The sequence below is a fragment of the Strix uralensis genome, chromosome 3 (genome assembly GCF_047716275.1).
Source record: "Strix uralensis isolate ZFMK-TIS-50842 chromosome 3, bStrUra1, whole genome shotgun sequence".
NCBI classification, from domain to species: Eukaryota; Metazoa; Chordata; class Aves; order Strigiformes; family Strigidae; genus Strix; species Strix uralensis.
In genome coordinates, this window is record NC_133974.1 from 44,054,770 (window position 1) to 44,343,127 (window position 288,358).

The following is a 288,358-nucleotide window of genomic DNA, read 5'->3' on the forward strand; positions in this document are numbered from 1 at the left end:
GTATAGACTCTGGTTTGCTAATTATTAGGTACCAGGCATCCTTTTTCTAAAGCTGAGAGTTGAAATTCATTCTAAAAAACTGTTTCTGTAGACTCTCACTTGCAAATGCAATGACAATTAATTGTTCCATTCTCTAAAGATGCATTATTCCTATTTGGCTGGTTGATTTTCTCTAACATCTGTACAACATAAATTAATTATACAGTAGTGTCAGAATTCCCATTCTTATACACTGTCATTATGGTTAGAAAGGACCTTTTCTATAATGTTTATAGTTTAAAAAATAAAAAAATAGTTTGGTAATGAAGGACTCTCTTCTTGTCTCCCCTGTTGACATGGTGGCTGTCACTATATACACAAAGTTTTGTTATGTATCCAGGTTATTATTTTTTCATATTATCACCTGTAGGCCATTAAGATTTCAGCCTGTCATCAGTGTATCTGAAACTAATATCCTGTGTTATTAAATTAGTTAGGATGATAGTGTCTACCTGGCAATAAGCCCTGCGGTGAAGAGTGAGACTCTTCAGCAAGTGCAGTATTCCCAATGCTTCTAGAAAGGAAGCTGAAAAGTGTGTTCCCCCATTAGCAAAGTATATGTCCACATATTTTTCTGTGAGCATAAGATTTTAAAAATTACGATACAATGTATGGAGAGCCAACAGGATTTTCTGTAATAATCACAAAGAAAACTTGAAAGGCTTTAACAGCGTGATGCTTTTCTACCAGAAGATGGTGGTTATCTGGTAACACTGTTAAAGGGTATTCAGATAACCACTACATCCAGCAGTGTAATCTTTCCTTACAATTTACAAATTTTAGCTTACTTTTCTACATTTTGATATACTTGTGAGCTCAGCAGTTTGTGAACTTGTAAGCAAACTTGCAAGTCTGGTTATGATGTATAGAATGAAAAACATGTCTAAAAGATGCAAATGTTTACATTTGAAGAGATATTTGAGAAAATAAGACAAAGCAGGATAGCAAGAGACTCTGAGAGCCTAGAACAAAAGCATTTTGACATGGTAGTTTGGTTTTTTTCCAACTTTGGAAATTTCTCTGATAGATTTTCCTGTGCTTTTCCTTGAGTTGTGTTTCAGTAAGCTTAAAAATAAGGAAGAGAAAAAGAAGAATTAGGAATCATACTATTCAGGTAGTTTTCAATGAAGACTAAAACCGCAGTTTCATAATACCTTGACAATTCAAACCAACCAACCTTCCTTCCTTCTGTTAATGAAAACTTTGATAATGTGTATTAATTTGCAATGAATGCTTGATAGAAAATGAAGAAAACATCATATTTCAGAAGACTATTTTTCACTCTTCTGCAAGAAACAAAAAATTCCTGTTAAACTTTTCATTCATTGTCATGTGCGTTTTAATCAGCAGCCTTTTCAAATTAGTATGTAAGTTTGAGTGGCATGAAAGAACCTATATTTTATAGCAGATATTACAGAAAGAGTACATATTATAATAACAAAAACATTTTTTTGAAAATAGTATACTTATCCACATCAGGATGGAATTTTTTTCACTAGATCAGCTTTCAAATTGTTATAAATACAGTTGAAGTAAAGCTTCTAAATTCAGTGATGTCATCAAATCTGAATAATAACAAAAAATATAATTAGTTACAGTATTAACAACTAAGTATTCTATCATTTTTCAGTTTGTTGAAAAAAAAATCATATGCCATTGTATGCACCATTTTGCAAATACCCATCATTTGAATATTACAAAAGCTAAACAAATTCAGATATAAGACAATTCTCTATAGTCCCAGTGGGTGACAAAAAGTGATATTCATAAAAATAATTTTCCGATGCAGACTTTCACTGTGATAGAAAGCATTTGTATAGAACAATTATTGTCTTAGAAATAAGTCTCACTATATATATATATATTTTTTTAGAGAAAACTAAGCAAGAAATAATCAAAAAGTCTAACAATGTCCACCAGTTGCTTTTGATGTAAAGTATGTTGTTTTCCAACTTCTGCTCATCGGGGAGCAGAATTATTCCATATTCTGGGTATGTTGTGAGATTCATATCAGTTCCCTGGGCTAGCAGGGAACCTCAGAAAGCACAGATCATATTTGCAGTACTTGAAGAAATTAGGAAAAGGATGGTGTGGGGTTAAACTTAGTATTATCTCATCAGCATTCAACACCACTGCTATGCCATGAAGGAGAAAAAATAACAAAGAAACATGAGAAGAGGAATAGATAAAAGGCAAGCACTGAGAGGGAAAATATGTTGTTTCTTAATTGAGCTGGAAAGAAAGAAGGGGAGGAGGGGAAGACATTGCTTGCAGCTCTCTTTTGATGAGAAACCTTTTTGTGCCTATGACTATGTAAGTTACAAATGTAGTGCTGTCTCTAATAGACAGTCACATTGTAATTCTTATGTGGTAAATCAATGGTGAAAATTCAGGAAGAAAATAAGAGAAGGAAGGGAGAAAAAAAACAACTCAGCAATGTGAACATTTGTAAGATGTACAGGGTCAGTTCATGTGAATTAAGACATCACTGTAACTCTTTTGAAGTTACTGAAGCTGTGAAAGTTTCCATCAGCAGAGATTTTCATTGCCTTCTTCTTAGTCCCAATGTCCCAGCTCCTTTCTCCCCACCATATCCAGAAGTGTCCGTGATAGTGTTTGTAGTTCTATACTGTACTGTAGTTCATAATGTACACAAAATGGCAAGTGGGGGGACCCCACCAACTTACAAGGGTATTAGATTCAGTTTCAGGACATTCTCTCATACCTGAATATTTTTCGGAACCATCTGAATTTCACGTATTATTGATGCTTCAGGACTTAATTGATTTTCTGTTTACTTTTCAGACACCTGTATCCCTACCCATTATCTGGGCTGGGCTAGAATTAATTTCACAAGAGTGAATTCTGAAATGGAATTTTCAATATATTCCATTTGCAAACCTGGAATAAACATAACAAGAACAGCCACTGTAATGACATTTTGGCAATTCTGTTCACAGGTGGCAAGGGAAAGTACAGAAACTCAAAAAATAAACAAAAACAACCCCACAAACAAACAGGTAAACTAAATCTCCTTGAACTTGGGATAAACGTTGGGCTTGGGGCAGAGTTTTGACACTGTTCTTATTGTAGGTAATCCTAATGCAATGTTTTCTAATTATACAATAAACATTCCCTCTTGGATGGAGCTGCCTGTCAGCCCACTCTACAGGAGAAATGGCCATATGGAGCACTCTGCAGACGGCTGGGCAGTGGCATGTGTACAGCTGTGCAGGATGAGCACCCAGGTGTTTCAGCCTGCCTGTGACAGGCAGTGAGCAGGCAGCTCTGCAAGGGTGGGAAGGATACTCAGCAAGGGTGAAAGAAACCAGCAAGATGGGATTTGACAGGAAATAGCAATAATAATAAATAACATTAATAAATAATAATAAAATGCTCTTTTTGCCAAATCAGTATTTTACACTCCATCATGAGGAACAAAGTCTGGTCTCATTTAGGCTTTGATGACACTCTAAGTAAGAAATATGAATATAACACAAGTGTAGGCACACATGAGGTAGCTCAAAATCATGTTAAAATAGCAATGAGGATGGATTTGTTTGGCTGCGACATGAAATAAATGAGCATACCTGAGCAGACAGGTAGCACTAGTTCCTATCCTCAGATTTGCTCAGCTCTCATTCCTGGAGCTGCTGCTACCTGATTCCAGGGGTTCAGCTGACGCGTTCCAGAGTTATGGTCCTATGCTAAATATACTGCTTAGACTATAGGGAATGCAAAGTCACTTTGCTGGCTGCATCCGAGCTTCTTTTGACTTGTGCTGGTGAAACTGCTATAGAAATCTGAGCTTCTTTCTGTCACAGCTGAATCTGGAAAAGATACATTTTATGCTACCATCAACTAATCCTGCATACAGCTGCATCCAGATTCAGATATATTCATACACACAAATAACGGTGCTGTGAAGCTGTGAACACAAAGGAAATAGACATTGCAAAGCTATTATAAAGTTCCAGAGAGAGTTTTATGTTATACAAAAAAATACTTATTACTAAGTATTTACATTGCTTACAAAGCTTTAGACATGTTTTAAAGGGTGCTGTAAAATAATACATGCATAACATGCAGGCTCTCTTTAAAATAAATTTCATGTATATATTTTATACAAAGTGAAATGAGTGTCCTTTTCACCATTTCAGTGTCCATTTCAGTGTTAAAGGATCGATTTTTATCTAAATTTAGAATTTTTGTTTACTATTTCATTGCAGCTACAGAAATCAGATGTTCCTATAAATATTTTTGGATATTGGTAAATCTATGTGGATTGTTATTTTGCTTTGGGCTGAAAAATTTAGAAGAAAGTTTTGAGAAAAATGCATTTAAAACCACAGTGAAAATTAGCATCATAGGAAACAGATATGCAAATTCATTAAATGTAAAAGAAATACATTAAAAGAAACCGATGTCAACTTCTTTACTTTCAAATGTTTCATTGCACTATATGCACTATTGACCTTGTATATACATCAGGAAGAAACAGAGAAAATTAAGAATGTCAGCCTAAGCCTTTTTGAACTTTTAACAGATGTAGACTCCCCCCCTCTTACAATTATCATCCTAAGCCCTGCAAAGTATTGAGTGATTTAGCACAATGGCCAGTGTGTCAGGAGTCTATACCACTCAGAGTCTGGACTGAGGAATGAAGTAGAGGTGTATTATACATGCTCAAGATTTGGTCATTACTCTTTAACAAATCAGAAAATATTAATCCTGTTAATCTTGACAAGAACTGAGTGTCACAGAAAGTCAAATGTAGGACTCATCTCACCTAAGGTTAGTCATATAAAAGTTAAACTTCTTGGACTTCTCCTCCCTTTCCATGGAGACACAGAAATGAGAAAAATTGCCTTCTGGATATGCCTATCTCTCTCTACTGATTACAAAAGGAGCCAAGAGATCTTGCTTAGGCTAGGCTAGCTTTTACATAGCTGCACTAAGAGGATGAATCCCATGTGTGGGGTGAGATTTTCAAAAGTGCTTACATGACATAAGTATTCACTTTTCATCGGCTTTCCAGAAATCTGTGTTTCTAATTTACTTATATTTGGAGTTTATTTTAATTCCTATCAAATGAATAGACAGGCACATTAGCAAAATCCAAGTAAGCTGATTATGTCCTTTAGTTCTCACTGTGTGTTTTAAGCATACCTTACAATTTGTCTGGTTTTTGTTAGCACATGGAAAAGCAATGCAGAAGATGTATGCATCATGATGGGGATGTTGAGTCCAAAAAGATAACAGAAGAAGAAACATAGGAGAGCCTTCATTAAAACTGCTCAGGGGAAGAGAAAATAACCCCTAATGAACTTGCATTGCCACATACGAAGAATTTCCTTCTGTAACTAGTAATCAGTTATTGGTTTATAGTCTGAAGTATTAAAGTAGTTCTTTTATTTATACTAGCTAAAGAAAATAGCAAACTGCATTCAGAGTCATACCTGTCATCTCTATTTAATTACTAAATATAATTTGCCTAAAAAATAGAATGTAATATTGTGTTTTACTGGTTATATCCCTGAGAGGAGGGGAAACTCTCCAGGTGAAGCTGTGATGCGTGATAGAAAGATTTCACATCTGAGTGATAAAGCACACCTTTGTTCATGGCACCACTGGTTTTCACAACCCTCCACCTCATGACTAACTGTAGGAGTCAGGGCTGAAGCCCTTGGGCACCTAAATTCCCATTCATGAAGTATCTTAGGCACTTAATCCTGGCACGTGCAACAGTTTAATTCTGTTAGCATTAAACAGTGAGGTGCCAAGATCCTGCCTAAATCCCCGTTTGATTAATAAAATAGATATTTCCATAACTGTTTTACCTGGGTGGATTCATAGTGTATCTAGTCTATAAGAAAGGCAAAGCTGCCACATCTTTAAAGGGCAATGCAATGTTTGGTAAGATGTGAGGGAGTTGAGATTTGACTCCTCTTCTGGCTGAACCCAAACCTGCCTGGGGAGTGCCACTGATAAGGTGTTCCAGGATGGGAGTTTCTCAGCCTCTTCTGTCTCACTTTCTAGGAAATAATTTAATATCTACAGGGCCAGAGGGAGAGAAAAATGATTCTGCAGCCTGACGGTTAGAGTGCTCACCTGGGATATGGTATCACTGCCTTCTCAAGTAAACATGTAAATAATCCAGAAAGGGTGGAACAGCTTCACCATGTAGAAGTGGAAGTATTCCCCACTCTTTAACCAGGTGGTTTCAATTTACATAGTAGATGATGGTTTATACCACTCTGTGAAAGAGGGAATGGAGAGGGATGAGTGGGAATTGAATATTCCTTGCTATATTGTGGGTACTCTAAGTGGGATGAAGAAGGTAGAGGAGGGTAAACATCTATTAAAAAAAAAAAAAAAACAAAAAAAACAAAAAAGAGAAAAAAAGACACCCTTAACTCTAAATTGATTTCTTTTAAAGTTAGGCACTTCTTAGTATTACAGATTTAAAAATCGAATTTCTGAAAACTGAACAGCCATTGCCTGTAGTGCTGTTTTGGAGGAATATATCTTTAAGGAGTTTCTGGTGAAATAGAGCTCTTTGACAGATCCATGATGTTGCAAGCCCAAAATTGGAAACTGTTGTCCTCCTTTTTCTTCCCCACGGACAGACTTTGCTATGATTTCCTTTTGAAATGCTCTGGCACTTGTTAGACACTTTCCTGAATGGCCTCAACTCTATATCTACAGAAAACTGGACAATAAAAGTGACTGATCAGTGCACTGATGGACCTTAATAAAGCCAATAGTGGAGCGATACTGAGCTGGGGCAAGGAGGAGACTCAAATCCCCCACAACAGTAGAGAAAAAGGCAAGACCAACAGTTAGAGTAGCTCAGGCTGCCACAGAGCTATAGCCACATCATTTTGGCTTTGTGTCCTCTTTTGGGTGCTCTGATTTCCCCAGGCATGTGAAAGGTATACATCTACATCCACTGCACATCATTTGGAGGTACTAACCTTGTTTCACAGCTATATACCTGAAGACTAGCATCCAGATCTCTCCTGTCAGTCAATCCCATTTTGCTTTTCTAAATCTCATGAGACAGAATTCAAACTAGTATCAGGAAATATGTTCCCGAGGCACAATTCACCAAGACCTTTTGTGTAGCTCAGTCTAAGCATCTTCATAACTTGGGTATAAAGAGAAAATTTTGATTTTTTTTTTTTTTTAACAGTATAGCATACAAAATTACTTCTCTATCATATCTGCTTTTACTTTCATTACTTCCAGACTGAGACTCTGACCTTGCAAACATTTAATTTTGAGCATGTGAGTAGTGCCATGGAGTTCAAGAAGGGCAACAGAAGTGACCGGAGACATCTGACCCCAATTTAAACCTTAATCCTGTGAAGATTTTTGAATATGAAATCAATATGACTATTCACAGAGTTAAAGATAGGAATGTGAACTCTTTACAGGGTTGGGACCTAACTAGAATAGGCCCTTTTAATTTCATTTGGTGTAAAAGTTCCATGTTTCTGACAATTTTGTTACTCTTCCTATAACCTTGCATATTCTTGTTTTTACGTTTGAGAAAGATGATTATCTCAGGGGTTTCAGCAGGACCAAATGTGTTTGGGTGAGCTTTCCAATATCTGCCAATAATATCCTGTAAGAAAACAGAATTTCCACAGTTCTGAAAACTATAACTATGTGTTAATAAAATAATGCATTCAGTTGCACCATTGAACTTCCACAGAACTCAGGTTTCTAATAGAGAATAGTCCCCTGCTGGCTTGTGTTGTGAAGTATTATCTCCGCATGTATCATTAATTTTCTTTTCATAATATTAGGCCTCATTAATCCATCCCTAGTTGCCTTGTATTTAAAAATAGAAGTTATTAAAGTGGAATGATCTGAATTGCATAGTAAATAAATTATATAGGTTATTTGGCTCTTAAACTTATGTCATAAAAGTGTATTATTATTCACATGTATATGCTCACAAGTACAGACACACTTATATTTGTCTTAGCAAAACAGAAAATAAAGTTAAAAGGAACACCAGTTCTTACTACAGCTAATAATGCCTATTTACAGGGACTTTGCTAATATGAAAGAAACAGACAGCCTGTTAATTTACATTTAAAATCCATTCTTAGTGTGCATCTTTGCAGTTATTTTGAAAATCCAAGTCTAGGAATTCAAGGTGACATACACTGTGCCTAAACCCTATCACAGTCCTTAAAAGAAACCCAATACTTATATACTTTTGGAAATAGTCTAATTCCTAAGGCATTTAAATTAGGTGCTTTCATTCTTAAGTTAAAGCCTCCGGGGTGCTTAATTTTAATTGCCCAGATATGGGAACTGCATTCACACCAGAAGTGCAAATAGACACCTAAACTCTGTCAAAGTCTTTAGACTTGACTAACATGAACTGTAGGACTGTAAGCTTGACAAACATGAACTGTAGGACTGTAATTACAATCCTCTGGCATGCTGGTTGTTGACTGGGATTTTTTTTTTTTTTTCTATAAAGGGTTGTTCTAGACTAGTTCTAGAACCCTGTTCTAGGTCCTAGGCTACTCAACAAAAGGGGGCTGGACACTTACATGCTGGCAGAGTGCCCAAAACACCAAGCCTGTGGAGTTTTTCCATGCTCAGTTTGTTTACTATCAAGCAGTTAAGAGTCACAGAGCAAGAGGAAAGAAAGACTGATTTTTATCTGGTAAGAAAGAAACCAGATGGCTTAGAGAAATAAGAATTAAATTGTTGCCCCTACTCTGGGTCTGATATCCTGCTTCAATCCCCAAGGCTGCCCTAACTGCCAACTTTCAGTATAAAGGGTGACCAGCAGTTTGTCAAGGGCAGCTTGATGGGTCCCAAATGATGAAGACAATTCATGTTTCCCCTTTGTTCCTGAATTCTCAGGAGAAGAGGTAAGAAGATCTAAATCCTAATTTCAGGATGACATGATGGAAGGAGACACCTCTATTCTATAACAATTCTATACTGGCAATACTGCTCTCTCCCCTGAAGTAGAATCTGAAGGGAAGCATTCAGTATATCTCTCTCCAAGCCTCCAGATGCATCTTCTCACACTGCTGAGGGTGTATGGAATTTAGGTATTTGTGTAGCCTTCCCCTGTAGAAACCAATTCCCCACATTTTTGGAGAGGAAGTACTTAACACCTCTATTAGACAGCTGGATTACTCTTTGGTTTATACTGAAGCATCAATAGAGGGGAATAGCGTTTTGCATTGCTTTGGTTTACCTTTATTCTTTGCCTTGCTTAATTTTATTCTCTAGTAGAGATCCTAGCAATTTTACACATTCAGCTTTTCCTTAGAAAATTTTACTAAATTCAGTTTCTATTTTTATACCCTCATGATCTAAATACCTGTAGATACTTGGATACCTGAATGTTTTGTCACACTATCCTCATGAACCGGCAAAGTCTAAAATCAGTTTTCTTCTAGTGAATGGACTGTTTAATCAGCTCTGTGAGTGATAACCATGTCATGAGTTTAACTATGTCCTAATTTTGGAGCACTGTGATAAATTAAGTTAATGCAATGTTTTAGTCTTTCCTGCATTGTGTCATTTCTTCATGGATTATTTCTGTCATTCTCAAGCTCAGAGTAATTTCAAGAAATAACTGCCAGAGAATTACTTCTTTCTTTCAAACTTCCTTTCCTAATGCATTCTACCTTTAAATATAAGACAGACTAAGTTCAATATCTTGCAGCCCTTCAGGGTTAGAAACAGAAGTTTTACCCATTAGAAACAGATGGTTCCTACCTTCCCAATGGGATGTACACAGTTCTAACTGGAGTCCCTGGAAAGTCCTGAAACAGTATGTTGTGACAGACTTTTCACACCTGCAATCTTTCCAGCTACTAACCTACCCTACAAACCTACCTTTCAGAAATTGGAAGGTGAATGAAAAATATAGCAAACCAGCACTGATTTCAACAAAAAACCCCTTTGTTTTAGAAAAAAGATATAAAATAAAATTTAGAAATATATGAACATAACAAAGACTTCCAATTTCACTACTAAATTGATCTGCTAAATATAATTCAATGAGAAGATGTACACAATGTGTACTGATGGTGTTGATTAAAGATTTCTTCTGGCAGAATGACAAAGGGATGATTTTGATGTAATTTTGATTTACATTAGACAGTGATAAGTTCATTTTACTGGTAAGTCAGCAAATACTTAGGAACATAGGACTAGAATGAAATTAATTTTTAATGTAGTTCCTGATATTACAAGTATCTATATTATATAATACTTTTAATAAATGAAACAAGTTCCACTTTAAAAATAGGTTGGATTTTTTTTTGTCATCACTCTTCCTGTAGATACTTCATTGTTCTTGTGGCAGAAATCTTATTCTCATTTCATGCTTACATATATTAATGACCTGATTAGTGGTCCTGGTTTTTTTTTTTAATCCTGTATCAACACTATCTCTTAATTTAAACAGTTTGAATTTTTTTTGCTGGTGTTCACTCCTTGTGTATAATTTCAGTCCTTGGCCGTCTATGTCTAAACTACTGAAAAACATTTTATTTCTTCTTGTAAGAAGGCTTTCTACTAATCTTAGATGCCCTTCTCCAACCTATTTCAGCCTGAATAAAAATTTTATTGACTGTAGGTGATCAGAAATACGTATATACAGCATTTTTGATGACATTTTACCTTGGCCTTGTACAATGACATTGATTCCTGCCTGTCTCCTCTGAAAATGCTTCAAATGATACTTTGTAGGATCACATTTGTCTTTTTCATGGTCATACTATCTTGATGGCACATAGTTGTCTATGATGTGTAGAAACAGATTCTCTTCCTCAGTCATTTCCAAGTGATGAATTCCTGATTTACTGAAAAAAATTGTTGTTATTAATTCCTACATGCATGACCATATATTTAATATCATTGAATTTCAGTCTATTCCTATTTTTCCAGTACTCAGGGTCATCCAATTCTTTCTGCATGATATCCAAATTTTCCTAACAAGTTACATATTTCATTTAACTCAATATCATATTTCTTTCAAGGTTATTACGGAAAATATTAATGAAACCGCTCAAGAGACCAACCACTGAGAAACTGCAGTTTCAGCCTCCCTCTACCTGAGTTCCTTCCTGTTCTTTAGTCCTATCATCACCCCTCCTTCCCCACTTTATAATCCCAGATTAAACCCTTTTTTTCTCTTCTTCTTAACTAACAATTCCTGTGTGGTATCAGATTGATTAGATCTGTTCTCTTCCCCTGTCTAGAAAATCAATTATTTTTCAATGAATTCTATCAGGTTAGACTGGCAATATCTTATTCTTTCTTTTAAAATGTCTTTCAGGAGAAGCCTTGCATATTATTATTTATCAGACTAATGGGTTGTCACTCTGCCCTTCTTTTCATATTTTATCTTCTTTTCTCCACTAATATGAAAAAAACTTAGGAAATAAATAATTATTACAAATTCTGGCTGAAGTTTGCAATTCTATGTAACATTTTGCTCCAAGTTCTGGAATAGAAATGATTTAGTTCCTCTGATTTGAATGTTTTAACATCTTTCTATTTTGCATCCACCTCAGTTTTAGTAATTTCTCTTTCTGAACCTCTATTCACACACTAATCACCTTACCTTTGTCTTCACGTTCAGCATCACCAGTTTCATAAAAAACTGAGGAAAATATTCATTTAAATATCTATTGTCATTACATATTACTCCTGGTTCTTCTATCCTTAATCTTTTTTACTTGTGTGATTGAAGCAATCTCTTATGGTTTGACTCACAAACAATATATAGTATAATCTTTCTCAGTTTCTCTGTTATTTTTTTTACTTTTTCCCTATATATTATTCTTTCCTTTCTGTTTATGTTTGACCTCTTTTCATTCTAGTATTTCGAGTCACTTATTTACGCAGTTAGCTCTGGAGCACTGAAAGATTCATCCTTCTGCTCCTTTGGGTTAAGCGATTCAGATAATTTTACCCCTTTGGTTTAAATAAAATGCGGATCCTTGTTCTATTCAAGTTCCTGAATGCTATAGAGTAGTTGTTTTCACTGTTTGCTTCCTGTAGCATATCAGCAGTTGACCTTTCAGAAGAGAGAACCTTAGTAACAAACAGACTCTTCATTTATCTTTATAATGTGAATGGAACAACACATAAACAACAGATAATCACTTTTTTTTTTTTTTTTTTTTTTTGTGCCATGACCAAACAGTTTATATTGTAATTACTTACCAAAAATTAACTAAAGAATGAGTGCTCCATGTTGATTTGGTGACTAGTTGGTGAAGTAGGCACTGTTGTTATCAGAAAGAAGAGAGGGAGAGGAGTCTAGTAAATGGAATAATGAGATTTTTTTAATAGGTAAAATAGCTGGTATTTATAAGCAACAGACTACATTGACAAAATCTATACTAGGACTGTAAACTTAGTAAGGTCTTAATTTTAATTGCTCCTTACTCATCCATTTTCTGAAGATACTAAGAGGAAAGGGTGTCTATATAAAATAATTCATAGTGTTTTGAAGAGCATCATGACATTTTCTTGAAGGTCTCTTCTCTAAATATGGAACAGACCCACCCCTGGTTAACTTGTGAGATTATCACCGTTAAGGTGGTCTGGCTGCAGATGTTGTGGAGTTGCTCTAGTCAATGGCAGGATCAGAAAATTACAAATCAGTACATCTCTACCTGAATATTGATTGTACAATATCTGTCTTTGTTCTTTTTGGAATTAGCTGGTGGTCTATTGCCCATTAGCAAACAGTTACCTGAGCAGAAGCTAATGTTACAGATGCTATAAAAAGCGCAGCAGCAGAGCAAACAGATTTAAATCAGCTCAATTCTAACAAAAACTCTTTCATCTTGAAACAATTTAAACTCTACCAAGGGTAAGTAAACAGAAAGAATATATTTTCTTTCACCTTCAGCTGACAGTAGTTGCTGTCACATTCCCTGTCTTCAGATATGAGGAAGTTTTTTTCATATCTTTCCTGATACAAGACTCTCTGAAACTGTTAACATGATTATTTTTCTTTAGTTTACATAGTTCTTGCTGTATTTACATGATATTCAGTTGTGAAACTTTTTTAAACCAGAGTTCCTCTCACAGATACAGAGCTATCAAAGCAGCTACAACTGAGTCAAGATCTTTTTTCTGTAAAATGTGTTGATCATACAGAAATATAAAAGCAACTTTAGTAACTGAGTAATTTTATTTCTGTATCTATATAATCATTCTAATTCTCTGTGGTATAGTTAGAGTTTTTATATATGTTCATTCAAAGAAACAAAACCATTTATATACATAAACACCAAGGAATAAGAAAGATCCAAAGAGTTCTTTTTTTAAAAGCATGCAGATTCTGTATGTTTCTTTTCTTTTAAGTCTAATATAACTCTTTTTGCATCTAAGAACAGTCACAGGCATATTGAAGCACTATCCTGATTGTTAAAGAGTGGTAAGTTTGAGTTCCTTTAGAAAATGCCAGAAATTTTGGCTGGCAAAAATATTCTTCAAAAGTAAAACTTTATTTTTGAAACTAACATTAGCAGTTAAACTAGACCCTCCTGCTACTCCGAATATAGGATTAGGCTGAACAAAGAGAAGATTAACTCTTGTTCTCACAAGTAGAAGGGCCCAAATCTGCTCCTAGTACCCACTAATCAGAGGTCCTACCTTCTCAGCTGTGCCAATGATAAGAATTATGTGGGTGCTTCTTATTTAAACTCTTCAAACTAACCCAGATGATTTCTGTTTCTGTTTGAAACAGATTAGGAAGTGTTCATGGGAGGTATTCCATTCACTGGGCTTTAAGACTGTACCCTCCAGCTGAAGTAAAGTAACAACTGGAACTGCAACTCTCTGCAGTGTCTGTCCACAGCCTGAGAAAAAACAATGGAGAGAACTAATATAACTTAATTTACAGTGATCCTCATATTGTTCTCATACTGAAAAGTTGTTTATTTTGATTTACCTGACTGATTCATCTGGCTCCTACTGTTTAACAGAAATTGGTAGTAGGGAAACCTTACAAATAAATGCAACCTAGATAGCGTGAATTCCAGTTACACTGTTCCAAGAAGAGATGCTTGGCTGTCCAGGCACATTCTTCACAAGAGCATTTAGACTTATGTACTCAGGGAAATATCTTCAGGACTGAGAAACAACATATTCTGTTTTCATATGCTGTATTCTGTTAAATATCACCCTTGAGGAAAAATGCAAAGTACAGAGATGTTCTGTGACTGCCATTGCAATGTATAGGGACACAGACATTCCTCTCTCCAGTTTATGTTTTGTGACAATTTAGTAAGTCACATTGCTATTTCTGTTATAGCTCCCAAAGTACTTTGAGTTCTTTCTCAGCTGCTGTCCATCCCCCCCGTTACAAAGAAAAGTGACTGGCATCCACCAAGCATACCCATCTTTGTTCCATCCTCTCAGCCTTTCACGTTTGACATGTTAGGGAATTGGCGATTATCAACAGATGGTGTAAATTAGAATGTCATGATGTTACTTTAAATTTTCTCCAATGGCAGGTTATCTTTCTAATAAATCCAGGGGTTAAGAAAACACAAAGATAATATTTCCTTTCCTTTGACCCATTCACCTTTAGTCTTGAAATATGTCCAAGAACCAAAGCTAGTAAATCCACATATTTTGCTAACTCACCGATTTCATTGTGCAGGTAGCTATTCCTTAATTTATCCCTTAATCCAAAAGTTTCTACCTTAGTTTTATCCCCTAATCTGGAAATTGATGAGCATGAAATCTAACATCTGTTATCATACAGCAAAACTATTGGATATGAACCAGTCATTTAAAACACCTGAATGAGAAATAGTTAGTGAACTGAGGACTGAAAAAGGTAATGTACAATTGCATCAATGACTACTTACTGAAAACCTAAAGCAGGGGAATACTTAAGAGGAGGAAGATTCTTAAAAATGAAAGCATCAAATTATTTGCCACTCAGTGATCAAAGGTTACCAAACACTAGAATTAAAAACTGGGCTAGTCTTGTTGAAGTATATTGCAGAAACGAGGTGTAGTTCTTGTAAAATTCTTATTAAACAAGGATAATATTTCTTATTATTTAATTTGTTCAAGATAAATCATTAATTTGTTATTCCATTTGTTTTCTTGCTAGTATGTTGTTGGAAACTAATTAACTTGTTATCAGATTCAAAATAAATAAAGGTTAAAAGCAGAAAAAATGTTAAGTATAAATCACTTTAGTATCATAATTCCTAGGAAAAAAGTTACTCTCTAGATTAAAAAAATTCTGGTTCTCTTTCTCACTTAAACTAGCAATTAGATTTATGAGAGTTAAACATTTTTCAGAGAATAATTTGGTGCTCCCTGCCTAATCAGACATCCATATCAGTTTCACTAACAACGGTTTGGAACAGAATGTTATTTCAGCATTCAGTTTTTATCATTTACTGTCTTCTTAGGCTTATTTCCTGAGCCATTTATTTTTAACCTTGGACACTCAAATCTATTGGGTGTAACTTACAAGGAATCTACAAATGGTAGTAAACCCACACAAAGTTCATATAAATCCTATCTGAAACTTCAAAACTAACTTGTTAAAAGAATTTTTGAATATTAAGAATATATATATATATATTAAAAAAACAAACAGAAGACACAAATAAAGTTCAAAATCTATGCATTCTTACTCATTTATTAACCTGTATGAATTTTCTTGGCTTCATTTTTTCATTAACTGGGGATCTGACAGTGTCAGATTGTGCTAGTTGTTAGTGGCTTTGAGCTTCCATATTTTTAAGGCAAAGTTTAAATAAATTAAAAAATATTATTAAAACAGGTCTACAGAGATGATTTCTTGTAAGCTTCTTTTCTTTGCAGTGTTTCATTTGGTACTAATTTATTGAACAATGTTCTTTCAAATACCAATGATGCTCTATCTGTTCTGGAAACAAATGTAATTACAGGCTTTCAATTTTCACACACTTCTTCTGGGTTTATACTGGTATACCAACTTAATTATCTGTAATGGAATTACTCTTGATTTACACTGTTTCCACCTGAGTTGCAAATCCAGCCTATGAAACCCTTGACCTGCCCGGCTCCTGCAAGGATATACACTGAAGTGTGCAGGTTTTTATATACAGTAAAGAAATGGGCAAGTGCTATATAGGCATACAATTATTTCCACTTCTATATTGTAAAGAACCAGATCAATATTTTCCTGTTGTTACCCATGACCTGTCTTGGGCTATATAGTTATACAATACATCCTCGAGCTGTACAAACCAGCCTAGGCCAACTCTACTGCCACCTGTTTTAAAGGCAGAATTCATGTCAACTTCAGTGGGAGGAATCCCTTCCCTGGGAAACATCCTTTTTTTTAAACCACTGGAGGGAAACAAAAAAGCCACTTTAAAACAAAGTCCATTCTAGCAGCTAAATATCTGTTATTTTTTAGATTCCTTTTCAAAGAGAGTGAAAGAAGCGTGGGCGGTTGTATCGATGAGAAGACCCTTTGCCATCAAGGCTTGAGCACAATGTCTTTGAAAAACCCTTTTTACAAATGCTAGTGTTTGAAAAGGACAAACAGGGAAATAAACCTCAAAGGGTGTGACAATAGGATATGGAGAGGAAGTGGGTGGGTTAATGCGTCTGAGAAGCAAAGCTCCTTAAAAAAACATTGAAGAGGTTTAAGGTTCTATTTAGTGACAAAAGGAGTTATGGAATGGGCATAATTTTCCCACAGGATTTTGTCTTTTGATGTTTTTGAAACACAGATTTCAAAACAAAAGGATATTTTAGAATCTGATAGGCTGAAAGTTTGTGTAGTAGAGTGTGTCTATTTATAGAGGGGAAAGGTAGGGTGCCACCAATATGATGATGTATGTAAAATCAATTGAACTCAACATTCAGTGGGAAAACTCTTGGAAAGTTTGAAAAATGTTGAGTAGTATTTGAAAGCACACTAATTTTCCTTCTCCACTTAGTATGTGTGAACTTTGTCTGTAAATTACAGAGACCTAGTCTTGACCCAGTTTTAGGACCTCACTTGACATTAGCATTGTCCTAGAGCTTTACAATCGAAAGAGAATCTGGAAGTGAACTGCAGCACTGCAAAGTGCCTATAATTCTAACCTTGGTAAAGTGACCCAAATCTAGGCCTCTGTACTCAGAGTGGGCATGGACTGCAAAAATGAAATAGCCTAGTACTTAGTGGTCCTCTCAGAGGACGTCTCCACTGTTAGAGCTCTGTTAGCCTTTTGAAATGTATTTGGCCTGGTAAAATCCCCATAGAATGAATTATTATGTTCGTGGGAGGAAAAGAATGAAATGAAGGGTAATTCTTCTTTGCTTTTAAATTAGAAGCAAAGTATTCTGAGACTATGTGTCCTAAGTAAGTTGTTCATACTGAGAACCTCTTTCCTTGTGTCAATTCTCTTTAACTGTTGTGGAAAAAATGCCAACTGGTTTATCCTCCTGAGATGTGAATTTGCCCTGATGGCTCGGGTAGACAGACCTATTTATAACTCACCAATCTCCTTCATATAGTTTATATCTTTATATCATAACCTTCAAAAGCATACAGATTTATCTTAATAGTTTGCTTGTAATTATCTAGACTATCCTGCTCTACCTCTTGCGCTATAGGTCAGCACAATGGAGGGACAGGGCACATGGTCAGAAATCCTAGCTTTAGAACATATTGAAAAGCAGCTGAAATTCAACATCTTGTTCAATCATTTTAAAGCTTATGGAGGACTTAGATAGGGATAGCCCTCTGCTCAGCTTTTCAGTAGGATTATGCTTATATTTTATACTATATCTTCAGTGGAAAAAAAATGTGGTTTGAACAAAGTTTAGAACTGGCCACCTAAAACCACCATGACAATTATAAATTATTACTGCTTACTGCCTCTTCCTTCAGTAGGCATGAAATTAACCAACACTTGGATCCTTTCAGGCTAGGTCCCAGTTGTGTTATGCCAAGGTCTGTGGTTATTATGTACTTTTGTTAACAAGGCCAACGCCCTCTGGTGATAGTGTACTCACACTGTTTCCTGTGGGATGGAGGTCGCTTAAGCTGATGGTTCTAGCAACATCCCAAATTGAGGATTATACCACTCCTACCCTTCCTTACACTAAGCTTACCCATATTATGGTTACACACTCAAAACTGCAAGTACAAGACAGCTGAAAAGCCTTTAATCAAGTATAGGCATAATTCTACCCAGAATTAATAGAGTTTGGTTTCAAAAGCATGCACAAGTCCATGTTTGTGATCCAATACAGAAGCACTGTCATCGCTTCAGCCCTGAAGCTTACCTGGTAAACGGTTGCAGGGAGGGAGAAGAAAAGTCAAAACATACAAAAAGAGGGCTAAATTAATTTGAAACAACATAATGTTACTTTCTCAATTTGTTGGAAATGGTTTTTTAAAAACATTTAATTGTAAAGACATGGTAAGAGACAGGGAGAGGACAAAATAAGTTTTAAAAAGGAGAAAAATTGTTAAGGGACCAGAATGTGGAAGGTTGATGGAAAGACTAAGTGACAAGTGCTGGGGTTGGAGAAAATACTGATCACAACATAACAAAAGAAAATGAAGCTCATTCTGGAGGAAATATTGTCAGGATCTGCTGATAGCACTGCTCAGGCATCTATGCTAATTTCACTCTTTGGGGGATTTGTTAAAAAAACCCCAATAAAGAGGAAAACTAAATGTCATCCTGAGTTTCACAGGTTATGTTAAAACCTTTAATTGTGCAAATTTATCCCTAAGCTTTCTTTAACTGACAAAATATCATCATCATCTTATTTAGTACTTTATAGCAGAGGCTTTAACCTACCTGTTTCTTGTGATAGTTGTGGAACAGAAACTTAAATGCCAAGTAGCCACACAGCTGCACCTCCTTTGCATCCACTGAAGGAAGCCCACACCCTCTTGCATTTGTATAGTGAAAAAAGGGACACAGGAAGGAATCTGCCCTACAGGTGCTAATGCCTTCCATGTTGCTATTACTCAACCAGACTACCCCCATTACTACCCAGAGGCTAGTTCATCTTCTCTGGAATTTTTTATGAAGTCCTGCAGACTGAAAACATATCAGCCTTTTTACCACTGCTTCTGACTTTGCATCAGCAGAGTCACATTAGGAGAAAAACACATGGGAGAATCAAATCCTATAAATGAAATAGAAAATCCCTTTGGATGATTAGTTCAGACCAATGTTAAAAGTATATTTTGTGTGCATGTCAGGTTCTTTTCCAGTCTCAAAGTAGTCATTTGGATTCACTTCATTATAGGCACTGCAGTACCTTAGGAGAAAAAGAGAGAAATAGAGCGTGAGACAGAGTAATAATAACCCTTGAACGATGAAGTCTTTCTCCTAACACAACTTCAAATAACTCAGACAACTATCTTTTAATCAAATATACAAGCACCAGTGTAACTGAATTCAGTATAGCTAGCATTCATGAGGGGGAAAAAAAATACAGAGGAATGCAGAGGGGAAGGAGACACTAGATAAAATGAAGGGAGCACTACGTCATGGACTTAGACTGAAATAGAAGCATGAATACCTATTCGACAGCAGAATAAACACATGCTGTAAAGATGGTCTGATCTTTTCCTTTTTAAGTAAATAGGACTTTCCCCAATGACTTTAGTGGGAGAGAAAACAGGCTGTTATGCTCCAGCCCTGCTTCTTTGTACCAGTCTGGTTCTTGTTCCTACACTTCCGCTTTGACTTTCTAGCCTGTGTTCTCCACCTTCATCCTGAGAGTTTCTGTTAATTCATGTTCTCTGTTATATCTTTTCCTTTTCTGGTAATGCTTTTTCATTTGCTCTTTTTCTGACATTGATATTTTAAATAGCCAAAAGAATGTATTTCAGGAGCAGGTAATGAGGTAAATTTCAATGAGGTTCAAAGGACAAAGCTGGTTTATGAAAAGTAGGATGAAAAAATGAAAACAGAATTTAAACTCCTAATATACTGTTTGAATTCCCATTTCTCCTTCCTATGTCAAGTGGATAAAATACTTATTAATTGGCTTTATCATTAGTTTTTTTCCCAGATATTATTTCCTACATAGAACTTTAGGTTCAGATCCTGACTCAGTACAATTATTTACTAGTGCTCAGTTTCAAGAGTGTAAGTAGTAGAGATGACCCAAGTGTCTCTTATGAAAAATTCATCTATTAAAATCTGGCTTCAGTTTCAAACAAAAATATCCTGTGTGATCGTGGATTTCTTTTAGATATTTTATCATTATTTTTACTGCAAAATTTAATCAATATTTGTAGAAATCAAAGTAAAGGATGTTTTTTTTAAATAGTTGATGAAATTGGCTTTTTTTATTAAGAACAGACTTCAGCAAATATTTTAGTAACTGTTTATACAAACATTGATTAACGTGTCATGAATGTTTTCAGGAAAATGAAAATGAGCCCAATTTGAACTTTGTTAAATGAAAACAATTTGAAACTTGCTGTCAATAATATTTTCTTTTCCTTTCCAATGTCTTTAATGAACAATTCAATTGACTTTGGTAGAGCTGTTCCCATTCTGAACCTAGGCATGTACTTAAATACCTTATATAATGAAAGTGGTATGTTTTGATTGTTTGTTTTGTTGTTTTGGGGTTTTGGTTTGGTTTTGTTTTTTTTTTTAATCTTGTACCTGCATCTCAGCAGGAGGATTCATCTGCCATTAGCTATCTCAAAGTTACATGTCTAGTCCAAGCTAGTAATCTAGTCTTCTTCTGTGGTCAATAGAGAAAGATAATTATCTCAAGAAGGTAATTCCTTCCATCCAAAGATAAGGTGTTTGCAACTGGTGAGATGAATTGCCCTCAGAAGGCACTGTGTTCACTTTGACTGTAAAGGAAGAAGAAATAGCTGTTATGACTTGAATCTTAAAGGCTAGACATCAGTCGTTTGGAGTGATGAAACCCTTGCAAGATACTAATGATTGCTTAATTTCTGAAACTGTTTTGAATTTTGTTGGCTACTTTTTCTGTAGTCAGGGAAGCATCTCACAGAAAGAAATCAAAAAAGTAGATACTGAGCTGTATGCAACAGCTTATTACTTTTTATTCCCTTGTTATTGATTACCCTGCACTGAAAATCCCTGAGGGATTTTCCTCCTTCTCTCACCCTTATCAACAACTATGCCTGTTCTATATTAGCCTAATTCAACTGAACTTATGAATGGACTTAACTTTGAACGCCTAATTTATTCCTTAAAAGCCTTGTAAAGCAGGAGAGGATTTATGTTCCTGTTAAGCACTGACTGAATCAGAACTGGTTTTCCTTTTATAAATATTTAAAATACTTGTTTTCACGAAAAGAAGGCAAAATTTAAAAAATCATGGTGAACAGATGTTTTTCCTCCTCTATTACTCAACAGGTCATATTTTTCACTTTCTTATATGTGGAGAGTGTTTGCTTGTTAGGTATTTTCATATTGTACCAATAGGTGGCACTAGAAATTTCTTTATTTTTGTATAAAAAGGACAGTTACAACAGATTTATCTTTTTATCAGTACAGTAGAGCACTAAAAGAAAATAAGATCTTACAGGGCCCGGAGAGAAGCAAAAGAGCAATGCCGCCATGGCCTGCAGCTCTTTCTTACAACTATTTGATCTTTGAGATATAAAAGTAGTATTGCCTAATGAACTTGTAGTTCACTTTTTATAGAACATATACTCACTTGTTGAAGAAATTTAGGTAGCATGGGGACTTGGGCTATATTTCCTTCTGGCAGAAATCGGCAACATTTGAATGGCTGAAACAGTATTTCTTAGCCTACTGAATAAGTGTTAGATCTGGTAATTGACACTATCTTCTGCAGTATCATAAGGCATGTCTTGACAATATGCAAATTCATTATTATTTTGGCAAATTTACTCCAGAGTTCTATAAGGATTTTTTTCAACTAAAAGTTTTTTAATTGGCTTCATAAACTGAGCATGAAAATATTCATGGAATATCTATGATGGGATTTTTCATAGCATCTTTGGAGGAGATATTCAAACACTTTTTTACAACATCTTTAATTTATGCAGTGAAGAAAAGTGAAAACTGGAATGATTAGTTCAGGTTCTTTAGACTTCTAAACTCCCTTAAGAAGGTCTGAACATAGCCAAAACATTCCTGTACATGGGAATCCAATTCCTTCATCTACACTTATCTTAAAGGGATTGTCTCAGAGGCTCAATATGTATGTAACTATTTTAATTTAGTATGCAATAAATACTGTTGTGGTTTGAACTCAGCTGGTAGCCAACTGCCACATGGCCAGTTGTTTACTCATTCCTCATGCCCACCCCCCACCCCCCACCCCCCCCCCCGGTGAAATAGGGGAGGGACAAAAGAAGAAATGTATAGGTTGAATAATATATATATAAAAAAAAAAGTAATAGGAACTAAAACAACAGTAACAATAGTAAGTCCAAAATGGGTAAAATGCAGCGGTGGCTCACCAAGTGGTGACCGGTATGGAGCCCATCCCTAGTAGTGACCTCGACCGCAGCAGAAAATCCCACCATGCTGACCCAGAAACCGAAATGGGCGTGGGAGAGCACGCTTCCGCCTATGTGCTGAGCATGATGTCACGTGACATGGAATGCTGCAATGATCGATCTGGACCCGGCCCTCCAGCTGTGCTCCCTTCTCAGCCCAAGGAAATTTAACTCTATCCTGGCTGAAACCAGGACAATGCAGATGATTTTTACAGAAGTTGAATTGTTAGTTTTCTCTGGGCTTGGACTATTAGACATATATCACATTTGGGGTGTCTTCTCTTCAAATGAGTTGTAAGAATACATACTGTTATATAATACACAGGTGATGTTTACCTTTTCATTCACAATGATCTTCCTTTAGATATTTAATAGCATTTAAGCACACACTTTAAAGTAAACATACAGTAATTTTCCTAAATAAGGATTCCTCCCTACCTCTATGTCTTCTCTGTGGTGAACTACTTGTTAGTTTCTGTTAGTCTGATAATGAGAATGTTACATTTAAAATATATGGAATACAATAGCAAGAAATACTTTCTGTAGTGTTCTGGTCACTGCCATAAGTTTTCTCCAGTCTGATTTGTTAGGCCATTTGTAGAAAAAGTTACCAACAGTGAGAAGGAATTGAAGCTTTTGCAGCTGCTTGAATAGACAAATTATATTTAGGTATTTCAGGAAAACTTAATTCCATCCACAGATTTTTTTACACCAGCATCCTCCAGGCCAAGGAGCTCAGGTATTTGAAGTTCAGCTTGATTAGCAGATGGCATAAACCACATTAGCAGGTGCAGAATCACACACTGTAAGAATTAAAGGGGCTTGAGAGACATCTCCATCAAGAAATAGGTGGATCTCCCATTTACAATGAGGAAAGAGAGGGAAAAGAAAAGAAAATGAACTTCACAGTACATATAGCCACAGTTTTATTAAATGATGAAGGGATAGCTGTGCAGCTACCTTCTGTTCAGTCTACTAGTACATCTCTTCCTGCAGACAAAATCCCACAGTCTTTTCCAGCCCTTTAGCTATTGAAACAGGTCTTTCTGGTAAATTGAGATCAGATCCAGTTTCACCCTAGCTTTAAGGCAAGGTAAACCAACATATCAGCAGTCATATCATGTACATACGTATGTATCAACAAAAATCAGGAAAAGAGATGATTTAGAAAAAGGGGTAAACAGTCTCACACATACTTATCCTGGTTTTATACATTTTTACTCCCTTACTTTGGAACTGTAAGTATTTCAGTAGCTATAAGCAAGCAGTCAGGTATACGTCTCTCTTATTTTTATCTTTATTTATTCTTGTGAAATATATAATTCTAACTCAAGCCAGACATAAAGATGAGTGATTAATGTTTTGAAGGCAATTCATAATTTTGCACTCAAAACCAGGCACTGAATGGAAGCTGGTACCCAAGTACCTGGAAAAATTCTTTGAGTATACATCAGATCAAAATGCAAATTATTGGGAGCTTCAGTACCTGTGAGGTACTGAATAGCTTCAGCTGCCACTTAAAGTCCTGGGAGTGGTGGGGGAAGCTTGTGAGATATAACTCAACACCTTTCGTGACTGAGCTCAAGATGAATTAGTGCAATATACCCAGTGTCATGTCTTATTGCTTAATTGACTACCTCTAGGTATAATATAGCTGGCTTTATCACAGAAAAATAATTTTGATTTATTTGATGCATTGTATATCATAAGGAAGGGTGCATGAGGTTATTAATGTCTTGCCTAGCTGTGATATATTCCAAGGGCGCAGATAATGCATTTCATCATATGCAGTACTAGCCTATTACGACTATTACCCTGAAACTTTCTATTTTAATTTTTATGAATTTTATTTTTTATTGTATTTTTCCTCACATTGCCTGTTCTGCATGTAAGAGTTGAGTAGTGCTTTTGGCATAAAGGACTATACTGTAAATATTGCAGAACTTTAGTTGGAACACAGCAGTTGGAAATATTGACTATAATATAAATGCAGATTATAACAATTCAATTTGTTGCTAATTTATTATAGGCAATTGAATTGTTAATTGTTCTCTTTGGCTCATAAACCTCAAGGTCTGTCTGTGAGAGGTCAAGTGGCTGGGCCATACTCTCTAAATAAATGTAGCTGTCACATTAAAAAATAAATGTGTCTAGTGAATATCATCTTTTTCCTCATCTTTTCCTAAATCTTCTTGAGTTGTTGGAAGAATAAGGCAGATTGTTTAAAAGGACAAATTTTAAAATATAGTAAAGCAGTCTTGAGTCTAAAGAATTTTATCACAAAATTCAGTTGGTATGATGGGTTGAAGACATCTTGATAGGGCAATTAAAAGTCATGTTTGACTTTTCCAGCAAAGGATTAGTAACTTTATTTAAACAGTCTGAATATTTTAAAGAAATAGTCATTCAGACTGGAATTCCAAGATCTGATTTTTCTCTTATAGGCTTTTGGGTTTGTGTTTTTTTCAAAAATTAAGGTTTCCAGTGAAATTCAACCTTTTAGGCTTATTTTCTCCTGGAAACAGGCTGTATTTTGTCATGCTCCACCAATACTAGTCATGCTGTTAATGATTACACTCTCATGTCTTTTCACAATTACCTCATGCATTTTCACGGTTATCCCCGTGCACTGAGATGGTTAACTAAATTCCTCTCTACATAGCAGAAAAAGTTCCAAGTGAAAATCTGCTTATTGCCATTCAAAAACAAACAGTACACAGGATGTAACATTGTGTTATATACAGCATGTATAAGTATATGCAGCATCGTTTAGGATGGGCAACTCAAATATGTTTTGCTGTCTGACGTTTTAGGTAAGAGGAATCTTAAAGCAGGATGCTAACCTGTGGATGTTTATCACGGCTTCTAACGCTCAGTGAAGACATACCTATGTCACGCTTTTCACTGTTTTCTATTCCAATGCAGTCACTTATATTTCATATCAGTGTGAAAGGCAGGAGAACTGGGCTCCTAGAATTTTAGGCAACCATTGTCACAGTTTAGATGTGACTATAACTCTTTCATCTGCTCTTTTTTTTCCTCACTACAGATCCTCATTCTTGTACATTTAGAGCATGGTAACCCTTTCTCCCACCTAAAGCCTTGTGTCAATTGTATCTGGCTGGTGGAAATAGGCAAGGCTTAGCCCATGAAATTGCAGATGTTGAAGGAGATGTTGTGGACATGTTAAAGTCTAAGAAATTTTTCTCTCTGAAGATATATTTCATACTAGCCACATATTATTTGACAGGATACATGTCACATTACCTCAAATAAAGAGCATGCTAAGTCAAACATTTGATATGTTCATGTCATGATAACACATTCATCAAGTTTAAATCTCCATTTCTTCCTAATAGCACAACAGAGTTGTTTTCCACGTAAGTATTTTGGTAATTTATGAGGTCTACTTAGGAGAAAAACTGCCTGCAGCTAATTCAAATACACCAAGAGAGCAGTATTGTGCAGAATGTTTTTACATTTAGAAGGAACCTGTAGTTTTACAGTCTGTCAATATATCAGTAACATTTTTTGAAGGAGAGTACAGGATGGACTGAAACTACTGGAAAAATCTTTTAAGATTAAGCTTGCAGAATTAATCTGGAAAATCTGCTTTCTTTGTTATTTTGAACCTGAGGTGTTCTCTGGAAATACTCAAGACACTGAACTTTCTCCAAGTGACTTCAGAAAGACTCTTGGAGGACAATGAAAGACTCCTGAGGTTCAATTACTTTCGTTATTGCAGACTACAAATAAAAAAAAAAAAAACAAAACAACAAGCCAAAAGTATAAATATTAAAAAACCTATTGATATGTGGTATCAAAAAAGGATAAAACAGTACTTACAGCAACAAACAGCAAACACCAATCCATAATTATGGTTTCACTGATTTACATCTACTTGTAGAAGTTATTATAGCTTAACTTGTAGTGGGAGAACACTAGGCTGGCACTGACTGATAATAATTTCTGGAAGAGAGGAATAGCTGTAGGAAAGTGAAATACTGAAAGGGGTTTATATACAATCTGCAGATCATTTAAGGCTCACTAAAATTCTACTGAAATATCAAGTTCTGAAGTTTGGGTTTAAAATGATCCCTTTGCTTTTAGCTACATTTCTTGAACAAACAATTTTTCAGTTATCTACAAGTATCCACCAGGCATTAGCCATTGTTAGAAACAACTAATACACTCATTTTAACTTCCTCTTGTCATTTTTAGTTCCAATAAAAATAAGGGAAAAAAGAGAAAAAAAATACACACAGAGGAGATATCTTCTGTTAAAAAATGTAGGAGGAGGGATTGTCTAAGAAGATTTAGGAAATATTTTCCAGTTTGCTTACTACAGCTCTTTAATTTCAGCCATATTCTATAAAGACACATCATCAAACTTTTGAAGAGAAGAGAATAAGTATCTCTGATGCTGTGGTGGTTTAGGTCCTGCTGGGGTCTGAGACCACATGGCCGCTGCCCCTCCCCCACAAAGGGAGTGAAATACAAAGCCCTGGGGCTGAGATAAGGAAAGGTTTAATACAGCAGTGCAGCAGCAACAAAACAAACAACAACAATAACAATAACAGTAATAACAATGAACAGAGCAAGATATCTACCGATACAGCAGTGAGAACAGAGAGATCGCATAAACGCACACGTTAACCGACTCTCCCGCGCTCCCGTGCTTGGGCGCCAGGATGTGACGTCAGCATGGTATTGAATAACCCGGCTAGAGCTTCTCCCCACTGCTGAGGAAACTTAACCCTATCCTAGCTAAACCAGGACAGATGCCTAAAAAAAATCTAAGGGTAGTGTCTAGAATAACAACAGGTAGATTTAAATCTATAGAACTAAACCTCAATGCAAAAATACAAGCCCAGACTGAGTGAGTGATCTGCTACGCTACAGTGGACTTGATACTTTTTCATTTCTAGGGAGTTTGTAATCATAGAATCATAGAATGGTTTGGATTGGAAAGGACCTTAAAGATTCTCTAGATCCAAGCTCCTTCCATGGGCAGGGATACTCTTCAGTAGATCAGGTTGCTCAAAGCCCCATCCAACCTGGCCTTGAACACTTCCAGGAAGAGGGCATCCACAACTTCTCTGGGCAACCTGTTCCAGGATCTCACTGCCCTCACAGCAAAGAATTTCTTCCTTATCGCTAATCTAAATCTAGCCTCTTTCAGGTTTAAACCATTACCCTTCATCCTATCATTACATGCCCTGCCAAAAGGTCCCTCCCCATCTTTCCTGAAGGCCCCCTTTAGGTACTGGAAGGTCACTGTAAGGTGTCGTCAGAGCTTTCTCTTCTCCAGGCTGAACAACTCCAACTCTTTCAGCCTGTCCTCATAGGGCAGGTATTCCACCCACCTTATCATCTTCATGACCCTACTCTGGACATGACCCAACAGGTCCATCCATGTCCTTGGTCCAGGACCATGTCCAGGTCCATTCATATGCTGGGAGCCCCAGCACTGAACACAGCACTCCAGATGGGGTTTCATGAGAGCAGAGTAGATGGAGAGAATCACCTCCCTTGACCTGCTGTCCACACTTCTCTTGATGCAGCCCAGGATACGGTTGGCTTTCTGGGCTGCGAGTGCACATTGCTGGCCCATATTCAGTTTTTCATCCACAATACCCCCAAGTCCTTCTCCACAGGGCTGCTCTCAATCCACTCATACCCCAGCCTGTGTTTGTGCTTGGGATTGCCATGACCTTGCACTTGACCTTGTTGAACTTCATGAGGTTCACATGGGCCAACCTTTCAAGCCTGTCAAGGTTATAAAAAAAACCCCAAAACCAAACCACAATCTATGAAAGCTATCAAGTATTCTTGGTCAAAATAGTTCTTCCTTGATCTACCAGAATGCGTATAGTGCTGGCAGTCCCTCAGATGTATGCTGACTTGGTCATGCATATTGATAGGGCTGTGAGTCCTTTAACAGTAAATTCCGGTTTATTCTAGTTTTTTAGTTGTTTCTTTTTTTCCTTTTTTTTTGTTTTCCCCCAGCAGTTGTCTGTGCAAACCAACAACGTGTTTAGCAGGAAAAAATCAGTTAGACTAGATTCAAATGTTTATTGCTCATCTGTTCTTCTTCCAGGAAGATTACAGCCTACTGACATCACATAATTGCTGAGGTATAAATCTGTGCTTTCTTGTTCCCATTCAAGATCTCTGCAACTTGAGCCATGTGAAAAAACATCCAGTTTCCAGAAAAACTAGAGAAAATGTTTCTGTCAGAATTTTGAGAACTGGGAATTATTTTCAAAAATACTAAATACACATTATCTTTTACATATTCCATAAAGCAAGTGTATTAAATACATTTAATTTATGAGACTTTGCAGGTCCCAGTTAACTTAAAATTATTAGTCATATACAATGCACTACAACCACCAGAGAGCTGGGATGATTCAAGTGCGTGTGGAGAGCTCACACAAGAATCTCTGTATCTTAATAGCCCATGTTAGCTCTCTGATGAATTCCTTTTGGGAACCATGAAAGGGAATAAGGCAATCCCAAACAAAAAGATGAATTGGTGCTGTGTGCTATTAACGCATGGAGCAGGAAAGATAGATTACTGAATTGGTGCTTTTTTTTTTTTTTTTTTTTCCCTCTCATTTTATACTTCCCTTGTAATTTCTGTGTGGAAATGACTTTTTTGTTTCCTCCATAAATATGAATGGAATCCTAGTATAATGAGTCCATGATCCTTTATCAAACCCTTCAAGTACTACCAATATAACAGCACCTATTCTAGAACAGAGTCAGTTAGTCTGAAATCTTCAGTCAAAGAATTGACAGGCAGACCAGAAGCTTTGCAACCTTGTAATTTTCTCACTTCAAATTCTGTTGCTTCCAAACCCCTGGAGTACCCATACACAAAATCAGACTACTCACACTTCATGCAGGAAGGGTTGGGGATGGGAGGGAAAAATGTCCTTGACTCTTAATCCAGCAAGAATATTTTTTTTCCATTTTAAAATATTGCAGTGTCGTTTTATCTGTTATCATAATAGTCTGCTAGTCTCTACTTCAGAAAGAAAACACTTATGTCAATGGGATTTAGTCCCTTAAGATATTCAGCCAGCTGGCTGCTTTTGAGACTCAGTGCCTTGTCCAGACCAGCAGGCAACATTTTTAAGCCAAAGTCAACAGAAGCAGGATGCATGAAGTAGCCATAACCTTAAGTTTTTGTCCCTTTTTCCCCCTGATTTTATTCCAAACTTTAAGTAGAAATAAGAGAGTAGTGAAAAGCTGTATGCATTAAGACTATCATGTCTTATATATCAAGAATCACAAAAAGAAAATAAATAGTTTCATACATTTTTAATTGCAGGTAAAAAACTTGAGGTCTGAACCATGACATTAATTTTACACCAGTACAATACTTCCTGGAAAGAATGCACTGTGAGCAAAACATGACATAGTGGGGCCCTATGGAAAAGATCTATGCATCATTACAGATAAGAGAATGAAGACATTCTCTGGATACTGTTTTCAGTTTTGATCATGTCATTACAGAAAGACTGAAAACTGCATGCATATAAAATATCTGTAAGAGAACTGCAATGACCAGGTAGTGGTGAGTGAGTGGGCTGTATATTCTCTGGAAGTAGAGCTTAAGAATTTAGGACAATTTAGACCAGGGAACACAAACCAAAAAAAAAAAACCAAACAAAAACCAGTGAAAGTTCACCAGGTGTTCTAGTACACTTCTTTTTATAAAATAAGTGCTGGATGTTAGTGTGACATTTAGAACCAACACTTTTAAAACTTGCACTGTTATTCTTGTAAGAGATAATTAACTCAAGGAACTCACTTCCACATAATATTTAGCAGAGATTCCAATGTAAACCTAAAATCAGATTAACCTTTTGTAAGACTCAACACTGCACAGAACTAAAAGCAATCAATCTTCATGCACCAGGACATCAGCTGGTCACCAACTGGTGGCAGGGCAAAAGTTCTCATCCATCAAGGACAAGGAACAAGTGCTTTAATTAAACTAAATGTTCTGTTACCCTCTGAAAACTGAGTATGACAGTAGAATAGTGTTTCTTTGTTCAGTATTTCTTAATGACACACAGATCATTTTTGTCTTACTTACACTTTATAACCTGCAATCTCTATCAGCTCAGCTGTGCTCTGAATGCTAGACTACATTCTCTTGACATATGCAATTTGGCATCTTCAGTAGGTAATGAAGTTTCTACCCAAATGGCATATATCAAGAAGAGTAACCAACTTACAATGCATGGGTAGGTATGGCTCATGAGGTCTCGTGCAGAGGCATAGACCATCAGATTTGCAGCAAGGTTGTCAAGTATGTATGTGCTCCTTCCTGGGACAAAGAAAGTCAACGCAAACTACTGCAGCAGATGCTGCTTCCTTCCCTGAGACTCAGTTGAAGGCCTGACATTATGCAATGAAGAGATTAAAAAGCCATTGCCACTTGCCTGTACAAATTGCTCCTTGAGGTCCCCTTTTCTTCTCATTTCCTGAAGGTGTAAATAAAGTGCTTAGTGGCCATAAGATTCAGATGTATTGCCCACAGGGCAGGAAAGATTTACAAACCCTGGTCATTATCTATGTGAACATTAAGTTACAAGTGACAATTACAATTCAACACATTTTCTCAAAGCTAGATTGATTGCAGTATAAAAAAAAAAAAGAAAAAAAGAGTTGTATTATTCTCTCTGATTTGAGGGAAAGACAAGATCACAATAGACTTTATTTCAGTCAGTGTGAAGGGTGGGAAGAGGGTTACATTCCATTGTTCCTTATTTCTTGAAGTTTAAGGATGGAGAGAAAAGGAGTGTTGTAAAGATCTGAAAATGAATGTCCAAAGTATCTTTCTTTTCAAGGAATATTAGGAGGCATTGAACATGTGACCTAGTTGTAGAGGTAAACTTGCAAACATCATTATTATTACTAGTATTAGTATTAATGGGTTCATACTTGCTACATGAAAATAAAAACAATTTATCAAAAACAAATCTTTAGTGTTAAGAGGTAACATAAAATACAGAGATTTTATTATTTAGCTTATTCAAATATTTGCAGGTTTTCTTATTCAAGTGAAAAGCACAATCACAGAGCTGTGTTTCCAGAATTGAGGGATAAAAGTGAAATGAAGTATAGATCTGAGCACTCACCTTTCTAATGGACATTGAAAAACACACTCTGTTGCTGAGGGTCCCTAGGAAAGCTCTACAGTTTCAAGCTGTCAGACTATATACCTTTCTAACTGCAGTGAACTGATATACACTTCAGTTGATCAGGGAAGTCACGCACTGAATTAATATTTTATCTATTCCTGTGTTCTGGGAAAAGAAAAAGGTTTCTTCTGCCCTAGAGAAAACAGTAGAATTCAGCCATGAATGAAGAACAAAAAACTGGTTATTAACATTAAGATTTCTGCATACTCAGTCAGACATCATAGATAAGGTAGGTCACAATGAGCCAGCTATACAGAAACTCTTGCATGGTTCAGACCCCTAGCTGCTGCTTCACACATTGCTGAAGCATTAAATTTTAGTAAAGTTTCTTGTGTCCTATCATTTAACTACATTGGAGTTTGCAGTTTAACACAACAACACCTATCATACTTCTAGTGTTTTACAAAGATGCTTTTTCAGTTACACCAGTAAATAATAATCCACAATAAAGAGAAATGTAAGAAAGCCCTGACCATCTAACTTTTATGTGCTATTTAGGCTGTTATGACTAACCTTAAATGCAGAATATCATTGGCCTTTTACACATCAGTTTCTGTTTAGAATCCTGAGCTGTTAAAAAACCATACAATTTCTGCCATAGATAACTTGTTTCATTAGGAATGTTGGTGAGGAGACCTACAGATCATGTTCTTTCTTCTCTGATTCAGCTAGCTTAATCTACACCACATCAGTAATGGGCAAAAACTGTTACAATCTGAAGAGGGATTTGCAGAAGCTAAACTGGTCATTAAGTAGACTGATAATGCTTTCCATTTCACTTTCTTGTCTTCAAATTCCTAATGGTTTTAAGGCACACCACAACAGACCTGAACACAGTCAAAGTTTTTCTTGAAAGCCACTCCACAGTCCATGAATTTATTCTTTCTGTTTTCTCTCACCTGCTTTGAGAACAGGCAGCCAGCTTTTGGTGGTAAGGAAGGGACAAGAAATCTTGTCCTTAGGAGAGGTACAGCTGGGGAGGACAAATAACCATCAGGAGGAGTTCTGTTCAATACCATTCCACAGAATCTGTGGGCATTTAAAGCATGCTGTTGGAGTGCATTTGGTTGTCTGCATCATTTCAGGCTTTTCTGCAGGGAAAAGGAACTGTACAAGAAGTCAAAAATTCCATGTTAGCAAACTTCATGGAGACCACATTTATCCACAGACATTATATATGATCAGTGATAGGAAACGTCAGAGAATTAAAAGAGTTCAGTGCAACAGAGGCAGTATTACACATGTGGTTTTGCCAGCATTTGATGCATAATAACTACTGATGGATTCTTGTTTCTAAGCAGAATTTGATGGCAGAGTCTTAAAAGTGAAGCAGTGATCCTTGGTCAACTGTGACAGACAATAAGCTTCTTTTTCTCCTCAGCGGGAGAAATTTTAATTAAAGCCCTCCCCAAATCAGACTTCTTATATTTTGTAGATTGCCCATGTAGGGACTTTAGTTCATGGTATTACTCATTCCCTGGCTACTGGAGACTTTCTCCCATTCCTCAGACTGCATTGTTATGATAAATACACATCTGAAGATGTTATATCATTACTGTTGACATATCTGTAGAGAACACAGAACCACAACTCTGTGATTACTATTTGCATCATAGTATTTTACTTTGAGGCCTTTCTGTTTTTTTAACAGTGAATTTAATTAAAAACCTTGCTAGCCTTCAGAGAATAGGTATCCTTATTTCTTGATTTTTAGCAATAAGAGCAAGATCTCTCTGCTGGTACTGTGCTTCTAGCTCTTGAAAATACTGCTTATTCATGCCACTGGGCTAAACAAATAATAAGGCAAGCATAGAAAAATGTCTTCAAACCTAAAAAGGCTCAAAGTGAGATCAGCTCCCTAGACTACCAACAGTATTAGATAGCTAAGAGAAAGTATAGTCTAATGATTTTGAGTCCTTGCTATAAAAATATTTTTAAAACTGATAATGGGTTCACATACCCATAAAAGTGGTATCAATTTTCACTGAAATGCAGTCTTCAGGCATATCTGGATATAAAAGCTATAGCAAGAGGTATGTAATGTATAAATTGTACATTTAACCCCCATTTGAAGTTAAGTTTAATTTGTTTTCCCTAATGATTTTAACCATGCAACTGATTAATGTCAGTGTTATTGTAGAAAATTGGAAGTAGAATAGTTTCAGGTGTAAAGTGTGGTTACTTCATTGCCCTACTTAGCTAATCAGTAAATTGAAGGCTTGTTGGTTAGGTAGAAACCTGGATTTGTCACATTCCTATAGATATTTTCCTGTTATTTAAAATTTGGTTGTATCTGACACCATTGAACTGGATTCAGCTCTCTGATATTCAAAGATAGCTTCCTTTATCACATGTTGGAAACTTGCTTTTCAAAATTTCCATCTCCATTTCTATCCAGTTAGGAACTGAATTTAACCTAGAATTTTTAAGACTTTTTAGCTTCAGGAAATTTTAGCAATGAACTCTTTGATGTCTGACCCTATTAGTGGGTCTGTTCAACATGTCAAGAGTCTCTTTGGACTCAGAATGGCACCAGAATGCTTGTCATTACATAATTACCAACAGTCACCTAGTTAATTATAGATGAAGAGTCTTAAATTTATTTTCCCCTGAATAGCTGTCCCAAAGAAACTTTCCCAACTATGCTCAAGAGCCATCATATTCTTGAAACTGGTTCCTGTTTTGTTTGCTTGTTTGTTTTCAACCAAGATGTTTTAAAGCAACAGATGTTGAATAAAGGCTCTTTTCTTTATACAATAGGCCAGTCAATAAAGCAGTCATTCCAAGAATGGGAATCCATATCCATTTGCCATCTGAATAAATTCAAATCCATATATGTCTTCTTACCAGAGATTGGCACAAGGAGAGTGGAATGGAAGTTAGTGCAGAACATGCAAACATTTCTAGATGTTTAGGTGTACAGAAGAGAATTCAACATTAGTTGGGCCAAAACCCTGAGAACAACTGATTCTCTCAATTCCTGAGCAGGTCTTTACCCTGAGAGTAAAGAGATCATAGGTCATTATTCTTAGGAATATCTCCTTATTCTACACAAAATTATCTCTAGAAAAAAAAATACATAAATTGCCATGAGAAGATGAAGAGAAACTTTTGTGAGAAATCTGAAAAGACTTACGTTTCCTCCCTCCATTCCCTCATCACTGTATTCACTTCTGTCCAATGATACAGTTTTAACAGGAAGAATTAAAAATAACTCTTCTTAAATATTTTTTTATTAATGTTTAGAAAACTCCAAGTGAGATGTATGGCTTTGTATCCTCTTGGTCTGAGGAAAGACTTTCTGTAAGCTATTTTAAAGAGGCTGGAAAGGTTACTCTGTTCTTCAGTTTTAAAACAAAGAATTGTTCATCACTATGTTCTGTCTTGAGATTAATCCCTCGGGGGACCATTCAAAACATTTCATGTACAACCACTAAATCAAGCCTCTCGGATAACAAGAAGACTGTGTAGGTATCTGGATTGAGATACATGCTCCAGTGCTCAACTCTCTCATAACTGAGATCTACAAATAAAACATCCTGTCATTTATGAAGCTTTAGGGTACACTCTGTCAATTAGAAAAGAGTAGGCAACCACTGAACTGGTGTGTTTAGGACTGTAAACTAGGATTCAGGTATCTAAATTTTAACTATGTGCTACTTCAGAGCTGCATGTTCCTTTTTCATTGAAAAAGGTAGTTGTGTTCTTCACTTTAAGCACCCATCAGAGCCAACAGAAACTTGATCGAAACTTGCTCTGCCATAGCCAAGCACGATCGATCTTCTGCCTGCACAGTTATGTGTTGCTCAAATGTCCTCTGAAGTTAGTTTTTATCTTTTGTTGTATTTTCCCTGATTATCATTATCACCTTGATTTGTCTCGTTCCCATGACTGAGAAATTTCTTGGCACTTAATTTTAAGTCTGTATAGCATTACAAAAACACAACGTAGCTTGTGTCTGCCTTTTTAATGGGTAACGTAAAGTAATATTTTTTAGGAGAATACATTACAAAATTTAGTTACAGTTTCACCACTGACTACCTTCCAGATGGAATATAAAAGAACTTGACTAAACTAGGAAACCTTACTTATTATTGTGGCAGCTTCCTTGTTCTCTGTATGGGGATTGTCTCCTTAAGAATTCTAACACCCGTTGGTACTTTCTGCTTAGTAGTTTTTAGGGGGTTATCTTAGCAAGCTGATAAAGTCAACAGAAAGACCTGTCCTCCCTTAAAAGCTTTAACCTCCAATACTTTAACCTAGAACACTTTTTTTTTTTTTTTTTTTTTTTTATTAAAAACTCATTAGAGTTACAAGCTTCATTTCAGATTTCTCGTTAGCAACCACAAAAGGGCACAGCAGCCTTTACCCTTTCCAACACCATAAAAAGTGTCTTTCGGAGTCTTCAAAGAAAACATTTTCTCAGAAGCCCTAACCCTGCACCTCTGCCCTACAAGAAACTGAAACGGAAGAGAGCAGTTACAATACACAAAAAGATATCTGGGACTGAACATTAGATATCATCTGGAAAGGCTACTTATTCGCTGCTTTACCTTAATGCTACATGGTACTTCTGCAAAAATATTTAGAGCATGCTCCTGCTCAGACCCAGGCCAGCTCTGGGGCTGGTCAGAGGAGCAATGGTATGAAGCCCTGATTGTTCCTTGGCCTCGTGTAGATTTGTTTCATATTCTACCAAATGGGTCATAGATTGAAAAATGTAGGTCTTCAAAAGTCATTATCATCCAGTTTAGGTTGCTTAGATAACCCATTAGCTTTGGTAGCACATAATCTCTGTAGATGCTCAGTTTCTTTAATTTTTGTTTGCTTGGTTTCTTTCAGCAAAATTCTCTAAACCACAAAATATCTGCTTCAAGGAATGCCTCTTTAAAGATATAAGCAGCTAAATGTTCTTTCTCACACATATTCCCTGCTAGGCGTTCCTCTATTCATCTCTTCCAACTAAGGGATATACATATATACATAATGAAAAGTTCAGTGATTAAAATATGTCTTATGGAGACACAGGACATAGGTTGAGATTCATTCTCTTCTCTGCCTAATGGACATAAGAAGTTGCATTTCCTTTTTTCTTTTTTTCCTTTTCCCAGAAGAATGTTCCAAATAAAATATATCTACAGTGTAGTACTCCATTTGTCATATCTGTCTACACTGTCTCACTTTTCCAAATATTCATTAAGCAAAAAGCAGCATATGGCAAATTGGTAGAGCACTCATATAGAATAGGTGAGACCTGGCTTTCTATTATGGTTTCTTTCTCATACTGTGTTATTCTGCTACACCTAGTTAGACAACAATTTAGCCATTTCCTTTTCAGGTAAGAATTAAAATATGCATAGTAACAAATTAAGCAAATAAGATTTCTATTCATTCATCAAACCAACGTGGAACAAACAACTGAATTTGTTAGGCAGCCTGAAACATTTTCTACTTTCTCACTGATTTCTTTGCTTGTTATAACCATCTCTTTATTTTTACCCAATCAATATGAGAAATTATTAACAATAATTATGCTTAATCTCTCTTGTAAAATATGCAGCATAGTACCAGATTGATAATGACAATAATTATATAATTAAATGTAATGGTGTGGGTTGTTATGTATGTCCATACTTATGTGCATATTTATATATACAGTAAATAAATACAAAATAAATAATGAAAATAAATCAAAACAAAATTGGGGTAAAACAATACTCATCTGTTTGGGAAAATTTCTGTAAAATATGACTCTCTTGCACTAATTGTACAATGACTCAAATCATGCAATAACAAAAATAGTTTTCATTTCATTCCCCCTGCAGAATGCAGATCTCCCATAACACTGACCTAAGCTCCAATAACAGAATAAAACAAATAACAGTTGATATGCACAGTGCTATCCTATAATAAACCAATTATTTCCCATAGTGCAGAAATGGCATGCAATTTCCACACCTGTGACTCCAGAGAGATGTTATTTGCACAGTTTGGATCTGAATGCCTAGTTAAATTTTGCTATGGTGCCTTGGGCCAGATTTATGCTAAATTTCTCTCTTTATAAGCTCCATGGTCACATATTATTTTCTGATGTGTTGGTTACATACGCTGCTCTCTTGCTTGGCAGGAAATCTGTCTTGATGATCAACTTCTGCATCTTTGTGTTTAGTAGCTATGCCATAAAGGCAACACCTGCAGTGAGAAGTGCCAGCTCCACACAGTGGGGGGAATGAGAAAGGTGAGGACTATGGCTTCCCCATGGCATTTCATCTGTCTTTCATAATGTAACTCTGCTAGTAGCCTTAAGCAAGAGACCCTTCAGTTGTACAGTGAGAAGACCTGTGGCCAGTGTCAGAGAGGTGGGATTTTATAATATTTTTTGTCATCAGATGCTAATGCACTTACAACACAGAAGAAATAAATTTGATATATATCAGGAATCACGGTCCTAATAAACAACTATTTTTTAAATTAAAAAATGACAGTCTTGTCTGATGCTTGGGGCCATACAAGCACTGAAAAATTGATAGTTGGTATAAAGGATTTCCTCGGCCTTGCAGAAGTCAGATTGATTTTTTTTTCTTTTTATTGGATCTAACATTAGTTGACTGCATTTTATATGCTTTACATTTGCATTTACAACTATGTCAAACTTCCTGTCTAAATCCAAATGTTACTGACTTCAGTTGTGCAAAGCAGAGTCAGAAATATTCTTCCTATTTCTGTACTTCCCTGCACAATATTCTCCTAAATCTGTGCACAAAGATGTAGGCTGTATGTGAAAATAAAGAAATATATTCTACTTGATTATCTGCCTTCTCTCTTTTATTTAATAATTTTATTAATTTTTTAATTTAAACAACCAGTTCAGGATTCAGTGAAGTATTAGTTTATTGTTTGCCTTTGGCAAATGTGAAACTTCCAGCTGTCTACAATGAATAAAGCTATAAGACATCTTTAAAAAATCATCTTCTTTGAGTTGGTGACAAAGTGCAACACCCACTGGAATTCTGGATCACTTTATAACACACGTTATTGTATGACTAGCTGTAGCCCAACATTGTACCATATGTACCCATGCAGCACCACAGAACTAATGCAATTCCAGAAACTTTAAGTAATCCAAAGAAGCAAATAACAAATTAACTGGATATTTTGCTTCCTGATAGAGACAGTTCTGTAAATAACAAACAAACAATGCCCCCAAAAGAAAATCAGAGATTTTCTTAACATGTGAAATTCACTCTGGTTCAAAACTACGATTATTTTGTCTTCTGAAACTAAATTGACTGGAAACAGAATTAATCTGTTAGGAGGAAAAAACATTCTCACTGTTATATTGCACATTATTGGGATGAATTGCTTAAAGTAAAACTTACAAAGGTTCATTGAAATAATTTCAGATAACCCAGTATTCTTTGGAACAGAAAGTCATCAAATGCAGCAGAGTTTTACTTTAAAGGTCATGGGAATACAGAGGGACACAAAATGCCCAGTAGAATATGCCCTCTTCCATATTCTCAAGGCAGCACCCACCATCTATTTGCTCATCTCTCTTCCAGGTCCACTTTCCTCATTGCTAGGCTTACCTATAATCAGATCTACAAATATTTTTATTCTTCCTTACACAGCTTTACAAAGATATGCTCTTCTTTCCTGGATGACATAATTTCTGTCTTCACCCAGGATTGCTTCTCCAGAAGTCCACATCCACATGTGCTTAATTTATTTAATGCTTATAATATTCAGTCTACTCCACTGACACGTTTATGGACTATTTTCTGCCAAAAGCTGAAAGTGACAAGTCATAACATTTCAAATTAGCAACCAAACAGTCTTTTCAGTGTACACCACATACTTTTGGGACAAAAACAGAGACACTGTTTCACTGAAGAGACAACAGGGGGACTTCAGCGTTCATTGCTTGGAAAACCATAAGACTTTTCCTACCTATGACTCCTAGGCTGAAGATGCAAGTATTATCTGAAGTTCTTTTGTGTTTGTTGGGTTTTTTTTCCTCTCCTCACTGTTCCTAAAATCTCCACCTGTTATCGTTTGCTTTCTGATAGTATGCTTCTATATCAAGTCATTGAAAGACATATATACCAGAATACTAAGGTATTTAATTTCTTAATTTTGTTTTATATAAATCCTTTAAAGTGTTGTCTAGCTGTTCTTAGTGTTCTTATCTATTGAAAAAAATCATAACATGACAAGAAAGCAGTAGAATTTAATACAATCCATCAACAGAGTCACATTATTTGAAAATTCAAGTCTCCCCTCCCCCTTTGTAACCTAATTTTAAATGCTTTTGGGAAAATTACATGCACAATGTGTCCTCAATGTCTATAGATTTGGCCTAATTCAGTACAGGTGAGGATTGATTCTAAAAGCCCCCACAGAAAATTAGTGCCATTAGGCCCTCTCACTTTTAATAAATCTCATTTCAACTGTGTCAGTGCAGCAAAGAATGAGAGGTGGTTTTCAGGAGGTAGAGTCGGTCCTTTTGGACAGTTTCATCTTAATCATTAGAATGCATAATTTTCTATCTGTTATTTTCCACCTATAAATGTAATTCAAACACCTAGCAATGGAAAGATGATTGGTTGTGCATGTGCCTAATTTGAATAAATTATCATTAACACAGCCTTTATTGTAATAAGCACAACTGCACCATACTATTCTACATTTAAAATACTGACTGACATACTTCTTATTGTGAAGGCAAGAGTTGAAGATGCTTGAGCTACCTGGCAGTGTAAGCAGTAAGTCTACATGGGTTCCTCTAGACTCAGGTATGGTCTAGAATGATGGTAACATGTTGCACAAAGATGTACCGCTAAGTAATGTTCAATATTGTACTTAAGTAGAGAAAGCGTTGTATTGTGTCTGCACACCACTACTCCCAAGACAGCAAAATAAAAAACAAGGCATTTAAAATATTTTACAATTTTATCACCACACATGGTGGTAAGGTTAGGTTAAGGTGGTTAGGTGATAAGGTTAAGGTGCTTTCAAACCCAATCTACATCTCCAACCAGTGCTGCACGGATCCGTGTGGATGAACCGGCTTGAGTCAGTATGGGTTAGAGCTCTTCACTTTGGGTTGGTGTCAGGCTTCATTGAGCCTGAGCAGCGTAAATATGCATTAATACAGTTTATTACACTGAAATAACAATTTGCTAAGGTAGAAAGAAAGGAATAATATAATTATCTGAGGAGTCATTGCTTGTCTGCAGAGAAAAGGCCCTTAATTATCCATGAACTGCTTTTAAGGAATCCATTGAAGATGATGAAGAAAAGCAAGTTCCTACAGACTGTCTGTATTGGGTTTAATAGTAAGTTTTGGTAGCGGTAGGGGGCTGCAGAAGTGGCCTCTGTGAGAAGAAGTGAAGGCTGCCCTGTGCTGGACACAGCTGGTTCTGCAGTGAACCCACTGCTGGCCTCAGCTGAGCCCATCAGCCAAGTGTGTGACATTCCTGTGAAAACATATTTAAGGGCAGAAAATGCCAGACAGGAAGAGGAGAAAGAAAAAAGAAACCATCAGGAAAAAAAAAAAAAGGGGTGAGAAACAGCTGAGGGAACACCAAGTTCAGAGAAGAAGGAGGAAGATGAGATATTCCATGATGGAGCAAATATTTCCTGCAGCCTATAGAGGACACATGCTGGAGCAGAGGAGAAGTGTGAGAAGGAAGGAGCAGCAAAGAGCAATCGCTGTGTACTGACCACAACCCCCCACCCCTTGCATGACTTGGAGGAGCAGGTGGAGGAGTCTGTAGCGAAGGAGTGAAGTTAAGCATGGGAGAAGGGAGACGACAGGTGTTTTAATGTTAGTCTTTCCATTTCCAATGATCTGGATCTATCTAAATTGACAATTGGCAAACTCAAGTTAAGTATGTTTTGCCTGCAACAGTAATTGCCAAGCAATCTCCCTGTCTCTATCCAAATCAACCAGCTTTCTCATCCTCTTATCTCCTCCTGTCCTGCTGAGGAGGAGTCATCAGTGAGTGGCAGGATAGGCATTTGGCTGTTAACAGATGCTAATGCACCATGCACATATATATATATGCATATATATATAACGCTAAATTGTAAAACCTCTGAAGGAGTTTAACTTTACTTTGGAAACATTTTAAGCATCTTCAAATTGAAAAAGGCCCCTGCATATCATTTAAGTACTTATGAGAAATACTTCAAGCTTATTCCATCAAAACTTATCTACCTTTGGTCCCTAGAAAATGTTAGGGCTCCACAGGCCTCGTTCGTTGTGTCTAGCCTAGTGAATTTTCTGTCAGAGGCAATTAATTAATATCCTGCTGGAAAGATAGAGTCTGCTCTGCAAATAATATTCCAGCGTTTGCTATATGGAAGCTTCAATTCCTCTCTTACACTGTATGAGGTTCCTTAACTTCTGCTGTAGCTCTTCTGTTTGGCTTTTCGCATGGTTAGTGGTACTTTTCAGGTGTTCTTTTCCTGTTCAGTTTCTTGCCTGACATTCAGGGCTTTTTTTCTCATCTGCACTCATATTCAGTCAAGTTTGTTTTCTGTAATCCACTTCACAGAATGACAACATGAAAAAAATAAATCTAATTCATCTTTAAAAATCAGTTTTAGTTCAGCAAAAAATAATACACCATAATTCTAAATGTATTATTCTTCTGTGATCTCTTTGTATCTTTTTGCTTTAATCTGCACTCTGAATTACACAGACAAAAATGTTTTGTCTTGATTTGGGGATAGGTACATTCCTTAAATCCTTTTCATTAAGTTATAGGTGCTTCCTTCTTCTTAACCAAAGTCTTTACTCTGGGTAATTATACTGTGCTATGCACACATATATAAATACTGTATAAATTTTCAATTAAAAAGTTCCTGTTATCTATCAAATGGAAAAAAAAAACCCCACACCACGTGTCAGTTAAAGCCATTTGACTCTTTCTTTAAGTCTACCAAAGGTTGTTCTTATCACCACATTAACTTGTAGCTTGTTTTGGATTGTTACTTAACATTTGATGAATTCACCACATATATATGTGTGTATACAGACACATATAAATACACACCTCAGACAGTTATTATAAACTACCCATAGTATGTTCTTAGCAGCAACTCTTGTAAGTTAAGGTGAACAGGAATACCAGGATCTCCAGGATCCTCTAAGAAGCTGATGTAGAGGACATAACTTGTTATTCATCAAAGAGGTGTTTTTCTCTTCTGAGTGAGAATTAGCCATGTGTCTCAGGGTTATACCTGAGACCCTTACTGCTAGAACTGTAGCTTCTTTTAGCTGATGGTGAAATACAAAAAGTATTTATGTGACACAGAACACAAGCATCTTTGAAAGTCATTGGGTTATATCTTTTTAAAACTGTTAAAAGCATGCCTCAATATCACAACCCAGTTCTCTTCAGATACATAAAAGTTTGGCCACCAGAAATCCTGATGCAATTAGACGTTTCTGAAAATACCACCAGACATGCAGAAATGACATCTTGTGTACATGTTGTCACTATGTCTGTATGTTCTGACAATTTTCATAAAACTAACAAAGTTGATATTCATGCGGTGATCAAAATGAAACTTGTCAATATATTCTTCATAATTCATCTTACCTTGATTTTCATCAGAAAACTACATTCTCATATGTTTTCCAGCCTAAACTATTTCTGCTGTATGATGTTATACACTAGGAAGTGCCTGTGTCTTTCCACTGACTCAAAAAATAGAGTTGTGATGTAAAAGCTATATATTGTACTAGCTCAGATTTAAAAGTGTACAGCAGGTACCTAAAGGTTAGATGAGATGAATTTTATTTGTAGTGCCTGTTGCCAGAAAAACACATGAGATCACGTTTGAAAGAAACTTACCAGTTTTCACACAGCAAAAAGCAGGGCAGAACACTTTCATATAGATCCATGAAAATAATTCTCCATGCCTACTTAGTTAGATTGATGCTCAGTGGAACTATCAAATGATACAAAGATGGGTGGAAAAAGGCAAACATTACAGTCCTCAAGAAAAGAAGGGTTTTGAAGACCTCCTGGCAAGTCAGCCTTATTTCAGTCCCTGGAAAGATTATGGAGCAAATCCATCTAGATGGCATTTCCAAGCACACAAAGGGCAAGAAAATAGCGGGGGAAAATCAGGATGAGTTTGCCCAGAGTAAATTGTGTCTTACCAGCCTGATTGCCTTATGTGATGAAGACAGGCTCAGTGCATAAGGGGAGGGCAGTGGATGCTTTATACCTTGACTGCAGTAACACCTTCAATAAAGTCTCCTATAATATTCTTACAGTCAAATTGGTGAGATATGGACAGTGTAAGAGTGGACTATATGGTGGACTACCAGACTCAAGGGTTATCATCAGTGGTACAAATCATTCTGGCTACTTGCAATGTAGCCAATATTACTTAATGTATGTATTAGCAATCTGGATAAGGGTATAGAGTCCTCTCTCAGCATGTTTGCCAGCAATGCTAAGTTGGAGTGAGCAGAAAATACATGGGAGGGCCTTGACAGTCTAGAGAAATGGGTGGATAGGAACCTCAGGAAGTACATCAAAGACAACTGTGAAATACAGCAGTACAGGTTGATCAGCAAAAGAACTGAAAGCTGCTTCATAGAAAAGGAACTGCTGTCTCAGGTGGACAACAAGCTTATCATGAGGTAACACTGACCTTGTACGGGTGAAGATCTGTATTAGCAAGAGTATAGATATCAGGTCCAGGGAAGCAATTTTTCTCTGCCTTCCACTTGTGATACCATATGTAATGTACTGTGAGCAGTTTTGCTTCGCAGTACAAGAAAGATATTGAAATAGTGATTCCAGTGGGCCACCAACATGATGTAGACATACTGCAGCATGTGATGTACACTGAGAGGCAGAGAGAACTGGCTTTGTTCAGCCCAAAGAAAGCAAGATTGAAGGGAGACACGTTTGCTGTTTCCATCCATTTGATGTGAGGATATAGAGAAGACAGAACCAGACTGTTGTCAGAGGTGTATAGTGATGCACAGTGACAGGATAAGAGGCAATGGATAGAAATTGGAACAGAGGTATCCTGACCAGACATAAGAAAACTTTTTTTTTTCTTTTTTTTGTTATGAAGGTGGGTAATGTCTAAATCAGATTGTCCAGAGAGCTTGTGGAATTTCTATCCTTGGAGATTTTTAAACTCTATTAGATGTGATCCTAAGGAACCTACTGTAATTTATCCTGTTTTGAGTTGAGGACTGAACTAGACAACCATAAGAGATCCTTTTCAAATCAAGTCTAAATTCTTTCAGTGTCTATCTATCCACCTGAATGCTTAGAAAACATCCATAAACCAATGGAGAAATTTTGCAAAAAATAAATAAGCATCTACTGAAATAGAACATTGCATGCATGCTATAATCAAAAAGACTCAGTGTTTGTATTTTGGGAGCTGTACTATAGAGTACAGTTTATAGAGGTAAGCAGTGAACCCTTTAAAAGTTTACACAAAACATGCAGTATATGCATAGAAACTTCTTGTTGGGGTTTTGGAGGTTTCTGTGTCTAACAATATTTTGCAAAGTATACCTAGATCCTCTGGGAGTGCTATAAATATAGATGATTACTTATTGATTTTGAGAATGCTAATCTTAGTTTCAACATGGATTCAGTTTTCCAGTTATATCTTGTTGATATGAATAGCATCCACTGTCCGAGCTGGTAAGTAATTGAGGCTCTGGGAGTTTGACTGCTCTTGTGCTAATTAAAAACTAATCATCATCGTGAGAACAAACATCTACTGAGACATTTTAACTATAACTCCTAAAGGATCTTCTCAAAGTTTGCATGCACACACATTCTTTGTCAAGTGTGAAGGCTACTTAAGATGCTGAACACATTACAGCTGTTTCTTCCAGCTTAGGCATTCTGTGATTAAACCTGTGCAACCTTTTTATTTTTCTCATGGACTGAGGACTCCTTTTCCCTTCCATCTGCTCATCCAATGCTACATGGCCACAATTAAGGCAGTAGTAAAAATGTTTTAATTATCAGCTATATCTTCAATATTATTTTTTTTTTATAACTGATTATAATATCAACCCAAAACCCATGTAGTGTTCCTATCTTTGCAAGAATGTCATCTAGGAAACAAATACTGATGTATTCACACATACAGAGAGTGCAGCACAAACTTGATTTATGCATCCAAGTAAAGCTACTACTTTTTGCATAGAAAATGAAAACATCCTTTAAGAAAAGTGCTTTTGGATACAGCGAGACTATAAACACTCAGTCTGAAATTGAACTGACTGGAATATACCATGAATCCTGTCCATTGGCACTTGTGTGACTTCAGAACATTAAGTAATTCCAGGCAATTAAAAAAGAAATAAAAACACATCATGAAAAATTCAAGGAAGCTTTACAATCCTAGTGCAGGTAAATAAAAATATGTTTTATTCCATCAGTAGATTATAAAAATAAGCAGACTGCGATAAGGAATTTCTTTTTTATAAATCAATTTTAGGCAAAGAAACATCAAGAAAGTTTAAACAATGGACATTTCTGACTTCAAGGATAGTGATGCAAAAGGCTGTAGGTCTTTACATTGTGAACCCTCAAGGACCACTTCTTAGTGCAGTCCTCTGGAGAGTCATAGAACCACAGAATGGTTTGGGTTGGAAGGGACCTTAAAGATCATCTAGTTTCAACCCCCCTACCATGGGCAGGGACACCTTCCACTAGACCAGGTTGCTCAAAGCCCCATCCAACGTGGCCTTGAACACTTCCAGGGAGGGGGCATCCACAGCTTCTCTGGGCAACCTGTTCCAGTGTCTCACCCTCACAGTAAAGAATTTCTTCCTTATCTCTAGTCTAAATCTAACCTCTTTCAGTTTAAAACCATGTGGTGGTTTAGGTCCTGCTGGGGTCTGAGACCACACAGCTGCTGCCCCTCCCCCACAAAGGGAGTGAAATACAAAGCCCTGGGGCTGAGATAAGGAAAGGTTTAATACAACAGTGCAACAGCAACAAAACAAACAACAATAACAATAACAATAACAGTAATAACAATGAACAGAGCAAGATATCTACCGATATAGCAGTGAGAGCAGAGAGATTGCATAAACGCACGCATTCACCGTTCACCGATTCTCCCGATTCTCCCGTGCTCCCGTGCTTCCACACCCGGAGGTGACATCAGCATGGTATTGAATAACCCGGCTAGAGCTTCCCCCCCACTGCTGGGAAACTTAACCCTATCATAGCTAAACCAGGACAAACCATTACCCCTCATCCTACACTCCCTGAGAAAGAGTCCCTCCCCCTCTTTCCTGGAGGCTCCCTGTAGGTACTGGAAGGCCGCTATAAGGTCTCCTCAGAGCCTTCTCTTCTCCAGCCTGAACAACCCCAACTCTTTCAGACTGTCCTCATAGCGCAGGTTCTCCACCCACCTTATCATCTTCATGGCCCTACTCTGAACTCAATCCAACAGGTCCATCCATGTCCTTCTTATGTTGGGGACCCCAGAGCTGGACACAGTACTCCAGGTGAGGTCTCACAAGAACAGCGTAGATGGCGAGAATCACATCCCCTGACCTGCTGGTCACACTTCTCTTGATGCAGCCCAGGATCTGGTTGACTTTCTGGACTGCAAGTGCACATTGCTGGCTCATAGTCAGTTTTCCATCCGCTAATACCCCCAAGTCCTTCTCTGCAGGGCTGCTCTCATGCCACTCATTGCCCAGTTTGTGTTTGTGCTTGGGATTGCCCTGACCCATGTGCAGGACCTTTCATTTGGCCTTGTTGAACTTCATGAGGTTTGCATGGGCCCACCTCTCCAGTATGTCAAGGTCCCTCTGGATGACATCCCTTCCCTCCAGAGTGTCAACTGCACCACAACAGCTTGGTGTCATCAGCAAACTTGATGAGGGTGCACTCAATCCCACTGTCCATGTCACCAACAAAGATGTTAAACATCCCAGTTGTCATGTCCCAATTTCTCGGGACAACGACCCAGAATAGCCATTTCCCTGGTGAGGATTAAGGTGAAACAACACCAAGGACTCTTCAATTCACAAAACTCAATTTTTATTTGCTCACAACAGATAATTGGCATGACACTTTGTCAGTAATCTTTGCAACCTCTGCAACAGGCATTAAACTTACACCAACAAGTGGCAGATTTTATAACATACCCTGATAAGCCTTAAACATGCCTAAACAAGCCTTGCCTTTTATGCGGGCATACAGAATGAGATTGGGAGAGAAAAGGGAAGAAAGAGAGAAAAAGAGAGTGAGAGAGAAAGACAAAAGAAAGATTTCACCAGTCCTGGTTCCATCGTTGGTTCAGCCAGTCTAAGCGTCCAGTTCACGAGGGGTGCAGCTACCTGGACCTTTGACTTGTGTCATTTTATAATTCCTTGCCCCTCCTCTGTGTGGGCGCTTGGACTTATTAGGCTAATTAGACATCATGCATAGTTTATGCTTCTAGAATTCTCCTTGCTTTTGGTACATGCGCAGTTTGTACCTTCAGATTCTTTTGGAAATGAGTCAGTGGGCTTGGATGGTCATTGGGGAGTTACTCCCCCCCTCCCTGCAGGTGTGACCATTGTTTGACCTTTCTTTTTGTCACATGCACCGTGAAAACAGCTTCGTTATTGTCTCTTCATAGAGTCACTCAAGTTAGGGAAGTTCAACCTCCGGAAAGTGTGGTCCCACCTCTGCAGGACCCCTCCTCTTGCCGTGCCTCCTTGCCATTGCCTGCACAACCCCAGCATTTCCATAGAAACCATTTCCTTTGCCAAAGTTCTTTATTGGATGGTTGAGACATTAACTATAGTTTCATCGGACCGTCACACCAATACCAATCCCTGAGGAACGCCACTTCTCACTGCTCTCCACTTGGACATTGAGCCATTGACTGCAACTCTTTGAGTACAACCATCCAGCCAATTCCTTATCCACCGAGTGGTCCATCCATCACATGCATGTATCTTCAATTTAGAGACAAGAGTGTCATGCAGGACAGTGTCAAATGCTTTTCACAAGTCCAGGTAGATGACGTCACTTGCTCTTCCCTTATCCACCAAAGTTGTAACCTCATTGTAGAAGGCCATTAAATTCATCAGGAACAATTTGCCCTTAATAAAGCCATGTTGGTTGTCACCAATCACCTTATTTTCCATGTGACATAGCATATTTTCCACTCCATGATCTTGCCAGGCACAGAGATGAGACTGACTGGCTTGTAGTTCCCCAGGTCCTCTTTATTTCCCTTTTTAAAAATGGGGGTTATGCTTCCCCTTTTCCAGTCAGCGGGAACTTCACCACACTGCCACAATTTCTCAAATACAATGGATAATGGTTTAGCCACTTTATCCGACAGTTCTCCCAGGACCTGCAGATGCATCTCATCAGGTCCCATTTACTTGTGCATCTTCAGGTTCCTTAGATGGTCTCAAACCTGATCTTCTATAGTGGGCAGTTCTTCATTCTCCCAGTCCCCACCTTTTCTTTCTGCATCTTGGGCAGTGTGGCTGGTGCACTAGCTGGTGAAGACTGAGGCAAAAAAATCATTGAGTACCCCAGCCTTCTCCATATGCCAGGTAACCAGGTTTCCCATTTCCTTCCAGAAACGGCCTACATTTTCCCTAGTCTTCCTTTTAAGGGACTAGTCTTCCTTTTTTCCTTCATCTTAAAAACCACTCACTCCACTGTTTTTCAGGCTTCATTTGATATCCTTCTGTTGTACATTACCTGCACATTTGAACAGTAGCTGAGAATAGCTAATTATAATCATGGGAGGGATGATAATTACAAACAGCAAGTTCCCTGTTGCCCTCCCACCGATAACAGATTCCCCCCCTTTCCTCTGCAAATTCAGGGAAATTTTCATGAAGTGGATAGAAGGAGGCATAATTCCTCAGTGAAGATGATGTGTAAAAGAAAAATTTGAACAATTCTAAGATGCTACATGTTATTGCAGGAATATGTAGTCCAGTCATTTAAAAATTAAATATTATCATTCTGGTTCAGATTTCTTTTGGGCAGCTCCTTGAGTCACACTAGCAGATAAACCAATCTTGTTTAAACTGGAATATAAAGGCAGATTAAAGTAATGAAACCAACTTCACCTAAATAGACAAAACAAAAAATGAGAGTAGTTTAGAGAAAACAATGATTTTGGGGGTGGATTGTTACATTGAGTTTTGACACTGTTGTTTCGATTATCTGGCAATATGAAAGGGGCAACGCAGGACTTGGGTTTTGCCCTGTTTTGTTGAGGAAGGAGGCAGGAGTCAACCTGTTTATTAGAAGTGAATGTAAAAGCTGTGGGTAGCTTTGGCCTCCATGGGAGACCCTTCTACCATAACAAAAAGGAAATTTGACAGACAGGCCAAATTTAGGCCAGCTAGTCAGTTCCCTTGGGGTGCATCTAACAACATGGAAGAGTTTCTTCTCTCCTCTGTACAAGAACACATGTTTAGCTCATGAAAAGCAGAATAAGGAGACAATACCAAAGAGGAGAACTTTTATGTCACTTGGGCCACTGAAATTGTTGGGCCATGGAAGGAATCACTCAAGCACAACCTCTGAGAGGCTCAGCCAGAACAATGTAAGTGATTACAAGAAACAAAAGCAAGATTATCACAGATCACATGAGAAAAATAACTTATAATAGGATGTTGTAAAGGGGTTTTGGAGATGTACAAAACTTCCTAAATGTATTAGGAAATGTTTAGAAAGAGGATCACAGGTGGGAAAAGGGAGACATCAACGTGGATTATGCAGGAACAAATGTGGGGAAATGGGGAGGAGAAAGGACAAAATGTGCCAGTCGTGTAAACTGTGGCTCAGTATAATTCCCTGGTCAAGACCTGCATCTCATTGTTGCAATCTGACCTGTCCTCTTACTAAACTAACTCTATTTCTTGTGTGTATATGTGTGTAATTTGGTAACACACTTTACACTGGACTAGCTGATGAGTTGGAAAAGGAGACCAGAACCTGGAACAGCTCAAGATCAGAGCTGGAGACTGGATAAAAAGTCCGAGGGTCTGGACATGGATTATGGATGATCTTTTAAGGTCTGGTCTAGAGTCTGAAGGACCCACACCTGTGGCTCATAAGAGTGAGGGTGTATGAATGTTCTGACTGGTGAACTGCAAGCCTGATAAACCAGACAAGAGAAACAGCATAGGCCCATCTGTGTTGTTTACATTTATGGGAGTGCTGTTAGTGTTACTGTGGCTGGCAGTAAAGGTCTTCCTCTCCAATTTTGTTGATTTGTGTGGCCTGACATTTTTCTATTGTGTGCACATGTATTTGCATCTTTTGAATATGTGCTCAGCCCCACTACTGAGTTGGAAGTGGGGAATAGCAGCAGCCACATCCAGCAAAAATTGTGAGGAAAAGACCCCTGGGCTCATCTTCCTTTTGCAGATGAGATTTTTAATGTTACAGTTGTTCAGCTGTACCCAGAACTGACAGGATCTTTTTTTCATGCCACCTGCAACTCTGTATCTGACAACACTCATACTGAAGCAGGTCTGTGAGAATTTCTGCTGGGTTTTGTGGCAATGCCTTTCAAATTTCGTGGTGCTTTAAGAATTTCTTTTTTAATCTTGCTTCAAAGCACATGGCACATCTCTGAAGCCGTGGAATCATTCAAATCTGAAGCGCTCTGGGGTTTCTGAGTCACACTCTGTAATTTGAAGTGTTTGAAGCACCTGGGAAGATCTAGGATGTATTTATTAATTATCTTCTTATAGCTCCAAAGATATATGTAGAGATATACAGGCAAAATTAAAGACATGATCTTTTCTCCCCCAGAAATGTTAAATCTAGGTGATAATTTGTATAAAGTGCCAATAAATGCCAGTGAATGTCAGAGGACAACTGGGTTCTTAAGCTCTCTGGACCAGGTTCTAAGAACAGTATATTTACCTGTGAGGGAATTATGAACCCCCAGATTAAACTCATACCTGAATTTTGTATGCTTAGGTGAACAAAATTTCTGAATCTTTTATATTCAGCCACCTCTATTGCTTAAGGGGTATGAGTTCTTCATTCTGCTTTTCACAGGAAAAACACCAATAGCTGCCAGTGTCACAAAGAGCTTGGCTAATTCAGAAAAGCAGACAAATTCTGTTTATTGATGGTTGTGCCTGTGCCAGTATTGATATCTGAGACTGAAAGTCAGCTTATTGCTAGAGGGGAAATCTGTGATTCAAGTCATATTTTTAAGCTGTTATTTATACCTAACAGCTGTGAAATAAGAGGTTCCCACAAAACTACATGAAGCATTTTCTCAGGACACCAGCTTGTCAGAGAGTAACTCTTCCTCCAAAGTAGATTTTAATTAAATTAAGAAAAAACAAACTCTTACTTCTTGATGCAGCTTACTCAAAGATACCTAACTTCAGAAAGTAGCATACACAGTACTTCTGTGACTGAAAACTCAAAAACATTATCACCCTGTGCCAATGTATGTGTGACTAACATCCTTCTTCCTCTCTTGCATTATTACTATAACTTTAAATTAGAAAATAATTTACTGAGGCCATCTGCTAGAAAAGGGTCCAAAGCAAAGCTTCAGTTCATGTTTGTGGGAGTTAGGGTCCAGCTCTACAACCTCAGTCCATTTGTACTGTTTGTTTCAATGTGAAATGGACTTCTCGCTCCAGCTCCTTCCTCCATTAGCTTTTCTGTTTCTGATTCTTGTTTAGTTATTGTCCATTGTCATTGTTAGCAGTGAAGGAGTAAGCTCTCCCTACATCTATATGCATCCAAAAAAGTAATTCATGAAACTGCAACTCATCTCTGGACTCCCCTCAATTTTCCTGCTCATGGATAGCTTTCTCCTTCCTCATCCACTTGGCTAAGCATGAACCGATGTCTTATTTTTGTATCATTTCTCTAATTTCAGTCTCATCTTTTCAAATCTTCTATTTATACAGTCAAACAGAAAATGGGTAGAAATTCTGACAAGAGGCTTGCAATTTTTTCCAGCTTCTTTGCAATTATCAGTTACTTCAAGGTACTTAAATGTATGGAGTAGTAGACCTGAACCAAACTATAATAATTTCCCTTCTTCCTTCAATATCTGCTCCTTATAGTTAAATCACTTTGACTATAGGACACCATCCAAGATTATGTGGAGGAACAATGGGTGTATGAAGTTGTAACAAAAATACAATCACAGGAAAGATTGTACCACATTCTTCTTCCTCTTCAACCTTCTCTGCATATGCTAATTGTCATATTAGATACCAAAGTGTTTAAGAACAGATGGGCTGTCTGGACATGGGCTTGTACTAAAAATACAGAGGTCAATAGTTTGATTAGTACTCTGGATTCTATGATAATGTATATAATTTGTTCCACAGACAGCTTAACACTGTTAAAATTATTTTGTTCCTTTTGTGACTGTAAAATCTTACAACCAGCTAGAAAACACTATGTGCTATATTAAGTATCAATAGGATTAAATAACAAAGCTGATTTTTTTGAGTTTGCAAATCAGGAGTTCAAGGGATTATTCCCCTGGAAGTTAAAACATTTACAGTGCCACATACACATCATCATTTGGATTCTGATGGGTCAAATATAAACTTGTCACTTAGGTGACAAGAAATGACTGTTGTTATGACTAGGCATATTTCAGTAGTGCACTAAAGCCTGGCTTTGAGGAAGGCTTATAACCTGGCCTATCTTATCTGTGCTGATAATTAGTTGCAGATGCACATAATGTAGATATAATTCATTGCCAGTGCCAAATTGTGCCATAAAGTTAAGGAAGCTGGCACTGAAAATATGGCCTAAAGGGTTTGGCTTCTAATTCTGTTCAAGTTGATGGCAAAAACTCCTACTGATCTGAACAGGAACAGAATTTGATCTTAACTGTTGGATGTTGTGCCTGTGAGTGAGATTCCTTTTCTTTTAATGTAAATTTACATGTCTAGGTCTGATAAATTCTTTTCATTATGGGCACTAAGATTATTTCATGACCTAAGGCATTCATGGCTCCAAATTGTTCTTGGCATTTAAAAAAAAAATTTTTAAGCTTATCCCCTGTATTATTACATTTTGGGTCCTTAAGCTCTCATGCTTCTGCAAAATCAAGCATTGTAACATGAAGGCTGAAAACATGAGCACTATATTGATCAGGGCAATAGAGATGCACAGAAGTTGAGTAATACATTGCAGCAAATGCACCTTTTAGCTCATTCCTAACTGCAGTGTCTGCAGTTGAAATATCAAAGAGTAAATTCCAGACCCAGTTTAGGCTGGTGCACTCCCATCAGTTTTGGTGTAAGGATATAACAGAAAGCAGAACTTATTATGAAAAGAAAGTAAATATTGGCCAAGGTATTTTTCTCCCTCTAGCTTTTAATTACTTTTTTTTTTTTTTTAAAAAAAAAAAAAATCATGAGCTGCTTTTACTTCTATAGAGAAAAAAGGCAGGATGCTGTCAGGCAGAGCATCCTTCACATCTTTGCTGTTCTTTGCCAGGTACATGTAGGTTATTATTCCAGTCTCTTTTTTACAAGATATGACCTTCTAGCATTTCCATGATATTCAGAAACTCACTCATGTCATGGCATAGATATTATTTGTGCAACTGGTCCTCTCAGCTGCACTGTATAAAGCTGCCACTGAAGGAAATGTGGCACTTCAGACTAAAGGAACATGAAAATTCCTTGACCCCAGCTCCAACTGGCAAATGTAGGAAACACTAACATTTAAGAGTAGAGAAAACAGTAAAAGAAAGAAAGTGGGAACAGAGTTTTCCTGTTAAAAACTGTCATTAAAAGAAAAGGGAAAAAAAAGAAAAAAGTATGAACTGCCTGTGTTAGCATGCATTTGCAAAGAAGAATCATTTAGTCAATTCAATAAATAAACTGGGTCTTCTAATGAACTTCTCGGAAGTCTTAAACCAATAGTGAAGAGAAGGTTGGTCTTTCCTTCTAGCATGAATAAATGTTGTTTCTAATATATAAAAGTATATTTTGATACTATATGGATGAACAGTTTGGAGGGAGGGGAGAGGTAATTATCAATTTCTGTAGCAATTATATTATTTGGCAATTATGGAATTTTGCATCAAAACTGGATTCTTTCCCAATAGTGAAGCTGCCTAGGTGGTATCACCTGAATAGTTTTATTCTTCATACTGTAGCAGCAGAAAAATCAATTATGGATTCTCCCCCCCTCTCCTCTCTGTTAGTCATATTTGAAGTTTTGACACTGTGCATTCCATTTATTTGCTGCTGGCCTAATAATCCCCTGCATGCTGGGAAAACCTTTGTTCTCTGACAGAAGTAATAAAGCTGTCTGCACGATTCCCTCTTGTGAGACATGGAGTGCTCCCATTTTATTTAATCTGGTGGTGTGCAGCCTTTTCAAAGTAAACACTTCACAGGGACCGAATGGGGAATGACATCCCAGTGACTGGCCTGCGTGACCAAAAAAAATTAAAAACTTGCCTGTCAAGGAAAGAAACAATGACTCTTAATTTCACATTTCCCCCCTCCCCCTCAAGAAACCTACATGAGAAACCTGGGTCAAATGGTTTTTAGCTCTCATTTCTGCTGGAGCATGTGTCTTCCTGTGGAAGTGCTTCAGCCTTCTCCTGCTCTTCATTCACTCATTCCCACTGAATGGCAGCATACAGAAAATGAAGAGATCTAAATGCCAGCAGGAGGCTGGCTGCTTTCTTCTAGGCATGTCCTGAGCCCAGTCACCCAGAACAACTTGTGATCCCTGGACAAAGACACTCACAGCAGGTGGCCATATCAAGAAATTTTCCTCCTGGAATTAGATATTATTCCAGGAATCACTACTGAGTCAAACATAATGCCCCATCCTGCTGGGTCAAGTAGGATTTCATTTCAATTTCTTTACACAACGATGCGTTTCATCTTGTCTGCGTACAATGACAGTGCTCAGGCATGAAATAAATTGAAGTGCTTGAAAGGCAGAATTATCCCTTGAACCTGCAGCATTCCCGACCCCAAAAACATACATTGTCAAGTGAGTTCCAGATAAGCAGGATCTTCACCGAGTGTTTGTGCTGCTTGGCTTCCTTTAATCATACTCCCTTTTGTAAAAGGGATTTTCGAGGGGAAAGATAAATCATTGCTGAGGAAAAAGGTCATTTTCAAAAGGCTTTAAGAGCTTCATTTTGTGTGGCTTTTCAAGGTGAAACAGGTAATTCAGTGCAGTGAAAACCTTTTGTATTCAACTTAATTCACAGTTCACACTACCAAGAAAAAAGTAACGAAATAAGCTTGAATAAAATTTGTCATTAAAAATGTTCTCGTAGGTGTATGAGCCACATTTTGTTGTTTGCTAATACATTGGCCTGAATATTGAAAAATAAATTTATGACTAATACTGAAGCTGTATATCCTGGCTTTAAATCATCTGTGCCTCAAATATTGGACCATTTTCTTGCTGTAATACAAAAGACATCAATCATTTCTTCTGGGAATCACTTTTGTAACACGTATACTGAATATACTGATACTGAGACATCCAGGCATATCATTGGCATCCTGTCCACAACCAGACGGAGATTCATATTTTTAGTGTAGGGTAGAAAATGTTTTGCAATGTTTCATGGATAATGAACCTGCCCTGGATATATACGGACTCTTTCCGTACCTCTTTCAAACTACTAGTGTAGGCTTTCCAGATCTCTGATCAGAGATCAGACATCTATCTTTGTTTAAGATATTTGTGCTCTGCTTTTTAAACTCAAGATATTATCTCAGTGTAAGAACAGATGAGTATACATAGCTTGGGTTAGTAGACTAAGTCATGATCCTTTCAACTACACAAATACACTCTCTGTTCTTTCTGATTTTTCCCACTGAGCTGAGTACCCTCTAAAGCATGGCTGCACACATTTCACTGGGAACAACTGTGCGAAATGTTCTTTAATGTTGATTGAATCATCTATAACCTTAAATAATAATCCTAATCTAGAAAGTCCTCTTTAATAATGAGGACAAAATATTTTAAAAATATGCATCTGGGTCAAGAATAGGGAATACAGAAACAGATCTTGTTTGCTTACTTCTTTTTGTCACACATAAAATAATGTTGAACAAATATAGTCACTTTCAACTCTGATCCGGTTCCTATGCCTGCTCTAAAACTACTGTAGAGACTAAAGCTAGTCATATTTTAGTAGAAATAGACAGAAATGCTGCTAAAAATGAAAGTTCTTCTGTGAGATTACTTCATTACCTAAGGAAATGCAACTGGGATCATGGATAGAATATGCTTCATGAGGGATCTCATGAAGAAATCGTGTTCTCCAAACTAATCTCCTTGTCCCTATCACATTTAATTGTTTAACAAAAGATATTATCCCCGCCTTCAAATCCTTCTTCTTTGTGGAATATAGTGTGTTTATTAAGAAGTATTTTACAGAGATTGTATATAGCACCTGGGCTGACTCATGCTTATGAATTCTGGCAAAGTATAGTGAATCTAGTTTAAATTTTCAATATATTGCATCTGTCCAAACCAAGATCCATGGTTCAAGTGCCCGGCTGATGGTCTTGGTCTAGTGGAGACTTGGAGTTACATAATGTTGTTCATACAATAATAATTTGCAGACGATACCAAGTTGGGTGGGAGTGTTGATCTGCTCGAGGGTAGGGAGGCTCTGCAGAGAGATCTGGACAGGCTGGAGCGATGGGCTAAGGCCAACTGTAGGAGTTTCAATAAGGCCAAATGCCAGGTGCTGCACTTTGGCCACAACAACCCCCAGAGCGCTACAGGCTTGGGGAGGAGTGGCTGGAGAGCTGCCAGTCAGAGAGGGACCTGGGGGTGTTGATGACAGCCGGCTAAACATGAGCCAGCAGTGTGCCCAGGTGGCCAAGAAGGCCAATGGCATCCTGGCTTGTATCAGAAATAGCGTGGCCAGCAGGGACAGGGAAGTGATCTTACCCCTGTACTCGGCACTGGTGAGGCTGCACCTCGATTACTGTGTTCAGTTTTGGGCCCCTCACTACAAAAAGGACATTGAATTACTCGAGCGTGTCCAAAGAAGGGCAACGAAGCTGGTGCAGGGTCTGGAGGACATGATGTACGAGGAGTGGCTGAGGGAACTGGGGTTGTTTAGTCTGGAGAAGAGGAGGCTGAGGGGAGACCTCATTGCCCTCTACAGCTGTCTGAAAGGAGGTTGCAGAGAGCTGGGGATGAGCCTCTTTAATCAAGTAATAAGTGATAGGACAAGAGGGAATGGCCTCAAGCTGCACCAGGGAAGGTTTAGACTAGATATTAGGAAGTATTTCTTTACGGAAGGGGTTGTTAGGCATTGGAATGGGCTGCCCAGGGAGATGGTGGAGTCCCCATCCCTGGAGGTGTTCAAGAGGTGGGTTGACATAGCACTTAGGGATATGGTGTAGTTGGGATCTGTCAGTGCTAGGTTAACGGTTGGACTGGATGATCTTCAGGGTCCCTTCCAACCTAGATGATTCTGTGATTCTGTAATTGAAAGGATGACTTAATTTAGAAGTGAGATTGGCTGTATTCAAGAAAGATGATTAGCATATCGATTTTGTGTAAACAATCCCACAATGGGAAAAAAAAAAAAAAAAAAAAGATAAAATTTCTATTCTGCACAATTATTTTCATGATATCCTGGTGGCTGCAAGAAGCCATGCCAACCTTGGAGATTATTCTCCTTCTGTATGATCATTAGAGTGGATAAACCTTGCCTGGAACATAGGAAATAGCCAAGGTAGAAGAAAATAAAAATGGGAGAGGAAAGACAAGTTTTCATAGAACTTATTATTAAGAATAAAGCAGCTCATGTAGTCATTGATGGCCTTCTGACTACTCTAATGTAAGACTATTCTAAATTAGTCTCAGATCTGTCTGTTCCTCCAGAAAGAACAAATGTGGTCCTAGAGGTAATTTAATCACAAGGGCAATGCCCATTTTCATATAAAACCTTTCTCTTCAAGGCCATTGGTAGAATTTTAACCTACAAAGCAAGGTATACGTTCTATTCCAATGAAAATTTTGGACCCAAGTCTACTAATTTTATAGTAAATCAGGGACTCTCAATGCATTCCAGAATCTTCAGAGAAAAGGTTACAGGGGAAATCCTAATTAATTTTCTTGAGTAGATAATTAGCCCATTAATGTGATCTGAATCAAAAATATTCTGGTGTGGATTTACTTTTTCCAAATGTGATAGATAAGAAAAAACTCTTATACTAAATTTAAATTTGAGACAAAATAAATATATCAGTCTTGTAGGGAGAAACATATATTTCTTACAGATATTATTTGGTCAAGATCAGAATTTACATTCATTTCAACCACACACTTATTTGTTGCTCTTAACATTAAATTTCTGATTTCTTCTCATTACATGGACATTAAGGTTTTTCTTCTAGGGAGTTTTTCATCTGCTTTCCCCCCATTCTTTTTTTATTTTCTCAAAACTCAATAATGTCTAAAGTTATATCAAAAATACAAAGCAGCTTTCCATGTTCCAGAGAGATTACTTTTGTTTACTAGGGAAGGGAAGACTAACAAACAAACAAACAAACAACAAGAACAAGATAATTCTAAAGTAAGCTGAGAGCATCTATGACTATCAGCAAACAACAGTGTATATAGTGAACTTTTTTCATTATAACTGAAGCAGCTCTGTGGGCTATTTAATATTCCAATGACTACAAGGCACTAGGTAGTTCATACCACTGTTTTTTGATTTTTTTTTTTAATCAGGAAAACCATCATTCTATATGTAAGGATAATAGCAGTTTTATAATAATCTAGTACTCTTTTGTATAATTAGACAAAATGCACCAACGACTACAGCTACTGTGGCAGAGATTAAACACATCTCTTAGACATCCCATCTTTATGTAAGGAAAGACACAGTATCATTTTTCAGTAACCTTGTCCATTGGCTATGGAACTGAATAAACAAAAGTTCAGAGATGAGATAAAAAGTTGTTGTTACATTGTCTTGATCTAAAACTTGCCAACACAAACAATTCTCTGTAATCAGAGTGACAGAAAGCCTAATGACCCTACAGTTCCAGAAGAGAGGAATGAAATTGAGAGGACAATTTGTTTTCATTCTCAAAGTACTGCAAGCAGCTAGAAATCATGAAAATGAAAACAAGATAGCTAATTGCCTTGATAATTAAAATATATGCATCATTTTTGTCTCATTTCCTTAAGTTTTCTAATTATTCCACTGAAAAAAAGATAAATCCAAACAAAATACCTTACATGATGGTGTAATGAAATCACATAAATGTTTAGTCCAAAGCAAAATGTTCCTTCCTGTTCTTTTCTTCTCGGAGTGTTAATTCAATGTTTATTCTGAATTACAGCTGAAATACACAAAAAATTTCTTATTTCATGACTGTGACCTGTGTTATAATTTTTCTACTTTATAAAAGAAAGCTTCCAGTCAGCATTGCATTGTTTTGGTTTTTTGTTTGTTTTCTAATGTATATTTTAATTTTAAAAATTAACATAAATTGCAATTTTCATAAATGTGTATTTATACTAAGTCACCAAGATAAATACAGGGAAAGTTACTTAAATCTCAACCACAGACATCATGTTATGAAAAAAGTACTCTTATTTTGATCAAATGCATTTTTTCCATGATTCTTTAAATAAAAGAAACAAAAATACCTATCAGTCATTTTATAAGTTAATTTTCTTGTCTCACTGCATTTACATCAATAACAATGTATTTCAAGGGGGGAGTTTACAACACCATTTTTCATGTTTACACTAGTGATAAACACACACATACATACCCCCTCCCCCTTTCCCCCCCCCCCCCGGTATTGTAATTTCTTTTAGATATGTTCTTATCTGAAGACTAACGGATAGTTTAGTTGCTGACTCTGTTTGGTGCTGAAGCTGCTCTAGGAATATGAGATGAACAGTTGTTATATTTTCTGTTAAGCCTAGTCTTTATTTCAATCAAAAAAATGCATAAAAATAATATCATACTTACAATTGGGGAGTTTGGTTTAGGAGTTCTTTTGTGTGCACATACAAAAATATATATGCATGGCTTTGTATTAGATATTGCTTATTGTCAGACACGCTTTGATCTGTCAGGTGTAGATTGTAAAGTTGCACAAATGTGCATTTTCTTCAATATATGTGTAGGAGCATTCCTCTACATCTTTTTTCATAAAGACTTTAGCTTTACTGTTGAGAAGTCTAGCCGTCTCCCAGGGGAACTCATAGGGAATGAGGGCTCCATCCTCACCAGGAACTTTTAACCTTGAGCTTTTAGGACTTTTGTTTCCCACTCATGTGAGCACCAAGCCTGGTACCATAGCATATCATAACAGAGAGCATGAATGAGAATTGTAGTTATACTGGTCTCACATTGCAGCCCTCAGCGGAGGGATGCCCACCAGCTAAAAAGCGCAGAGGCAACCACTGCACCTACCTGGAAATCTCTAATTAGCCCCTTACAAAACTCACATCTTTTTCACTGTCAACTCATCATTAGCATGTACATCCATGAACTCCCTCAACTGAAGCAGACTGCTAAACAAGCTGAATTTCTTCCACAGTACACAGCTATGGCCAAATCTTTTGTATGTATATATTATTTTTTTTCAGTATTATGGGTTTATTGGACAAATCAGGTCCCTGTCTACAATGCTGTAATCCCTGCATTTTAGAATTAGGAGTACATATAGGCTCTGACTTGTATTTACAGTTTGTTAATTTGTGCAAATTCATCAAATTGCTACAGTTTGCTTTTCTTTTTTGACTCAGTTCTCCTGTAGCGCCTTATACTTTGGGATCACAGGAGTATTTTTCAACTGCTTATTTATTCAGTGTCCATAAAATGAAAATTAATAACATCTCTGAAGGTGGATTGCTGTATTTACTCGTATTATCTCGAGTAAAACTTTCCATTCTCTGTCCTCTTTCTATGCCTATATATGTGTCTGTGGGAAAGTGAAGAGGGGTTCTGTGTGAATTTTTGTGTTCTCATTCCCTGCTGTCAGTGCAGATTCACTTTCTGTTCTTTTAGCAGGAAGCTGTGCTTTGTTTAGCCATTAATTCAAGACCATATTTTACTATTATTATTTCTATTTTTATTGTTTACTTCTATGCAACAGAGTTAGATTTGACTCTGTCAGGCACTGTACACATACAAAAGAAAAAGAAAGACCATGGCTCAAAGAATTCATGCCCTTAGATAATAAAAGCCTTAGCACAGAGAAAAAACAAGATTAATGATTAATGATTGATACAATAAACAGTCATTTCTACATGTCAGTGCCAGAACCATGCTTTTAATGTACACCCTTACACAGGACCAGAAATGACTTCCAGTATTTGGATATGGAAAATTCTCTCTTACCTCAAGAAGATGTGAAGATAGCGATGAATAAAAGATGTAAAAGTATATTCCTGGAACCGATGGTCAAAGAAGACCTCTTACGGGAAGTCAAGAAAAGCTACCAACAAATACTATGCAGTCATCAGAATAAACTAATTGAATTGAGTAGTATATCTCATAACAGAAAAGAGTTTAGTTTATGAAAAAAATATTAAAATGTCATTCAAAACCCAGTTCCAAACAAAGAATATTCTATTTCATTTGAAGTTCTTTATATATAAGGTTAATAATCTGTATCTAAAGACAAAGAATAGGATGACATTGTTGTTTTTCTATTTATAAGAAGCATGTTTAAAAGATTGTATGATTTCTTCATTTTTCTAACTTTCATCCATATGCATGGGGTGTTGTTCTAGTTCAAAAGTGTCATTCAGGTAAGAAACACAGGAGCTACATAACAGCTAAAAGAGTTAGTGGTACAACTTGCTAGCTTTAGGGCTCCAGTCTTTCTCAACTTTAAAAACTAAAGTAAGAAAGACTTCCAAAATCATAAAAAAATGTATATCTAAAGCTGTTTTATTAATTTTGTTATTGTTAAACCAGTAGTACTCATCATCTACCAGACATCTACCACCAACTACTTTTAAACTCTAAGTGCAATATTCAGGACTGAAGTCTTTCTAGTTCTGCAAGAACTGGTCATGCGATAATATTATTGAATTCATTATAACAAACATTTTTAATTCTAATACCCTTTTCTAATTGATCTGTAGGGACAGTTTTCACAGGTACAAAAGGATGAGTCAATAAAAATCCACTAGATGTTCCTTTCCATTCAAGGCCTTTAAAGTGAGTCATAATTCTCAAAAAACTCTCACTATTGCACAGCTTTGGCACCAACATAACTTCATTTTCTATGATCCTTTTGTGAAGACTCTGTGTATTCTTTTTAATGTCAGTGGGAGTCATGCTGGGTCTTCAAGATGAACTTACATTGACAATTGCATTTTTTTCTTCAGATGGTCATGATGTGAAATCTATTGGTATGGAAAGCATACTTACTAAACGTGCATCAAGACTCATGGTCCTGATGCTGGAGTTGCTCTTCTAGAAAGATGGAGGATCAGGAGAATGAAGCAAAATCAGTGAGGAATTGTCTTGATCCTGTTTCAGTCCTAACAGTAGAATTCATGGCAATACACTGTACCACCATTTGGCATATAAGATATGTTTTGCAAAATATAGAGCTATGTTGTTGGATTTAAAACAGAGATAATGCTATTGCCAATGAAGTAAACAAGAAAAGAAAGCTAATGGCCACATATTGCAGTTCTAATTCTCTGTGAAATAAATCCCAAGGAAATTGAAGAATGGTTGTCTGCTTGTTTAATCCAAGACCTGTAAATACAGCAAGACTTGTTAATTGTAGAGGAGACAAGGTGGTGGGGTTAAACTTTGCATGGTCAGCAAAGTGCTAATCAACAAACAAAGTGTGAATATTGCTACTTGTCTGCAAGATGTGAAATGTTTGCTGCCAGGCAGAAGATATGTTTGGTCAGCAAACTAGATGGACTGACAGGGGTTTTTTTGCTGGTTCTGCTATGTAGAGAAATGGAGAAAGTTCTATTTTCACTAACTTTCAGAATATGTTTATTACAAGTACATGAAGTATTTCCCTGCAAAATGGATTACCTTCTGAGATGTCTCATAGACATGGGAATGTCTGTTAATGCCATAGTGAGCATGAGGCAGCATTACCATTTAATATCAGGCATAGATGGATAGCAGCAAAAATTTCAAGAAAAAAGAGCCATGTTATAAAAAAGATCAAAGATCATTTTCAGATACCTGAAATTTACTTAGAAGAACTCTTTTGCACTGGCCAAAACACATCATGATGCTACAACTGAGTGATATGGAATGTGTACAAAGGCAAAAATAGCAGAACAGTTTAAAGACTTCAGGGTATATTGAATTATGAGAAGAAGCCTGTTCCTATGTCTTTCATTTGAACAAGTCACTTGAGAAAACTCCTTTGTACAGAGATACATTTGGGAGGTTGATGTATTCACTCATTTGGTCATTAATGACAAAATCCATCCCTTGTGATCAGCAGTCTCCACAGAAACTTCATGGAAGGGATGTGCTTTTCATCTTTGCATTCTTACAAAAGTATATGGGATGCACTTCTGACCTTCAATGTATGTCTTTGTAATTATACCAGTGAAAAAGGAAAAAATAGAAATGCCTATTAGAAACAAATACAAAAAAATTAGCTGTTCACGTTACCTTTAAGGTCACTGAAGGTTATTAACAGTTTAGCCAAACATCTGTCAGAGATAGTTTAGTTATAATTGCTATGTGATCTGTATTAAATGGTCTAGTCATAGTGCATTTCTATTGTTTTATGCATATATTATTTCAAAAATCTAAAACTAAGAATAAGCAGTGGTTGTTATAAACAGGAAAGAGCTCTCAGAAGTACTAGTCAGGGTGCAATAACTATTTGTAAATGTCAAATGCATATAATGATTTACATTACCTTTTCTCAGACTTTCTTTTCAAGGGTATAGGTTATACTTTGTGACCTACAACTGAGATTTTGTCAGGTCAGAAATAACAACACGTGCAAAAATATGGTTAGAGAAGCAGAAGAATAGTAATGAATTAATGGCTAGTAAGAACAAAAACCATAATAGAATACCCTTAATTCTGTTGCCACTTTTTTTCCCACAGAACTATGACATATTCTGCTTATTTTTGCATATTTCCAGAAATTATAGCATTAAACAGTGTTTTCACTTTGTAACAAGACATATTAAATCCACATAATGTAATTGCAAATATAATAGATCAATTTAAGAAGTGTGATTCCTTTTGTTTTAAGCCTTCTGCCTGATTGTTTCATTAAATATTACCCAGATCTTGTAGTGAGAAAAAAAGATTTCCCATTAAACTTTTTAGAATTCATGATTTTATAGGACTGTATCCTATGTCTTTTTGTAGCCTCTTTTCTAACCTAGTCTTTATGTAGAAACACTTCCATACCTGTGACCATTTTTGTTACCTTTCTGTGTATCTTTCCTAGTTCTCCTGGATCCTTCAGAAGTGGTTGAATAATTTTAAAGAACAAAGCTTCTTTAAAAGAAGTTTGATAACCTGAATGATTTCTTCTATTAAAAATCCTTTTTTAACCAGTTACACATGTAAAATTGGGAAAAGTTAATTCCTAATATAAGTAGGTAAGGGATATATTAGGAGATGAAGGCTTTGACAGCATAGGTAAGCCACAATATGGATGATACCCTCCTTCTGCATAACATATATATGGCAGTAACAGAAGTCCGAGACGCTCTGTTGCTCTCACTACCACATGTCAGCTCAGACAGGAATGCAGTGAAGGGTCAGAGCCACAATGTAGACTTAGAATACAGCTGCATCAGAACTAACTTTAAAAATTGTATATGCTGGTTCTCTTCTGAATTACTGTAAAATATCTCAGAGCTTTCACTGAGTCTCTGATGCAGCAAATTCTTAAATATATGCCTAGAATTACGAATGGATAGGAACATTAGCTACAATGGCTGAAGTTAGAAAAGGAAGCAAGGTTTATGGGGAGTGATCTTTCACTAGACTAACTGTTAACTGAACGGAGAAATGTATTTTGTGTCTGAAAGTTCCTCTTTGTTTCCCTAGCTATATCACTAGGTTTATCAAAAGACATTACTCCTCTCTGCCACACTTGTTTAACTTACAACTTCAAGATGCCAGCAGTTCTGCTGGGAATCAGTAAAGATATTCACATATTTACATTTAAAATTCACCTAGTCTTATTGAACTGTCACCTGAATTATATCAGATTGTAAAACAGAAAGTCCACAGCAGCCCTGTAATGTGGACATCATCTCTGTTCTTTGATAATTATTTAAAAATGCATTTGTTAGTATCTGTATTCCATGGTGTAATTTCCATGCTGTGGTTGCTACTAAAGCATGTTTATAAAGTCAATAGGCAGCAGGCATCCCTTTATGTAGCCCAAAATTACCACACAAATGAAGTCTTCTTTTTTATGGCCCAACTTCTCCTAAAGACAGGAGACACCTTATGAATCAGGATTGCATTTGCTTTGCAGTGACAGAGCTTGACTCAGACACGGTTCCTTGAAGCAGGCTTGAGTTGAACTAATGTTACTGGTTCCTCACACTCACAAGTGCCAAGGGGAAAAATAATTTAGAAGTTGTACATTTAAAAGTAGCATGCGCCATTAAGCTGAGTCTGCTGTTGTGAAGAAGCATGAATTGACTGATTTATAAAACACACTGTGTTTATTGCAGCAGTGCGGACCTGCACGTGGCTTGTGAGTCTAATAGGGAGGGGGAGGAGAGCTATTTGTTTTGCTGTGTCAAACCATTCTGCTGCCTCTGAAAGGAAACTCATTTTGGGATAATGAAAGAACAGGCATAGAAACTCAAACAATAGTTGCTGGATCTTAGAAGAAACCCACATATAATTTATTTTCTTCCATTTTTTTAATAGACTGTTATGCATTAAAGCGTCCGTACTGTTATTAAACTAGTGTATTCAGAATAAGAAAGAAAATGAGATCATATTCAAGCTGACAGGCAGTTGTATTGAGAACAGCCAGTGTTTCTTTCCTTGAGTCCAAAGATGCTGTCTTATGGTTCCAATTTTTTCTTCATTTTAAGAAAAGCATCAGTTCATTGTTTGTGTTTGGAAGAACCTCATTTTATTTGTATTCTTTTTAGTGTTTTGTCATTAAGACTACAGAGTGACAGATATTTCAGGTTCACATTGGTGAATTTGAGATGATTTTGAGCATCAGTTTTATTTGCACAGGTTATGTGCACTCCTTGATCAATCCTTCATGTGGATTCCTCTGATGGCTTTTTAGTGCAGTTGATCAAATGTAGAGACTGTGCACAAATGAGCCTACTTTTCCTTGGCTATTCCGGTTGTTACTAAGGCAGTCAAAGCTTAAACTAGGTTAAAATTACTACATGATATGGGTAATGAAATGCAACAATCTTTTCTACTTTGTTGAGTAAAGCAACTGATTTTATATCATACTATTTGCATTGAATGTAAATATATTGGAACCACGATTTCTACCCCTATACTGTATAGAGAAATACCATTTGAAAACCCAATAGACAGGAAAGACACCAGAGAAATATAATAGGGAAAGCAGTTTGCACTGTAGGTATTATACTATCTTACCAAAGGATAATTAAACTGAAATGCTCAACTCCTTAACCTAATAAAAAGAACATTGGGCATTCTGTGGAGCAAAGAGGTATTTTTAGCATCTGGCTACAGCTTCTCTACAGACCCACTATATAGAATAAGTACCAGTTCAGGAGTGCTTACCAAGCACATTGTATTAGAACACTGTTGAAAATTCATTGTTGTTCCTACTGTTGTTAATAATAATATTAGCATTATAATTAAAAAAAAAAAAAAAAAGATTTCTTGGTAATATATCAAGGACAAAATCAGGAAGCACAAGTTGTACGATGGGTGTGACTTCCTAAGGTTTGATGTTAACATTCAGTTATACTTTTACACTGAGAAGCCTTTTTTTGTCAGCATTTTTATGGAAATTGGAATTGGTTTATGGGAACCCTACAGTAAAAATGGAAATGTTGCAAAAGAAATAATCCTGGTTACTGATATTGAAAACAGATTATCTCATTCTTCTTTCTCCCATCTCTTTTTGATTTCTTATTTTTTTCCTTTCCACTATAGCTGACCAAGTAATATGGTGTCCAGCAGGAGAATGTCAACAATTACTGGAAATGAGAAAGTCCTTTCCCTTAATTGATTATTGTAATTAATCTTAATAGAGAGATACAGTGAATCATACATTAAATGGCTCAGTAAGTTACATAAAAACTGGACAGGATTTAAAAAGAAGAAAAACAATAGAAAAAAATGTTGCAAATATATAACAGAAAATTTTAAACAGGAGCTAGCACTTTCACTTGGCATTAAAAATGTATTATAACATCAAATGGATGGCAACTTTCAACTTTGTTCCAGAAATGAACTGGATACTCTCTTCATTTTGGGTCAGCTGATCCAAATGTAAACCAACCTTTTTAAAAAACTAAATACATAAAAGAGTATTTCATTCACAGCTGAAACCTATACCATGGTTTAAATGTCTTCCTTGTATGAAAAAATGATTGTAAAAAGATATTGTGAAGTACTGTTTGACACTGAGGTCATGCTGCTCACATACATTACACACAAGAAAGGACTCTTTATGCTTACTTTGTAAGAAACAGTTGCAGTTACTGTTTGAACTGATTAAGGTATAGTTTTAAAAATGCACTTTTGCCTTTCAAAATGATTTCATTAAGGCCAGAGTGACATAAGAACCCACGTCTGTAATTCAAATTTGTTGCCACTGAAGCAATAAAAAGCGAGTGCTTTTTTTTTTTTTTTTTTTTTTTTGGTGTCTTAAGCAGATTTACTCTTTAACAGTGAAGCTTCAGTGGATGATTATGACATCAAAGTGTGACAGACAGTGATTATGTACTGCAGGGGGAAAAGACGGATAAAACCAGGCATTTAATTCCCTTAGCTTAAAGAGCTATCCCTGGCTAGTAGGAAAAATAAGTATTTGATCTCTTTTTCATTTAGGCAAAATCAGGTACTGATTTAACCAACTTGTGTTGTCTGAAAGATTTTTTTTTTAAATTTTAATTATAAGCTCATTTCCTTTCTTTAAGTATATTTTCAACAGTCATTTGCTTTTTGCTTTTTCTTGACTTTGAGACTTAATGCAGGCAACTTGTTGTTCTCCTTTCCAAAGAGCTCATCCATAACTGTGCCTAGGCATGATCTTTTTTTTTTCCCCCTGAAAAGCCATAACACTATGGAAACAATTTTGAAAGGAACATACTGGATATAGAGGCTGAGGAATTTAGGTAATTTAACAATGAGTTAAGAATTTTTGACTTCCTCTGAAATTGGGAATCTTTTGAAAGTAATTCTCAAAAAGAAAAGAGAAAATACAAAATTTAATGCAAGGAACACAGTATTTGAAACAACTACTACTCAAGTCCCTGGAAGGATTTCTGTTAGATCAGGTCTTTGTTGCAGATATAAGTAACAGTTTCATCATTCTGATGTTTTACCTATATTAATGGAATGTTTGGATTTGATTTTAACTTGCATGAAATATGCAGAACAGCAAATTGATGTCAACCCTTAAAAGGAGACAGACAATACCACAGATTAAATTCAAAACAATTTTTGGCTTTATCTCAGAAGACTTTATCCCATTAAAGGTAGGGAAGGAGAAAGATGGGGTCTGCAGGGGAGTTGTGGATTTAGTTACTGAGCGGAAAAAAAGACATCAGAAGAACCTCTTGATCTAGAGCCAGTATATATCATTTAAGTGCCAGGCTTCAAGCACATGCTCTTTAATGAAGATTTTTTTAAATTATGCTCTGACCAAACAAAAGGGATAGTTATGAAAGCAAAACAATAAGATCAGTAGATTATCTGCTTTTCAATGTTGCTATTCCTGTAAAATTTTGCATTTTAAAAAATATTATCCCTGGCTTCTGCTTTCATACATAGAATAACAAATTAAATGGCTGCTGAGGGTTACTGAATGCATTTTTATGAAGAGAAAAGGGTTCATAAACAATTTCTCTGTGGGGAAAGCAGGAACAGAAGACATGAGGACAGAATAACAGGCGTGTGAAGTAAGAGTCACAGCTGAAATTGTTGTAAGGGGCCAATTGTTTCTTGTGTGCTGAAATTCATGTTGTTGTGTTAGAAAGCAAAAACAGAGGGGAAGTTTCTAGTAATACGCTGATGAGGAGAAGCTGGGGGAAAACCCTGTCTTCACAGAAATCAGTGGCAAACAGCTTGCAAACAGATTGCAACTGGAGCCTAGATTTCACCTAAGTTTTTGCCAGCTAAAATTGATGTGTCCAGCTCAAGTACTAGATGTTGAGTCATTCTTCAATATATGTTCTGATCCGAGTTTAAAACCCCTTGTTAACTAAAGCCTTCTCTTCAGCTTCTGGAAAACACCTGCATTAAGTTTTTAACCTATCAACCTGCAAAGGGTGGCTCTTCCTGTAGATGTAGATTTGCAGTTTTCCTTCTCCTCTTCCTTCTCTTCCACCTTTTCTTAGCTCCTCTCTTGGCTTAAATTTTGAGGTTTTGTGCTGCAGTGGCATAAATAAGAAAAAAAGAAAATAATTTCAAATGAACTGTTTTCAGTTTGTAATGATTTATTTTACAACCCAGTGTATCCTGAAACTAAACCATGATTCCACACAGCTTGAATTCCTATGACCATTGAACACTGGATTCTACTAGCAATTCTATGAATAACTGTGTTGCGCACTTTGCAGTGACTCAGAGTGAATATCCAATAGGGTGGGTTAGCGGTCCTGCAACATCAGCAGAGTCTAATTTAACACTCCTCAAGAAACATGTTTTAGCATTGCTTGCAACATACACTAAAATGGCTTTTTTTTGTTTTTAACCAAAGAGGATAGAAACTGAAAATGTGTTTTCTGCTTTTAAAGCTTAGGACACCTTGTTAAGGAAAAAACAAAAAAAGATAAAATCTCCTAGAACAGAGGGCCTCCAATGTACTAACTTAGAAGCACACCCTAAAGTTCTGAACTGCCTGTGATCTTCTCTGGGATGATTGCAAGGATTTCCTACATAACTCACACTACATTATCATGTGGGAATCTAAAAGAAGAATTTGATCGCCTATATATAGATGCCTGGAAGGCATTTATAGAAAAGTGTCATAACATGCATCTGATCTCTTCCCAAATGCACTTTTGCAATCATTATATATTTAGGAGAGATTTTTTAGCTAATGATTTTAGACATGTAAACATGTCAGTACCTTTTTCTGAGAGATCAAGGCAGGAATAATAAATCAAAAAGCATTCAGGTGGTAAGAGAGGAGATATTATGTGTTATTGCTAAGAACACTGAATGACATGCACGCATTAGGAAGACACCTCAGAAAGATTAGAGCATTTCTCTCTGATTCATTTTAATGTAGCTCTTTATATTAAAAAATTGGGTTTTTCAGGGCACAGAAAGCAAGCACCGTTTCTTATGTAATGTATTAAAATTGTCACATTTTTCATTCTTCATTTTCTGTCCCTTTTATTATTTTATAGTATAGCTTCTAAAAATGTTAAGAATTTTGGCAGACTTCATGGAATCCTGATTTTAAGAACACAAAACAGGAAGCTATTTTGAATGCTCCCACTTGATCCATCTTTGTGCTGGCAGCACAATGCCTGTAAAATCCACCTGCTGGAAGTCGGGTGGTTTATGCAAAGGGATGTCATGGTAATTTGGAAACTGCTGAATACACAGTGAAGCCTTTTCCTGCCCCCAAACCTGCCACACCAGTTTTTCTAGCTCATTACATGCCAAAACTTTTGATTGATGTGCTCACTTCAGTCACGGGTAATTTTAACTCCTATATTAAGTAGCTGCTGCTTCCACTCCATTATATTTCCTCGTATGGGGCAAATCAGAGCTCAAGCTTGGCCTGTATTGGTCTGACCTAAAAGCCAAAGTAAGCCTTTGTTTAGTTTTTGGTAGGCGGCAAGCCAATATTTCAAAACAACATAGACAATCACACTGCCTTTTCTTAATTGTCAAGATCCCTTGAAATGGAGCTTTTGAGGACTACTACATAGCATTTTTTTGGGAGCTCCAAGGTAGTAAGAAAGTTGTTAAAAAGCTTTCTAGATATGAATACAAACCTTTTTATGAAATTTAAGTAGAACATTAAGTTCAGCACAGAATAACCTGTGACTGCTTTGTGTTGTTGCCAGTGGGACGGAACTCCTGTTTTGTCCAGCCTTGTTGCTTAATGCCTTGGGGGGGTTTGGGACCAAAGAGAAGCAGAACAGAAATATTGAGTGTTTTCTCTCAGAAAAGAACGTTCACCTATAGTCCTATAGAAAGCAGGCTACATTTAGAATACAGTGATTACCTAAAATGGGTTTCATCTATTCTATGGCTCTTTAAAAGACACCTCATCTAAACTGAATGTTTAGATTCTCTATCTTGCAAACAGGAAAATATCAGTACTTCAAGTTCATCTCATCATAAAAGTAACATATAAAATAGGTGAGATCTTAGTGGCTGTGAATGAAAAGAACTGATATATGTAATGTTTCTCAAATCTAATCTCTGCCTTCAGGTTTAGGGCTATATATCATCCAGTCACCTAAAGATTTGAGAATGATACAGATTATAAAATCTTTAGACAGCAAGCGGATTCTCCTTCATTTAATCCTGTTTCAGATATCACTACCGGGAGGAATGCTGTTAGTTTGAGATCTGGCTTGGCTTTTACAATAGGATAGCTCAGAGGAAATTGTACCCCTAAATGGTTTGTGGACCTCGATTTCTGTATTAGATATGTAATTTAAAGATCTGTGTAAAGCCATTTGGTGGAACATTAAACATTCAAACCTCCTATCAATGCTTCACTGATGAAGTTCAAATGCACATTTCAAATATAGCTGTGCAGATATTGTGACTTGCTGACAAAGCACATTTATACAACTGGGCTGGTTATAAGTAATATAAAGATACAAATTATAAATGTGCATAGTCATGCCTGGCTCCATTTTATGTTTTTTGTAGAGCACAGACCTAGACACTTAGCACCTTCAAAATGACCTTCTGGATGGATTATTTAGGCCCTGTACAAAGCCATAATATTAAAACCACAGTATAATACAACATAAATAGTGGGATTCATTTAACTAAACAAACACTAACATCAGAAATGTCTATATATCTATCTTTGAGCTCAGTATGAAGATAGACTCATCTTTGAAGGTAATTTTTTCATCTTCAGAAACAAGCAGGCTCTTACTGAGAGTAGTGCATCTCATCCTAAAATAGTCAACTAATGTAGACCAAGATAATTACTTCCTAAAATGATTGTCTCTGTTTGGAAGAAAAGGAGACCAAAGTGTACAGCTTGAAGTATATCTCTATGCTGCTGGTGGTGCCAAGAGTTAGGTAAGTTGAATCCCTTCCAAAGATCCTTAAAAACCTAGTGCTGAAACACAAACAAGAAACTACCTATGGAATATGTCTTTTTTAGAAGAATTTCTGGGATGCTTCATCTGCATAACTTCAAAAATAGAATGTAATACTGTTTGGATCAGGTAGAAATAAACTTAATTGCTTGCTACTCCTGTGTAATTTAAAAATTCTTTCTGTATCCTCTTTTATCAATTCTAAAGTCACTTTATGGGGGAGAAAACTGATCTATCAAGAATGTACATGTCTCACTTATGAAAATATCTACTGCTTCTACCCCTTTGTAAAGAAACAGGAAATAAACTGAGTCCTGTAATACAGTAGTACTATAAAAGATCCTGCCAAAGCAGAAAAACAAATAAAGAATCCATTCTGTATTAAGATGACAAAAATTAAAATCTTTATCAGGAAAGGGTTAGGAGAAGTTATACATTATACCCATAAAAGGAAATTACATTACACAAAAGAAAATGAATTTGCATTTAAAAATTACACCTGCAGTGGTTGATCCATTCTGCTTGCTGTAAGGAGCTCCACAGTATCTCTTGCATTGTGAAAGTACACATGTCACCTTTTTCAAGGAATCAGATATACTTATCAACCTTTTCAGGTTTACAAAAATCAGTGGTAGGAATATTGACACAAGGGTTGATTATATCATTGCCGATATCTCAGTGTCATTACCTCCGCTAACTACTGTGGTATAGATGCTCAATATGTTAACTCATCCAAAATAAGGCTTTCTCATACAAAGATTTAATAAAAACCTAAAAATTTTCAAACTTAACTTAGAAAATTCGCTCTCTAATAGTGTTTAAAGTTAGGCAGATATAGTCTGTCTCATGGAGGAAAAAGGCCAAAAATAGCATTATTTTTTTAAAAGAATAATTATATAAACATATGTAAGTTAATTAAAGGCACTTAAGCAAGCATAAACAAGTGCCATAGAGATTAAATTAGCCACATCAGTGGCTCCATATACAGAACAAATAAAATAAATAGACTCTAAAGGGAGATGCCATAAGTCAGCCTGCTAAAAATTCAGAATAAAGGAAGTTATTTGAATAATAAAATCAAAGAAAGATAGGTATAAAAGAGGCCTCAGGCTGTCATTTAACATGTCCTCTAGCCAAGTCAGAATCAGCTGTACTTATATGATGTCCAGTGTATATATTTCTATGCTGTTCTGAAAGATCTTCAGTGCTGGATTCAGCCTCCACATCTAACCTAGTTTAGAGATCCATTAGCACTTCACTAAGAAGTTTTTCTTTCTACCCCATCTGAAATTTTCTTGCTGCTGTTGAAGTCAATTGTTACTTGTCCTAACCACCATGGCTACAGAGTACAAAGTACTTTCCTTCTTGCAGTAACCTCTTGTGTACTTGATAACTGGTTTTAATGTTCCCATTCAGTATTCTCTACTTACCCCCAACACCGCCCCTGGCCCCTTGCCTGCTTCAGTCTCCTCAGTCTTACAATCATTCTTTCTAATCTGCTGGTAAGTCTTTCTACTTATTTTTGGACTCTCTCTTCATGGTCAGCATCTTTCCTGAAGTGAAACATTCAACTAGAAAGACCTCCTTCAGAAAGAAAAAGTAGGTTCTAATCAAGGAGAATAGAAGCTCTGGAAACATCAGCTCTGGAAAGTTACATATAAAATTACAGTAAGACAGGCCACAGAGTATGAAAATATGAAATACCAAGAGTATAAAAGCTAGTAATATAATATTTCCAAACACTTTAGAAGCAAGAAGCTCCTGAGAGCTAATAACGCTCAAGGTAGGACAGAGCATGAAAGGAGGCCATTAAAATCAGATTAACTTAATTACTGTATTTATTTTTACTACAAAGCAAGTCAGAGAAACACCCACAAAGATTTTTTTTTAAGGGGGATGAGTTTGAAAACTTCTTTAAAATTGTTTCCTTAAAAAAATAAATACAAAATTTATATTCATAAGTATTCTAAAGAAGTTCATATGTGAAACTTCTAGACTACTAAGCTCATTGTTAACATTTATCTCAATACCAGAGAAATATAAATGGCAAATCTCATTCAGTCTTCAAAAAGAATTCCAGGAGTATCTTGGGAACTGGCAACCTAAGCATTTAGGTTGTTGCCTCAAGTGTAAAGGAAAATTGAAATGTGATTGCTGAAGTAGTCACTTCCCAGGGTTTGTTCTACCCATCTCCTAAAGTATATTGTCTCTGCAGAGGGGCAGCTGACCTAAATTATTATGATAAACTGTCTTTGACTTCAGTTCCCATAAATGCAAATAATAATAATAATTTTAAAAGCTGAAGATAGCAAGTCTCCCAAAATAGTTTCTCCCAGCATGCAAATCAACAACTTCTGCTCTGTACCAAAATGTGGTAATAAAGAAAAAAGTTAACATATGGATGAACAAAACTGGCACACCAGAACGTTAGCCTGGCTTTTGTGGATGTGAGTTGCTTAATGGAGTACTTCTCTTAGCTTCTTAACAAATTTATAGAAAAGAGTGACTCAGTCAGTAAAATTTATTTAGTCATTAACTAAACATTCTTAAAACTATGTATTATGTCATTCCTCCCATGAAGTGACATGACAGGGGATGGCAGTTATTACAAAATTATTTTGGACAATTAATTTAAAGGAGATGGGATTTACAAAGAGGGAATACAGGTTCTCCTTGAAGAAAAAAAGAAAATTAAGAATTAATTAAAGGAATTGGGTTTGTCTTGTCATATGTTTGAGCAACTATAGAATTCACCATCTCAGAAACCTGTAGAGGCCATAAACTTTAACATACTGAAACATGGAGCAGACTTTGACATGGATGCCTACCTACTCACTAAACATTCATGTTGATACAGACTCCAAGACCATATGTGCCTCTGTGTTTTAGTACAGAATAACAAGAATACCTTCAGACATCCATAGGACTTAAATAAATAATCAAGGAACACATTATTTTATTTTCTTTTTATTCAGGGCTACATTAAATATCAACTTTTACCAAGATAACAAAAATTTTAAGGAGGTTCAATCAAGTTCCACCTACTTTTGCATCTGTGACATGAAGAAAATAAGTAAAAGAAACATCTTCAGTGTACTGTATTTCCCTCCTGACTTTTTTTTTATTTTCCACACTTTTGTGGACATGAACCATTTCTACCTGGATGATTTCTTCATCTGTATCAAATAGGTGAACGTTTATTGATAGACTACAATAATTTAATTCCCAAACACAAAAAAGAAAAAGGTGTGACTTTTTTATTTTAGATTTCTGGAAGACAGGAATGGACACATAATTTCATTAAAATGAAGCTAAAATTGTTTGAATATTTATGCATCTAAGCTATAAAATTTTAACATGATATTCAGAATCAAACTACCAGGAAAATTCACCCTGGCAAATTCACAAAGGAACTTTAAAGGGCCGTAGCACTGACTCTTAACTCCAGAACATTCACAGTATAGAAAGAAACATTGCTTTCATGTAAGAATCTAAGTGTGAAGGCAATGCTAATTTGCCTTTGCCTTAGAGATGTTGGATCAGTTCTTGAAATACCATGACTAGTAACACAGTAACTAGAGATGTTACTTTAAAATCTTTTAGTTAAAGCTTTTTTTAATTTTTTTTTTTTCTTCTTTTTAAAGAGCTTTAAACTCCCAAATCATTGATTCCCCCCTCAAGGAATTTTTTTGTCTCTTCTTCCACATTTTTACTTGGAAAGAGACATAAACATGAACCTTTACATATTCCATTTTGTTGCCTGGTTAAATCATTCTGTGAATCCTTTCTAAAGTCTCTTTCTTCATAGAGATTCAAAGCTTAAGGTAAATGTATCATATCTGTAAAAGAAGAAAGAAGCTGATACAGTTATGCAGATACTCTGAATAGGAGTTCAGCTGTGTTAACTTCAGGGACAGTCTGAGATTTTTGACATCCTTGAATATGGCCTTTGCTGTTATTTAACTCCAAAGTGAGGTATATTACTTTTTTCTTTTGCCATCAGAAAATGTTTGCCTCAGGAAAATAGTATATATTGGGATTAACAAAGTATTTCACTATTGCAGAAGGGTTATTTATGTGTGGAAAGTTGGGATGATGCTCTTATTCTGGGTTTAAATGAGGTTTGGTTCAATTTAATATCCAGAAACATCTATACTAGAAACACTTTACCATTATAGAAATACCAATACAGTAAACCAGCAAAGTGCTCCTGATGGAGCCATTATCAAACTGAACTTTTGTATCAATGTAATAAATTCACTGTCTTGAAGCAAATCAAGCTAAAGGACATTTTTGCTGGTAGAACAGAATCTGTAGTAGGGATTTATGCCAATTCAGATGTGCGTGTTTAAGTTCAGTTTCCATGTCTTAGTTTATCTGAACTGCAACAAAGTCTTTAAGGTAGACATAGTTTAAGTCAACTGGGAACAAGATCGGAGGAAATGGTTTAAATTAAACTTCGATAAACCAATGTGAAATTGAAATTAGTGTGTTTAATGAAATTGTATTGGATTAAGAAGTGGTTTAAATTTGGTGTAAATTTATTTGTATATACAACCTTTGTGCAGTCTGAATCTCAGCTGTCTTCTTACTAATTCTCCCAGTTCTACCTTGAAATGTAAAAGCTCAGATATCAGCTTTCCTTCAAGTATAGCCTTCACATATAAGCAAATGTGTGTCAAGCAATTTAGAAATATGCCTGAAAGAAATATGATTTTCCCTCCTGAATCAATCAATCCTTTCTTCTTCCTATACTACCTATACAATTCTTATAAATGATACCTTCACAATTCTACTGGGAGGTTAAGTAAGTGAAATGTTAATGCAGTTCTCGTATGAGAGAAAATACATGTAGATTCCCAGTGCTCTGTAATCATAATGCTTCAAGTTCATATTCATATCCTTGAAATGCTGGCTGCCTAAAATATTGTAATGTATATTTCTTTTAAGAGATTAAAAAAAAAAAAAAAAAAGGAAAGAAACAGGTAGAATCTGTCATTGTGTGAGAACCAATGTAATTAATTCACTGCAATCGGAACCTTGAGAAGGATTTACAAACAAAGGGGTGGGATTGCAATTAACATGTTCTCTTGTCCCTGAGCAAGCCTCCCCTTTGATCTTTCCAGATGACAGGAGATGTGTCTTAGGAATTAGAATGTAATGCAGGCATCAGCCGTGATTGATGGCGGGGTATCAGGGATGAGCTAGAGGAAACTCTTCAGGCAAGCAAGCATGTGGCACTGTATTTATTACACTGCCCCTCCTCCTAGTTCTTTCCTGAAAGGAACCTTTTCACCCAGGTTCAGCTTGTCATTAGCAATGGCACTACACGTGGGTGTTTTTCTTTTTTAGCTATGATCTCTGGAAGCTGTGTTCCGTGTCAGGTGCTCCTTTTTTTTGACCTACTTTGGATTGCAGCTTTGCCTTTAATAAGAACACAGTGCTCTTTTCACAGGTTGATAGTCACTAATGCAGATACAGCCTGGGAGAAAAAAAAAAGCAGGGAAAGTATTTAGGTTCCTACCTCTAACCTGAAACAAGGCAGAGTAGAAATATTTTTTAGGTATATAAATAAAATATCTGAGGTATTGGAAGTGATATAGCTGGATTTTGCATGGGCTAATTTTCTCTGTTTCCTGTTTATGAGTATTATTATAAATCCACAGAGTATTTAATAAAAAAAGAGTCGGTCAAAAAAAATGTCTTTAGCAGTCACTTTTCTCAGTCCTCAGAGTGTACAAAATGACATGGCTCAAGTCTCTTTAAAAGAATTGGAAGTGCTTACATCAGATGGACATCAGGATCATTTTTTAGTCTTTGAAAAGTGCCTCGAAATAATTTGCTAATAATTTAAATTATGTTTAAAAAGTAATAAAGGTAATGTGTTTCATGGCAATGGTTGTTGCCTGTGATTGCTCAGCTGACAGTCATTTGCTTTCCAAAGTATAGTCAGATTAATGATGATGTACCACAATGGCCTCATGTCTTAAAGAAGACTTTTACTGATAGTTGCATGTGTGATTATTCTGTTATACAGCCTATGCGTGTAGCTGTCATATGCAGAAAAAGCTGGTCCAATAGAATAGGATATGGAATAGGAGAACTCTGGAAGGAAGGTGAGATGTTTGCCATGCTGCTTTACATACCAGATTCTGTGATGATCTTATTTCAGAGTTTTATGTCATAAGAATGTTGCCATTTATATTTGTGTAGGCTAGTTTAGTCATTCCTATAATAGGTGAGTCAACAGAAAACAAGTATATGACTAATTTTCATTATATATGTAACTCAATCCTTATTCAACAATTCATATTATACTTTATAATATATGTTATGGAATATTCTAAAAACATGCTCTTTTCTTAAATAATTTAAGTGATTTGACATTTGGGATGTGAGAGAAGAGTGAAATTATTTTCGTTATTTTTCAAAAGGAAGGAAAACTTCTCTTTTACATAAAGGTGTCTAAGCAATTTATGTAACAGTTATAAAACTTGCACAAATCTAGAATAGCATTTTTTAAGTAACTGTGGCTGAACAGGAAATGTAGCAAGAAGCAGCAATCTATCGAACTAGTTGGAGCATTTAGGAGTGGCATGTGTCTGTACCGCAAAGGGAGAATTCCTGTATAACCAGAGTGACTTTGTGGCATTAGTTCTTTCCGGGATTTAGCCTTCACTAACTAGTTTTTTATTAAACTCTAGCAAACTTCAAGGAGGTATGTCTCAGGTGGCATATTACAACAGCATACAGCAGCCTTTTGCAGACTAAATATAATTAGGGTTAGCTGATTGCTAAGAGAATTAGAGGAAAAGCATCAGGAAAAAAAAAAAGACAAAAATGTCCTTGTATGTTAAAAGTTGTGTTCAAAGCTGCATGTGTGAGTATACATAAAAGTTTTAATAAGTACTCACTAAGGATAGCATATATATATGTAACTCTTTAATTAAGCCATCATGGAAAGAATGCTACAGTAAGCACTCATTAGAGAGCCTCTCAACAGATTCACCTCTCCTTTCCTCTCAATTTATTATGCTAGTCTTTTTATTACAGCTGAGAAAAAGCAGGAAAAATAATGTGTGAAACGAGATCAGGAATGACAGTTGCCTCTGAGTGTAACATATCTGAGAATTTATTTCATTTGTTAAAAAAAAAAGAATAGGCGATAAGTCAGCATCACTCATTTTCTGACTTCTCTGTAGCCTTTCAGATGAAGTTTTATTCAGTCTTTCTCTCTTTCTGGCTATTTAAAATGGTTGATAGCCAAAAACATTCCTCATGGAATACTATTGTGGCTGACCCAAACATTTAATGTTGCAGAATAAATACCCAGATTCATCTCTTTGCATGTGTGTGTTATGTGTTCACAGCGTGTTTATGAATGAGATTATTCATGGAAATTAGAATGGTACAACTGACTTCATTCGATGCCACAAAAGATTTAGATATCTAAACAAGACCTTTTCAAAGAAAATGAAGATCCAGGGGATGGACAGTAGAGTGTACATAAGCTTAACAAGTAGCAAGTTCAAGATAGACTGATACGGAGGAATAAATTTGCTCTTCTGTGAGCATTTTTAAAGTCTGTGCTCCCAAATTAAGTCCCACACAAGTTTTTTTAAGGTTGAATGGGGAAGATGTAAAGCTGCAGACCTTTAGAAAGGAAGTAACTTCTAACATACATTCCTTGGTCTTCCAAACCCAGGCTGTACACACCTGCTATCTCTTATCATCTGAGATTTGAGCAGTCAGTAAGTTTTTAGACCTGAGAGGGATATCTCATAGGAGGGGAATTTTCGTAACAAAATAAGGTATCATAAATGCCATTTGTTCTTAGAGAACAAGAGCCCATTTTCCTGAACGCAGGAAAAATAACAAAAAAACAAAACCCAAGAGTTTTTCTTTACTTGTGGCTTCAAGCCACTTTTATCCAGTATGTGGTTTAAAATGGGATCTTATAAAGGCCATGGTCCCAGTGATTTTTGAGTCTGCGTGTCATTTTTCATTACTGATTTCTCAGTTTTCTCACTTTCAATGTCAAAAGCTGATGCCTCTCTCCCTCTCCCTCTCCCTCTCCCTCTCCCTCTTCCTCTCCCTCTCCCTTCTTCTTGGCCTACCCCCCCCCCCCCCTTTATTTTTTTTTTTAACATGTTCTTGTTATGTCTATATGGAGGGGCTGGTATATCTTTTCTCCCAGATGTCCAGACCTGGGGAGCTATGATTGAGAAGTGTGGCTCAATTCATATCTCTGTGCTCAGATGTACAGATGCTCTGTGTTTCTCCTTCCAAGAAGAATATGAGGATATGGGAGGGTGGTTTAGACTCGGCTCTTCTTCTGACATGCAGATATTCTTGTAAGGGTGGAAAGACTGAAGTCTAGATGCAGTGGAGTATGCCTGTGATGCCTGTAGACACAGTTGTATTTTCTAGACTAGCAGACTTCTGGATTGATAAAGAAGAAAAAGCTCCATCTTCTGATGTTACAACTTTTTCTCAAATCTCTTTTTACCAGGAACAAGTTCCACTTAGTTTTTCTTGATTTCAGTTCATTCATACACAGTTTTCTCATAATTTTTCTGTTGTAGATAAAATGTCACTCTATAAAAGCTAAATAAGAAATCTATATTTGGAAAGTAAACAGGCCCAATGTAAGTTATTAGAAAACACTTCATGCTTTTGTCTTGGGTGCACTCTTATCCACACTATGTCCAGAATACACAATGGTTAGTATACCTGGGTCAACTCCCATAAGACAGTTTGGATGCAGCTGCCCTAATTCAGGTGATAAAAAAGTTTAATTTGATAGTAAACCATCATACCAGGACAGTTACTGTCAGGAACAAAAATAAATAACATCTGAATCTTTTTACTTAGTACTTTGGAGGCAGCCATAGTGTTAACAGTTGTCCCACTTGAGCAAACCCTCCCTAGACAATGCAATGAAAGATTTTTTAGAGGTTAGAGAACCGTTGCATTGTTTTCAAGCATAGACTTTGTTATGTTCTTGTGTTGGGTGGAGGCCATCTTTTCAAGAACTGATTAGATTTCTTACTGATTTCTTCATGAAAAGGCAGTCAACAAACCCATCAGTTATACATTCTTGAGTGCCATCTACTGGCACCTTCTCTATTACAAGCACAAATACACATTTGCATGTATGTATACATATTTATATATGTACATATACAGACACACATATATTTATGTGCATATAGATATATACATATCTATACATGCATATATAGATACAAATGTATCTATAAGTCAGGCCTGTAATATCCAATTTACAATGTGCTGTTACCCATTTAAGAGCTCTCACCTCATTGTTACTGTGCTTAGGAGTTAAAGTTAAAGCTAAGTTAAATTAGCAGAATTAATGAAGCCAGTTTTCCTATGAGACTGTATCCCGCATTCCTAATCAATTCCATGCCCCCCCCCCCCCCCCCCCCCCCCCCGAACTCACAGGTCTGAGTTTATAGTCTCCCCAGCGTCGTCCTATCCTCTCCGAATTGGCTGAGTTATAATTGTTCATTCCTCGGAGGGAACAACAATTTCTGTTCTTTATTCTGTCTCCAGAGTTGGCAAAACTTTTAGAACATGCACATCTTTGAGCTACCTCTCCCTCTTCCCAGACCTAGCTAAATTTGATCACTAAGGACATAAAAGTTACCAGGTAGACCAGTACAAAATACAGAGGCTGTAATCCCATCTCTCGTTTCATTTTTATTGCACTCATTTTCACGTAGATAATTTTAATTAATTGGTTACCCTAATAATCATTAAACATGGATTGACAGTTAAATAAATATATTATTTCTTCTTGAAGGAGATTTAAAGATTTTTTTGTTTGATTTGGGGCTTGGAGGTGAATGTCAGACACTGAGAAATATACTGCTGACATTGGCATTCATATAGAAATGAATAGGTAAAAATAAGGACAGAATTTTGCTTACAGTAGTTCAGCTGTCTCACTTGCTACGTTGCCATTGCAAGTGGCATTCTCAGAGGATATGCCCACGATATAAGATTCTGGCCTGCAACCAATTTTTTACAAAGCAATATTAAAGAGATGGTAATTTTCTGAAGTCTATATTTGGGATTTATCATTTATTTCTGTCCCCCAGAAAATTCCTCGTCCTGTTTGTACCAGGTAATGACAAATGCATATGGAAAAAGACATGCAGTCTTCAGATCAGCTGGGATTGCAGTCTACACATCTGTGCTCTGTCCAGATGATGAAGTGTAGCAATAGACATTAACCAGACGCAATTGCTAATTACAAACTATCAAGCCAAGTAACAATCATTTGTGCCTTTCATTGTGGTCCTGTCCTGCTTACATGCATTTCACCCTTCCAACAATAAAGGCCTGAGAAAAAACATTTCATGCAGCCAGTTCTCATTTTGTCTTTAAGAAGTAAATTTTAGTGCTGAGCCCAAGACACAGACAGTTACTAAATATCTGTAGAAATAACATTCAGAAAGAGAAAATGCTTCTTACAGTTTATAACCATTGGCTAAACTGAAAAGCAAAACCTGGGTATGGAATCACAAATCTATTGCACTGTATCAAAATCCTGACTCAAAATGTTTTCATCCTTTTTTTTCAATTAAAAAAATTACTTGCTACATGAAAAGAATAATTTTGGCCTGGAATTTTCAGAAGAAAGAATAAAGAAGCAACCATTTGCAAATAATTTATGATCCTTTTGAAAAATATGCTTAACTTCATGAATACGAGTAGTTCCAGCAAAGTTCTGTGTAAAAAATAAACACTAAGAAAGGCTTGAGTTCGCATCTAATTTTAAGCTAACACAGAACAAGGAAATGTAACAAACGAATGGAGAGAAGAAAAGTAAAGTAAAAAGAGAACAGCTTATACACATTTTTCCCCCTTTCTCTTTCTCTGCTGGTTTTATTTATGTATTAAAACTCTATCTATTTCAAATTTTATGAAATCTCTGTTTTACTAGCTTTGAATTGATTGAGTGTTTTAACTTTTGGCTACTTCTAATATTGTTCTTAGGAGTTTTATTTTCCTACAAGACATCTGTTCCATTTTCTGAAATATGTTATATTCTACACATTGCCTTTTAATTTTAAAGTAGATCAAAATAGAATAGAAATATAAACTAAAACCACTATGTGGTTTCCTGTTATTCACTTTCTTCCCTTTATTCCTTTTCAATAGTTCAAGTGCTTTTCCTGCCCTATGTAAATAGCCACAAACTATGAGCAAGCAGTTAGGAAACAGTGATACCAAAGATTCTCTTTAAAGCTGCATTCGTGTCACACACATATCCACTCCGTTTATCCTCCAAAATAGCTAGTATTAATCATACTAGAGGTCAATGGAAACACAACTATTGATTTTGATGAGCTTTGGATTAGGATCAAAAGAAACTGGAACTTTTAATAGGTCATTTCACGTGGCGGGGGAAATAAGATTTTCACCCACTGCTGAATCATAAATAAAGAGCAATATCATGATTTAGTGTTTTAACCCTATCCTGACCTAAAAAGATCAGAGATTTTGTTTGAAGTAGGTTTTGGAGCATAATACATTAAAAAATCCTAATAGTAAAAACCAGTTCTATGCATTATGATTTTGAAAATATGAAAACTGTGAAGAATTACTCACTAGGTAAATAAATTCTCATTCATTTATCCCACAGTATATTTAAACAATCTGCCTTTACTCTAGAGTTGACTAAAGACAGCAAAGATGATTTCTGCTTGTTATAATGGGAGCTGTACCAACATCTATAGTTAAATGAACAATGTTTTTCATTATAGTATCTCACAGGTTTCTGAAACTTTCAGCTTCCAGATTGAAATTTTGCAGGTTTGCTTTCTCTGAATATGATATTTATTGGTACTGTCATTATCTATATTACTAGTTATTATATTCTGTGTGAAGATGGTTTATGCAAGATGTTTGGCCAGTTTTGACTGATAACCCAGACAGGCGAGAGGAAGAATATGCTTATTTAATACAAAAATTTTATTTTTTAAGATTTTTTCAACAGTAATGTTTCAGATAATGACAATAGAATTTTAATTTTCCACTGCAATGTACTTATTGCAAGTGTCTTTGAATGTTCCCAGAAAAAAATGGGGTGAAAATGCAAGAACAAATAATATAATATTAGCTGTGCTATTTGAGACATATTATCTGAACCTGTAATTAAAGACTGCTACAATGAACACATGCAGAGACAAAGTTAAAGTTGAACGTTCCACAGAACAGACTGAATACTTGGCACAGCTATTTAGGAAACAGCACTATACAAAAAGAATTAATTATTTGACCAGTAATAGAACTGATCCAAGGAAAAAAATAAGGGGTGTGTGTGACAATTTTAGCAATAAATGTCTAAGCTATTAGTGGAATGCATTATCTACCTAATAAAAAGACACCATAAAGAGTGTGCGATTTAACACTTGACACTGCCACCTTATCCATCTTTTTACATCAGTTCTATAAAATGGAATAAAAATTCAGGGGATAGTTTATATTTCTGGTCATCCTTAAAACCTTTTCTGTAGCATGATATTAATAAATGCCTTTTTAAATATTCCCAAATGAAAATATATCTTTTTTTTACCTTCCTTTCTTTCTTCTTCCTTTTTTTTTCTTCTTTTTTTTTTTTTTTTTCTTTTTTCCTGATTCAATTTGCACTTTGTCTTTGAAGTTTATTCTTTGACGTTAATTACCTTTGATGGACTGGTAAGACTCTTTCCACAGAACAGTTAATAGACTTAGGCTAATATATCATAAATGAGAAATCTTCTGCTTGAAACACCATTTTAAAGCACCATTTTAAACTGGAAGGACACATCACATTGACATACACTCAATAATAACATTTCACAGCTTTTAACTAAGCTGGTAAGTATGCTTTTTTTTTTAATGCTTTTTTTTTGCCTTTTTTTTTTCTTTCCTCTCTCAGAGACAGCTGCCCATTCCTGTTCATGTACTGTTTCTGATGTCTTTATTTAGTGATTTATAAAGAATTGCTTGGAGTCTTCTTCAGTTTCAAAAAACTAGCCATTGAAGGAGAGGAGGATAAAACTTATTCAGAAGACGGATGACAGCTTTTCATCTGGGGATCATACAGAAGGATGCTTCCTTCCATAAAAATAGATCCTCCAATGTTGTTTGCTCCTCACATTTCACAAAGGCAAATCATTCTTAAAAAGAAAAAATACCCTTAAAACTGTGAAGTCAGCTGAATCCTATAATCCTCATTCAGGGAAACTGGTATTGTTTTCAATTATTACTATTTTACACAGTAAGGCATGCAGAGTTGGCTCCTAAAAGAAACAGATTGTTCTCGCAACCACCCCTCCTGTCCTTCAAGAAACAATACCAGCCTTAGTCAAATCAGCTTGCACAAATTTTGTTTGATAAAGAGACCATTTGAATTGCATTTGTCGACACTATCTTTTTTGTATCAGAATGCTGCTAAAGAGGGAAAAAAGCAACAGAAAAAAGGAACATTGTAATCATTATTAAATAAACTGTCATCCTATTTAACTGAATGGAGTGATTTAAATGTCACCATAATGAGCTGTTTAGAGTTTATTTTTTAAATTCTAATCTGTTAATTAATGATTAATGTGTGCCTTTAAGACACAACCCACTGCAGGAGGTACTGGTGAGGCATTTTGCCTCAGCAGGAGTGCTAAGCAGTAGTTAACACAGAATAAGCAACTGGGACAGAACCTTATCTGGTTAGGATTTAACTTTGTCTTTTCTGGAGTACAAAAGAAACTATACTTTCATATGGAAATAGGTTACAGAAGTGTCTTTCAGCAGGTGGGGAAAGAGTAGAGTAGGAACATGCGAGCATACTGGTCAATTGTATTCCCCAGGGATGGAAAACAAGTGATAACGCTGGAGTTCCATTAACAATATAGACAAGCCAGGATGAACCATTTAGCTGACCTGCTCCCACAGATTATACTAAGTACTGAAGGATCAATGGTCATGTTATTTGTCAGAATAAGTGTTTCAAAGATAAATAAAGAACAAAGCAAGCAACATTTGTACTTACAGGTTGGCAGTAGGAGAGTTATAAAGATTATCACTCTTATTTATTTCTAGATCTTATGAAGGGCTGATGTCCAGCCAAAATAGTTCAGCTACTGAAACATTCAGTTTCAACTGAACTAGTCAGTTATGCAAAGATGTGAAGTAAATATCATCATATTTACTGCATCAATATCAAATTATTCTGTTACTCTAGTTATCAGGTTGATTGCTTTGTGCCATGTGAACCAATGTCCCCTTATTAAATAATTGAGAAGTCTTATGTCTTTTTTAGGTATAAGCCTCCAAGTCATCTGACTCCATGCCAGTCAGTTCATTTAGGTCCTGGGCGAAGAGTTGATTAGGAAGGTCAAACTATCCCACGACCACAAACTTGTGTGGATGCCATTGGTCCCTATAGCTCCAAAAGCCTTTCAATCCTCTATGGATAGAAACTGGATGTTTTACTCCAAAATAGATGCACACCCCACCCACCCAATATTTATACAAGATGGTTGTGCAGTTTTCACAATTTTGTTCAATTCCTTCATGCCAGAATGTGATTGAGAAAGGCTGTCTGAACTTTTTTTTTTAAATTTAGTGATTAAAACCAGTGGCCACAGGTTCCTCAGTTGATGTCAGATCTTTGGGATTACACATTACTGACATTTTTTTTTCATCTCACCTGGTTCAAACCATGAAGAAACCTCAAACTCATTGGTATTGTTTCATTGTCTTGCAGAGTTAGATGATAGCAAATATGGCTGTCTTGTAAACTAAAGCTAGTAAGTATTAGAACTAAAATCAAATGACCTCTAATTACAAATTCATCTAACTGTATGTTGAGGGATTGTTTCACGCTACAGATAAATGTCTTTAATTTCCTTTTTACATTGGTGTGTTCATCAGCTAAGTTTTCTTTCCCTTTTCTTTTTACACCAGGTCTTGGAGAAATATCAGACACAATAAGTGTACCTGTTCCTCAAAATCACAATATGGAGTTTAAGCTGTAGCTGGCACTTGTAGAAAGACCCTCTGTGCTGTGTTCAGGTTTTCAGCCAGCTGAATGCTTCCTACATCCTGCCTACCTGTATGCAGAGCTATGTACAGTTATGGTCTCAGAATGGATCATTTGCATAATTATTCTATATTTTTATCACTCTTGTCTTATATTCAGGCTTCTTTCTTCACTGAATCTGAATTTCCTAAAATATTAATTCACTGTCTAAAGTCCTCACCATATTTTATGCTTTCTTTCTGTTTGTTTTGTCTAAAATATATTTTTGAAATAAAGTTGTAAACAAATCATAATGGCATAAACAAATGCAAGACATGTTGAAGAAGTTCAGCACAGAGAAACAGAGAACTTGTTAAAAAGGGAATATTTAGCTGGGCTTGAAGGTAAAAAAATGCAGACAGAGGAGCAGACAAAGAAAGGAAAATATATTTTTGAGGTTATTTGGAAGCATCAAGGCTTTAATTTAAACACAGCCATCAGCTCTGCTAGTTGACACAGGACACTTTGTGTTTATGCTGCCACAATCTCTACATAATTAATGAGAACCGCTGTTGGCCCATGCTAGCTACTGACCCATCTCTGGCAAGTGTATGGGAGAGTGCTGCTTGGCTTCAGCCAAAATTGCTCAAGAACTAGTACTGATAACACAAGGCCATAGGTGAATGAGTGTTTCTGAGAGCATAACTATATGATATTTGCAAACAGAGTTTCCTCTGTGGAGCTGTGTTCTTTGTCTGAGTTTTAAACCTGTGTTGCAGTGGTTAGTACAGCCCCTCTCTCACCTGCAGTTTTGAGGTTGGAGTTGGATCACCTCAGGTGCTACATGGTTGAGCTCAAACTTTTCAAAGCTTTGAAAGACTGTATAAGTTTCCTCACTATTAGATGGAATATACGCATGGTGTAAAACTAGGCCCATGGGATATCTCTTATATTCTCTATTCCCTCATATGAAGTTTGATTTTTTTTCTTGAGAGGGAAAAAAGTATGTATGGTATCAGAAATAAGAATTACAATTATTTATTCTACCAAATATTATTATATCCTTCCCTCTCCCTCAAAAAAAAAAAAAAAAAAAAGTTTTTTTCTTTCCAGAGAGTCTTATGCTACAGTGAATTTCGTATGATTATTTCCAGCATTTTGCTTATCACAATGCAGTCTTCAGATAAATAAAATAACAATTTTCCTCCATTCACTACAAAGGGTAAATTCAGAGATAACAGTGATCTGGGGATTTAGAAATTGTGCTAAATTCATATGGTAATGAACATCTGTGATGTTTTGGTGACTCACTTGTTCAAAAGGATACAATCCCCAGGTTTCATTATTGTCTTTGAAAACTTGCAGGAAGTCCCACACTGAACACTGATGACAGACAACGCAGGATGGTTTTAAGCGTCTCCCAGTATGATATAGGGCAATGCTAGGCTATTTCCCAGTGTGATACAATGGCTAATGTCTAATACATGGAAACCTTCTCAATATTTTAGTGTTTTAATGACATCTTCCAACATTCATTAACGTAAGTTAATGAATCACCTTGAGTGCTATTACAATTTTTTTCTTGTTTGTTTGTTTTTCTCCGTTTGATGAAGTGGCACAAATCAAGCCACCTGCCAGGTAACTCTCTTCTGAATGGGTTAGTTCCTTTCTTTTGCCTCTCCTCCCACTCCTCCCTTGACAGATAAGACTTTTTTCAAGTGCGTTCTGAGAATTTTGGAGCATATTTTCCTGATCAACTGTGTTAAGACACTCAGATGTTTACACTGGAGGATTTTCTTTTACAAAATAGGAATACTTCCCTCTCAAGTTAATTTGTTACTGGGCTTGCACCAATGCAGTTTAATATGCTCAGTGAACTCAAAGTGAGGAAAACACCAAAAAGCAGTTTTGAAAGGGAAGACACACAATACTTGCTATTCAGAGAGTTGTGGAAAAGCCAAGAAAGGGTAGAATAATGCAGAAAATCCAAATGCATGCTACTATTGAGTAGAAGAAGAAGGGCTAGGAAAAGTACTGAGCTGTGAAAACTATGTTGCAGGTGAAAGCAACTGAACGTTGGAGTCTGAAGAATTACATCTCTGCCAAAAATGTTTATATTCCTGGAACACAGGGAAAACAGCGCTGAGCCCATTCAAAGGCAGTGTATACTCCATTAGGCCCATGGGAGTCTGTACTGACAGGAGTGTCAGATGGAGGAGGACAGCAGCAACAATGGACTAGTGCTATGTTTAACCACCTTGTCCTTCTTTCTAGTCTTGACCACCATTAATCCTACTGAGCAGTCTGCAGCAGGAATTTTTGCATTAAGGCTCACAAAAAGCTCCTTTTGTACAGGGTGATCTGTGTCCCTTAACCTTGCTAATAGGAAATAAAAAATATTTGCTTTCTGAGAGGAACATGAGCTCCACACATGATGCTTTTGAATTAATCTTTTTTTCCTCCTCAGCTGTTTTACCAAGAAGCTTATTTGTAAACATCTTTATAGTAACTCGCAAGATAATGAACTTATTATAGGGTTAAAATACATGTAATTATTTTATTAGATAGGTGAAATACTTAGTTTTTGTAAGCCTAATGATAATTTATCTAATGAGCCTCATAAAGTGACATTTCGGTTATTGCAGAAATGAAGATTTGGAGACACTGCATTTTTGTGCACATTTTTCATCAACGCTGATTTTATCATGCATTTAAATTTTTAATTTGTGCTCAGTTATCCTGCTCTTCCTGGCAATCTTTTAGTCCTCTGGAGACTGTAATTTCTGAAGCCATAACCTTAACCAAAAAACCTGGATTTACAGATTGATATCAAGAGTCCATGGTATTTTTATAATTAAAGACAATTTTACTGCAGAGATCTTCACCTTCAAGCTTCAGTGTTTAAGCTTTCTCTGATATCAAAGACCAGGAAGAGACCTTACTATAAATGCAGCTTTTTCTACACTCTCTTGCTGTGAGGTTCTTAAACCTTTTTTTCTAAAACTCTTTGAACTGGTCACAATACAAGATGGTCTATCAAACCTGACAGATTTCACGTTTGGTCCATCATAGCTGTTTCCTTTTTCCTAAGAATGCTTACAAATCTGTTTTAGCTTTCAGGACATTTGGCCAAGCCATAAATCTCCTTTCCAATCACTTAACTCTCTTAAATCCTGGGTATCTTAAATTATTATAAACTTTGTTGGAAGGATTATTCTTTTAATTGCGATTATACAATGAGTATTTCATGATCTGTATTCATTGTACAATCATAGAAAAATTTTAATCCTAAATAAGATGTTGAATAATAATTAAAACTACTGAAGACTTGATTAAGAGTGTTCAGGGATTAGAAATGAGAATTAAAGATGGCTATTGGGCCCAGGGGTAAATTCGAGGACTTCAAACACCTTTTCAAGGAAAGAAACCCAAAACAATCCCACACATCCCAAACAAAACAAAACGAAACATGTTTTTCAAAGTGATTAAGCAATTTACTGGACTAAGGATTTCCTCCAGTCTAAAAAAGCCACATAAAAACAATAGATGTACTTTCTGAGGTCCTCAGAGAGTTCATTGTGTATCATGGGAGACAAAATTTCTGATTAGTTTCAGTGGTAGTGTTAAATGTCTGAACTGTCAAAGAAAAATATTGTGGGTTTTTGGGTTTTTTTGTATATATAATAAAGAAGTGGAGTAAAAAAAAATCTTTGAGGAGAAAGAACAAATCAGAAAATGGTGGCTGAATTTTACTGGCCATCAAAAATGTAACCTGTTTATAAAGTTGGCAAGTACCCAATTTTTTTTCACCTTAGAAAAACTTTCATTGTAAAATATGCTTGAAAAAAACCCTCTCATCTAAATCAAATGGAGGACATTTTGCATAACATTACAGATACATTTGAAATGAGTGAGAGTGGAATATTTTGTCCTGACTACCACAGAGCCAAAATTAATCCTCTTAAACAAGAACTTCTTATTTTGTCTAAGCAATAATAGATACACATCTATATTTAAAAAATTGTACATAAGTGCATATACATGTATGTATATATATTTTACTCTGTTGAAGCTCTTTACAGTTTTTCATCACAGTTCTAAGCCTTAGGATGATTGCATTATCCTTCATTTCCAGTAAAGGAATAGAAGATGTCACTGAAAGTGCAGAACAAATCACAAATTTGTGAAGCTTGAGAAACATTTTGCAAAAATATGAGCATCATCTACGTTTTAAAATAAAGTTTTATGGGAAGATTCTGTTCTGGTACCAATTGATGTAACTCTGTTGGCTTCAGTGATGCTAAGATGATTTCAACAAGACAAGGCTCATTATAATATCTAAGTTCTGACCTTTCAATTACACATGGGGTCATACCCATAGAAATTCCTAACAGATATAGGCCAAGAATTAATTCCCCTAACAAAAGTAGTACCCCTGACATCTCTGAGGTAGTCAGGCACTTAGAGGCATCTAGCTCAAAAATGTGGCAAACAGGGTCTCTCTGATTTCCTGTGTATGAATTTACCTAGGAGTCACAATAAATAGGACTTGACTACTTTGAAATTGAACTCTGCTACTTTCATATTTTCTACATTTTTGTACAAGCTATTCTGTATTTCTTATCAGTGTATATTAAAAACCTCCTGGATATGCAGCTGAAACTTTATATCAATAAATGGTGAAAATAACTCATAAAATCAATTAATTTGCCTCTAGTAAGACACTAATTTTACATATGAATAGAAACAGTAAATCTTTCTGAGCACTTCGATTTCCCTAATACCTTTCTTTTTTTAATTCCAAACTGGAACAAAAAATGAAAAGGTTAACATTTTTGATTAGAAAACAATCAATTTTGATTTGATCAAAAAGTGTTGCAAATACAAAAGTATTTTCTGAGCTACATATTGAAATATGATTTATTTTCCAAGAATCAGTTCTAAATGAAAACTTGAAGTACTCAACACAAAATGCAGAAATGGAATATTTTTACACTGTTAATAAGTTTTTATTTTTTAAAAGTGTCATCAGAAGACAGTTCCTCCAATTTGACAACAGAGGGCTAGTTTCATTTTTCTAAAAACCACTCACAAAACTAACATGATTATAAGAAGCATATTTCAGAAAAGGCTTTTTTAAATACAAACCAACTTTGATTAAACCGTCTAACTGGTCATGATTTGATTTAACTGTATGAAGTATGGCAAAAGCTTTTGAAGTCATGAAAAACTCTGCCTCAAGCATCTCTAACACAATTTACGTAGACATGTGGCTAGCACTGACTGACAATTGTCTTTGCATATTATTCTGAGAAGCAATTAACCTGTCAGTTAACAGAAAAATAATTATGATTATTTTCAGTGATCTCACAAACTGACATTGTAGATTCTTGACAGAGGAAGAAGATGTAGTACATATGGTCATTGCCTGAGCATCACAGTGTTAGGAAAACCTAGAACCAAAGCACAAAGATAATACCTCTTTGCTTTTGCAGTCAACTGTAAAAGGAAAACAGTGCACTATAAAGCAGAGCAGTGCCAGACCACAGGATACAGATTACTAAGCAGTGCTAATTATGCCTCACATGCATGAAGTGGGAATGACAGCATCACTGTGAGTGACAGCAGATACTAAAACTCCCTGTGGAAACTCACAGTCTTAAATGATGTCCCACAGACAGATGCAGAAGTAATACAGACCCCGTGGTTTGAAATTAAAATTCAGCAGAATTCTCTGTATCAACTGAGAGGCTGAAGTTGCATGAGACTGAAAAGTAGGTATATCAGGCACCATAGCAGCACCTTTAGGCAGCACCCCAGGCTTGTATCCTCTCTAAACCCTGTAACTTTTATGAATGGTTTATTTGTCATTATTCCATCTAGTGCTACATGTGTTTTTAAATATTAACCTTGTAATTATTTATCCCTCTGCACTTTATCAGCTCAGACAATTATATGTGTTCTTCAACATACCAAGAACTGAGTGTTTATTGTGAAAGATTTCAAATTGATGTTAGTTTCATAAAGCAATTACAAAATTATTATTTGTGTGAATGTATTACTGTATCCTGTCTGATGACTTAATTCTGGCTGCATAGTTATGTCCTTTTGCATCTCCTGTGGAATCAGCTATTATGCATGTGCAGTGACAGGTACATGCAGATGGGAGATTACAAAACTTCTGTAATTTGCTTCTGTGTATTCCTTGCTAATGTGTACATTTATGAATTTGCAAATTCACTGGACAACTGAGGGTCATACATGTTTTCCGTGAATTTCACTCTATGGTTTTTTATGGCATAAATTATAAAAGACATTCTCAAATGTCATAAGAACAGGATTTTGTATGAAACATCCTGTCTGTACTACTTGTCACCAGATCATGGTAACAAAACCAAAAGTGGATTTAGGTATTTTGCAGAAACATACAATTAGGGCTTTTTTTTTTTTTTTTTTAACTGAATCTTTGTCCCATCAAAAAAAAAAAGATGTCTTCAATAGAAGATCTGTTTCTATAAGATTTTAGGAAAAGCTGACTTTCAGGTTTGATTTCAAATGAAATCCAGATCTGCAGGTCTAGAGCTTGACTCTAAGCCAAGCAGATCTACACTGGATATACCACAGTCAATACGTTTAAGATACTGAGAAAAAATGTAAATTTATGTAAGTTTTGTAGAAGTTCATTTGAATCTTTTATCTTCATTTTATTATAATGAATGCAATTCACATATTATTTCTGAATTTAAAAACAACTTACTAAAATACTTAAAACAGTTTCTGGAGCCTTCCATGAATACAATTTACTTGCTTGCTAGAACATTTTTAATTTTAAATTATCTATTGCTTTGCTTATGGATAAAGAAATTTAAATTAAGTAGTATTTTTTGGTTTTAAAAATTAACATGGCAATTCCAAAAGGATAAACTGCTCCATGAGCAGGAATATATCATACCCATAGGGGCACCTTTCTTCAAATTCAAAGGGAGATTAATGCACTTGTTAAGATGTAATTTACCCTTCTAACACTGACATGAAAGAATTGCTGTAAAGGATGTACTGTAAATATATATAACTTTGGCACCAGATAATACTTATGTTTAATTAATTTAGAATGCATATTTTCCTTTGTAAACCCCTCCAACAGGATACAAACATTTTTTTGCCTGTGTCTCCTTTGCTCCCCCCCCCCAAATCCACCATTTCTCAATTACAAGGCAACTGAAATGTAACTTAGAAATTCACATCTACCTGAATCTAGAATGTTGGGAAAAAAGTTAACTCCCTATATTGTACTTTTCAATCTACTTTTACTTTGCAGTGTATTAACTTTTAGATATGCAAATATTTTTGTTATCTGTTTGAGCAAGTTTAATGGGCTTTGATTTTCCACAGATAAAGCATATTTGATTTTCATTAAGGGTTTTTAAAAGAATTTGGAAAAAAAAAACCAAACAAACAAAAAACCCAGCACCATGGGTTCATTATGCATTTCACATTTTATTTGTGTTGATGAATTGAAATTATATCCTCAATTGGCATTTTTTTCTTGTACTGTAAGTAGAATTAACACTTTAAGCTTGGTAACCTATGACCCAAGGTGTATGAGATCATACAGTTTGAAGCTTGATGACAGACTGAAGGTAAAATGAAGTAAGCAATCTGAAAGTTTCACTGGAATGCAAACCGTATCTAGACTATTTAGACTGAATTTTTTCCTATCTGGTGTTCAGTGTAAAGAAAAACCTGTGACCTGAAAAGAAAGAGATACCTGACTCTTTTGGAAAGGTTGAAGTAGTAATAAGTGGAAAACCTCATTGCTGACTAAGCAACACCACTCAGGTTTGGAGAAAGATAAGGAATGGGACTGGGAGCTATCAGTTTTAAGGAAGAGAGTCCATTAGACCTTCAGATGACTCAAAGACACAATTAATAGGTCTTCGGCATGAACAAGCAGCCATCACAGACTCAGGAAAGCAGCAGGTAGAGGAAGGAGAAGGGAGGAAAGGAGATCTAGGAGGATGAAGGCAGAGGTACACAGGGGCAGAGTATAGGACATAAAACATTATTAGCATTGAGTAGTGTTTTGGGGCTTCAGGCTTGTGACTAGGCCATTGGCTAAACAGTGGCCTGAGGTTAAGCAGCAGAAAAATAAGTCTTCCCAGTGTGTATGGATCTTTTAGCAGGAGCGGAACAAATTTTTTGTTCTGGACTCCACCATGATACACCCATCATACGCTACTGTTGCTACAGTATTGCACACATACTGTTTGCACAAGAAACAGTTTTAGGAATGAGTACCTCAACAATCAGCCATACCTACACTTTCAGTACAAAACTACTGACCTGAAAAGTAGCTCCCTGACAACCAACATGTTCAGAGGAAATTCAGCTTTGCCAAATTGACTTTGTCTATCAGCGTTACTTTAAATATAACACAATACTGAAAAGGAGCGAAAAATGGGTCAGGAAATGTTTGCTTTAGATACTGGGAGTGTAAACAGTTATGCTGAAACTATCAGAGAACTATTGCACTGTGTAAAGCTTTATTAGGTTTAATGTCCCATTAAAGTTTGTTCCTTTGCAGTTCAGGAGTAAACAATTTATTTAATAAGCACTGCAGATCAATATAAAATGGAAGTTTGGTTTCCAGATAACCTAGTTCTCATGAAACAAATACATGTCCTAATGGGAAGACGAAATCCAGGGTACTAATTCTAATATTTAAAAGTGACCAATGATTTTACAGCTGCAGACAATAATGTGCTGGCTCAAAAAAAAAAAAAAAAAAAAGTAGTCTTTTTAAATATTGCCATGCCAAAGATTGTATCATGAAGCACAATAGGAGAAAACAGAAGTAAGTATAATTTTACAATGAGGTATTTACTGTACTTGTTTTCGAAAAAATTGGATTACATTTGCAGAAAATTAATTTTACTAAGTGTGCCGGGAAAAATGGTCTGGGTTAGTCCTGCGCCAGGCAAAGGCAAACCCATCCATGGGATTGCTTTCGCTCAAGGACCTGGGTGCACCTGGTGGGTGATGCAGGAGGATGGAGAGGTCCGATGCGTACCACAAGGGGACTTGATTTTGGGTGAGAACGTACCATGAATTATATTGTGCTCTTGTTAATTGGTTTTTTGTTATTGTTAATTGCTAAATGGCAGCTGGGAATGACGCAGATGGTATAGAATAAAGGGGTGGATTATGTTCTGGTTCAGCTAGGATAGGGTTAAGTTTCCCCAGCAGTGGGGAGCGAGCTCTAGCCGGGTTATTCAATACCATGCTGATGTCAGGTCCGGGCGCCCAAGCGCGGGAAGATTTGTAGATGTCCTTTGTATGCAGTCGCTTCCCTCACTGCTGTATCGGTATATCTCTTGCTCTGTTCATTGTTATTACTGTTACTGTTATTGTTATTGTTGTTGTTCGGTTTGTCGTTGTTACACTGTTGTATTAAAACTCTCCTTATCTCAACCCCGGGGTTTGTATTTCACTCCCTGCCCAGTCTGGTCTGAGGGTGGGGGAGGGGCAGAAGCAGCATGGTCTCTGGTCCCGGCAGGGCCTAAACCACCACATCAAGTCTGACAGAAATAGACATCTTCAACTTCAAAGTTTGATGCCTGGTCCCGGAAGGCAGTGGGACAGCAACCAGTTCATCAAAACGTTCCATGAAGAGAGGTCATAATCTCTGAAGACCCATGGAGGAGGATCCATCCTCTACAACCTGGGTACTCTCTTCATTTTCTCTGCCTAGATAATGCAGAGACCTTCAGAGGATGATCTAACTTGCTAAAAACAGATACTTATCTCTCTTTTCCTTAGAGTAGGAAATTAACTGGAAATATCGTATGTATCTCTTCACCTGATAACTAGTTCCCTGCCTGCAGTAACACAGAGAAGTTATGTCTCTGTGGTTAAAACATCTGGATGTGGGAAGCTAGTGGACCTGAGTCCAAGCCCTGCCCTGCCTTGGGAGTCTGCAATGCCACCAGTGCTCTGAAAAGCCATGTCCTGAGCAATTCAGCAGTCACAGGGCCATGTGAAAGGGAGTCTGGTCCTAGATTAGAGTTTAGGACACTCATTTACAAACAGGAAAGATACAGGTCTCCCCTTCTGGGATTCTGTCTGTTTTTTTTCATCTTAAGGCCAGGTTCGATGGGGCTTTGAGCAACCTGGTCTAGTGGAAGTTGTCCCTGCCCATGGCAGGGGGGTTGGAACTAGATGATCTTTAAGGTCCCTTCCAACCCAAACCTTTCTGTGATTCTATGAGACTGCAGCTGAGCCCTTGGAAATCCTCAGAGTGTAAGGGGATTCCTCATATAGCTGGGTGGTTTCAACTGCTCTTGAAAACCACACAGAATGAGTTGTTTTAGGTGGAACCTAAGAAGGTTTTCGGTGCTCTGTCCCCTTTCATGTGAACAGAATATTACTCAGTGCCTCATCAGAAGGAAATCCATAGAGCCTTTCAGTTGTCCCATCTATTATCATACCTTCACTTAACCTTATTTCTAGTTTCTAATGAAAGACATGTCCTTTTCCTATTTAAAAAGACTTCCTTTAACCCAGCTTCCAGGCAACTTACCAAGTTGCCATATTGCAATAAAAATCTTTAAAAAAATGTGATGAGGATTTCAGTTATAAACTTCTAGATCCTGTAACTGTGAGTTAGATTTTAGATGGGTTGTGAGCTAAACATTTTCTATATTTTGCAATAAGCCCATAAATGTATTTTAATCTTTATCTTATTTCAAGCTTGGCCTTTTTCACTGACTTGAAGTCCTGAGACAGAATAAAACAATAGGATGTCTCATCACAGTTCCTTTAAGTACTGTTTTCCTCTCCTCCCAAACATTTTCGGTGTAACAATTATACATTACATTTTGATAATGATCCCTTTCCCTTTAATTTTAATATTATAGGAATAGGATTATACTAACTATAACCTATTATAAATGGTTATAAACTATTGTAAAGATATTTTTCATATGATATAGCATATTAGTCAACTGAGGCACTAAGTGCAATATTTTTATTTAAAATATCTCCTGTCAGAGAACAGATTTTATACATTTATCATTCAGTAAAACTTATCCTATACCTGACTTTGGGTAAAACGTACTTGTTTTGTTTTGCAGCTAAACTTATATAATAAAGAAGAAATACCCAAAGACAATATTTGTCCTGTTAAAATCATAAGATTCTTAAAGTAACAGCACAAAGGAACTTTGACTTAACTTCATTATCACTTTATTTTTTTATTAGTTTATCACTTTAATTTTTTTATTAGTTAACTTAGTAATCTCAAAAGTGTGTGTTTTTCAAACTATATTGATGCTTCAGAAAATATAGTCCCACAGAGCTCTTTAAACTCTGTGGAAGTGCTATAGGCTTAACTAAGCCTTGGAGCCTTATCAACAGGAGGCACTAAGATGCAGAATACAACTGACTGGGAAAATAACACCACAGCGGTATTTCCCACAGTTATAGGTGACTGGTATGAGGAAAAGTACTTGATTTCAGGAAAAATATTATGCTAACCCAAATGAAAATTTATTACTGCCTGACAACACTGGAAGTTGTAATGGCCTTCAGCACTTCATACTGGGACTAAGCTAATCAGAAGGGAGCACTGAGATGGGAATATGAAGGTTTGCTTTTGTCTACAGGCAACTAGGGCAGTATGGCTACAGTTGTGACAGGTCAAACTGTAGAGTTTGGAATTGTTAATCATTTATAGGAAGAGGACTTGCTTTCAAGACTCTGGGAATTTTCTTTTCAAGATTTACCAGAGTACACCTAATGACCTTGAAAGTGATTCCCAGCCAGCACAAATCAATGAAGGCAGTAAACTGGTCATGATTTATACCAGCTGAGTTTCTGTCTTCTTATCTTTCCAATGTTGGGTTTTTTTTTTTCCTGGTTAAGTTTTTTGATATCACTTAAAGATATATTGAGATTGGAACTTTAATTTTCTTTAAATCTTCTGTTCCCACTCCAGAATTTAATTGAATGGACATGTTGGTGTCATTCCCATTATTGTTATAATTATTCTTGTTGTTCCATTTTAAGGAAAACATGTTAAGGAAACATCTTAAGGAAAACCTAAAATATAATTCCCGTATTCAAGTTGTTAGTTGTCATGTTGTCATGCATGTCTCCTCTGACAAATAGCATGTACATATTTATTGTTGCATTGGATTTTCTACCAAACTCGACATCTCTTTGTAACACATATCCAGTAAACTGCTAAATAAGATGAGCTGTGGAAATAACAGAGAATTTTTTCCTCATTCTGTTCATCTGGACAGCCAGAAATAATTGCATTGGAGTTTAAATTTCAAACTTTCATTGAAAAATATTTTTGCATCAAGGCATTGAAGGTTTGGGTGATTTAGTAGGGAGGAATGCTGTCTTGAATTTTGTCAACTTTGTGTGTGTCAATGCAACTGATCAATGTGTTTGACATGAGACATTCTTTCCCTAGAATACTTCCAGATATTTGTCAGAATATATTTCCTCAAAAAAGTCAAACTGCTAAATTCATTTTGCCTTCTAACAAGAACCATCCACACTGCAGCAGCAAAGCTAAAGCTCCTGTGTAGAAACATCAGCAGGAGATATTCAACACAATTTTACACTCTGGTTATTGCTGAACACCACTGTGAGTAGTGGTGACTCTCAGATTAGATTGCCTTAGTATTAAGTACTGCTGTTTCATGAAGTCATGTAAATGAAAAATAAAAATCAAAGCCTCCTTCTGGGAAAAATGTTATATCATTTTATATCTACTTCCCAAATCAAAGTGAAGTAAAAATTAGAAAAAATATATAGTGTACCTAGAGACTCCAGGGTGTTTGTTGTCTTGAAATAGCTTGGTAATGTCAGTTAAAATGTTAGCTATGTCACCTGGTAAGTTTTGTCTTCATGAATATGATGGAACTTGCATGTTCTAGTAGAAAATATGCATTTCCATTATTTTCATCACCTTATACTGATGGTATATATTTGGGGACAGAAATATATCTCTATCTCATCATGCTTCATGTCATTCAGTACTTGAATGACAGTAAATATCAAGCCATTATGGTCACATTGCTTTGTGATTTTCAGTTGAAAGAAGTTTGTATAGCTCAGCTGTCTTGCTGGAAGGAGAATTATCTCTTGGCTTATTTGACAGACTTAAGCAGTGGCCTTGTCATAAGTCCAAATGGATGCCCATGTTTTACAGAAGGCTGAAGTACAGAGACACTAAGATAGAAGACACTTGGGGAGGAAATTCTCTATGGTTCAGAAGTGAACAAAGGAACTTACTAATGCTGTTCCAGGAGTACTGCATTCACCAAGCTATAATGCAGTGCCATCACCTTCCTGTGATAGTCTGACCCATAGTCTGTTTTGCCTGCTGAATGGTGAAACAGAGGCTGTGATCATATAGAATCCAACATGGCTCACATAGACACAGACTGAGTCTCTTACCTTCTGTTGGCTACACCCTAACTGGAATTTGAAAGTTCATGTTTTCCTCTCTTCAGTTCAGTTCATTAAAATGTCCAACTGCTTTATAGTAGAAATAAGGCAATTATCTCCAACACTGAAGCTACTCTCCTCTTGCCATGCATACACACCTATCATCCACTGTGAGCTAGCCACAATTTAGGTCTCAATCTCTGTACACCGTGGTAAAGGAAATATTATCCCTCATCTGGCCACTATCTGTAAACAACCAAATCCTTTTAACTTAGCTGATATTTCCTGTTGAATATTTTATCTCAGAATCAGTTTCTGGATCACACTGGACCATGCAAAGTGATTCACATCACCAAGAGGAAAAAAGATAGTGTGGAGCATCTTAAAGTAGAACTCTTTGTATATATTTAAAATATATATTTGACCTACTGCATCACATAGACATATACAAGTCTATGGGACCGGATGGGATACACCTGAGGGTGCTGAAGGAGCTGGCTGGGGTGCTCGCCAAGCCGCTTTCCATCCTTTACCAGCAGTCCTGGCTGACCGGGGAGGTCCTGACAGATTGGAAATTGGCCAATGTGACGCACATCTATAAGAAGGGTCGGAAGGATGATCCGGGAAATTACAGGCCTGTCAGCTTGACTTCGGTGCCCAGGAAGCTGATGGAGCAGCTCATCCTGAGTACCATCATACAACACATGTGGGACAACCAGATGATCAGGCCCAGTCAGCATGGGTTTATGAAAGGCAGGTCCTGCTTGACAAACCTGATCTCCTTCTACAACAGGGTGACCTGCTTATTGGATGAGGGAAAGGCTGTGGATGTTGTCTACCTTGACTTTAGTAAGGCCTTTGACACTGTTTCCCACAGCATTCTCCTGGTAAAACTGGCTGCTTGTGGCTTGGATGGGCACACGCTTTGCTGGGTAAAAAACTGGCTGAAATGGCTGGGCCCAAAGAGTTGTGGTGAATGGAGTTAAATCTAGTTGGCGGCCGGTCACGAGTGGTGTCCCCCAGGGCTTGGTTTTGGGGCCACTCTTGTTTAACATCTTTCTTGATGATCTAGACAAGGGGATCGAGTGCACCCTCAGTAAGTTTGCAGATGACATCAAGTTGGGTGGGAGTGTTGATCTGCTCGAGGGTAGGGAGGCTCTGCAGAGAGATCTGGACAGGCTGGAGCGATGGGCTAAGGCCAACTGCATGAGTTTCAATAAGGTGAAATGCTGGGTTCTGCACTTTGGCCACAACAACCCCCAGCAGCACTACAGGCTTGGGGAGGAGTGGCTGGAGAGCTGCCAGTCAGAGAGGGACCTGGGGGTGTTGATTGACAGCCGGCTGAACATGAGCCAGCAGTGTGTCCAGGTGGCCAAGAAGGCCAATGGTATCCTGGCTTGTATCAGAAATAGCGTGGCCAGCAGGGACAGGGAAGTGATCTTACCCCTGTACTCGACACTGGTGAGGCTGCACCTCGATTACTGTGGTCAGTTTTGGGCCCCTCACTACAAAAAGGACATTGAATTACTCGAGCGTGTCCAAAGAAGGGCAACAAAGCTGGTGCAGGGTCTGGAGCACATGTCGTACGAGGAGCGGCTGAGGGAACTGGGGTTGTTTAGTCTGGAGAAGAGGAGGCTGAGGGGAGACCTCATTGCCCTCTACAACTACCTGAAAGGAGGTTGCAGAGAGCTGGGGATGAGTCTCTTTAACCAAGTAATAAGCAATAGGACAAGAGGTAATGGCCTCAAGTTGCACCAGGTGAGGTTTAGACTAGATATTAGGAAACATTTCTTTACAGAACGGGTTGTTAGGCGTTGGAATGGGCTGCCCAGGGAGATGGTGGAGTCCCCATCCCTGGAGGTGTTTAAGAGTTGGGTTGACATAGCGCTTAGGGATATGGTGTCGTTGGGAACTGTCAGTGTTAGGTTAATGGTTGGACTGGATGATCTTCAAGGTCTTTTCCAACCTAGATGATTCTATGATTCTGTGAAAAATATGCATTGTCTAGGCTTAAACTGGCATAAATATTGTTTTAGCATCTGATGTCTTCTTGTAGGAAAAAACAAGCAAAAGAAAACAAAACCAAAATAAAACCAACCAAAAAGTAAATAGAATGATGAAAAGGTGTAAGTTTCACTTCGCTGTGTTAGTATCTCAAGCAAAGTATTGAATTTCTTCTTGTATTATCTATGTGTCATAATTAGATTGCTATTGTTAGTCATATATCTATAGCAAATTTCAATCATGTTCAATAAATTATCAGGCAGATAGCTACAGGGGACCAGCCTGTGCACCCACTGAGGGATATAAAAAGAATATTCAAGTGATAGTCTTAATATTTGCCTGACAGATATTTACAAAAGAAAAGAAACTGAGAAAAGAAGTCTGTAATCCTTGGTCAGCACAGGATGACCCAGTCATGTGCCCAAGGGTACTCCTGACCCCCAGAGAAGACTTTTGAGTAGCCCAGAGTGGCTGCCCATGTCTCATGCATGTTTGGTTAAATAAAAATCTCCACTGAGATGAGCTGTAGTCTGGTCTCCCTGACTGCATTAGCAATGGTAAACAAAATAGGATGTGGGCATTTGCTCAAGCGCTGACTGATGTCCTCAGTGTTTCTTAGCATGATTCCTGACATGGGTTTGACATCAGCTAGCTCACCCTTACCAGATAATGACAATTACACAGACATGGTCTGAAGATTACATTACCAGGACACTCCCCAAAAGGCTGGATGAATAAGGCCATGCTGTTTTAAGAGGGGAAAGGAATTTTTTCAACTCATGTGAGCTAAACTCTGTTGTTTAACCTCATAGTGAGTGAATGGGCACTGATATATTCTGTTCACAGAGGAAACAAGGTCTCCCTTGAAGCAAGAAGGCTCCTCCTACTTTATCTCACAGATAGACACATGCAACGATAGACACATGGACAGGAACTGTCCTAAATTCTAAGGCATTACTTGTTGATGAAATTAGATATTATTCTGGTATGCATACTTACCACTACTAAGATACTATATTACTTACCACTAAAAGGTAAATTGAGCAATGAAATAATTCAGGGCCACATTCTGTCTTCAATTTCTGCCCACAGACACCAGATTGCAAAAAGAGAAATTCCATAGATACACAAGGAGGCAGAACCTGAATAGTTTCAAAACATCTTTCTACATTCAACATGCATAATTTGTGGTAAAGCTTTTTTTCTTTTGCATTAGTTTCCCTTTCTCCTACATGTGCTACACATTTATAAATTTATAATCACATCACTGAATCCTAATAATATATTTTGTGGTGTTTCCATACTAATCATTGCCTCTTTATGTCTCACTGATTAAACACACACACACATATATATATTTCTAATGTTATTTATAATTTCTTGTCTATGATCTTACATTAATTAAAGATTTTTCAGAGAGCTAGGCCCTGATTCTTAAACTGAATGTTTTTGCTCTAATGCTATGAGACAAGCGGTAGCAGCTAATGTTTATATTATTGATTAATCAGACACTGAAGGGATTAGTTTCTAAGATCGTTTAGCACACAAAAATCCATACTTATTGCAATAAAACAGATTTTGAGACCTTGTTTATTGGCTATATCCAGGGTCAGGCGTCTGGGATTTATTCAAGATAAAACGTCTATATTATATGTGAACATAAACCAATCTGTTAAGAGGAATATTTAATGTTGGTGATACAAAGACAAATAATTTTAGTAAACTACAGGTCAGTAACTGAAAAAGACCATTTATGTGAACACTTGCAAGTTTAGGAAACTGCCTAAACATTAAATATATTGAGTAAATAAAGCGAAGTTTGGACTAGTACCCAGTTTTGGCTACTGTTTTCTTTGCTTAATGGATTTTTCTATTATGTATGCATTTTGTAATTTTCATTGATAAAAAATTTCATTGGCTTGCTCATAACTTCTACATGTGTATTCAAACAGAACAATGTGTCTTATTGCTCTTCAGTGTATAACATACTGGCTAATGCAAGCTGGTTGCTCTTTGAAGAGAGAAATTGTCATAGCTACTCAAGTATGTGGAGAGGTGGGTCTTTGTGCATTTTTAGCTGTGTACATGTACAAGATAATGACTTTCTGAGAGTGAGACACATTAAAGAAATGTGAGAAATGTATAATGCAGTAATAAAATGAATTAAGAAAATAATTTGGTGAATATTTGTGAATATTTGAATACTTTGGTGAATATTTATTTGGTGAATATTTGTGAACAAAGGAAATACTGTGTTTTCAGGTTTGTTCCATCTTTGTTGTAATTTGATATGTCATTTAACAAAATAGCATGGTTTACATAGTAATTTTTTCAGTTTCCTTCAAAAGAAGTTGTGACAATTCCAAAACTTTTAATTCATGTCTAAAAAATTGGTTTGTATTCTTAAGAAACATTTTTAAATTTTTACCCAGAACTTTTTAACAGTTTTGCTGACTCTTCACTCTTTAATTTCCTGGGTTTGTTTCTGTTTCTGTTTGAAACCATGGTATTCTTAAATCTTGCATAATAATATTTTCGATACTAGTAAGTGATTGCTGGTCCCACTTTTCTTATTGTTTTTCTTCCTATCATCAGTAATTGTATATAACGGCAATTCTACTGTCTTTGTGGTTTTCCATCCTTCATTTTATTTTAGATGTGAATAAGTGAAGGGACATTTTTCTCTTCTCCAGAATGACAGCATTTTACACAACATAAGAATTTCCATCAGGCCTCTCTCACTAAAGCTCTGCTGTCTTTTTCAATTTTCTTATTGTGCTTAAATGGCTTGTCTTTGGAATTATGTAATGTTATTGCCCAAATATACATGCCTAGATTGAAGTTTTGCCATACTGTAGGTGGTGTTGTTTTTGACAATAGTATCAAGCTGCTCACTGCTTGCTGCTCTTGCTCATTCCTTTCTATTTCCCACCCACAAGGACTTCATAAAATGGCACATGCATGCACCTCAAATAAGTAGGTGATTGTATGCAAGACACGTTTTCTTTTTACAACTGTTCTTGCAATTCTGTTTTCATTTCTATTAATTATTGTCAAGAAGAATCTTGACACAAAGTCATGGCTCATGGCTTGTCATTATGAGCTCAAAGTCTTTTAGTTAAAATGCCCTTTACACTGAAGCACTTTGTTCTGATTTCTTACCTCTAATATGGGAGCCCATGTTATGTTGTGGGAGACTTTGTTGTCAGAAAAAGTTTTACTCCTTATACTAATATAGTTCTGAGTTTTATAGAACTGCATCCCCCATGCTAGCATTAGTATAAAACTGTTGATTTCATTTAACATCCAAGGTTATTTAGAAAATATTCCCCTATGTAGACAAAGTGTAAACTATAAATATAAATTGAAATTGTTCAGATATAGAAATATTACATATTAATCAACTGTTTGGGGGACTGGCAAACAAATTGTAGAGCTGCCTTTTTAGGAGAAGGATTTACTACCCCAGCACCTAATTTTTGCTTACATAAGTAGCTATGGAGCCTATAAAGGACATAAAGATCATCACTGATCGAAAATATGCTACAAATACTGGACTCTGAGAAGGGAAATACATCTGGAAAACTAGACTTTGCACTGTAGTTAGCTTGTATGATTTAGGTAAAGTATGAGATGATAAAGAGTGAAACTTTTCTGTGACATATGGTGTATATATTCTGAACATGTCTACTCTGTATTCTTTCTCTTTTTATTATTATCTATGTTCCAGTGTCAGATTCTGTTACACTGTCTAGCTGATATGCAATATATTTTCTTATACCAGTACGTTTCTGCTTAATTCTAATAGAAATGTTGCTAAAATCGGTTTAGTTTTGCTTGGTTTTCCAAGTGCCACACTTCTGGCAATTCAAATGGGAGTTAATGCCATTTTATGAATTCTTTTTTCAGTTTCATGTAACTGTTCTTTTCAGTAATAAAATAAGCATTTAACATATAAAAGTGTAGTGAAGTATTTTGAAAGAGAATATAAAATATAAAAGACTCCATAAAATACCCATTAGTGGGAATATTAGCAAATAATTGTGTTTTATATTTTTTCCTACTTTCCTGATGTACCAGGAATTTAATTTGTAGGATCATTTACAAAGTTTAAAGTAAGAAAAAAATCCTTTTCACATCTTGAAATCTTTACACTCATTTTCTTTCTTTTAAAATAAATTTGAACTCTTGCTATACACAATGCTTCAAGTGATAACTTTTGATGTCTTACACCTTTTGATGTCTTGCATTTCAGGAACATTACACATTGCATTGTCCTCTACAAAGGGCACCTTTCCCTACTGTGCTGTTGTGTTAACACTGATCTTGTGGTATGACTGAAACCCTTCCCTCATACCCTTTCCATCTGACTGGTGCAGGAAGACGCACCTGGGACATGGATCAGGTCTGTCACAGGGCACAGCAATTGCTCTCTGAATGAGTCCACTCTCTGGTAAGTGGACAGAGAGAAGGCAAACACGAAAAGGGAGTCAGCAGAGCTTTTGTACCAGTCCTGCCTTTATTCTCTGACCACAATAGACTTTTCAAGGACTGCACTAATTTACTTCCTTCTGCCTTTTCCCTCCCATCCCCACCCCACACACAGAGCAACAAAGAAAGAAAGCAGGACATGTTCTCTCTCAAAGTCACCCATACAGAATCTGGCCATTTCTTCTACTCCTGTCATGCTGAACTCAGACTAGCTCTTGGGTAGTGTTACCAAAGCTGAATAGTTCTATGCAAAATAATCAAACCAGGAAAAAATTCAGCAATTTTCCTCCCCAACAAACAAAGAAACAAGCCTTGCATTTGTTTCTCCTTGGAAGTTTACAGATTCAGAGGGTGACAAAAATGGGCACAGTTTGTCTTCTAACAGATTATGAATGCCATGTGTGACATTGCTTGAGAAGATGGAAAATGTTTATACAAACTGTCAGAGATGGCTAAGCTAATTTGTGGCATGTGGCATGCATGTTTTTGAACCAAAAAGTTTGTCATACACCTACTGTTTGGCTGTAGAATGTATGAGAAGACAGATCTTGTTGACACATCACAGCTGCAGCTCAACTCATTTTGAAATGCTTTGACTTCAACAAAATTCACAACATGTGCCAAAGAAGAAAAAGGAGTGTTACAGTCTTTATTTCTCTTTTAATGTCTTTTGCTGAAGGTGAGCTACTCTGATTTTGCAGCTGAAGAAAATGCAGTAAGTGAAGCATCTCTACTTCTTTTGAATAAACATGATCTACTATACACTGCTGTTTCACAAGAATGAGGGATGGAAGTCTGCCACAGCTAGAGGTTGCCTGGAGAGGCACTGGTAAGGAAAGTGGGAAGAACTGACAGGTAGCAGTGATGGTGAGGGATGCAGGTGAGGTATACATGCCTTAGGAATCAAAACACTTGGTATGGCTTTGCATGGCCTTTAACAACATTGGAATGCAATATGCATTTATTATGCTCTTTTAAAGTCTCTCTCTTGACTTCCAAACCAGTGAATCATCCTCCTTCTCTATTAGATAAAATGCTTTTCTGTAGACATAAGAGAAGTGGTGAAGAGAAAAACTATAAAAACATAAGTTGAAAACAGTCTTGTTCAGATTGAATTGCAAGTGAAGTCCTAACCATATATCAACCCTAAGTGAGATGATGTTCTGCAATGTTATTGTCTTCCATTATTTCTCACTTCTCTGCATCAGCATTCCCAGGAAGACAGCCCATAACTGGCACCAGATGTTATCTAGTAAATTACTTCTGTCCTGCAAACTCTGTATGCTTTTCTTACATGATGCCATTCATGTCAGATTTGCTCTCCGTCTCTTACATGTTTTTCTACTTTCTCCTTTTGCTTCCATGAAACCGATTATTAAGTAAATAGTCAGTGAATAGAAGCTAAAGTATTATTTCCATTAATTTTAAATTAGGTACATAGAGTCTTTTGGGCAGCAAGAACACTTTTCAATTATTTTAAAATATTGTCAACTTGTGTATACATATATTTCTTATTGCAATGTGTTCAGTGCTATTTTGTAATATAGGTCCATGTTTTTTCTGACTTCCCTATAAAGCTGAATTATTTTCTTATTAAAATTTAAGGAAAACAGTACATGACAGTATTGTAATATCCTATGTCAAGCAGATATCTGATGGAAATTATATAGTGTTTTCTATAATAATGAACTCTTGTTATGACCTTCCACAGTGAATTTTCCAACAATCTGAAGTGATACTTTCACTGTGGCAAGGGATGTCTATGTTCTTATAGTACTGGTTAGTCCTATTTAAATTGATCCTGCTAAGAAAGATTTCTGACCAAATATCATAAGGTTTGTTAATATGAATTGTTCAAAAAAATTTTTTCTCAGGAATCATTCAGGGTAGCTATTGAAATACATATGAAGGCAGTGATGCTTAAGGATCAAACCTATACCAGAATGAAGAATCAATCAGAATATAAAAACATCTAGGAAAATTCTGATTAAATTTACCAGCCTTGAAGTTTTTACCATTATATTTCTCTTTTACCATTATATGCCTCTTTACCTACTGTCAATGTGTACTGGACATACAGCTTTTTCACCTCCTCCAAAAATTTTCAGAGAAGGCTAGACATTCATTTTCTGAAGTAGTTCTGTAATGAGCAACTGTCCTTAATTCCTTGGAATGGACATATGCCTATCAAATAGACCATCTAATTCTCAAATTCCTAGAAATATGGAGAGGTCATCAGATGAACTATAAAATATTTCCTATTATTGGCAACTCCCTACAAAACTCACCATATTTTGGAACTCTGCATCCTTGAGTTCATTGCACTCAGATGGGCCTAATATGACCTGCAAGTGAGACATTTGCCTAAGGAAGGAAGACAATAAGTGGCATTATCCTAGAATAATTAGGATGAATGAGATAGAAGATAAAAGGGCCTCAAGTCCTACCTTAGTATAAACAAGGAATGAGAGAGATGATCTAAATGTGGAAACAAGGTTATGCTGTGCTCTTATTTCCCCCCCGGTAGTATCTAATTATGTTAAGTTCTTGAATTGACACACTTCTCTCAAACATCAATAAACTGGTTAAGAAGTCTGATTTTTAAATCATATCCGGTAAATCCAGCATACCATAAATACCCAGATAGGGGAAAAATAAGAAGAAAAGTGTAACAGAAGTCATGTTGTCTGAACAAAAATTTTGCCAAAGACATATCAGAATCCAGTCTCTAAATCCTTAAAGATGCTGCTGGAGGTGCTAGTTGAAAGTTAATAAATATTTTGCATAATAATCGACAGAAAAATAATAGTAAAGCCTCAAAAATACTGTTATTGTGAGGTGGTTATTTTTGCTTTTTTTTCTTCTTTATTTCTTAAAGAGACCTTGCTAATGAGACTGGGGCTGAGTAATTGAATTTCAAATGCTGTCTAACTGAAGTTACAGCATTTGGGCTGAATCTGAAAAGACATTATGTAAAATGAGATATTGAAACATCTCATATGATTTTAAACAAATCCTGGGGATCCCCAAACTTGTGCCAGTACAAACTGTGACTAAATCTTCATCAGTGTAAAGTCCCTCGAAGATGCAGGTACTAACTTTTCTCTTTTAAAATTTGGTTTGGCATTCCCTTGGACTTGTTCAGTGTTGTTAGAGCCAGTATCTACATCATGAGGTTTTCTATGAAATGCCCTGTTAGTTACAGTTTTCTTGGAAAGGAGGGAAGTCATCACCTTTTCACTGTCTCAACCACTGTAGATTCTTTCCTGTCTTGGAACCAGAATACACTTTGATTACCCTAGTAAAGTCCCAGTTATTGGTTATACAATACTGTATCTTGTTATGTTTCCATTAGAAACTACCAAGGAGATGTGATTTTTTTTTTGTAGAGTGATGGGAGAGAAAGTGTATCTTCATGAAGAGCAGCCTATAAGCAGCTGGTCAAGACAGTTCTGGGAGGTGGGAAAAAAAGTTCTGATGTTTAAATCTCAGGCTAATGATGATGCTGAATTTTGATCCTCCTTATGTGGCAACTTCTGTAGCAAATATATACTAAAAAGTATATCTACGTATTTCAATCCTAGCAAGGAGTAATGCCTGCATAACCCTTCTGCCATACTTTATTGTCAGCAACAAATCTTGTTTGAGTGTAAGAAAATCACTACAAAAAAACATAGAAACCTGCAAAAATTTTACTAAACATTATGATGATTGACGAGATAACTCTTTTCAGTTGAACATATAAATCACATAGCTAACAAACTGATTTTTTATTAATAGGAGAAGAAGAAAACTCTGACAAAGTAGGTAAATAGGGTAAGAAAAACTGACTTGAGAATAATTTGCAGCCTCTTTCCTTTGGAGAGGTAACTGCCGGGCACTCTGGTTATTTCCTGCCTATCACATTGCTGTTTGGGATGTTTCAGTCTTGCTGAGTAGCTAGGCCTGTTTCAAGATGATGTGATCCATTTCCGTGGCTTGCTCTGTTGGTTGCTCTCACCTGCTGACCACCCACTTTATCTTGCCTTCACATTGCTCATCATCCTGCCAGCCACACAGAGAAGACATGATGGAGGCATCTATCTTGAAACACAGCATTGGAGTGAGGTTTCTGGGATGTAAAATGAAGAGGAATTTCAGGCATATACTGGTGCTTGGCATTCACTAACAGGTAGCCCTGGATTGGTTTCAAGCATCTTCTCGCTCTGTGTTATCTATTTCCACTCTCAGTTGAAAAGCTTTATTCAGCCCAGTATAGCTATGGGGAATCAAATGTGTCTCTTTTCCCCTTACATGACCACACACCTTGAATTAGGAGGTGTATAAATCCCTCATTGGATCTAGACCCCATTTTTTGATGGGATTCATGTTCATAAGGAATATATCAATACTTCTGACTATCCTGTCTACAATCATATTTGAAATCAAAAATTTGAAGTATTGTGAATTTTAATTCAAATATTCATAAACATTTGAAAATGGAACTGATGTAAAAGATTGTCTAGCATTTTGTATCTTTTGAACTTGTACCGAGGATGAGTCTCTGAAACCATAAGACTATGATTTTGTATAGTTTCCAAGTATACCCGGTATTGTACAATTTTCTCATGTTTGAAAGTCACTTTTTAGTAACTGCTTTCTGGAGAGATCTATATTTATTTTCTAACTGGGATCTTCTAAATTAATTTTCATTTAAACTTAACTAGTCCTTTTTCTAGGTTTATAATATCAAAATATTCAAATATATTTCTTGAGGTATTCGTAACAAAAATGATCATAAATTAGACAAAGAAATAAAGATAAGAAAGATACAAAAGAACATGTACAAGAGAGAATTTCTTAATACATACAGTGAAACAGTCTCTGACCTGAGACTTTATGCAGTGGGCCTCATAAAAAAATGCAGTCTGCTTAAAAGACTTTCAAAATTTAAAAAGGCATTTGACATTAGGGGGGGGGGGGGGAAAAAAAGCATATGGCAAACAGAGAAGTAGGCAGATTGGTATAGCATGGTTGAAAATGAGCAGTACCTGACTTAACAATAGCCATTGATTTTAACAGTGCCAAAGGAAGAGCAGGATCTATGAGTTCTCATGGGTTAGGATGAGACACGAGGGATGTCAGAAAGGGATCAGAATATCATTTCTATGCTTTATAAAATGAAAACAGACTGTGAGGATGGGGGCTATCAGGCTGCAACATTTACCAAGATGTTTTCTCCATTCTTTCTATGGTAGTGCTGCAAATGGATCTAAAAAGAAATCCAAAGTTTACATTGACTGGAAAGATCAAGGAGCTGTGAAACCTGAACTCCTGATGTTCTCAGTGTGTAGGGAAAGTTGCTGGAACCATCACATTTTATGATACCCTTAGTGTCATATATACTTATGTATATTAGTGTGTGGAAAAGAGAGAAAGAAAAAAGTGAGTCTAGAAAGTGAGAAAAAGTCTTTTATAGTTGGTACAAAACTGAAGGGACTGTTTGTGGTGAGCAGCCCAAAAAGCTAAAGATTTTGATAGTCTGTCCTGTCTGTAAGGGCAAGGGAGGAAAGTGCACTGATTTATCTCTTGCTGGTCTGGTTGTCCGCTGGGGCAGGAACATTACAAGTCACTGTTTCAAATACAAGCTGTCACTTTAGATGATAGAACAAAGGGAAGTGACTGAGAGTAAATAAAACTTGAATTCACACAGGTATAAAAGGACCTTTTTCTATAAGCAAGTAGTTATAAACATCACTCTGAATGGCTTGTGAGGAAAAAATAATGGGCTTTTTTGAGAAGCAATTGAGGTGCTTTCTGACAAAAATGGTATATTAGGACATTAGTCTCCAAGGGGTGGATAACCTTTTCAGATTCTAAGTATTTCTTCTGTTCTCATATGTGAGTTTACAATCTGTTAGTCTCAAAATATATCTGCAAACCCACAGGCCCACCTTCCTGACAGCTGCTCGAACAAGAGAGCGGAGGAGCAGAGAAAAAGCTCTGCACCGTCACCCGCCCAGCAATTCTGAAAAGCTTGGTAAGTTACTCATACAATCCAGAAATGCCAGTCAGGGTGGGAGGGGGGACGGAGGCAGTCAGGGAGAGAAGGCTCTTAAAGTGCAACATTTGCAGCTCACACTCGAAAACTAAAGGGGCCAATTAGTATAATAGGTTTGAAATCATTTCAGCACAGTCCTAAAGACAAAAGAAAAATTGTGCTTCAGAAATGGGGCTTTATTGTTCAGACCAGTATAGAGTCGAACAATGAATTCTATCAGTTTTGGAGGCAACATTCCTTCTCCTTCATACTGGACCATACATTATTAATGAGCACTATTTTCAAGTGTGAAAGAACTGTTTGAAAAGCATTAACATAGTCTATTGGATGTGATTGACACCGTCATCCCTTTCATTTTGCTGTTGGCAAGAGGCATCCCTGTAGATTTATGTGCATCTGGACATTACTAATATTCTCCTTGTTATGCACTCTGGGCAGCTGTGATATGGAAATTTTTAGCATGGTTTTTAGCGGGGGAGTTTACTGTTGTTATCTGCACAAAAAAAGGAATAGTTTTTATCTCTGAGGTTTTATCAGCCAAAAATATTTAATGTCTGGTTCCTTTAATAAGTCTAATCTGTTTTCAATATGCACACTTTTTAAAGGAATTTCATCAAGATTACATGGGTTGTCCAGATATTTCCAGTGACTGTTTTCCAGACAGACAGTTTAGTTTCCAAGACTCATGTCCACTCCTTCTGCTTCTATTTTAACCTCCAGTTCTCCAACTTGATTGTATTTTTAATTGGGTTCGTGCGTCAAGGACTGCAGCTAGTGTCTGCCTGCTGTTTAGAACCAACAAACCTTTTCTGATTTGTCTGTGTAATGGTTTTTAATCACAGCAATTAAGACCAGTGAAATTAAGAACCACAGAAACAATGTATCTAAATAACATAGAAAACAAAATTACCAGAGGTTATGGGGCTTTTTTCAAGGTAATGTTACTTACATTGTTTTTATACATAGATTTAGAATTATTTTAGTTTCTCAGGCCATATAAGAATGTGTGTCATCATTGTATAAACATGAATATTCTAACATATAACAAAGAAAAGAGAAAAAAACCTACATAACAAGGTTAAGACTGATACTGAACATGAATGGTCATGTAGACATTGCATGAAGAGTTACCAATAGGGAGGTTTATCTTCTAATCTAGATTTTTTAGTGTTAGCTTTTATGTATCTATGTACAAGTATATAAAATGTATAGATACACACAGTTAAATATTTTATTCATGGGGCTTAATTATAATTTTGGATATAATTTTTGAACCTCTTAAAGAGAACCCTTTTGCTACCAAGCCATCTCATGAGAGGTCCTAACCAGAATAGATCTTAATGTTATAGATCTGTTTGAAGCCTTGGGGTATGAGAGAAGGCAAAGCCATTGCTAGAAGATAATAACTCAAGGCTATGTTATTTTAAAATAAGTTTTCATATCTAAGGATATTCTATGTAATGATGTAATAGGGAAGCTACAAGTTTTTAACCCAATGCAGAGTTATCTTCTGCTCCAAATACTATCTTCATATTCACAAGACATCTTGCCTTATCACTGTTTCCTTCACACGCAACTATTACTTTGCATCCAGCTATTAGAGGCACATGAGCAGAAGCTTTCTGCTCACAGTCAGCAAGTCTGCTCTTTGAGTGACATGTCCACCACCTTCAGAGGTCAGGCCCAGCTTCTTCATGGTAGGTCCATTGTTGGCCATCCCAGGCTGTGAGAGTTCAACACTGAGATCCCTCCTGCTTGGCAACACAAGGAACTGCCACCGCTCCACTAGACCACCTAATCACACCAATCAGTCATGTAAAATACTTTGCATGGCTGGAAGTGGAAAGGTTATAACTCATAAAGACACTTGCCAACTGAAGAGGTGGGGAAAGAAAATGTGAAGTCAATGTATAACTTAAAAAAATCCAAACATGGTATCTAACAAAATATACTTAATCTGCAGTCAATTTTGGGGTTTTTGGCCAAAATCTAAGCAGCATTTACAAGATATAACCTTACAAATCAGTAAACAGTTACAAGACTTATTACCTCGCTTTTTTGAAGTGCTTTGAATTTTAGTGATTCCAGATTCACGGAAATGCAGATTTAGTTATTTTAAGAACTACTTCCTACTTCATACTAAGATGACTTTGTGCCATCCTACAGAGCATAAGATAGTTACACAGAATAGTCAGCATAAATTCCTTAATCAGAATTTTGAGTTTCTTTCATAGCTGCTACATTTTGTTTTCCCTAAGTCTTTTTTGTGGTATTTTAAAATTTTGCTTAGTAATCACAGCTGTGGGCCACAGGATATTTTTTTGTGGTTACTCTCAGAAGGACAGACATATGCAGGAATATTCCTTTACCTTTCATGGAGAAATTTCTTGTCAATTTTCCTACTTATTGTGTAAAGTTTATTTCACCTCCTTAGCAGAAGAGTGGTTTTATGTCAAAGTACATACAGATGTATGGCTCACTGTGCTGGATCATGCTTCCCAGAAATCATTATTTGCACAGGTTCAGGACCCAGATCCGTTAATTGGTATTTCTGAAGACATTATAATTCAATATCAGGATTTAATAATAAAGGTCTCTGATGAGTCACTTAACTACAAGTGCCAAAATAACATCTCAAATGATTGTACAAAGAAATTATTAACTTGACATTGCACAAACTAACTTTATAACCTCGATACAATCATTGCAGGTAGAACACACGTATGGATGAATACAGTAGTTCATTTTCTTATGAATGAACACCACTTTTTACAAGTTCTTTGAAGTTTGCAGTGTAAAATAATAGATTTGTATCTCAATATTTGTCACTGTCCAAAATCTATCCTGCTTTGAGTTTGAAGTGGAGGTGCTTAAAAAATGAGAACAAAAGATTCCATGGTGTTTTGTGAGAAGTTCAAACAGAAGAAAAATGCTTTCATTGGAGATTTCCGGGTTAGATTAAAATTCTCAAGGAATATGGAGAGTTTGAATAACAAAACTTCTCAGTGTTTATATATATTCCATGAAGAAAGCAAAGCAGTCACATTTTTCACTGTTAAGAAACCACTCCTTCCTATCTTGTGGTGTAGTATGCTTGCACATATTCTATCCATCAGTAACCCTTGCAAGTGGATGATCTTATGATTCACTTTGTCCCTCCCATGATGTAGCTTTGCCTTTTCCTCATGGAAATGGTAAGTCACTTTAGTAAGCAAGGTATTTCATAATGGGCTGCTAGAGGAGCAGTTTACTAATTTTACTTTTCTGTGTTGGTATAAATACAATGGTTTTGTCTTATATTTTGTAGATGAACCTGTTCTAGGAAACAGCTGAGAATTCATAACAGAGAATTTAAATATTTGTGCTCCACTGAGTCAAAACAGGAAGAGGAAAAAATGCGTGTGTTAGGCGCACAGGCTGTAATCCTACTACTTAATATTTTCCCTGTGCAAAGCCCATGAGTGATATATATTCATGTCAAAATAGCAGAAATTAATCTGAGAACGTAATTTTTGTTCTGTTTTACTTGAACCTGACTGGCATATCTACTCACAGAGGTACAGACAGATACTGGAAATTTTTGTGGATTGTAACAGTTCATGGTTTCCTGTTGCTGGGATTTGGGGTACACAAGGTCTTGCTGACAAAACATGTCACTCACCCCTCAGAATGAAGTGTAATACCAAGTGAAGAGGTGAATTAGGGAGTGTCCTAGCAACTGTCCAAGCCAAGAACAGATAAAGTGTTTCACCATCAAAAAACCTCTAATGGAAAGATCCTGTATAATCTACACCAGAAGAATTACAGAAACTATTGCAATGGATTTTCATCTTTCTGAACTCACTGATAGCAAAGCTCAAACATATCGAGGCAAAGACCCCCAAATATATACAGCTTAGGCAAGGATCAGAAAATTTTTCCTGCAGGGAGATGCATTTGTCTCTTTGCTGATTTGCCTCTTGCCACTTCCGCTGCCATAATAACTTCTGCCACATCCATCCATAACAGATTCTCCAAATTCTTTCTTCATTAAAAATGAAAAATGAAAAAAACCCAAAACAAAACCATACAGATGCTGTTAAAAACTAGCCACCTAAAATTCAAGTGTTGGCCATAAAGTTCATGAAGAAGTTAATGAATGGTTGTGTAAATATTGGCTTTGAAACTTTAGACTGGATTGGGTATAGTTCAACTGTTAAGTCCAAGGAATAAAGGTGAAAAAAACTGTATTCACATATGAATATTTAAAACTAATTAAAGCCTGCTCAAAGGAACTGGACTTTTTTGTTTGATACCTTTCTAATTACTAGCCAGATGATGCTGTGACAACATGTTTTTGACCAGTAGAGATGATTAGAGACTAGGTAGATATGTCCTACAGCATCTGACAAACAGTGTTTCTGTGTCAATCACATTGTTTCCCAAGGCTAGTGATGAAGACATAATGTTAATAAATTCACTCTTGTTAAGTTTTATGTATAAAAACACAGTCACATTTTTAAATGCACTGATAAGTCAACCTGTAAATCACATATTTTTGAAATTGTTTTCAATTTGAAATTGTTTATTTACAATGCTTTGATAGTTCTTTACTAACTCTTTAATATCTAATTTACTTTATACATTTCCTTACTTTTCTGTGGGAAATCTTTCTTGCTGAAGAGTCTAAAGCAAATTCTAGGACTTTCATCATAAGGTTTTAGTCTGCTTCTCCTGAGAACTTCCTATGAAGCAGTAAATACCAGCAAAATATTCCTACGGTTCTCATCTTTTTTTTTTACTGCTTAGTTAGGTTTGTGGAGTTATTCTTTTATGCCTGTAATCAATATGCCATGGCTGATGATTTTGATTGAAGTAAAAAGAGAAAAGAATATTTCCCACAGGAATCTCCAGGGAGAGTAATGTTTGAATGTATATAAAGTATATAGAGTGATTGCAGTTATATGCCTGAGGAAATTCAGGAATTGTAGTAGGTATTCTAATCACTGTAAAATAGTTTCAAGTTAAAAAAAAAATTAAAATACCAATCTTACATAATACAGTGTAGTTTTGAGTTGTTCGGGTCCTTGCACACTCACTCCTGTACTTCTGTTTTGTAAATGTATCATGTCTTTTCCAATTGCTCAGCTACACAAAGGAAAAACAGAGTTCAAACCACAATTCTGCTATGTGTAACAAAGACTTGAAGATTATGTGACAAAACAAACAAATATTACTGTGTGAATTCCCAGCTATTTCCTCATATCTTCAGTTGATGAAGTTTCATATATGTGATCAAAGGTTGTGACTATAGCATGAAAAAGCCTGGATATTAGTAATAGGCCACATGGGTCATTAGGTCTTTCTGGTTCAGAAGGGTGCACAGAACACCCAATCCACACATCCTCATATTCCCATACAAAAAATGTCCACAAGATGCTTAGTAAATATAACTTTTGCAATAGAAAAGTATGAACTTCCTAGGAGGAAGATAAGGTCAAACTCATCAGTAATACCTTTCTACTCTGGAAAGGAATTAGTTAAACTAATTTTTGAGGAAATAGGCATGTCATCTGCTCCTTCTTATGAAGCAGATGACTAATGCTTTCCTTTACTCTAAATATGATGTCTTAAGTGTGAATAAAACAGATTATCTCCAATCATATTGTATCCCATTTCTAGCTTTGATAGTCTCCAGTGACTCTGAAGAAGTTCCTCCTCTCCCCTAGGTTCCTTCTGAAGTTTTCCAGAAGACAAGGGAGAGAAAGAAATCCATCCTAGCTCTGGAAGATGCCCAGCACAAGCTTTGAACTAATTAGTTTTTACTCAATATAAGAATGCAGCATAAATATGGTGAACACAAACTGCCATGACAATACTATATACACAGGACTCTTACTGCAAGAAGAAAGTCTATGTAAACATACCCTTTTTCTACCCTTTGGGGCATTTATTAGCAGTCAGAAAAGTCACTATTTATGCAAATCAAAGAAAGGATTGCATTCTAGTAAAGGAACTAGCAAACTGTTTGTCACAGTACCAAATATATCCCTCACTCTTTTTTTTCCACCTCTCATATTACATTGTCCACAAACATCCATTATATTTATACCTTTTTATTTTAAATTAAATACTTTAATTAATTCTCCCATTTTGAGGGTTGCCTTTGAAATATCTGTTTAAGCTGCATCTTGACTATTGGCTGTCCATTTTTAACAAAGAAAATATGTAAATGGTTGTTCAGATCTTGGAATATTTTCCTCCAATATTTGCCTGCTATACTTTGAAACAAGCAATTTAACAATTTGATTAATTCTTCAGGAAGTGAAACAAAACAAAATATGATTTGGAACAACTGGTTTTCTAAGGAAAAAAATGTGTAAGTATAGCACAAACTCATTTAGTGCGATTTCATGAAACTCCTCTTTTTTTTTGCAATATATCCACAAACCAATCTGTTCAATAACATACACTTGAAGTTGTCCTTTGACCCACTAAAATTAATAGGAGCTTTACTACTCACTTTAATGGGAACATGATGAGACCTAATTTATTGTATTCAGGAAGTTAGTCCTTCATGAAGACAAAGTGGAAAAAGTGAGAAAGGATATGAAGAATTGATGCAATTGAACTTTGCCCAGGGTCCCACAAAGAACTTATTGGTCGTCTTATCTTGGTTTTGCTCAATCGTAATTTTTTCTTTTCATTAATCTTTTTTTACCCTATTTCTTTCCTGTAGCTCCATATCTTTTTGACATTATTATCATTTAGTTTTGATGGAATTTTCCTTTCCTGCTCTCCAGGTTAGCAAAACTTAAAGGTTTCAGTGTTTATGACTCTAAACTTTTAATCCAATAGATAGTAATTCTAATAATAAATGTATGTCACAGGTATGGATTCTTTCCACCTAAAGACAAGTGAAACCCTCAAATATTAATTAATATTCATCAGACTCAAGAAGTTACTTATGCTAAATTAAGATATTTTCAACTACATGTCAATATGGTCAGCAAGAATAAAATTCATCATGAAATTAAGACACTGTACTGAATGTATATAGACATCCACAAGCATGCAAATTATCAGGTCTTTCATTATCTTCAGTGGAGATTTAGTCAATGCAATTAATGAAAATTAGAGAGCAATTAATCTCATCTGAGCATAAACAACTAAGGTGGGAGTTATTTACTTAAATATTGCTGTCTTGTGCCATTTCAAATGCTAGAGTGTACCCAAGATATTTGCATATGGCTGACTGATAAGTCACAGTATTATAGATGATCTGTACCTTTCTGGAGCAGCAGCTGGAGACAGTGTTGGATGTTGATGTATGGCAAGGTACCTCAGAATATCTAAAATAATTCCTGTATTTAACTGAATAACTCCCCAGGCTTTATTATTTTTATGTCTTAATTCTCCACTGACTATGATATAACTTCTGATGTCTAGCATAGGTGTCAGACACCTGACACGCAAATGCAGAAGAATTATTTTTGAGACTGTCCTGTCTATACAGTCATTCCCTGAGTTACTGATTAGTAAGCTAAATCAGTAATTTAGGGCACAGACTAAGGATCTTGATTTTGTTAATAATGTTTCAACGCAAAAAAAATAAATCAAAAAATGTTCAGGCAGCTCTGTAATCACACTGCTGGTCCAGGGACGTAAACTTCTTGCAGATTTTAGTATCTTAAATTTTACAAAGTTTTGGAAGAGTTAGGCAGCCAAATGCCTTTGACTTTGTGAGTCTGTGTCCTTAATGATTACATTAAATGCTGTATAGCGTGAATTTTCTAAGCACATGTCATGAGAAAGGAGGTCTGAAGGGAGGAATGCAAAGTCCTCCCATGCAGTGCTCTGAGAGTCTGGTTACTCTGAATACAGGTTTCCACAGCATGCAGTGAAGTCTTATTAAATCATCATGTTTGTTGAGCAGATACCTGCAGCAGATTTTAACTCACATATCTCAACTTTTGAAGACTGCTATAACCACTAAGATATGAGCTGTACATTAATGACAGATCTTTTTATGAGTTTTAGGTAGGTAGGTTTGTCATTTAAGTGATTGTTATTTTATCTAAACAGTGGCCCAATTGTCCTCTTTTCGTTTTGTGATGACATTTTACCTTGTGAAGTTTTTCTTGTCAATTATGTTTAAGTGCATTTTATCTTCTCTCTCATTCTTTTCTCCCAACATATTTGCTTTATTTTGCTTGCAGTTCTGATATAATTCCAGGGTAATTTTCTGGCTTCAGTGGAATTTCTGCAGATATATATTGATGATTAAACTGAAGGAAGATTTTGCCCGTAAGTCTCTTTCTCCTTTGTATTTTTTAATGTTTTGAACTTTCCACTATCTTACATTAGTCCTTCAGCAAGAGCTTCTTAAGCCCCAGGACAGCCCTCAAAAGCAGTCTAATGTGGTTTAGGCAAAAAGAATGCTTGACCTATTCCATAATGGGAGCATGCTATTTGCAGATAAGGAAGCATGAGTTATAAATTTCCTGCTGGCAGCTCATGATGCATTTGAGAGTTATCTATTCACATTCTCTAGCCCAAAAGTGCCTCCTTTACACAGTAGAGAAGGAAAACAAACAATTAAACAAAAATTTTGCTTCCTATTAATGGGACATTTGAATGGGCTGCCACAGAACACTACAAAAGGGTAATCTGACATTGTCTGATGACTCTCCCACTGTAGAAACATACCATGGGTATTAATTGGTTCAGACAGCTTTAAAATGAGTCATTAATAAGAAAATTTATAGGTGGAAATCAGACCTCTTTTGAAAGTAGGAATGAGTATGGTGGGGGATGTTCTTTTGGGAGAAGTTGTTACAAGATATATGTGCCATAGTTAAGATGGCAAGGCTTCAGCTTATATATATATAGTAAAATATCAAGCCATACAAATGGTTTGTATGGCTCTTTTTAAAACCTGCATTTCTCACTCCTTGCATTTATTTATCCAGATAAGTTACTTCAAAGTTAAACTCCATTTTTCCAAGGAAGGTAGCACACAAAATTTGTTTTAGTGCTTCTCTGATTCCTGCAAAAATAATATAGCAGCATACAGGAAAACAACATTGATATTTCTTTATATTATTATAGAAAAGCTTTATTTTTAAGCAAGACATCTAAGCATATTCTGAGAATTGCTTCTAATTCCAATTCTATCCCTGTATAGCTTGAAAGCCCTTGAGGGGTTACACAGATGTGGTCACTCAAGAAGAGCAATATGTCATCACTACCTATGAAAGCCAGACTCAAGTTATCTCAAACTGGGTTTGCAGAACAGAGTGCAAAGACTGAGACTGTAGAAATGTCAATTAAGAAAGGGTGCTATTTAACCACAATGCTCTGCAATTGTTCCAAGGACAAAATTGTGTTTAGAAGTGACTAATACTATACTGTTTAATCCTTTTTCCTGGAGAAAATGGAGGTGGGGAATGTGAAGTGGAATTCAAGCAAATACTGTATGTTGTAAAAGAAAACATTGAGATATTTTTCCTTGAGCTACTGCAGCAACCCAAATTATACATTAGTTGTCTGTTTCACAAAAGGTAAATTGAAGAGACCAATGAATTTTTTTAATCACCTTAACTGGTCAAAATAAAAGAGAGGCTTTAAAAAAAGGCACTGAAAATGGTTTTTGTGTTGTTTTGCATATATGAGTATATTCCAAGTTGGAAATTGGCTTAAAATGTATTAACAGTAGGGATTAGATCATTTCTTTCATTGTTCTATTACTGGAGTGACCAGATAGAGATAAATAAATGATGATTTTTTAAGGTGGGTTGGCCTTTAAGAACAGATGCAGATTCATAAATGGCATCACTGTGAGTTCAGTTCTCATTTGTGTTGAACAATAAATATTGATTCTCAGGAGAGTGATACAAAAATTTAAGATGAATGAAAATAGATAGCTCAGGTCTCTTTACATTTGAGTCAAAGGACTAGACCCAAGTATTTCATCATTCCATTTTTTCCCTTCTTTTGTTAGAATAAATATTTATATATTTCATTTTAAAAAATGGTTTTTTTCCCTTTTTAAGAAGGAAAATGTTGGGTTTCTTTTTTATGAAATTCTGCCATAATTGTTTCTATACCTATATAAGAGGTAAAAGAAAGACGAGGGAGAGCCTCCATTCCCTGCTAGACACAGGAGAAAACACGGTAACAAGTGAAGAGGAAAAGGCTGAGGTGCTTAATGCCTTCTTTGCCTCAGTCTTTAATAACAAGACTAGTTGTACTGAGGGAACCCAGCCTCCTCAGCCAGAAGACAGAGACTGGGAGAACGACCCCCCCACAATCCAGGAGGAGACAGTCAGTGATCTACTGCATCACATAGACATAAACAAGTCTATGGGAAAGGATGGGATACACCTGAGGGTGCTGAAGGAGCTGGCTGGGGTGCTCGCCAAGCCACTTTCCATCATTTACCAGCAGTCCTGGCTGACTGGGGAGGTCCTGACAGATTGGAAATTGGCCAATGTGACGCCCATATATAAGAAGGGTTGGAAGGATGACCCAGGAAATTACAGGCCTGTCAGCTTGACTTCGGTGCCCAGGAAGCTGGTGAAGCAGCTCATCCAGAGTACCATCATACAACACGTGTGGGACAACAAGATGATCAGGCCCAGTCAACATGGGTTTATGAAAGGCAGGTCCTGCTTGACAAACCTGATCTCCTTCTACAACAGGGTGACCTGCTTATTGGATGAGGGAAAGGCTGTGGATGTTGTCTACCTTGACTTTAGTAAGGCCTTTGACACCGTTTCCCACAGCATTCTCCTGGCAAAACTGGCTGCTCGAGGCTTGGATTGGCACATGCTTTGCTGGGTAAAAAAACTGGCTGGATGGCCGGGCCCAAAGAGTGGTGATGAACGGATTTAAATCCAGTTGGTGGCCGGTCACGAGTGGTGTCCCCCAGGGTTCAGTTTTGGGGACAATCCTGTTTAATATCTTTAGTGATGATCTAGATGAGGGGATCGAGTGCACCCTCAGTAAGTTTGCAGATGACATCAAGTTGGGTGGGGGTGTTGATCTGCTCGAGGGTAGGGAGGCTCTGCAGAGAGATCTGGACAGGCTGGAGCGATGGGCTAAGGCCAACTGCATGAGTTTCAATAAGGTGAAATGCTGGGTTCTGCACTTTGGCCACAACAACCCTCAGCAGTGCTACAGGCTTGGGGAGGAGTGGCTGGAGAGCTGCCAGTCAGAGAGGGACCTGGGGGTGTTGATTGACAGCCGGCTGAACATGAGCCAGCAGTGTGTCCAGGTGGCCAAGAAGGCCAATGGTATCTTGGCTTGTATCAAAAAAGGCATGGCCAGCAGGGACAGGGAAGTGATCTTGCCCCTGTACTTGGCACTGGTGAGGCTGCACCTCGATTACCGTGTTCAGTTTTGGGCCCCTCACTACAAAAAGGACATTGAATTACTCGAGCGTGTCCAAAGAAGGGCAACAAAGCTGGTGCAGGGTCTGGAGCACATGTTGAACAAGGAGCGGCTGAGGGAACTGGGGTTGTTTAGTCTGGAGAAGAAGAGGCTGAGGGGAGACCTCATTGCCCTCTACAGCTGTCTGAAAGGAGGTTGCAGAGAGCTGGGGATGAGTCTCTTTAACCAAGTAATAAGCAATAGGACAAGAGGTAATGGCCGAAGTTGCGCCAGGGAAGGTTTAGACTAGATATTAGGAAGCATTTCTTTACACAACAGGTTGTTAGGCGTTGGAATGGGCTGCCCAGGGAGATGGTGGTGTCCCCATCCCTGGGGGTGTTTAAGAGTTGGGTTGACACAGCGCTGAGGGATATGGTGTAGTTGGGAACTGTCAGTGTTAGGTTAATGGTTGGACTGGATGATCTTCAAGGTCTTTTCCAACCTAGATGATTCTGTGATTCTGTAAAGACATGAAAAATTAGTTATCCTGCTGGAAAATATTAGCGTATTGATAAAAGAGATGTCTTCTACCTCTGGATGGTGGTATACTGGAGGATCCTATGAACTCTTCTAAATTTAGATATGAAGGATTTGAGCCACTACAACTTATCATAGCTTTGTAACCATCAAACCTTGAGATAGTATCATTGTTCTTACAAGAGAGTCTTTAAAGTTTATACTGTCTCAGAAAACATAAGAAATATAGAAAATAAAATAAGAAACTGCAAAGGGAATAATATATAATTAGTTCCATCAAATAAACGGCCTGTAGATGAAGAGCGTGAAGAATCTTTTTCTGCCTGGGCAGTTCTGGGTAAGGTAGTACTGACAGATGTAATGAGCACAGGTTTATTAGAAGAACATATGCATAATTACAAGCTTAGTAGATGAAGAATGGGGTTTTCAGGAAGTTTGCACCATCTTCAGACTTCTTTACAGAACTTAACCCAAAATCTACTAAGTCAGCCAAGGTAGTTCTTAACCTTTAGACACTGCAGAACCTTGGAGGAGATCTGGAAGCCTAAATGCCACCTGGTATTTTTTGCTGAAAAAGCATGGCTCAATTGCACTGCAAGCTCTGTCAGAACTGAAAATTGCTCAGCACTAGATTTTATGTTCTGCCAGAAAAGACCACAGGTATCTGTGGCCTCCTATGAGCATCCAGGAGACTAGAATGCCCCCAGCAAGTACCACAGTGAAGGTCAAACACTCTCTGCAGACAGTACTGCACAGAATCCTGAATGTCTCACTGACATTCAGGGATTTAGCTTCAGCCTTGAATGTCACAAAACAAACGACATGCAACACTCAGGCTGGAGCATGCCTCCTGCATCAATTCATCTTAAAATGCTTCTGAGAATTAGACAGAGTTGACACAATTTGTGCAGAATCATTTATGACTCCCACAGAACACTTTTATGAAAGAAATGTTATCACAAAGCATTGCCTTAATAAAGAATTAGGTTGATTTTAATCATCTGCTTTCCTTAGTTAAAAATAAATATGTGAAGCCTTCTGCAGTCGTGCGTAAATTATGCTGGCTTTTGAATTGTTAAGCATAGCTTGCCACACTCCAAAGATAAAAGCAAGGATGCAGAATCCAAATAGATGTAGTTACATGGGGAGTGCATGTTATTCATTGTCTATAATCCATGGCTATGCCTGTGCTAATAAAGAAAACGAACCACAAACTATTCTTTGGCCCTGCTGCCAGCTGCTTTGGCACAGTTTATTTCTGTATAGATAAATTCTCTTTTGTCCAAACTGCAGTAACCGCATCCAGATTGCTTGTGAGGAGGAGTCCCTGGCCCATGCTAAACATCAAACTGTGCCTGGGCATAGTCTCTGAGAGTGCTGGTTGATGAGTCCAAAATTATTTCAGGGGCCATGCTAAGAATTTAACAGTATGAATGACCACATATCAGTGTGCAAGTCTGTGCGTTGGCCCTGTTTAGTTTGCCAGAACATATGTATTCTATGTTGGTTGGTATCTGCCAGTGGTGTTATATGTGTTTGTGTCAGTAATAATGGAAACAGCAAACATGATGGTACTGATATTAGGAAGAAGCAAATGGAATTGGCTCACAGTGAAACAGGAGCTGTGCAAAACTTGTAACACTAGTGGAGGGCAAATTTTCTTCTTCATTAACCTTCAAGTTAAATAGCCAGAACCACCTCGTCATGTATTTGAAATTACTTTTAATGTTTGTTATTCAATGTTGTCTAGCAGAACATCTTTTAACCTTAGCAGCCTGACATCACATTTATCCTGTGTGTGGATGAATACAGAAAACCATTTTTGATACATTGAAGCAATCTATTATACATTTGTTCTGCTGTTGGAAAAAAAAGTACACAAAACAGGTATATATGAAATATGATTCTCTCTGAAGCCACTTCAATACAATCAGCCTCCAACGAGCACTGAGGTCACTGAGCATTATATACAGTGTTACACAATGGATGGCACTTCAGGCTATTAGCATATAGTTGACAGCCAAACCTAATTGTGACATACAATATAAGTACTCCAGCCCTTCTATAGAACAGAAAAATACCCTCACCCTATTGTGTATGAAGCACATAGACATATGCGTATATGCTGGACAGAGGGCATATTTAAACAGGGGCAAAACCTTCTTTGATACAATTCTCAAAAGGATACATATCTGAAAATACATATATGTCCATTCAATCAATCCTTTGTTGCTTCAGGGTAAGGTGAGTAAATGATTTGTATGGTAAGGTTCACTGCATAATACATAGCGTGTTCAAAGAAGGTCAGCGAAGTTGGTGAAGGGTCTAGAGCACAAGTCTTATGAGGAGAGGCTGAGGGAACTGGGGTTGTTTACCCTGGAGAAAAGGAGGCTCAGGGAGACCCTATTGCTCTCTGTAACTACCTAGAAGGATGTTGTAACAAGGTGGGTGTCAGTCTCTTCTCCCAAGTAACAAGCAATAGGACAAGAAAGAATGGCCTCAAGTTGCACCAGTGGAGGTTTACATTGGATGTTAGGAAAAATTTCTTCGCCGAAAGGGTTGTCAAGCATTGGAACAGGCTGCCCAGAGAACTGGTTGAGTCAGCATCCCTGGAAGTACCTAAAGCATGTAGATGTGGTTCTTAAAGACATGGTTTAGCGGTGGACTTCGTAGTGTTAACAGTTGGACTTGGTGATCTTAAAGGTCTTTTCCAACCTAAATGGTTCTATGATTCTCTATATATTATTTATTGGGGAAAAAGAAACAAGTCCAGAAGTTGCAATATTTAATATTCAGAGAGAATGCATAATTGTACAAAGCATACAGAACTCCAGCCTTATTCATGTTAATACCAATAATGTTAAATGCCAAAAATATATGTATGCTAGGGCAATACTGTATAGAACCATTGCACACTTCTTCTTTTAATTCATTTTAACTATTTGGTGCTGTGAAAACAAGAGTAAAGCCTCTTCAGAAATGTTAAAAAATTTACCCAAAAGAAATCTGCAAGATTCTTGCAAGTGAAACTCTGTTAAAAATATTACTAATTCCCAATCAACTTTGCAAACATACTTATTTTTAGTTGGTTTGTTGGGGATTTTTTTAGTATAACGAATACATAAAAAAACCACTGTAATTAATATACATTGAAATGCATTGCACAATAAATCTGCTGATGTTCTTCATTCAGACTCCGCTAAGTTGTTTCTGTTCTATGTAAACTCAGTCACATGCTACTTGTGTATGTCTGCTCTCACACACACATTTTACCACACATTTCAACCAATTCACGGTTTCTGTTTCAGTATTGATAATGTGAGCATAGTGTGTGGTAGTCAGATTCCTCAAAACACAAAGAACCTTTACGAATATTCCAGTTTTCTCTGCAAAGTAGTCTGGGTATCAATAACTAAGAACATTTCAGCCTGTAGATTAATAGTTGACTGGATCTCCTCAGATGTTGATATATTGGAAATCTGTAGCCTGTTCTCAGAACAGGACAGGCTATTAGCACATCCCTCATTTTTTCTGTAATGTTTTACTCCACGGAACAACATGTGTTTTGCTCTTAGCTCAACCAAGGTGAGAAAATCTACATCTTTTCCTCCATTTCTATTTCATTTTAAACAAAAACAGAATCCCAGTGTGATGCCTGTAGCTGCTTGAAGGTTTTACTGCCAACATTAAATCTAGAAATGACAACTGTTTATGCCCCAATGCTTTGTCTTACTTCATGAACATATCAGAGTGGACCAAACTATCTTAATGAATAACACATTGGAGAGTAGCATAATATTGTTATTCCTTTGTAATATTTCAGTCATAAATGAATTTGACATACAAGATTATCCCATAACAGTCTTTAACTCTTATAACTAAAAGCTTTACCATCTTTCCATAAAGCTGACTCAGTGTTAAGCAAGATGTAAATAACTGTCCTCTACTTCCTTATAATGAAAACTTTCAACGTGGTTTTTGAAACTGTTGCTAAATATGCCTAGTCACTATCATACTCTGTTTCTGCATATTTCTGGACTCCTAGGTCACTCTGATGTCTGGAACTAAGCAAACAGATGAAATCCATGATTTGTATCCCTTGTTTCTCTGTCTTTCTTTGGGAGATAAAATTAATCCCTACAATACAAAACAAACTTAAAAACTGAGAAACTGCTTAATTCCACTTAGAGATCTGTTAAACTGCGATCTAAGTTGTTATTTTATTTAAAATATCCTTTACAATATTTTATCCTTATGGAAATCATTTAACGGTGACTCAGTTATGTAATATGGATTTAGAGTAACTTTTAGTCCAAAGTTGCTCATCCCTGTCATTCATAGGCATAGCAGAGGTGTCACTATCTAAATACATCAACAGATTTCACGGTTTCTCCGATGCACTCAAAGCAAAAGTGCCTAAAGACTCTCAGAAACAGATCTATTTCCCTCATACTTTAAAGGAATTGATCCTTGACAGAGCCATTCTACAAATATTATCATAGTAAAAGTAGCAGTAATGAAAACCCTGAAGTTCACAGGAGCTGTATTCCCCCTACTGCATGCAGCAGTTGATGCTTTGCATCTACCATTATGCTTCCTGATGCATATGCTTTTTCCATTCCTTCTTCTTCACTGCTTGTTCTCCTTGGAAAAAACTGATTTCCAATCCAGAAACTAACAACACTCCTGGCTGTCAGTGTGTAACATAATGGTTATCTGAGCATTTCTTCAGATGGACCATTCTAATAGGTGTTGATGTTGATCCTGCTTCATTCAACAACTTCTTGTTTCCCTGGAAGCAGCTTACATCTGCTTGGGCAAATTCTGTCATCACTGCCATTTCATTTGCAAATGCCATCTGTCCTGCAACTCCCTCAGGAAACAATCTTTCTTATCTAACTCATGAGAGACATCCACATCGTTTGCACTTTTCCAGCAATACTTTCTTGAAGTAGTACACGTCATGTAAAAGAGTCACCTCAATGCCACATATTAATAGATACCATTAAGTTACCAACTTCACATTTCCCTGTTTGTAAATCTGCACATCATCTGTTCCATTGATATTAAATATCATTTTAGGGTAGACTTAAAACACTGAGCTTTCATATAAACTTCATCCATATCTCTGCCCCTGGAAAGTCTCCTTCTGAATCCTGAGCCAGATTCAAGCAGGAGGTGGTAGCTTTCCCTAATCTGTGTTTCTAGCAATATGGGTGAAGCCCTAAGAAACAGGTTATTCATTGTGCCCAAATAGTAAAATAAATAGATTGCTAATTGCCTTATAGTCAGTATGTACAAACATGTCTGGAGAGTTTGTTATTTCCTCAGCCCCATCTTTGGTCATAGAAAAGAAGAACTTGGTCAAAAGCTGATAGAAATTTATGTTCATTTAACTTCCAGGAGAAGTTCCTCTGTCGTCTTGAAGAAAGTGTCACTAACTGTGACAATGATGCCCACACATGATATCAGGACTTGCCTTTCTTCCAGGCCTATATCTCAAAGATGGCATAAAGCAATGCCATATAAACAAAGCTGAATTGTAAATATGGTTTTGGCAGTACTGTGCTGATCATTGCAGTTCCTTGCTGCTTTGCAGACATTTCCATAGCTCTCAAGCAGAAACAGGAAAAGGTACATTTGGATTCACTTAAACACTGTGTCAGACAACATTATGATTGATTTAGTTTAGTCCAGGATTCTGTAGCTAATGTTCTCCACTGTGCCTTAGTAGCACAGAGGCAGAAATGAGCTGACAACCAGTGTGCAACTAAAGGACAACTAAAATAATGTCTTTTTTTCAGCTGTCTCAGACTAATCTGTGACAGTACTTGCAAATGCAAAAAATCCTTCTCCCATCTCTGTTGAAAATTAGTGCTGAGCATCTTCTGGAAGGTACAGGGACCACTTTTTCTTTTTCAGATAATTAGTGCCAAATACTAGTGTCCACAACAACATAGGACCAAATGTCAGTCTTATGGTTGAAGATGAAAACTAGAACAGCTTGCTGATCTTCTGTGTGCATAAGTAACATCGACTTGTCCACATTTTTGCTCTTAAACAGTCAGGATTTTCTGTCCAGGGGAGATGACCGAAGGTACTGGGACAAACTTTTTCAAAGGACAATAATGCAATTTTTGGAAAACGCTAAAGCAAATGAAGTTATTTGATTTAGCAGTGAGGAGAGGTCACAGATTACTTTGTAATGTCCAGATATTAGATTTATTGACTTATGTTTTTGTAGTTTCTGTGCTTGTAGTAACACCCTTTGTAAATAAAATGCCAAATCTCAACTCTAAAATTACACACTCAGCATGAGTTAGCAGAATATGTTAAAAGTATACTTACATATACTGTACTATAAATATACCAGACAAAATGATAGGACGTTGGCCTGAATACTACAGTTATGCCAGTGATCTCATGGGCTTGCTTGCAATGAATTAAGTTACTCAGGTTACTCTAGATTCAGTCCTCAGTACTGGAGTAGGAATGTACACTTAGTTTGGCTCTATGCAATTCACTGATCATCATATTTGTATATAAAATGAAAAAAATTAAAAATAAAATGAGGAGCATTTGTTTCAAAATTTCAACTTTTGAGTGTATATGTGGAAAATATTCCCCATTCTCTACATGAGAAGGCAAACCAATCCAAATAATTACAGATAAACAAGAATCTGGTTTTTCTATAAGCACATTATGTAGCAAGGTGCAGAATACACCAAAGACCCATACACACATATCAAAAGTCAGTGAGAGTTTTCAGTAGAAGAGGGAAATACAAAAGGCAGATAATTGTCCTATATACCTTTGTATTGACCAATGCATCCATATTGACATGAGTAAGTAGTATTTTACTAACAGCACAAGTCAAATAATCTAATTATTTTTTTACCTGTGGGGTTTTTTTAGGTTATTCACTGATTATTACTATTTTTTTATCTAAAATTATGCAAATTTTAAAACCATAACTATGATACAGTTTTACAAAATTGAGTCCAGTACCGCAAATTTATCTATGTAACTTAACATTGTCTGCTTAGCTCCGTCAGCAGACTCCAACCCTGAAGACTCTCAGACAGGGCTGATATTAAAACGAAAACACTGAGCATGCAGGAAATAGTCAATAAGACAACCAGTGACAGTTTCAAAAGAAAACTAGACTTCAGAGTACTGTTACTATTTTTAGATTTTTCTTCAATTTTTTTTATGAAAGATGTGTATTTACTTCACAGCACACAGTATACTCAAATACAACTCACAATTTTTCCTTTGGATTTTATTTAAAATAAAGTTTTTGTTTAAATTAAAAATGTTCTATTTGTGTGAACACAGTAGCAATATTTATTTAACAGTTTTTCAAAACTTGTATACTCTCACTATTAGAGGAAATGCTTGATTCTACCTCAATTAGTAATATACACACCTTTTCACAAGAAATTTAAAAAGTATTTTTCCATATTTCCTTTGATTTTCAGACTTGATCAATTTTCATTTGAAAAGCTAATTGTAAAGTCCTATGAGCCTCAAAACCAACACTAATTAGATATTCACACACTCATTCAACCAAAAAGGTATACCAAGGAATGCTAATGATGTGAACATCTTTTTTTTTGTCTAAATACATTGATTGTTCTAATTGCAAACTGTAAAAAATAAATACAATCCCACTATTTGTGGTTTGGGTTGTTTATTTTTCTTTCTTCTTTGTTTGTTACCTTTTTTTTTTTTAAACGCTGTATATAATAACTAATCCTACTGAACAATAAATTAGGAATATGATTTTCAATATCATTAGAAACTGGGCATCATACTGAGTAAAACACAGCCAAATATAATTTGTAAATCTCTAATCTGCTAAGAACATCAAATTTTGGTTATTTTGAATCTTCACCACCTAGTTGTGTTTAGCTTTGTTTTCCAGCTACGGGAACATATCCTCATGTAGTCACAGCTGCTAGTCAAGACACGAATCAAAGGACAGTCTCTAGACTAGGTGGTCTACTGTGCTACTAGGCTTAAAGCATCAGCATTTCTGAAATCAGTAAGCAATAAGAAAACAGCATTTTATTCAAGCACTTTTAATGTTCCGAGCTGGAAGAACAACTACCTGTCTACAGCTAGGTCATCTAAAGGAGTGGACTTCGGCACAAATTAGGCCAAGGGCTCAAAAGCATGCCTACATATTTGGAATATAATGCCTGCAAGAAATCACTGCCCCACTCCTGTAAGCATTCAAATGAAGAGAGAAGGGCTTGTTGGTTGCTTTTATTTGTTTGGGTTTTTTTTTTTAATATTTGTTAAGTTGCAAATGTGAATTCCTAACATGAAATAAATGAAGATGCTTTTTTGCATGTTTGTCAAGGTTCTTAAGATAAATATATCTTGATCAGCAACACATATTTAAACAATACTTTATTTGCCACAGTTAAGTAAATATTTAGGTAATTAGTTTTGTAAAATAATTTTTATTCTTTTCTAGCTATACATGAAAGACAAAATTCACTCCATTGTTAAAAGGAACTCTAGGTGTAACCTTTAAGTGAAACAAATTTCTATACAGTCAAGTAGAGATTTCCTTGTAATACACCCCAAAAGTAATACATGAGTTATTCAGAAAAAAAAAATTATTCTGAACACCGAAGAATGTCTGGCTGTCCACAGACTGCTTGGTAATTTTCCTCATTTCACCTCTTTTCTGAAAGCTTTTTCTGTTCCTCATATAGGATAAAGTTACACTTCATGAGATAAAGAAACCTCTACATATTTAAACAGTATTTTTCTTCTTTTTATGTCATGGAAACGAATAGCCAAATTGTGTCTGCTTTCTGTGGGAATACTTTAGAGATGCAGAACTGCAGGGAATCCCCTTCTGCCCTGAAACTCCTCCCTGCAGAAAATAGGACTGGATTGCTGTGCTCCCAGAGGTCAAAGGCAGAGGACGAAGGATGCTGCTGGCAGTGAAGCAGGCATGGAAGAGGGCATGCCCCTAAGCGGGGTGCAGCATCCCCAGGAACCAACTCACAATTGTGGAGCTGTAACTGAGAAAGCTTGTCTATGCGTATTGTACAGTCATCAACATTACCCACTGTAGAGCGTACAGCATCCTTTGAAGCTTTATTAAGTGTGCTGAGCTGGTGTGCCCCAGAAATCCTGTAGAAAAGTTAAATCCAGCTTGCCACTGAGATGGTGCAACCTCAAACACAACACTTCCAGCTCTCCTCTAGCTCTGCTAAAACATCTGTCCTAAAGTGACATGAGCTGCATTTTTGCTTTTTATGTGTGTCTCTGTGCTCGCAGGTGTGCACATGCAGACCTGTACCTGCCCTTAATGTTTGTCTCTGTCAGTTGTGTGCCTGTGTATATGTACACATATAGTAACAAGACATGCCAAAATAACAAATTATCATTAAAGTGAACTTTTTTCTATCCAACATTTCTATGACAGGAGATAATAATGAACCAAGAGTGATATTTTACTTGTCTTTTGAAACAATTACCCAACCAAAACTTGTGATCAAGGAGAATTAACAGTACTGGTACTCCTCCAACTACTGTGTGGTTAGAAAGAAGTTCAGATCATACTCCAAGAGGGAGAAAAAGATCACTGATTTCACTGCCCCAGGGTTTTGCCTCCAGTTTTGAAATACACAGTTAAACCAAACAATTTTATTCTTTTGTTATGATCATTTTACTGACAATTTTTTCACTGGATGTTGAACATCAATGTTAACAGTATCTTATGTGAAAGTACTTTCACTGATTGCCTCATATGTTCATGGCTTGCCCTTCATGCATACTTCAATAATCTTGGAAATAAGAGTTTCTTGTTTTCATGCTAGTTTCCAGGATTTGTTTCTCTCTCTCCTTGTTTATGTTGCCCTAGATCTACAATTTTACTGTAGAGAAAAATACTGTTAATACAAAATTTGTCATGCAATATTTGTAGTAACACCTCATTTTTAATCTTACTTTAATATGGTTAGTGTAATTCCAAGTAGCAAAGATAATGAAAAAAACACTGTCTTCAAAGACAGCCATTTGCCTGAATATGTTTTCCATGTCCAAGATGGGATTACATTAAAAATGTAATTTTTTGATCTATGTTTATATTTATATTATTTATATTTCTACTATTTACATTTATACTTATATTTATATTTAGTACAGACCATGTTCACTTTCACTATCATCTCAGTTAATTGCAAACTGATTAAAGCAATGAATCAAAGTAAACACGGATATTCTGTACTCCAAATTGGAAATTAAAATCAGTTGATATAGAAAATGGCCTAAACTGTCAATTTAAGTCTTTTATTTATTCAATACATTAAACAAAATGTATTTTTAAATATAACATCATATTTGTTACGTGTAGTTTTCAAGTTATCTGGTGATTTAAAAATGTTTAATATATGTTTGCATATTTATTGTACATATTTTATTTCTAACAAAAATTTCACATTTTGTTCTGATATGTATTTTTCCCTGAGACACTTTCTTATATTCTTGTACTTTTCCTATCATGTAGGATGTCTTAAATGATAACACAAGTAACTATTTAACATATTTTGTTGTCATTTCTTTCTTCCTTTTTCCTGAAGTACACTTATCTTACTTGAGCAGAATGAACAGAATGAATTTTGAATTCTTTCTGTTTTCTTAAGAATGCATTTATATAGTATTTAAAATTTTGTCCAGAATGTGCAAGGTGGAAGGCAACAACAATCTTCTTTCAAGGAAAATGTTGTGATTTGTCCTTTACCAATCCGTGATGATCTTGAGCAATTTAATCTAAATAGACTCTGCTATTTTCACACATGAATGGGTAACAATTGCCTCTGAGGTGCAAATGTGATGAACAATTGACCGTGTCATTCAAAGGGAAAAGAAGACACAAAAAACCATAATATATGCAGCGAACATAAGACTAAATTGTTATCTTCAGATAACAAGTTATTGAACTATTTTAATGTAAACTTTACATACACTATGATCTTTTCTGTAAACTAGATAGCTAAAAAGATATAAAGGTAATTATTGGAAACCAATTGCAGTGAGCTACAGAACAAAAGCCATTCCTTTTTATGATGATAATTGAGCAGAGTGCTAAGCTTAGTAGGATAAATGATTTCAAGCCTCTTTACATTGTGTTGATTAGGAGATTGCAAATGTGATGTCTTAATAAAGAGAAATGTACAGTTCTAAAAACACAGCTTCTTTTCTGCATTATGTTAAATATAGGTATTTTTCTCTTTGTGTTTCACACAAACTTCAGTGCTAAGGGCCAAGTCTCACAATTACAGGTTACTTTTCATGGGACCCTAATAATTGCTCCAGTATGGCTTTGTTGACACTCAGTCCAGTGAACCAGATCAACTCCTCTCTGCCAAGTTGATCTTCCTTAAGTGGCCCACAGAGTAATAGATACACCTCTTTACCCCTTCTACTTTATTCCCATTTCTGCTAAGGCTCATAAGGTAACTTTGAGGTTCAGAAATGTCAATCACAAAATTACTCTAGTATTTAGGAGGACAAAGTGGGATTTTCTGTGACAGTTCCATGTGCAATCTTAGGCAAACTGAGACAACAAAAAGTGGAAACCCTGAATAAACTGTGTTGGGTGGAGGCGGTTCTGTTCCCTAAAGTCATGGAGCATTTCAGGTCACTGACATCAAGAATGATGTCTTGTGAATGTGGCCTGAATCTCCATCCATGTTATTGTCTCCTAATTCCCTTTCTCTATTTTAGCTATGGGTATTTGCTCAGAAAGAAAACAGCAGATCTTATGGAGGTAGTTATTATATTTAATGATCATGATGCAGTGTGTGTAAATTGCCCCAACATGAAGCATTTTGACATTTATAATTATTTTGAAAGCTTATCTGGCAATTATGGATTTCCAACTACTGATGTACACAAGTGAAGGGAGATCAGGTTGGAAATATTTTTGTTTCTCCTGTTTTGTTTTGGTTCTTACCTTTCTGTTTGGAATTGGGTTGCCTACAGGCAGTGATTTGGAAATCTGGCTACAGAGATTTTTCTTCCTATAGACTGTTCCTAGGGGATTTTAGACCCAGATCCCCATTTCATCCTTACTTAAAAGCTACTTGCATGTGAGATGTGGAACACCAGTGTTATACAGGACAGTTCTGCACAGATGTTGTCTGTTGATAGCAATACACTACAAAGCTTTCAGTAGTCACAGTTAAAATGAGAGCCTTTTTGTTTTGGTTTGGTTTGTTTTTTTTCCTACAACAGACATGGCCTTCTGCTTATTCACACAGCTAGAAGCTCTTTTTTTCTCTTTTTCTTTTCTAATGATTTTGTCATTAAGAGATAACATCATTTCTTGAATTGTGACAGTTTCTGCCTGTCAGAGTGTGAAAGGGACAATTCCCGCTCTCCATCAATTGCCAGGCATAACATGCAGCAGAAACATTGTGTATCAGGTGAAAAAGGGAAGGACAGATGGCTGAACAGCATCCTTCATCCTTCTATGTGACTAGGGGCAAGGAACCTCAGATTTAATGCTATTCAGGACTATTCAGACAAAAGAGATATCAATGAAAAATATTGATTTGTTAAAAATAAACCTTGCATAGAAATACATAGATTTCAGTGATTATTTTTCCTTGGGAAGTTTTCTTAAAATTTCATTAAATATTTTGGTAAAAAGGGGAAAGAGAGAAAGGAAACCTCCAATAACTAGTTGCCTCGTGGTTAGGGAACTCACTTGTGATAAAAGACCTGAATTCATGTCTATAATGACGCATAAGATGCAAAGCCGTAAACCTCATTATCTAAAATTGGAATGCAGTGCCCTTACTATTAGTTATTCTGTCAATGAATTCAGTTTTGAAAGGTCTCATTATAGTCCCACTTAGGAAGTGTTGTCAAATTATAAACATTTTCCAAGAAATGAAGAAAATATATGTTTTCCCACTTGCCTTTTTTTTTTTGTTTTTTCCTTTTTTCATGACAGGCTGTGTTTATTGGGTTTTGCCTCAATTCTGAGTCACGGGATTTTCCCAGTATGTCTGTCATCTCATGTTGTAGTACCTGATCTTCCATTAAACAAACACAACCTCTAACCTTTCTAGTTACAAAGATAACCTTCAAACTGTGAAGAGAATGTATTTATTTTTATCAGAAATATCTCATTTAGTCTGAAGCATGAAATGAATGTAAATTTTTTTCATTTATCACAGTGTTGAATATTAATACTAGGGCAATACAATTTTTAGTGTCAAGAACTATTTCTACACTGATCAAAGCCTTCAGGAGAAAAGATGGGAGATCCTACTGTATGCTCTGTGCCTTCTGTGAATGCTCTTTGTGTCCACAGTCTTGGGGAGGTAAAGAATGAAAGAAAAAAGGAGTTTTAGAGACAATAGTCCTCCATATCTGTCTTAATAATAATCGAAGCTCTTGTCCAATGACACTCATCCAATTTTCTGGAAGTTCACAGTTCACAGAATTCCATAGACATTACAATTGCATATCCATGGAGACAATTAGTACAATTCTGTTTCTTAACTTTATTGATGTGATGGAAATCTAGTGCAAATTCTTTCAGATACACTGTAATCTCAAAAAGGGGCACCTGAATTTAATTATATGGATATCTGAAACCTACTGTCTCCCATGAAGTGCTTGAGCAAAGCGGTTAGAGTCCTGGGTCTATTTTCACTAGAGCTACCAAGAAAATACAACAACAACTGAAATATCTAGAAAAAAAAAAATCCATTGAGCCTAAAAGAAGTTAGATTTGTCATCCATCTTGCCAAAATATACTTAACTGACGAAAGCAGTTGAAATAAAAAATGTGTCAGGGGACAGGTGTTCCTAGTGATGTTAAATTAAAATAAATAAATATGTAAAAAACAATAGAGACACAACTCTGTATATTTAGGCTGGATATTAGGAAGCATTTCTTTACAGAACAGGTTGTTAGGGGTTGGAATGGGCTGCCCAGGGAAGTGGTGGAGTCCCCATCCCTGGAGGTGTTCAAGAGTTAGGCTGACATAGCGCTGAGGGACATGGTGTAGTTGAAAACTGTCAATGTTAGGTTAATGTTTGGACTAAATGATCTTCAAGGTCTTTTCCAACTTAGATGATTCTGTGATTTAATAACTGCAATGTTGAATTAGACTAGAAGCCCAAGAGGCAGAACAGAATAAGGTTGGGATGGGGTTTTGGGGTTTTTTTTGTTGGGGTTTTTTTTTACATATCACACTAGACTGTAGCTAGAGAAGACATTATATGTATTTTACATCTAGGAGTTACAACACTTTGAAAAGACAGTGTTTTATCAAGCTGTTTTAATATGTTTATATCTGACAGCATTTACTGGCAGTTCCTGATTGGGAAAAAAAAAAAATTTTACTTATTCTCCAGAGTAGAAAAACCCACCAAAACAGTTTTTCCTGAGAATTTAGCAAGAATTTGTTTCTTTGTAACAGAATAATAAATGGTATACCTCTTAAAGGTGTGAGCGGTTTTGGGGGTGGTTGTTCACTGCTTTTTTTGTGAATGATGAAACCCAAGAGAAAGGAAACTTTAACTGAAGTAAAACTTTCATTTAATCTGAAGATATGCCAAAAGAGATTGCATTTGGAATTTTCCTCTTTTGCACTGTAGTATAAAGAGGTTTGGAAGCATCCACACCAGACTTCTACTGTGTGTGAATGTGAACCATTACTATTAGGATAAGGAGGTGCAACTATTCACATTTAATCTTCTCATTTTTCATTCGATTCTGTTCCACTCCATATACCCACCTTCCCCCCTGTCCCCCAATAAACAGTGTAGAACCAATGATTTATAGTCCACTTCATTTCACATAAGCCTTTGAGCTGCACAAAGAACAAAAACTGAAATTAAGTCCTAGAGTAATAACATGAGCTGGTTTGGAGCAGGGGGAAGGTGGGAGGATGTGATCAAAACTGTATTAGCTCTACAAAATCCTTGTAATATTTCTTAAAAAGAAACTGCAGATTTTCCTGCAGACTGGGCTCCATTCCCTTTCACAGAGCAACTCATGTTTCTATTCCGATGTTGATGAACTTTCCTTCCCCTCATTCTATAAAAATCACCTTTTTCTGTGATATGAAATTACTTTTGCCTGCACTGTGGCATAAATGGAGTGATTTACCTGAGACCACATAAGAAATCTGTAGCAGATAAATTTACTGACCTTCCATTCCATTTAAAGCAATAACCACTGAATTATCCCACATTTTTCCTAAGTAGATTCTGGCCAAATATTTTTGAGCTGTTAAGCAAATAAATAAATAAACCAACAAAATAATCAATATATAAAAATATACTGGGTATGTAAACACTTTGTACTCACTGAATTTCCATTTGTTTGGGTGAGAGCTTCAGCTGTTTAAAATCAGAGTTGCTGTACAGAACTGAACAAAACAATTCTGATTAATGTTCCTAGGTAAGAATCTCATCTTTTTCCCTCACTCAAGTATTAGCCCTGTTAGCAATGAATCCTTCAACTCTGTGTTTTAATGATACTCTTGACTGAAAACGTTATGGACCTATTCCTTCAATTCTGTGTGACCATGCTAATTTATTTCAAGTTAGAACTTGGCCTAATGCTTCCTGTGACAGGATATCAGGTTTCAGTTGCTTGTCTCTAGAGCTATGCCAGCTGGGCTTTTGAGCTCAGTTTTAAAGGATAAAAAGCCCAACTTCCTTGCTGAAGTGAAAATAAATCAAGAAATTTAGGAGGATAGGCCATTCAGGAAAGAACTAGCAGCTGTCATTTTCCATAAACTCTATTTTTAATTAATTAAAAAAAACAAAACAGAAAAAAAAAAAACCACACAACAGAAACAGCCACCCACACACATGTTAGATCTATGCAAGTAAAAGTCTGAAGAAATGTTTTGCTGAGAAATTATGCCACTATATTCACATGTGTGGAGCTTTCCGATCAGCTTTCTTTCTTGGCCAAAAATGACCAAGTCAACAAAAATAGGTATGTAGAAGATTTCTTCTTCCTTAATAAACCTGTGAAAGAAGTAAGTCTTACGAGTGACAGTCACATTTTCTATGCTTCTGTTGGAACATTTGCATCTAATTCCTGACAAATATGCTGAATGGTTATGTTTTACATGCATTTTTATAAAAAAACCCAAACACAACAAAACAATACTGCAAAACCAAAATCAAAATAATAACACCTTTTGCTGCCCCCCAGGAGCAATACCAGAGCTGTTGTCCTCTAAGAATTCTCTCTAGACTACTTGGCAAGTAGTTTTAAGAATTTGGCTCATAATTATTGAAAAAGTACTGTCAAGGCACAGAAAAAAAAATGGACTACTCCACAAATTAAAATGAACCAAGAGCAGCGGGTGCATAAGTAGAAGTCCCAGGTGACTAAGGCCTGTTGGTACACTTTGGGAGCACTCAGCCTCTCTATGTTGCTTGGTGGTTTCCAGGAATGCTCCTCAAGTGTGTACCCCTGATAATCAACAGGGTAGTGAAGTTTTCCCTGAGTCAGTCTAGAGCCCAACATTTGCTTTGTTTGGGACCCTGGCTGCTTCTGCTTCCTGACTGCAGGAGAACAACTGATGTGGGAAAAGTTTTGGGTGATCTTTAAGAGAAGGATGTGGTAAATGGTGTGGCTCTTCAAGGACTCTGAGAACTCTAGCAGGTAAGTAAATGGGTAAATAAGCTCTATTTTATAACCATCTCAAACCTAACTGAGGTCAATTTTGCCTGTTTAATGTGAAGAAGGATACACTTGCTTCTGTGTAGCCTAGTACATTTTCTTGTTAAGTGACCTTGCTGTAGATAGTTTTTTTTATGCTTCGGTGGGTAACATTTATATTTATATTATTTTTATCATTATGGGTGAAACAGTGATTTAATTAACTCCAGTGAGAGTTTAGTGGATAACTACTGTGGGGCTGGAATTCTCTCTATATTTCTGTGTTAAGCTGTAACTAAGCTAAAGAACATTTCACACCTGCTATTCTGCATTTCCCTTGGACAAAAGCAGAAAGTGTTAATATGAAATAATTCCAATTAATAATTCCAATAATTTTCCAGTAACACGAGATCCACCAATGTCAGATCTTGCAAATCCTCTACGAATATCTGCCCCCAGTACTAGAAACAGAACTGCAGACGCAGAAATCACAGACTGCTGCTTAAAGTAGGTCATTTCCCTGAAAGTACTTTTGTGGATTTTCAGTGAACATTTCCTGAGGCAGAGCACTTCTTTTACTACTTTCTAAGGCTATATGAAAATTACTGATCGGCTGGTTTCTTGCAAAAAAATCTGTAAACTATTTGTAACAATGGCAGATTTAAAGAAATGTCTCATGTGATGCCCATTTGTTTTTATCTAGAATATGATTTTAAAAGTTTATTTTAGCAATAGTATTTGTTTGATCAATATTTATCATAAATATAGCTGGTGTGTTTTCATTTTTCCTTCTTTGTCTGTTGGTAGTACCAATCTATTCTGTCTTATCATGGACAAGGCTAGTTAGAGCTTTAGTGTGGAAGATATTTTTTCATTGTATGGGTAAAAACTGTATAAAATAATGGGGGTCCAGTTTTTGACTGAGATCTCTTGAATACTACCTAAAGAATAATTATAATTAAATAATACACAAAATCATATCACAGAAAAGACAAACAGTAAATAAGAAGTCATATTTCTTGTCAGAATGTTGCATTTAAAAACTGGTAAAATCCATTATTTAGATTCTAATTTAAGAGTTTATGAATGTCTTTCTTTACTTGAGCAGACCAAACTTGTCTCCAACAATAGCCCAAACTGGGCTTGTGAAAAAGAGTGTGAGAACACTGCAAACATGTATTGTACTTCCCAAATGGAAGAGAAACATTAAATGAATTCTTACTCCTTCACCAGCTTTAAGCAGAAACAGAAATACCAGGACCTGGGATAAGCATGTTTGAATGATCTTCAGCTTCCTCTTAATAATGACCATGCTAAAGAGCTGTGTGCTTTGAATGAATTTCTGGAGGTTCTTTCTAATGTAAGCTTTTCCTCATTCATGAGATGCTGAGAACAGTCATTCAGTAAACAAGACTTCCAACCCAGGCTCCCATCATTGGTACTTGAGAGATATACTAATTCAGAAGTAGCTTTTTAAGTAGTTATTAAGTCTCAGTAGACATCTCCCTTGTAATTTTTCCAAGAAGATAATTGAGAACACCTATCATAGAATCATAGAATCCGAGGTTGGAAGGGACCTCAAGGATCATCTGGTCCAACCTTTCTTGGAAGAAGCACATTCTAGACAAGATGGCCCAGCACCCTGTTCAGCCAAACCTTAGAAGTGTCCAATGTTGGGGAATCCACCAGCTCCCCGGGGAGATTATTCCAGTGGCTGATTGTTCTCATTGTGAAAAATTTTCCCCTAGTGTCCAATTGGAATCTCCCCAGGAGTAACTTGTACCCATTACCCCTTGTCTTTTCCATGTGACTCCTTGTAAAAATGGACTCTCCATCTTCTTTGTACTCACCCTTTAAATACTGGAACATGGTGATAAGGTCTCCCCCTTCTCTTCTCAAGGCTGAACAAACCCAGTTCTTTCAACCTTTCCTCATCTGGCAGGCTTCCCAGTTCTTTGATCATCTTTGTGGCCCTTCTCTGGACCCTCTCCAGACTGTCCACATCTTTTTTGTATAGCAGAGACCAAAACTGAACACAGTATTCCAGGTGTGGCCTGACAAGCACTGAGTAGAGTGGGATAATGACTTAAACTATGAGTTGCCCCAGACTCTTCAGGCCCATCAAAAGTGGCTTCAGCCATGCTGTCCTACATTAAGACTTTCAGATCCCATTTTCTGTGTATTCTTACAGCTCAATAATTTTATTAGTTGTGAAACTCTCTAGATACCCACAATACAGGAACATTTGCTGTGTGAGCATCTTGCAGTTGCTCATAGCAATGCACCTCAAATTTATTCTCATGGACATTAAGTAGATTGTGCAGCAGAGGTATGCTAATGTACACTGCAGGTCCTGAATACCCAGATGTCTGGATCTAGTGCTGTGACTGCCTTTATAGCCTATGTGTACACGTACATTTTTCCCCTGCATAAAGACTAGAAGGTGGAGTAAAGGATATGCTCATGTCTGTCCCTTCAGAGCATGGGGCTCTACCTGGATGCCAGAGAGCAGAAGCACACCCCTGCTTTGTAATTTGGATGTAGTACAGGCACCACCTCAAAAGGAAATGTAATATCTTTACCATGAACAAATACTTATTGTGAGGTATCTCTACAATGAAACTTTGTCTGAACTCATCAGTTTGTTTTACATTTTCTCTTGAAAAACAGCTATTCAGATGAGATGAGAAAAAAATCAACTGAGTTCTGTTCCTCTAAAACTACTCTTTCTTGTAAAACAAATTTGCACTTGGACACCACACATACAGGACTAAACAACTTACTAATTGATACTCCTTGAGGAGACTTTGAAAGCATATTGTTTTGATGGACTCATCCAGTCTTTCTTGAAACATCATAACGGTAACAATATTATAAGTTAAAGTCAGAAATATTTCATCTTTTCAAAATCTTGAGAGGTGTTGAATAAATGAAGGTGGAGTGGGTTTTTAATCAGAGCACAAGTAAGTTTGCCAAGTTTTACACACTCCCACCTATATACAGTAGAAAGCAGATTACGTTAGGCTCCAGAACAGAACTGAATGTGAAAAAAAAAGATGGTAAACTGATGCATTTTTGAACCAGATTTATTGTGTCTTAGTGATATCCAGATCAAATTTCCAATGTAGGAAGTTAAACTGTCAAGATTTCCAGGCTTACTGTGGATGCTGGGCAGTGCATGAACTTTAATAACGCCTGACTCTGGAGGTCAGACTTTACACATTCAGCCATACATTTGCAGCAGCTTTATCAACATCTCCAAAATATTATTTCCTTTAAAGGTTTGATGCACAAAATATTGCAATAATAGGACCATTAAATAGTATTTGCATCCTCTTTTTTAGCTCTCCAAGTTTTGGTGCTGATGTTAGGAAGCCAATCTCCCTATACACCTTGTGAGATTAAGTGAAAAAAACCAAGCTCCTCCAGAGTTGGAGAGTTGGCTCCACCACTAACTGTTCTCTGCAGGAATTAATTCCTTTTTAGAGAAAGGCAAGGAAATCAGCCTCATATCTCAGCTACCCAGATGCCTAAACAACCCAGATACCATCTTTCATCTCAATCTTTTCCCAAAGAGGGATAATTTCTCATTAATATCATGTTATTTTCTATTGATGCTGAGTTTGACCAATCTATCAAAAATCTGTTCTAGAACCAATTGTTCAACAGAAATTTCAATATCAAGACAATGTATAACAATGGTAAGTAGTTACATTTGAACAGGACCTAACATAACTGTTCTTACTCCCTGATGGAAACTTGGTAGGTATTATTACCATAGAAAGTGATGATAATTATGCATTACTGTTAAATATGTGCACAGTTTAAAAACAAACAATAAAGCCCTCCTACTCCTTTCAAATCAATATTCTCAATCACTTTTTCAATAAAACTGTTGGAGCTGGACCACATTATGCCACTCAAATTATATTAATAAATGCACATAGACCAGGATAAATCAAATGAATGGTTTTATTTTTTTTAAAAATGGTTTTATTTACCTCAGTAAAGAAGGGACTTCTCAAACTTAATTTAGATACATCCCTTCACCTTCTTATGATTAGAATAGTTTCTCTGTTTAGGAAGAAGCAGCGTAACACTGCCACCCACTGCCCTGCTTCACACAGGTAAAGCCATGAGGGTAGAGAAATGTTCAGGAGTAATCAAGCCTTTCCAGGTATAGTCATGACATCTTTATTAAGTTTTGAAAGCTCCTCAGGGTATCTTGGGCAGGCTTTACTTACTTTGTTTTGAATCAGATGGAGCATGATCTTCATCTGCTGCAGTAAATTGGCTCTGAGCATTGCAGTACCTTTGTGTGTCGGGTTTTGCTTGCCTACTTTCAGATGTCACCATCTTCTTCTACGGCTAAATACAGTAGTGTTTTGCTGCAGAGAAACTCATCTTCTGAGCTATCTCCAAATAACAGTCAATCTCTGTGATGAGCACCCACCTTATCTGGAATATTTAGACAAGGAAAGCTGCTGCATGACACAATGGGCAACATTTCAATGGAACTGAAATACTTACTGCTCCAAACTTTTCATTATACCTTTCTGAATCACTGCATTTGCATATTTTACATATATTTGAAGGAAATTTTGTATTTCTCTTACCAAAATTACATTGTTTTCACTTTGCTGATGTAGGAATCATTAAAATTCTACTCATACAGACTCATGGATGCTATTTGTTTTTAGTTATTCGTCAGTTGGAAAAAAGACTAGAACCACTTTAAGCTCCAAAGAGAATTTTTTTTTTTTAGTTGCCATGTTTGTGTGTAGTTTTAAATCATGCATTCACTTTTGTTTAAATTTCATTCTGATTTGAAACTCATGGTCTCAAAAGCCAATTGGAAATCTTGCTGATTATATTTTTCCCCCAGTTTCCCAAAACCTTCAATCACTACTGGCATTCAAAGTACATGAGGCATAGGACATGAGGTGCTGTAGTGTCAAGATATTAGATATTACTGCAAGGTCGTCTCATTTGAGCCCACACCACCATGCCCACTTCTGAACCTTTTGATATTTATAAATAATAAAGAGGAAAACTACTAGTTTTGCTCTCAAATACTCAGCAAATTACTAAGCACTGCTTTCACTCATGTAAAATTAATTCACAGGCTTGATGCCTGGCATTACTTTGCTATAAGAAATTGCATTGTATCTCACATGCATTGAATATAGGACTTAAGGAAAAAAAGATCAATAAAAGAAATTAAATATAGCCAGCCTCCCTCAAACAATGAAAATCAATGCTATGTTATCAGGTACCTAAGAAGCAGGTTTATTTTCAACATTAATCTGGATAGTAGTTTCATGGTAATTGATTTTTTTATACTTAAGCTGTCAAAAACTATAACAAGCAATGATTACCTGTTATTTTCCAAATTCATAAAAGAATTGATTCTATGGGGATTGTGGGGGTTTTTCCCCTGTCTTTCTCTGGCACTGAATTAGTTTTGTCACTGAAACAACTGATAATTTTTCTTGTAGTGATGACAAAATTGAAAGATAAATATTCACTAGGCCTTAAATGGAACTGCTTTACAACTGCAGTTAATTTCTGTATGTCAGTAAAAATAAACCATATCTTCATTATTTTTATTGGTAAACAGTATTGCAACTGTTATCTATGACTGAACTAAATGTTGTATAAATATTATATTTTCATTAAATAGAAAAGGACCTATTCCTAAAAAATTGAGCTAAAAGCAGACTACATATTATTCATCTTTTTTGACCAAATATTGTTTATTTTTCAGGAAAACAGAACATATCTGCTACATGTACTATAGTACAATATGAGGGAAAAAAATGAGGTATTTTTAATAAAATTTTCCATGGGAATTCTGAAATGCTGAAAATCCTTAACATAAGCTGAAGTATGAATTCTGAATTTTTTTGTTCCTTATTTAATATATATGAGGATGAAGAAAGGAAGGCAGGCCAAATCTGTAAATAACCTAATTGAATGCAATCTAGAAATAGAAAAGTTAAATATAAAAGAAGATGCAAATTAACAGAAAGTTTTTGCAAAATGAAGACATACCATCCTGTTTCAGGGATTAACTTCAGTTTTCAGTAGGTCATTGGAGGGGAAAAATAAAAAAGAGGAAGAATTTCTGTACAAAATCTAAGACTCTTTGGTAAATTTTCCTGGTTATTTTATACAAACCTTATCCCATTATACGATGTGCTTAGACAAAGAATGTTATCTGGAGTGTAACAAACAAATAAAACAATCTTTACACTGTTTTGATTTATTCTGACAGTCTATATGTAAAATTCCTTCCAGTTCCCCAAGACAAATCAGAGCAGTAACAGCCATACTTATTCCAGGCAATTTGTAACTATGTGAGACATTTATTAACACAAACTTGCTTTCCATAAATAGCAGTGGCAGCTGGAGAAGCAGCCAAGTTTGAGCTAGTAAAATTAACATAACAGAGAGGCACACACCCCCTCAATAGCATCAGTATTTGCAACACTGTGCACAGTATCCGATCACATTTATCATAAGAGTGTCATGGCTGTAGACAACCTAGAAGATATGTCATTCATACTGATATGCAGTTCTGCCCCAGAAGAAAAAGGGGCCGACACAAAATTCCGCAGTGAGCATTGTTTGTTATGATCTGTGGTATGAAGTACTACAGACTATTTGGTATTATTGGAGAGGGATAGCAAGTACATGCAGAAGACAGATGAGGTTTTTGACTCCGTCTCTCTACCCAACTGTGAAAGCACTCTTCAGTATGTTTAAATCATTTATTGTCCAGTCTTGTTTTAAAGTCTCAAGCTCTGTAAATTTCAAGACTTGCCATGCAAAAATATTCCATATTACAATACCAAACATTATTAACATTTCATTCACTCCCACTTTCTTGTCAGACATGCAGCTTAAATCTTTCCTTTTTTTAAAAAACTTTAACAGTAATTATTCATCCTTTTCCTTTTGTACTGATTAGAGATTTATGCTAATAGCAGCTTTTTCCCTGTTTCAGCTAGCACAGGATTTCTGTGATGATCTTTCTCATTTAGGTGTGTGAGTCAATTTGTATTTTTTAATAAATTTTTGATCCCATCTACATTAAATATTCTTATGATATCACCTTCTTCCTTATGCTGAGGTACAGTATTTCTTCTCCTGCCTCACTGTATTTTAATCTTTTCTATTCCCTGATAATTTTTGACAGTTTTTTTAACTGTCACAATAATTCATCACTACCCTACTGGCAAAAAGATGTCAAAATACCCCATCAACAATGCAAGCCAAAGATATAGGGAATATATAAAACTTTGTAAATAACACAGCCAAATGAACAATGCATATTACCATTAACATATTAAAATATAACACTATGCCAGTATTTAAACATTTCCAGATTATTAAAAGAGCTTGGAACTTTTACGATCCATAAACCTTTTCATTTTTTGTGGTTTCTTCCCCTCTCTGATGTGCAAACAATTTTATTTTGATAGCGCAAGTTAAAAGCCACAGGATTTCTCTTTGAACAGATTACATTTTTTCAGTTGAGGTGAGAATGTTCTTCTTTTGGCATTATGTCCTGTTTCTGTGTATTCTTCATGTTAGCCATTGTTGTCATTATTGCACTACAGTCAGATATCTGCCCTTTAGAAAGAGTACTAAGAAATTTTTTTCATGATGACTTAATATAATAAAATGTTCTGGTAGTGCAGGAGATTATTAATTTTGAGGGTTTTCAAACCAAAAGGAAGAAAGAAATCACAAAATGGGGAATCACTATTTAGATGAAAGGCATAGATTGTCACTTGCAGATGTGTAGACTTTGCCAGAAACTACAGGAAATCTGAAAGGTCTTGCAGAAGCTTCTTCATTTAGTAGTCAGCATCCATCAGCATCCTACAGCTCAGCCTCTCAAAAGACAGGCCTATGGCTCACATGAGTACAAAAAAAAAAAAAAAAAAAAAAAAAAAAAAAAAAGCAGCACTTTGGGGAATTCTTCTACTTTTCTATTTTCATATAGTAATCTGTCATCGTGGTATCTTGGGACCCCAACTCTTAGCAGAGCTCCATTGTGATAGGCACTTTATACATGCATGCAACAACGAGGCAGTCCTCATTCTGAAGAAAACTTACCATGAAGATGTGTTGCAATGCTACCTTCTGAAAGTACTGCACCAACAGTGGGTGACATGAGCCATAATTTTCTTTCAGTTCTTCCAAGAGATTAGAACATGGAAATAAAATTATTTACTCTAGTGTTTAAGAGTAGTGAAACCTCCACAAAAATCCAATATCATCTCATTTGGTTGTCTTAAAAGAATAGAAGCTCTTTGTATAAACAGGTAATACTTTCCCAATGCAGGGAAATCACTTATCATATATACTGAATATTTTCTTTAAATACTTGCAGTTCTGAAAGGTTAGGTGACAAGGTTAAGTGTCTAGTTTTTCACTCTTTTTGTTCCTAGTGTGCTCTGCGGTATTCCTTAATGATAGGATTAAATATGGTTTCCAGCTACAAACAGTTGCTTGTCGTTCCCTGTAGGTTAGTCTCTATATTTTGTCGTTATCACAAACAAAGAGGAAATAACTTTCTCAGTCTTTGTGAGTCTCTTAAAATGCACACACTTTTGGGAAATCATATTTTCTTGAAGGAAATGAGGCATGACCAATCACACAAAACGTGAGAAAATCCCTTGATAGGTGACCTTTGCCACATGTAAAAGAAGCTGTTCAGTGGCTGAGGTTTCATGGATTTCATGCATGAAAATCAGATTTTCTGGCCACCAGTGCTGTTCAGTAAATAAATAATCCATCATTGTGTCAAACAGTAGAAACATGAAGATACTGGCATTGCTAACTGAATAGAGGTTTTTAGTTAGCAACTTATGCAAACCCTATGTTTTGTCTTCAGGAGCTGTGCATGTCTTTTTTGCAGTGTTTAGTTTTCATTACTTGAACTTAGGTTATTCGTGTTTAGGATAAGTGTGAATGAAGTCTGTGGTAGAGACTGTATCACCAGTTTGACTGTATATACCCAGATGTACATATATAAAAAAGAATAACAAATAATACTATCATACCATATACTCTGGGAATGGTTTTTCAAGCCTTTCACAGGGGAAAAAATCCTTCTGCACTGTACTGTTTTAGAAGAATACTAGATACTTTTCTGAGGTATATTAGAGCCACAGAGAACCACATATTCAACACAAACTCATTTAGCTATATTTTACCTCAGTGTGTGATGTAAATTTGCATGAACTGGTAAAATATTATTTTCTCATCTATGTTTCAGAATCCCTGATCTCAACTTCAATTTATTAATCAAACATTTTTCTCACTTATGTGCAGAAGTTACTCTTCCATGTTGTCTCTAGTCAAAACTTGCACTATTTTCTTTTTTCGTTTTCTTTCTTCTTTTTTTTTTTTTTTTTTTGACAAAGGAATGAGAAATGGTATTTAGCATGAAATGACAGCAAAAAAGTTTTTAAAAGTCATTGCATAGTCATTTCTATCTTTTCCTTAGACAGGAAGTTATCTACATTAACTTTAATTTTGTTTATCTAAAAAGTATTTGATCTGTAGACATATTTAGTCTCATATCTAGAACTCTAATTCTTTCATTTATTGTGCACAGTTTTAATTGCCACTGTTATAAAACCAAGAAATACTAATTATAATAAGGTAAAATTCTTAGCTCCTTAGAACTCATCACTGTAGTAAATAGCTCACTTTTCTCATTCATGTTCTAGTTTCTCTGGACGAAGAGGTTTCTTGGCTTCTTCAGTCCATCACATAACTGACACTTTGATTTTCAGCTCCTCACCATTCCCACTGCTAATATTAAATAAATAAATATAAAACTATACTTTTTCATTCTCCTCATGACATGACAAACATCTTTCCTTTACTATTTGTGTCATTTTGGTCTTGGGAACAAGACTTATTTATCCATTTTACAGGCCTATTTATCTAGTTTACAGCTTCTTTCTACCTATCAAATACAACTGCAGATAGGTTCTTATAGTCACTCATTTTAATATTCTGCAGCATGGACTCAGTATGCTTTATCAAATATATCAGGTGTGATAGCAGTTCATTAAAAAGCATTAATTATATATAACCATGTAACTAGTTGTAAAAATAAATTAAAATAATACTGTTGGGTATTTTTGTTGTCTTTTTCTTAGAGCAAATTCAAATTTTTTTCAGAGTTACAAAATTTCCTGCATTTTATCTAAGATCCACACCACTTTAGCACTTAAATATGAAAAGATTTATTAAGCTTCTCCTTAGTACCCATCAGACTTGTTAGAAATTCACTGTTAGCTCCCATCTATGGATCAAGTTAACAAATTATTCTGACAAAAAAATGTCAATTAATTTGTTCTCATGATCTTATATATCACACTTTTTAAAAGTCCTAACCTTTCAGATATTTAGTGTTGTTGTTTTTCTTTTTATTACCTACCTATAGTGAGAGGTTGCATCAGGACAAATATTAGAATCAATTTGTGCATGTACACACAAACACATAATATTTTAAGGTGATTGTCCATGCTGGTGTGAAGACAAAAGTGTTTCTGATACAGTTGGTGTAAGACATCTGTGTGTTCGTGCATATATATATATATATATATATATATAAAAATTTGGTTGTTCTGGCTTATTTTATCTTGATGATCAAATCAAGACTACTTGTCAGCTCAGCCAAGTTTTTTTAAAAAAATAAACACAAGCCTTAGATAGAAATCGTCTTCATGAAAAAAATCCACATTTGTTTGTAGGAAAAAGATGCAGAAAAGCCCAAAGAGCAAGTCATATGATGCTAATCTTCTTGTGTAAAAGCCTTGAATCTTGCACTCAACAGCTTGCTTCCTTCCCTGAAAAGGAAATTCCAGGTGGTCTCTGCTGGTCACACTTCCTAAATCAAGACTTTCCACATGTTCTAAGCTTTAAGTTTGATGAAAAACAACAGACCATTCACAAGTTCTTCTAGAGAAATCCAGGGGACAATAATGTAGATGAAGCATCTGGCCTATCCCTCAGCCCATATTGGATGTGTATTTTCTTCCATTTTCTTCCATTTCTATGACAGTTCTGGGAGACTTCTGTAAGTGCAGAACTGAGTGGCTGGTTTCAGAGATGACTCAACATTCCCTAGGCTTTTCTTCAGTTTTAAAGGAAACATCTAATATGCTTTTTCTTTCTGAATAGTATTTAATTATTATTAGATGACTTGTTGAGTAAGCTGTTTGATTTTTATTGTGACTGAAAGTAGCAGTGGGCGTACATTCTTTGAAAGTAAACAGTTTGACTTCTATAAAGGGAATAATGAATGTAAGTAAGTAAAATGAAGCAAACAATAGGAACCAGTTCTTGCTCAAAGGCAGGATCTTGACTTCAAAAGGTGTCACTGTCATAGTATCATGATAACATAATATAATAAGTCAACCCTTGAAAATTACTTTTCTGATATTTTAATCTATCAGTGAGATTTCAAGACTTTCTCCATTCAAATGTGGGGTTCACTCCGTGTTATTTATCAGGAAACGAATGAAATAGCCTATTCTAAGTTGTAGAAGGGGAAAAATATTATGAATACCCACAAAGCAGCCATAACTCCCCAGAATTTTGGCTGTACATGAATACAATTTTCTATTTATTGAATTAATTTTTGTAGGTGTAGGATTCATTTGACCTAAGTTTAAATGTCTAAAAGTCTCGTTAAACCTAGGCCAGTCATGCTAGACCATATTTATAAACAGTGGAGAAAACTAGACTTTTAGGAAAAACGTATCTCTCATTGTAGACAGATATTTTAGGGTGAGTATAATTTCTTCCTGGATATGCCACTTCTGTTGATTGGAAAGAGAACCCAAGTTGACCAGTTTAGAGTCAGATGGTTAATTTTAGATATATAGATTACTCTGAGATGAATCCCACCAGAATTTTAAAGGTCTTATCCAAACTAAATCATGTATGGCATCTGTGCAGTAATTTTCTTTTTCCTCATATAGTATATTGAAAGACAGAAAATAATTCAGGATTTATTCTTCATGCATGGGTGGTTCATTTAGCTACGCATTCAGAAACACTAGACAAGCTTTCATCATTAAAAGTTATTCCTTTATTGCTAGCAGGTATCTTAAGATGTAAAAAGAATGAAATAATTTGAACTAAGTCATCGGATGCAGCCTAGATTTTGTCTCTGGTTTAACAGTGTTATTAGAAAAACACTTATAATCAAAAGATGCTGTATTTGCCAAAAATTGATGGAAATTATACTGTTGTATGGTCAGAAAACACATGTGTACACGCAGTTGAGTTTTGTAATTTGAACCCTAGTTTTACCTTCCTGGTTAAAGATGCCTGCCTTCAGAGTATAGTCGTCATACACTGCCTTTATAACCCAGGAAAAAAGATACCTTCTGAAAGAAGCAAATCATTTCTTTCTTAGGTGGACTGACCCTTTCTTTGGAGACATCTTTCTCACTAGCAGCCATGAAAAAAGAACAAGAATAATTAAACTCTTAATTTAGACAGTTTAAAGAGATGCTGAAGTTGAGTGAAATGAATCCAGGCTCCAGTCCACAGCAGGGCTTTAGCCAAAACTGAGGGTGAAGAGAAACCAGCTATTTAAACCCCCTCTAGACCCCCTTCTTTACCTAGCAGTGTCAGCAAAGTTCCTGTTACCATTTCACCAACAACGCTGTGGCATCTACCTTGTCCCAGCACCTACTGATCCTCTCATCAGATACACTGGGCCTCTGACTTGTTCTGTAAGTGCTCAGGAAGTCAATGTGAGTTGGTGACACCTGTGTCTCTGCCACTCTTTTTCACTCAATCCAAAGGACTGGAAGCTTTGGCAGAGGCAGAATCACACTTATGCATCCTTTTTCTCCAGCTGAGCCTTCACTCAGTGGCCATGAGGAAGGTTGCAATAAGTGGGCCAGCAGAGATGGGTGTAGAGAGGCTGCTGCTGACAGAAGCACAGCTAGCTCTGAGACTGCTAGGTCTTCCCTCCCCATTCCTTCATCTCCACCAGATCAGGGTCGTTAAGTAGTATTTCCCCCCATTCCTAATGGAAAGATTCAATCCATTCTCCCTATTTCCTTCCCCTGCTGGTCTATTAAAGACAGCCAACTGTTGTCAACTGTTTGTGTTTATTTTGTTATTTACTTTAGCAAAAAAGGTTCTTAATCTGATGTTAAAAAGTTAATGTACATTTTTATACTCTCACTCATTTTTCTTTGGAAACAAAACAGCAGCTTTTCCTTTGGCTTCATTTCTAACAGAATATTTTTATTTTGGTTTTTGAAAATAAAAAAAAAAAAACACCTACTTTTTTTCTGCCAAATGACTCTGCTGAAAATTCTTCATGTGGAAAAAACTATGAAAGGTGACTAAAAAGGAAAGGAATTTAACTACTTACTCTTACTGCATGTATTTTAAATAATTCATTTGTATTTTCCTGTCAAGCTTTCTCCTTTCTCCTTCTTGCACCAAAAAAATTTCCTCTTCTTGGAGCAGTACAAGTATAGAACTTACAAATGTCAGTCTCTGAATGGATAAAATGTTTAAAGATATCTTCTCTTGTAAGTGTTGGGTAACCATCCTTCATAGGGAACAGTTTATAAATTGTGTTTCATCCTTTTTGATAGTTTCAACTTTGAATCCAACAATAGTTATAGTACCAATTTTTGGATTCACAGCTAAGCTTTTGAAAATTCAAAATTTAAATTAAAAGAGCATACAATTCCTCACAATGGTAGGATATAGTTTACTCAAATTATACATCTATTTTGGTGATTTCTGGTCAAATGATACATATAGATAAACTAGTAGTATTCTATTTCTCTGTGTGTCAGCTTGATAGGGAGATACGAAAGCAAGACTTTTGTTGCAAAATATTGCAAGATGTCTTGCCTTTATCAATTATAACCAGAAACTGATGCAGAGAGCAGAAGTAAAGCACTGATGAGCTTTTAATGTCATTTTCAATGAAGATTATGAATTTCAAGATTCAGATTCAGATTATGTTTTACGCAGAAATCAGTTTTGGCTATCTTTGTAATAGATAAAGCAGTCAGTAAAACTAAACTGCTGGAGAAAATCATAATTTTGCTAAGCAATTCTGCAAGATAAAAGAATTATTTTTTTAATACCTTTTTTGTGGATCCAGTTTTGGACCAATGAAAGTTTGCTTGAAGCACATTGTAACATTAATTCAAGATGTTAAGGAAAGAGAAAGAAAGTGTTAATATAGATAATCCTATATTTCTTCAGATCTTAGCAGTATAGATGGAACACTGCCAAGATATGGCACTTTGTGAGCATTTCTACTGCAACTGAAATATAATCCAAGTAAATAAACAGTTTCCTCCCAGGAATGTGAGGAGATGAACAATTAGTCACATAACCATAGTTAGATCCCTTGGAGCAATTCAGAGAACAAACACCACTGTATGACACTAATAAAGACCTCATTTAAAGGAGAACTTCAGGAATTTCCTGTACTTTCACTGCCAGGGAATGGTGAGAAAGGCTTTGATGAAGTCTGTTTGGGCAGGAAATCCCCTTTGTAAATGGCTAGGTAAAGTGTCAGACAAACTCTAGAGTTTTAGATGTTCTAGGTTAAAAACTCGGTTCAATCATGTAGTCTCAATGGGTCTGGAAGTATCCTGAGGGCAGGTCTGCCTTTTTTCATCCCTTCTTCTTAGGTCCAGGAAGATGTGTCAGTCTCCCATTTACCCTCATGTACAGTATCTGATATCAGCATTCAGTCATAATTTTAACTTCTCTAATTCCTTTTGTCAGACAGCTGAGAAGGCAGACTCTGTGTTCCCACAAACCCAAAGAATTAATTTCAAATCTTACTCAACAGCTGAATCCATAGGGTTCAGGAAAAAAGGAATGCCTTCTACTAAATCTAGACTTATTGCCTTGAAGATTCCTTGTCACTCATATTGAAAATCAGAAACTAAATCCTGCTTACCTCTGTTAGCCTGCAGCAGTGGAGCACTGAACTCTGTCTACTTCAATAGGTAGATACGGAAGTAGCAAATGTGAAGCAGTTCTGCGTTCTCCTTCTGTCTTTCTGAGTGAAGCATGCAGATCGTTCCAAGTGAGATCTGTTGTCGTTTACCACACTATTGTTAATTTTATACATGGCCTACACAATTTGATAAGTTTTCAGAATTTGGCTAAGCCTATTTCTTCTATTTCAGACAGTGCACAGGATATAGATTAAATCATTAAAATTCACTGAGGGAATCGGGAGCATTGCCCTTGACTCTGAGAGATGGTAGAACTTGTTTGGGTTGTTCCTTCATAACTTATACTACGAGTATACTGCAGTAGGTACACACATTCAAGTAATATATTTCTACAGTAAGAATATATTTCTAAAATATATTATAGGCTAGTCTATGTCTTTCTGATAGGCAAAAAGGGTGGAAAGCAGGCAGTACATGTGTTATTTTATTGCTGGAGTATGGGGCTGATTTTTTGCAAGTGAGGGGGAGAATGTTCCTTCTCTGAGAGCAACTGAGTATGGTATGGTGTAATAAGTAGGGAGCATTCAGTCTAAGCATGGCCTGGGAGTCTAATGTTGAAAGAAACTGGGGCCTATTGCAGCAATACTGAAGTAAGGGTTCAGAGGTGGTGAAAAAGAGTCATCGAGTCATCCAGATTTTATTCAAACCATCCAGTTGCCTAAAGTTGCTGGACTGACAAGAAGAACAAGAAGAAAGGCCTTCTGTCTGCTACTGGAAACATGCAGTGGCCATGATATAGGTTTGTTTCAAATTGGTTTATTTTGTAAGCCATCTCAACCAGGGTATCTGCACTTTCCCTGTTTAAATTGTGGAAATTGCTGGATTTTTGAGAATGAAGAGTTTCAATGTACTTTGGTTGACTTATGTTAAAGAAAAGATGAGTACTTCCAATTTAAGACATCAGCCAGCTCAGGATTCACCATAAACCCTAGGACTCAAATGATGCTAGAGCACAGAAGAAAATACCTGAAATTAGTAAATAAAAAACATAGGTAAGAAAACCATTTTTATGCGTAACATCAGAAATACAATATTTCATATCAAAATGCTTTCTAAGATCATAGTAGATGTCCAAACCCAAAATTTTCATTTCTGAAAGGGTAATACATAGGTCTTAGTGCTGACCACAAAAAATATATGATAATTGATTTTCAAGCCAACACCTGTTTCAGTACAGAAAAACTCTGAATACCCACAGACAAAATCATACCATTTTATTCCTGAATTAAGATAACTTTGAAGGAAAATTACTCTATTGTGAGGGAAGAAAGTTTCCTGTGGAAAAGTATTTGCAAGTTGTTTTTAAAGTACTGAGGAAGTTGCAATGTTACATCAAGACGTGATGACAGGTGATGATATTCTATTTGCGTTGTTCTGTATGCAGCTCTCATATTTTGGATATTACACATAAGCACATGAAGTTATGCATGTAATGGAGGTAGAACTGGTATTTGTGTAAGAAGAGTTTTCAGCTGTTCTCATTGCAAAAGCTGCTTAAAATTTAACTGACACAAGTACCAACACATTCTTTCATGACAGCCATCAAGTCACAAGATAGTGTCTTTAAAAAGTGGTGACTCAAGTCCAACAATTTCTCACAGCAGATAAGAAAACAGTCACTTCTTAATGTAGGTGGGATTCCAAGCGAGGAAGTTGGGTTTTGTGTTTGCTTTTTGTTTTCCAAAGCTCTTGTATGATTTCATAATGCACCAAACCAGGGAAACAATTCCACAGTCAAAAAAAGTTACAATACACATAGCTCTAGTACTCCTAACATTTAGGGACAGTGGATGATAGGCAGGAAGGAAACACTTCAAAATGAATCCAATGTCACATCATTGAAAACTCTAACTGCAAAGATTAACTTTTTATTTTTTACTTTTTCAGTCTGCAATGATATACAAAGCTTCAAATGCCCACAAATCTACTAAGCCAGGCCATTTAAAGAATCTAAATAAGCTTGCATGGCTTTAAGCTTTCTGACTTTGAATACTAGCTTTGAAGTCATGCCAAAAACTGACTGCAGCACGACTGCTTTAGAACTGAATTCCTGACACTGGAATTAGTGTTGGGTGTGTGGCATGCCTAATGATAATCTTGACCATGCTTGCTGCAGACAGCCATCACACATGGTGCCTCTGAGTCAATAATTCTCCTAAGATAAGAAGTGGAGCATCTTGGCTTTTTTTATTATTACAGACTGGTGTTTTGGACACTGTCCATTCTGCAAAGACAACTTGCCTAATGGCACATGGCATTTTTCCACAGGACAGAAAGTTTGCTTGAACATTCCTTTAGTTAGTTCCTGGTGAAAATATATAGCAGGAGCTTAAAAAAAAAACATTAAAATTTAAAATCTCTCACATATAGTCTACAACAAAAATTAATTATATTCTCAGCTTTTTACATTTCTAAATTTTTTATAACATCAGTGTTTTATTTACAGAAAACTTTAATATTTATATCAATACAAACATGGTCACTGTAAAAGAAGTAAATTAGCATGCTACTTCATTTACGTAACAGCACACATGTACTAGTCATATTTCTTTTGTTCTCTGTGATGCAGTGGAGACTATATGCTTCTGCTACTGAAAGCTTTTGAAGTAACATAGTATATCAGAGGTAAAAAGAAAATCATACACAAGTAGTATTTTCTAAAACACATTCACATATGTCACTGTCTCACTAACAAAATACTCCTATCCTGTGCTCAGAGTGGTAAAAAACAGCATTTTCATTGAATTTAGTGGAGCAGAATCAAGCTCTAGGTTCCCAGAAAAAAAAATATGTCTCACTCAAACATTAGTCACTATGAAAGAATAGATAATTCATTTGAAACAGTGAACTCTTAAAATGCATTCTTTTTCCTGGATAGATGATTTCATTTAACTTTTATGACATGATTAGTCATCCTATTGTGATACAGCACATTGTAACTGAGCACATCAGGCATTTCAGTTAAGAGTTGCCTTGCAGATATGGATGTTGACAATGATTTTAAAGCATATTCTGTCTTGAACATAGAAGTAGATCACAAAAAAGGCAAACATCAAAAAGTGGTATGTGTATTCTATACATTCTGGACCCTATATATGAATTTTCCTGCATCTCAAATGATATGCCAGTCCTACCTTTAGAAAGAATAGAGAAAAAAACCCCACAATGTAAATTTAAATGTGTCACCAAAACTCATGTTTTGAAGACCTTTGGCAAATATGTTTCTAAGTTTCTATATTTCTATGAAAATTGTGTGTTGGACTTTATTTACCACTAGGTTATAACTTGTGAAGTTATTTCTGCTTTTACAAAGAATGAAAAATATGGCACATAAAAGAAATTAATTTTATAAAAACCCAATAATTATCTAGAACTCTATATTTTAACTTCAAAAAGCCCTACCAAAAGTAGCAAAACAAAATATAAATGTCTATTTAAGTGAAGAAAACTAAACATAAATAAATAAGAAATTACTTAATGTTCAGAAACCAAGTTAAATTCTGCTCCTTTCACATTAATGTAACAACCACTGGATAAATTTTATTCTGATATTCTGAACTAAATCCAGAAGTGCTGTGTTACTGCATCTTGGAATATTTGATATGTGAAAAATATGGTAAGATTTGTTAAGATTCTCCTTGAACAATAATAGTCACATTTTTGTATCATCTATTAAAAGTTTGTGAAAATATTTGTATTTATATCTCTCACTTCCAAATATTTTCTTTTTTTTTTTTTTTAATGGTCTAAAATTTGTTGCTAGAAGATGTTATATGGTTTATTTAAAATATTTAAATTTTTATTACTGACACTTTCATGGATTCATTATGATAAATTATATGCACACATTAGTTTTATGTCTAGCTCAGAAAAACAAAACAAAACCAGAAAATCTTTTTACGTACAATGCTCAACATCTCAAATCTATCCTCCATTTTGCTAAAGCAATTCCATTTGTGTCACGGGTTGTATCAGTATTTTATGTGAGTGCAGGTTTCCAAGCATAAAATAGTCTGCAGTGTATAACAAAAACATACTTTCAATAATTTCCTAAAAAGAACATAGCAGACAGAAATATAATAGTTGTGAAATGCATATACACTGTCTGTTTGTAAAATATGCCAATATTTAATTTTTAAATTAAAATAGTCAGCTCTACCATTTGTTCTGATTTTAGGTAATTTCATAGTCTTCATGTTGTATTGAAGTATAATGTTTAAGAGTCATAATTAAAAAAATTTTTTTTTTCATTAGTCCACTTAAGGAAGAAAAGAAGTAAAATTATTTTTTTTTTTCTATAATTATAACTCTTACCCTTTATGTTGATATTATAACAGACATTCTAAGTATGATTTTTTTTAGTTTTAATTTGTTTTGTATTATTCCTTTACATGGCTTTCTACCTGTATGAATAGCTAAATATTTTCAAACAAGACATTTGTTAATGGAGTCATAGTAGAATTGTAGCTACAATGATGGTCGAAGGATACAGGCCAGACAAATAATGAAGGGAGAGAGACTGTCTCTTAGGCTGTGTTAAAAATATGGTTTGAATTCATTTGTCACTGATGGAGTCATGGGAAGTAAATATAATTCTAGAAAGACGTGAATTGGATGTAACTGAGTAGGTAAGTAGCCACTGGAGAAGATTAAGTCTTCCTCTTCACTTCCCTTCATCTGCAAATAGTTTTTCTTTAAACTATTAGATTGTGGTAGAGAGAGAGGTGTTAACTTTATAAAAAAAAATATATTTATTTAAAGAAAATCATTCTCACAGATTTTTGCTAATGTAGAATATAAAAATAAAGAGGATCTTGTGTCTTTCACTGCTAATTCTGTCGAAGTGTAACACCATTAGTCTCAAAACAATTACTTGCAGGATGAAAATCCTGGCTCTGCTGAAGTCATAACTCCCACTGACTTCACTGCAATCAAGAGATTACCACTGATTTATATCAGTGTGAGCTGAAACTCAGGTTTCAGGATATTGTCTGAAATTTGACAAACCAAAACCGAACAGCTTTACTCAGGCCTAGCTACAAACAGATCTGTTCATTCTTCTGAGTCTTACATGGAAATGCCAAATGTCAGCCACTTCATACGCTGCCATTTAGAGAGTCTGGCATACCCTGTTTCAAAACTTGGCCTTCAGAGTGGAACAAGTGCATTGAGAATACAGCCAGCTTCTTCCTTCGTGAGAGTAATGTAATGAATTCATGTCATCTTCCTACAGGCAAACTAAACAAAAGGAGAGTCAAATTAGAAGTTACCATATCTGCATCCAGCACCTCTGTTTGTGTGAACCAGCTCTGTAGTGCTCACACTCTTCTGGTTGGGGATTTACCACAAGGAAGTAAGCGGAGAAATAAGTTTTTCATTTACTGTAGAAAAGGATGAATGCTCTATTTGAGTTCAGATTTTCTTGACATGACAAGACAGATTTTTCCTTCAGTACACACTCATTTTTCAGTGAAATGTGGGACTTCTGAAACTTTTACTAAAGATTATTGTATATGTTACATTTTGAGTATACACATATGTGTATGCATGCATATATATACGCACTACTAAATGCAAGAAAAGTTTGCTAAGAAACCCAATATCTAAGGAGAAGCTATTTCTTAAGACTTGTTGGGTTTATTTTGTAGAATCCCAGGTCAGATTATTTTTCTTCCGTACGTTATTTCAACTTTTGTTTATACCATAGCATTTGTGTTTCTTCCATTCTAATTGTGTAGAGGGCATAATCTCAACGTTCTAGTTTTAAAGCTTGAAATGCTTGGACTTTTTTTGAATTTTGCATTTTAGGAAAAAAAAACAAACTCAAATATAAAACAATTCTGCAATTTATTCTTCTAAGATTATAATTTGGGGTATAGGAAATCTCTTTATTTTCATAGTAGGACGGTGCCCTGCTTTTTATACACTGCAGCAATATAAATAAAACTCGATTTATCTAAGAAAATAAATTTAGGCTTTTTTGAAAGGTAATAAGTAGTGGTAAAGTAATAAGTATATGTATGTGTAAGTAAAGTCTCTTTATGTTGTCTGAGAGGGTTATACGTTGTTTCAACAGTCTATAATCTAGTATTCTTTGGAATGAATATTACTGTACAAATGCTAAACATTTACTTGGTCAGTAGTTAAGGCACTATGTCAGAAAGAAGCCATGTATCTCTGTAAAAGCATGGATCTCAAGAACAAAGCAAAGACTCACAAGAAGTCCTCCAAATTACTTTTATGATGTTTGGGCCTTTTTTTTTTTTTTTTTTAAGTCTGGAATTGGTAACACAGTGATAGGAGCAAAATGGAGAACAAGCCCCACATTTTCTCCCGTTTAAACTTCCAGTTGGATCTCTTGCCTCTGAATACTTTCCATAAGCTTTGAAATGGCTGAAAGTAAATCAGACATCAAGCACTAACCTTTACCTTCCCAGAGATACAGACCTATGAAAAATTCAGTTTTGTGTGGGACCCAAGAGCCAAGCATACTAGAAATTACTCCCATCCCTGTATTATTCGTAAAAGCCATGGCTGTGCAGACAGACAAAAGATTTCTATCAAAGCCAACAAGAAGTAGCTAATCTGCTTTCAAGTTTTGAACTAAATCCCCCTGAGATCCTGTAGCTCTAGAAAGGGTTGGTTTGGCATTTTTTTTAAGTATGTTTAAAACTAGAAAAAATATATATATCATAGACTGCAAAGTGTGGAACAGTTTTCAGTTCTCTTTTAAAGTGCTTGTTTAATTGATTTTTTTGTTGTTGTTGCAAATGGAGATTTCTCTCTTGGCAACAGCTGCTGTGTTTTTTGTAGAGTCTGGTAAGCATCAGTGCTCCAAATGAGCCTGAGTCTCAGGAGAAGGAAGCAGAGAATCAGAAAGAGCATTGTGCCTTTTTTGTCACTATTCTGTTAGCAGCCTTGAGTTAATGTGTGCCTGACTCTCAAGCAAAAAGAGCTCGACAAGTTGTCCTTGTTTGAAACGATAATACACCACTGGCTCAATTTTGTAAAAATCAGTCTGCTCAGCTGTGGCAACAGACATGTTTTTTCTGTTGTGTGATATATGCAATGAGTTATCACCATACACCCAGTACTTGGATGATGGGATTTTAAATGTCAGGGAAGAAATGAAAATATCAACAGTTTGGCAATAGGAAGATTTCTGTTTAATGTGAACCTGATTTTCTGAGAGTCTTTTTGTGAGCTTCTCCCTAAAATCTAATCGGTGAAGATTAATTTTAAATTGAAAAATGACAGTACATTTAAGTTTGCTTGTGTGTGGTGCATTTCATTGAGGAAGAACCAGAAAATTGTGTCTTGTTATGGATGCAGTGAGAGGGATGTCTGAGGCAAGATTAAATCTATTTCACACTTTAATTGTAAGATTAATAGAAAATACAAATTTTCAGAGTATTTTCAATTCATTGGATATTTATGAATATTTAAGGATATATTTTATAAAACTTTCTTATTGAAATGTTGTCCTGTTTTCCCTGTTTTGTTTGGTTTACACCCCTCAACATTCACACAAACTTACACTGTTATCTATTCACTCTTAAAATACACAAAATAAAAACTCCTCCCTTTCCTAATTAAACTTCTGAAATGTAACCGCTCCTCATTTGCAGTACTATCTCCTGATGCCCTAGCTTAAGGCAGCATGTCTGTGAAAATCAATTTATTTTTTAAATAAAAATATACATGTAAGTAATACCACTCTTTTCTGTGTGAAATCTGACTCATGAGAGTTTTCAGGGTTTTATGATGTCACTAGTAGAGAAAGGAGTAAAAAAAGTGTAATAATGACATGAATGAGTGTTTAGCAAGGTTTTAGAGAAAAGAGACAGTGGTAATAGTTTGGGTGAGATATAGCCATGAAATGAAGTAAATGTCAATGTGTATGGAAAGGAATTCTCCAACAGAAACATTTTCTTCTGCTTCTGTTTCTTTTACAGTCAATAGGAAAATTTTAAAATATCTGTCATTTTAAAATATCCTGTCATTTCCTTGGAAATAAGGAAAAGGCTTATGAACACCTTTCCATGCATGTGAATGACAAAAATGACATTTCTAATACTTCCATTCACCTAACAAGTTATTTATTTGCCTGTGTTTTTTGTGGGAACGACAGTATAGCAACCCTCGCTCTGCATGTATGTGCACATGTACATATATATCTGTGAATGAATACATTCAAATATACACATACCAGACAGTGGTACAAGCCAGCAGTGTTGAAACTGAGTGTAACCCCAGCGTTCCTACGTTAATTGTTTATTCTGAGTTTTAAGCAAATCTATTGTAATATTCCCTTCAGCCATTAACATCCTTACTCCATTGTAATATAGAGCAGTGAAGGTCAGTGTTGATAGATTCTTAGTGTGTTTTCAAAAAGATTAATGCTTAGCAATGAACTCCATATGAAAGATTTTCTTTCACACAACATCTTAGGTTCACTGATTCAGCATAAAACATGAGCTTATATCATAAAGGTCACAGTTAACACTGTACTTGACTGCCAGGTCCCTGGTTTAATACAAGCTGAATCAGATTCCATCTTTTTCCCCATTACAGAAATTTAAGACTAGCCACCACTGAAGCAAGAATTTTTTTCACCTGTTACTTAGACACTGACAAGGATTAGAGTCCTGGAGGGGTCACAGAATCACAGAATTGTCTGTGTTGGAAAGACCTTGAAGATCATTCAGTCCAACGATCAACCCAACATTAACAGTTCCCAACTACACCATATGCCTCAGCACTAAGTCGACCCTACTCTTAAACACCTCCAGGGATGGGGACTCCACCACCTCCCTGGGCAGCCCATTCCAATGCCTAGCAACCCCTTCTGTAAAGACCACCCAACTGATAAGGAATTGCTCTATTTTATCTGTCAAATATGTTAAAAAGTGAGATATGGCTAGAGTTCAACAAGGACTAAGTGTTTGGCTCCAAGGTAATGAGGGACACCTCTCTCCATCTGGAGTAAAGACGTCCAAGCCCTCTCCTGGGGTTAGGCTCTACAGACAGGCCAGTTCAAACTGGAGAATAAGGAGGGGCTCTTCCCAAACAAAGCTTTTTGGTTGAAGATCTTCTGTTCTGCAAAGGACTGAAGTCCAAATCCCTCTGCTGAGAGGCTGGGGTTGAGTCCCAGTGTGAGTGTCTTCTTGCTAATTAGATATTTGAAAGTGAGACATTCAAATCTAAACTAATCTATCTAGCTTCCCTTTGTAGTTAGTGGTAAGAGGATGGGGGCTTCTGCTGATTATCCCAGACAGCTATTTTAGGCACTATCTCTGGATGTGTCTATTTCTCTATAGATTATAAAATCAGCCTAGGGTGACTACTTCAGTCTTATAAATTAAGTTTTTAGTTTCCTGAGTTTGGACACATGAATCTCTCTCCAAGTATCTAGTGTTAATGATAAAATACCCAAATAGAGTGAGTCTTGGTTAAAGCTGTTTCACTTTAAATTAAAAAAAAAATTACAATATTCTCTTGGGAAGAAAAAAAAATAGACAAAGGAAAGATTTCATTACTAGCTGATTAAGCCATAGAAAGCTGGAGGGTCAGCCCAATACATGTTCTAATGAATAAGTGTATCAGGAAGAATAAGACAAGCAGAAAACAGTGACAAAGGCTCATTCACAATATGTAAGAGCCCAGCACGCTTAAGGCTGTGGGTGCCCACAAATCAAATACAATAAAGAAAGGATGATGTTCTAACCATTAAACTTAGTCGTAAAGGGTATTTTTTCTCCTCACTATGCATAGATAGACTGGGCCCTAGATGTGCGAGTGGCAGCAAAATCCTTAATTTTTTTCCAGCCCTGATGATGGTAAGATTTGAATCAGACATCAGCTGCCACTGCACTGTAGAGAGTTTAAGTTTCTGCCAATGTTCAGAGCAGAAATTAAAGAGATTTATGCTACTAGAAGATTTAGGAGCTACAAAGATTATGTTGTTCTCTCAAAAATCTAGCACTGAAAGGGGAGTTTGATAAAACAGATAAAACAGATGGACACCAAGATCTCCAAGGACCACCTAGACTTCTGGCATTCCAGCAAAAGACTCTATTCTAGAGGACCTGCAACCATAGATTTAGCCCAATGAGAAAGACATGAATCTTTTTGTCTCCTTTAGTCTTTCATGTTTGGTACGCAGAACTCCCCCAGACTGTGAAAATGTGGTGTCAATTCTTAACACAAATCTAAAGACTGATTTCTTACAGTCACTGAGCAAACGTTTTGTCTTCTCCAGCTTTTACACTGCCATAAGTGCTCTAAGGTCTAAGGATCATGTTGCCTAATTGTGGTCCCCAAGCATCAAGCACCTAGTCACAGTTTTTCAAACAGATATGCTCTGTAGTCAGTGGAGAGTGAGGGGGTCCTGCAGAGTGATTCATCTAGCTAACAAACTACTTCATCTCCAGATAGGTGTCTAACTGAGGTGGATAAATCACCCTCTGGAGAGGCTTATCTATTCCCACTAAACCACAGAGGCAGCCTAGGTAATGAGCTGAGTTTACGTGGCTGTGGCAGGTGCATCCGCCCAGTGAAAGCAGAGCTTCTTGGCTGCTGAAGTGTGGCAGCTTCTGGCTGTCTTTGTTTTCAAGGTCTCGCAGTAGCTGAGACCTTTGACCAATGGGAGATGCTATTGACTACAGGTCAGATTCGGCCTGGGTATTAATGGAGTCCCCTGGGGGAGCCATTTTGAGCTCGTCCCCTGGAGCAGCACGCTGCGGTCGAGGACTCTCCCCTTGGGTCGGGACGCTGCCCAAGGAAACTCCTCGAGGTGACTTAGGTCGGGATGCTGCCCTGAGCAGGTCCTCGAGGTTGAGAGCCCTCACTTTCTAGGTGAGTGATAGAGCGTTTTGGGTTGTCGTTAAACCCTAGGTAGGGAAGTTTTGTTTGGGGTTGCCGTTAAACCCCTAGGGTGTGAGGCTTTGTTTTACGTTTCGGGTTCCCGTTAAACCCCAGGAAGTGAAGCTTGCATTTGGGGTTGCCGTTAAACCCCTAGGGAGTGGGGCTTTGTAAAGTGGTTTGGGTTGCTGTTAAACCCCAGAAAGTTATTCTGTTCTCTTCTTGCGGACATTCGAATCTGTAATCTACGAAGAGCTGGTTGGTTGTTTTATTATAAAATAAATTTATTTATTTTTTTTAAATTGGTGGTGGGTTGCTCATTTGGAAGCCTCTGTAACAGTGGCTAGGCCTTCCAGTGGCCTAGGTGAAATGAAACCCACTCGGACTGTCCAGCATCCACACAGTATCTCTGCGAAGACAGGTCTTCGCATTGACTCTGCTTTTTGTTGATGTTGTTTGGGAGGATGTTTTGTTTGTTATTGGGAGAAATATGGGGAATGGGATTACAGTAGTTGGTTTGGGTTTTTTTCCTAGAAAATGTAAGTAAATAACTGTTTTGATAACTTTTTGTCCCTCCATTCGATATGTGTTATGCACAAGAATAATCTTGATTTACTGGCAGTAGATAAATGCTCAACTGTATCTTCTAATATTAGATATGGTAAACTTCTTATCTTTCACCATGTATTTCCTCTGCTTCATAGAGGCTACATCTAGAATACAGAGTGCTTGACTGCTTCCACATTTCTATAAAGTTAAAAAGTAGATAATCTACTGAGACAATCACCTTACTAGAGAAACCAGAAAAAATCCAAGAGTCAGATACTATGCTAAAAAATTCGTAATAAAAATGGATTAATGTCAAAACACAGACTTTGAGTGTGCATGTCCACAATAACAAGATCTGAGGAAAAATGAAATTGTGAATTTATGCCTAAACATCTTTTCCACTTACTGTTGCAGAAAACATAAATTATACACTTTGTAACCATCTGTAATGTCAGTATCAGCAGCTGCTCCCAATTTACAGTATAGTGCTATTGTACATATTATTTGCTTTGAAAATTACTTGCAGTTCTAGAACTACATCTTGACTGACTGATTTTTTTTTTTTTTTTAAATACATTCCAAAAATTTACACTATTGCTAGTTAGCAGGAATGACTCTACACTAACAGCATTTTTGTAGTACTGATTTCCTTTTCACCATCTTCCACCAATGTGTATTTAATATGCTAAGTATGTAAGAGTGGTCTTTGAGTATGTGTATGTGTAAATTTACATGCTGGCATATGCTGACACAGTTTATTTTCCAGATATTTGTGGAAACTGGTTGCTAATCACTTCTGTTAGTCTGACTTCACCTCATTTAGATATCTTATCTTAGGATAATCGCCTAACTATGGAGAAGAGAGTGCTGAAAAGAATAAAAATACTGGAGAGAGCAGATGTAAAACCTGTTTAGAAGATAATACTTCAGGGAAAGTTGAAGAGGAAGGAAGAAATAATTATGTTGCAAAAAAGTTGCAGTGATTTCAATTGTAAACTTCCTCGAAGTTAAGAGACAGAATTTTCATGTTTCTTTTAGATATCTGTCATATTCTCACACAGGGCTTCATAGGGATGGACCAGACTAGTACAGAGGTTAGCAGTGTGTTCCGCCCTGGTTGCTGGCTGTCATGAGCAAGAAAAACAAGCTTGTATTAAGCAAAATGTCTAAGAGACTTTTTACTGGAATGGTACATTACTCATATATATAATGTGTGATGGATAATAAAAGATAATCATGACTTTGAAACTTAGTCATTTTATTCCATTCTTGATCAAGGACTGTAGCACTAGGCTCTTGTCCTCTGACATAAAAATAACTGATGGACTGGATAAATATTCAGTTGTTTTCCTGGAACATATCAAGAATGTTCATCAGAAACATATTTTTGTAGCATTGTCAGCCTTGTGGCTCTATGGATCATAGCTGCTCCAGGCTGTTAAATATGAGACCTTCACATTCTTTCATTTTGTAGCCAGCAAGAAATGTTTTGTGAAAAGATGTTGTAATAGCTGAGAGAGCCTCACAAGATCTGTTTCAGTAAACTTTTAGAAAGTTCAAAAATTAAAACACTGAAACCTGGTATAGTGTAATAATTTCTTCCTTTCCACTTTATTTCAGAAGGTAACTTCTGGAAATCTGATAATCTATTTTCTTATACAGTGTTCTCCCCCCACCTGCCTTCTCTCTTCTCTCTCTTTTGTCCTCACCCTCTTCTTTCTTTCTTTCTTTCTTTCTTTCTTTCTTTCTTTCTTTCTTTCTTTCTTTCTTTCTTTCTTTCTTTCTTTCTTTCTTTCTTTCTTTCTTTCTTTCTTTCTTTCTTTCTTTCTTTCTTTCTTTCTTTCTTTCTTTCTTTCTTTCTTTCTTTCTTTCTTTCTTTCTTCCTTCCTTCCTTCCTTCCTTCCTTCCTTCCTTCCTTCCTTCCTTCCTTCCTTCCTTCCTTCCTTCCTTCCTTCCTTCCTTCCTTCCTTCCTTCCTTCCTTCCTTCCTTCCTTCCTTCCTTCCTTCCTTCCTTCCTTCCTTCCTTCCTTCCTTCCTTCCTTCCTTCCTTCCTTCCTTCCTTCCTTCCTTCCCTCCTTCCCTCCTTCCTTCCTTCCTTCCTTCCTTCCTTCCTTCCTTCCTTCCTTCCTTCCTTCCTTCCTTCCTTCCTTCCTTCCTTCCTTCCTTCCTTCCTTCCTTCCCTCCCTTCCTTCCTTCCTTCCTTCCTTCCTTCCTTCCTTCCTTCCTTCCTTCCTTCCTTCCTTCCTTCCTTCCTTCCTTCCTTCCTTCCTCCCTTCCTTCCTTCCTCCCTTCCTTCCTTCCTTCCTTCCTTCCTTCCTTCCTTCCTTCCTTCCTTCCTTCCTTCCTTCCTTCCTTCCCATCTTTACTATCAGATTTTACTTTTCTTCTGTCCTTTTTCTCACATTCCACACTGAACTTTCACATTTTATCTGTGGGTAGATATGGGGCTTGGGCATAACTATAACGGACTACTTTTAAGTTAATATCAGCTAACTAATACAATCTTTCATAAATGGTCTCCCAGAACTTCATAGAAACAAAGTATTTGGTTAGTCAATACTTGAAATCAACATTCTCAAAAGGCTGTGGGGGTGTTATTTGGTTATTTATTTATTTTCTTTCCTAACGATCAAAGCTTCCAGAATAAAAAAGATCCACTGACTTTCAGCTGTGCTCTGAAGTTTCTTTAGCAGTTTTGGAAGTGTTCTTTCTTGTCTCCAGGGTTTCCACGGCAATAAATTGCGCAAAAAGTAACCGTATTCCTGAAATATTAAACCAAAGCAGAAATAAATGTGAGCTGTTGCTCTTAAAACAAAATAGAAAAATAACAGCACCAATTTTTTGGGAAAAAAGAAAAGTTTAATTTTATCCTGAAGTCAATTGGCATTTGCACTTCTTTTTGCCCTTCCCAGAATTTCAGTAGTTTAAACTATCATTGGTTTTCAGGAGAAACCAAGGTGATTCTAACTGCCACTTGTGTACATGCCCTCTGATTCATGTGTTATCCCCAACGGTCAGAAAGAGAGAAAGAAAAAAAGACAATAAAACTCAAAAGAAATATTTAGTTGGCAATTTTGTAGATAATTTATATGTCAAAAATAGTATTTCTTTGTTTAGATAGGGTGGAAGGGTATTCTAAAGCTGACAAAAAACAACACAGGTGTAAAAATTGTTTTCTACTGGTGCTAAATATGTAAAGAAAAACTGAAATATCAGAAAGATTGGCATTAAAATATTGCAAGAGGAAAATAAAATAAGGTCAAATGAAGTAGGAAGTTTCTTTTTATAGTTATGAATATTAAAAAGTTATGCCTCACAATGTACATACATCTGAAAAAGTGTAAGTATCTGGGACTGGGCTGAAGAGGCTTGGTATTTGTCACTGTTCCTCCTCTGCCCTGGCCTCTCCATGACCTTCAGCAAGTCCTTCATGCTCCCTATCAGTAAAACAGAGACAATGATATTTAGAGAAGAAATCTGCAGTTACAGCACTTCAACTGCTGATCTCACCCTAACAAGGATTCCCAGGCTGCTAGTGATTATAACAGTAGGAACATATTTCTGATAATGACACCACTATGGTGAAAAGTTAAGCTCATCTCCTGTCCTTATAATTCCTGCGCATGTCCCTTTCTTCAAGAGGTGTTAACAGCAGAGTCCTAGTTATGTTCTGTCTCTGTTTAGTGCTCTCCAAAATCCACTTGCAGCTGGATATAGACTTTATTTCCTGTCTAAGATCCCTGTGTGAGGGCAGAGTGTGGTACTCAACTGTCATCATGTTCCTTTTGTGGGAGTGTGACATCCAGATGGGGTCTTGGCAGTTCCCCTCATGTGTGTGCGTATGTGTACACATGTATGCATGCACATGTGCAATTTGATTCTTTGATCCTTTACAGTTTATGAAGTCACTTCCTTTTGTGCAAAGCAAAAGCAGATTGGGGAAAACTTTCTGTAGTGACATTCTTTACAGAGGTGGAAAGGACCCCTTGTGAGGCAAGACAAAGACAAAGTCAGGCTAGATATTAGGAAGTGTTTCATGGAGTCAGACACCATCTATGTTAAATGTATGAATAAGCGTATTTCACATAAGTGTTGTGGTTTTGCTTTCAGTACGCTGATTTTTTGAGCCTTTGTATTGCTACAAACCTGTTGATTGCAAAACACTGCTGTCATTTTATGTTCTGACTGATACCAGAAACAAGACTTATTCTAGGCTATCAGCAAAAGACTTCACTGTTGTTTTCCTTTGTAGGTTTTATTAAAGCTAATCTACAGCAAAAATTAAAGAGGCATGTCTATGTGGATGATTTCTATTACTCCGTTTACTAAAATGTACAAATGTTCTAAAGAAACTAAAAGCTTTATAAAGAAAACTTTATAAATGAAAAATGTTAGTCTTTTATATGTCTAATTTACTACCTGCTGCTCCAAGATCTTTTACATCTCACTTTGAAGTAGTCTCCTACAAATGCTACAAAGAATCAAGGAAAGAGTAAACCAAATGAGATAGATACACATATAGGTTTGAAAATTAATCATGAAGAAAATGCCAGTATTCTTGATGACTGAGCTAATTAACAGAGGATGAAGCAAAAGATGACAAGATGGAAAAAGCTGTATCAGAGACTTAGTGTCACAGTACATTGCTTAGCTAAGCAAAACCCCTTTTCAATGGAACAGTAAACATTAGAAGGCCTTTTTTTTTAATATTTCTGAAGCACAATAATATTTTCAGTAATTAATATCATAGATGATGTTTTTTGCTTCAGTCTTCAAATACTCATTTCAAAAAGTACATTTTTCTGGCAACTGAAAGTATTGAGTACTCTCATTCAGCACAAGAACAGGTTAGTTTGTAAGAAAAATAAATAAATAAATAGGAGTGCTGTAACACTGAGTCACTACACAGGTTCCACTACTGCTATACAATGGCTTCATTGAACTGAACTTGAACTAGTAACTTCTAGGAGGGAATGCTTACAAGTTCAAAATTAAATATATTAATCTATAATTTAAATTCTGTGTAATTGTTTTGCCAAAAGTACTTCAACTTTTTCACTCTATATCTTAAAAGTTAGTCTAGAAAAGCCTCCTCTTCAGTTCCTCCTCTTCAGTTCCAATTTAGCCACCAGTGACATCTTTAAAATCCATTCTCTGCTGCCTATCGCCATAAGTCCCTGCACAAACAAAGGTGCTGAAGCTGGATCCTGCCAGGAGTTAATTAGATGCTTGAAGCTCTTGTTCAAGTTAAAACTCCTGAGAGTTTCAAACTCTGCCAGGAGAAAAGCTTTCTTATTATAAGAGCATGATCCTCTAAGTTCAGAGCTTGCTTAGAGAAAAAAAAAAAAAAAAGAACGGACAGATTACATAGCAGGACAGACCTAGACATATACATTGTGTGAGTTGTTACCAGACAGTGCAACATATTTCTCTCTCCTCCAGTAAACAAACCTTATTTATATATGATGGAGTAGATCCAAAAGATTTAGAGAGGCAGACTTGTATCAGAGTAACCAATACACCATTGTGAGGACAGTCAGATATAATATACTCAGGATCAAAAATTCCTCCTTTATCTTATTCAAGACAGCCTAGTAATAGAGATGTTCTTGAGGGATGTAGAAAATGAATTTCTATCTCTTCTCTGCTTTCAACACCACATAGGAGATTTAAGATTCCTACAGCACTAGTGGGTAACTACCAAACTAACTATTCCCTCTCTCTCCAGATTTTTGTTTATTTTGCACTTTTGTCTTTTCTCAAAGGAAAGGGAATAAAAGCCATGCCTTGCCTTAACAGGGAACTTTGACCAGAAGCTTAATTCCAGAATAATGTTCATAGATCAAGAACACAAGAGAAGGAAGTTATGTATAACTTTCAGAGATGCTTACTCACCTGTGGCTACTTTTACTGGGTAACTCCCAGCCCTTCCTCTACACAATAATCATAATTAGATCAAATAGTGCCTTGCTTAGTTAGTTTCTAAAAACTCCTTCCTCAGACATCTAAATCTGATCAACTAATCTAGAGTTAACTCTGAAGAATGGGCATGAATTATTGCAGTCACTAAATAAGTTTCATGATCTGACTCTTAAATCACAAGCTCAGAAACCCCAAAACCCTCCACAAGGTCTCCCACCTAAACCCAAGAAAACAGGGGAGAAGGACCCCCTAGGGACCCACGTGATGTGAACACCTCTGAATGTTTTATTTATGCAGTGCTGCGGGAAATTCATCCTCACTCCAAATCCTACAGCTGGGCTAATGAACTTGGAGGCATCAACTATTTGCTTGGCCCTGTTTTTAACAGCACAGTAGTTAAAAGTGTGCAGTCTAGGGGAATCTTCAGTAAATACACTAGAAGAAGACCTCATTTTTTATCACTCACAAATATGTAATGACGGGGCAATATAGCGTGCTTCTTTGCTTCTATTCAGAAAGGAGGCGTTCATACCAGAATGGTGCGTGACAGAGTTTGATAGATAAGTACATCACTCTGTTTAAATATTCTATGTTTTCTTTGTTGTAAAAGGCTCAAAGGGGTGGATACCCAGCCCCTACAATACTAACACTGTAGTTGTGAGGCTCCTTGTGAGGCAGGTGGAGTCCTAATTTCATGGCACTGCACAAGTTCAGCATTGAGTGGGAATATTAAACTAGTTCTGCTTTTGAAAATCCAACCTATTTAGTACATGCCAAACCAAGATAAATATTTTCAAATAGGTTCTATTTGCAAACAAAATATCTAAGTGGGAAAAAAAAATTGCATTAAGAAAAGACATTTTAAGACAGGGGAAAGTCAACTTGCTTTTCAAAGAGTTATTCAAATATGTAACAGAAAACAAAAAGAAACCAGAGATTTATAATTTATAAAACACAAGCTATGCTAGAATATCTATAGTGTCAAAAAACCATTTGCGTATTTCTTCAGTGCAGTGTGCAAGAGAGATTTATTAGGAGATGTAAGAAAATGTACTACATGATATTGAAATTAACTTTTCCCCCTAATGGTTGGGTCTCATAGAAGTATACCAGCTGCTGAGGTTGGCAGACTTTTTAAATTCCATGCTTGCAATTCAGAAATAATTTGGTTTTGGGAATAATCAAGAGTATGACAGTTTGTCTACAAATATGTCACTATCTGTTTACTTCACCATGTGTCAATTGGATTAGTTCCTTATTCAGGGAGAAGAAGCTGAATCAGCTGTTGCAGATTCCCTGCTGCCTGGTCTGCTGCTGCAGCCTGGAAAGGACCCATCCTGCTACCAGGGAAAGCAGGGAGTGAAAACCCAAGTACCGTGCCCTTGACTTGGATATAGAAAAAACAAGTTAGTAATAAATTAAAGGGGCTTCTACAGAGATAACTGTTAGTTGTATGCATTAAGTTACCCATTTTCTGCACAGTAGTTTGTGCAGAGAAATCTCAATATTTCACCAATTACTGGAAAACTCTTGGAGTCAAATGTTTGGCTGAATGATGGCTAGATGTTTTTTAAGTCTGCGTTTTCCTCTGCAAACAGCTGATGCCTGCATTAAGCTAAGATCAAATGAAAAATGTATTCAGCATTTCAGAGATACCCAGAAGCAAAATAACAGTATCAGGAGCTAAGCTTTCTTATGCTTCCTTTGTATATGTCAACTTATATTATCCTGTGTGATGTATCATCCTTCCCAGTGTACTTAATATTATAATGAAAGAAGACCATTAATATGGAAAGTCACAAGACTATTTCTTTCATATGCAAAATAAATTGCATGCAACCACACCTCTGACCTGAACTTTTGAACCTGGAAGCTGTAAAATTTGCTTTTTATACAGTCCTGAGAGTTTTGATAGGGCCTACTACTGTTTTTTTCCTGACAGATGAAGAATATCCCTCTTCATAGTCTGGAACAGCTGCACTAAAGCTGTGATAACTGAATCACTGAAGGTATATACAACTCCTTCCTAAAATGCTTGTTCTTATTTCTTTTGGTATGAATGTGCAGTACAGACGTGGCAAACTGAAAAGAAATATTCTCTAACATCCTAGGAGGGATAAATCTTACTGAGAAAAAAAGTTTCTCTCTCTCCTACTCTTTTTTTTTTCTCTAACTCTCTCTAAGGTACAGAACCTTCTTTTTCTCTAGCTGTGACTTCTGTTTTGTCTCTTTTGTATTGGTGTATCCATTTTATTGTGGTTTTATTTGCTGTGTTTGCTTAATGTTTATTTGTTTGTTTACTAATTTATTTAAACTTAATATAATCAAGGTGACAAAAAAAGAAGGGGACACAATTAAGCACTGAACATATCATGCAGACTCTGGGTAGTGTTATCAGCTCCAAGGGGCTGATTCTTCTTCTTTAGAAACCAGTTAGTGTTATTAGAGATTTCTATGACATCAGAGTGTGCTTCTAGTTTTTTGTTGTGGTTTCAGTTTTGGTTTGGGGTTTTTTGGTTGCTTTTTTAATTGTTATTATTTAAATTCTAATTAAACTACTCAGATTATATTTAGGAGAAGATCAGTTTCACTCTTCATCCCAGATATTTCACCTGACCCATGTGGAGCAACCAGGATGAGGCCACCCTCTTCTCAGCTGCTTTGTGCCAGCCTTTTTAGCAAAACATATTTCAGTCTAGTTCAGAATATAAACATTTTAAAGAAAAATCTAAGCCAATTGGAATCCACTGTGTAAGTCAAGGCATCTTAAGGTAAACATATGTTAGGATGTGGCAAAAAAAAAATCTTTTTGACAAGCAGATAAAAAAGACCAACTATCAAAGTCTTCTATGAGAGAAAGAGAAGAAGAGAAGAGGGAAGAGAGAAGAGAAGAGAAGAGAAGAGAAGAGAAGAGAAGAGAAGAGAAGAGAAGAGAAGAGAAGAGAAGAGAAGAGAAGAGAAGAGAAGAGAAGAGAAGAGAAGAGAAGAGAAGAGAAGAGAAGAGAAGAGAAGAGAAGAGAAGAGAAGAGAAGAGAAGAGAAGAGAAGAAGAGAAGAGAAGAGAAGAGAAGAGAAGAGAAGAGAAGAGAAGAGAAGAGAAGAGAAGAGAAGAGAAGAGAAGAGAAAATTTTCCAGAAGGATCCATAAATCACTCCCCTGAGATCACTCATAAGAGGTGACACCCGGCATATAAATCTCCATCTTCCAGCAACTGAAGACTTCAGTTTTCAGTCTAGGCTCTTGACTTACTATTTCCTACCTAGACATTCAGCAGAGTCTGGAATGTCAGACCTGAGTATAGATTTTTACCAGCTTTTTACCAGCTATGACAAGATTTGTCTCTTCACGGTGTAAAGTTCCTCTCTTATGGGACAAGGGATATATAAAGCCCAAATGAAATACAAGGCACTATATTTAAGGCTAAACTGAAATTAGTATCTTACCAAATGTTGTACTGATGATGAATTTAACAGTTTGCAAATGTATACTCAAAGAAGACGACCCTCACTGACTGTCTTATTATTTCCAGTATATGTAGTATCTCGTATTAAGCCTAATGCTTTGCCTCATAATTGCATCATTAGTAAACCAGTGTTCATGTTCAGTTTCAACTTTCTATTGGCTTAGAGAAAGGATTTCAAATTTGCATTTAAATTAAATTGAGCAAAGAGTGATAAAGGCTTCAATTAAAAGGCCACCTGTTTTTGTTAATTCATTTTTAATAGGAACAGTAAATATATTTCAGTTGATGCACTTTCTGCTGCAAGATTGGTACATTCTTCTCTTTATCTCCAGTGTCAGACACCCTTCATTAGAGGAGTCTATAATTTTCTCTGGCTAAAGGAATCTGTCCCAAGCTTTATGAATCTGTTGGTACAAGACAAAAAAATAAAGTAAACCAAATAGCTATTTAGAAAATGTAAACATAGCAAACTAATATGTGATCAAAATAAATTCTGAAAATAAATTATTTAAATTATTTTAAAAATAATAAGCTCGGGGGGAAATAAAAGTTGTTTCCTCAAACAAAGTTGCATTCTGTCTTCATTTACACTCTTCTTGGAGCTTACTGACATCACTTAGGCCCGCTGGTATGAAATAAAAGTAATCTTCCTTGTCACAATTATGTAATGCAATTAAAACTTAAGGATTACACATATGTAAAACACAAATCACGACAAGCAGTTTTCATGGAGTATAAACCCAACTGGTGTTCATGAAGAATGAGCTTCAACTGGCACCTGGAAACATGTCTTCCTATAAAATTTCTTCCTTTGATGTTAAATTGTTGGCTTTTTAGTCCTACTTTATAGGTTTACAGCTCTAGTTTCGTCCAGTTGCCATTAGTAACACAGTAGCTCATCTTGTTTTTCTAATACTTTTGAAATAATTTGTAGCCATAATTGCTTCTCTGTTTTCCATTTACTGTAACCATAACCACTAATTTGCTAACAACTGCTACACTTCTGTTACAGCCAAAGCTTAAAAATACAAGTAATTTCCTCAAGAACAATTTGCACTGGACACCCTTCTCTTTGGGGATGCAATGTAAGCATTTAAATAACGAAGTGAAGCATTTAATTAGTGTGTGCTTGCTTCCTGCTAGCAGGACATCACTCTAGTGACTGAATGGATTAAGTTTCTTGTAATGCAAGCCAGGAGACATCCTGACAGTTGTGTTTTTCATTCTCAGATGTCTACTTAAGGGAAACACAGAGGTCCAATCCCACCTTTAAAAATTTTATCTTTGACTTATATTATTATTGTTTTTTAATGTTATGTGGTTTTTCACAATAAACAGAAAAAGATTATGTTTTTCATTTCTGGTTGAATGAGGAAGGGAATTAACAGAAATGTAAATAGAAGATATTCACAGGAAACTGTAGGTTAGGGGATTTACCCCTTATTTGTTACAAGTTAAACATATGTAGAATAAAATAAATACTGCAGACTCTCTCCTCACCTCTTTCCCACCCCTCTCCCCCCCTCCCTGTATGTATTTCTGATTGACATACCCATATAATTTGTTTGGGTTTATGTTTGCTGGTTGAAGGAATGTATCAGGAGTTTTAAATAATTGATTTTTATTTGGCTCAGATTCTACTTCTTAACTGGTAGCTGCTGCAATTGTTGTTTTCTTTTTAATGCTTACAAAGCCAAACTAAAAATATCTCTTGAAGTTCAGCATGAGTACATGTTACAAAAGGTTTGGACCTAATGCTCTGCCATTAAAAAAATATATTAATCTTTTTCTTTACAGTTAGAAGGCTAAAGAAACTGGAACAAAGCATATAAATAACTGATTTCAGTTCAGCTCATAGGTTCAAAAGACTCTAACTAGTTACTATGCTTATGGAGAAGGGACTGCTTAATGCTCTCCAACCCACTTCAAAGGACTCAGTGCTCTTTCTCTCACTCCCCTGGTAAAGCTGTGTATGAGTAATTATTGCTGTAGCTGTTACAGATTAAATGGAAATGGGGAAAAGAGACTGCATGAAAATCAAGGTAAAGTAGTGGGAAATAGCAGCTTCTCACTCAATGGCCACCTGTAGCCTAGAATATGAACATCTAAATTGCTGACCAGATTACTGTAAATGCCACAGCATACTCTGGCTTATTGATTGAAATGGCAAGTGCCAAAGGATACATACTCATGTAGTTCCTATCAATTTCAGAAGGACTTAAATATCTAGGTATATTTTCAAAATCTGGAAGTGCACATTACCTTTATTGTCATATTAAAGGGTCTAACTAAGTTCATTTCTGTCCGGTGAGGAACTAGATTCAATAAGAAGCTAGGTTTTCAGCAGCTTTTACCACCTATGCACTTAAAGGAAAAAGACTCTCTCCTATAAAAGCATATTTAGGAATGTCACTATGTAGAAAACTTCTTTTGGAAACCCAAACACAACAAAGTTATATTAAAAAAACCAATAATTTTATTTCCATTTTCTTATTTATTTATTTATTTATTAAGAAAATTCCTTAAAAACAAAAGTGGCTTTTGGCATTTTGAGTTTTCAACAGGAACATAAAATTTTTACTGATTTTTTTTTCCTCCAAAGAATGCTTTAAAAACCTGTTTTGAGACACAACTCTATTGTCTCCAATTATAAACACCTAATTTTTACCAATGCAAAAGGAGCAGTATTTTTCAGATCAGCCCTCTTTTTTGAGGGGAGGAAGAAATTTATGACTATCAGATTAAATTTTTATGATATTTGGATAATTGCACAGTATTCCTAGTGAGGATAATGAACCATTTCTTGGCAAAAAATTAACTGGTGCTGAATAATATTCACATACTTCTAATTGTGACATTTATTGGCCACTAGAGGAAAATATTTGAACATCCCTTTTTACTGGATTGTGAACATGAATCTAAAGGATAATCTATAACTGATAATTTAAAACCCTTCAGAAACTTCTCTTTCAAAGAAAACTAAGTAAATTCAGAGCCCTATTCTTTCTTTGAGTTTTTGTTTATTTGTTTTTGTTTGTTTTGCTGGTGGATTACTGAGTAGCTCTGCTGGCAGATTACTGAGTAGCTCTGCTGGCAGATTACTGAGGTTGGATTGAGAGCACTTTCAGCACTGATTTCCTCTAATATTACAGTGGTGGTCTGTGAGCCCTACCTGAATAACACAATACAGTAGGAATTTATTATGGTAGGTTGATGGCATCTGGAGAAGAGTTAGCAGGAAGCAGAGACATGACAGGTAAATCTACCATTATGTGGCTCTACCAACTGTTGCTTACTCCCTCCCATGGACAGGATGAAGATAAATGGAGTAGGCATGTTACTGTCATTGGGTTGAGTTGTACTATTCCTTTCAGCTCTTCTGTCCTGCTCTAAATCAGTAAAGAAGCCATAAACCACACCTCACATTTAAACTGCCCTTTGGGCTTCTGTCCACGTCAGGAGTAATACAAGCCAGAACTGCAAATTCAAACCTATCTTTTTTCTACTTCTGAGGTCTTTTTGAATTACCCTTGTCATGCAGGAGGTTTAAAACATTTGAGGGGTTGGTTTGACATACCCTTATGAGTAGTGGAGGGCAGGGGATAGGATAGGAATTTTAATAATCTGTCAAGTAGAAGTTAATGGAATCATTTTTAGTTATGTCCCTCGGAAACATTACTTTGTCCTGCCATGCTGTTCCCAGTTCAGCTCAGTTCATTGCATAGGTACTATTGAAACTCTTCAAATTAGTCAAAAACGTGGGTGACACTGTATCAGCTTTTGTCCATGCAGTGGGAACAACACACCTCAGAAGAGTTATAGTTCAGCCTAGTACCAAATTAATCAGAAAAGTTCATAAAGAAGTCTCTTGCTCAGCTTTAATTAGGATTAACCAGTCACAGGTCATGCTCTATTCTGGTTAATATCACTTGTACCACCTGAAAAATAAATGGATTATAAGATTTAGTCTAGTTTCTGAATATGTTAAAAAAACATATTAAACCTGTAGATGACATTAAAGTATAGTTAAAAATACATTATGAAAGAGAAGATTCACACACATGTTTTTTGGTTTTTGTTTTCTTTATTTAATGGAGCTTACCTACATTTTTCTTTAACAATCCAATTACATTTGTAAATAGTCTAAGAAGACTTTACCTCCTCATAACCCTGATACACAACATATACACAGGATATGTCATATGTCCAGTGGGGTTTGAAGTGCTAAGGCTTGGACAACAGGCCCAAGCCAGAGTTGACCTGTAGATGAATCCTGTATATTTTATAACTGATAACCATTGTGCTAGTAGGTATTGTACTAAGTTATAACAACCCACTTATGCTGATGTAGAAAGTGCTAAAGCATTGAAATAGTGAAGCCTGAACAACAGGCCCCGAGCCGAAGCTGCTGACTTAGCATGTAGTCATTAAGAAAGTATGTAAACTCACTAGTGAAAGATGCAGCTTAGACAGAATATAATCAGTAATAAGGATGAAAGGCTGAAAGAATGTGTCCAACTTTCCTTTCTCAGCCTTGTTCAAGGCTAAGAACCAAGTGTTTGGCCTTGTTAGAAACTCCCTTGGTTTCTCCCCACCGAGCCCTGGCCAGGCTTTGGGTGGAATCCAACAGGAGAATGAAACCAGAAATTCTCTGCTCAAAACAAAGGTGTCAGTTATTCTGGCTTGCCAATCTCTGGTATATAAGGCTGGACCTGCTCACAGCAACTTTGGATGCCTCACCTATGGGTGGAGGCATCGCCGTAGGACTTCCCACTTGCCGGGACAGGCTCTCCAAATCCTCGCTGTAACCGGGGCTCCCCAGCGACTGCGGATCTGGATGATGGTAACGTGTGCAAGTGGTGATGTATCTTTCTTAATCACTATTCTCTCTCTCATGTAGTAATGATTTGATGCATTACCCTGTATTTTCCTATTTGTTGCTTTAAGTGCACTATTCTGCTTTTTTCTTACTGCATGTTTTCTGTATTACTCTGTTACATTGTTTAGTTATCACCAGTAAAATACGCCTGCTCTTTTCACTCTGGTGTCTGAGTCTGGTATCCTTAATCAGCAAAACAGGGTTTGATCAAAGAATCTCAGTGTCACTTCCTCAATGTGTTACTTTCTCAAAAAAAAAAAAAAAGAAAAAGAAACATTTTTACTTCTATAATATGGAAAATAGATAACACAATTTCTTAAAGTTCTGATAAACCTTCACAAGCCATTATGATAACAGTAAAAAAAAAGATGGGTGTCAGTAAACAAACAGTTTAACATTTATAGGCTATTAGAAGACACAGTGAACTTTTAAAAAAAATGCTGAGTTTACATTTGAAAATGCCAGGATGGAAATCTGGGGAGAAGAAATAAATTGAAAACATACAGTAATTTACTATACAATAAAAAACTTAACCATCTAAGCAAAGATAAAGGAAGGGAAGGTGAGCAAGAGTATGGATGGGTTTGTATATGCACGTGACACAGAACATCTATGTATACACATAAAATTATGTGTTTATACATATAGAGATTGCAAATATATGAAGAAATATGTGATTGTCATATTTTATCCTCTCATAGTTCCATTATGGTTGTGTGCATCTTTCTTACATGTCCAGAAGATGCCAAGGGTTTGAAGTTTCAAGTATCTTATAGATACAGTGTGGGGCTTACTCATTACCTGAAAATCATCAAATTTACACCAGGACAGGAACTCATTTACAGTCATGATTACAAGCACCATTGGAAAAAAAGTTTTGCTCCTGAGCTCAGTTACAGCACAAAGATTTCAGTGGAGACCTTTCCCGTAGTAAGCACTATTTAAAGTGTTACAAACAGTCCATCTTTTCCAAGTTTTTGCTTTCAACATAGCATACACATAATGCCCATCAGTTTTTGTATTGAACTATCTTTTTTGGTATTTTAAATCAAATTCCCTTCTCCTTACCATTATGTGCGATCCCTTATGCAGTGGAGATGTTTCTCGTTAAACATTTCTGAAACTTAAATAGTTGGTCTTTGCCTAATATGGAGCTCAGCTGAATTAATGAAATATCTACCCTGCTCCAGCATTCCTCATATTTGTCCCATGTAGAACAATTTTAATGATTTCTGAGCCTCACTGAATATTATTAATGCACACAATAATATTTAATGTATTTTTGATAAAACACAGTGCTAGAGAAGCCCCCCCTTTCCAAACAATTGTTTGGATAAAGAAGGTGTTTTAGCTTTCACTACATAAAATTCAATCTGAAGTTACTTGATACAGGTCAACATTTATGCCACTTTAGAACGATACCCAATACAGAACTAAACCCAAAATAAAATGAGAGGTGGAAGGAAATTATGTGATCTTGGATACATTACCTGCTTTGGGAGCGCCTGCTGTGTTGGATATTGTTAATGGGATGGCAAAAAGCCCTTTTAATCTCCCTCGTAAATCTGCAATTTATCACAATTGTTGTGGTTGTCATTCATTTTAACATTTTATTTGAGGTTGTCTAAAGCTCAGAATGAACTTGGGGGTAAGAGAAAGCATTTAGGAATCAAGTGAATTCCCAAAAAATGAAACAATTTTTTTTTCCCTTAGAGCCAGCAGTCTCTCTCTGTGATGACTAGAATAACTAAAAATTGGTACTTTTCCCTAGAAATTCACTGTGATACTTATTCAAATATCATACTGAATTGCATTGAAACTGTAAGGGGAGTCTTTGTGTTTGATATCTGATATAATACCCCTAGTCTGCCTGCTGAAGCTCATTTCATGTCTTACCTTTGTGCTTTACAATGGCACAATGTTTTTTTGAAAATAATTAAACTGCAGAAAAATAATATTTAGAAAGTATTATACATGTGAAACTGAATGTTTAGAAAACTGCATAAGTTCTCTGAAATATATAGATCTAGGCTTCACCACCTTTCATTGCATGTCATAGAAATCACAGGGAAAACGGTTTTCTTTTTAGGGTTGGGAAAAAAACATGTGTTAGTATATTCCATATTTTTTGCTCACCTACTCATTATTATTGTCCTTACTTGTATCATTATATTATTATACGCTTCCATTTGTTGTTTTAAAATTATTATTCAGTTTCCATGTATTCCAACATTTTTTTAAAATCAGTTCACGTACATATGAAATTGAGACTTAGTCTTAGCTGATCCATTAATAGGAACATACCTACAATATGTCAAAATTTGATTATTCAAAGGATTTCTTTTTAATCTGGTGAATTTGCCAATGGAGAGATTTTCACTGTACTTAAACACCTTCAAAATGACAATTTCCTAGTGTATAAAACCAATTTCATATGGCTAGAAAAGAGAATACTTTTAATCTGTGAGATGATTATCACTTTGGAGACATGCCTCAACATTTCATTTGAACACTGATAAAATCAAATATTTCTCATAGTTCTGAAATTGCTTTGGTGGATGAGAATAAAATAATTGAAAACTTTTGTTACACAGCTTTTAAAGCCAAATCAGAAATGTAGTGTACTTCATTATACAATATATGAGGCAAGCAATTAACTTAAAGCAAATAGTCATTTTCTTTTCCTATTAATTCTCTAGTCACAGGGATGTCCTCCAAAATCAGTCTTAGGGGTACTGGTTGCAAATTGTATTTTGTCAAAGTTCAAACCATTTGATTGTAGTATAACTTTTCTTTATTCAAATATTCCTAATTCAGTTTCATTCATGTCCTGAAGATAATCAGGCCAACAGTGGATTATTCTCCTTTCAAGTGTGCATTGTGGAACAATGATCACAAACTTTTTTGTATTTCTGCTAGATGTAAGGAAAAATATATTGTTTTCAGCAAAGAATTAACTGCTTTGTTTTCAAACAAGAAAAATTGATATATTGTTTTCAGTACCTGAGTTTTTTGCTTTATCGAGATTTCTCCTGTGGATTAATCTTGGAAAATGACAGTATTTGATCTTTTTGTAATGAAGTAAACTGTATGAAAGGTTATAGATCAGTTCTGTTTCTTCAGCATATTTTTTATTTCTCATCATTAATAATAAACAGAAGTTAAAGTATTTCTTCCTAGAAGATATGGTAGAATTATTTTCATATGGCACCAATTAAGCCATTATCTTGCCTCATTACCTACATTACCTGGAACACAGTATTCACCAAACTTTGTAATAAAATGTACAAGCAGCATACATGAAAATAATTTTGTTTCTTATAGCTCTTAATATACTTTTTCTAAAAGAGAACATTTGTTTTGGTATGTTCTGTTTTGTTTTTTCTTGCATGGTACTTCAATATGTGTATAAAATAATCTGAGGTATCATATTTTAATAAACACAAGTCAGGGAGACATAAATCCATACCTATGCTTTCATTCCAAATATGTAATTTTAGCATACTGTGAAAGGTGGTGATGGTTTTCCTGGTTGTTATTTGAGGAGTATGTAATATTGTTAAAGATTCAGTGTTTATACTGAAGTCTGCATTAAACACAAGTCATGGATTGCCTGACACAGTGCAAATGTGTCACAGAAGCATCCTGTTGTTCGGATCACAGCACACCAGGCATTTCATAGGGCAGAGTGACAAAGGTTCTGCTTCTGACACCAACAGCAGAAAATGGGGTGATTTAGCCTGTGTCACAGAGAGCCACCTTAGATTTGTAACTCTGATGAAGTAATGCCCATATGTACCGAGAAAGCCAGGCAGACCCCTTTAGCACAAATTCATGATGTAACTTGCTTTTGAACCTTTGGGTCCAAATCAAAACACCTTAAACCTTATGCCCTTTCTAGATCATATGATGCTCTGCTTATGATAGCAGATTTGTCTTGTGAAAATCTGGATTTTAACAGCATGCTATCATTACGATTGCTATTATTATCCTTACAACTCTGATCACTGTTGGGTTTAGATATGTAACAGAAATGGTGCTTTTTTGATAGAAGTAAATACTAATTTGACTGTCAGTTGAAGATACTTCAAGATACATTGTAATACAACAGAGGATTATGCAGGCAACAGCCTCTGTATATTATGCCTTTTTTGTCATTCAAGTGTTGATCCTTCAAGCATTCTCATTCAAAATTTTGTAAACAGGAGTGAAAATGAAGAAAAAAAAAAAAAGCCATATTTTATGGAACAGGATTTATCCAATTTTCATTGGATGAACAGCTGGAAAGACACCCTGACTCATTTCATCCAGAATGAATCCAGTCACCTTCTGTAAAATTGTATTTTCAAGAGGTTTTCCCATACAATTATTTTTATGTTAGTGGAGAAACTAAGCAAACAAACACTTTCCTTTTCTCCAAGATCCTGTACATTAGATTGAGAAAAGCTGATACAATGCAGGGTCAGATACAGCTGCTGTCTGTGTAAGAAGAGATCAGAAGAGCAGTAGAGTGTCTTAATTATATCAGAGGTCCAAGAGCATTTCCTCCTGACACAAGGTAGTGGCTAAGATATAGTTCCCGTCCTCATCTAGTTGCCATTACTCTTTCCCCTGTTCCCACGCAAGCAAACACAATACACTTTGTACTGGCGAGTACTCAATTATATATAAAGCACATATAAACTGTACCGAATAAGGAAACATCATTGTGGTGATTTTGAGCTATGTCCTACAGGACGTTGACATAGCTTTTCTATATGTTCAGAGGAGTCAGTGTACCATTTGAACTACTGGCAATCTTGCATGTATGAAACCATGATTCTTTACCTCAATATGGTAACAATAAAGACCAAAATAATAGTGATCTGTGCTACAGCAACTAAACTTTAATTGGAACAGTTATGACTGATTTTTTTATATTCAATACCTTGTCCTACTTTTTATAGTTTTAAAATATATTCATTATGAATTATGAGGAATTTTTTTCTCATTTTGCAAGAATTATAGCACAAGATCTAGGCTGCAGCTTGATCTCATTTAGCTCCACAATACAGGGATTAAGGATATGAAGCCCACAAAAAGATATTTTTACCCAGGAATGAATTTCACACTATGTAACTGAATGTACAAAATACTAAGAACAGAAGATCATCCTCCACTCTTTGAATTACCAACAGCAATATTTGGAGTTAGAGTCATCTTCTGCAAATAGTATGCATTTTTAACACAATCTATTTTAAGTTCGTTTTTTTGATGTATACTTCCTCTTTCCCTACACTCAAAGATTTTAAGGTTTCTACCTAAAGGAAGTAAGTTGTATCAGTAACTCAGTCCAATACAATATTTTTCACTTTGTCATTTATTTTACAATGTTATTGTTTTATTGAATTACACATCTAAGATATCCTCTATCCTCTAATAAAGCCATCCAAATATGTTTCTAAATTCTACCATTTGTTTTTAAGTTTGTGTGAACAAATGTACTGCAAACCAAACTTTGTTGTAAATGTCTTACTCTATCTCCTGCACATATATTTGTCTTAAGTTCCCTATCCTCCAGCCACCTCAGTAACTGATATAGGACTCAGTTTTATTCCACTGACTTAATTCAAGATTCGTAGGTGATTTCATTATTAAATGCAACATGCATTTACAACTGAGCACAGAATTCTACTTTGCTTCATTGCCATGTGTGCATTCTACCTACGGAGTCTTCATCAAGACAAATACCTAGCTCTCTTGTAAGTATAGCTGAAGGACTATGGAAGAGATCTGAAAAATTCTTGAATTTCACTTCAAGTTTTCCCCTAAAAATGTCCCTGGAACAATACAGGGCATACTCCCAAACAGAAATAGGGTAAGAAAAGAGAAAAGACAAAAAAGGTCTTAAATAGAAGATATCTGACAATATGTAGGTGGAATTTGCATGGAGAACTAACTGTAACCCTATGAATGGATGACAGGTTTTTGTTACTGTTTCTCAGCTAAGGCTGAGAGTGGCTCTTATTGGGCCTTTTCAATAAATATTCTCCCCAGACAGTAAACCTATGGATAGTGCAGACCCAAATTTTCCTCTGAGCTGCAAAAACACATTCAAACATCTACTTGTTTAGAGGTCATGCAGTATACTGATTTCTCTGCCTAGCCATCCCAGAAAAAAAGGGAAGTTTCAGATATGTAACAGAAGGTCTCACCAGAAAAACCATGGCTCACCGGAATTCACCGGACTTGCCCAGCAGGACCAAGTGAACTCAGGAGAGTTTGGAGATTTATGAAGCTGCCTATAATTTTTTGTGCTAAGAAGAAAAAAACAGTTTTTTAAAAAAAGTGGTTGTCCTCTTCACTCATCAGATCAGAAACTTTGATTTTTGAGAGAAAATTTGTTAGAACAGCTATTTCAAATTAAAAGGAGACTGATGTTTGAAAATATTCTAATTCTTAGTGTCTTTCTAGGACTTCCAACTGAGTAAGATGAAAAAAACACACATCAGCATAAAATTTTCATTTTCTTGAGAGACACCACTCAGATATTACTCTGCTCCAACATGTTTCCAATAAAGTTTGGCACAGGTAGTATTAACCAAAGTACACAAAAATGAATCATGTGTTTTAAATACCATGGCTGATTACAGTTTAGTTATAACAGGTGATAAGACAGAAACTTTTGATAAAATACATTGGAAAGGTTTACATTTCTAAAGAAACGTAAATGCACTTATTTTAATCTCACAACATTCTTAAAACTTTGGTAGGAGAGGGAAAGCTTCAGGTTATCTAAAGCAGTTAGTTAAATAAAAAATGTGGGTCTGTCTTCTACATTCAGAAGCTAGAAACACATTGCTGTTTTACTTTAGTTTCTCTGAGTCTCTTTTATCTCTTTTAAATCTTTTGTTTTTCAAGCTTTCACCTTGATTATAATCAGTAAGATGAAATTCTTTGATCACCTAATGTTTTTTTACAGAAAGCTCTTAGAAAAACAAACAACACGTTTCTTTTCCATCTAGTGTCACATACATAGTAACAAGGCTCTAAGCTGCTTTCACTTAAAACTTTATCTCTTACTAACTAGACATATTCACAGTAAATAGTGATTGCCTGAAGTCTAGTCAGATCTCTCTAAAATCTGTGAAAAAGTCCAAGAACTACAGGGCCCTGATTTTTAGCATGAAAACCAGAACATTCCTATCTTTCTTGGGAAGTTCCCAACAAAAGGAAATATTCAGAGCTTTGCAAAATTACCGTATTGTTGATTTATGCTTGAATTCTTTCAGTCTAATTGACAGTGATGGAGTAGAAACTTTGTTGTTGATAACATATTGAAATATGTGCTTTAAAACTAGTTAGGGCAGCTTACTGAAAACTACAGATAGTAGGTTATATGTATTTCATATGAAAAAATAGAAATAAACAATAAGGAGTAAAAGAAAACTGAAATTTACTCATTCCTTTGTCATGAATGATCATAATAATATTGTATAACTAAATTAAATTAAGAATAAATAAAGGAAAAAAAACTCAAACCACTCAAAAAAACTATCTTAACCTCAGAAAGAGAATGAAAACATCTGACAAATAGATACTCACATGCACTTGAGATCTTAGTGGTTGGTTAGGAAATACCAAGAAACCCTCCTAGAGGACATCAGCTAATGTAAGGAAGACAACGAAGATTTTCTAGAAGTACAAAAGTACGTTTCTTCCATTAAAACCAGTGAAAAATACAGATGATATTTTTTAAAAACATGATAGTCAACATTTCTAATAGTGAACAATCCTATTAAGGACTTGCGTTGTGAAGATTTGCAAACAGTGTAATTTAGACTTTCAGTACATCAAAGAAAAATCTGATCAAAAATACTTTTCCATTTGGAATTTAGATATAAAGTTAGAAAGGAACTTAATCCCTTCAGATTTAATAACAGGAGAATGACTGGGATGATGTCTGGCGCAAGAAGCAGTATCCTATGTTAAACTTCCACAGTGGCATTGGGGCAAAATCAAGTATCTCAGAAAAGAAGTCCTAAAAGTCAACATGTTGAGTGAGGTACAGCTTAAATGGACTAGGACAGGTGTGAAGATCTGTCCAAAATGCTACAGACAGATGTTTCTTGAAACATTTTTCAGTGCTTGCTGAGCACTCTTATTTTTTTTTACACCACCTCATACTAACACTAAATCCTTCCTCAAAATGTGGTTAACCTGGTGTTAAGTTATGAAAGTCAGGTTTTAAATTCTAAATGAAAGGAGAATTTTGAAGACAAACTTACTCTTCCCTGAGTATTTTAAGTGTAGGAATATTGCACCAAGAAATGAAAAGGTTGCTGTCACTGCCTTCTGAATGGATCCTGCTCTAAAAGATACATTTTGACAATAACTCCTGAAATAAATTCCAGGTTGGGGAACTTAGGTGGGGAATGTGTACTTTCTGGATCTCAGTCAAGGCTGGGCATAGAGTCCAAATTGTCAGTATTATCCATACCAAAATATTTCTCCCTTGTGTACAGGTAGATTTCATACTGAAACTGGGACACCAATAGAGTAGTATTTTCTTGTTAATTAAGCAGAAGCTAAGCATAAGTTTTCAGGACAGTCATTAAATGCAGTAAAATACTTGAGAGAGATTAATCCTTTGGGGAGGATTTCTCCTTTTGGGACAATTTTGCCCATAGTCCTACCCAGTCAGTCATATCAGTGATCTGATAATCACCAATATCACTGTTAACATTTTTAGAATTCCTTTATGTTATCTCATCAAAGCATTTTAGATGTAAATCAATGACATACGTGTAACACTTAGGTATTTCTTCTACAGCCATGTTTCAGGGTGGGGTGAGGGGAAAGGAGAAAGAGCAGTCAGTAACAAACCAGAAAGCTGTCTTCGTACCTCAGCAACCTTAGAGGTTAGTATGGTTCAGCATTATGTTCAGTTTCTTTTCATTTACCTGATAGAAACACATAACTATTTTCACATAACTATTTCCCTGGCTTGATTTACTTGAGGTATGAGTCTTGTGTTTGCTGTGCCATGCCCTTCATTCTCCTTTTCTCTGTATGTATGGCACTTCACCTGAAACTGCTCCTGTTCTCATTAAACACACATTCTTCTTTTCCTTACTGTTTTTGTTGCCTTTTTATGCCTCTCTGCCTCTTTTTTCTTTTCTGTAATTATCATTCCTTTTCCTTCACCAAGACAAATCCTGTGATATTTGTACAAGTTGACACTAAATGATATGTAACAGTCAAACTTCACATGAAATTCAACACTGAATACTTCTGAGATGTGCTCTACTAATCTAGGTTTCCCATACTAGATCAATGTTATTGATCAGTAACAGCAAAGAACTGTTTAGCAAAAAGAGATGGTAGGATGACAGAAATCATGCAGAACCCCAGCAGACAGATTCCTACAGACACGAGACATTCAACTCCAGTGAACACAGGTCACCACAGTGTATATTTCTTCAATTGATTTTAGTAGGTAATAGGCACATAATTATGTGTCTGACTGAACAAAAGTCTTAGAAAACAAACAGACAGTTACATGGTTGTTAAGGTTACAGCATTTCAGTCATCCATAAGCAGAAAAAAATGTTTTGGAATATTTGTCAGAATATTATTTTTTATTCAAAAAATATATTGGCTCTCTAGGGATGAGCATAATTTATTGGAGTTTAAATATTTCTGGGAGTGTCTTCCTTCATAAATTGCCACTTCTAATAACTTCATAGGTTTTCTTTAAAATAATTTCAAATGAACCATATGCATTGAGATCCTACTAAAATGTTTGTAATATTTTCAGATGAAAAATTGTATCCCCATACTGAGATTCTTCTACTTCAGCTGATGGCATGTATTGAATTTATAACTGCTTCTTTCTGTCAGGTTTTTTTCCCAATAATGTGTATTAAAATGATTATATAGAAACAAATTACATTACACAGTATTGTAATGTTTTCAAAGATGACATTACATTAGTCTAACACCGGTCAATTTTCTCCGGTCCTCTAATAGCATGGATAATACCTTGCTTTGTGGGTGTTTTTCTTCTTGCTATTTCTGATTTTCCCTTTTTTCCTGGAAGAAATGTGCAACATTTCCCAGCACATATAAATAAGATCTGGTTTTACATTGTACTGCAGGCACTGTTTCTAGGTTTACTTCAGCCAGCTAAATCTAATAAACATCTACAGGGATAGTAATTTTTAAGTTCAAGTTCAATATCAAACATGTCAGCAGTGCACTTAGCAAGAAGCAGGGCAGCAGTTTGAAGAAAATGCAGATCCAGACACCAGTAATTTTTATCTAATTATAAACCCTTGTTAGAGTGCTGGGATTTCATCAGCTAGCATTACTTAAATAAAAGCAATCCTGCTGCAGAAGGTGATTGTTTTCTTAGGCATAGATAGATTAAATATCAATTCATTTACATACTTTTGACACATGCTCTGCCACTCACATCTTCATTATCTACATTTGTGAAATGAATACTAAATTTTAGATGGTATTTTCAGGAAGTTTGATCAGAAATGGACTGGAATTTGTATTTATTATCTTATACCTACTGATGTAATTTTTCTTTCAGGTAATTTTTTCTCTTTGCAAAGTAATTGCTGATGACAAAAAAAAATAACCATAATATTTAGAAGTATGAAGTATTGTGGTAAATGCTACATAATTGTTTTAAAAGGCTTAGTTATACAGTATGATACTGAAGGTCTGTGTATACTTGGCAGATAGATCAAAGATACTGAATATATTTTTTAAGCATCAGAAATTATTTCTAGGCTATGATTGCAAAGAGAAATTGGGTATGTCTTATTTTAGGAAGTTAAATCCAGAATTTAAGGCATTAAAATTTTTGTCCAGTGTTTGCTGACTAATTCTTGAATTACCTTGTTCCACTACATGTCCATGAAGTCCTGAGATAGGTAAATGTTTTGATGCCTAAATCCAAAGGGATTCTTAAAGGAGTTATACCACCCAACTTGGTCTAGATTCAGAAAGTGTTTTCAGCACATTATGATGTGCATCTTCCAACTGGAGAACCTTTCAGATGAGGACAGGCTGAGAGAGTTGAGACTGCTCATCCTGGAGAAGAGAAGGCTCAGGGCGATATTAGTGTATATTTGTGGTGGTTTGACCTTGGCTAAATGCCAGGTACCCACCAAGTCGCTCTATCACTTCCCCCCCTTTCCCCTTTTTTTCTCAATAGGGCAAAGAAGGGAAAGAAAATAAGATAGGAAAACAAAACAACCCTTGTGGGTAAAACAACAGCAGTTTTAATATAAGCAAAGCGAAGCAAAGGTCCGCGCGTGGAAGCAAAAAAAAAGAAAAGAGATTTATTCTCTATTTCCCATGAACAGGCGATGTCGGGCCTTCTCAGGAAGCAGGGCTCCAATACTCGTAGTGGTTGCCTCGGAGGACCAAGGGTGACCCCACCCCCTTCCTCCTTTCTCCCAGCTTTATACTGAGCAGACGTCATATGGTATGGAATATCCCTTTGGTCAGTTCGGGTCAGCTGTCCTGGTTGTGTCCCCTCCCAAGATCTTGCCCACCCCGTCCCACTGTGGGGGGGGAAATGTCAGAAAGAGCCTTGGTGCTGTGTAAGCACTACTCAGCAGTAGCCACAACACCAGTGTGCTATCAACACCCTGCCAGCTCCCAACATAAAACACAGCACCATGAGGGCTGCTACAGGGGAAAACCAATTCTGGCTCAGCCAGACCCGGTACAATATTAGTAGCTGATGGGAAGGAATGAAGATGAAGGATCCAGACTCTATTCAGCAGTGCCCATTGACAGGACAGGAGTCAAGGGACAGAAATTAAAACCCAGGAAATTCCATCCTAACACAAGGAAACACTTTTTACTGTGAGGGCGGTCAAACACTGTCACAGGTTGTCCAGAGAGTTTGTGGAGTCTCCATCCTTGGAGATATTCAAAACCCTGGGACATGGTCCCAGACTTCTGACTGAGCAGGGTAGTTGGGCTGCATGATTTCAAGACATCCCTTCCTGCCTCAACTATTCTGTGATTCTGTAATTCCATAACACACACCAGGAGACAGTATTTCCAATTCCCTAAATCTAACTGGAATTTGGGAGACCTGTGTGCAGAGACCCACATCTAACTTGCCTGGAGTTCTGGACTTGCATGAACCAGTTCTGATATTTCTCCTGTAGTATATATTAATGCTCTGGTTACATCATACTCCAGCCTGGATCTTCCAATTTTTAATTGAAGTTACCCCTGAAGCTCTTCTGTGTGTTTCAGGGACTATAATCTGCATATCTAAAGCAATGGAAAAAATAGAGGTTATCATTAACCTACTTATTTTAGTTATAATCCCAAAGGACAAAAATGTTTAATAGACTTTAGAAGATAATCTTAAATCTTGTATATCTTAGAATTTCCTCCTAAATTGCTTAATTTTCCACTAATGATATCAATATATAATCATGTAGAAAAGATCTGCAATATTACATAAACAATGGCAAATATAGTATCTACAGTGGCAGTATCTATACCACCATCACTTTTATACTTTCATGTTCATCTTGCACAACATTCAATATATGGCTCAGAACTGAGACTTTGAATTGCCTGTGAAAGGTATTTGCTTTCACTAGTCCAGTAAATTAATTTAATATGATTTAGCTATTGGGAATCAATTATTTCATTAAGAAAGGCTTGAGACATCTTGTCCTGTAATCGTCTCATCATCAAAGTGACAGTTCAGCTTAGTCTCATTTCTTACTTGTAGTTTTGACAGTACTAGATACTGTAACATAAGTCATAATTTTCTTAGATAGCATGAATAATCTCTGATTTTCTAACTTTAACTCTTCTTAATTTCTTGTCATTTGCTCCACATACCGGACTAAACTATATTTTCCTAGAAACAGAATTTGGGTATACCTATGAACTCCAGTAAATGGTGTGTAATGGGAAAAAAAGTAATTAGGAAAAAAAAAAAAGAAAATCACAGACATTCAGAACAGTTGAAGTGGGAAAGAACCTCTGAAGATAATCTAGTTGCAGTCCCAACATCCCGTGCTTAAGCAGGATAAAGCTAATGCAGGTTGCCCAAGACCTTGTCCAGTTGGGTTTTGAATATCTCCAAGGACAGACACTCCACAACTTCTCTGGGCAACCTGTTCCAGTGCTTGATTGTGCTAAAAATGCTGTTTTCCTTAAGCAAATGGATCTCAGAGAACAGTATTTTATATATCTTTGTACTACAAACTCTATTTCCCCTTACAGCAATATGCAGCTAATATGTCTTTCCTACAACTTGACTTTGAAATAAAATTTCATCACTGTCCAATAATGTTATTCTGGAAATGGCCCTAAACAAAATGGAGGACCAAGTTTTTTGTCCATGTGCTCTGTCCTGAAGTCACATCCAGCTTTTTACAAAATTAATGATATTTTCTGTCTCAAATCAAGTTTAATAAAAAGGTTATTAAGTTCTGAGGTGTCATCTGTGCTGCCCTAAAACTTGAAGACAACTTTCAGACATGTCCTTCTTCTGTTAAGAACTTGAGGACTTGAAGTAAATCTATGTAACTTCTTATGAGTTCATATCAATTTTTCATATCTTTTTCTTTCTTCTCAGGAGCTCCTGAGGCTGACTTGTGGGTAAACTGCAGTGATTACAGCTTCAATAATCTGTCTTGGTCCACCCCTGTCAGCTTGATATGTCAAAGTCCTTTTGCCTCTTCTTTTGTTGAGGTTACGAATGTGTTACTTTAAAGTCTTAAAAAAAAGCTACTATTTTTCAGCCTGTGAATGACAGATTTTTCACAGGGATTTGGCCTTTAACTTCCTTCATGCTTGATGTTTCTGAACTGCCTCTTTTCTAGTTACTACAGTGTGCTTTTCTTCTGTTGATGTGCTGGGGTGAAGAATTTAGACTTTTTTGGTACTGTTTTTGTTTTTAAAAACTTCAAGGATAAAAATAATATCCTCTAGTTGTAGAAGTCTACATCAAAATGAAGTAAACTATACTTCATTCATAATAACCCTGGTTTTTGGAATATTTAAACCAAGTAAGTTGACCATAGTATTTTTGATATAACATGAGCATAAGAATGAACAAGGTTATTCCTCAGGTTTGTTCTACATATTTATGTTTCAGGAGCTTGCAAAGGGTTCATGTAGATTTTACCTGAGAACTCAGCAAAATTCTTTTTAAATAATTTAAATCATATCTACATGTTCCTGATGCACAGTAGGGAAAAACATCCTTTTTAGGAATGTAAGGATGCTACTGTTCCCTACCATGCACTAGGAACATCTACATGTTTCTGGTGCACGGTAGGGAACAGTAGCATCCTTTCGGAGTTTGCCTGGTGATACAGGACATTTTAAAAACTTCTCCAAGGGCAATTTTCTTCACTTCATGATGTTTCTTTCTCTCCTTTCTGTTCTGGTTTGTTCAGGCATAGAAGAAGACAGAATTTCAGGTCCCAGATTAGTCTTGTCAGCTAAGACAATATGATCTTTATAATGTTCTGAAATTTATGCTAGGGGACTAGAAATGTAATGGTGTCAATTTGCCAAGATAGAAATGTGAAAATGTTGTGGTTTGAACACGACCAGTAGCCAATCACCACGTGGCCAGTTGCTTACTTCCTCCCCCCCTCCCCAGTGAAATAGGGGAGGGACAAAAAGAAAGAAATTTGTAAGTTGAATAAAAAAAATTTAGTAATAGTAACAAAACAACAGTGACAATAGTAAGTCCAAACAGGTAATATACAATGCAGTTGCTCACCACCTGGTGACCGGTACACAGCCCACCCCCCGCAGTGATCCTGACCGCATCAGAAACCCCACCATGTCAACCGGAAAATGGAAATGGAAATGAGAGAGCATGCATCTCCTTATATACTGAGCATGATGTTACATGATATGGAATACTCCAATGACCGATCCAGGCCTGGCCCTCTAGCTGTGCTCCCGCTCAGCCCAAGGAAAGTTAACTCTATCCTGGCCAAAACCAGGACAGAAATTGAAACAAGGGATGATTCAGAAATATTATTTTTATTACAAGATGTTTATTTAACTATGTAATATTTTCTCCCTAGTCATGTATCACTAGACATATAATATAAAATAAAGAAAAAATACATTTATTATATCAATTGTGTTTTAGAGTAAACTTATCAAGTAGAAACTGCATAGGAGTGCTATCCATTATGAAAGCTGAGAATAAATCTAAATATCAAATCTAAAGTTCTAGAGTTTAGATCAAATAGATCAGTAGTAGAAAGCTGAAGACCACCTCGAAAAGAAATGGGAAAATACCTTTATATAACCCCATGAATAAATTTGGAAGTAAATAGCTAGTAGTCTTCCAGGATTTATTTCTGGAAGGGAAAGCAGCAAAGAGATTTTGGTGGTTTTGTCAGAGTAAAAATATTTTCTTATCTTTCCTGGTCCTGAAATTTTCTTCACATGACCTCTGTGAGACATAGATGTAAATATAAACATAGACTGAAACCATCTGTGGCAAAAAATATTTCAATGTTTTCAACGAAGTTAAAGACTTTTATGTTTATAGTTAAATATGTGCCTATGTGCTGAGCTGGACTAGGTAAGGAAAGAAATCCTTGTAAAATACATGATAAAATATAGAAGACCCTTCTCAGCACTATCTATTGAACAACATATAACAGGAAACTTTTCCAAAACTGCATTCTGGATCCCTGTTGCAGAAAGTAAGGAGGAGGAAGTAAACTGACAAACTTCCCTAACAAGCTGTACCTCACAGTCCAATTATGTGTTTACTCATTTTACAGATGAAATTTAGCTTTGATGAAAATCAGAGCATCGAAGCTGAAAATTAACATTTTTTAAAAAATTTTCTTTCTTTTCATTAAATTAGGACACACACAAACGCAACCATCAGTAGCCCTGGGCACTCTGAGACATATCGCAACGGAAGTCAAAAAGGGGATAACAAACATCAAACAAGATATTACAAGTGCCGTACAATAGACCAACATAGTTATAAAAGTAAATGTCTCCAAACAGTCATGTCCTTACTAAGTACAATAACCAACAGACTGACGTTGCAGTGTATCTTGAATGTCAGAAGAACTATGCTGTTTCAAAGCAAATAGGCTAACCATTTTCAAAGCTGAGGGACTCACTCTGAAAGGACATTAAATAGTTCAATTCTTTTAAACCAAGTGTATTGCATTTTGACTGCATTTTTTAACTTCAGTTATTTAAATAATATAATCAGGCAATCTTGCAAGAAAAGATGTCCTATGTCATCTGAAACTTCACAGGTAAAACCATGTTGCTAATAATGTCTGTATTTAGAAAGAATTAATCTTACTTGGTTTTAGATATTTAGGGATAAAATTCTAAGTCTATTATCATCATATTTATATAGAAAGAAACAGGTAATTTCAGAAGGCATTGAACTCAAAAATTGTAATATTTGAGGATGGGGTTCATTTATAACCTCAAACATCTAGCAAAAGTTTCTCTACTAAATATATTTTTCAGTCAATGGAGAGGGAGCAAGTCACCTCCAGAAAATGATTCATCTTTAACAAACTGCAAATTATTTTAGAATAAGATAAATTGCCCTCAGATACTGCCCTTTTTATTCCATAGAATGTGAAGCAGCTATATTCTGCATTATTGAACTGTTTCCCCATGTAAGAAAAAACAATCATCTAACTTTCAGGTGACAGAAGCATGGATAACTTAATTGATCAAACAGAAGCATAAGAGACTGTTAGAGGCAGACTTCAAAAAGGCTTCTCACTCTATTGAAGAAAACTGTCGTTTGAGTGAAAACGCATTTTTACAGAATTTTTCCTGCTGTTATTCACTAAAACACAGTTATTATACTGCCTGCTCAGCAGTCCATATATTGTTTAATTTGCAAGGAAATTCTTTAGGAAGTAAAATGCAGGAGAATGTAGAGAACTATTCATTTTATCTTCTTTTTTTTTTTCATTCTTTTTAAGAGCACATCAAATTACTCATTTCAGATCTTACGCTTCTGCAGTAGCTATCTGTACATTATTGGGAGAGGAAAAAAAAAAAAGGAAAACAGACACAAGAGACCTCTAGACAAAAAAAAAAAAAAAAAAAAAGTGAAGAGAAAAAAAGCCCTACTAGGTGATAAAAATCAAGTAATTCCTTTCTTTAACACCATTTTTAGTTTAGCTCACTAAATAAGCAGTTCTTCTTTCCCTGTGTGGTGTTAGTATGTCTCTTTGCCTTGGATATATTCTACACTGCCATAAATTTTTATTTCTCATATTCGTGCTAAATTTTACTCTTGTCAAGCCTTGGGATATATCCATACTGATTACATAGTTAAAAATTCAGAAATAAATATTTCTATCTATGTTTCCAGTATCTCAGCCCTTGGATGAAATCTTGTCCCACATAGAACAAAATGAAAGGCTCAGCTTTGATGTCTGTGAAACTAGAATGTTCACTGAGTTTTGTCTGACTACAAGGGTAAGTTCAGAAAAGAAATCTGGAACATCCTGAACTTCTAATTTTGATTAAAGATCTGCAATTTCAACCAGTCTGTTGCATGCTTGCTTCCTGTAAGACTTCATCAAGGATCCAGAAATTAAGCCCGTTCATATCAAGGAAGTAGCACTTCTCACCCTTCCTTGATTTAAAGTAAGAAAAATGAATGTAAACATTGAATTAAGGAAAAGGCATTTTTAATAAACTTGAATATATTGAAGCTTGTGAATTAAATATAAACATTGATTAAAAATATAAAGTAGGTCAGGAAAAATAATTAACCGGAGAAAATAAAGTCGTGCTTAATATTTTTTCCTTCACAAGATCATGTTTTCTTTTAACAAAATGTATTTACTAGGATATGCTTTCCAAACAATGAGTAACCCCGATTTTATCATTCTAAACAACACACAAATGAAACTATAATATATTGAGTATATTATCATATATGGAATGATATATTGAAGATGTATTTTTACATAAATATATTATTTTTAAAAATTACACTTTAATTCATCATATCAGAACCCCAAATTAGTAGTTTCCTCTGTCTCTGTGATAGGTCATATTAACTCTTTAAATTCAAATTCTTTCAAACTTTGGTGTGTTAAGAAGTAAAAATGCAAGTTTGAATGGTAGTGCTTATTCCCATTTCTAATTATTCAAAGAACATGTCTTCCTAGTTATCTATCCATGTCTTCCATGCCTTATGCTTCAAAACCTATGAGTGCATTGCTCTCCCTAAAGGTAATGAAGAGGTTAAAAAGTTGTTAGTGTTGATAAGGGACAGAGTCAGAATCAGGCCCCTGAGTTCTCTGCTGCTGTTAGTTGGCAGCTGAATCTCTTATTTAACCTGTTATTGAAAGCTAGATGGGACTACACAGCATCTGCTACCATGTACCTATATAGATGGTGACTTATGACATAAAAAGAGAAAATATCCATATCCAGAGTAGATGACAGAAAGGAATAAAGAAAATGTAACCTCTTTTCAGCTTCATGTCTCAGTCATCAAGAGAATCAGGGTGTTATGATATAAACTGGCACAGGTCAGCAGAAAATGGCTTCTCTATGTACCTGTGATAAAGCAGGAAGAAGGATACATCTCAAAAGACAGCTCTAGGAATTAGTGAAACTTATTCCCTACTTCCTCAAAGCCATGATCTTCTTACTGAAATCTTCTGTCTGAAAGCTTTTATCAAAGACTACTCCTGAAATTTATCTTAATAGTATGTATTTTATATATTAAGTATACATGTTCCTTGTAAGCAACCGAATCATACTTAGAATGCATTGGGGTGAGCTTTATCACTCCTCAGGTGCCTAAAACAACATCTACCTTAAACACTTAAGAAGCTTAGACAAGAAGGATAAGGTTCATATTATATATTAAGTGTATATTAAACTTTTGGTACAGTTACTGTTATATAAACATTAAAATTATGATCCTGAGTTTGTAAATATTTCCTTAAGTAATAGCTGTTTCAGAACAGTCCTATACAACATTTTGTAAACTCAACAAGCTATGACAGTTCATGTTTTAAGCATGAAAGTAGAAATTAGAAAAATAAAGTCAGTTCATTTAAGACATTTTGCATATCCTTTGTTAAGATGAGACCTTGATGTCATAGATTTCAGGGTCTGGTCAAGAATTTAATGATTTTTTGAAAGTTGTTTTCCTTTGCTTATATCAAAGACTGTTAACAAATGCACAAGTAACTGTAACAGTTACTTTAGCAGCCATAAGTAGCTTTAGGTTTTTTTGACTTCGTTTCACTTTTGTTAGGAAGAACAGTATTCAACACAGGACAGGATGGAATTCACTCTGAGGGTTAGACACCTAGGCTTGCATGTCTACAGACATGCAGGTAGGATTCAGTTGCTTAAACTGAGGCATCCAATGATGTTTAAAATATCCTAATGTAACCTACTTGGCTTCTGGTTCTTGTTCCAGAAGGTATGGATCTTCTGCAGTTCTTGTGGTATAACTCCCAACCCTGTATGGATGCTCAGGAAATATACAATGATGCACGAGATAATTAAAATTGTGTTAGATACATACCTTTTAGCAACTGAACCCCATCCTACTTGTCTATCCTTGAAGGAGATCTAGCTGATAGCACCAGCAGAGTAATTCAGCTCAGCTGAATGTAAATATCTAAGATGTGACTCAGTTACTTAGCCATAAATCTTTACTGTCTTTTGAGATGAACGGAAAGTGTCTCAAAATTGCACCAGAAAAGTATTAATTTCCTGTGTGTCATATCCATCAGATTTGTGTGGACATCTTGGATGGCCACTTAAGCCGTCTCTTAAATAGCACAAGCTGCTTTTGTGTAGGTAACTGAACCCCACCTTAGATGTTTACAATAGTGGGAGATAAATCCCTCCTCAGGTGCCCCTGACAAGATCTCCATAAATTATAATGGGAAATAGCACAAGCACGGTGGGATTCAGTTGCCACACATACAGATGACCCTGGCTACCTAATCCACTGTTTGGTTGTGGGCAACTGAATCAAATTTTTTGTGTGCCATCCATGAACCCACTCTAGGTTTCACTGATTGTTTTGACTAGGCTTCCACTGATTTTAGGTGAAGCTTTGACACCTATCTCACCCATAGACACCTGAAGGTTTGGTGTCTTAGTGTTTAAATGAATCCCACTCATAATGCCTAATTCTCAGAATTCTTTATCTTTCTTGATCTTGATCTGATGTATCAAAATGGATTTTTAACCAAAGCAGAAGATAATGTTACAGTATTGGATAACATTCTATGGTAACTTTGGGTCTATACTGGTACTTTTTTGGCAGTGTTTATTTCCCAGTGCTGTTCTGGAAATCTCATAGTCTTTACAAATAGCATTTATAGTAATGTTAATTTCATTTTGAAAAATAGATCAATTTTACATTCAGAAAATTATTTGTGCTTTACTTATTTCCTGAGCTTCGTACATAACATTTTTTTTATTTCAAAACAAAATAAAACCATAAAAGGTCTTTATATCAAGGTCCTAAGGCTAAGTTTACTTAATGACATTGTTACTTGCTTTGAAGGCAAATAGAATTCCTCAATCACCTGCCACTTTAGATATCGAAGTCTGGAATTCTAATCTTCATAAGTCCTCACAACATTTATATTGAGCTATAATTTACATTATAGATGACAGTCAAGTACTATTTTAGATGTTTGTGTATCTGTATTTCTGTATGGGGCCAGCAAATATGACATGGAACCTGCAGAAGATAGATGCCTTTCAAGAGGGGCAGCTAGAGGCCAGCCACAGTATCTAAAGACATCTAAAACTACCCAACTGTTTTTAAGTAATTGAATTTCCCATTACAGGATTAATTACGAAGACTGTCAAAGTCATGGAACAATAACTGCCACAGTATCAACCAATATTGCAATGATGTCGCAAGAGAGACATTAGAGTCTTCCCGAATTTTGCTTTGCTATGCTACAAAAAACAAAATAAATTATATTTTCCCTACTTAAGCAACATTAGTCTTTATACTGTTAGCTTTTGTAGTTAAAAATAACATCCCTAAGGAACAGAGGCTTAATTTACAGTCCAAGACTCAAAAGAAACATGAACTAATATGATCTTACTTCTCCTCTCAAAAATATGGATAAATGTATTAATGATCTAACTGCAAAACACATTGCTTAATATTGTTCTGCAACATTTATCGATTCTTGAAAGACATGTACTATTAAAGCACTGTTCCTGTACTGCCAAGATTAACTTTATCCTGTGCTCATGTTTTAGTTTGATCATTTAAATATTTTGCAAGTTTGAGGTTTACATTTTAATTTATTCTTATTAGCTTCATGACAAAGCAACTACATCTTTAAGAGTTTGCTTACTGGAATGATTTAGTTGTAATTTTAATAGGATTGTGCAAATTAACAGCCTTATATGAAACCTTTTCTGTAAACAGTATGCTTTTAGAATTTAGTTCATCTTAGACATAGTAACACAAACATCATGAGCAGTTGAAGTATGATTACACTGAAGAAGAAAAGTAAGCAAAATATACTGGTAAGTATGGCTGTATGCTTCAGCTAGTGTAAATAAATGAAGCCCATTTAAGTTAGTGGTTCCTTACCAACCTACATTAACTAAAACTCTGGCCCTGCATTTTCTTCTCAACAAGCCTGAACTCAGCATTGTTTTTATTTTCTTATGAAATTCTAGATTTTAATAAAGTATTTAGGTATGTTTAGTCAATCAATTTGCTGGGTAAATGGAATAGGCTTAATGCTGTAATTGTGCAATTAGAGTCATTTGGTCTGTGTAGAACTAGCCACTCTTAGATTAACAGATTGATAAGGATACAAAGAGAAGGACAAAGCATTTTTTTAAAACTGAAACTTTATTTCATTATGATGTAATTGGGTTAGGTTTTATTTTGTTATTCCATATTTCAGTGGGTATGATAAATATGAGGTGCCCTTAGGGCGATGCTTGTGCTATGATTCGCCTTGTCCAGCATTTATCTGGGATAACATTACTGTACCAAGATTTAGTTTTGGAGCATGGTATTTGGAATAGGCCAAATATCTAAGTTACCATGGAATTAAATATATCGTGCTTTGTCTATATGATTTTATCACTTCCACTTTTGTGTAACGCAAGTTTTGGTGGATTGTCATTGCTAACTTCAGGAGAAAATGCAAGTGGATTTAAAGCAGTACTGTTAAAGATCTTGCCCTCCTTTCTGTTGCTTTACTGTGCTTAACAGAGCTTGATGCTAAACATGAGAAGGCGTGGGAGAGAAATGTTTAGAAAAATACAAATCTTCAGCAATTATTTTTATTTCTATCAACAGTTCTCTTCTGTGTAGTAGGATTATACCAAAATATAAATGATCTGTTGTACATTAATGAAGAATGGAACTCACCTTCCTGCTATATTTATCGCTGATGTCTTTTTAGTGGTGTACGTGCAGTACAAGGTATCCTATAGTAGGATATTAAACAATTCTTGGATAATGGCATACAATTATCCCTCCCATTAAAGTGTTGTAAACAGCACATGACATGCTTTTGGCCTTGGCCAACTGGTACTCTGCAATACAATTCCTGGACATTGTTTAGGACTTAACACCAAGCAGGAACATTTCTGAATAAACAGTTTGGATTTGCCCACTCCCTTTTTAGGGTAAAAGAGTTTAGTAGAACAGACCTATGCTGCTTTGTGCTGGTTGGCACAAAATATCTGAAAATGGTCCCAGGCACTGTTTAATTTATTAAGCTAGATATAGTCTATGTGTCTTCCCTAAATGGCTCATACATTTTCTTTTTTCTTTTTTTTTTTTTTACTTTTGGTTATAACAAAGGTCTACCTATGCCAGTAGGTTATTTCTGACACTGGTAGCAGTCAATGCTTAAGGAGAGAGGCCAAGAGGTTATTTCCTGGGTATGTTATCCGGTTTCTGAAACCTGAAATCTGACTTCTGAAGCAAAAGATTGCACCCATACATCTCATCTTTCATGAAGCTGTGCAGTTCCTTCCTGAACCCATCCTGCAGTGTCCTGTGACAGTACATTCTGCAAAGTATATGCACTGCATGTCTAATTAGATCTAGAGTGGTTCCTTAGAATTTCCTCTTTGTCTCTTATGCCAAATGTTGATTGTTCCATCTCTATTCACAGGTGTTGTGGGCTGACCTTGGCTGGATGTCAGATGCCCACCAAAACCACTCTATCACTCCCCTCTTCAACTGGACAGAGGAAGTAAAATACGATGAAAGGCTTGTGGGTCAAGATAATGACAGGGAGAGATCACTCATCTATTATCATCATGGGCAAAACAGACTTGACTCAGGGAAATTAATTTAATTTATTACCAATCAAATCAGAGTAGAATAATGAGAAATAAAAGCAAATCTTAAAAACACCTTCCCCCACTCCTCCCTCCTTCCCTGGCTCAACTTCAATCCCTATTTTCCATACCTCCTCCCTCCCAGCAGCACAGAGGAATGGGGAATGGGGGTTGTTGTCAGTTCATCACACATTGTCTCTGCTGCTCCTTCCTCCTCACAGTCTTCCCTTGCTCCAATGTGGGGTCCTTCCCACAGGAGACAGTCGACCATGAACTACTCCAATGTGGGTCCTTCCCATGGGCTGCAGTTATTCATGAACTGCTCCAGCATGGGTCCCTCCCACAGGGTGCAGTCCTTCAGGAACAGACTGCTCCGGTGTGGGTCCCCCACGGGGTCACAAGTCCTGTCAGTAAGCCTGCTCCTGCATGGGTTCCTCTCTCCATGGAGTCACAGGTCCTGCCAGGAGCCTGCTCCAGTGTGGGCTTCCAATGGGATCACAGACTCCTTCAGGCATCTGGTGTGGGGTCCTCCACAGGCTGCAGGTAGATCTCTGCTCCACCATTAACCTCCATGGGCTGCAGGGGCACAGCCTGCCTCACCATGGGCTGCACCACCGGCTGCAGGGGAATCTCTGCTCCGGTGCCTGAAGTACCTCCTCCACCTCCTTCTTCACTGACCTTGGTGTCTGCAGAGTTGTTTCTCTCACATATTCTTACTCCTCCCTCCAGCTGCAGTTGCGCAGGTTTTTTCCCCTTCTTAAATATGTTATTTCAGAGGCACTACCGCTGTCGCTGATGAGCTCAGCCTTGGCCATAAGCTTGTTTATCCTTTTTCTCTTCTGAATCTTTTGTTTTAGTTCTGTATCTGTGTGTATGCATACAGGTACATACTCATGAACACATTACAGCACAAACTGTTGAGATACATTTGTAGAAAAGTTTCCTTCCATAGTAGAAAAGCAGAGCACCAACTGCAGCGTAAATTACTGTTTTCATTTCTATCCCATGTTTTAATTTCCTTCCCTGTAGAATAGAAGATGAGAAATTTGATTCTGTTTAGGTAATCAGAGGAGAGTTAAAAAACCACTCCAACACTAGCTACTTTAATGTACAGTGTTTTTAGCATAAGACATCCAGTGTTTTTCTTTCTTAGATAAGGCTAATTCTAGCATTAGAATTAAGAAAATGGTGCACACTGTGAAGAAAAGTAAGTTTAATCAAGCTTAGAACAAGAAAACAAACAAAACAGTGTATGTCTTTATTTTAGTTAATATCTGCTTATTAGCATGGGTTTATGCCAAATTTCAATTACACATTTTGAATGAGTTCTACAAACAAGAAGTTCTGAAGAACAGCGAGCCTAACTTGGTATGGTTTTAGTATCATTACCTCTCTTCCCTCTCAGTGTAGATTCAGCTACACAAGCAAAATTTTTACTCTTTCTTTCATGTGTAGGGCTGCTATGCTTCTACTTTGGACACTTTGCTGTTTATCTTCAGGCACATAATGTGCCATTTTATTGCACTTACTCTGACCTGAAAAGCACTGTTAGTGTGGAACAATCTACTTCCTGATTTGATAAAGTGTTTTAATACAATTATCAGGTTTAATAACTTCAGAGAGGCTAATTGTACTTCAAGCATGTCAAGCGTTTAAATTTTCTTCATTAAAAGAGAACTATTTTTGTAGAAGGAAGTTTTGAAGGGTATCCAGTTTGCAGTTAAATACAGAATCAGTGCAATTATTCCATTTAGGGTAAGACTTCGTGAGAATAAAGGTTCTAGTGTAGAAGCTAGTCTATTAATATTAGGATAATGTATGCTCATATAATTCCTCCCTCTCACTACTGCTGTTTTAAAGCACTAGAACTTCCTGATACAGATGAATCTATTCCTTTCCTTCAGGTCAAAGTCCATAAGATTCTACCAGGGCTTCTTGAAAAACCTGGGACTGTAGTAAATCTTAGCATTCAAAAGTACAAATCAAAAAATACAATCTAAAAAAAAAAAATATTAAAAAGCCATGCATCACACAGAGAAAACTGAGACCACATTTTTTAAAATTCATTTGTTCTTTATGTTTCAAGAAATAAAGACAATTTAAAGCATAAAAAAGGAAGGGAAAAAACCCCATAGGTCAGAAGCAGTGGATGGCATTTATTCAATGCCCAATAATTCCACAAAAATTAGGATTTATTTGATCTTGGGAAAAACTGAGCAGAATGTGGTTTTTGTTTTGTTTTGTTTTTCCCTACAAATGGGGATTTCCTTCACTCTGAACATCTTTGCATATAAGTCAAATATATGATCATTGTCTTACAGTAAATAATTTGATGCAGCAAATTCATTGTAGGGTTTGGGTAGGGCATCGTTGCAGTAAGAGGTTGAAGCTGACTGCTCTTTCTAATTCTGACAGCATAGAAAACAGCAGGCTGATCGGTCCAGGAGAAAGAATATGTAATTGAGCATGAAGGATATAAATATATGGATCTCTATTGCTACTTCTAACCAGTGACAAAAAGAAAATATTTTTTTTCTGTTTTTCTCTTTTCTATGGCTAACTAAGCATGCAAATAACCCCAGGGTCTTCATATAGAATTCAAAGCTTCTAGCAACTTGAAAGTAGGAATCATTAATAGTAAGTTAAGGAAGAAAGTTCTCCAAAATATATCTTAATTTCTGCCAACGTCATCTGGCTGATCTTCAGCTAACATTGGATAGACATTAGGAAAGTTAATTAATAATAATAATAATTGTGGGACATCTAGCTCCAAACAACAGGTTTACTCAAAGAGAAATAATGATATAGGGAAATCCTCTGGCTTTATCTGAAAGGAAGACATGGGCAGTTTCCTGGTCTCCTGCTTTCCTTAAGAAATTGTTGGAGATAAAACAGACCACGATCACATTTAATGAAGACAGTCATATGGCTGGAAATCTAATGTCTATAGACAAAGACTGTTAGAAACCAGCAGAACTAAACTCAAATAAACTGAATGAATAGAACTGAAACCTCTTCTGTCAAAGAAGCATTTGGCCTAAAGTTTTGCCTTTCTTTTGTAGTAGTAAATTTGAAATAATTGTTCATATTTTGACATGTTTACTCTGTGTCTCCTGGGTACACTATTGCATGGAAAACATTTGCTGTATCAGATTTTTCAAAGGTCAATAACTCCCAGTGTATTTTGCCCTTGGGACTTGTGTGTATAGATTCTGATCCTGAAAATTTTCATTGTATTGTCTTGATTAAAGTGTTGTAAGAGGCCTATTAGTTTATTTTCTTTATATTCAGAATGCCATATATTTTGAAGAGAAATTGTGTTGAATAAAGAAAACTATTTAGATTCTTTATTTCAAGCCCAGTTAATACAGTTCTTTCTTGTTAGTACTCTTAAGACTATTAGACTTCCATATTGGTTTTAGGAATATTTCAATTATAGAGGTCATTTAGTTATGAATATGGGCTCATGTTCAGTTGTAAACAAAATATTTTATTTGTTTTCTAAAGAAATAACTAAAATACTATTATGAAGGATCTCCACAGTTTCTAACAATTTATATGGCTAATGCTTAATCCCCTGTGGAGTTAATTAATATAAATATACATTTTGTCTAAACTAGAGCACTGTTCTCAAACACTCAATGGAGACCCTGGGCTGTATCTGCCAGTGCCACAGGGCATAGATTGTTAATACTCAGGTGGCACAACCTGGTTTCCCAAAAGACTTAAACACAAAAAAATTTCACTCCACTTTTCCATCGGAGACATGCTAGACTACAACCCTGCTGTCCCATTTACCACTTGTACTTTGAAATTGAGTGTTTATGTCATTCTTCATATCTCTATTCACTTCCTTGTAATACAGACCTTTCCACATAATGTGCCTTCTTTCCCTTAAGAGCCAGTGTCATGGTTTGAACTCGGCCAGTAGCCAATCACTACGTGGCCAGTTGCTTACTTCCCCCCTGCCTCCCTGGTGAAATAGGGGAGGGACCAAAAAAAAAAAAGAAATTTGTAGGTTGAATTAAAAAAATTTAGCAATAGTAACAAAACAACAGTAACAATAGTAAGTCCAAATGGGTAATATACAATGCAGTTGCTCACCAGCTGGTGACCGCTATGCAGCCGCCCCAGCAGCGATCCTGACCGCACCAGAAATTCTGACACGTCGACCAGAAAATAGAAACGGAAATGAGAGAGAACGCCTCTCCTTTATAGACTAAGCATGACGTCACATGATATGGAATACTCCAATGACCGATCTGGGCCCAGTCTTCTAGCTGGGCTCCCTCTCAGACCAAGGAAAGTTAACTCTATCCTGGTCAAAAACAGGACAGCCAGTCTTCAAACTTTTCCTATATTTTTCTCCTTGAGGTGAACCTGAGTGAAAGATAGTATGGGCAGGCCTTGAAATACAAATGGAGCTCTACATTTCTCAGGGAGAAACAGAAAGTCTAGTTGAATAAAAACATTTTTGGAACAATAAAATTGATTTAGAGTTGGAATCAGCATCAGACTCTAGTATGTTTTATTGACTGAAAATTAAGACTGTCTGTACACATCTGAAATTAAAAGGATACAGTCAATGCATTTTTTGGGTCATTATTTCTTTTCTTATCAAGTGCTTCAAAAACTTTTTCATTTAAAACTTCCTAATTTAAAACAAGCTTTTCTATGAGTGAAAAAACATTCAGTTCCTTGAATGCTGATGGAAATAAAATATCAGATCAGTGTATGGGTAAAGAAAATCATCTCTAATTTTAAGTAAATATTTGTGAAATTTTGTAAAGTAATGATAACGTAAATATTTAGTAAGGATGAAGCTGAAAGGATTTTACTTGTGTCAAAGAGAGAATCTAAAAACACCCAGTGTTTCCCATAGGATTTTTATAACAACAATAATAATATAAGTCAAAATCATTTATATGCTGCAATACATATGGAAAAATAAGATGGAATACAGGTAGAGATTTTTTAACTGTTCTGGGCTTTGAGGAGTTCAAGTCATGCTATCAGTGGTTTTTGAACATAATTTATTCATGTGTAACTATCTAAAGGCAGTGCAAAGTGGGATGTTTTTCAAAACTAACCACATATTAAATGGAAAAGAAGATACAGAACATTTTTTTATTGGAAGAATTGCCAATGAATTTTTGTATTATAGACAGGGATAATTATGCTATTTTCTTTAAATTTCATGATGACTAAGTGAATAAGAGAATGAAACAATAAGGTGTGGAGAGGGGAAAATAAAAAACAGTGTGTAGCTAACACAACAAAGATAAATAATTTTGGCCAAGTAATACAAGTCTTTCAAAATTCATTAGTACTATTAAAAGGCAAGCAAGGGAGGAAACATCAAGCTATTAAAGCAATGTCCGCCTAAGCAGGCTGTGCAGTTCATAAAGACCTGCAGTGGAACACTGTAGGGAAACAGTGCTGAGGACCCAGTGTGCATTCTGTACGTTTCAGGGCAGGGGAGAGGGGGGTACTTAGGATTAGCTCTGGTCTGAATGTCCATTAATGGCTGTAGGATTCTGCATGTGCTCCTGGAGTGTGTTTTTTGATTTGTTTTCATCAGAAAGGCATCCAGTTTATGCACTCCAATACCTCTCTACAATGATGGCAAAAGTATAGAACAAATTGGAACAACTGGGAGATTTGTTTCTCAGATGAACTCCTAAACCAAACTAGGGCATTAATATAAACAACCCATGCAATAAATAGGGGGCAGCTCCTACATAAAGAGAATACTGTCAGAGCTCAGACTTGGTTCATTTTATCTTTAAAATGGCCAGTGTCTGACTGCCTTGAATCTCTTTGGTGAAATCAGACAAGGACTTAAGGACAGGGTTCCGGCTCCCAGACTAAGAGCAAAAGAAAGCATGAGAGCTTTCCATATTCAGTGGATAAGGGAAAAGCTTATTGAATAACCAGAGTCCAGGTTGCTGCAGGAAATCAGAAGAATATTTTTTTCTGTAAATGCAGAAGAAACAAATCATTAACATTAGTGTTCTTCTAAATAAAATTTCCTAAGCATAATTTGAACAACTGATTCTACTGGGAACAAATGAAATGAAAATGAGCAATATTTGAAATATAGAAGAAAAATTAAAAATCCTTAATGTTTCTAATCACAAAATTAAAATAGAATTTTTAAAACTTAATCCAAATAAATCCTAATTTAGTAATTCTTTTTGCTCACAAGACCATTGAAGCGCAGTGTTTAAATGGTACTGATGCCACTGGAATTTATATATAGTTTTAGCTTTTAGGTATAATCTTACAAGGTTCTCTGACCAGGGAAAATTTCTTTAACACTCATGAGTTGGTATATAAACCAATAGTTGGAAGCTCTGGGATTTAAATCCCTATAACTGAATAATTCAGAAATTTGAGACTGGTACTGAGATTCTGTCTTGGTCCTACTCTTTACATGTCCAATCTGACCCAAGCCATATTGACAGAAGAATCAGTGTACTGAGGTCATTACAAGACCAGGCATTATCTGTTTAGTCATTTATATAGCAGATTTCACTTGATATCAGAACCCAAGGGATTAATCTCACCTCACTCAAACAACAAGTTCCCAGCCTAAGGTAGTCCTCAAATGCTTCCATAGTTGGCAGAGGTAAAGAGGCACTTGTATGGAGTGGCTAGGATCATTAGGGTGAACTGCCTTCTGGAGAGCTATTTCTCTCTATTTACTGTAAAAGCATACAGAAATCAGCTTTGGCTTACACAACAAAATCTGAGATGTAAAACCTAAGAATAGTCCAGATTTTGGGTGCAGGTGTCTATTTGCTTAATGGCTGTTAGGCTGAACTCATACACCAGCTATAAGTCATCCCTAAACTTTACAGAAGTCCAGTTCTAATCACTGCTTTTGAGTCCATTTTCACCTTGAACAGCTCTCCTTTCAGTAATGAAGTTCATATTCTTGAGTGTGTTTTTACCTGCTCTTCTCTTCTTTTCCTCATGTTGTTTCTGTCTTTACTGGAGGGAATGGGAGGGTGTGGGAGAAGGAAATCATATACTAAAATTATGCTTTGTTTCTTTGAGCTATTGTTTGTATATGACTAGCTTAATCATGCACAACATTCACCCTTCATTACACTGAACGTTGTTAGTAGAAGATGCCTCTGAGCACAATAATGCCTAATTTGCATTAATCTTGCTTTGCTCAATTTTTTTATAGCGATACAAACATATGCCACAAATTACTCTCCATTTTTTAAACCACAATAAACGTATGAGCTACACTCCCATATTAAACAGCACTTAATTTACTGAACTCCTCTGAAGTAACTAAAAATGTTGCAATGTTCTCATTTCTGCAAGAAAATACAGAACCAAAATGTCTCAAAACAGGCGACAAAACAGTGACTGCATAATGATGCAAACAGGTAATTGTGCATAAACAAGATTCCCCGAACCACAAATAAATTAATAATTATACTGCAATCCCGAGCTTTTACATTTTTACCTTCCCATTCCTCTACTTTCCTGCAGGTACTGTTTTTTGCAGGTGCAGCCCAGACAGTTTCATTTATTTTGTTAGGGTCTCTAGAAGAAGGTTTTTAGCTAAGTATAGCTGTCATATAGCTGCTTCTAAAAGTGGTATCCTTTCTCTTTTCCATTTAAATTCTCCAATATATACTAATTCTTTGACATTCATTCCAATTGTTAAAGTTCTGCTGTAAGATCTTGTGAGTTTTGTTCAGAGAAGTCTGCATTCCTCCAACTTATTTAAGAGATGCTGATGTATGACTTCTGTGTATTAGTCCAGGAACCATAGAGTTTGTGCAGGAAAGGGGAGATCCACCTCACTGCCCTTCTGTCTGAGACAATGTAAGCACTATTTTGAAACTCCCAAAAGGGACTACCCAGCACTGTGTTGGTTACTCAGAGAAAGGAAATGGGGCACTCTCTAGCTCTCGGGTCAGCTAGATTCCCTCTCCTATCCTGTAATAATGGTATTCACTTCCTCCTGTGGTTTGAATAAAGTACTGAAACAGATCTGGAAAAAAAATGATCAGCACATAGTATTATGACCATTACATCTAATGACTATGTCCTGCCTTAATTTTACTTCTATTTTGTTCCAGCAGATGTAGAACTTCATCTTATGCAGTGACACATCTTTAACAAAAAAGGCGATGAGAATATTCAGGGTATCTTAGACTCTCATGGATATGCTCCTCCTTAAAGCAGATATGGTTTAGCACAGTCTCAGGCAAAGGAGCAAGTTGCACCTACATATTTTGTCAGGCAAGTTTTCTAATCTCAAAGTAAAATGGGGCAATCCCTTAATTTTTATTTCTTTCAGCAATATTTTCAAATAAAACATTGTTCCCTGTTCAGTTGCTGGATAAAAAATACATAAACATGTATCTCCTGAGGAAAGGTTGGAGCTGAATGTTCCAAGTGGGATCATGTTTCTGCCTACAGCCTCATGTAAGACACCTGGGATGTGGACTAATTTAGGTTAATCCTATGTTATAATTTTCATTAGCTCTGGAGAACTGTGCACATGTTTAGCAGCATGCCTACACTGTGCAATTATCTCCGAACTCATGACTAACTACCTACTTCCAGACTTGAACAGAATACAGTTGTTTCAATGTTGACACTGGAAACCCAGCTCATGAGCTACGCTTGGTATCTTCTTGTCACAGAGGTAACTTATCAAATCAAAACCTTACCTGGGATGTGTACTAAGGTCCTTACATGCACAAACAACCACCATCAACATCTGCATAAATGAGTTTGAATCTTTTCATACCCAGTGATGCCTAAATAGTAAAGCTGCAAACCAAAACAGAATTACTGCTAGGACAGTTGAGAAAGGTGAGGGCATTGTTCTGCATACTGTCTTCTCCTCCCCATCCCATATTGTTTCTCAAGGAGAATTTTATCCATGAAAACTGTCAGAATTCCAAACTGGAACAGCTTTCAGAGGAGATTAACCTTCTCTATGGCACAGCAATTTTCCCTCCTGAGGAAAGCCATATTATTTCAGTCTAAAGACGGTGTCTATTACTTTAGAATTTAAGAACCCACATGTTTCTTCTCAGAGAGAGAAGCAATTACTTTAACTGCTGTGATCAGCATGAAAATGTTTGGGAAAAAAATGTCTATCTTAATCATATTTTGACATCTATATTTAAAATGGAGCTAAGTATATGAAAAACTAAAATTTAAGTTAAAAAATATACACCTATAATAACTATCATGAAACTGTGAAATACAATGTATATATTATTAATATTTTGCTGTGTGGAAGTACATTTTAATATAGTATTCTACATTAAACCTTTGAGGGACTTTTCTCATTAAAAAACAGTTTCTATGAAAGATATTTTCATAAACAAAACCATAATTTGGATATATAAGTATGGATGGATCTTGATTTATTATTTATTAACAGTTTTCTGTTAACAACTGAACAATTTTTGCATCTACAAGAGGGAACTCCTCAGTGTTTGTCTACATCTGACAAAGAGGATTCACCCTGTAATCTTAATATACTGTGAATAAAGTGTTTGATTACCACAAGACACTTTCTATTATCAGGTCGTATGTTTTAATTCTTTTTTCCTTCTGTTTCTTTTACCAGTTATAGTACATGCACATACTGAAGCAAAATAGCACTTGAATTTCTTCTACATCCTCCCATCTTCCTTATAGAAAGGAAAGGATAACAAAATTGTTTAACTGCAAAAAGCCAGCTCAAAGGATTTGCCTGGGGTATAGCATATATACTGGGGCAAGGATTATACCCACCTGTGTGCCTTTCTGGTCCCTCCTCCTGCTAAAAGAGTCTCGGTGCATCTTCAGGGGCTGGTGGAGCACCAGACAAGCACAATCTCCCCAGGCATAGGGGACCACCTAAATCATTGGCCACCATGCACAGCTACAGCACTGCTGAGAGGAAAGTCTGTGGGAGAGATGTTTAATATATCACAGTATATCTCAACTATCAGTGTGAGGCCTTACAAAGTGTCCTAGAAACCTACTGCTCAGTCAGTTCTTTTACCTTTTTTCTTGCCCTTCTTTCCCTCTCTCTTATCCCCTCATTTCCATAGAGGAAATTGATAGATGCTAGGAGATACAGAACAGTCCAGAGCCATGTGCAAAGTAATTTTTGGTGGCAAGACTGTAATGTGTATCCCTCTCTTCCTTGGTTCCCTGACAGCCTCCTCCCCATGGAGTTACCCTTTCAGACAGCTCCCAGTGTGGATGGTTTCCACAGTTATGACTGCAAAAACACCAGATAACCTCAATCTGTATTATCTTTTGAGAGGATTCGCTTAATTAAAGAGGATAGAAAAGGGGATGGGGGATTGTTAATGACTTGAATATTTTGTTATACACTACAGCTTGCTGGAGCCTGTGAGTGAATTAGTGTAATTCAGTCTCTAAGTGATTAACTCAGGAATTTTCATGAGCAGTAAATTCACTGTGAAAATTAGGCCAAAAGGTAAAAAATACATTGTAATCATCATGAAGTAGAAAACAAAAATTCATAATACAAAGTTTCTGGCCAAATAAGCATTATAAAAAGGAACACTGAAAAGCACATTAATTTGAGGGCATCTTCCCCCTTCCCTGTTCTATTCAAAGAGAGTAACAGGGATATTAAATCAGTAGGAGAGATATAAATGTCATACTTGTAATTTATTTTAGTGCTATTGAAAGAAGACATCTGAAAATAAACAGTCTACAGAGACAAGAAAAGGCTTGATCTGTATCAGTGATGAGGAAACGGGCCAACTATCTACAGAAGAATTTGCAAAGCACAGTTGTTGGAGAACCCAGTACAAATAGCTTTACTGGGGTTTCTAAGAACTCTTTGAAGCTCTGTTCTACTCTCCCTAAATTGTTTCCTTAGTGCTAAAGCAAAGCTTGTATGATGACAAAGTAATTCAACTGCAAACTGTGCAGTGTGTTGTTGTCTCTCTCTATGTCGTTTTGGTATCATCTCAGAAATGACAGTGTGTGACCTGTGGATAAAACCAGCAAGTTACATTTTTTAAAAAAATGTGAGAGTGCATATCCCCAAACCTTGAGGTGATTTAAAGCACAGAGTAAACCTCCTTTCCTCCTTAATAACTGATGGCATATTAGTGACTTGAATTAAAAATCACCTTCTGTGACACAGATCTTCCACAGATATTTAATCTAATAGAAATAGATTTCTTGTCATGTTTGTAACTCATATCACAAATTACACTTCTACATAGACAAGCTGGTTCTGTGTTTTGCACAACATAAATGACAGCACATTTTGATGAAATATTGCTGCATTTGATTGGAAATGTTCCATACAGACACTGAAACTGCCGGACACTCTGAATACCGCTTAAAGTGATTGCATTGAATTATACCCCACTACTGAAGTTAGATGTAGAAAGACGTGATTATTGGGACTTTGAACTCTCTCCCTATATTAAGCAGAACACAGAAGAATAACTTTGACTTTAGTTTTGTTCTTAAAATACTCATGAGTTTAGGAACAACAGTAAAGGTTTTGTAAGCAGATATGAAAGAATTCTTACTTGGCTAAGTCCACACTTATTGGTGTCAGTGTTGTCTCCTAATCCTGCCTCAGCCTCTGCCATTATTTCTGTCTTGGGCAACTCATCTGATCTTTGTGTCTATACAATGGAAATAATACAGTCTAATCATCTACTGCAAAGAGAATTGTTGGGCATCTTTATTTAACATCACTGCTCTGAAAGTACAGCAAGTGGCTAAGCTCCCATAAACAATGATCATAGATGTTATATGAGTCAGAGAAGTGCCATCACTATTGTCTCTTATGAATCCAGGTTTAGTTGTATTTTTATTTTGACCTGTTTCTTGGCTGTAGATTAAAATAGCAAGGCTCAATCTATCCATCAAACATAACAGTTTTATTCAAGGATTTCTTCTAAGAAAGAGAAAAATAAAGAAACTGGATTTTTTTTCCAATCTAATTATAATAAAGAAAGTCTGAATTTAATGAAGATATATCTGCATTTTCACATGGCTAAGAAAAAGCTGAACTTCAGACAGCACTTAGTCTTCCTTCACTATGTTTTGCTTTCCTATATAAAAAAGAAAAAAAGGTGTCATTGACAGAGCCATTAAAAGTAGTTTATACAGAGAAATTCAGACTACAGAATGGTAGTTTAGGAAAAATGGTTGTCAGCTACCATATTAATGAAACAAATCCAGAATTTCAAATCCCTCTGTCTGCCAGTCACTTTATTAAAAATTCAGCTTTTGGCTGAGTTCAGAAGTGATCTTGATCCTCCCAGGTCTCTTACCCTGCAGGTTAACAAGGCTGCAGACATTAAGACCTAGTTCAGCAAAGCACTTCCCCAGTCTGCAGGGGAGTGGAGGTGATAGATGGTTCAAACATACCCTAACCCCACTTGCTCAGAATATATCGATAATAACAACAATCTTACAAATTAGACATGGAAAAAAATATTTAATCATGCCACCTATCTCCCTGACTATTTGTGATTTATTGTATTAGGATATGATAGTGTGCTATTCTTTTTACACAGAATCATCTAGGTTGGAAAAGACCTGGAAGATCATCTAGTCCAACCATAATTTTGCATGTTACAAGAGATGGGAATGTTCAACTGAATCCCATTTAATAGAGTCATTTATTGAACTGCTAGGAAGTTGTGGTTTTTTTTCGTTCAGATGTTTAATCTAGCTTGGCTTTTATAATTTTTTTATACTACCCCTATAAATCTAGATGATGAAGCAATTCAAATTGATCTTTCTAAATATTTTTAAATACTTAGAACCTAGCCATAATAAATATAACTCATTTTTCAAACATCACAAGGAATGGATAATGAATCTGACATAAAGTTAAACATGTCCCTCTGGCAATATATAACATGTGAAATATAATTGTATATAAAAATAATTGCATGTGTAATATAAATCAAATTAATCAAATTAATTCTTTCTGCACATACCAAAAGAAAAATGTAGGAAAGCAAGACGGTTTTTTAACAACATTTGTATAGATTTCCTGTCTAGATATAAAAACTTTAATTCAAAATAATATTATCTCAAATGTGTTTTTTGTTGTACTTATACTTACTTATACTTTATCTTAAATACTCTAGAATTTTATATATGTATGTTTCCATATATTTATAGCACCCTCTAATGCAAAGGGACCATATAAATATGTACAACCAGTATGAACAGATTCTCTAATTCAAGAAAAATTACCATACAGGCATAATTACACCTTCAGTCACTTTAAAATGGTTGTATCTTTTCTTTGAGCACTCTCCTGTCTGTCTGTTAATATCTTCTTTGTAATGCTTTGCTCAGAATCATATGTAATTTTCTAAAGACAGTCACACTTCCAACATACACCAAAGTGCTTTTATCTTCCTGCCACACGACCTGATGCTTTTTTGCATGCATGTCTCAAAAATGAGTTGATTTCTTCACACCACATGGGTATGGAAAATGTGTGTAAATGACACTCTTCTTACACCTATGGTTGTTTTCAGTATTACTGCTGTCCAATTTGCTGTTTTTTGTTGAATGCCTGCAATACTGTTTTCTGTCTTGTCTTACATTTAAAAGAAAATTAAAATGTATGCTTTATTCTTGTTCATTTTTATAATAATTCGCTTTTTTAATTGTATTACTTCTGAGGGGCTTCAGTCAAGATCAGTGACCTGCTGTGACAGGTACTGTGTGAGCATACAGGTATTTTCTGATGCTGGTTCTAAGATAATTAAGTCTCCTTGTATTTCTTCCCTGTCCTCCAAATATCTCTTTAGTATTATCTGTGAATGTAATTAATGCTATTTACTTCTCTCCTGGGTTAGTGAAGATATTAATCCCTGACTTAATACAGATCCCTGCAGCACCGTGCTACACACCTCTTCCCATCTGGATATACTGCTGACATTATCTTTTGTTTGTGCACTTTCATCCTCTTTCAATCTTTCAATGAGACAGTGTTTCTATCGAAGACAATTTTAATTAATGTTGACAAAGATTTTAACATGTATTGCAAACCAAATATATTGCAGCTATTGTTTTTCATGTCCCTATTTTTCTTTGTAGTTCTAGTTAAAAAAATAAATCAGGTTTATATTCTACCCCTTTGTTCTTTCTGCATCTTGCTGCTAGGTGCATTAGCCTATAGATATTCATGGTCTTTTCTCTTGCTATGAGCTTTACTATTTGAGAGCGTACAAGGACAAAGCAGAGCAAGACAGTGAGAAGGATGGCCCCAGTCCAGCAAAGCAATGAAACACATGGCCATCTTTAAACGCAGACATAATCTCACTGGAGTCAATAGAAGAAATACTTGAATGTTTGAAAGTAGTAGCTACCAGCTCAAGGCTGCTGTGCTGAATATATAAAAAGATCATATGCTAATTGTCTCATATTTCCTTCTGTATTTAAAAATAGTTTCACACTAACCTTTTAAAGACCCCTTCATTTTTTCTGATATCTGAAGCGGTGATACAATACATTTTTGGGGTAACATGGGTCATCACAGTAGGATGCAAAATATTCAGATTTTCTGAACTATATACTTTCATATTTCCCCCATTATTCCCTTATCTGCTCCTCATCAGAGTGGGAATTATTTTAACAGGATAATCATATCACCTATTTATAAAGGTAGCTTATTAGTATTATTTATTTATTCACTAAAAAGGAATTCAGTATCTCAGTCACTTTTGAAACATCATTAATTTCACCCCTCCTCAGGACATACTTGATTTCTTCAGTAGCAAATGCAATTTTGTTTTGCACCCGGCAGCATAATGGTTCTTGTTGACAAATGTTAATTATTTGTGTGGGTTTCCTGTTCCAAACGTTTTTGGCTCTGAACTTATAATCAAAGCAAAAAGTAGGGGGGAGGAGAGGGGAGGGAACTTTTCCCCAAATAGAGGAACAGCTTTATTTGTGAATGTCATGGGAAGCCAGAAGGAGAAAAGAGAGCAAGTAAGTAAATGCATTAGCCCGAGGAAAAGGATTTCTAAGGATGTGCTCTTACATCCAGCTGGGACTGGTCTCTTCTGTAGCTCAATGGATAAAAAAAAAAAGAAAAAAAAAAAGAAAACAACCCCATGGCCCCACACCCCCAGAAGATACAATGGGATTTTAGCACTCAGAGGGAATCTTTCCCCACCACAATTGAAACACAGCTTAACTAGCCTTAAATCAGACTATCTAATCAACTGAAATCCAATGAAAAATAGCTTCTGTTATGCCTTAGAAGCAGAGTGTGGATGAGCAGATTAGCTGGGGTGAGATTAATCACTTTAGAAAAGAGAACTTAACTACTTTTTAATAACATGTAGTTCAATGTGGTTGAGAATATGGAAGCTCAGATAAAGCCTTTTAAAATGTAAGAGCCATCAAAGGAGTTTGGAAATGTTTAGCTGCTCAGATACAGTAGTGGGCAGAACTCATTTTCATCTGTGTTTGTCTGAGGTGATTCCTTATTATCATTCTATAAGTTTCACGCTAGGCAGAAAGAGAAAGAAAGACTCAATAGGTTTTTTGTCATTAATGGTTGTCATTTTGATTAAAAAAAAAAAAGAAGAAGAAACACTATAGTTTAATGGGTAAATGCAAATGACCTCAACATTGCAGTTTTGTACTTCAAAGAGAAGTAAATTTGTTTTGAAGTTTATTTGGTAGATGAATTGCTGTCAGAGATAAGCAAAAAGTTTTGAACTCCCAAGGGCTTTGATAATGCTTCAGAAAGGAGAAAATTCAAGAATTACCACACTTGTGATCAAACATAATAAAAATTAAGGCTAATAAAAAGCTTTTCTTATGTCAGTCTAAAAGGTGAGCTTGTGGAACATAACATTATCAGTTTTGAATTCACAAGGCTTGTTATCTTTGATTTTTTTTCATCTTCTTTTTTTTTGAATGAATATTACTTTCACCCCTAAATTAAAAATATTCTTCTTGCACAATAACCCATCCAGATTTAGCTTTTACAATCAAACTCCTATATGTGGGCGAAATTAACAGTTATGGTAGAAAGCTTTCTTCCCCACAGTTCCCTTGATAGACAGAAGCTGGGTAGTAAGTCTCAAAAGATAATTTAAATAACAATTGAACCATTGTACAGGAATGGCATTTCATATAGACTGTTTGATTATCATATTCCATGCTCCTAGGAGCTATAGGACAAAAACAGAAGACAAGATTACCCTTCCTTATGCTACAAAAAATTTCCCCCAAAATGTCTGTGATTAAAGACATAAAAAAGGTATGAATTTACTTTTGAACTATCCAGACATCTCTTCGGTATTAAACACAGATACATGTACATTTTTAAACATTGCATTGCCATTGATGTTTTTTCAATGTCATATTGTAATTGGAAGATACTGGTGTCTGACTAAATTTATGCTGATTTGTATCTCTTGTGAATCTCTCCTGGTAGCAGCAAAGTTGTAGATGTTTATATCCTCCTCCCTCGTTGATATGTACTGTCCTGCAAAACTTTCAGACAAGGTAGACTTGTCAGTGCTCACTAGCAGCTCAGCAGTCATGCCCATTCAAAGGGGCATACTTTGTTTGACTTTGCTTTTTAACATCAGACATATATAACAAGACACGGCTCATTGTGTATTTGCTTCAGAAAGAACGCCATGCTGTCAACATGACAAAATCAAGTACAAGACAAGCCAGGACACTGTAAAAATCATTTACCCTCTACTGCATGTAAAGATAGCTTAAAGCAAGAAATACAAGTTTTGACAAGGCATTTAAATACTCACAACCTACCATTTTCTGAAATCAACCAAGTCAAACAGATTTTGTTCTAAGGTCCAAGCTGAACAGGAAAAACCAGGAGAGAGCCTGGCTGCCTCTGCAGTCTTTCTTACACTGTCAGAGACACACAAAGGAAGACCTGCGAGACTGTACAGGCAGCCCATTGCTGATCTCTGTCTCAGCCTTCATTGGTAGAGCGCAGCAAGGAAGGGAGCCTGGCTGTGGCATGGCAGAAGCAAGAAAAGCAGCTCCAGAACGTCTCAAACTGCTTCTGATGTTCTCACCAACATCTGAATGGGCTCATCACTTGAATCCTACAGAAATGTTTTTTGAGAATTTTAAGTGTGGTACATGCTCCCTATCTAACCTCTGCAACCAAAGTAGACAGCTCATGAATGTCACCCCCGGGAAGAATATATAGAAATATAAATTAAATACTAGGCAAGGTAGAAAACTGCATTTTACTCTCAGTTTTCTGTCACACCATATATTCTGCATGTGAACTCGAACAAGTCATACGGTCTTCTAGTGTCTCATATTTATCTGTTAGAATTATTCAACATCATCAATTGTTTAGGGACACGGATTCACCTCACTTCACTTGAGGCATTCAAGGTATCTGTGTTAGATTCTGGAGGTTCCACTGATAGCCAACTGTATGAGTTTCAGTAAGGCCAAATGCTGGGTTCTGCACTTCAGTCACAACAACCCCCAGCAGCGCTACAGGCTTGGGGAGGAGTGACTGGAGAGCTGCCAGTCAGAGAGGGACCTGGGGGTGTTGATTGACAGCCAGCTGAACATGAGCCAACAGTGTGCCCAGGTGGCCAAGAAGGCCAATGGTATCTTGGCTTGTGTCAGAAATAACATGGCCAGCAGGGACAGGGAAGTGATCTTACCCCTGTACTTGGCACTGGTGAGGCCGCACCTCGATTACTGTGTTCAGTTTTGGGCCCCTCACTACAAAAAGGACATTGAATTACTTGAGCGTGTCCAAAGAAGGGCAACAAAGCTGGTGAAGGGTCTGGAGGACAGGTCTTATGAGGAGCAGCTGAGGGAACTGGGGTTGTTTAGTCTGGAGAAGAGGAGGCTGAGGGAAGACCTCATTGCCCTCTACAACTACCTGAAAGGAAGCTGCAAAGAGCTGGGGATGAGTCTCTTTAATGAAGTAACAGGCAATAGGACAAGAGGTAATGGCCTCAAGTTGCACCAGGGAAGGTTTAGACTAGATATTAGGAAGCATTTTTTTACAGAACGCGTTGTTAGGCGTTGGAATGGGCTGCCCAGGGAGATGGTGGAGTCCCCATCCCTGGAGGTGTTTAAGAGGCGGGTTGACATAGCGCTGAGGGATATGGTGTCATTGGGAACTGTCAGTGTTAGGTTAATGGTTGGACTAGATGATCTTCAAGGTCTTTTCCAACCTAGATGATTCTGTGATTTCTGTGATTCTGTGATAGCTGACAGAGATAACCCTACAGAGCTGAGGGAGAGAAATAAGCACTTAATTCTCATTTTATAATTCAGACCTCAGATTGGCTGAACCACATTTTGGAAGACTCTTACTCTTTCTCTCCATTAACTACAGAAGAAGCCTTGAGGTTAGCTATCCAACTTTGGCAACTGAACTAGACATCTAAAATTGGACCACATTAATCTAGACCACATGGTTTGCACATGAACTATGTATTCTAAATTGAAGGACTTTTAGATAGATACATAAATACTTCCAAGCTGACTACAGTGTTGAGTGTGATAGGAAGTAAATAAAGCTTGGCTTATTTTCACTTGCCCTTCAGAATAAGTTTTGAGCTCAAGATCTTGGTCTCTTAGATATATATTTATATATACTCTATCTCGCACAGTCTTGTTTCAGTTAACTACCATTTTATTTTGATTTTGTAGTGCATGCACAGTCATTTAAGTAGACTGGTATTACTATCACACTTCAAGAGCTCAGAGGGGAAAGAGGTGGCTTTCTACTGCTTCTGAGTATATTTGTAACATTATTAGTGAACTGAGGAAATATGTATGTCAAGACCCACACCTAAGTAAGTAAAGAAGAGGTGGTATTAACTGAAGCCTGATGCATAGACATGTTTTAATAGATTGTTGAGCCCTACACAGAGAGAACATGTCCTAAGTCTCTGTATATATGACTTCAAAACCATTCAAGTTAATGGGAGTCTTGGCTTCAGTTTCACTGGAAATGGGATCAGGATCCATGCTGATTAACTGCAAGGACACTTGCAATTTTGGGTGAGGAAAGAAAGTAAAAGTTGATCACCTGTATATTATCCAGACTGAAGCTGTCTCTAAGTCTATGGATATTCATACATGATTGACGGTTAGTGTTTTCAACTATTGTTTAAATTCACATCCATGGAGTAGCTTCCATGTGGAAAATTAAACCTTTGCACTCACATATTTCCATGGGTTTTTTTCTTTATTTTTTTGCAAAATGCTCAGCTGTAACTCTTCAGGCATGCAGTTAGGGCACTCCAGACTTCCATGTGGTCTCCTTTTCCAAGACTGACTGAAACTATGATGTTTAACATTCAAAATTGGGTACACATAATGTTGACTTCAGTCTTCAATAAAATAATGAATTTGGGAATAGCACATGGAAAAGTAATCACTAGATTATGAGTTACTTCTTTTACAAAGTGCTCACAAAGCAGGCTAAGAATCTAGGCCTACTATTTTATCAGACAAAAAATTTCAACACTCTTTTCGCTCTTTGTAATGTCTCGTTGATCACTGTGATTCCCTTGGAAGTTACTCTTGTTTCATCAACAAAAAAGATTCAGTAAACATTAGTTACTTTAAAACAAATTATGAATGAAACTCATCACAGAAAAAAAGTACTTTCTCAGTAAAGAAAAACTATTGTTCATGTATACATCTCCCTGTGCCCTTCAGATCACCTTATAAATTTCACAGCTGGAAAAAGACTGGAGTTAATGATGTTTTGGTTTGTTTCCTTGAGAGGCTAGAGCAAGGCTAGTCATGTATGTGATATTTGTATCCTTTTACTAGATCATTCAGAGACATCTCAGTAAAAGGTAGCCATAGCAATGTAATTTATACATTTATCTATCAATCATTTATTTGTTGGCATTTTAAACCTTGTACTGCTTTTTATGGTGAGGGCACACACAGCTCCAGGTCTCAGCTCAGGTAATTACCCTCCACCTTACACACATTTCTCCTTCAGTGTTTGTTAGAGTGAGATTCTTTTCTTTGTCTTGTTCTTTTATATCTTGCTGTGCACAGTGGAACTGCTCCTATGTCTCATTTTACACCTTACTGAGCTGTAGTAGGAAAGTCACTGTCAGACCATCTCCTTTTGTCAAGTGGTTCTTAGGCCGTTTCTTGTTTATATCAAGTCAGCACTTACAGACAGGTCATTTTGCCACAGCTAACAGCACTTAGTGTTTCTCCACAGGATACTGCAAAGTCTAAACACTTTCACAGGGCTTATCACAGGGATTTCAAAATTGTCTGTATAAACTATATCTATTTGGTAGAAATACTTGTTTCTCTGCAGTCTAGAAATGAAAGTTTGAGTTTTGTCAATGCTAGTAGAGATATAAACCTGGTTTCTTTTGGTCCCTTCCTGAATTTTTGTAGACAGAGGGTCAATAGCACAAACACACTCCAGCTGAGAAAACTCTTTAAAAATGTGTCCAAAGATGGTACATTCTAAACTGGTCTGTCCATTAGGCACCCAAGCGAGATTACAATTCATGGTCACAAGCTGTTAATTGAATGTAGAAACAGCAACATCCTCTTTCCAGAAAATGTCTTCCCCTCATCTATTTTTTTGCATCAACATTGTCATGTGAACATTCATGTAATTCTTTTTTATCTTACCTTATCCACATTATCAATATTTCCATTGCATTTTCATAAGATGCTGAGAATTAATTAAATAATTTACATTCACTGAAAAGTCCCTCGATATTTTCTGCAAAGCATGTGAATTCACTAGTAAAGGCATTTCTTCTAGAGATGCTGACAGTCCCTACTGATACTCTGTGACTACATTTATATCAGTGAATTGAGTGTGCTTAGGTTTGATCTCTGAGAAAGAGTTTAATTGACATGGCATGATCCACATTCATACTATTAAAATCTGTTTCTCAGACTGCCTATTGGCATGGGTTTCTGTGACCTCCAAACTTTTTGATTGTGTCCATGGAATGCTTGAGAAAGTAGTACCTTAGGCCAAAACCATTCTAGTGATCATTTTAAGTCTTTAGTGATGCACACAATAAACTTCTAACACCTGGAAACATTTATTGCCACTGCCTAACTTAAACTGGTTTAGACACAGAGTAAGTTCTTTAGGTTTTTGCTCACTGTTTTCCAGACACCTGGAAAATCTTAGCACACCCAAAGGTATACTGCAAAAAAAACCCACCTTATTTAATACGTATCACTCGATAGGTAAGGAGTTGGCATGGTTTCAGGTGATAAACTTATGGAAGAGAAATCCACAGAAGATTATCAAATACAGAGAAGCAACACATGGCTTGTAGTTGTAGCTCCTGACCTGAACACAGTTTGAGAACATTAAAAGGTGGTATTGTGGTATTTTCACTGTTCATATATTATTCACTTTTCACCTACTTGGAATATGTTAAATAACTATTGGGCTATGTGTAGTTTTGGTCTGAGTAAGTACAGATACTCTTGTATTACCCACCTTTCTCTCCACCATTCTGTGTGAAAAGTAATATGTATAACACAGCAAGTATGACATAGACCCCATCCCTCCATCAAGCTATTGATTTCACCTGAGTTATTGACATTTTGTTTATAATTCACCCCTTTCCTGATATCAAGGAGGTAGTTTGATTACTATTTATTTTTTCTGCTAGATATTTAAACTGATAACAGAACTACACAGAACTTCCATGGAAACGGAGGAGATAAGTATATGAATACTTGGTTTGATATAATTGAATCAAATATCTGCCAAAGGTGGACTTACGTAGCTACCCATCAATTCTGTCACTCAAATCCACATAAGAGAAAAGTGATCTAAATGTTTCTACTGAAGTTATATCGCCTCATACAATATACTTACATATTTTATTATTTATATACATACATATATATTTTTGTATATATATTGACATCTATATTATATGTGTTATTAAAGCTTACTATATAGCCTGCATCTGGATCAGTCTCAGCCTGCCTAGGTCTCTCTCAGGAGTGTACAAATTCTCAGACTGTAGTAATTCTCTCTTTCTTATTGTAAAAAAATGTTTAAAAAACTGACAGAAAGGAGGGAGGATAGCCTCCTCCAAAATATTCTACAGTCCAATAGTCATGATACTCTCAGTGGTGGTGGGTATAAATACCCCCTTTAAAATAAGCAGAGGGTGGAAAGGGGAGATAAACCCAAGTTTTCTGTAGGTGAATGGGATATTAGATATAAACCCAGTACTGATTCTTCATTGTATTTTCAGGAATAGGCTGAATAGGTTAGGTGTCCTCTTCTGAAATAAGATAAAGTTTTGTGAATTTCATGCTTATCTCTTTCATTCCAGCCTGGATTTAGGCAACTGGCTCATCACAAGGCAGGACTTCAGAGTCTTCTTGATGTACCAACTACCTCGGGTTCCTCAAATGTGCAGCCTGGATTATGACAATATCTATATTTTTTTTGCAATTTAGCATTAAAATTTTCTGTGGTACCTTGTCTTTTCTATTGATCCTATACTACAAAATTTATTTTAAAGCACAATTCAGTTAAAAGAAGATATTGCTCCTGTAAAGTAATGAACATCTGCATGAATTTTTAAAAAACAGTTTTGAACATCTTCAGTATCATTAAGATTTCTGTGTGAATTGTGGCATAATATATGAAAGGTCACATCTTTGGAGGAATTTTAAAAGCTCTTCATAATATTACATACTCATATTTCTTCATAAGATAATGAAACTTATTCCTGCAAAGTTTACAATCAGTGAGTTAGCCTTTTGGATTTGCTGTTGAAAAAGTCAAATGAGTAATCTTCCTTTGCAGTCAATCAATCTCTATGCAATGTGCAAACTTAAAAAGAAATTAGTAATTGAGTGACCTTCCTGTCCTACTACCATATGGTTGTATACTCTTTATTTATTTTTTCTCCAGGTAGAATATACGAGTCTGCATCAGTGTCCTGTTTAGTTCTAAGAGCAATAGACTAATGGCTTTGCAGAAAATAATCTTTTCTTTAATTCATTAGACTAACATGAAAAATATGACTTTCTCCACTTTGACTTGCCCATCATCCTCAAAACTTAACGTGTTAAAACTATCAAAAGGGTAATGAAAGTCTGAATGTCTGAATGCCTTGCTAAAAAAGAGAGTGACTGCATTATAACCTAAGAAAGAATGAAAATATATTTACTTGTAAAAAAAAAAAAAAAACCCAAATCTGAATTTAATTTAGACTTTCATGATTAATGTCTAGATTTTGACATTTACAGAGATACGTAACAAACATTGCCAACTGTACTCAAAGCCCTTCTAATCTGTTCATCAGTTGTATTTTAGATTTAATTTACCATTTTTACAATAATTTAATAACATTTTCAGTAATTCCTGCTTTTGACACTGAAACAGCATGGGGTTGATTTACTGTGTTTTCAGACTTGTGCTTTTATGTAAACACATTAGTATTTTCACAGCATGTTTGGAACAAATGGAGCAAATTCTGTTCCTCTTACACCTATACAAAATCTTTTGTTGAACAACAGAGAAAAAATTTGACTGAATTGCTGGAGTAAGTCAAAAGAAGTCAGGAAAAAAGATGAAAAATTTTTGCTTATTCTGGAAGGCGAAAGAGACCAATTTCACATAGCACTGAAGAAAATGGAATAAACCAGCAGTCAAGACAGGTTCTGTGTCTGACAGCTTTTATCTGTTATAGCTTTTATTACAGCTGGGTTTACCAGCTCTCATAGTTACAGAAAATAGATTCATATGTATAGATAGCACAATACGATGAAAATGTGATGTACATAACATCTTTCAAACAAACTGATCCCTAAACATTCTCACAGAGATAGGCAAAATAATTACAAAATGAAATAATGAAAAACAGAGGGAGGAGAAGGAAAGTAAATGTGATAGGTAAGGGAGAAGATGTTTTTTTTCAGGGGAGACTCAAGATTACAGCATCCCTATGAATTATAGCTTTCACTAGTAACAAACACTCCTGCTGTTGCTAAAGGATTTTATGCACCTGCATAGCTTGACTCCTTTATGCTGTTGCAAAAGGTAATAGAAACATCTTATGGCTCTATTTCACCTTTTTTAGCAAACAGGATGTTTAAGCCCTTTTTTGGCAAAGGTATTGGGATGTGTTTAGAGAGAAGCGACATATTGGATCCAATTTTGTGGTCTGTTAACTGTAAAATGCCATTGAAGTCAGTGTTACACAGACGTAACTGGTAGGAGATTTTGCCTGTTACTACTAAAAATCTGCTAACAGTGTCAGAGAGCAGAAACTGATCTGAAATCTGTTTAACTCCTCTCAAATTCTGTTCTTTTAGCTTTCCTCAAAATGTGTCAAAAGATCTTTTTTTCTGGACCTTATCTATCTTCCATAGAAATCTGTGAAGAACTCCTTTTTCTACCAATGGTCTATGAACTGAAATGGAGTCTTGTGCAAAGATAAACTGACCAACAGATATTTTTTCTTATATGTATTCTTTAGCTAAATCATAAGAACTTAAGCTTTAGGGTGCCAGTCCTGTAAATCTTATCCATTTCAACTGGATCAGCAGGACTACACTTACAGACATGGAATGGTTCATTTTCAGTAATCTCCTTTCTCTAATTGTATGTTCCCTGCTACTTCACTGTGGGTTCTAAATAACAAAATAATTGGCACAGGAAATAAGTCTGAAGTTATGCATATAAGTTCAAATTCAGACAAATATCCCTTCTCCAAAGAAAATTTAAACAGGCATTTGACCCAATAGAATTTAAGAGCATATTTAAACATCTTCTTATAAGACCGGACACAGGAGTTTTCCTGCATCACCATGAAGTTGCTGTATTTGGGTCTGCTGACAGGTTAAATGCTACCTAAAGGCAATATTTCAGTTCTAATTAAGCCAATTTTTCACCATCTGTAAAGGAATAGGTGGCCATTTACAGGCAAATGTGTGATTTGTGTGTACAATTACTGAAATTATACATACGTACTGGGTTGAAATGAGCCACTTAGATTTGTATACATAGGAATTTGGGAAAATCAGACTCCCATGCTTTAGAGTATGATGTAAATTATACAAAGTGTGTCTGAACCCACACCAAGTGAGGAATTTTAACTTGGGGATTTCCCCAGTTGTGTACTTAATGTTATGCTAATATTTTTTCCATTAATAGCTAAAAAGATCCATTGCTTTGCTTTTCAATGGGCTTGTTGCTAATGAAAAAGATCTTTTGTTCCATAGCAAAACTGTACAGCTCAGGCAGAATGATAGCATGCTGGCTCTTTACACTTTGGATGCTAAAAAGCCTCAGGCAAAATATTTTGCTGAAAAAGGCAAGCCTAGCTCCTTTCATTTCACAAGTACTGCCCTCTTACACTAGCTGTGACTTTGTCTCTTGATTTAATGATTCATTGCACCCAGATATTTGCATAGCAACATATATCTATGTGGAGCTAAATGTTAGCTTTCTTTCTAAAGAAATCAGTTTTGAACAGCAAGAATATATTCTCTTGTCCTGGGGCATCCTTCAGGCAGCAATTGTGGAAGTGATATAAGTAAATCACAACACTATTCCAAAATGAAATCAACAAAACCAAAATCTTATGTCTCCCTTTTTTTGAAAGGTGATTTTGAGTCAGAAAATTCTATGTTGTTTTGAGCAAGGCCTCTGTTTATCTACTGAGCCAAGAAGGGTAGGAAACTATTCAGTAACTACTCTTGATTTTAAGCATCATTTAGACCAAAGAACATATTTCAAGTGACCTTTCGCTGTGATAATAATACCTATAAGCTTAAAAACAGCTTAGTCTAAAGGAAGTCAAAATCTCAGCTATGAAATGCTATAAATAACAATTTAAGTTTAGTTTAAACCAGTAACTGGCAATAACATACCAGTAGATAAATCAGAAAAACTCCTACTGAATCAGCAATTTTGATCTTATTTTGATGCTTTGCTAAATTTTGAGTACTCACAAGCAGCCAATGCAATCATTCAAAGTCTTGGCTTTGGTTTGGTTTGGTTTCAAACAATCGTTACACTCTCTTTAGTAGTTTCCCTTTTCTTTTATTTAAGACTTCCTTTACAGTACAAATGAATTTTATAGTGTATTTTAGTTTATTGTCAATTTTCAAAATATAAAAGCCCAAAGGCTATACAGTTACCTTCAGGAACTTCAGTCCTGAATTAAAAAGCTGTTGTAACAAAGCTACAGTTTTATCAGCCCATCAAAATGGTTCTTAATCACTAACCTGAACATGTTCCTAAATATTTTATGAAGGAAATTTTCTCCTGAGTTCACAGGGGCTCTTGTGAACATCTCTTTTCACAGTAGGTGATTATTTACTATCCATAAGGATCCTAACTGTTTCCAGGGAATCCTGTTGGAGAAATACATAAATATTACTTTGTTTCAGGATAAATATCATCTGGGCAAGAATAAGTTAGGAGATTTATGAGAATTCATTTTACCTCAGCTCTGTGACAGGATGACAGCATAGCTCAGCAAAAAGTACAGAAACATGTAACAGTCATCGTATAGCTAAAAGCTTCCCCTAAAAAAGGGTAGAGTCTAGGTTTGGGCGCAGGATTACCCATTTTACACTGAAGAGATATTGGTTACCATGTCTTGATAGAGGGAATAAATCCCAGCCCCTTGCATGACCTCATGTTCACTTTAAACTTGCAAACCACCATTCTTCTTCTAGCTGACCTTGATATAATTTATATATTTTATTAAATAAGTTGAACATCTTATTCTTAGGTGAATACTCACTAATCTCTTTACATATGAGGGAAAGGGGAATAGAAACCATCTTCTCTATCTGTGACTTGAAAGAAAAGAGTGACCTCTGCTGAACCATATCACAGACCTTGCATCGCAGGTGACAACTCCGTGGTATGATTCAAACTTGCTGAAGCTGAGAAGCTGATGTTTTCAAGATGAATTGGAGGGAAGAATTGAAAAGATGCATCCCTTCCCCTAGTTTTTTGTACTGTGTAGTTTGGGTATCATTCTCATGCAGCAAATTTTCTGCTGCAAATTTCTTTCCAAGTCCTTCAAATCCCCTCAAACTGTATAAGGAACATTGGGCCAGATTCCTGTCTGTGGATTCCCCTGTGTAAAGTAGCTGCTGAGCTCAGTGATTGCTTCATGATTTTGCAACTTTAGCTTCATGCCTGCTGGCTGTGTATGCATTTACAAACATACATAGGATTGTTTTTCAATTATTTATAGTTAAAATTGGTTCTGGTAAAATAAAAGCTTATCTTCAGAGACAAAAAACGCTATTTATTGTTCACTTTGTCAGGGTCTAAAACAAGCATCAGTACATTAGTACTTGTAAGAAGGATGATGGGGGAGATTACAAGCATTTTTTTTTTTTTAGTAGTTAACAATTTTTTTCAGTCTCTATGACAACAGTGGGACTCTGCTTCTGTCACACATTCTTAGTATATCTTTCCTGTCTGTGTGTAAGAAATGTTTCATCGCTGTCTTCATTTTAAATCATTATTTTGTACTATCCTTATTTTTCCTAGAGACATGACGCCTCATTCTGATCTTGCCTTCACTAGTTTTACATGGGTGTCACCCTTACGTAGGAAAGAAGTTCAGTCTGACTCACAGCAATGAAAAACAGATCAGAGGTCATGCTGTAACTGACATCATGACAGAGTTCTCATCACTCAAAACTTATTTCACAGCTTTTCCAGCTCTTTTCCTTCACATACAGAGTCATACACCTTCATAATATACACATGAGCCCAGAAATACACATTGGGAAAAACTCGGAGATCACCTCACCTGAATGACAGTTTCAATGGAAAGGGGAAAAGGGAAGCAGTAGACATCCTATATCTCTCACCAGCAAAATATAGATAGAGCAACCCCTTTCATGACAAGGTCTCCCTCCTCCTGAGCTGGTGAGAGGAGACCCTAGCCACTGAGAGAAGGCTTTGTCACATTTTTCATAGCCCAAACCTTTCTTGCACAATTTGCAAATGTAAGCATTTGCTTGAAAATCCAGTTGGTGAGAGAGGGAGAGGCACTATATTATTAAACATCCAAATTATTCCTCTCTCATTTTGTTCTATGACTGCCTTCTCAAATCTATCACATGGTTGTTGAAAAAGCAAGTGGCATGTGGTCTGAACATGAATTAATGACAGACAATTTACAGACTGCAGATATCAGCTTCTGTAGTTACAAATGTATGCATGGCTCTCATAATTAGTGATGAAATTCATTAATCTACTTCATTCCATTTGTATCACCAAATATTTTCTACCAACCATTCAATTTTTAACAGCTATCTGAATATATTCAGCAGAAAGGATCTATTAAGTGGACCATTGCCTGGATGAGAAATATTCCTTAAAACTGATCATCCAATGATTTGAACAGTTACTGTTTTCACACACATTTTGGAGACAGCATGTAACACGTATATACTCTGTTTACAAATAGTAGTGTGATCTCAGACTACAAAGACTTTCTGCTGAATGACTTAACATTGGGCATGATCATGAAAACCCTACCCCCACTGGCCAGCATTGCAGTCACTGCAGCTTCTGAAGCTGGGACTCATCAACTTGCGAAGGAAGTATGCAGCCTTCTTCCCTAGGAATTTCCCTGGGGAAAAGGAACCCTGCAGTGTAAAAAGGAAATTAAAAGGTATGGAGACTTTATTCTCTCATGTATGAAACACTTAACATCTGCCTATTTATAAAATTAGTAATAGTAGATAATTACTTAACTTTCATCTGTCTTCCTACTACTAAATATTTCTGGGTTACCAGGAACATTAAACAAAGCAAAGACATAGTTAATTTATAAAATATTTTTCAGCGTATGACCTGGTAAAACACAAAGGCTACCAGCACTGTCTAAAGCTGCCTTCAAGTCTTTATCTTTTAATGACAGTTTTCTCCAAAGGTACAGTGACTCAGTGTTCTCAGGTTTCTGCATTTTATGGTGTTGTATGTTTTCCTTAAGTCGCTTTGCTGGCAGAATCTTTTTATTACCAAAGAGTCCAAGTTTTCCTTTATGGAAAAGTATATTATTAGTCATTGTGATTATAAAAAAACACTTTGGGAACATAACTCTGTTCTCCAGTGGCATAAGACATGGAATAGATATACAGCATTTATTGTATATTAAAACTCAAGATTTTAAGTGACTACCAAGACCTTGATTTATGACTTTAAAATGTGTGGTACTGGCAGAAGTTTCTTCTAAGTCTATCAATGATGCAATGGTTGAATCTTTTATTCATAACATTCCTGATTTTATATGAATTGTTTCACTTTGTAGGAAAAGACTATTGTAAGGAATGCAAACTTCTTGACACTGAGAGAGATTTATCAGATTAGTAATTAATAAGCTTGATGCTATATCCCAATGGTAAGATTCCTGTTAATTTCCTCAAGAGCATGATTAGGCTCAAAGACATCTGAAATTTCTGTGAATGTAAAGACTATATCTTTCTTTCAGCTACTTTCGGCCACTAGGTTGATTTTAATGGAACTTATTACATACTTACTGGAAGCAAAACTTGACCTCAGCTGAAAAGATTGCCCCTTTCTTTGACTTTGTTTTGAAAAAGAGCTACATTTTCATAATAGTGTCCGGGTACGCACACAAATCTCATTACCCAATAATAGGATTTGTCTACATAAATCATGCTCAGTCTTTTGGAGACGTACATGTCCCTCAACATGTTTTTGTTTTGTTGGGTTTTTTTCTCCTTGTTTCCATTTACATCTGTCTACATGAGTACAATAGATTATATTCTATATAACAGTTTTAGTCAAGCAACAGTAGCTAAGTATATAATCAAGGAGGAGGCAGAGATATTATTAAAATCAACTTTGGAAGATAAACTCTTGCTTTTGTTGCAATGATTGAGACATTTGAGAGTAAAAATATGCCAGAGAGGTGAAGCAAAATGTCAAAGAATAGCTCAAATATAGCAGTAAAATGCTAAAGCAAAGTTTAATTATACTCTGCAGTCCAGATATCCTATGACTGGATTCATCTGCAACACTGAAGTAGTCTTATGGAAACTTGAGATACCAACATTTTAAATTGATGGTATGAATGATAGTATAGGTTGAACCTTATTTTTTTCTGAACTGACTCTGCTATGCATTTCTTTCAAAGCAGTAAAAGAAAATAATTGAAAATCACTTTAATCTTTATTGCCTTATTTCAAATCACTAGTTCTGTAGTTCTTCTGACTAAGCATGTTATAGAAGCTGAGTTAAGAATTTTATTCAGAATGTAGATTTTGGAAAAGCCCTCACATAAAAGTCTGGAAAAAAAAAAAGCAAATAAAAAACAAAACAAACAAACACCACCACCAACACACACCCACCCCCCAAAAAAAAAAAAAAAAAAAGTAAACCATAGGAAGTAATATGGAATAGAGAAAAAATTAAACTGAACAACAAAATGTACCCTGATCATTCCTGTGCTCTGTGAAACTCTCTGGAAAGGCTCAATGCTTGTAAAAACAAAACAGCTAGAAATTTGGGCTGTCAATAGAAGTTTGTTCTTTGCTTTATTTCTCTTATTTCTGTATCAAACCACCAGTTTTTCCTCTTATACTTCTTTCTCTGTATAAAAAATAGTTGCTTAATTCATATAAAGAAGCATTTCCCAGCAACAAATCATACTTAATTTACCTTTTTCTTAATTAACCTTCTGAACAGTTAAGGTCCATCTATCTCGCTTGTTAAAAAGTATGAACAACATGTGAGGTCATTATTTGGATATGAGATTTTGCTCTGTGTGCATGTTACACACTTGATGCAGAAGGGTAAATTTTCACTTTTTTTCCTGAATATAGGCAAGTGTCCTAAGTCTTGTTGCTATGCAGTTTAGCCATAGCAACAAACACAAAAGCCAGGGTGTTGTTATTTCTATTTTCCATTCCAGACAGTTTGCTAGTAAAGAAGACTTGCTAGATATAACACTGTCAAAATAAGTGCAGTATTTCCTGTGAGAGATGTCAAACATTTCATCTTTCAAGTGATTATATTGTGCAAAATGCTAATCAAGAAGGTGGAGAGGTTGTAGTCAAACTATCCACATCTTTTCAATGCACAGGTAAGGAAGTTAAAAAGTAATTACTCTAAAAGGAGAAGTCAGGTTTTTAGTTATCTATTTATTGAGTATAAAAAATACCATGATACATATTGTTCTTTGCCAAGAAAATGGTACTTAAATTTTTATATAACCAGACAAAAGGTAAGGGGTGAACACCTAGTCTTCAATACTTAAAAGATATCTGTGATATATGTGATGCATCTTTGCTTCACAAAAGATTTTATCCCTCTTCTCCAGTCAATGGTAGCTTACAATCAACATTGGACTGAGCTTAAATAAACCTGCATAGAACTTGTGGGACAATATCTCAGTCTGTTACAAAGATACATAAAGGATTTTCTTGGCTGAGGTGAGGAGCGTGAGGAAAGACAAATAGTTTATTCAGCAGATTCTTCCACAACTTCCCATGTGATTCCCAGAACATCATGCAAAGGTAATTTTCAATGTAAAAGAAAAGTTTGGCTTCCTGCTTCTTGCTCACTTTAAATGGGACTTAGGTGCCTGACTTTCATTTCTGCTATGGAAAATCTTACTAGTTGCCTAGACAATCAATTTTTCCCACTTGTAAAACAAGGACATTATGATAATAACTCAGGGATGCACTGTAAATTTAATTTTCTTAATATCCAAAAATATCCTTCTGCTTTTGGATATAAAAGGTCAAGGAACTTAGCAGCTATTATAGTACTACTGAATTATTTAGTTCTGCTAATTTACCTAACCAAATATTTGAGACATTTCCATGAATATGACTAATTTAGGATGTATCAATGTACACAATTTAATTTGGTTTTTTTTTTAAAAAATCTTTATCTATGCCAAACATCTTAAGAAGAAACATAGTGGCACATCCATCCTTTAAAAACAAAAAATCATTACAAACACTAGTTGGTGTCCTTTATCTATGGTGGACTCCAGACTCTAAGTTCATCTAGTGTTTACAACCGCTTCACATAAATTAACCAAAACCTAAGAATTTTGTATTCATTATGCCCAAGTGACAAAACTCCTGTCTCATCTGGAAGTATGCAGTATGTCAACCTGCATCAAAGATAAGCTCTTCAGAAGTTCAGGGGAACAATTGGAGTCCCCTAATTTCCAGTGTGCTCTATGCTCTCAATTTCAAATAACCTTGGTGGGGACACTCTTGCTCTTTCAGGAACTGAAATCTTAATCCCAGTCTCTCCACCATTTCTTTTTAATAACTGTGGGAGATGCCAACAGTGACAGACTGTAGAAAATGGAAAGAAATACCATTTCAATGACAGAAAAAAGAAATATATTTTTGTTCATCTTTTAATTCCTCTTCTCTTATTTGATCAAATTTTAAAGTTTATTTTTTATTTAGGTTTTTTCTTGATTAATTCCAAAACTTCAAAATGTGGACACTAGTGAGCAATTATTTTAAGGAATATAATTTATGGATATCCACGAGTGATGTAAATGGAAATTTTTGGAAAGTAAAGAAAGTTATAGGCTATTTCTTAGCTTGGGTAAAAAAAATTGGCCACAGTTTTTATATGTGTTAAGCACTTCATTTATGAAGCCACATGTAATGAAATCTATACCAACCTCCAACCCCCCACCCTCTCCATCAAATGAGAGTAAAACTTTCAAACTGAATAAGGGAAATGATTCAATCTGCCCTTTGGTCTACAAGTTATGGGAATAACCCGAATTGCAAAACCTGCATGTAACTTCTCTTGGGTGTCTTTCTTTCCAACCCACCTCAGCATTACACAGTCAGGCTCGTCTTTTCCACCCACTAGTTCATCTTTGCAAGTGATACTCTCTGTCTTATGGAATAGTGTGTACTGCAGGCAGCCTTGAAAAATCCTGACTTTACTAAAATATGTTGAGGACATGGCATCACAAAATTTCTCGTTGCCTTGATGTCGCTTGTTTCTTCCTCCAGGGATACATACCTCCAAAGAATGGATCCATTTGATTTTATTTAAGAGCAAGAAGGACTTCAAATTTTGCTCACTGTTTTAAGCCAACCCCTTTGATACCACAGAAAACAGAATGATTTTTTTTATTGTTTCATGAATTTTGAGGCTTCACGAAGAGTTAGCATTGAACATAGCTCAGTTTCAAAATGTGTTGCAATAAAAAACTGTATCTTCATGTTAGCAGAGTTATTGTGCTTTTCATGAAGTGTCAATGTACCTTAGAAAGATATAGTATTGCTCTAAGAGTCCTTTAACCTCACTTAAAGATTAAAAAAAGAAAGCATTTCTTAATGAGTTAGTCATCTAAACCCTCCTTTAAAATCAAGAAGGAAAAACAGGCATCTCCAGAGAGCAACCTATCTCATCGTAAGATAGATATCTAGGACAAGTGATATTAATTCTCCCTTTAAAACTGCCTGTATCTCTCTGTTGACAATGAGAGGAACTGCAGGTTCCCACAGACCAGATTAAAAATTTCTGTTCAAACTGAAATTATCGATATTTAGATATCCATGGTCAGATAAGGTGAATACTGCTATTTGTTACTCTTTTCTTGTTGTGGTAGGTCTTCCCATAGAATAAGTGCTTGCTCCACGTGGATGTGTGCTGAAGTACCAGAGTTCCTGGAGGAGCAAACAGGCCCTGTGTGTGTTGCCCGCTTTGCTTATGCTGAAGTCTTGGAAAGTTAGGCAGGCTGTTCTCAGCCTCAAATGGAGGAGGGTGTTTGAGCAACAGCTCCTGCTGGGATGGAAAAGTCTTCTGAAACTTGGTCTTCATTCCTAGTCCTCTTTTGGGAGCAAGCTCAGCTCTCCGAAACTTTAAGTTGGTTTTCCCTCTTTATTGTATTCCTTTCTTTTTTTTTTTTTTTTCTCTTCAGTTTTACTATTACTGCCAAAAATCTAGATCTAATTAAACATTCTCCCAAATGGAAAGTTACTGTGAAATATAAGTAAAATCATTCAGGTCTTCTCCTGTGTGAGATTACGTGTTTTATTCAGAAGGAATGGGTGATATCATAGAGACAACTATGAATTCTCAACTCGGCAGCTGCCTGGATCCTAATTAATTGAACTATAGTGTGGAAACTTCTCCCCCTCACATATGAAATAGATGCCAGTGGAAAATTGCCACAGGATGGATTCATACTTGGTAACTTGTAGTTTATAACTACCTTGTATTGCTGAGGCAGTAAAAAGGAGATGGAAATAGAGATGAAAATCTGACTTCATTGTACTTCTTTTTGCAAAGTAATGTAGCTCTTTCATTTTCTTTCTTTATTAATTTCTCTCTCTGTTCTGTATTTTATTCTTCTATTTATTCTATGTAATTCTTTAGCCATTTCCAACATCATCTGTCTCTGTGTTGTTTTCTCAACTCCCACTGTCTCAGCAGTTCCTCTTTCACATGACTGTTTTCTTCTGCTACTTTCCATCTTTACCATTACTCTAGATACTCTCAAGTCTTACTTTTCCTCATCTCCTGTTGATTGATGTGGGTCTTCATACTCTTTATCTGAGTGATGCTGTTTCCAACTTTTCATTACAAATCGAAGTATGCCTACCCCAGTTTTCAATTTTTTTTTCTCTTCTGTTTATTGATAGTACCTCTGGCACACTCAGCTGAAAAATAGAAACTGCAGCAACCAAACAAAATCCCCAAGCCTTTTCCCTACACCTTATTATAAGAAATCTAGATTTCTTGTAAAATCAAATCTAACACTTCAAGTTTTTCCTGTCTATACAGAAAGCAGAATAGAGTGAAGGAGGAGAAAAACATAAAAGAATTGTAACTCATCATTAAATATCCTATTACAAACATTTTTACTTTCATCTGGAAACGTTTCAATACAGTTAACTGTTTCTTATATAAAGCTAATTTCTTTTTTAATACTAAACACTTTTCCTTGATGTGAATGAAGTTGTAAAAGAGAAGGATGTTTCTAAGAGGAAGGAAATGACCAGACAGATCAAAGAGAAAAGTCTCATTTGAGTCAACTGGTCATTTTGTCTAAAAGCGACTTTAAAGTTACCCATGCTCCCAAATCACAAGAATTTATTTAATTAGAACTTTCCTTGTTATTTATAAAAATTTTCAGTTTATATACTCTCAAAATTAAAAAGGCGGATTCAGTAACTTCCAATCACATAACAAACATTCAGCCTTATTAAAGCCTGTAGTCTTATGGGACAGATTTGGGATCCTGTACCTTCCAGCAAGGTTCTCCTGTAAAATAACTGAAATTCTCCAAAAGTAAAACATTAGTTTTTGTTAGGTCAGTAGAATCTTATTATTGAAAGCTAAGATACAAATAAGACTATACACAGAAATAATGGTTGTTAAAAAATCCCACCATAGGTAAGTTTCAGAATTGAAATATGAAATTAAAAACTGTATTTTCACTGATAGGAAACACAAGATTTCTTTCTCTTTGTTAACTCCTGCTTTGTACCATAGAATCCCTCAAGAATCTTTGCCCTTTTTGCTACTTTAAATTTCTGCTTCAACATTAAGAAAACTCTGCTTGCACTTACTTTGTAAAGGTAGGTAGCAATGTGGCCAATCTTATCTGCATGATACTTGTAAGATTAGGTAAACTCTTCATCACCCAGAGAAGATGTTGATAAACTTTGTTTCCACTTTTATCAGTGACCATACTTAAGCAATTTCTTTATTGCCTTCCTTTTTCATCAACACTCATTTTTATTATTATAAACTCATTGAAGTTCCTCATAACAGCCTTCGATCTAATAATTTTCTTCACATAATAAGACAAATACAAGCAATAGTTAAAAAAAATCCAACAGCAAAATATAATCACAACTATTATTTCTTTTTGAAAGTTCCTAAGAAAATAAAGATATCAAGTTTAGTTATCCATAAATTACTACTGAATTATTTCATACATATATATAAAAATATAAATAAAACATCACATTATACTATCCTATATTCCATTACATAACAGGGTTAAAAAGGGTAGTCAGGCTCAGGAGGACATGAGGGCATCCTGCCACCACTGATACCTTGAAGCATTTTGCATATGAGAGCATATGCTGGTTTATATCTTTGTCTTCACTGTAAAGGTGAGCAAAAGAAATGATGAACAAAGTGTTACTTAAATGCAGCACACAGACAATTTATGTAGCATCCATTTGGACATGGTTTTGACACTATCTAAAACCCCAAAACTCCCTCTTTGGTCTTTGCAAGGACTGTGATACAAATAGCCTTTTGAAAGATTGTCAGAAGCTCCTGCTTGACACAAAACCTGGAGGCTATCTGTGGAAACAGAACAAAACGAGGGAGATACATAGAAAAAAAAAAAGGAAATATTTTTGCCAAACAGATGGGATTGGCAGTTATCCTAAAAAAGCTGGGTTATGGCTCTGCTCAGTACTAAAGATTTAAAAATAATTGCCTAAGGCCTCAACCAAGAAACTTTTTTTGCGGTTGTTTTTGGGTTTGTTTTTGGGGGGGGGGGCTTTTTTTTTTTTTCTTTTTTCCCCATTTAGACATACAAAAGGAGGTACAAAAATAAGGAAAAAAGGGATAGTCAAAAATTCTTTCTAAATGTTTTTTAATATCTTCTTATGACAGATTCTTCTTTTGTAATAGTTACAGTAAGAAAGTTAAATCCTGAAGTACTTGCATTGAGACTTACAGTCCTACAAAAGAGTCTGTGAAGAAAGAATCCCTGTATCCCCACCAAGGCACATAGCTCAAAAATTTTTTCTTTGAATAATCAGCAATTTATGTTCATAATAAGACTTTTACACTTAAAATTTAATTGATGTACTGAAGTCCATGACTGCAATCCCTACATAGCTCCTTACCATCTTGAGTCTGTGCATGCTTAAGTCTCCAATGGTAAAGGTCTGTAGCTGCCTAACATTCCAGTTTTGGGCATATCTAGAACTGCTACAAACTTGACAGCACAGGGTATGTCTACACTTATCTCCTAGCTTAGATACTCTTATTCTCATCCCTGAAAAACTATAGATATATTTATATGATAGATAATAGACAGATGACAGATAAAGATAGAAAAAAAAGAAGCCTACATTCACTATACTACCCAAAAGCAGACACCAAAATATTTTCATTCTAGTCAGTGGAAATTTCATTCTAGTCAGTCTTCTGGAAAGAGATCTGTGTACTGATCCCTGAACAAAAGGTAGTTAATTAATTCCAAATGAAGCAACCAGTGGTTGAAATATGTAAACAGCTTTCCCCCTCTTGGATCCATGCTCTTGTCTCCATAAAATACACAGACTTTCTTTGGAAGAGGGTTCAGAAATAAGGTCCTCCATCCTGTGCAAGCTAGGGAATAATGCTTTCTAGCTACCCAGATGAAAATTCTTTTTCAAATTCAGTGTCATCTGAAATTTGAATTTTGTCCGGAATCTAATCTTAGCAATGTAAAACATATTACAGACCTATTTCCTTTTGTCTCCACATCCCCACCCCCACTCCTCACCCTCAGTTCAAGGACTCCACTTTAATTTTTATTTATCTATTTGATTTTATCAATGGGTCATGCAACTTCCTTAAAAGAAGGGAGGGTTATGTTGGAACCACATAGAGACTGAGTTATGGAGGATATTGTCTTCCATTTTCCAAGTTTTGGAAACCATTTTAGCCACAGAATTTGTGTATATAAAAGGATATTGCTGTCTACTTTTCCAATTTTTATAAAGGAGTAAAAGTGACTAGTGCTCCACCCTAGGGTAATTCCAGGATATAACAGTTAACAGAGACACATTCCTACAGACCAGAGACAGTGACATAAGCTCCTCAGAGGACAGGGATTTTAAACCAGAATTAAATTTCAGTGCTTCAGGTTGTTGAATAACACAACCTTCCACAAGCTGAGCACTTGTGAACTTTCTGTGCTTAGATGTTATGTGTCACATATAAAGTATATGTAAAGTCAGTAAATCTTTAATGAACTGATTTATAAATAAATAAATATGGTTTAATATGAAACACGCCTACTTTAAAATTGGTATGCAATCATTTGTCTTCCATAGGAGTATACTGATATTCATTTAAAGAGTTAAATATGTGTGTATTCATATCTAAGCAGCACAGAGACTTTGTTTCCCTCCATGTCTTTTATGCCTCTGACGTATATGTTAGGCACTTTTTTGTGCCTTTTAAAAAGAGATTTTTGGCAACTTTTATAACTGTAAAATACAGATGTAGAATAATGCTACCATACCTCACTGAGTGTTGAAAGGATTATTTTAGGTAATGTAGATGCAATGTTAAGACAACAGAAAAGCCATTTGTACACACTAACAGTTACCCCTGGTGACAGTTTGATATGAATTCTCATACGAGTTCTTCCTGATGTTCCCAAGATCCCCAGGCACTTTACAAGCTGAAGTGGAATCCATTTAAATGAGAAATATTTTTGTACACAACAGTTTTGCTTAGGTTCAAATCCAAAGCTCATTAAAGTAAATAATAATGTTTCCATTGACTTTCTTGGGCTTGACTCAAGCTCCATGAATAGTGTTTAATTATAAATGAACATTTCAACTCTTTTTTTTATATTCACCCAGTCTGGAAGATCACTGTGTCTGCCACTTCTTAGTTTTCTAGCCAGGAACTCAGCAGTCACCAACAGTGTCCTACTTACCCTCTAAATGAAGAAGATACAGTGCCTGCTGCAACTGGCAGCTGCTGCTGTTGCTCTAGCTCCTAATTTCCTAACTCAGCCCTTGTTGAAAATGACAAAGAAAGAGGAGGAAGGGTAAAAATCAGCTTTGTGAGAGACATGAAATCTCAGGCATATGCCAGTGTTTCTGCACTGACTGTAAAGTAATGGTCAGAATGATTCCTGCTGGTTTTGTTTCTGTCCAGGAAACTTTGCAGTATGGACTGAAATGTTTGGAAATAACAAACAATTAGTAATTACTGTAACAGTACTCAGATATAAAATCAATGGACCTGTGATTCCAGGAAAACCCATGAAAAGACCTCTAGGGCCTCTGAGGTTGATTTAAATGTCAAAATATATATATCAACACAGAGTTTTATTAACATGTGACACAAGAAGACAACTAATCTCTTCTGGGTACTCTGCTTTCTTTTCTAGGCATCCACATTTGCCATGCAAGAAAAGAAATGCCACTCTAGTGGCAACTCTTATATACATTTGAGTACTGGAAACAAACCCATCTTGTCTGAGGTCAGATAAGACGTGTGTTTTCAGAGCAAATTAAACTTAAGTATTCTAGCTCTGCATGATGCCACATTAACTATTCAGACAAATTAAAAGAATCATACTCAAAGTGTGAGGCAAATGGAAGAAAAAAAGGACTTGATGTTTCCTCAAGAAGTTGTCTATGCTGAGGGCAGTCATCATAGACTGCTGTTTTAGGAAAGTCTCCTCAAACTTAGTGCAGAAAGACAAGGTTAATTTTGCAGATAAGTATATTGAAGTTTATAATTAATACAAAAGTGGAAATCATACAGATTTTACTCCTCAGTGATACTTTCTTGGGTATTTGAGATGATTCTGCATATCTGTAGTGTTGTCTCTGGTCATTTATTTTGCTCAGTGATGCTTTCCTCTAATGATCATTCCATTTAATTTCTTCTCCTTCTTCTTCCACCTTCATTTCTTCTCCAGTTTATAACTGATAGTAAATTATGATAATGTGATGGACAGAACAGTCTTTGCCTCCAGCACAATCTTTCTGCCCCTCCACTATTAATATGAATGCAGATAGGCAGATAAACACATATGAAACACAAAAAAGGACAGGGTACCTGTATGCACACAAAAACTCATCAATCCATCTATATGAAACATACAAAATAGAAACATCTATCAAAAAATTGCAAAACAGCAAAGCAAAGATAGATTTAAAGATACTGTTTTAAATAGCTGTCGCATGCAGGGCACGCTTCATAAACTGCAGATAGGCTTCCTGAATAAAATATGAGGACATGTAGCTCCATGACTATCTCGGTTAGTAAAAAAAAATCTGAAGAATATTTATAAATAGGCCATACACTATCTCCAAAGGGATAAACAAAATAGCCAGCAGTGACAGTATTTGCTTTTCATGTGTGCAAATACAAGGCATAACAAATGTCAGCTCCTCATTTGCAAATTAAGATGTAAAGGAAATGTCTGTGGCAGTACATGCAACAGTTCATATTTGAAGTTTGGCACAGTGAACTGACAGCCACAGAGGAACTGCAGTTGCCTAATCCTTTCTTTCTGCCTTCCAGCTACTGGCAAGGAGGGTGGAATTTAATAAATATATGATGAGAAAAGGCTGTGAAAGGCTGGCGTATCTTCTCCTCTGCAAGAACTCATCTTCAGAGATAATTAACTAGGTGACAATATACAATGTGCCATTAACAACATTCAAATCATTTCTGGACTTAAGTACAATTTTAAGCTGCTTATCAGATTTTCATTTCTGAATCCATTCAGCTGTCAGGCTTACTTCTTGGCTCTTTATTGAAGTTCACATGGGACTCCAAACCTTCTAATTTTCTATACAGATTCATTTCAGAATCAATTAGAGTTGGTGGCAGCCTTGTCCCTGTGTGCTAAGGGGATTAGCTGGGCACTTGCTCAGCTGAAGTTACCTTTGAATGTACATTCAACCGTCTATCGAGAAAGAGTTGATTTCCTGAGGATTCTAAAGCAATTGAAGCACTGAAATCAACAGATGGCAGATAATCACTGGAACAGTCTCCAATTCTGTTAGGTAAGGGAAAATGCTATTTCAGACTGCCTCCTAGGTAAGCATCTTACACTGTACAAGGAAGAGAGAAGAAGAGAAAGAGAAAGAGAAAGAGAAAGAGAAAGAGAAAGAGAAAGAGAAAGAGAAAGAGAAAGAGAAAGAGAAAGAGAAAGAGAAAGAGAAAGAGAAAGAGAAAGAGAAAGAGAAAGAGAAAGAGAAAGAGAAAGAGAAAGAGAAAGAGAAAGAGAAAGAGAAAGAGAAAGAGAAAGAGAAAGAGAAAGAAGCAAAAGGAAACAGATACTTCTGACTTTCCCCAGCTGCACAGAGCGGACAGTCTCTCTAACTACCAGAAGAACTCACAAGGGATCTCCTTTTATTCTTTTTGACTCAGTAAGTACTTTACGACTCAGTTTTTGTATCTGACCTTTGGCCATTTTTCCACCCACATGTTATTAACTTCTCTATTACTTGTCTTAGCAATTTCAGCTTGTTATCCCAAAACACATTGCTTTTGTCTTCTAGTAAACACTTCAGAACATAAACCCATGTGGAACAGTTGTCCACTCTTTTCTGTTTCCAGGCAGTCTAGTCTTTATTCAGTTACTCAAAGTCTTGAGAAGGTATTTTGATCATTTATATATGGGGGTATATCTTCATAAAGCAATATTTGTGAATAATTATTATGCACTGAAAAATTAGAAAGTTCTGTTTAATCCATTCTTAGAGCTTAATTCTACAAGAAGAACCTTAGTTCTTCTTATAGAAGGTGGCTTGTGCTCAGTCACTTCAAAAAACATTAACTGTTAAAGTCTGAATTCAGGTTTCTGAGATTATTTGAAAAAAATGACAACTTCACAAACAAATAAGCATCCTAATAATTTACTTGTAACAAGTAATTTTATCAGCTTTTACTTGAGCAACAAAGAAAACTGGTTTATGGAAGTATAATACCCTCATAATAATGTATTTCAACGTATTTAGTTTCAAAGTGAAGGTTATAAACTGGGAAGATGACCTTCCAGGTCCTAGGAGCTGTATCTGTGAACCACAGATCACATATCCTGAGAATCAGGACCTTCAAGGGGGGCTAGAAAGTAGGAGATGGCCAACTATGTCATGGTTGTGTCAGGTATGGACTGGCTATAACCTTTACAGGTTTTCTTATTGTTCACTGCCTCCCCAAAGAATGCATGTCTCCAAGTAGTTTCCAGGCTCCCTAACAGAACATCCCTGTAGGAGCCCTGGTCTAATTGTGGCACAGTAACTGCATTTGAGCTGCTTGTAGGTCATCTGGAGGCCAAAAGCTCAGGTTGCTGACCCACATCACAGACTTCTGGGGCAGAACTTCAACATATTATAACCTTTGGAGACATAAATGTTCTTACTAGTTTGATTTGAGCTCCTCCATCCCAAAACAAGTATTTAAGTTTTTCAGTCACTCATTGTACTGTTAATTCACTGATACGGGTAATGTGTTCACATTTTCCAAAAACATTTGCAAGGTACTTTCAACCTTTAGATGCCACTAGGTTATATGACACAGGGACAGATCCAAATGATCCTGCTCTCATTGTGAATAGAATAGTCTCATAGAGAAAATACATCTTTCAAGATGGGTTCAGAAATTTAAAGATTGTTACAATTCTACTACTAAATACCTAAATGTCAACTTTTTTTACTCTCCTGACAGTCTTCTAGGAGTCCCAGTTATCTCATATGAACAATGATGAAATCATTGCATTCAGTTAAAGGATTTTTTTTCTAAATCAAGAAGAAATAAATTCACTACATAGTCCATTTGCATGTTTTTAATGGAATTTTTTTGTTAAAAATCACCTTAGAGGTTATAATTCTGTAATATCCTAACTCCTGGAAAAATAGCAAGCCTAGTGAACATGCCTATTTAGTAATGTTGCTCAAAAGCTCCCTTCAATTCTCAGCTGGAATCCATGAGCCCCACATATTTTCATAGCTGTCATATTTCTGAGCTAATAATATTTAATCTGTTCAGTCCAAATGAGAATGGATGCGGAGGTGTGATTTTGTGATATTGTTTTCTGAATGACAGAGCACAAAGAAAATAAAGTTCATGTATTATTCATATAATAAAAGATTAAAATTATTAATGCAATAGAATAAATCACACACATACACACACAGGTATGTCTATATATCAAGAGTAAGATAGTACTGAAATGCCTGTATTCCCCATATAACAATTTTGAATAATTCTGATATTCAGAGATTTAGACATAAAATTTTTGCAGTGCCTTACATATAATAATGATTTTGGATACCACTTCCCAGTGGAGAAGAAAAATGTTTTATTCTTAACATATGACTGTATGACATTCATTTTAGAGTAATATGACAGTGTGCTGAATACTGTAGAGAGCAGCATCTCCAGAATTCTGTCACACAGAAATGTGAAACAAAATGCAGTCACACATACGAGTGAGCTTCAGCTTGTATAAATAGTCATGAGTCTCTTAATTTCAGTAAAGCCATTTTATATTTTCTAAAGAACAGATCTATTATGTTCATTAAAGACAACAGAGTAGCAACCCTTGAGGCTGAAGATATCTATTATCAAGAACACCTAACCAAGTAGGACAATCCACAGAAAGCTACTCAGCAAACCAATAAAATAATGTATTCTGCCTGTGTGAGGGTGTGTGGATGCATATCTATGTAAAAGAAAAACCTTGTAATTATTCTTTTTTCAATAAAATGAATGATTCCATTCTTAAAATGTACATATGTTAAAACCAAAACAAACAAACTCCTGTAAGGTGTTCTCTTTATTCAGTCATAAAACATGTAGTGCTGTTACTTCTGCTGTTGAAGGCAGTGGCAATTTTGAACTTGGATTTCAGCTCAAGCAATTGAATAAGTAAAGTTCTTTATTTTCCATCTTTCATAAATTTTTGCATTTACAATTACTTTAGAGAAATAGTACATTGAAACCTGACTGAAGAATACATTTGAAATACTATTTGTAAATTTCTATATATCAAATTGATTAAGAAACTGAAGAGCCAGAAATCAGATATATAATTTCTCTTAGTATTTAACAGGAAATAGCAAACAAGGAAATTGCCAAGGAAATTTGCCAATGGTAGGTTTAGAAGAGTTGCAAGCACCAATGAGGACTCAGAAATTAGCAACATGGACAGAAAAATCAGAGCTTTAACTTGAAAAAAATGTAAGCTCAAGAATCTGTGAAGAAATAAACAAAACCCTACAAAGATTGAAAGATGGCAACAGTCTGGAAAGAATTAACTCTGGGAATACTGGACAGCTAATTAGATATCCGTTTCCAATGTGAAATATTGTTGCAGTAAAATAAAAAACTAATATAAATTTTGGACTGCATATGCATTACCTTACCAAACAAAGGTCTAATACAACTTCTCCTTCTAAGGTGCTGGTGTGATTTCATCTACAGCACTGCATTCAGCTCTGGGAATCAAATTTTCATAAAGATACTGACAAATTGGTAGGAGTTCAATGTACAAAATAAATACATAAATAATACAAAAATTTGGTCAGCTAAAGTGAATGATTTATGATGAATCATTCAAGGAGCTAAATAGAAGACCGGCCACCTAAAATGGCATTTTCCTTGACATGAAAAAATGCTACTGAATGACATTTGCCTTTCATGAAAATGTAGTCTTTTCCTGAAAACCTTCCTTTTACAATAGTCAGGTCCTTATATGTAAAAGCTTATTGAAGCAGCAGCTAGGGAGAAGAGCAGCTATAGCTCAAAAAAGTCACAGTAGGTACAACAGATGAACCGCTGATGTTAGCGTAATACATTAATTCAATGGAAGTAAGAAAACAGACTCAGTAAACTGTGTAAAAGGAAATCTGTTTGAGGGGGACTGTGCTTTCATAAATTGCTTGTGTGGAGACAACTGAACAAAAAGTCACATAAATGATATGGTAGGAGGAGTCCTGGGAAAAATATTTTCAGAGAACCACCCATCTTTTCCTTTAGGATTCTGGGGTAGGTGGGAGAAGCAATATGTAATATTTTTCATGATTTAACACTGTTAACAAAGATAATCTTCTCATGAACTTTTATTGTTTTTATTAAAGAGTAACAGCTTCCAGTATTAAATATGTACATGTAGATAGATACAGATCAACTTAAATATAGATATAGAAAAGCACTATAGAAATATATAGATTTATGACAAATAGAATAGGCCCTAGCTTTTTCCACACCCCTGTGAGTTCCTCCTTAGCTAGATATTTAATTTAGTAATACATTCAAAGACACTATCTTCAGATAACTTTATTGAGAATGCTGATTGAGACCTCCTAAAGCTAGGATATGACACCTTATTTCAATCACTTTTTACAACAGTCCTGATTTACTCACACTATATACCATTTCACACATTTCATGCCATTCACCACATCCATGTTTTCAGCAGATTTCAGTTCCAGCCTCAAGATAAGCTTTTCTCCTTTAGGCTTCCATAACCTAGTCATTTCTCTTCAATCCCATCTGTTATTGAGATGGGCAGTTCTCGCTTTTCTTTGAGAACTAGGAGAGAAGCAATAAATACATATGAAAGGTGGATAGTTTTCTATTCTTTCTTGTGCTGTATACTGTGGTAGTATAAGAAAAAGTAATTGCAATACCTGTACAGAGCTTGCATACCCTGAGATGTAACATACTTATCAGAGAAGAAATCTTCAAGGTTTTTAGCTATTAAATAAATGTTAACACTACTTTATTTAGCATGTCTGAACTGAGTTTTTTCTCACATCTAACTTGCTTAAGCTTAGTTATTTTAAGAGGTAATGCAATTACACACCTGTGAACAGAATCTTGTAATTGGAAGTATCAAGTTAATGTAACTGTGAGATATTAATAGCTTGCTTTAACATTTTTTTAATTATATATTCTTTATTTGGAACTGGTGGGTTACAGACACCTATGTCAGACATAGAAGCATTTGGCAGTTTGTCACTTACCTGATTTTTTAAATTTACTTGGTTTTTTTCTCTTACAATGGATAGCTACCTTCCACTGTCATTGGAAGATATTTTCTTCAGATCTTCCTTAGACATATTTATTCTAAGATATTTAGTTTCCCTAAATTTCTTTCTCAATAAGATTAGCTTTCATTAGAATTCATCAGTATATGCCATTAAATGTCCAACCATCCAATCATATTCATTTTCATGATGAACAACTCAGCTTTATTTTTGACTCACCATATCTCTGTTGCATATGTGAGGAGGGACAATTAACATTTTTATATTATTCTTTCAAGTGTATTCTTACTTTTTTTTATCACAGAGAATTGGCATTGCTTCCTGTTATTTGTGTCACATAAGCACCTTTCAGGAGAATGTTGTAAACAACAATCATTCAAATCATTTGAACTGCTCCATGCTCCCTATGACATCCACTTCTTTAGTGGACATAATTTTAAAATAATTTAATAAGACTCTGTTTAAAAGTGCTCTTAGAGATGACTTGCAATTTTATATGAGCACCTTTGGATTGTCAATAAAGAAATATTACCTTGTCTTCTCACTTATTTTCATTACAATAGTGGATGAAAACACTTTCACTAATCTTTGCAAAATGTTTTCAGAATTTGTCGATTATTTTATATTTATGTATTTAGTATAATGTAGCCTATATTTGTAAATGTCCCATAACTCTTTAACCAGAGATGCTTATCATGATTTGCAATGATATCCCATCATCTCATTAAAATTATCCTTACAGTTTTTGTTAATTAAGAAGCATTGTAAAGCAAATATTATTCTACATTTATTGATTCGCTATCACTAATGAATGGGGTTTTAATGATTAGACAATATTTTCATATCAATATGATATCAAAAGCCCATAAACAATTCGTCTGATTCTTAGATTGTGAAGGCAAAATTTCATATTACGTTCATTGACCTCCATTGTGAAATTGTTCATAGATTTCATCCCATGATTCATATTTCTGCCATTTGTCTAACTGTAACATGCTTTTACAACACCTAGTTTTGACACAAGCATTTCAAACAATCCATCTATGACATCCCTTGTTAATTTGCCCTCATTTAAAAATATGCATTTTATTTATACTTTATTTTAAATTTCAACTCCTTACTGTTTGGACACGTGAAGGTGCCACAGAAACAGTTAAACTAATTCCCATTTATTTTTACTTTCTTTGAGTTAAATGGTTTATGGCAATGAAAATAAAGCATTACCGAGCTCTCTTTCAATACTGCCAGTCAAGGATTTGTTTAAGTAGACTTTTGTTTTCCATTTTATTATTTCCATTTCCTTTGCTGTCAACCAAGTATGACAAAAGAATATTGCACATCATGCTAATCCAAGAGGTTTCTATTCAGCTAATGTAGCAGTGTGTACCTGCTTAGTAGGCAGTTGGAAATACTTACAGAATTTTTTTTCCTAATTAACCTGGTTGATACAGCTTGTACACTGTCTATCTGCATTTTTCCACTGTAACAGAAATAATGAATTTTTCTACAAGGACTTTCCAGTATAGGTTCATGGAATAATGTAAAATCTTGAACATGAGATTTGTCTGCAGCTTCCAAAACCATAACTTTCTAATCATAAATTCATTTAACTGGCTAATAAGGAAGTTCTACAAGACCAGAATATGCAATCTAGCAAATAATAAATGACAAAATTTTATGTCTTATACATCATATTTGTCCATTTCAAACATTAAAACTGATATGTTTTAATTAATGGTTCCTTATTTGACCATGAGGATTTTTTGTTATTGTTCTTTTTGGTTTTGATTTATTTCTGTATTTTTTGACTACTAACAATTGCATTTCTACCACAATTAGATAGCTACTACTTAATGTCAGTTTGCAATTCTCTATTTATATTGTGTTACAGTGACCTGGGTCTGTCATTTTTATACCTTAATTCAAATTGTTCTGTAAGACAGTTGCCTGTGATAGGGAAATCATCTAGCTATCACTCTTATCAACAGCTGCGACTGGCCAAATTAGGCAGGGTGTACTTCATTATTAAAAGAATGAGGAGAAATACATGATCTGGTTTTTTACCTGCATATTAGTAATTTGGGGGTAGAAAGATAAGAAATTTTTTTCTGTTGGACGAATAGACTTTAGGCTTTTTTTTTGTCTTCCTATAAACAATTACAGTAAGAAAATCAAAATTTATTTTAGAATAATTCAATATTATAGGTATTCAATATTATAGATAAACTATAAAACGTTTATTATTGAGTAGCTCTGGAAAATAATAATTTTGCTTCACAGTAGTTTCCAAATATTTAATTCTGTGAAAATCTCAATTATTGTTTTGTTTTGTTTTGTTTTGTTTTTCCAAATAAAGGGTTGTCATGGTTTAATCCTGCTAGGCACCTAAGCACCACACAGCCACTTGCTCAATACCTCCCTCAGCAGGATGGGAAAGAGAATCAGAAGGGCAAAAGCTAGAAAACTCAGGGGTTGAGATAGAGATCCTTTTTTTTTTAATAAAAACATCAAAACAAAACCCCACCCCCACCAAAGCAAAAACCAAGAATAAAAATGATGCTCAGCCAGTCCTCAAGCAATGGTAGCCTTGGCAAACATCCCTCATCAGCTCCACTTGCTGAGCTTGACATCACATGATATGGGATAACCCTTTGCTCAGTTAGGGTCAGCTGTTCTGGCTGTGTCCACTCCCAGTTTCTTGGTTACCTCCAGCCTACTTGCTGGTGCAGCAGTGTGAGAAGCACAAAAGGCCTTGATACTGTATAAGCACTGTTCAGCAATAGGTAAAATACAGGTGTGTTATCAACACTGTTTCAGTCACAACTCCAAAACATAGAACCATACAATCTACTATGAAGAAAATTAACTCTATGCCAGCCAAAAGCAGAACACGTTTTTTTGCCTATAATACTTTCTTCCTCATTCAGAGAAACTGTCCAGTTTTCCATAATGATATATAACCTTATTGCAATCTCATCATTTTCTACAGTTTACTCATAATCTAAGTTTGCAGAGAAAACATAAGAGAACTCTGATAGTTCAGAAAATTTGAAATATTACATTTAAAACACAATTTGAACTATTCCAGGTTTTCTCATCTCTAGGTTGGTATTCTCAGACAAATAAAGTAAGTCAATGTAGAACCAAAGTTTGAAGCAGTATCTTCGGTGTCAGTGCATGAAACACTAGCAGGAAGTTTTAGTTATCCTAAAGGAATAGGACTTCAAACCTGGAAAGCTAGAAACTCAAATCAAGTAAAATAATGAAAGACCAGTTAAGTGAATGAAATAACCCTAACAACTAACATATTTCAAGATGTCTAATGGTGGCTTCACTTCACTCAAATTTCTTAAGGAACAGCTGAGAAGGTGTAGCTTAAAGAACTTTATGGAAATGATAGATAAATACATCAATAAATTAAACATTGCTTGGTTAAAGAAGGTAAATTCCAACCAGGCTGTAAAACATCCAACTGCAATGACCTCCTTCATGTCTTGGTATCCACAGGAAGGAAGCCAGACAATTCAGAGCAAAGATATCCACAGTACCTTCTGAAAGTTATTCCTTAAACAGTCCTTCATTGCTTCTGTAAAGAGAAAGGAAGGGACTATGTATTTAAAAATTTGGCTGTTGACTCCAGCTGTATCAAAGAGTTTGAGGTTGTTACTAATGTCCTTTCATCACTAGAGTTATCTACCCTCTGTATCATGTAGCTCCCATTCTCCCTTTCAGGTCTTCTGTGGAACTTCTTCTGAAATGTCCATGATAAGGATTTACAGGAAAAACAAGAACTCAGTCTCAGATATGTTAAAACTACATGAAGAAGCAATAGAAAAGGAGGAAAACATAACATTGAATTTTCTATACCTCTTAGTAACGTGTGTAGCGCAACTGTAATTTCTGATTGTTTTAATCTTTTGTTCTCCATTACCTCCTTGTATGTTTTCAGGAGAAAATGAGATAATCACTCTTCTTCATATTGTACAATGATTCAGCATGTCTGCTTTATTCCAGCAAGGAGTATGAGTCCACAATTTACACATAGTGAGTAACTTGTATTTTATTAAGAGAAAAGTTACTTAATGCTGCTTTCCACATGAAGGCACAAGTCAGGGACAAAGCATTAAAGTTACAAGAAAAACTGGATGTTTGTTGACATACTTCAACCTTGCATCATTAACTGGGTAATGAAATGTTGATAGATAATTTACTTCATAGTATTTCTTCATCTTTTCAAGGCTAGACATCTCTGTTATTTGTTCTGTACCTGTCAGACAGACTTGATAAGGGACAAAACTTGTATGGGACAACATTTTTTTCTCTGAGTATATGAGCTCTTTTCGTTTACTGTATCCATGTGTATCTAATAAATTAAGAAAGGTAGCCTGTAATATTCCTTTAATTTTCAGTGATTTGAAGGATTGTTTCAATTTTGACAGTATTATGAAAAAGCCTGACAGATCTTTCTTTACAGTGAAGTGCTATTTCATTGATACTCTTAATTTGTTCATAATTAAATTCATCCAGACAGGTCCCAGGACTTCTCCCCAAGGACAAAAATTCCAAATACTAAAAGATAATAATGACTTTCCACAGTTGTTTTTGACTACAGCGTCATATTTCAGACCACTTATAATAGATGTTGAATAACATCATTGTTACTTAAATAAAAATGCTACCCACTGTTTTATCAGAATCACTTTTCAGTTGAAATTTACAATTGCATCACTTATCACAGCAAGAAACCCATTTTGCTAAAAATAATAGAAAGGGGCACACTGTATGCCAACTCTGTGTAGCAGTTCATTTGAAACAAGTGAATTCAAAATGTCTGTGAAGGAGACTTGTACTAATTACACTTTCTGTTTTCCTATAATTCATTTTCTAGAAGTTAGAAAATATATATAAGTCTTAAATGACATTTCTGACAATTTCCAACTGTTTTCTCAGACTATTTTTAATGAATAAAAATAATGGATTCAAATATTTCAACATGAACTTAATTCTTAAAAAAAAATTAGACTAAAAAATAGACTAATACATTACTTCAGTATGTACATTTTTTAATCTTAGAGATCATTTACACTTTTCTGCGTTCAGAATATTTCTTCTCAAGAAATGTTCACATCAAGAAATCAGGTCCCTGAGCCAGAAAATTACATCAATACAATCTTAATTTTAAGGATGTTAGTCCAAATGTATTTAATTCTTTCAGTGATGCTCTATTATTGTGATATTTTCTGTACATACTAGTTTAATAATAAATTTCATAAAAGTTTGAATGTTTTAAATTATATCTAAATCATAGTAAGTGCTATGTTTCATGTTTTTCTTTGGAACTCTTGAGCCTACTTTTTTCTTTAACTTTCTCATCAAAACTGAAAGAACACTGAAAAAAAACCTCTCAGATTTCAACCAGTGATCTTTCTGAATGCATTCACTATCTACAAATAATTGGTAAAACCCTTTTAAGTTTTCAATTAAAAATTGTTGAATCATAATGTTGGTCTTCCTAGAACTTAATTTTACAAAAACAATTTAAGTATGAACAAATATGTACAGGAACAGGAGATGGATTATGGCCAGAAATGGCCTAAATGTGGGATTTCAAAAAACCCCACAGATTGCTAATGTGTGGACTGAAAGGTTAATCTCTTTGGGTTAGTGCACATGTCAGTCTTGTACATAGACCAGTCACAAAAGAGAGAAAACAACCATATGTATGATTAATGTGGTTTATTACTGTTTGTTATTTTCTATTATGTTATGGCTTAGAAAAGTTACCGTAATTCAATCAAACTGCAAAATCAACACTATATGAATTAAGCAAACTTTTTCACAGCATGAACAGCACAGAATCTAACCACCTAGGGTAACATTCAGCAACCTAAATTACATGACCATCCTCCAAATTCATGCCTAAAATCTATATACTTGCCAACTTCTGCATAAAATCAAGGTGAAAATCTGAAAGTTTGCAGCCAAATTCAATACAGAAGTTCATTTCATTTTCAACAATGATTAAATGGTTCAACAATGGTTGAATTCAATGCTTGAATGAGCAGCATCCTGCATAAAAAAAAAAGAATAACATAAGAACAGATCCTGAAGGACTGTATAATAGCCGGTGGACACATACAGGATCAAGGATAAGTAAGATGTCATACATGACCATAGCTCAAATTTGCTCTAAATTCTTAGTGTTAGGATCCCAATAAACAAAATAAAATAAAATAAAGTAAGCCAAAATTAAATTAAATCAAATTAAAAGCTACTTGCATGTCTTCTTGTTTTCATAGTCTGGCCCACACAACCCTGTGGTCATTGGTGCAATTGCTTCAACACTGCTTCCTATTGCTTGAATGTTTTTGTAATATTTTGTCATACGTCCAGCAAAAGATTCATAAACATAACGGAAGTGTTACCAAAAAATTCACAAACATGTCATACACATAACTGAAGTGAAACACTCTAATAAAAAAAACCTATTTTGTGTATAAACAGATAATTCTGGAGGTTTGGGTTCAAATTTATCACTTAACCTCAGGCACTTAGTTGCAGTAATTAAGTCAGAAACTAGGACTTCATCTATTCTTAGTAAAGCAAATTATCTTAACAAGGCAGAAACTCTCCTTAGAAGTGTCCATATGCTTCCAGTATACATACACAAAGAAATAATCTAAGGTGGTTAGTTTTCTAATTTAGATGGGAGTAACATAGGCTAAGTGGGATGACTTCAGAAACCGTCTTCTGTTCAAGTCCATTCAGAATTCAGAAAACTGAAGTTCTACCACCTCTATTTCCTAATGCCTCTGCTCTGGTAGCTAAGCATTATAGAAAGAGACCCAACAAAATGTAGAACAGGTATTTTGTTTGAAAGATAAGTGGATGAAAAAGCCTGTTTAATGCCTACAAGTAGAGGGAGGAAAAAAAAAAAACCAAACTTTAGTTGTGGAATTGTCCTTCTGTTTTATTCTTCTGGACTACTCAGGCACACATGATACCTGACATCCTGGAGGACTTAACACTTGAGCGTTTGATCTTCCTTACCAAGTATACCTCCATCTACAAGTCAAATAGTCTTGGTATCACCTCTAGCCTTTAATTAACCTGGACATGTCCTGCCTACCTGTTAAAGGACAGCTAAAGAGGATTGTATTGCTTCATTACCTTACAGATATGGTATGTTACTACTGTGAAAATCTGCTTCATAGATTATTTAGGAAGAATGCTTTAACAGATCATTTACAAATACTGTGGATTTTGTACTGTTTTACTTCTAATCCCACCCTCATTTGCTGTTTTATATGGAGTATTTAGATGCATACTGCCCTAAAAATGAACTCCTTAGCTATTTTGATTTTTTATGCTGTTACTCAATGGTCAATTAATTCCACTTAAGGTCAGTTATGCTTTTTTATTACTTGTGATGATGTTTGTGTCTGACATTCATGTTACTTTGTTATATTTCATAAAAATGATTAATGAAGAACTCTTAATTGTAGAATACAAGATTTTTAATCTTGTCACTCCTGCTGCATAAAGATTTCTAAGTATTTGAAAGTCTATTATACAACCTAAGTGAAATATGCTTCATTCTGAGGCACCAGACTTAAGACTTAGAAAAAAAAAATAAATTCTGTAGATGATAATGGACCAGAGTATTCTCCAAACCCTTGAAACACCACTGTGGGAGAAGATTTCTCTCACTACCATTCAGCATATCAAGAAAGCATGTTTTTTTCTTGCTTATTCACGGTCTACATTAAAGATTAATCTAAAATTTAAGCACTTACCAATCTGGGTTTTGCACTATTCCTTATGACTCAAATAAAATATATCCAAATGTACTTACAGAGGCCCAACAACCATACTCATTTAATCAGAAATATTTATTAGCGTGTTTAGTTACTACTTTAGTTACTTTAAAGATGCCCTTTCCTTACCCTTTTCCACATACATATGCAAGCTTAGCTTTCCAAGCTGTATTTCCCACATCAGGTTTTTTTCATTGCTACTCTCTGTAAATGTAACTACATTAACTGAAGGCAAAGTAGGTGAGAGGAAGAAATTGCATCTGGGATCCCTTAGTTAAAGGCAGGAATAATGTTGGGGGCATGTCACAGGCCAAAGATATCAAAGATATCAAAGAAAAGAAAACCTCACTAATTTACAGGACAATCAGTCAGGAAAGGAAATTAAGTTTGGGCTACATTTAAAGGTTTTCCTGATGTACCTATACTGCTTAGAAATTTTACCAGACCAAGTAGCACTTCTGGAATAGCCTACTCTATTTAGAACTTGTCCAGTCTGATACTCTTAAACTTTATCTCTGATGGATGTTTTCTAGTATACTATGACAAGCAGATCCATGTAAGCATTGATACACTTTGAGACACCTGATGCAAGAACTTCTGTGTATGACTGTGGCATGGAGCAATTGTGAAAGACTGACTATTCTGTGCTCAATTACTTGGGAGAATTGCAGAGCTCCTGCCATCTGGTTATACTACATTTATTTATTCTGAAGAACTTAGGAAAATTATTGAATAAATCTAAAATATGTCTGCCCATCCTGTACACCTGTAATTAAACAGAATAGAGCATTTCTGAATATGTCTAAGTCCATTAGGCTTAGGCACTGTAAGTCATGCTGTGGAATGGTCTTCCTCTTTGAAAATTAAGAGGGGTACTGTGGCAATCAATATTCACTGTCTGTGTAAAAATGTATCAAGAGCAGAAGGGAAGATCCAACAAATAAATTGCAATATAAGGGAGCAACTAGAAAAAAATATATTCACAAAGCAGAATTTTGGTATTATTATTGTTTACATAAAACTAAACTTATGACTATTAGTCTGAGCCTTATAAAGGTATGGAATATTTATCCTCGCCTTGTGCAGCCTGCATAAGAGTCACACAGGAATGATGAAAGTCAGATAAAAGATGAACAGGCAATGTTTTAAATTCATGCCCACCTGAATCAAATCATAAGTTTCAAAGGATTTTCAAATTATAAATTTTCAGAGAAGTTGGGAGAAGGTAGAAAGGGAGGGAGACAGAATAAAGTAGCCACATCTTATACCTGCACTGGAGTCAGTCAGGCATGAAGCTTTCCTGGAGCAACTCTAGTGTTGCTATCACTTCCCAGAGCTTCTGAGCCCCTTTACACTGACCATGCCTGCCAGTTATGTTCTCTTGCCTTTCTCAAGTACTCCACATCTGTAAGTAAGAAGTACAAAAATGCCAGAATATGTCCATACAGGTGACATTTAGAGTTGATATTTTCAACCAAAATTGACTTAATGAGTAAGTAATATGAGCTTTCATCTTATTTCATGTTTTTGTTAATTGTATTTGCTATCTCTTACAGCTGCAAAATTGAAGAATCTTGTGAAAAAAGAAGTGGGAGTATCTCCTGGCTCTTTTGTTCCATTGTCTGTTACAATAAGCTCTACTGAGAATGAGTTATATTAAGTGGATGATAAATTTTGAAGAATCACCTCATCAAGGCAGGAGATCATGATACATCTTAAGAGAAGAAATTCACTTGGTGAATGAATTCCAGCACTCAGAAAGAGTTAAATTAAATTAAAGTTTAAATTAAATTGCAACTCATTTGAAACATGGTGTATCACATTCTTGGTTGAACACCTTATTTTACTTTTATCTAAATATCAACTTTTCTAAGGAAAAATTCATTTCTATCAATAATTTTCAGGAAATAGGTCTTCTTGGATTAATCTTTCTAGAAAACTAAGACTCTTGACTGCATTACCTTTGCTATATTTGAAGGGAGGTAAGCTGCTCTACTCCTTTTGCCCACTCCTCTGGGAAGCACAAAACTCATCATCCTCTTCCACTGCTGTAGTCTTTGTAGGTGTGTCAACATCAGGGAATAGGTAGACAATAGATTTCTTTTATCCTGCACCTTTGGAATGATTTGTCTATTGGAATTTTGGATGAAAAGCCTGTATTCCCTGACCTGTCTTGATATTATATTCTGGCGCATTGAGCAGCAGAGAAATAGTGAATCAGGTTGATCTTCTCAGAAAAGGAAAAAAGCCCCAAAAATAACAAAACACACACCTTGTTCCCTCCAACAACTATGGATGATAATGTTCTCCTTTAGGGACAGTGACATTAATGAGGCTTGATACATCAGCCTCTCTCTCTCTCTTCAGTTTAGTATAAAAATATCACTAGAAATATGACACAAAGCATAGAGGGGACCTTTCTTCATTGCTGTGTTCCTCACTGTGAATGCCTGCAACCAGATTCAACAGACATATTGGCCATTATGAACACCACTTCAGTTAGTGGATTTCTTACCCTTATCTCATTTTAGGCAGATTACAGGTAAAGAATACAAGACTTGGCCTCTGTCTGCTTGTCTTCCATTCTGCAGGGCTTTTCATCCATTTATTTATTTCATGCCATAATTAATTAAGTAAGATAACTACTGATTTTACTGTACCTTTTACTGTGAACGTGACTGAACATTGAAACAGGTTTCCCAGTGACATTGTGGAGTCTCAACTTTCTGGTAGTCAAAAGGTTTTGACCCTTTTGGTAGTCAAAACTCAACTGGACACAGCCCTGGGCAACCTGCTCTACCTGACCCTGCTTTGATCAGGATCTTGGACGTGACTGTCTCCACAGGTTTCTTTTCCCTTCTCAGCTACTCTGTGATTCCATAGCTGCTTGAGGTAAGGCCGATATAGAGAATTTCCCTGTTGCACATGATTCAGCTGTTTTCTATGTTAGAAATAAAACCAGTAGCAGTCATGACTGTCTACTGATTTAAGACTAAAAGAATAGCCATTTTCTCACTTATAATTTCTGTTTGTGTTTTTCCTTTTCTTGACAACTTTCCTACAGTTTCCTTCCTAACATAATTCCCCAAATTTCATTGGTATGAAAGAATGCACTACTGAAAAAGACTTGTAAAGTACTGCAGATCCTTCTACAGTACACCAGCTGTATTACTGTATTCAACACCAACCTTCAAAACTGCCTTCAGAGAACTGGGTTCTCTGAAATTATTCCTCTTCCAGGGGAATAAAAATATTCCTCTGAAATAATTTTAGCTACTGAAAAAAGCTACCATGGTCACTGAAGCAATTCTTTCCTTCTCACAGTCCCCAGAATAGACAGGCTTTTACCAAGTTAATTTGATGTGTCAAATATTTTAGATAACTTTATTATTAAAGACAGCTAATTTTTCACTGGGAGTCATAATTGTAGAAAACATATATGCTTTCTAATCCTGGTGAAGCTTGAATGGGTCTATTCCAAATACTAATGACTTTTTCAAGGTATTAGTAGAAAATAAGAAAATATTAACTCTTTGAATACTGCTTGAAAGAACTGAATATGTAAAATGTTTTAAAGGGTTTCTCTCTGATGTTTTTAATTGTTTGCACATCATTGCATCTGCTCTCTACACTACTATGCATTTGCACATATCCTCTGTTTTGACAGCTTGACTATGATCCACCTGTGCCCACTCTCTTGTCACTCAAATTCCTTCTGAAGTCCCATAGAAGCATACCTCTTCCATCTGTCTTCTCTACCTGGAAAAGAAAAAAAAAAAAAGAGAATACCAAAAAGTATATAACAGTCTAATCTGAATTGCATCTCTAGATGATCTGTCATCTCAGTTGCTATCTTCTCCAGTAAAGCCTAGACAGTTTTAATGAGACTAACCAAAATTTATGGAAAAAGTAATATTTTTTTTCCTGGGTTGGGACTTTGGATGATAAACTTCTCAGGCCAGGGAGTTTACTTACTTCCTTTGTTCCAGAAACCACAAAATATTGTTTATCTGAAAACAAACACTAATAGCAGCTCCTAGTAATTTTCATTAAAAATTAGAATCCGCCTTATAAATTGGCATAAAGGTATTCTGCTGTAGAAGTGGTCAAGAGTTCTCAAGTAAGAAAAAAAAAAAAAAAGGAAAGGGTTTACATGGTGAGTTTTCTTCCTTCTCAGAAGGTTCTAGACTCAAGATCAGAATTTGCATAGATATTCAAAATCTTGAGCATTCTCTATGCAGAATTATGTAAAAATTCTGATGTTTTAGCCTCAGTATAATTTACCTCACCATTGCACAGGTACAATGATCCTATTATGACTACAGGTGGTAGAAAATACTGATGGAGATTATATTTACAAAATTCTGGAAAATTCTAAAAAAATGTTTTATTTGTTTGGTTTCCCCCTCTCCCAAATTTCATAGATGGTTTCATTTATAACTAGGAATTCTGATACCAGTAGAACTGACCCAAGGTCTATGCATGAAAGCAGAAATGGTTCTCAAAAGATTACAGAATGTCACATTTCCTGCCATAGAACTGGAGATACTCAGTAGTTGTGTGCATTATTCAGGCTGAAAATCTTGCATAATAAAAACTTTGGTGGTTTTCCTCTAGTAGTCCTGTTACAAAATTCAGTATCACTTTTTTTTTTTCTTTGAGCTGGATCTAAAATATGGAAAGATTGACTTTAAAATCAGCGGTTCACCTTAAATATTTGGAGACAATGTAAGTATTTTTTTGTTTTTGTTTTTGAAGTGTTTTTCTCATGATTATTAATAAAATCTATTATTTAAGCATTTAGTGAACTCCCTGATAAATCCTGTGAAAACTATGTCAATTTCCTCCCATTATCTCAAGCCCCAGTCTTTGGGTTACTAAGAAATATCAGGTCTATTTTTAACTTTAATGTTAAGAAGGAATTATTTCAGTTTTGCTTTCGTCTGGTCAGCAAGGCTGTATACGTATAGTTCATTGAATCAGGATTCGGATGATTCCCATCAACAACAGGAAGACACTAATTGTTTTACTAATGCCCATGAATGAGACTGGTAACTATTTTTAAAATTTTATGTAATTTCTAAAATCCACCAGAATACGGTAGGCTGTCCCAACATCTGGAAGTGCTTAACACGGAGTTTACTTATTAGCAGATGACTGTGGAACAGATTTATTGGTATATAAAAATGTAAGTCAAAATGATTAGATCATGTGTTTTTAAGTACCTTACTGACATCATGTTACTTATGTAGAATCTTCACTTTAGACTAAAATGCAGTCATTTCCTGCTTTACCTTGAAAAATTTAAGAACAAGTTTTGAAAAGGAGTATATTTAAATGAATCCTAATTTTGAAAACTAACATATGTAAAGTTAATTGCTTGCCTTACTAATGGATTTCAGAAGTAACCAGGTTTTTTAGCCCTGTGAATAAATTAAAATGGTCTTTATCTTTTTTACTATGACAATCCCTTCTATGCTCTGTCTATCTGGTACCTCAGTAATAAAAGATTTAGGGGTCTTTTGCCTGATTCTCCTCAGTGAGGTAGGTAAAATCACAGAGTCTGTGACTACCTTTGCAAATCCTCTAGATTATATATATTAACACCCAGTGTTTACTCATTTTGAAAGTTCTAGAAACATAAGCATAGATAAATTCAAAGGAACTGCAGTTTCACAGTCCCCATTCATTGATAAATTAAAGCCAAAAGGGAACTTGTTCTCTGATGCTCTATGAGCAGACTTAAACCAAAGATCTGATATATTCTTCCCTGTACTCATGTTTTAGGAGCTGGCACATGAGGTCATATTGTCTTTTTTTATACATATCGACAAGGATATGGTAAAGAACTAGGGATTAGGTTCACAAGCAGCACTGCAACATCTAACTTTTAAGTGCCCAGGAGACTAAGCTGCCCAGGCTTTCCTACATAATGCACCAAGATAATATATTTAGCAAAAGTATTTGCAAAAACTAGCAAATAGAAAGCCCTGAAACCACAGCCATCTAAAGGGCTCAGTATAGAAATGCAGCAGCTGAGCTGGAGGCTGAAAGTGCAACCAAGGAGGCTGGATTCAGCTCACACCAGAAGTTCATGGTTCCTTATAGATCTTGGTGTTTCTCAGTTCAGTTCAAACTGATTAATATACCATAAAATATGTGGGAATTTTCTTATTTTAACTAGTACATAGAAGAATACTGAAGAATACTTTTGGAAGGAAGGGGCAGCTATTATTTAAATCCAGCATTCATATTTCCTTCTTATTTGTACAGGATGGAGCTTGATCATTGTTTTAAAACATAGTGAGATTTCTGGAGGTTGTTAATTTGTCGCTGGTCCTCTTTGTTCAAACAGAATTTGAACAACCAGGAAGTTTCACCAAATTCAAGTTACTTTCCTTTTATTATCATTTGCTCTTTTCCAGCCATTATATTACTTGATGAAAAACAATCAGCAATAAGACCAGAAGAACAAGCCATAACACTCTTGTTTAATCAGCTGAACAGGTCTCCCTAGGTAGCACCGGTCCTTTTCTACTGCTCCAGTGGCAAGGAAGCATATATTTGGAAACACATATTCCCTCATCACCCATGGCTCCATTTTCCTCCTTCTTGCACTTGCCTAACTTGATGATGACCACATTTCTTCTCTGATCCCGATTACAGTCTGGCTGGTTGATTAGTGTTGTTTAACATTTTAATGAGTGCTGTGACTTCATCTAATGTGCTCATGAAAACAAGAAGAAATTGACATACAAAAGTCTGAGAAAGTATGATACTTACAATGTGGCTGATTGATAACATTTATATGATTTAGGATCTGAATTTCCAAAATACTGATAACGTCGTAAGAAGCAATGACAGCCATTCAGCATTTGTGAAGCCTAAAATGTTATACTCCAGTGAGAAAGAATCAGTCTGACCTGAATTAAGCTCTTAATTTTACAGCAATTTCATCTTATAGAAGTACATTTGAACTAAGAATGACCTAATATTGTTTCATATAGTCATGCTTTAAAAATTTATATTGTAATCAGCCAATTATTGCTATTCATTACTTAATAATATGAAAAAAAATCTATACGATGTATAAAAAGAGATGAATAGGACTTCTGCAATATGTAACTTACACAGTTTCATATTTTCATACATATTTTACAAATATTAAATTCTTCAGATTCTGCTCTGATATAGATCAGTTTTCATGTTGCAGATATATCATTCCTGAGAGAGCATTGTATGTGTAAATAGATTATAAAAGGTTAAGTATCATAAGCATGTTAGGCTTAATAACATGTATTAGAGATAATTATATGCATATAAGTAGAAGGTTTTACAGTTAACCTATTGATCTGTTGAACTGTATAGCAATTTACAGTAACTGGCTGACCACTCAACAAGTCATATATAAACCTTTATATATTCCCATTAATAAAACATATTTTAAAATAAAACATAATTCAAACCCATATTTAAAACTACTTCTCGTAATTGGTTAAGTTTAATTAGTGACTGCTGTCACAGTTGTTTTTGTGAACTCTGATTTATGAGTTAGGATAGCTTTGGGAGTTCCTGCCCCATGCTTTCTACTTTATCCTTCCCTAAGAATATTCTTTTTTTGTTGAAGGAAAAGCTATTTTTTATATAGGAATAGATATTCAAGAAATACTGGTGCTACTCATGTATTATACAAAACTTTACTAGTGTACTGCTACTGAACTGGGTTTTCTTTACTACAATAGGCTATTGTAAAATAATAATTAAAATATGATGTTCAATCATATATAATTAAAAATAATTAGATAAATTAAATAATTAATTTAATTAATAAAATTAAATGAAATAATTTAATTTTATTAATAATAATTAAATAAATAATTAAAAGATGATGTTCAAGTCACAAGACTTAGCCATGAAGCAAGGTGGGACATTGAGAAACCAGTACAGTCACTATTTTATATAATTAGACTGAATTGACCCAATAGATATTTGTTGTTATTAATTTATTTTTTTATTCATCTATACAATTCCCAATCATTATCAGGACATTCCCTTTTTTATTTATTTTAATTGAAGATCAGAAAATAAATGTGGCGTAAATGTTGTTCCTATCAATATGCTTTTTTGAAAAGCACAAAGGGAATTTTGAAGACTGTGTTCCTTTTTTTTACCTAAGTGACAAACACAGTAGAGCTCCCACCACCACACACATACACAATTATTTCGTTTGTGCAAATGGTAAATTAACATTTTTCTGCTCTGGAGCTTATAACTGCACAGCAGCACTGTGTGTGAAAGTGGGTTTATAGCCCCTAACAGCACTGCAAGTGTTTAACCATAATTTCTAATGATGTCTGTTGGACATTACTCTAGGGATCATATATCTGTTTAAAAATGAATTTCATAGATGCAAGGGTTTTTTGGTCTAAAGAAATTGCATATTCACATTCATTGTGCATATTTGACCTCTGCCCTTCCATTCTCAATCAGGAAGGGCACGAGGCTGTTTTTTTTTTTCCTGTCAAAGTGTGTAAAACTGCCTTTCGCTCCATAAATGAGAAATTCAGCTATTGATCTGATCTTTGTTCCACTGCAATTGATTTCTGTTCTTTGTTTTGTCATTTGGACCTAGAACTGTCAATAAGTTATTGACTGAAGAATAGAAAGTCAATCATTTGTATGCTCCTTAGAGCTTGTGAAAATTGAATTTATCTTCATATTCATTGACATTTTACTAGGAAATTCTGAGCCTGTAATAAATCTGTTTGCAGTTATTCTGGTCTTCAGAAGTTTATGATTATGAAAGATAATTTTTTATGCAATTAATTTATGGATTAATGGTTTCTAAATGACAATAGAGAACAACTCAGCATTAAACACCTATAAGTCAACTTATGTGGTATATCTTTTACAATAGATTAAAAACATAGCTTCTCTGATAGTATAGTATTTTACATCCATGCATCAATACCTGAATTGTTATTAGGTTTTTATACTGGGTTCTTTTAATACAAGGAAAGGGTAAACAAAACAGGAGCAGAATACAGAAAGTGTTCACAGGAAACTCTATCAACTGCAGATTTCAGTGTGGTATAGAAGAGAGGGTTTAAAGCAGAAAGGAATACTTCAGAAACTTTTTTTATTTATAGATTTATAAAGAAATAATTGCTAGATTTAATTTTCTATTTGGATCACTAGTTACATGTCCACTCCGAGGAATTCTGAATTCTATGCTGGATGGTCTCAGATTTAGAGGTATACTTAGGTCATTAGTTTTTCAAGTAGCACTTTTTCAGGTCACTAGATTCACCGTGAGTCATTTTTTATGACATATTTTACTTGATACTTCTGCACATGGTCTTTCAATTGAGTCCTCTGGGTAAACTAACAAAGAAGAGTAAGGGCCAAAGAAATGTAAGCAGCTGTATAAACTGTGTTGCCAAAGAACATTAAGTACCCTTTCATTTGACCGGATACCCTGTGTCAAGTACATACATTACTGGAAGATAGCCTCTAAAGGTATATGACAGGAAACAGTCTCCAACGTTCAAGGGAGCTGCTCACTTGGCACTTAGAGACACAAGGAAGACAACTGAAATAAATACCAGCATGTGTCAGAAAATACCATTTCTTCTCAAAGAACATGTGTCAAGAATCATGACACAGATGAAATTTACTGGTGGTTATAAAAGCCTTGGAATGGGAATCAAAATGTTAGTGAAATGATCAGAAGCAGATTAAATAGAGCATGGTAGCAATGCAGGAGAAAAATTATCACTATCCAGGACATATCCAAGTCAATCACAGTATTCCCATCAGTTTTCAGAAAATTCGGTTGGGCTGTTTTTCTTGATGATGTTCTAGATCTACTATCCACTTCTTCATAAAAAGGATCAATTCCTGTTTTCCTGATTCAGCATAAATGTTGCCGTAATATGAATGTGTCTGAAAGGGACAGGAGAGACAATTGTTTTCATTTTGAGAAATTCAGATAAAATTGAAAATATTTAACTTTTGATTATACAGACAAGGAAAATAATCTTTGTAGTAGCCCTAGTGATAATTTAGAATCAATACAGAATCGAAGGAATATTGAAATTTGACAAGTGTACATTGCAGATAAGCCCCTTTCAGTGTTCCACTGAGGACTGCATTATTATTGATTTGACCAGATGCACACCCTGTAGAGAGTTTCATTCACTTTATGCACACACATACCTTAATTTCCTAATAAATGCTCTTCTTTAACAATGACTGTCATGTGATTACACCCTTATACTCACATACGAAAATATGTGAGAGACTGTGTGCACATAAAGAAGCCAGAAGTATGGAATTTTCCATGGCTTCACAGTTTTATGCAAAAAAACCCACTGTAGTGTGTTACAGTTAAGTGTTCTGGTGGAATCCAGCAGGACAATGCCAGTATTTACACTTGTTTGCATGACGATAGTTTAAGATAATAAAGCACACAGTGTAGTCACTGTATGGCCACTCTAGGTATGCAGTGAGCACTCCAGTGAAGATTCATAGGTTATGTATATTTTTCAGCCATCAGAATTTCCTGATGTTGGTAGAGGAGACCTTATTTACTATCATTAATCACTGTTTGCTTACGATTTTTGTTAAGGACCTGGATAAATACATTATAATTTCTATGCAAATCAAAAGCCAAGCCAGCACTAAGATTTCCATTGATTTTGAGAAATTTTGTGTTTTGCTCTTCAACCAAATTCTAGAAGCTTAATCACTCTAAATATAACAGGAACATAATTTTATACACAAAGAATTCCCGAACACTTAACTTTTTTTATATGTGAGAGGTACCAGTGCACTTTTAGCAGTCTCCTTTTCTTTTCACAGAAGTGCCATGTGTCATGAGACCTTTGATACCCAATACCTTCAGAAATTTATCTGAAGCAGACTAAAGTTTTGAAATCTAAGGAATTTACATGGTTATCTGAATGAGGAAACACTCAGCAGAACACTTTTCAAATTTATATATTTATGCTCATGATGATCTATAGCTGGATATCGAAAGCATGGGAACTGTACTGAAAAGGGATAAAAACCTTGGAGGTAAGTTTAGAGGCAAAGGCAGATGATGTCTTTGAAGGTGAGTAACAAATGCAATTACTGCAGGTTTATGAAAATTACAGCTGCCAGTTCTGCATATAATAATGAATTGTATACAGCAATTTGGACAAATTAAGAAATAGGTTCCATGCTAGTAGACAAACATGAGCTATTACAGTTTTACATAGTTTAAGTACATTGTGGTTTTATATTTTTTGGGCCCAAATACTAAGAATAAAACGGCTATTACATTTTTCACAGTTCATTTCTGGTTTTTGCCCCGCAGACTTTGTATGACAGGAAAATGTGATCCCAAGTTAAGTCTGCAAAGTCATTGCTTCTCAGGAACACACAGCCAGTGGTGTTTAATGACCCGTATAGTCCTGCTCAATAGGAACTGCTCTGCTCTCCTAAAACAGATGGGCTATCCTTTAGAAATATATACTTTTACATTATTTTTAATATTAGTATATTAGCTTTGCACTCCAGTCTACTAGAACAGATTTAGAGAGATCTGATCTCTGGTGGGGGGAGGAAAAAAGGCAACCTATAAACTGCTTGCCCAGCAGGGAAAGATTATTTTTGCTTAATTTAACTAAATCAGTTCCTTCACCTAGAAAACCAAGGTGTACACTCTATAAACTTTTTTATTTATCAAAAGAGCTTTAGTAACCCATTACAATTAAAACAAATCCAGGTTTTCACAGTCTAGCTTTCTCTGTATTTTACCACCTATTTCTAGTCTCCTCAATGTAAGAGCAGAAAAAAAGAAGTATTATGACTAAATCACTGAAGAGAAATATGCATAACTTGTATCTATGTATTGAATGATCTTGCTGATTTTCAGGTTTTCAGTGGAGTGCTTCATTTATTTGTATTCTAAAGAACCTTCTATTTAAATCTTGTATTCAAGAATTGTGGTGTTCAAGAAATGAAACTTGGCAAAGCAAATTCTTAGGATAAAACATGAATATATTACAAACTTTTATCTGTGCTTAAACATCTAGAGATTGACAATAAAATAATTTTTTAAAAAATGGTCCTGTTTCATTTACATTGGAATTCTCAAATTCAAGGTTCCCACAAGAAAAGGACTCAATTAAAATGAAGTCCATTAAGAAACTTTCATAGAACATCAGGAAAGACTGAATATGAGGCCTTTAACATAGGAAAAGTCCATTCTTAATGGCAGTTCTGGAGAAGTTTTGGCACTGATCTCAACCTTGAACCAGAGCTTATTTTGTGACAAGGACAATTTAGTTGAAATTAATGAATTTCCAAAGCTAGCAGGTTTCTTTCATAACAGTGATCCCAGAACAGCAAGGAGCACAGGAAATAATACATTGCAAAGTATTTACACTTTCAGGCTTTTCACTTGCTTTCAACTTTGTTACTTTTGTCATCTAAAAAAGAGATAATATTAAATTCATCTAGAGAAACTGAATCATGAAAACCTTCTTATCAAATGTAAAGGTGAAGTGAATGTAAGATTATAAATGACATTTAATCAGTTTCATTGTTTAAATATTATGCATAGCTGTCAAAACATAATCAGGAAAAGCTACCAGCTTTTTGTTAGTTACTGCACAAACTGACTGACCCAGAACCCTGTGTGAAATTGTTTATGTTTTTTATATATATATAAAGATATAAAGATACACTTTCATTCACACAATAGTGAAGAGATCATCAAGCTTTTAGTACTTCTGTTTCTTAATTAAAATAAGTATCAGTGCAATAATTTTCCCCAAAAGTGAGAGAATGTTGTAAGATCTTAAGGGTATGGGCTAAAAGTGGGGTTGGTATGGGCTAAAGGTGAGGTTTTGCTACATTTGTTAGTTCAATTGTATTAGATTAACATGAATGAAAAACATGGGTGGGAAGCTGAAATGTGAACAACCTGAATCTTGATGCTTTAATTATAACATATCCTTTTAGCCCAGACAGATAGGCCTGGGAATAGTCAAGTATGGTCCCAAGAGAAAGAGATTAGCACTACTTCTATTATGAAACACGATACATGCTTTCAAACTGCTTGTAAACCCTTCCCAACATGAATTAAATCTTGAAGTGCTCAAAACACTACTTTGTGGGTTTTTCAGTCATTTTAACTAGATCTTATTTCCTGATCAATATTCTCTCATTTGTAGGCATACCCATGTACCCTGTTAAAGATATGGATATTTTTCTCTTATCCTCTCTCCCTGATTTGCAGCATGATGTGTGAAACAGATAAAGTAGGATGAGCTCACCCTGTGTTTGCCATTGTGACTTCATGAAATTGTATTTCAGTTAAATAGATTTGGCATAATTTCTTAGGAAAGCTATTAATCATCCTGTGCCAGGAAAAAAGATTTCAGAGAGAAATTTCCCTTAAGTGAAGTCAGTGGGAGTTGCTGTTATAAAAAATTTGTCAGCAACCTTCCAACAATTATGATTTTACATGATAAATCTTATAAAGACAAAAAAAACTTACTGAAAACTAGTCTGCTGTTACTTCAAACTAAAAAAAGTTTTGTTATTAATTAGCTCAACTTTTAAATTTAATTTAATTTATATAGTCATATTACATACATGTTTCCTTTAAAATAAAGGCATTAAAAATCACTGTTACTGGTTGTTTTACATATTTTTGTACCTGTGATAATTATTGCTCTATACTATACCTGTTTCTGTTATTCTTTAGGGCTCTATAGACAAAGTTATTCTTCGATCATGCTCGTAAATCCTCACTGTTACCACTGCTTGCTAATAACAGGTGTTTTGGATTTTCTTAAACTCTTATTGAAAAATTAAATCAGCTTATATGATCTTATAATCAATATACCTATACTTTTTCTTCTACATGCTACTGAAATCAAAATCAGAATAGGCATGACTTTCCAAAAGACAGAATTCTGTAGAGGAGCCACTGCTGTCTGTTTCTTGAGGGCAGATGAACCAGAAGTCAAGATGACCAGTGACTGCACCAACTAGCCAGAGATCCCCTGTGCCTGAGTGGGGCCAAGGTGGTGACAGTGACAATCTCTGTCAGTCATCTGCAGATGATCATCAGAGAAGGTGAGGCAATGAGTGGGGTCCAAGGTCCAGTCAGGACATCCTGCCAGCACATCAGGCCTGCAGAGGACAGGACTATGTGTAACATAGGACTGAGGTCCTGCTAGGAGACATTGGCTGGAGACTGGCACTCCTGCAGCATTTCTGGAGCAGGGACTGACATCCCTGTGCTGAAATGGGGCTCCAGGATCATGGGCAGGCAGTGGGAAGACCCAGGGAATTATGGGGATGGAGACTAAGGTCTGTGTCTTCACTTGTTCCATGTACACTGACTTTGCTAGAATTTTCTCATGTTCAGGGTAGCTGATACTTGACAAACCTCCTTCTGATCCTAAAAAGACTTTTTCTTCTATGCATCACATGACCTCAAATTCTATTCTGAATTGTAGTTCAATATTTTACCTGAAGGTTTTGAGTTGACTTTTGTCCTTCCTAGCAGTTATCTAGGTCTCATATCTATGTATATTAATAAGTCTCAAGAATTATTTTTTGAGAAATGTAACAGAAATTTCTGCTTTAGATATGATACTTAGTTTCCTCTCTTACTAAACCACTTTTAATAGCCAATTTTCTGAGGAACTTGGGTTGTCCAGTTTGCTGGAGGTATTGTCAGCAACAATATTTTCTTGTCAAAGAACTTGTAATCAGAATGCAAACAGGTTTTAGTTTTGTCTTTACTGACCTTAAGCACTGCTGTCCTTTTCACTTTCTTCATGTTTCAATCATATTTGTATTATATTTATCTCATCTGTTCTAATAGCCAAAATACCCTACCCCAAAATGCAGTTGGGCAGACAGATTTATTTCCATTTCAGACTATGCAACAGTTTTCCCAAATGTCAAAGTATTACTGTTTCTTAAAAACACCGGTGAACACCTTTTCTCTACTATAGAAAACGGTCACGTAAAACCAAAACCATCATTTAGTTGTACTTCAAATTTTCCTTTGATTTGTAAACATCTCTGTAACTTGCTGCCAATACAGAAAGAGCAGACATTTATACAAAACATGCATTTTTATCCCAAAACACTGGCACTGTACCAGTGGTTTTTTTGTTAGAATGCTTCTATATTCTGCCTTTCATACACAATATACACCTCAGCCTCAGCAACAGGACAACTCCCAAATATCTAGAAGTTCAGTTCCTTTCCAATCAGCATCTGTAAGTTCTGATAAATATTTCACATATTCACAGTTCAAAATTCTCAAGTGTAATCCTTTTTCCTGTAGCTTATGAAGAAACACGTAAAAATAAACTTCTGCTTTTGACATGATTATAAGATCATGTCAAAATGAATATAAGAATTATTGTTTTTCTTATTACAAAATGCCGTGCAAATCAAGGACAATTTTCTGCAGAAACATTTTGAATGGGCTAGTCATGTGGATTCTCATCATTTTCATATACTCAGTAGCAGCATGAAATAGGCAAAATAAGTTTTAAAAATCTCCAAAATCAGTTTTTGTATTTACTCACACAGAAATAGAGGATCAGTAATGCACAAAAGGAGCACATTCCTTTGTATATATCATGAAAAGAACCTTACGGTGCAGTCTAGACACCATCCAGCCTCAAAGAAGGATCCTGATATGAGTAAGGCAATTTTTACACTAACAGTCCTTAAGGCTGATGTTTACACTGACTGACTGAGCAATTATCAAGAAGTTGCTTGGAACAGTGTTTTTATATCAAATGATGTGAAAGTTGAGGGGTAGCATACTACAAGCATGTGACTGATAGACATAGAGATCTTCTCTTGGGAAGGCAGCACAAAACCAGAGGCCTATTTAAAAGAAAGACTCTGAAGATGTGCCCAATCCCAGCATAAACAGGAAGACCAGATGCTGCTCAGATCTAATCTAAGCAGCAGCACATAAAATCTAGGAGCAACATCCACCTTTACAACCAACAAATGAGAATAAGCAGACCTAGTTAGTAGCATTTGTCATTTTATCTTCTCTTAAAAAAAAAAAAAAAAAAAAAAGGCCAACTTCTAATTAAATATAACACCTTTTCCCATAGTGGCATGATTTGGCAAAGCAAAGGTTCTTCTGTCCTAGAAAACAATATATGAAGCTGTATAAATTTCTCTTCCAAGTTATATAGTACTGAGCCTGAGTAGGAGCTTGGGGTGAGTTACCAATCTGCCAGGCTCTAAGTAAAATGAGCCAAAGGTTCTTCTCTGGAGTTGAGAGAAAACAGCACAGCACAGTTCAGTGTCACACAGCTGAATTCTCGTCTCTTCCTAAAAACGGTCACCTCACACATGCTGCCCAAAAGGAACTGCTCCTGCCCTGTTCAGGAGAATGCCAAGACACTAATCAGCTTGAACCAAAAACATGCCAGAATCATGCTAACCATTACACTTGAAGGATGTAAGTGACCTTGCCCAGGTGCTTTGACTTTACACCTGTCTGGCTAACATATGTATGTTAGCCATATATGTGACTAATAGGGATAAAACCAGCAGTGAAGGCAGATAAAATTTCTGCTTCCTAATGAATCTATGCAAGTTTTAGCTATATCACATTTAGTATAGTGGGATTCCTCAGGCATATCATCAGCCCTGTTTCTCACGCTGCTCCTCCTAATTTTTTTTTTTTTTAATTTTGTGCAGGTTTCACTTGCTTCTTGCTGTCTTACTGGGGATATAGAAGAGTTGGAGGGAAGAGAGGAACTGGTGAGGCTCTTAAGAGAAGATGTCAGCCTGCGAGGAGCAGCTCTCCAGCTCTGCTATTTAAGCATTCCAAGACAGGTTGCAGTAATGTAATCTCTTTTTCACATTTAGACTCTCCTTTCTCGCAGGCCTCATTTTTTCTCTGTGAGGCATTTAATCTCTTCCATCTTTTTCTTCATTCATGACCTAGTATCCAATTACAGTAACTATTCTTGCTTCCTCATGTCAGCTATATCTTTTCAGTATTTATCATTTTCAAATAGTATCTCTTACCACAGACTTTCTTCATATTTTCAGCCTTAAAAAGCCAATTAAAATTCACAGGAGCTGATAAGTCTAACGTTTTTCACTGTTTTTAACGATTTTCATCACAGTCAGTTTTTATATGCAAATGTAGTCTTCAGCTTGATATTTCAGAGTTAGGCTAAAACATGGCCATTAGCAGCTTATGATTCCTACTGAAATTTGCCCCAGGTAAAATGTTTGATTCACTATAGCTGAAGATCAGAATGATTAGAATATCAAGTTTTAATAGCTATTTTTAATGCTTCATTTGACATCTTAAAACGTGCACGCCTGTCCATTTTTAAGAGAGCTGGCAGTTCTGACACAGATAACTGTCACAAGACACCACCTGTTATTGTATTTAAGTAGATACTAATTGTCACCTTCAAGTCAGATGAGCTTGCACAAACTGATAATATGCTTTAATTTAATTTATGTGTAATGACTACTTAAAATAAATACATTTTATGCCATTTAAAGGTGGTGTTCTGGGCTGCAGATGTTCATAGGGTAAAGTACATTTAACCCAGTTCAGTTTTTTCTGTATCTCTGTTGCATTTTCAAGAAATGCGGAATTCCAGTGCACAGAGAGATTGATGTATTCTTCATGTACAAAAATGATAGTGATGAAGATATTTTTCCAGTCCCATTTCAGGAAATATGCACTGTGTTATAACACACAAGAAAGTTCCCAACTGTTTTGATTCTCAAGAATCAGGAAAAAAAGCATTTTGAGGTCCTTTTAAAATTGAGAATAGAAACAACAAACCTAGAGACTGTAGCTGTGTCTTTGACTACATACTTATGATTTTTTTTAATATAGGTCTTTAGTCACTGACCTCTCTCCCATTAGATTTAATGCTCACTAATGCAATGTATAAAAATGAACAGCATTCAAAAAGAAATAGCTAAAAAAGGCTATTTGAAACAGTCAGCTTAGTATTCAAATTTACCTTCTAGTAAGAACTGTATTTTAAAACAAAAACAGAAGAAGAAACAAATGCAAGAGCATCAAAATACCCTAACTAATATTATAACCTAGTCTCCAACTGGGAATTGTGATGAGAGAGACAGTGCCAACATGCAAAGAGGAAAATGGATTTTTCATACAAGTAAAATGTAAAGTGATAATGTTTCATAGGCATCTTGGTATTTACACAGAATTTCTGCTATTGGCAACAGACAGTCAGAAGGTAATATAGAAAAATAACCCAACACTATTAAAAAAAAATAAATCATATATTATATATATCTTATTTGCATGGATTTTAAAATTTATTTTAGAAATGGTGAGTTGACAAAGCAACACAAAATTAAAGGCTAATTCAGCTATACTTGTTAATTCAGTAAAGAAAGGCAAAATTTTTCATGAATCTGCAGACCATGAAAGGCTTAAACATGAGTAAACTTTCTGTTAAGGTTTCTGGATGTCTCTGAAGAACCATTTTCACAGTTAATTTTTTTTTCCCGATGAAAACATATGTGATAAGGACTTCAGTTGTCCCTTCAGTAAGTCATTCTCTATCTTAGCTCAGTTGCTAAAAATAAGCCTGGAAGAAAATAGCTGAAGCTGAATTAAAATTATTTTTGTATTATTTCAATGAATATGATGTTAAAATATATTTCATCCAATTAAAAAAGGTTTTTATTTTACTCCAATTTTTTTTAAACTCCTCAAAAAGAAAATAATTTATGGTTTTATTCAGAAACTTGCAAGTGGGAAGCTTATAAGTAAAATACTTTGCTCAGGAATTAAAACTCTCTGTTGTGAAGATGACACACTGTTGTGCTCAACCCCATATCTCAGGAAAACATCCTAACTACAAATGCAGTGGTTAGAATAGAGGTCTGCTTCTCAATCCTCCCTGCCATTCCCTGAATTGACAACAAATATTTGAACTTTAGTTTTCCCAATAATTCTTTTAACAGTACAGAGAGATGGCATTCAGATAGGAATTCTTTACATCTTGGGGAGGTTGTAGTTAAAAACACATCTGTGACAGAGAATAAGTAGTAATAAAGAGCCTCACTTGTGTCATAAACATCTGAATTAAACCTCATATACTGACAGATTGCAGTTCCAAGAGCAAACATTCCCAGACAGCCCACCTCACACCACCTGGGGTTCACTCACTCTGGCTGAGGTCTTTGATTTCTCAGCTCCTGCAAGAAGGGAATGACACAATTGGTGGTAAATATAGCCCCCAATTTGTAAATTTGTTATTTTTGTCCTCAATTTTCTGCTTCAATGTTTTTCAAGGAAACCATTTAACCTAATTTCATAAAATGTTTCAGGAACGCCAAAATGACAATCTTTCTGCTCCCCTCCAGTGCAGTTCCACAACTTTAATCAAGACTCTTCAGAGGTGTACCCTAGAAGAATATTGTTTAGTGCTTCTTTAGACCTTTCCAGATAGCCACAGAAGGCATCTTTTATGATGATTTCAATATTTTCCACTATTTCTATTTATTTTTCAATACTGAAAGACCTCTCATACTGTTCCTTCTTCAAATCTGACTTTCCTTGTAACTCCAAGATTTATATGATATACTAATTACTAATTTATATGATATACTAATTACTAATAAAATAATATCCTTTAAATTAACACTATATAAATCTGAGTTTTATCAGCAATTTCAACACAGCATATTACAGATCGAAATACTAATTTGATTACAGAGAAGTAGTCTGAGAAAGGTGTATTTTGTACTAGACAAAATCAAATCTCTATCTGGAAACAAGGAAGTAAGTAAGTGTATGGAAAATTGTTAAAAGTGTGAGTAGCTTATAGGACTTTGAACTTTAAAAAGCATTGTCTGCTACAAGGAATACTCCAACTCTTTTTAAACACCAATGAATCCCTTTATGATGCACTTAGGAGACTATGTGAGCCGCTTTATCATTGTATTACCACAGTACATCTGAGTATAGCATAGGTAATGTAGCAGGAGATTCTATGGGTAGAAGGACAGGTGAAAACTCCCCCTCACCCTCCTGTAAGTTTGCTGCTGTCTGTAAAGTCATTTTTGCATATTTTGCAACTAAAAAATATTTTTAAACTCATATTTTTTTCCTGAACTTCCCTAATTAGTCACTGCAGTTTCCCAATGTGAGAGATAACAAAAACCTTAAAACATTTAACATTCAATACTGTGGGCAGACACACAGTTCCTTAGTATAAAAAAGATTTCTACAGAAGTTCAAATGCTGATTTGAGGGTCTTTTCCAGGATCTTTGATGCAATGGTTCAAATGTTTTCAGAAATATTTAAATTATTGAAACATATGTGTGTACATTTATAATCATGTAACCATTTAGGCTGACAAGACCACTAGAAATCATGTAGTCTGTCCCTCTGCTTAGAGCAGAGATAACTTTGATGTTAGAAATGTGGAAAACAAATTTCTGCATCCATTCTTGATCCTGAATCATTCTCTTTTTGAGAGTTTGTCCATGGTTATAGTTGAAGAGGTAAGAGTTCAGTCATGTTTGTTTGAAAAACAGAAAATTAAAATAAAATTTGCGTACATATTTGACATTTCTGTCATAGGCATTTGACTTTAACTACTATATTCTAAGCAAATATAAATATATATTTATTTTCAGCTTTGATTCATTTTTAAAATATTTCTTATATGAAAAGAGACTACAAAAAGAGCCTCCTCCATTCACTCTTTGTTTTCCCATTAAAACAATGTATATCCACACATATTAACATTCTGTCTGTGTGATTCATCCCACCATGTTGCAGTAATTGCTATGTTTTCATAGTTTTCCTCCAGCATTATTGATTCAAATTCATCCTGCTTAGTACTCATGCTCTTGGACAATAGGAAACTACAGGTAAAGAAAATCTGCTGCCTCAGAAGGATTTAGAGTCTAGCAATGCAATTCCTGCAGCTTTTTCTGTATTTTCCAGAATCTAAGTTTTCATTAAAAAAAGAAAGTTGCCAGAACATCAAATTTTAGGAAAAACCTTCACCGTGGTGAATGTGTTCAGAAGTGTTGAGAAGAAAGCAATTTTTCTAACAGAAAATTCCTCACATTCATCTTACTGCATTGTTAAATATAACAGTGTAATTACCTACACTGTTAACCAAAGAGCTGTTGATTGTCATAGCAGAACCAATAGGCTATGGCACTTATCCACTGTGACTAACTGTATCTGCCACCTCTGAGACTCCATTCATTTGAAAATGTTTCTTAAACATAATAGAAGCTTTGACTACACAGGGTTAAAACATCTTACTTTTAAAGGTTTGCTTTTTCTTAAAGGAAAAATTACAAGAGAAAAATTCCAAGTTTAGTCAGCTGAAAACTGCTAGAATCTCCTAGAAAGTTGTCCAGTAGCGAAGATTTTTCAGCTTAGCATATTTTCACTATCTAGCCTGCATATTAATACGATCTTAGCACAGAGATATACAAAAAGAATCAGGAAAAAATATACATTAAATTTCCACAGAATTTCAAAAATGTTGAAGAAAAAGATTTACTTATTTTCCAAAAATATACTCATTCATTTGGCATTTGCAAGGAACTGTTAAAGGAACTTCTCCATCAATTATCTCTTATTTTTCATTAACTCTACACCTTTCCTGGCATTTAAAATTGCTTATGTAGCCACACATACTCTTCTGGGTCAGGACCCATGAACAGACCCAGAGCAGAAAGCAGGAAGAAAATGAGTTCCAGACCTTTCCACACGTGCCTCTCCCCAGCTGGGTTTCACTCACAGTTTGAACTGTAATCAGAGTTTGAAAGCTCAGTCTTAGGCAATGACAATTAGAGGGCAAAAGTATAGGGAAGAAAAAGAAACGGTATTACAGGCATATAGTGAGGTCTATGTGCTAAGTGCAGGGGAAGGAGGTAGTAGAGGTGAATTGGGATATAACACATCAGGTCTTGCCCTGTGCTGTGGTAGATGGAGTTGGGACAATTCTTCCCATTTCAGATGAGGGACCCAGAAGATGATAGACAACAGAAGTTCTTGGGCTGTTTTGCTTGTTAGATGCACAATTTAGAAAGTGAAAGGAAATGAAACAGCACTAAAGAGAACTTCTTCCCAAGGTTGCTTTTTCAGTACAAGTATCACCTTATTGATAACCTTACTCTTTCTTCCCATTTACACTTCTCAAAACCAAATGCTTCCAGAGGAGCATCCCCTTCATATAGAAAATACAGCAATGCACTGTCCTGCTGGATTACTGTGGGACCTGTTCACTTCTAATATGCTATGATTTTTCTTCCTGTTTGTCCTCTGTAGGCCACTTAACTTTATATACTTTCAAATGGGTGCTCTCTAGAGAATAGCACTGTGATTAAATGCAGCGTTCTTAGTGTGGAAGAGTGTGATTTTACCATTAGTAAGGCTAAATATATGTGTTCCAACTGCCCTAAGTCTGGAAATCAAAAGGATTTAAAGAATTTATAAGCAGGGAGGAAGAATAATGGCTTTTTTTCCCCCTTCTTTTCCTCTGACCTGCATCAGAAATTTCCAAGCAATATATTTATGATTATTACTATCATAATCGGGAAACATATCACATCAAAAATATAGCTAAAACTAGTTGAAGAAGTGCATCACATCAGAAGAGTTGCAAAGAAAATGATGAATTTACATAGGGTTGATGAGAATTATTTTGTGAGTGGTTGTTCACAGTGATATATTCTCTCTGGCCATAAAGTGTAGAGTTAAGTTTTAGAAGAAAATGTAACAAAACAAAGGCATTAGCACAGTGGGACACCAGAACCCATGCCCAGGGCCCTACAGTAACAGAGATGAATAAAAATTATGCTATTAATGTAGCAAGAAATACAAATTCTGCTTACAGAGCTAGAGTTCCAGTCTGAAACTCCTGGAGAGGAAAACATAAACTTGAAGGTGGTTAGTTCTGCCATCAAGGACAATATATTCATAGTATTTAAACAACTGTAGATGTATATGAAAAAACAGCATCAGTAAATTTACTTCCTCTTAGATGGTAAAAATGCCTTACTAGAAAAAATGAGGCAGTTTCTTGTTCTCTAAAGGCCTACAGCAAGTAATGAATTAATCTTTCTGTTTAAAGAAAATTGGGGGTAGAAATCAGGAAAAGGTGGTGACTAGCTGGAAAGCATGGACACAACCTGATGACCAGAAACTTCCCAGTTCACAGACTATACCTCATCTAAAGTTGAGCAACTAATATAAGCTTTTTCAGCCAGATTGACTGTTCCCAAGAAAGTTATTTCACAGGTGTCTACAATAGCTGGGAGTAATTATCTTCTAGAGGTGACCAACTCTCTCTTATGGCAGTAGAAGAATTATAGGCAGACAGCTTAGACTCCTACATAGTTAAATTTAGATCAGATTGGGTCCACTTGTGTAACTGCCCATATTACTCAGCTGAACATGTCCAGAGTATTCTCTGACACTGAAGTCTACTTATATGTTACGACCTTATGCATCCATATTACCAAACATTTTTACTCTCCAAAATGAGGTAGTAACATACAAACTGTTTGTTGGGAATGGTCCATGGCCCATGTTAATTCCCCAGCTGCACTCAGGAATTGTTTCAGTAGTACTGCTTCATATAAATCAAAATTATGTAAGGGACTAGGTTAAAAATACAACAGTGTGGCAAGTGAAGTACCACTGCATGGGAATCTTGCCTGGCACTGTGCAATTTTCCAGTATAAAAGCAGACCATATGTCTCTTTCCTTAATCTGTTTAGGCCACTTTAAAACCTTGTGATTTTTAATGGATGAATATACAGAAATAAGTTTTTACCTATGAGCTATTCATCCATCACTTTTACATTAATTGCTGCTACATAGGCAATGTAACGCTCTATACATATACAGCTAAGTGGTAAAAGACAGGTCTCCTGCTGAAACATTCAAATAGTCCAAGTCTACTTTTAGCTAGTTAAATATCTAGCAGTTCACAGAACACTTCTTCTAGCTAAACTAATGCAGTAAAACAGTAGGTGGTAAATGGTAAAGTTTTAGATCCAACTCACTAGTATAAAATTAAGCCCACAGACTTTATATCTTGTGGTTACAAATTAATAAAACAAGAATCTAAATTAACATATGATATCAAAATATAAGTTTGCAGAGTTAGAATTCCACCTCTGGTGGATGTTTCTCATGCCAGTTTCAGACTTACAAAAATATTATTTTAAATAAAGTTGAAATAAATTTTGGAAAAATCTAACCAAGTACTGTTATCCCATTTGAAATGTCCCTGTTGCTAAATCTTCCATTACATTTTTAGATTATATCATCATGCAGTGACAACTGGCATAAACCCCCATGTTTTACCTTGAATTTTATTTCATATAAAAAAAGTTGTATTCATGCATACTATATTATAGTAACAATAACACACATATTCAATCTTGATCAGAGTTTTCAGAGAAGACGAATATTCATGTTAACTTCTGGTAAAAATCAAATGAGGGGTGTTTAAGTGGTAATTAACAACAAACATAGGGAGTAGTAAGAGTAACTCTGTAGGAAGACTGGGAATTATCCTATTTCTGGTTTTCTTGCAAAACTGCAGTTTTATAATTTACTAAGAACCAACAGGATTTACATTTCCTGATGCTTTCATGGACCTGCTGTCATTGACAAGATTATCATGTTTAGGTGATACAGGAAGATATCAAGATAGAGAACAGACTGTGTTGATGGCCCCAGTATTTTTCTGTGCCAATGACATATTACCATACACACTGCGATATATCTTGGAGTACGTTGCATCCCCTCTCTGTGCCTGCCTCACCATCTAATTTTGTTTATCCTGTCTACACAAGAGCAGAGAAGTGATGTATCCTAAAAATGCCAGCTGTCAATCATATATAGTATGGTTGCACATAGATTTTATTTGTTTCTGGTAGGTTTAGTTTGACGTTTATTTTTAGATATTTATATTTATCATTTTATTTTCCCTTGAGATACTAGAAAGTTTATTGATATTTTCGAGTATTCATATTTCTTCTTTTGTACCCTCTATTGCAGTGTTCATTATATATGTTCTCAAAGTATTTATTTCTTTAAAAATGCAAAATACATTTAAATAATTTTCAAATAGTTCTTTACAGCTTTATTTTATACTTTAGAACCTGGTTTTAGCAAATTTTAAAAAAGAACACAAAAGAACCACAACTAAAATCAAAATTAATTGCCCAAGGCAGACCAAGTATACATACTGCATTACTGCTTATAAGCACAATGGTATAGCAAAATCAATAAATCATGCTCTTACAGTAGTATTTTATGTTGGTGCAAGGGTTTTTTATATTATTTAATTATTTTCAAACCTTTCCATGTTAGGAAGAAATATATAAAACTATATAATCAATAATATGTTTCCCTTTGATGTTATCATAACTCCTTAGCTTTTATCAGGGTATGAAATGTTTATGGTTAAACAAAGCTTGCTGCATGTTTATATGATTTATCACTTTTAGGCAGGTGATTTCTTTTCAGAAAGTAAACTGAAGACTTGGGCTCTGATCCAGGACAGCTCATAAGCACATGCTTAATTTTAAGCACAGAAGCAATGTTCTGAAAGTCATGTGCAAAAAAATTAAACACATCTTCTCTTTTCTGTATCAAAACTTAAACTGACAAGAGATGCTAGTCCTGTCCTTTCTCTTTTGGCCTTTCCATTCTTTTTTTTTTTTTCCCCTCATTAGTGGGGAAACCAAAATAGTCTTAATTGTGATATAGTGTTAAAGTCTATGGAGGAATGTAAAAGTTTTGCCAGTTCATACTGCAAACTGGGTAGACACCTGGAAACTTTATCTTTAGTTCTCTACACATCAGCTTGTCACCATTTTTCAACAGCTAGTTTACACTGTAATGACACTGTAAGTGGGAGACTAAGTCGCTGTCTCCCTGCTGATGAAGTAATCAACATACACCTGTTTTCTGCTGGGAAAAATGCAGCAGTTCATGTGGTGGCTTTTTAACCTGCAAGATGGTGATAAATCAGCACGCTGTAAACATTTGAATTTGACAAACTTTTTCTCACTGTTTGCAAATTGAACATGAGCAGCAGGACACTGGCACATGCATCTATTTCTGTGAGGACAGACTATAATGTCACTGGTAAAAAGTTATAGTCATGGCCAGTAAGGATAGAGAAATCTCACTGATTCTTTAATCTGGAAAACTAAAAACATTACTTAAGGTTATATCTTAAATATTCATATATTTCCACAGCGTAAGAACAGGTGAGGTCATCAAAAACCTAGATTAGACAAGTCCAGGCAACTATATAAGTCCATCAGAATCTTAAGAGGAACCTTCTCCTCATAGTCCCCAGCCCATGCACCCATGCACAAAGCACAGCACATCATGCAGGTTAAGGTCTTCAGTTAAAAAAAAAAAAAAAAAAAAAAGATAAAAAAAGAGAGAGAGAAACAAGTAACCATGCCCAGAGAAAAAAAGAGCTGCTGCCATTCTTAGACACATGTAAACTCAGAGACTATATTAACTGAACTATTCCTAAATATTTCTAGGAATTAGACTATATTAACCCCCAAAAAGGGAGATAAAAGAAATTCCAAGATTTGACTTATGGGAAATATCTTACGGACAGCAACTTCAGCACTGATGATGTAAGGATCGTGCCCCAGCTGAAAAGAGTTTTTATTACCTACAGGAACATGTCTAACATCTTATCTCTAGTTGTGACCAATCTCTGATGATTTATGCTACTTATCATCCCATGCTAAAAAGTGAAGATCAAAAGGAGAATAAAATATTCTTGGACCCAGTAGCTGTCTACCCAAAACCTTAAAGCTTTAGATTAATACATTATCGGACATATCGCATCTAGCACAACCAACAGAGAGACATGACTCTCTTAACCCCTCTTGGGTGAGGGTCACCCACAGACTCACATACTTTAGTCTCTGACATTACCATGATCCCTTACACATCCTACCGTTGTTTATATAAGCTCATGTTCTGCATTACAGAAAAGCTTTGGTTTTTTTCCATTGCAATCCCGTGAACTGAACATTAAGTCTTTTTTCTATATGTTTGTCATCTCTCTATAACTAGAATATCTGAATTTACAAGTGATCAACTAGTCTTTGAATCTTAAAAGGTTGTTTTTCTGAAGGGAAAAAGCCACAAACTGTTGCTAAAGTGTTTTATTTTTGTTTTGATACTATTTCTTAAAGGAGTGGGAGAGGAGTAGCTCATTTCCCTGAACATTGTTAAAAAAAAATAATTTCCAATTTTGGCTTGCCATCAGTCTCATGACCCATTGTGGTCTCCTAGGAGTCATGATCATTTCTGCCCCTTTTTTTATTTTTCCCTGGTGGGAAGAGCTTGCTTTTTTTTCCCTCTGACATTGATGCATTCAAATATGACACAAGTTTTCATTGTTCCAAACACTGTGTCCTAGACATTCCCTTAGTAAGTCAACTGCTGAGGCCCTGTCAATCTGATCAGGGCTCTGGACATCATCTTGTGTTGTTCCAACAATGCTAAATGAGCTAGCATTCAAATGTTCCCTCCTTTAGCCTAAATATGGAATATGTCCAGTCACACTTGATAACAATAATATTACGCACAATAATGTTACACACAAAAGAATTCTTAACACATCTTTAAAGATACAAGGCCAAATGCTAAAAAATTTAGGAAATACCAAATGTACACTTGCTAGTGCGTTTCTTTGTCCTACATTCTAGTACCATTTTTCCATGGTCCTTTGACAGTTTCAGCACACTTTTAAATAAACTAACCC